The sequence below is a fragment of the Anabrus simplex genome, chromosome 5 (genome assembly GCF_040414725.1).
Source record: "Anabrus simplex isolate iqAnaSimp1 chromosome 5, ASM4041472v1, whole genome shotgun sequence".
Taxonomy (NCBI): Eukaryota; Metazoa; Arthropoda; class Insecta; order Orthoptera; family Tettigoniidae; genus Anabrus; species Anabrus simplex.
Genome location: NC_090269.1, coordinates 335,953,678 through 336,242,035, shown reverse-complemented (window position 1 = coordinate 336,242,035; position 288,358 = coordinate 335,953,678). Strand labels below are relative to the sequence as shown.

General features: G+C 39.6%; 1 protein-coding gene and 1 pseudogene across 2 annotated transcripts; one reads left to right on the top strand and one right to left on the bottom strand.

Moving 5' to 3' along the window:
• Positions 1–52,103: 52,103 nt before the first annotated feature.
• On the bottom strand, positions 52,104–52,861 carry LOC136874522 (rRNA methyltransferase 3, mitochondrial-like; annotated as a pseudogene).
• A 49,372-nt stretch (positions 52,862–102,233) lies between these two features.
• LOC136874884 (uncharacterized) lies at positions 102,234–279,496 on the top strand. Of its 2 annotated transcripts, XM_067148585.2 has the most exons (4): positions 102,234–102,346; positions 247,203–247,410; positions 261,728–261,811; positions 278,621–279,496. In XM_067148585.2, exons 2-4 carry the CDS (start codon positions 247,208–247,210, stop codon positions 278,778–278,780), a joined length of 447 nt encoding a protein of 148 aa, XP_067004686.2. In that variant the 5' UTR covers positions 102,234–102,346; positions 247,203–247,207; the 3' UTR covers positions 278,781–279,496. The 2 variants fall into 2 exon arrangements, with proteins under 2 accessions (XP_067004686.2, XP_067004687.2); XM_067148586.2 differs by lacking the exon at positions 261,728–261,811.
• Positions 279,497–288,358: the final 8,862 nt, after the last annotated feature.

Here is a 288,358-nt window from a genome sequence, read left to right as displayed (position 1 = left end):
GAACCGCGAATTTCTTTCGATTTAAAGCCATCATCTCACTGCAACGTTTGGGAGCTGTTTCTGAGCAGATATGTAATTGCACACAATCAAATCATAGGCACCATTTATAACTTACTAATGAATAGAAGTCGAGGTGTAGAGTTATGTACAAAAATAAAAATAGGCAAGTATTAATGTAGCACTTCCAAGCACGCTAGAAACTTACAATCTGGTAGCAAAGAACCTGATATCCCTAAAATCCTTGGAATACTGAAAACACCCCAGGGGGACCGAGTTCAGAGAGTTCGAAATTCGGACTCCGAAGCAAAGCAACATGAGTACATAAGCGAATTTTCGCTCTGACGGAAGCTTTTTTTTCCTGAAAGATGTAGGGTACATGCGATTAGGAACAAATCACGTGCATTAGTACCACATCTATTTGTTGTCCATCCACTTCTTCCCGAAAGTATGAGAGGATTCAGCGCTATTCGCACTTTCAAAAAAGAACTTTCGATAATTTAAAGACCAATAAGGATCATATGTAAACTTGATGCTACTACTCACAACCATTCTATTGTCATTGATGCCCTGGTAGAATATAAGTTAAAAATGTTTAATAGTTTTTTCAAAACATTATTAAATGTTATGCACTACCTCTTTCTTTACATGTAGAAGATTATTTTTAAGGTTTTTCCTTTTATTTCAACTTAAATTACTTTCATCACTCATAATTTTTGTTTGTTTTTAATTTAATTTTGCTTTTAATCTAATTATTGAAAATTATAACAATGTAATATATGTATATTTCAGTGCCTGGTTAGATGGAAGAGAAGACCTGAAGGCCTTAATCTTCCCAGGTAAAATAAAACAACACTAAACTAAACTACGAGGATAATTCAATCGGGTTTACTGCCCAGTTTTGAAGGGTGAAGATAGGGAAGCATAATTACCTCAGTTAGAAAGCCAGGTGTTAGAACATTACACAGGGTGGCTATATTGATATTGATAAAGAATGATGTCATCTGATTTGAGGATGAAAATGTATTTTCAGGAAAATACCGAGCAGCGGATTAAAAATTTTCAGGTTTGGACCTACAAACTTATCTAAGAAATTTAGGATGGTGAAGTAGGATGCATTTTTCCTTTTTGCTTCTCAGAGCACATCGTTTTGGGTTCAAACCCGGAAGTTTTCCCAATAGCATTCCCGGAGGATTGGGATCTGTCGATTATTGTGATCGAGATGAAACCTTATTTTTTTGACATCCACTCATCTTTCGAGTGCTTCAATAACTGAGGATGTACATTTTAGTCTTGTCATTATTTTCCTATAGGAATTTTCCTTGGATAAGCCATTTGAAAAGCAAGCCAGAGACACTTCGTAAAGAACGCACGAACTTCAAGCACTTATAACTCAGGAGCAGCAGTAGGTAGTGACAATCTAAAGGCAAGAATGGAAAACGCTCACTTTTCTTGACCCACACCAATCAGCCTTAACTCCCGTAAGTGACATGTAACAAGCTTTAACAGCTTAATTTTAGACAAAAACCCGCATTGACTATAAAATCAAGTAGCGACTATTTAATAATTTAAATATTTTATTTATGTGGTCCGCCTATTCAATACAGAATTCTAGCTGATGATGTCCCTTAAGGGAAGAAACATGTACTAGATTTAATAAATTATATATGTACTGAAAAGGCGGACCACTTAAATATAATATTTAAGTTATTCTTAAATATTCGCTTCTTGATCCATTAAGTGAGATAATACACAAAAATTAGTGTATTAATAGGCATCTGCAACAAGAGCACGATCGCCCTCCCGGCAGTTTTGGTGAGAGTCAGAAGAAGCGAGATCTTGCTCTTTGACACTCTAAGGGTAAAATAAATCTATAAGCTTGAATTAGTGAGTGGGGATATACGTATTATTGAAAGTATTTTGGTTCTCTAATTTTAAGGACGTTATGGATATGGCTCACATTTTAATTAATTTGGTTCTGATAAGGAAACACTATGACACTAGCTGAGTCCGACTCGCCAGATTGTATAGAACGTGACAGTAAATTTGATTGTCTACTATTCGACAGTTCCATTGATAATATCGTCACCTAATAATAAAAATTATATGTTGCCATTAATGCTTTCACGGGCCGTGCTTATAGACATGATATTGTATAGGCTTTTGGGCTTGTGCTGAGAAAGCCTTTCTCGTGGACAGTCGAGAATTCTTCTGAGCACGCAGAGCACAGTTTTCTGCGAAACGTTATTTCACCTTATTTTCTTGACACGGCACAAGCCCAAAAGCCTATACAATATCATGTCAATAAAAATTAGAGTATCTTTAGTTTTTCTGAAATATTGTTTTCTTTCTTTGTGGCGATACGAAGCCTCCTGATCGTCTTGTGCAAGCCACGTGTCACTCAGATTCTAGTCTTCCAAGTACTGTGAACGAATGTAACTTCGTAGGAAGAAGTGTTCCTGCGACACGTGGCTCGTAAAGCACATCAATAGTGATATCTCCATTTGGGTTGGTCATGCGGGATTGTTTTCTATAATACCCTCCATCATGTTGCCCTGTTTTTCTGGACGTTCTGTATAATTCGCCATTGTGTGCTCAAGCTAAGCCATGCAAAGCCGTGCGAACCTGCCCGCCACCTGCCCGCAAGTCGCGGAACTGCGTATGTCGCTCTGTTATCAGTGTTTACCGATATCGACGTCCGGAAAGCAGAGTGATGAATAAATCACAATCAAACAGAGGTTAATCTCTCAACCATATAGCTCAATCATGAACAGACTAACTGGGATTTTAATAGTCACAGGCTATCTTTAAAATGCATTTTGTGTGCCATACGACACCCTTGATCTCTTGACTCATCCGGCCACACTACTTAAGATCAAACTCATGTTCACAGAGCGCTTTGGAAAGCCCATGGTATTATATTTTACTTCAACTCTTTGCCGCAGGTATTATTCAACACCCACGTGGTAATAACCATCTATAGAGTAAATTATTTTATGTCCAGCTGCTTTTATAATTTATTCCTTTTCATCAATTAAGTCTTTTATTGGTTTTGAGTGTCGTAACCGAATTAAATGTGAAATATTGTTATTCTTTTTCCACTTTTAATTGTTTTCATTATAATTTTTAACCCTTACTCGCACGCGCCGATTTTCAGAACGCAGACACACACGTCATATAACGAGCGAGTTGGCCGTGCGGTTAGGGGCGCGCAGCTGCGAGCTTGCATTTGGGAAATAGTGGGTTCGGACCAAACCGTCGGCAGCTCTGAAGATGGTTTTCCGTAGTTTCTCATTTTTACACCAGCGAATGCTGCGGCTGTACCTTAATGAAGACCACGGTCACTTCCTTCGCACTCCTAACCCTCTCCTATCCTATCGTCGCCATAAGACCTTTCTGTGTCAGTGCGACGTAAAGCAACTTGTAAAACAAAACGAAAACAGAGCAAATCACGCCATATTTTATGTTTCTATAAAATAGAAGAATTTATATTAACTGGATGTTTTAGAGTATAATTAATGTAAAATTAACTCTTCTTGTTGCCTATAATCAAGTCGTATGCTCTGAATTATTTCTACGACCATACTTATGAACTACTTGAAATGTGCACAACTTGTGGCCTTGTTAAATAGGCCTATTGCGCATGTTAGTGCAAAATGACTTGGATGTCTTAAAATTATTATCATAAATGGTTTTTAAAAGTTTGTTTAAGGACGTGAATGAATAAAGCAAATGAAGTCATTTAGGGTAAAGGTTAGTTCTGGAAAATTCTATGATTAAAGTGCATTAGAATATTGTCCTACGTTAAAACATAATTGTTAGTCACCAAATTAAGATTTAAATATTCCATACCATTTTCGCTATAAATGACTAATAAGAGGAATGTGGCTTTATTATAGTACATTCGTTTACAGATATGGCTGAGGAAGGGAATCTATATATTCCCGTAGATGTAAGGAACAATTCAGTTCCACTTCCGCCGTTCTTCTATCTGCTCTTATGTACAATTATCCATATCTTACAAGTTTTAGTTTCAAGTACACCAGTAGTTAATTAGTAAGTAAAACGATACAGTTAACAGTCAAGATTTTCTTCTGAAGATGTTGAGCAAAGTTCTCTTTCTTTCTTTCTTAATTTGTTTACCCTCTCGGGTTGGTTATTCCACCAGAATCAGCGAGGAATCCTACCTCTACCGCCTCAAGGGCAGTGTCCTGGAGCATGAGACATTGGGTCGCGGGATACAACTGGGGAGGATGACCACTACCTTGCCCAGGTGGCCTCACCTGCTATGCTGAACAGGGCCCTTGAGGTGATGGAAAGATTGGAAGGGGTAGACAAGGAAGAGGGAAGGAAGCGGCCATGTCCTTAAGTTAGGTATCATCCCGGCATTTGCCTGGAGGAGAAGTGGGAAACCACGGAAAACCACTTCCAGGATGGTTGAGGTGGGAATTGAACCCACCTCTACTCAGTTGACCTCCCGAGGCTGAGTGTACCTCGTTCTAGTCCTCGTACCACTTTTCCAATTTTGTGGCAGAGCCGGGAATCGAACCTGGGCCTCCGGGGGTAGCAGGTAATCACACTAACACTACACCACAGAGGCGGACATGACTGAAAATAATTTTGAATATAAGACAGTACTGAGTAATTGATACCTAACAAGAAAACTAGTCGCAAAAATCAACTGACGAGATTTTGATACGCAAACACTCGATCGGGGTGCAATCCACCCCAGTCAAACTTCTATGACATGCACTCTATAACAGCTACGTGCGTAATGGATGAATTTGTGAAGACATGTGACGGGATTGCAGATGGGAAGGTAGAGAGAAGCTGGGATTATCAAATATATATTTGCGTCCTTGTGAACAGAAATTTAATTGTGCGTGTGTTCGATGGTTAAGAGAGTGTTAATAAGAAAATCCTCCAGATCTTCGGGGACATCATTTTGGATGTTCTTCAGTTCTTAAAGTCTGCTGAAGTGATAAGTCAGTGCAATTCTTAACTTAGCCTTCCCCATGTCTTGTACTTTCAATATTCCCTTGCATGATCGATTATTCAAGATTTCCTTCCTTTTTTCTCGTGTTATGTCGAGTGCACAGAAGGATTTTCTAACTCACGCTGTCTTCAATTCTGGAAAACATGACAAAAATTATTAAAAAAGAAATTAAGAAAAACGTCCATTTATTTTGCAGTCTACTGTATGTTATACAGTAACAGAAGTACATGTAGCATGACATACACATTAACAACAGAGATAATATACCATGAAAATAAATAAATAAATAAATAAATAAATAAATAAATAAATAAATAAATAAATAAATAAATAAATAAATAAATAAAGTACATGTGTACTGTACAGAGAGACAGACAAACATTGAGTTTTATATGCGTTGGGATAACTGCGTAAGTGCCATATTTGATAAATAGAAACTTAACACTTCCATTCATGTTCATAGAGACTATTCTATGTCACGGTAGGATTCGTCTCAGTGTTCCACAGTTGGGGAAAACTTAAGGCATCGCAACCTTGCCTGCGAATGAAGGACAAATGAACAGAAACAGTGGCAGGAAAGAAGAAATTGAGACGGATGTGTGGAGTAATCAGATTAGATCGTGTCCGAAACGAACGAATACATCTTAAAGATATAAACAGTTGCAGAAATAGCGGCAAAAATTTAAGATTCACGATTGCGATGGTTTGGCCAATTTACGACAAGAGAGGAGAATTACATGGGGATGAATATGGAGATTGAGGAAGACCCAGAAGAAGGTGGAAGGAACTGAAGTAGAAGAACTACGTGATCAGTGGGCACTGGACATAGAGAAATGGAGAAATCAAATCGAAAACAGCGACCCAGTATAAATGCAAGGAGAAGAACAAGTATAAGTGACAGCTTTAATATATTTAATGTATTTTAAAAACAAAATTTCCTCTATGTGTTCGTGAGAATCAATTTGTATCAAGGGAACTCCTGAAATAATCTTATGATGGAGATGGACACTTCATAAGCCATTACCGACCGATGTTCAGTACTTGACACTCTGCTTGATGAAGAGCCCTTGAGGCATGTTTGAAGGAATATGGACTCATCTCATAACATACATAGCCAAGTTTGGTGTACACACACATTAGGGAGCAAACATCTGAAGTATATGTCAGTTGTCCTTCTAAAAATATGAGAAGTCGGCTTGAATGAGGGATAGTGTGCATCTTAAATATTCATGCACTGTGCGGGGACTGTGAACTTCTTCTGGTGCTGTCTCCTCAGAAAATTCATGACCATCCTTGAGTCAATTTTCCTACTTTTTGTTTCCCATATAAGAACTATCTTATCGTGGATGTTGAACGAATGTCCGAGTTTCCACACTTCCAAGTTTCCCTTCAATATTTCCGTCTATGATTGGTTTATTCGGCTACTTTTTTCATGTAAATACTGTAAATACCGTGCTGAGTAGCTCAGACGGTAGAGCACTGGCCTTGTAAGCCCAACTAGTGAGGTTCGATCCGGGGTCAGTCCGATGGTATTTGAAGGTACCCCAATATATCAACCACGTGTCGGTAGATTTACAGCCACAGAACTACTGTGGGACAAAATTCTGGCACATCGGCATCTTCGAAAACCGAAAATTAGTTAGTGCGATGTAAAACTAATACTCTTATTATTATATTGTAAATAATGTACTATGGTTTGAAAAATTCTACAGAAGATGCGTGTTATTAAAGACTATTAACTTGTTCAGGCGACACAAATGTACGAAATGTTCCAAGGGTAATGCAGGATATCGTAGTTTTATTGTGAAGAGACGAAGTTCTCTTTCCTAGAAAAGTAGGAGAAAAAATTATTATCATTGTACTGATTATACGTCCGCCACTGTGGTGTAGTGATTACTGTGATTAGCTGCCTCCCTCTGAGGCCCGGGTTCGATTCCCGGCTCTGCCACGAAATTTGAAAATTGGTACGAGGGCTGGAACCGGGTCCACTCAGCCTCGGGAGGTCAACTGAGTAGAGGTGGGTTCGATTTCCACCTCTGCTATTCTGGAAGTGGTTTTCCGTGGTTTCCAACTTCTCCTCCAGGAAAATGCCGGGATGGTACTTCACTTAAGGCCATGGCCGCTTCCTTCCCTCTTCCTTGTCTATCACTTCCAATCTTCCCATCCCCCAGCAAGGCCCCTGTTCAGCATAGCAGGTGAGACCGCCTGGGCGAGGTGCTGGTCATCCTCCTCAGTTGTATCCCTCGACCCAGAGTCAAAAGCTCTATGACACTACCCTTGAGGCGGTAGAGGTGGGATCCCTCGCTGAGTCCGAGGGAAAAACCGACCCTGGAGGATAAACAGATAAAGGATTATAGGTGTGATCCAGCAGCCCCTTCCAACATCGTTTGCTGCAACCGAAATAACGTGCACGTGATTATAGTGGCGCTATTCTCCTGCAGGCGTACTGTATGGTACTAATATTCAGTGACCATATTTTGCACAAGATTCTGAACCCTAGCAAAATGTTATATCACTCGTTCACAAAAGATAACGCCTTGAAATCATGTAGCAACGTCCTTTTACCATGTAACCATGTTAATGTGTCGTGCCTCGTGACTGGGTGTAACGAAGAGGGGAATCAATGTGTAAAACTAGGTAACACTGGAGTAACTATTAATGTCTTTAAATACCGAACTGGATGACGTATATACTCTGCTCTCGTCGTACTATCAGCGTGTTTCCGACAGTGCAGTGTAGCGGAGTGGGTTAGGCAGTCGCGTAGCAATCGACGAAATGTGTCTGCGGCGGTTCGAAACCTGCACCGTTAAAATATTTTTGCACCGGTGTGATGTTTGAATACGTAAACACACGCCCACGTTTGCCACATTCAAAGAGTAGAATGACACTGTAATTCATCTTGTGCCCTGCGAATACTCCTCTGGTTAGGGCCTGAATGTACTGTAATCTCTGCTGTCATTCGGCATGTTTTCCACAGAGGAATACGTTAATATGCTCCTCATTTATGGGGAACCAAGGAAAAAACGCGTGCGAGGCACTACGTCTGTACGAGGAACGGTATCCTGACAGGCGACACCCGGCTGCTACGACATTCCGCCGGGTTGAACGACTCCTAAGGACAACAGGCGTGATTTCCAACCAGTCACTAGACCGCGATAGGCCCGTTACATCGGGTGAAACAGAAGAGGCTATTCTGGAGGCAACTAGTAATAATTCAGACATCAGTACAAGGGCGACTGCACGACAGGTGAACTCCAGCCAGCCGTCCTTCTGGCGAATACTGCATGAACATAAATTTCACCCATGCCATCTTGAGCTACACCTAGAGCTGTATGGGCGGGATTTCGAAGCTCGAATAGAGTTCTAACGGCGGCTGTTAGGCAGGCTGGACAGTGAAGAAGCATTCGAATCGCATATCTTGTTCTCGGACGAATCACGCTTCTACAATAATGGGAACGTCAATCGCCACAACATGCACTATTGGAGCCCAGACAATCCTCACTGGTTGTGATAGGCGGGCCATCAAGTACGATGGGGAGTGAATATTTGGTGTGGAATATTGGGGGATCGCCTGATTGGACCTTATTTCTTGGAGAGCCATTGGACGGGCCCACGCTACCTGCACTTTCTGCGTCAGGAACTCCCACAGCTGCTCGAGGATGTGCCCTTACACGATCCTTTGACGATGTGGTTGCAACAGGATGGAGCTCCACCACATTCGACTTTGCCCTTTCGTAACCATCTGAACGAGGAACTGCCAGGGAAATGGAGAGGAAGAGGAAGCTCTGTTTCTTGGCCCACCAGATCACAGGATGTAACTTATGAAGAAAAAATTAGTTAAATTATCATCTGGTTGTCAAATAATATGCTTCTTCTCCGGGTTCAGACAGTTATGTTTCTATAATTTCACCACTTGTGAGGGACATTCTAAGTCTCAAGAAAGTCATGAATAAGTAACGGCTTATACATGGACAGAAAATCAACGACACAAGGATTCAAACGAAATTTCATCGTTACATGATAAACTAATTTCATTAAATCAAGGGGCAGCTGAAGTTTTGAAACTGTATGCTGATGGATGGACCGCACAAAACAAAAATATAACCATGATTGGAATGCTTATATCGATGGCCTAGAATGAAAACCTCGTATCTCACAAAGTTCTTCATATCCAATATTTCCCTCAAGACTGGTTACGCCTCCCAGCCACACATGAATATGCAGTCCATTAGAACAATGTTCGTTGAGTTCTTTATTCCTATGCTGACGTGTGAAGGAAAATGAACCTTACCGTACCGTGCTATAGGAAAGTATGTCTGCGTGACATATTTACTAGCTCCTAGAGTATAATTTTCATAAGGTTCATTTTCCTTTACTCATCTGCATAGGAAAATAAACCCAAATCTTAAGAATTTGTAATGAATAATTAAATGAACGTAAAATTTCGCTGATAACATTGTGGAGAAACGACAAAAGTGTTGAAATTAATTGCCTGGCACTTGCAGACGATTTTACTGTACTTTTAGAAAGTCTCGTAGATGCAACAATACAAATCATTCTCTTGGGAAGATATAACAAAAGAAAATAAGTATGAGACTCCCTATAGAAAAAAACCGAATGTATTACAAACATAAAAAACGCTCCAAAATGTTGACGACTGATTTTAGTTGAATAGAGAAAGTAAAAATTCTAATTCAAGATTTTTTTAGATAAATCTGTTGGTGAAGAATGTTTACATAAGATGGAATTTTTACAACAAGGCATGCTTATCTAAACATCTTAAAATGAGGCACTACAATAGAGTGGGGAAAACAGAATGTCTTTGCAGAAGTAAATGTCTAGTTTCGAATTATAGTTTAAATAAACAGGAAGTATTAGGAAGAAGAATCATGAGAAAAAATATTAGGTCCAATGAAAACAACGGAACATTGGAAATGAAGAAGTATTAAGGAAACATACCGGAACATAGAAAATATAACAGATACAATAAGAAAAATTTGATGGCTGTTTTCTGGATATATATATATATATATATATATATAGAGAGAGAGGGCCTATATTGAATGGATATTAAGAGACTGACAAAACAGATATTCAAGTGCCTTTGGAAGAAAACGTCAACAACGAGCTACATACAAGAGGTCAAGAACGATTTAGAAATAAATAAAATAAGGGTAATCTATTGGAATATATATTTAAAAAAGGAGTTCTATGAATGGAAGGATTCCAAAGAAGAATGAAAAGGAAAGCCGGTCCCAAACTGAGAAAATAATAAAGCATCGTGAAATGATTAAGGAATGCTGGAAATAACGGAGGAGGAAGCAAGGAAGGGTGAAATGAAGTTGATATATGATCCCTATTAGGCGTCATCGTAAAGAAGAACGGTACGGTAGAGGTCGATCCTGAAGGAAGTATATTCCATGTTGCCTGGTGTGAGCGGAAACATGAAAGAACTGTAATCTGTAGCGTTACAGGTGTTGATACGTGATCGATCAGTTGCCCTAATTCTTTTATTACCCTGGATCAACATCTGCATTAGTGCCGTTAATCCATCGCGCAATATGTCGATAACACCACCCGATTTCACTATTTTCCTTTCTTAATGCTATGTTAAAGGGGAACAAGTATTTGTTGACTCAGGTATATTGTTCTATTGTCACTTTAGTGGTACATTTGCCTCATCCATTTTCTATATTTGTACAGAGATTATACCAGAGTGGCAGAGGTCAGGGGCTGATAACTCCGTGGTTTTGTCCTCTTAAAAGAACAATGACTTCCACCAACATCTGTACCACAGGTCTTTAAGTACTCACGGGTTCCCAGTTTTTCTATTAATTAAAGAAACTTATCTGGAAGGAAGATATTACGTGGCAGAGAACATGATGATAAAAACGTGTAGCTACCGAGGAGGCCGGGTGCAGCTTTCGAGTTGACACTTGTAGGCGACCTGCGCGTCTATGAGGATGGGGCCCTACCTGTGATGAATTCTAATAATGAAAACAGCACACACACACACACACACACACACACACACACACACACACACACACACACACACACACAGCCAGACCCAAGCCATTGGAATTAACCAATGAAGGTTAAAATCCACGACCCGGTCGAGAATCGAACCCGGGACCCTCTGGACCAAAGGTCAGCACGCTAACCATTTAGCCATGGAGCTGAACAGAAAACATGATGCATCAGTATAAATCGTATATGAGACTGGCGTTTTATGGTATTAAAAAAATCAGCTTATCATCCAGCTATAAATCACCAAGGCCAAAAGCGTAGAAATATTGAAATACTAAAACCTGGGAGATCTATGAAATCAACATTGGGCGTGATCACCGCTTGGATAGGTACCTCGTGTGCTATTGACTACAGGACGAAGAAAAGGAACTGGCCACTCTACCTCAAGTAATCTCCGGCTCTGGATGCCTCTGGCTCGTCAGAGGTCAATGACTAGATCTCCAGCGTCCAGGCTTGGATACGGCACTAGATAATAATAATAATAATAATAATAATAATAATAATAATAATAATAATAATAATAATAATAATAATAATAATAATAATGATGTGAGAACTGCAGATAGCTTGAGGGGAAGGTTTCAACCTCTTTCATTTTATGTAAGTTTCTAAATCTGGTGGTTTAAATGTATATATTTCGGCCAGTCTGAGGACTCTGTTCTATTCCCTACTGGGAAGTATGTAATGTAAGGGAACAAAGAGTGATTACCCTCTGTTGATTCCCATTCAACTTGGTATGGGTTGATTAAAGTTTGTAAACCTCTAAAATTCTTAACACTCTTTTGGTATTTAATGTTTCTCATTTAGTCATCCCGGTATAGAATAGGCTTAGCCTCTATATCTTCGGGCCAGTAGCCGACTTAGGGTTTTAGATATTTCTGGAAGGAGTGCAAGTGTTGCGCCTCCTTTGCATTTAGTTTATGGCCGATTGCAGACAATATTTTCTTTTTATATTAAGGCCATTTAGTATGGGCAAAAATGCCCCTGTAAATCTAGTGTGAACTGTAGAATTAAGTATGTTGTGAAGTCCCTTGAGGGGCAGAAAATTATAAACTGTTGAGCAATAGACAAGCCCACCTTGGAACTACCCTGTGTAATTTTAATTAAGAGCAACCGATAGGTTGGAAGTGCGTATTAGAAAGTGACTCCTCTGAGAGGCTGGACGATGATATAGTTGGAGCGCAGACTCCCCTGTTGTGTGAAGGATAGGAGCAAATAGTGCTCTTGTAACTTTGGTACCTGCCAAGAGCAATTCAGGTCTTTTCTTTATAAATTAGTATTTGTAATTCTCTCAAGTTTTGTATCTGATCTTTGGATCATTGTTGTTGGAGCTGACGAGCTCATTATACGATTGTTATTGTTTATTCTGATCTTCTATATATCAAATTTGAATTAACAATTGGAAATAAATAAAATTTCAAAATTTAGTGTGTTAACTTTTGCTGTAGTTAATCCCTTGTCCTCCCATTCACCCCATCACCTTGTTACACCCCCGTAAACCACGGAATCCCCGGAACAATTATTATTATTATTATTATTATTATTATTATTATTATTATTATTATTATTATTATTATTATTATTATTATAATATACTATTGCCAGCGTTCGTAGTTCCAGAGAAAAACATTTTAAATCTCTCTGTGGATCAGTGGATCCCAATATCGCGGGTTCAAGGTCGGCAGAAATAGTAGGATGTTTGAAGGACTGAAAGTTGTCTGTTCGACCCTCCATGTCGTAAGATGTCGGCATGTAAAAGATCTCTGGCGACACATTTGGTATTCACCCGGCCAAATTAATTAAAACTCCGCCATGATCGCCCAGGAGAGATGTAACATCTGTTATAGTCAAGCGGAACGTCGAAATTGAAGAGCATGCAGCCTTGATGGACTCAAATAAAAAGCCTGCAGACAGTATCTGAGGTTATATTATTATTATTATTATTATTATTATTATTATTATTATTATTATTATTATTATTGAGCGAGTTAGTCGTGATGGTAGGAGCGCGCAGCTGTGAGCTTGTATTTGGGAGATAGTGGTTCGAACCCCACTGTCACTAGCCCTGAGGATGCTTTTCTGTGGTTCCCCATTTTCACGCCAGGCAAATGCTGGAGCTGTACCTTAATTAAGGCCACGGCCGCTTCCTTTCCACCCCTAGGCCTTTCCTATTCCATCGTCGCCGTAAGACCTATCTGTGTTGCTGCGACGTAAAGTCACTAGTAAGAAAATTAATATATTTTATTATCATGGCCCAGATTTTTATGAGCCAATATATGCCAAAAATGACCTAAAATCCTCAAAAAATGACTTAAATTGAGCGAGAAAATATCCCAAAAATTTGAAAAATTCATATTTTCCCAAAATAATAAACTTGCTCATTGTCTACATTTACTCGTAATAGAGTGAATACGAGCCATCAAATAATAATAATAATAATAATAATAATAATAATAATAATAATAATAATAATAATAATAATAATAATAATAATGTACCATTTCATTGCCCTAAATAGAAAATTTTTATAAAAAAATAACAGGAAATTGAAATCGTCATTTGCCGAGAATAGCGGTAAAGTTCCGTAAATCGTGCGGCAGAAAGTTCGAAGTAATGAAATACAGACTAATGGAATCCATGTGGCCGCTAACATAAGGGAAAATATACAGGCAAACGGAATCCAGGTAACCGTGATATAAGAAAAGTTCACTATAAACCAACAGTAGGAACACTCGAAGATCGTAAAAAGGAAGAATATACACAGAAGATTTTAAGAAGCTACTATATAAAGGAATAGCAGATTTTAGAGAGAAGATACTAAAATTATCGGAAGAATTAACAAAAATACGAAGTCCAAATGCTATATTTCTCGTAAAGATATAGGGTCATAGGCAAATTACACTGCATGAAATGAAGAAGACGACTGAACGGAAAGCAGGGTTGAACTGAGGATCGATGAAAGTTTATTGAAGTAGATTTCTATGAAAATGATATCTTGAAGCATTTTAACATTAACCTGACAGTATTTAAGCCACCATTCGTGTCGTTAAAACTGCAATAGTTGAATTTACGTCATCATATTCTCCTCATAAGAACCTAAAGAATATAAGAAGACTTTATAACTATGGAGACCGTGGAATTAATGTTATATTTGTCTATGTTTTTCATGCATGTACGTGAAAACGCTGTGATGGCCTACTAGATGGAGATGGGATTGGCGACAGACGGGAACCGAACCGGCCTTGCCCGACAACACAATTCCAGCGATCAAGACTCGGAGATGCCGCAGATATAAACCAGAGATGATCGCCACATAAGAGGACGAAATTACAGCAGTCCCAGCCCAAAACACAGGCAGAATAAGATAAGTTTAAAAGCTGTATTTTTCAAAAGTAGATATTTGTGTACTATCATGTAATAATTTGTTGGTTGTGTTGATGTAAGGAATGGATCGATGTATCTTCGAGAGATGACTTATAAAGATAGTTTCATCGCGAACGTATTGATAGTGCTGTTCAGATGAAGGTGTTTGGTAATCTTCAAAAGCAGATAAGAACTTCCATATGTAGGAAATGTCGCATTCGCCAATGAAGCACAATAATAACGTCTTGCCAGTCGATTTTCAAAGAGTTATGCCATAATCAAGCCGTTCAAATGTACTTGGAGTAAGTAAATACCGGTAATGCATATCGAATCGTAGGTTACCAAGATCATCATTAATATCAACTTATTGCCAAACGTGAGTAAATATGGGTTATATTTATATATATACATATTTTGACAAATCAAGTGCATATTGTCAGAAATAGATGTTGTCGATCCATAATATTGTAAATTTCATTGGGATATGGAATTATTCAAATCGAGCGTTACATTGAATAGATCAAATGATGTTTATGTATGCGGTGATGTAAGGATATGATGGAAATATGAGATAGGGAGTGCGAATAATAAATAATAGATATCCTTGAATATTTGTTTGGGGAATGATAATAAATGGAAGGTCATTTGAGGAAAGAATCTCACGTATAAGTAATTAATGAGAGTGTACGTAACGTAGTGTAGAATTAAGGTTTTATTTAATGCTTAAAGCGACGTAACCTCGAATAATCTATATGTGACGTATTGGCAAATTGAAGATGGGTTTACAGGATGTTAATGAAGTATGGTCATCGGAAATTAATCTCAATTAACCTGCAACTCAGGATATTATGGCAACCTCAAAGAAAATTTCCACATCCTATTTGATATTTAAGTTGATTTAAGCTGAAACACTAGATTAGTGTCGGCAGGTATGAAATTAGTGTCATCGTAATGTTAGCTAATCACTATTAATGGCTTAGGAACTGTCATCTAAGGTATTCCTTGACTTATTGCAAACATATAATTGAATTTATTAAGCGGTGCGACATATTATAACCTGAATGCAAAGGTGTTGAGTCTATCTTGAAGATTTTACAGGTTTCATAGGAATATTCTGATCACATCTAGTCATGAATAATGATATCGTCCCTGTTCTGCCAAAAGGGCGAATGTTACAATGCTCTTCCTATCCATTATTTCCCTTAAGACTGGTCACGCCTTCCAGCCACATATTGATATTCGGTCCATCAGAACAATTTCCGTTGAGTTCATTTTCCTATGTGCGTATGTAAAGGAAAATAAACCTTACTGTACCATACTGAAGGAATGTATGTTTGCATGACATTTACCGACTCCTAGAGTGTGATGTGTTTAAGGTTCATTTCCCTTTACACACGCGCATAGGAAAATGAACTCAACGAAAACTGATATGATGGACCGCATATCAGTATATAGCTGGAAGGCGTGACCAGTCTTAAGGGAAATAATGGATAGGAAGAGCATTGTTACATTCGCCGTTTTGGCAGAACAGGGACGATATATATGTGTGTGTGTTTATATATATATTAACGTAGGTAGCTATTACGAGCTACAGTCATGAAACATTTCTTATTCTGCGTGTGTTTTCTGAAAGATAAAGTTAGTTGAAGAGCCCAGACAGATAATTAAGTTTACTTACCAAAAGTTAAAAAAAACAGAAAAAAATATTCTCGGATTCTTAAGTTTGAAACTTTGTAAAATATCAATAACCGAAACTGGATGTATGTCAGAACTCGACATTCTGCTGGAGCTTAACAGTAGAATCTTATATTTCACGAGAATTTGACTTTATTCATAAAAGAGTTTCACTTTTATTTTACTCTTGTTGTGTCATTTACACAATTTCAAGCTAATTCATTAATCTAATTGATTTCTAAATGTCAATATAAAGAACTATACAATTATAATTTTTTTAATAAGAGGATGAGAATATGAAGATAGATTGTAATTCATAATAAGTCAGGATGAATTCATCGAACAATCTTAATCCATGAAAAATTTTAGGAGAAGATTTATTTGGTCGGATGAGACCATAGGCAATAACGAGGTAGTTTTTGATTAATGATCATGGACTTCAAGGACGATTTCAAGATTTTTTTGTTTGGATGAAATACCAATGTACATACAAAATATTTAGAAAACATTTAGCTCATCTGAAAATATGATATAATTTTGAATAAATATTAATAATTTAGAATTTAAGTGATTGTATATTATTTATAGGTTATAAGATTAATTTAAGGTAATATCTTACCTGATGATGGTAATTAATTGAGTTTGAAACCGAGTCTTCATGACCAAATATTCCAATCGATGTTCGTATATAATGAAAGGTAGAGAGGGTAATCCCAGTCGGATTCACGGTAAAAAAAATGCTGATGTAACTTATTCCCTGAGATATTGTTCGAACATTGAATTTTCTTGATTGCTGTGGAGGACCGAAAGGTGAGATAGGCACTATAGCATGGCTCTAGATAAATAGTCACCCATAAGAACGGTGCAAGAAAAAAATTGTTACCCACTCGTAGAGCTCGAAAGGAGAAAGACGCCGCGGGACTAAGCGTTCGATTCAGGAAAAAGGTAGTCGCCCACTCATGGCAAGAAAATTTTTCCCTAGTTCGGCTCAATAATAATAATAATAATAATAATAATAATAATAATAATAATAATAATAATAATAATAATAATAATAATAATAATTGTTAGGTATACCTAGTGGAGCGCAGAGGTGTAAGAAGGTGCCGGTGTGAATAGGCGGACAAGGAAACGACCAGAGCATAAGTTAAAGTACTGAATTTTGAAATTTTCTTTCTTTCCTTCCTGTTTTTGATTTTAAGATTTGATAGCTAGAAGATATGGAACAAATAACAGTAAAATAGAATAACAATGAGCTCGTCATCTCCGATAATAACAGCGGACTATAAGTCCAAAATTCAGGTACAAGAACTAGAGAGAATTATCAACACGATAATGTACAAGGGATGAGCATTATAGCTCTGAACAGGTACACTATTTTATAAGAGCATATTTGCTGCACTAACATACATAGCCTAGGAGTCTGAGCTCCAAAAGTTAATATGGTGCAGCCTCTCAGAGGCTTACGTTTCTTACAAGGTAATGCCTGACAAATTTCAAATAATGTATTTACAGTCACTTCTGCTCAACAGTTCGTTACACACTGGTCTATACACAATTACAATTTAAACAGGGGGAATGAGTGCCCATTTTAAATTCCTTAATGTAAAAAGAAAGGGTTTAACATGATCGACCATGAACAAAATGCTAGGAGGCGAAATAAATTGCACTCGTTTTAGAAAAAACTCTCAAAACCTAAGTGGGCTTATGGCCCGATGTTACATAAGCTAAACCTATTCTACAGAGGGGTGACTAAACGAGAAATATTAAATGCCAAAAAGATGTTAAGAATGTTGAGGTTAAAAAAATTTTAATCACCCCATACCAAGCTGAATGGAAATCAGCAAAGGGTAATCACACTCTGTTCCCTTAGTTTACATGTTTCCCAGCGGGATTTGAACAGAGTCCTCAGACTTGCCGAAAATCCACATTTAAACTATGAAATGAACAATTTACATGAATAAAAGAAGTTCGAAACCTTCCCCTCAATATATCTGCCTGGAGTTGCCTCATATTATGAATTTCTGCCATTACCTTGTTTTGCTGGGCCTTCCAAACGCCGCCCTGCTGGCCGTGCCTCCTTAATACACGCCGCACACGATCAACTGGAGCGATGAAGATGACAATATGGCCTTAAAGGGCAGCGTTTATAGCACTTCGTGGGGAAGTTTCCAGAACTGTTTACAGATAGGCTGGATGCCTGAACACACCCCCAATTTTAACTGGCTAGGGAAAATATTCAAAAATATCCTGATTGGTTGGTAACTAAGGAGGAAGGAAGCGGTAGGAGTGTTGACAACTTTGATACGTGAACAAAACAATCTTAAAAATCTAAGGTTATCCAACTTTTAAAATTTGACTTTCCCTTAAGAATTAATTTTCTTAATCCTGCAAGAGGGGGCACTTAGGCCGATGGTAGAGATATCTAACAGTTGTAAACCCAAGTACCTTGCATTACAATAGTTGAAGTTCAAAGACATATATGGTCTTATAGAAGGCGTGGAGTTTAACTGGGCGGAGACGGTGTACCCCGGTAAAATAATAATAATAATAATAATAATAATAATAATAATAATAATAATAATAATAATAATAATGTCCAGCTCCACGGCTAAATGGCTAGCGTGCTGGGCTTTGGTCACAGGGGTCCCGGGTTCGATTCCCGACAGGGTCAGGAATTTAACCATAATTGATTAATTTCGCTGACACGGGGGCTGGGTGTATGTGTCTTCATCATTATTATTATTATTATTATTATTATTATTATTATTATTATTATTATTATTATTATTATTATTATTATTATTATTATTATTATTATTACCACCACGACGCGCAGGTCGCCTACGGCAGTCAAATAAAAAAGACCTGTATCTGGTGAGCCAAACTTGTCCTCGGACACTCCCGGCACTAAAAGCCATACTCCATTTAATAATAATAATAATAATAATAATAATAATAATAATAATAATAATAATAATAGGTAAAGAAACACCTGAGAGAATAATAATTAAATTTATTCTAAATTGCTTTTTTTACAAGCAACATGTCTGAGCAGCTATATATCGTCTATTACGGTATTATGCAGTCCACTCATATTCTGGATGCCACTCTTTTGTCGCCATCTACAGTTTGCTAATTGGTAAATCTTTTATCTGCTACATCCTACACTTCGTATATTTCTTATTAAGGTATTTGATCATCTGCGGAAAAATATCCTCGCCGAACTTAGAAATAATTTTTCTTCAATGGAGGATTTTAGAACGATAAAAACGCATGAAACATGAAATATATGAGATTATATTTTGCACATCCGTTGTTATGCAAAGCTCTCCGGTACGGCTAATATTATCGGAGAAATTTGGCATTTCCTGTCTTGGTCCGTAATATGTCTGTGTAGTATGGATGTAAAGGAGAGGGCATATAAGTATCTGGTAAGACCTCAACTAGAATACGGTTCCAGCGTATGGGACCCTCACCAGGATTACTTGATTCGAGCACTGGAAAAAAATCCAAAGAAAACAGCTCGATTTGTTCTGGGTGATTTCCGACAAAATAGCAGCGTTACGAAATGTTGCAAAGTTTGGGCTGGGAAGTCTTGGGAGAAAGGAGACGAGCTGCTCGACTAAGTGGTATGTTCCGAGCTGTCAGTGGAAAGATGGCGTGGAATGACATTAGTAGACGTATAAGTGTTTTCAAAAGTAGGAAATATCAAAATATGAAGATAAAGTTGGAATTCAAGAGGACAAATTGGGGCAAATATTCGTTTATAGGAAGGAGAGTTTGGGATTGGAATAACTTACCAAGGGATATGTTCAATACTTTTTCAAATTCTTTGCAATTATTTGTGAAAAGGCTAGGAAACAACAGGTAGGAACCTGTCACCTGGGCGACTGCCCTAAATGCAGATCAGTGGTGATTGATTGATTGGTCACTGTATACTAATAAAATCATAGTCTAGTGCACAACTCGGCTATCCCTAAATTTATATACCGTGTTTTGGGGAATTCAGGTAAGCTGTTTTCCCGCCATGTCGTAACAAGCAAAGAAGCAAATAGACGGACCCAGACTAAAATTTAAAATCTGTTTTCGACTCTTGTATACCTAATCCGACATGAGGATCAATTGTGAGGCAAATATTTTGAGTGTAAGCACAGAATTATAATTTTATTAAGTAGATTGATTGTGTGGATCCTTGTGGCAGTTATATTACATAAAGTGTATCTCCGCGACTGCTGCTTGATTGAGAGTCCAGAATACCTCGCAACTTGTTGACACAGGCACGCTCTCATCTGTTATGCCACAAGTGGTCCCTGTAGAGCTGTAAGGAAGGCGACGTAAGTGGTGCTCTGAACGGAGTGAGCTGTCTTTTCTTGCTCGTATAGAACATTTTTTTTAACTCAGCGTTTATTTTCTCACAAGTAGCTCTACCACAGTCCAGGAAAAAGCGAAGCAAAACTATCTCCATACAGGACATGAAGACACTTAGAGTAGGGGAGGGTCTGGACGCAAAGTAGTATAAAGTGTTTAGCTCTATGCCCGACCATATTTGCTCTAAGGAACTATCATGGTACTCACTTTTAGCCATATGCCACTCCAGAAGTTGAAATCTCGCTTGTAAATGTTTCCACTTATCATCAGGGAATTGAATGAAATGTCGTATGGCTTTTAGTGCCGGGATATCCCAGGACGGGTTCAGCTCGCCAGGTGCAGGTCTTTCTATTTGACGCCAGTAGGCGACCTACACGTCGTGATGAGGATGAAATGATGATGAAGACAACACACACACCCAGACCCCGTGCCATTGGAATTAACCAATTAAGGTTAAAATCCCCGACCCGGCCGGGAATCGAACCCGGGCTCTCTGAACCGTAGGCCAGTACGCTGACCGTTCAGCCATCCCCTTGTCAATCAATCAATCAATCAATCAATCAATCAATCAATCAATCAATCAATCAATCAATCAATCAATCAATCAATCAATCAATCAATCAATCAATCAATCAATCAATCAATCAATCAATCAATCAATCAATCAATCAATCAATCAATCAATCAATCAATCAATCAATCAATCAATCAATCAATCAATCAATCAATCAATCAATCAATCAATCCTGATCTGCATTTAGGGCAGTCGCTCAGGTGGCAGACTGCCTCTCTGTTGCTTTCCTAGGCTTTTCTTAAATGATTGAAAAGAAATTGGAAATTTATTGAACATCTCCCTTGGTAAGTTATTCCAATCACTAACTCCCCTTCGTATAAATGAATATTTTCCCACATTTATCCTCTTGAATTCCATCTTTATCTTCATATTGTGATCTTTACTACTTTTAAAGACGCCACTCAAACTTATTCATCTACTGATGTCATTCCACGCCATCTCTCCGCTGACAGCTCGAAACATTCCACTTAGTCGAGCAGCTCGTATTTTTTTTGTGCTAGTTGCCTTACGTCGCACCGACACAGATAGGTCTTACGGCGACGATGGGACAGGTAAAGGCTAGGAGTGGGAAGGAAGCGGCCGTGGCCTTAATTAAGGTACAGCCCCAGCATTTGCCTGGTGTGAAAATGGGAAACCACGGAAAACCATTTTCAGGGCTGCCGACAGTGGGGTTCGAACCTACTATCTCCCGAGTACTGGATACTGGCCGTACTTAAGCGACTGCAGCTATCGAGCTCGGTTGCAACATCTTTGTAACGCTACTCTTTTGTCGGAAATCACCCAGCAAAAATCGAGTTGCTTTCTTTGGATTTTGTCCAGTTCTTGAATATAGTAATCCTTGGGACGATCCCATACACAGAGACCATACTCTAGTTGGGGTCTTACCAGAGACTTACATGCCTTCTCCTTTACATCCTTACTACAACCCCTAAACACCCTCATAACCATGTGCAGAGATCTGTAACCTTTATTTACAATCCCATTTATATGTTTTCCCCAATGAAGATCTTTCCTTATATTAACACGTAGGTACTTACAATAATCCCCAAAAGGAACTTTCATCCCATCAACGCAATAAAACTGAGAGGACTTTTCCTATTTGTGAAACTCACAACCTGACTTTTAACCCCATTTATCATCATACCATTGCCTGCTGTCCATCTCACAATATTATCGACGTCATGTTGCAGTTGCTCACAATCTTGTAACTTATTTATTACATCTGCAAAAAGCCTTACCTCTGATTCCACTTCTTTACTCATATCATTTTTATATATAAGAAAGCATAAATGTCCAATAATACTACCTTGAGGAATTCCCCTCTTAATTATTACAGGGTCAGATAAAGCTTCACCTACTCTAATTCTCTGAGATCTATTTTCTAGAAATATAGCAACCCATTCAGTTACTCTTTTGTCTAGTCCAATTGCACTCATTTTTGCCAGTAGTCTCCCATGATCCACCCTATCAAATGCTTTAAACAGGTCAATCGCGATACAGTCCATTTGACCTCCAGAATCCAAGATATCTGCTATATCTTGCTGGAATCCTACAAGTTGAGCTTCAGTGGAAATACAAACTGCCTTCTATCGAACCAGTTATTAATTTCGCAAACATGTCTAATATAATCAGAAAGAATGCCTTCCCAAAGCTTACATGCAACGCATGTCAAACTTACTGGCCTGTAATTTTCAGCTTTTATACACAGAGGCTACTCTAGCAACTCTCCATTCATTTGGTATAGCTCCTTCATGCAAACAATAATCAAATACGTACTTCAGATAAGGTACTATATCCCAACCCATTGTCTTTTTTATATCCCCACAAATCCTTTCAAATGAACTGAGAACGTCTTTACCACCTTGGTTAGGTAGATTCTGATTTGGAATACAATGGTAGAATAAAGGAACAAAGGAGGAACTTCCCATGAATTTCAAAATTTTCAACTGAAGCTAATGATACATGAATGAATTCGTAAGTTACTGAAGGCTTGATCACATACAACTTTGAGGTATTGTTGAGTTGAAAACTACTGAGAAATTTACAGTAAATTTAAAATAAGTAATTGCAGCAGTAACTGGATCATTTAACTGAAGTGGCCACTTACTCCTACAGCACTGGAATTTATCACTTTATATTCTGAAGTTCAATCTACTGTAGTGCCTGTAACATCCCTACAGTTGAGAATGGCCTCAAAGAGAGGCAGGACTACTGTCGTATGTTACCTATTAATTATGTGATCAAGAGATGCCCCTGAAAATTCTAATACATTCATGTTAACGGCTTTCTCGAACATAACGATTCTTAGAAGTTGACCGACTGTACGTAGACATTATCTTACACGCAGAAAATCTCAATGTATCATAACTATGGTCAATATTAATCGATTCGCAGGGTATAACGATCATTCACGCTTGAAATGGCTGATCTATGCCTCCATTTCAACTTTAGTGAATTGTTTCTGTGATCAGGCCGGTTCGTGTTTCATGGTCTAGAATTCTATGCGTCATATTATTTTGCCAACAACCTGCTTCGGTGGTAATTATTGTTGACTTACGAAAGTATAAAGAGAGGTAAGCACCGTCTGGTAACTCTATTTATAGGAGAAAGAGGAGGATGGAAGCCTCTTTACAGATAATGGAAAAGGATGGATCGTGGGAGACTCCCTACCTAATATTGTTGAGGTCGGAAGTAAACACGTAGACTAACGGAGATGACCAATAGGAAGGAGCTTGAAGCAAGTGAGTGGAAGCACTGACAAATTCTGCTAGGGGTCCTGTCTTCACCAATCATAATACAAAGTTGAGATGCCCTGAGGGAATCAAGGTCATGCCAGTGGACACTCCTGCTGCGGCCGAAGTTGCTTACTGGATCAATAGTACGAAAGGGATGATTCCTTACGTAGTCGAAGGTAAATCAGAAGTTGAAGAAGATAAAAAGAAGAAGCAGTAAACATAATTTAAGAATGCAATTATTGATTAAAAAAATTACTTCGATGTTCTACTTTACAACGGATCGCTGAAAATATCATCATAGGCATTCACTCGCTGACGAGTATAACGATGTCTTCCGAATGCATCCAGTTAACCGATTGTGGCATCTTAGATGGCTCAGGGGACCAATTCTGGAAGCCAAACTCTGCAGCAATGCTGGCACATCAAAACTGCCGAAGTGTGTTTTTGTTGTAGAACTTGGGTGGTCATTTCTTCTGCGATTTTGCTGTTATACTCTGTAATCTGTTTTACCGGACTCGTGCCTTTGTCGTTGTTGTTCAAATTGTTGTGGGCCCACATGACTTCGCCATCGGCCAATCAGGAGCTCCATCCTACCAGTTGCCCCTGTCAGTTTGGTGCTTCATGTTCGACCTTAAGGCGTCCTTCTCTCGCTTTTGCTGCCGAAGATCAAGGCAGTTGAGAAAGCGACAGTTTTGGTAGCTTCGAATCCAACCAGCCACGTTTCGAATTTTGGGCTACACGGGCGTAACTGTTAAAAAGTAACATGACATCCTTGCAGTTTGGTTTCCATGATTTATGATGGAAACGCTGCAAACTTATTCACGTCTTAAATATTGTACTTTAGTGCTCTTCTATCTTACTTCAACCCACTGCAGCATGTAGACTTACCAACTTTAAAATACGTATTCCTGGTGACATAATCACAGACCAGTCAACAGAATTGCATGTCTACCCATGAACTCATTTGTGATTTAATTGCAATTCTACCAAGAATGAATGACCCATTGCATATGTACTTGCTCACTGACAATCTAGTTCGTTATTCCCGTCGTTCTCTGCTGGGGAATAATTGGTGAGTCTAGGAATACATGCACACCTCAGTACGCTTGATACATTCATGCTGCAATATGTTGCATTCGAAATCTCTTTGAAATGCAACCATTTATTACTTGATGTTAATTGAGGGGTGTCTGTTCAAAAGGTGTTATTTCCACTTCCACAAATTTAATCAGTATTTCGTCAACATGCATTACAGTAGTTGAACATTATTGATTGTCATGTACAATGCAGAGCAGAAAGATGTAATTCCTTTAAAGTTGTACCAAACCCGATCATGGGTACGTTCCATGTGGCCTTTATTATACGTTTCTTGCGCTTTTCGTACAACTTTCTTAAGGTGGAAATATCACCTTTTGAATAGACACTCCTCAATTGCAAGTAGGACTAAATAATAGCCTTTAGATGTACCTAGCCAACGGCCGTAGCCGTGTTGAAACACGGGATCCCGTGAGATCTCCGAAGTTAAGCAACATTGGGCGTGGTCAATATTTGGATGGATTACCACGCGCTGTTGGTGGGGGGTAAGGGAATGGAGGAAGGGAAAGGAACTGGCCACCCTACCGTACGTAAACTCCGGCTCAGGCACACCTCTTCGGAGGGTTGGACCTGCCTTCGGGCAGAAAACACCCTTACCTTAGATGTATCTAAGTGACACTGGTTCTTAAATGAATATATATGAGATGAATAGGCACTTACGTTTATGTTCCATAGATTTAGAGAAGACCGCCTCGGTGTAGTGGTTACTGTGATTAGCTGCCACTCCCGGAGGCCCGGGTTTGATTCCCGGCTCTGCCACGAAATTTGAAAAAAGAAGTGGTACGAGGGCTGGAACGGGGTCCACTCAGCCTTCGGAGGTCAACTGAGTAGAGATGGGTTCGATTCCCACCTCAGCCATCCTGGAAGTGGTTTTCCGTGGTTTCCCACTTCTCCTCCAGGCAAATGCCGGGATGGTACCTAACCTAAGGCCACGGTCGCTTCCTTCCCTCTTCCTTGTATATCCCTTCCAATCTTCCCATCCCTCGCAAGGCCCCTGTTCAGCATAGCAGGTGAGGCCGCCTGGGCGAGGTACTGGTCATCCTCCCCAGTTGTATCCCCGACCCAGAGTCTGAAGTTGCGGGACACTGCCCTTGAGGCGGTAGAGGTGGGATCCCTCGCTGAGTCCGAGGGAAAAGCCAACCCTGGAGGGTAAGCAGTTTAAGAAAGAAAGAAAAGATTTAGAGAAGTCATATGACAGAGTATCGAGAGAAAAGATGTTAGCCGTACTGAGGGATTTTGGGGTTAAGAGTAGATTACTAAAAGCAATCAAAGACATTTGACAATTGGGCTGCAGTGAGGGAAAAAATGGAAATCCACAGCCTGTTTCCAGTCATTCGACAGGGTCAGGAATGGATGAATGAAGCCCCATCTAGCAGCGAGGATAGGAGTTGTGCCGGCTGCCGAAGCCTGTCGCACTCCTCTGGTGCAATTATTAATGAATGAAGGATGAAATGAAATGATATTGGAGAGTGTTGCTGGAATGAAATATGGCAGGGAAAACCGGAGTACCCGGAGAACAGCATGTCCCGCCTCCGCTTTGTCCAGGATTTGACCGGGATTTGAACCACGGAACCCAGCGGTGAGAGGCCGGCGCGCTGCCGCCTGAGCCACGGAGGCTTCGTTGCAGGAGAATTGGTGGTAAAATGAGTTCCTGGTTCGAGGTCGTTACAGGCGTTGGGCAAGGCTGTATTTTTGTACCTTTTTTGTTCATAGTTTACACGGGTCGATCACCTACTGAAAGGTAGAAAGTGGCAGGGAGAGAATGAGTTAGGTGGAAATGTGGTAAACAGTTTGGCCTATGTGCTCAAAACCTGCAATCTAATATCTTGGAACTTGAAAATACAAGCTGTGAGTTTGATATGAAAATTAGCATTTCCAAGGACAAGGTGATGCCAGTAGGGAAGAAACCTAAGAAGACTGAATGTGAGGTTGGGGTACAAAACTGGAACATGTAGATCATTGCAAGTATTTAAGACGCGTGTTCTCCCAGGATGGTAGGAAAATAAATGCGATTGAATCAAGCTGCAGGAAAGCTAATGCATTAAGCTCGCTCAACAGTATTCTGTAAGAAAGAAGTCAGCTTCCGGTTGAAACTATTTGTTTTCAGACCAACTTTGCTGTACGGAAGTGACAGTTGAGTGGACTCAGGATATCTTATTCATAAGTTAGAGATAACAGATATTAAAGTAGTGGGAAAGATCACTGGTATAAACAGGTGGAAAAAGTGGCAGGAGATAAAAGGTTATTTTAAAAATTAACTGGATTGATGAAGCTGTAGGAGAACATATCGTAAGCACCAACATCATCATTTCACCTTCTTCCTCTACTGCTGCTTTTTTTCCACATCTTGGTGAGGTAACACACATAAGGATATTGGCCAATTTTACAGACGGATGCCCTTCGCTACGCCTACTTTATATGGATGGATGAAGGGGTGTGTATAATAGAAAGCACTAACACCCAATTCCTGGGCTAGAGGAATTAATTAGATGCTGAGAAAATGATCGACGTGGTCGGAAATCGAATCTGGGACCATTTGAACGGTCAGCCACCAATCATCTCCATTATCATAATCAAGAACAAGATACTGATAATACGTATACATTTGCTTATTGACTATTTTATGTGAAACATTCATCACGACGCGTAGTGATCATCACATTGAATGAGGGTATTTGAGAGATAAGACATGTAATATCTTTCAAAGGATTCGGTTCGTAGATCCTCTTTGGAAAAAAGTACATAGTTCGTTTATATACAAAACTAGCAAATGTACCCGTGCTTCGCTACGGTATTCAATATTGTATTCGAATATCGAAGTAAATAGTGTACATGCAGTAAATAAGATTGTTTTAAAATTGCATGTCCCTTAGCGTTATCCGAGAAAGAGCATGGGGAGGTCCCCGTACGTTGTTTCCAATGTAAAGTGTTTGTTACGGATTTGTGATAGAACGGCAGGCTCACTTGCCTACTGCCATTCACAATCGAGTTGGGAAGTTTACATTATAATTGCAGGCTCCATTGCCTACTACGCGGACAGAATCGATTTGGGGAGTTTTCGTTAAAATGGCAGCCCCCCTTTCCTACTTCCAGACAGATTACAGTTGAGGAGTTTCTATTATAATGGTAGGCAATTACCCTACTATCACTCCAAATTGAGTTGTGCAGTTATCATTATAATGCCAGGCCCATTTTCCTACTGCCAGCCAGCTTACTGCCAGTCACACCAAGTTGGTGAGTTTCCATCAAAATAGCAGGCCACTATGCCTAATGCCAGTCACATTTTAGATGAGGACATTTCTTTATAATGGCGGGCACCCTTGCCTACTGCCAAACACAATCGGGTAGGGGAGTTTTAAAGAAAACTGCATGCTCACTTGCCTTCTGCAAGTCAAATCGAGAAGGGAACTATCCATTATAATTGTAGGCCTTCCTTACTAATGACAGTTACACAGGAGTTGGGGAAGGAACCCTTTCCTACTGCCAGTCAAAGTCGGTGTTGGGAATACTGATTACAATAGCAGACCCACCCTCTCTCGATCGCTAAAAATCGACATCAGTGAATATATATAGATCGACGCACGAAAGTATATGCGTGTCTACAATATTGAAGACCTTCATTTACAGATTAACTGCTACTAAACGTACGACATATCGACAAAGGATTATACCATAAGACGCCGGATTTAGTGGCCTAAGTGGCTGGTCCTATGATATATAATCTATTCTTGCGTCAGATTGAGATAGAAACGTGGAACAGGGTAAAGGTTTTGCAATATTATCTCACATTGCATTACTTTTCGGATAATTATGTGACAGCTACATACATAGCATTTGGCTCACATATGGCTACTGGGTGGGCCAATTTTCGTGAAGAGTTTGATGATTCTGTATTTCATGTAAGTAATTGAAAGTATGAATTATGCATGTGAAAATTCCAAATTGACTTAACATCGATTAATAGAGAAAAATCAAACGTAAAAGCGATACAGATACGGCAAAAGTCATAAGCCCAAGGTTGTAGATCATTCCAGATTGAACGGAGATTGTGCAATCCGTTATGTGATAGAAATTTCCGAAGGTCTGCACCATCATTAAAATTGCCTGCATATTTCGATATTCTTCGGGGATAAAAAGTGAAAAATTTAATGATCTAGGATGTTTTCCGTTCGTTACAGGCTAAAACGTATAATTTTGTCAAATTTCAATTATCTTCTTTTTTTCTTCTGGCAGATTATGCCAAAATCTGGATTTTGGGCGAGGCGGGTAAAAATTAGGACTTTCAGGAAACTAAACCAAAAATTATGGAGATGGTCATTATTACCCCTTAAACGGAAAGCTGTACGAAAATTTCGCCAAAATAGTCAGTGTAGAGGCACACAGTCGTTACGATTTGATTTATATAGATAAGGAATCTGCTCCATGTAAAATACCTTTTGGGCTATGTCCGCTGGACTTAACCTGCAAAAGTGACCATTTATGATATCTCCCTAATTAATCCTCCTGACGAAAAATTGCACATGAAAAAAAAAGGTTTAGAGGTGTAATTCCATCACGTTTGGTCGATTTCCAGTCAGGTTGGTCTTGTTCTGTATATATTGTGGAAGAGTAAAATCACCATTTGTTTTCCCTATAAACCACCAGTCCATTTCGGAACATGAAATATAATTTACGTTTAAAACCTACCTTTGGACAGGTGGATGCTAAATATAAATTTTGGTTCGAATGTCTTCAGTAGTTTTCAAGTTGTAAGGAATACGCTTTACACGCACCCGCTCGTTAGTTAAGTCTCCCTTATTAATCCTCGTATCGAAATGATGCACATGAGAAAAAAAGTCCAGAAATTAATTTCTACCAAGGTAGGTAGATTTCCATTAAGTTTGGTTGTGTATATTTTGTGGAAGTGCAAAATCACTGTTTCGGTTTCGTATAAACGACCAGTCAGTTCAGGGATTTAGAAACAATATTTGCCCTAAAACCTATCAAGGACAGGTGTATTCTAATTATGAATCTTGGTGGTAATACATCCAGTAGTTTCTAGCACTCGCGTACATACGGCGTAATTAAGGAAGAAAATAATACAGTTAAGAAAGTCGTAAGTAATAGAAAATGGATTATAACTGAGGACAGCAGGATAACGACAAATATATAATGCCAAGTGAATGTATTGGAAAATCAAATGCCCCTCAATAAATTTGTGAGTTATGAATATAATATAGCGGTAACATAGGAGAAATTTAAGTCCAGTGATTCTTAGGTAAACAAATAATAAGATGACTAATGGTGTTATTACTTAATCTATTCGAGGGCGGTTATAACATCCAACGATATTCCGCCAATATCCCGCAGATAGGCCTATTGACGCCTCTCTTGCCTTCTACCCAAGGAACAACCACGAATTTAAAAGCATAATATGGAAAATGGCAATACGTTACTTCCCTGCTGGCATGCAGTCAGAGACGTTGCCATGATAACCTGTAGGTTCGTCGTCGGTCAGTAGGTCACTCAATGCAGAGCATGATACCAGCGGAAAATTGTAAATTTCTCCGTCATGTGAAGAGTAAGGTAAATTATGAACATAACGAACGTTGTTTATAATGAAGAGACGTTTCACGTACGGTAAACGAAGTTTACAGAAAATCAATAGTATAAGAGAAAATGGAGGAAAACCATTCTGGTTTTCCTACAAACCCCCCGTCTATTCAAAGATTTTAAAATGATATGTATATCGAAACCTTCCATGGGATGAGTATACTCTAAATATGAAGTTTAGTTGAGATCTATCCAGCCGTTTCGAAGTGATGGTGGAAAAACCATTCTGGTTTTCGTATAAACCCCCCGTCTATTCAAAGATTTTAAAATGATATGCATATCGAAACCTTCCCCGGGATGAGTATACTCTAAATATGAAGTTTGGTTGAGATCTATCTAGCCGTTTCGTCGTGATGGTGGAAAAACCATTCTGGTTTTCCTATAAACCCCCCGAGTATTCAAAGATTTTAAAATGATATGCATATCGGAACCTTCCCCGGGATGAGTATACTCTAAATATGAAGTTTGGTTGAGATCTATCCAGCCGTTTCGACGTGATGGTGGAAAAACCATTCTGGTTTTCCTATAAACCCCCCGTGTATTCAAAGATTTTAAAATGATATGCATATCGGAACCTTCCCCGGGATGAGTATACTCTAAATATGAAGTTTGGTTGAGATCTATCCAGCCGTTTCGACGTGATGGTGGAACAGACAAACAGACGAACAGACAAACCGACAGACAAACAGACAAACAGACAAACAGACACGAAACGTAAAAACCACCGATTCCGTCTTGAGTTGACCTAAAACGGATAAATATCTGAAAAATTGGCAAAACAAAAGAAATTACAGACAGCGGAACCCCTACAATTTTATTTATATAGATTGCAGGCCCCATTGCCTACTATGCGGACAGAATCGATTTGGGGAGTTTTCGTTAAAATGGCAGCCCCCCTTTCCTACTTCCAGACAGATTACAGTTTTTATTATAATGGCAGGCAATTACCCTACTATCACTCGAAATTGAGTCGTGCAGTTATCATTATAATGCCAGGCCCATTTTCCTACTGCCAGCCAGCTTACTGCCAGTCACACCAAGTTGGTGAGTTTCCATCAAAATAGCAGGCCACTATGCCTAATGCCGGTCACATTTTAGATGAGGACATTTCTTTATAATGGCGGGCACCCTTGCCTACTGCCAAACACAATCGGGTAGGGGAGTTTTAAAGAAAACTGCATGCTCACTTGCCTTGTGCAAGTCAAATCGAGAAGTGAACTATTCATTACAATTGTAGGCCTTCCTTACTAATGACAGTTACACAGGAGTGGGAGAAGGAACCCTTTCCAACTGCCAGTCAAAGTAGGTGTTGGGAGTACTGATTACAATAGCAGACCCACCCTTTCTCGATCGCTACAAATCGACATCAGTGAATATATATAGATCGACATACGAAAGTATATGCGTGTTAAAAATATTGAAGACCTTCATTTACAGATTAACCGCTACTAAACGTACGTCATATCGACAAAGGATTATACCATAAGACACGCCGGATTTAGTGGCCTAAATGCCTGGTCCTATGATATGTGATCTATTCTTGGGTAAGATTGAGTTAGAAACGTGGAACAGGGTAAAGTTTTTGTAAGATTATCTCACATTACATTACTTTTCGGATAATTATGTGACAGCTACATACATAGCATTTGGCTCACATATGGCTACTGGGTGGGCCAATTTTCGTAAAGAGTTTGATGATTCTGTATTTCATATAAGTAACTGAAAGTATGAATTATGCATGTGAAAATTCCAAATTGACTTAACATCGATTAATAGAGAAAACTCAAACGTAAAAGGGTAACAGATACGGCAAAAAGTCATAAGACCAAGGTTGTAGATCATTCCAACTTGAACGAACATTGTGCAATCCGTTATGTGATAGGAATTTCCGAAGGTCTGCACCATCATTAATATTGCCTGCATATTTCGATATTCTTGGCGGAAAAAAAGTGAAAAATTTAATGATCTAGGATGTTTTCCGTTCGTTACAGGCTAAAACGTATAATTTTGTCAAATTTCAATTATCTTCTTTTTATTCTGGCAGATTATGCCGCTATCTGGATTTTGGGCGAGGCGGGTAAAAATTAGGACTTTCAGGAAACTAAACCAAAACTTATGGAGATGGTCATTATTACCCCTTAAACGGAAAGCTGTACGAAAATTTCGCCAAAATAGTCAGTGTAGAGGCACACAGACGTTACGATTTGATTTATATAGATAAGGAATCTGCTCCATGTAAAACACCTTTTGTGCTATGTCCTCTGGACTTAACCTGCAAAACTGACCATTCATTATATCTCCCTTATTAATCCTCCTTACGAAAAAATGCACATGAAGAAAAAGTTTTAGAGGTGGAATTCCATCACGTTTGGTCGATTTCCAGTCAGGTTGGTCTTGTTCTGTATACATTGTGGAAGAGTAAAATCACCATTTCGGTTCCCTATAAACCGCCAGTCCATTCCGGAACATGAAATATTATTTACGTTTAAAACCTACCTTTGGACAGGTGGATGCTAAATATAAATTTTGGTTCGAATGTCTTCAGTAGTTTTCAAGTTGTAAGGAATACGCTTTACACGCACCCGCTCGTGAGTTAAGTCCGATGGGACTTGTACAGAAAAACGGTCCGTTAATGATATCTCCCTTATTAGTCCTCGTATCGAAATGATGCACATGAGAAAAAAGGTTTAGAAATTAATTTCTACCAAGGCAGGTAGATTTAAATTAACGTTGGTTGTGTATATTTTGTGGAAGTGCAAAATCACTGTTTCGGTTTCGTATAAACCCCCACTCAGTTCAGGGATTTAGAAACAATATTTGCCCTAAAACCTATCAAGGACAGGTGTATTCTAAATATGAGTCTTGGTGGAAATACATCCAGTAGTTTGTAGCACTCGCGTACATACGGCGTAATTAAGGAAGAAAATAATACAGTTAAGAAAGTTGAAACTAATAGAAAATGGATTATAACTGAGGACAGTCGGATAACGACAAATATGTAAATGCCAAGTGAATGTATTGGAAAATCAAATGCCCCTCAATAAATTATGCTAGTGTGAGTTATGGATATAATAAAGCGGTAACAGAGGAGAAATTTAGGTCCAGTGATTCCTAGGTAAACAAATAATAAGAAGATGACTAATGGTGTTATTACTTAATCTATTCGAGGGCGGTTATAATATGCAACGATATTCCGCCAATATCCCGCAGATAGGCCGATTGACGCCTCTCTTGCCTTCTACCCAAGGAACAACCACGAATTTAAAAGCATAATATGGAAAATGGCAATACGTTACTTCCCTGCTGGCATGCAGTCAGAGACGTTGCCATGATAACCTGTAGGTTCGTCGTCGGTCAGTAGGTCACTCAATGCAGAGCATGATACCAGCGGAAAATTGTAAATTTCTCCGTCATGTGAAGAGTAAGGTAAATTATGAACATAACGAACGTTGTTTATAATGAAGAGACGTTTCACGTACGGTAAACGAAGTTTACAGAAAATCAATAGTATAAGAGAAAATGGAGGAAAACCATTCTGGTTTTCCTACAAACCCCCCGTCTATTCAAAGATTTTAAAATGATATGCATATCGAAACCTTCCATGGGATGAGTATACTCTAAATATGAAGTTTGGTTGAGATCTATTCAGCCGTTTCGACGTGATTGTGGAAAAACCATTCTGGTTTTCCCATAAACCCCCCGTGTATTCAAAGATTTTAAAATGATATGCATATCGAAACCTTCCCCGGGATGAGTATACTCTAAATATGAAGTTTGGTTGAGATCTATCCAGCCGTTTCGACGTGATGGTGGAACAGACCAACAGACAAACAGACAGACAAACAGACAAACCGACAAACAGACACGAAACGTAAAAACCACCGATTCGGTCTTGAGTTGACCTAAAACGGATAAATATCTGAAAAATTGGCAAAACAAAAGAAATTACAGACAGCGGACCCCCTACAATTTTATTTATATAGACTAGCAAATGTACCAGTGCTTCGCTACGGTGTTCAACATTGTATTCGAATATCGAAGTAAACAGTGTACATGCAGTAAATAAGATTGTTTTAAAATTGCATGTCTCTTAGCGTTATCCGAGAAAGAGCATGGGGATGTCCCCATACGTTGTTTCCAATGTAAAGTGTTTGTTACGGTTTTGTGATATAACGGCAGGCTCACTTGCCTACTGCCATTCACAATCGAGTTGGGAAGTTTACATTATAATTGGAGGCCCCATTGCCTACTGCGCGGTCACAATCAAGTTGGGAGTGTTCGTTACAATGGCAGGCCCCATTTCCTACTCCCAAACAGATTACAGTCGAGGAGATTTTATTATAATGGCAGGCAAATTCCCTACCACCATTCAAAATTGAGTTGTGCCGTTATCATTATAATGTCAGGCCGATTTTCCTACTTCCAGCCAGCTTACTGCCAGTCACACCAAGTTGGTGAGTTTCCATCAAAATAGCAGGCCACTATGCCTAATGCCAGTCACATTTTGGATGAGGATATTTGTTTATAATGGCGGGCACCCTTGCCTTCTGCCAAACACAATCGGGTAGGGAAGTTTTACACAAAACTGCATGCTCACTTGCCTTCTGCAAGTCAAATCGAGAAGCGAACTATTCATTACAATTGTAGACCTTCCTTACTAATGACAGTTACACAGGAGTTGGAGAAGGGCCCTTTCATACAGCCAGTCAAAGTCGGTGTCTGGAGTACTGATTACATTAGCAGACCCACCCTTTCTCGATCGCTACAAATCGACATCAGTGAATATATATAGATCGACATACGAAAGTATATGCGTGTTTACAATATTGAAGACCTTCATTTACAGATTAACTGCTACTAAACGTACGTCATATCGACAAAGAATTATACTATAAGACACGCCGGATTTAGTGCTCTAAATGGCTGGTCCTATGATATGTCATCTATTCTAGGGTCAGATTGAGTTAGAAACGTGGAACAGGGTAACGTTTTTGTAAGATTATCTCACATTACATTACTTTTCGGATAATTATGTGACAGCTACATACATAGCATTTGGCTCACATATGGCTACTGGGTGGGCCAATTTTCGTGAAGAGTTTGATGATTCTGTATTTCATACAAGTTATCGAAAGTATAAATTATGCTTGTGAAAATTCCAAACTGACTTAACATCGATTAATAGAGAAAAATCAAACGTAAAAGCGATACAGATACGGCAAAAAGTCATAAGACCAAGGTTGTAGATCATTCCAAATTGAACGGAGATTGTGCAATCTGTTATGTGATAGGAATTTCCGAAGGTCTGCACCATCATTAAAATTGCCTGCATATTTCGATATTCTTCGGGGATAAAAAGTGAAAAATGTAATAATCTAGGATGTTTTCCGTTCGTTACAGGCTAAAACGTATAATTTTGTCAAATTTCAACTTTCTTCTTTTTTTCTTCTGGCAGATTATGCCGCTATCTGGATTTTGGGCTAGACGGTTAAAAATTAGGACTTTCAGGAAACTAAACCAGAAATTGTGCAGATGGTCATTATTACCCCTTAAACGGAAAGCTGTACGAAAATTTCGCCAAAATAGTCAGTGTAGTGGCACACAGTCGTTACGATTTGATTTATATAAATAAGGAATCTGCTCCATGTAAAACACCTTTTTGGCTATGTCCGCTGGACTTAACCTGCAAAACTGACCATTCATTATATCTCCCTTATTAATCCTCCTGACGAAAAAATGCACATGAAAAAAAAGGTTTAGAGGTGGAATTCCATCACGTTTGGTCGATTTCCAGTCAGGTTGGTCTTGTTCTGTATATATTGTGGAAGAGTAAAATCACCATTTCGGTTCCCTATAAACCGCCAGTCCATTCCGGAACATGAAATATAATTTACGTTTAAAACCTACCTTTGGACAGGTGGATGCTAAATATAAATTTTGGTTCGAATGTCTTCAGTAGTTTTCAAGTTGTAAGGAATACGCTTTACACGCAACCGCTCGTGAGTTAAGTCCGATGGGACTTGTACAGGAAAACGGTCCGTTAATGATATCTCCCTTATTAATCCTCGTATCGAAATGATGCACATGAGAAAAAAGGTTTAGAAATTAATTTCTACCAAGGCAGGTAGATTCAAATTAACGCTGGTTGTGTATATTTTGTGGAAGTGCAAAATCCTGTTGCTGTTTCGTATAAACCCCCAGTCAGTTCAGGGATTTAGAAACAATATTTACCCTAAAACCTGTCAAGGACAGGCGTATTCTAAATATGAGTCTTGGTGGAAATACATCCAGTAGTTTGTAGCACTCGCGTACATACGGCGTAATTAAGGAAGAAAATAATACAGTTAAGAAAGTTGAAACTAATAGAAAATGGATTATAACTGAGGACAGCCGGATAACGACAAATACGTAAATGCCAAGTGAATGTATTGGAAAATCAAATGCCCCTCAATAAATTATGCTAGTGTGAGTTATGGATATAATAAAGCGGTAACAGATGAGAAATTTAGGTCCAGTGATTCCTAGGTAAACAAATAAGAAGAAGATGACTAATGGTGTTATTACTTAATCTATTCGAGGGCGGTTATAACAACCAACGATATTCCGCCAATATCCCGCAGGTAGGCCGATTGACGCCTCTCTTGTCTTCTACCCAAGGAACAACCACGAATTTAAAAGCATGATGAGAAAAATGGCAATACGTTACTTCCCTGCTGGCATGCAGTCAGAAACTTTGCCATGGTAACCAGTAGGTTCGTTGTCGGTCTGTCTGTCACTCAATGCAGAACATGATACCAGGGGACAATTGTAAATTTCTCCGTTATGTGAAGAGTAAGGTAAATTATGAACATAACGAAAGTTGTTTATAATGAAGAGACGTTTCACGTACGGTAAACGAAGTTTACAGAAAATCAATAGTATAAGAGAAAATGGTATAAACCCCCGTCTTTTTAAAGATTTTAAAATGGTATGCATATGGAAACCTTCCCCGGGATGAGTATACTCTAAATATGAAGTTTGGTTGAGATCTATCTAGCCGTTTCGACGTGATGGTGGAAAAACTATTCTGGTTTTCCTATAAACCCCCCGTATATTCAACGATTTTAAAATGATATGCATATTGAAACCTTCCCCGGGATGAGTATACTCTAAATATGAAGTTTGGTTGAGATCTATCCAGCCGTTTCGACGTGATGGTGGAAAAGCCATTCTGATTTTCCTATAAACCGCCCGTCTATTCAAAGATTTTATAATGATATGCATGTCGAACCTTCCCCGTGATGAGTATACTCTAAATATGAAGTTTGGTTGAGATCTATCTAGCCGTTTCGACGTGATGGTGGAAAAACCATTCTGGTTTTCCTATAAACCCCCCGTATATTCAAAGATTTTAAAATGATATGCATATCGAAACCTTCCCCGGGATGAGTATACTCTAAATATGAAGTTTGGTCGGGATCTATCCAGCCGTTTCGACGTGATGGTGGAAAAACCATTCTGGTTTTCCTATAAACCCCCCGTCTATTCAACGATTTTAAAATGATCTGCATATCGAAACCTTCCCCGGGATGAGTATACTCTAAATATGAAGTTTGGTTGAAATCTATCCAGCCGTTTCGACGTGATGTTGGAACAGACAAACAGACAAACAGACAGACAAACAGACAAACAGACAAACAGACAAACAAACAGACACGAAACGTAAAAACCACCGATTCGGTCTTGAGTTGACCTAAAACGGATAAATATCTGAAAAATTGGCAAAACAAAAGAAATTACAGACAGCGGACCCCCTACAATTTTATTTATATAGATAAAAGGAATCGTTTCAGGCGTACCCCCAGTAGAGGTGAGCTGCATGTCCCTTTTTAACCACATACCAGGCTTCTTGACAATCGACATTTTTTGGTTTTACGTCACGGCGACTCAGATAGGTCTTACGGTGACGATGGAATAGGAAAGGCCTAGGAGTTGGAAGGAAGCGGCTATGGCGTTAATTTAGGTACAGACCCAGCATTTGCCCGGTGTGAGAATGGAGTGTAAGGTCACAACTGCGCGCCCCTAACAGCACAGCCAACTCGCTCGGCGATCTCACATTTCTAGCAGTATCGGGAATCGTAACCGGACCTCTGAGGATGTTAGCTAGTAGCACTAACCGTTGCTTTAGGAAGGTGGCATATCTGTTAATTTTGACCAATTTTATACATTAACATATCTGGTCTCTCTTCCCCATGTGGGTGGGGTGGTAGAATAACATCCACGGCATCCTTTGCCTGTCGTAAGAGGCGACTAAAAGGGGGCCCAGGAGCTCTGAACATAGGAGTGTGGGTTGGTGACCACGGGGCCCTTAGCTGAGTCCTGACATTGCTTCCACTTACTTGTGCCGGGCTCCTAACCTTCATCTATCTTATCTGACCTCCCTTGGTCGACTCTTGTTCTTTTCAGACCCCGATGGAATTAGAGCACTCGAGGCCTAGGGAGTCTTTCATTTTCACGCCCTTCGTGGCCTTTGTCTTTCTTTGGCTGATACCTTCATTTTTCGAAGTATCGGATCCCTTCAAATTTTCTCTCTGATTAATGTTAGAGGATGGTTGCCTAGTTGTACTTCATCTTACAACAATAATCACCACCACCACCACCCTGGACCCTCTTAATGCCAGTAACTCATAAATGAACCACCAGTAGTCGATGACCTAACAAGATGCAATATCATGTCCTTTAAAATTAAACATTCATTCACTCCACATAACTAGAAACAATCAGGTAGATATAGCCTATGTCAAACTTTCCATGCCACTGTTCCTGAAACTCTTGAAGACGAGCACTTTCCATTGTTTGAATTCATTATAGCTTAAATGGGAACGTCGTGGTAACCATTATTACCCAGGATTAAACAATTATTGTAATCTGACATAATACCCTTACACGCACAGTTTCTTCGCCTCTGAATTACATCTTAAAATTTTGCCTTTTGCTGTTGTTTTGGTTAAGAAGCTTGCGGTAATTATCTTCGCTTTTGTTTTTAAACGAGTGCAATGTGGTGCGCGCAGGATTACTTACAAATATTAATTATACCTTTCATCACGTGTAGTGCAGGAATAAAGGCACTTCAATGTCCACATTAATCTCCTAACCGAGTAAAGTAACATATTGTTACAAAGCTACTTATGGAAACTTGCAAACAAGAGGTGGAATCTGGATGAAGGTAGCAAATAAGAGAGTTTTTGATTTGAGTTCTTGCAAGATATCCTTACATTTATTTCCCGACAGCTTCAAGTTATAGAATGCCAGGGTGAGTGGCTGGTTTTCTGAGCCCAAGTTGGCAGGTCCATTACCGGCTCAGTCTGGTGGCATCTGAAGGTGCTCAAATACGCCACATCCATGTCTGTGCACTAATCGGCACGCAAAAGAAATATCACTTGATATAATTCTGGCACCTCGGAGTCTCCAGACGTCGTAAAGTAATGCGAAGGACTGTTCTTTTTGCCCATATTCCTTTCACTCATTTTCTATGGAGTTATCTCCCTTCTTTGGTCCAAACTGTCCCGGTTTGCCTTAAGGGCCAACTTGCCATTTCTTTCCTTCTTAATCCATTTACCGCCCAGGGTTAGTTTTCCCCTCGTACTCAGCGAGATATCCCCCCCTGCCTGAAGGGCAGTGTCCTGGAGCGTAGACTTTGGGTCGTTGATACGACTAAGAAGTAGGACCAGTTCCTCGACTAGGCGGCTTAATCTGCTATGGTGAACAGGTTTTCTGGGGGAAGGTAGGAAGATTGGAAGGGATAGACAAGGAAGAGGGAAGGAAGCGGCCTTGGCCTTAAGTTAGGTACCATGTCGGCATTTGCCTGGAGGAGAAGTGGGAAATCACGGAAAACCACTTCGGGGATGGCTGAGGTGGGAATCGAATCCCCTCTACTCACTTGATTTCCTTAGACTGAGCAGAACCCGTTCCACTCTTCGTACCACGTTTTAAATTTCGTGGCAGATCCGGGAATCGAACCCGGACCTCCGGGAGTGGCAGCTAATAACAGTAACCACTACACAACCGGGAACTTGCCATTGGTGAATTTGAAATGATTTTTATTTTGAATGATCTCTCTGATTAGGATTTCTTCTTGTTTGATTCCTGTCAAAGTTTTAAATTTTAATATCTTGGATAAATAAATTTAATTTCGTATTGCTATTTCTAGCCGAGTGCAGCCCTTGTAGGGCAGACTCTCCGATGAGGGTGGGCGGCATCTGCCATGTGTAGGTAACTGCGTGTTATTGTGGTGGAGGATAGTATTATGTGTGGTGTGTGAGTTGCAGGGATGTTGGGGACAGCACAAACACCCAGCCCCCGGGCCATTGGAACTAACCAATGAAGGTTAAAATCCCCGACCCGGCCGGGAATCGAACCCGGGACCCCTCTGTACCGAAGGCCAGTACGCTGACCATTCAGCCAACGAGTCGGACATCTTGGATAAATTTCATAGTGTCCACTTTGGCTTTACTCCGAATTTTATAATATTCAACTATCGTATTTGTATTGTAAATTTGACATGGTTCGTACTTTTAATATTTCTGTGAAATATTAATCTGCGATTCAAGCATAAATGTGAATGTCTGAGCATTAAATTCCTCCTGTTTCTTTCTGAGTGTACAGTTTTTGCTCGTGAGTTCTGTGCCAAGGAATTTCGTTAAGGTTTTGGGTTCCCTTTTCTGTATTTTTTCGATATATGCATTACTATTCGAAAAGCATTTCCGATTCGTAGACTCCTTCAGGTAAAATGACAGTATTATTAAATTATAGTAATTTAATTGTACCGAAAAACAGGAAGATTTCGAACTTAATTATGACTAAATCTATGTAGTGGAGAGGAAATGGTTAGATATCTGGAAGCTACACGCTTCATAAAACAAATTTCTTTCTTATTTCTCAATAATTCACTTCCACTCAATCTTGAATCGATATATTTCACATAAGGATTTTTGCTGTGAGGGAGTGGAAATCACAAGAAAGTGAGAAACACACTGAGTGGCCAAAAGTCACGGGAAGGGGTGTCGCATTCGAAAATGTGCTGTGTATGACTCCTGAGCGTTGCGGCTAGCTGCCGCGTACCTGAGCAGTCTGCCACAGGCGCCAGTGTCGTAAAGATGGCAACACGTCTTGGGTTAACCGTCTTTGAACGTGGGATGATCATCGGCGCACGAGTCATAGCATTGAGGAGATTACACTCGAATTCGGGTTTTCGAAGTCAACAATGTCGAGGGTGGATTTTCAATATCGCAGGGAGAATGTTACCACTCGCGTAAACCGCCGCACGGGAAGACCACAGGTGTTTAACGAACGGACATCACGTCACCATACTGGGCGCTGGACGGGCTATTGTGAGTCAGTTCACCGCTCAGTTGAATGTGGAGAGTCAGGAACCCATTTCTACCAGGACTGTAAGGAGACAGCTGCACCGCATAGGCTTCACCAGCCGACGACCGACTCGTGTTATTTTACTGACACCTCGACACAGAGATCAACGACGTGGATGGGCCCGCGAACATCGGGAATGGACCACGGAACAGAGGCGGCGGGTGGTATGGTCCCGTGAATCCCAGTTTCAGTTGTATCGAGCTGATGGGCGTGTGAGAGTGTGGCGTATGCCCCATGAAGCTATGGATCCTACATGTCAACAAGGTTGTGTCCAGGCGGGACGTGGCTCCTGACAGGTGCACGTTATGTGGACATTCCTTCAGACAATCTGAATCCCTTTCTGGCCCTACGGTACCCTGTTAGAGATGCCATGTATCAACACCCCGATGCGCTATGTCACTGCTCTATGGTGGCACACAGGTGGTTGGAGGAGCAATCCAGTGAAGTTACGACCAGGGATTGGCCCTCCAGATCCCCCGATCTTAATATATTTGAGCATTTCTGGGATGCTGATTATTCTGGTGTACGCTCTATGAACCCCGCACCAACTACACAAGAACAATTGTGGGTTGCAATGCAAGATGCGTGGGTCTAGATCCCTTTAGAACGATTCCAACACCTTGTAGAGTCGATGCATACACTGGTTGTAGGTATACCCATCACAGAGAATGGTTACAATGTATACTAGCAACGTACCCGTGCTTTAAAACGGTTTTAAACTGTAAGTTACCTTTCAAAATTTTAAATTTTGGTTAGTCCACTGTCGGCTGAGCCTGGAGAATACACCCGCAGTTCGCATGTATAACTGTTTCCGCAGAATGGTCCGCGCTGACCACTCGTTACGTCGTAATTTCCACGACTTCAGGCAGAGCAGTAGTCGTTTGGCAGCCAAAGGTCACTGATGCTGTAGCGTTATGATTTCTTTTCTCTCTTGACTTTTCCTCCAGTTTCGGAATTATTCACTCTTTGAGGGTAGGGGATCTTTCTTTCTAATTTATTTTAGCACTTATAATAATTTCCATCAATAGGTGTCCGCAGCTTCCCAGAAATAATAATAATAATAATAATAATAATAATAATAATAATAATAATAATAATAATAATAATAATAATAATAATAATAATAATAATAATAACCATCTTTCCATTTTAATGTCTAATCACTCTGTTTTCGTCGTATTACCGTATTATTCACTGCAATAACTTACCTTACGCGTTCATTATACTCACCTCCCTTACTTTGTATTGAAAACTGGCGGTTCCCAAGCACTTCACTATATGCGCAAATCGCAATCCCTTTTTCCTCGCCTTTTTCTCAGTTCTTTTGGAGACTGCATTTCATGTGGATCTGGCCTAGATTAACGGCAGAGTGCTCTCCTTGAAACCAATCCTATCGGGAGGGATGTATTCACTACTGCGTGTTTCTGAGGTGGTTGTTAGTGGGGTGTATACACATGAAGTGTATTAAGACGAAAACAAATACCCAATCTTAATCCTCGACCCAGCTGGGAATCGAACCCGAAGTCCTCTTAACCGAAGACCAGTACGCTGACCATTCAGGCAAAGAGCCAGTCCTACGTAAAAGTCTTAATGAGTTACAAAACCGTTCAGTGATAAATGGATTTTATCAGTGTAATGGAACGTGTTCTTCAAAATGTAGTGTTCATCCAACTTTTGTCCCCTTCGGATATGAAGTGAGAAAACTCTTCGTAGCGAGACTTTATAACAGGCTGCCCTTCCTGACGTCAACCTCATCAGAGCAGTTGATGAGATGAAATGCATGACGTGATATATGAAAGTAGAAAGGAGAATGTGAATCCCGGTGACGGCACATAGCCTACTCCTGTCGAAAAGCACCAAAGGGTACGCTAAAGGCTTAACGTCCCCATCCGGTGGACCAATCCCCATTAATACTCTCACTCCATATAAACACTGCGGGGGGACTTGGAATTAAATCCAGGCTTTTGGCACGCAATCTGCTGATTAGAAATTTCTTTAAACGACAGTAGAGGGCCTAAATGCGGCTGTGCGTGGTCCCGTGCTTCTTTTAAGGAACCATTTATGCTCCAGGACATACAATGTTTACAGTACTGTGTCTTATGAAAAACCCATTGAGGGCCAGTTTCCTAAATAAAGGATTTATATATATATAACATTTGTAGGAGCCTCCGTGGCTCAGGCGGCAGCGCGCCGGCCTCTCACCGCTGGATACCGTGGTTCTAATCCCGGTTACTCCATGCGAGATTTCTGCTGGACAAAGAGGAGGCGGGGCAGGTTTTTCTCCGGGTACTCCCTGTCATATTTCATTCCAGCAACACTCTCCACTATCATTTCATTTCATCTGTCAGTCATTAATCATTGCCCCAGAGGAGTGCGACAGGCCTCGGTAGCCGGCACAATTCATATAATCGCCGCAAGTTGGGGGCTTCATTCATCGCATCCCTGACCCGACCATTAACTGGAAAAGAGGTTGTAGGTTTTCATTTTCATATATTTAATATTTTTATTACTTTCAGTGTCAATAAAGGTGTTCTGTTTCGAAGCACATGTTCCTTGTAGTCTGAGGGAAATTGAAATTTCCTTTTCTTTAGGCCACCAGGCACCAAATTGTTTTTCAGGGTTCCTCATTAACTCACGTTTATTTATGACTACCTTTATAGATATCTATAGTTACTTATTACCTTCATGAAGAATCAATCATCAGTCATCAATGATCTGCATTTAGGGCTGCTACCAAGGTGGCAGGTTCCCCATCAGTTGCTTACCTAGCCTTTTCTTGAATGTTTTCAAAGAGCTTGAAAAAATTGTCGAATATTTCCCTTGATAAATTATTCCAACCCCTTATTCCTCTTCTATATGTGAATGAAAATGAAAACCTACAACCTGTTTTCCAGTCATTAACCGGGTCAGGAATGAAATGAATGAATCATATATAGGCTATTAGTACGATGGGGTCGCCACTCCCAAAGTGATTTTATTAATGAGTGATAGATGCTATGAAATGAGAATGGAGAGTGTTGCTGGAATGAAAGATGACAGGGAAAACCGGAGTACCCGGAGAAAAACCTGTCCCGCCTCCGCTTTGTCCAGCACAAATCTCACATGGAGTGACCGGGATTTGAACCACGGCATCCAGCGGTGAGAGGCCGACGCGCTGCCGTCTGAGCCACGGAGGCTCTCTATATGTGAATATTGGCCTCAATTCAGTCTCTTGAATTCCAAATTTATCTTCATATTAGGATCTTTCCTATTTTTAAAAGCTCCGCTCAAGCTTATTCGTCTACTAATGCCATTCCACGCTAACTCTTCACTGACAGCTCGGAACATATCACTTAGTCGAGCATTTCATTTTCTTACTTCTAAGTCTTGCCAGCCCAAAGTTTGCGATATTGACGAAACACTACTCTTTTGTCTGAAATCACCCAGAACAAGTCGTGCTGCTTTCCTTAGGTTCTCGTATGAAGTAGTCCTGGTGAGGGTCCCATACACTGGAACCATACTCTAATTGGGGTGCGCCCTCTCCTTTACACCCTTACTATAACCTCTAAATACCCACATAACATCTGTAACATTTCTTTAAAACCTCGTTGATATGATTACCTCAATGAAGTCCACTCCATAGATAAATGGTTAGCGTGCTGACCTTTCGTCACACGGGTCCCGGGTTAGATTCCCAGCAGGGTCGGGAATTTTAACCATAATTGGTTTATTTCGCTGGCACGGGGGATGGGTGTATGTGTCATCTTAATCATAATTTCATTCTCATCACGACGCGCAGGTCACCTACGGGAGTCAAAATGACCTGTATCTGGTGAGCCGAACTTGTCCTCAAACACTCTCGGTACTGAAAGCCATACGCTATTTCATTCCATACCCCAATGAAGATCATTCCTTATATTGCCACCTAGTGATGCGCACGGCGTACTTTCACCCCATCAATACAGTAATCAAGGCCAAGAGGACTTTTCTTCTTGGTAAAACTTACAACCTGACTTGTCATCCCGTTTACCATCGTACCATTTTCCACTGTCCATCTCACAGTATTATCTAGGTTTTTATAGTCTCTCACAATCCTGTAACTCATTTACTACTCTATACAGTATAACATCATACGAACATAGCCTTATCTGTAATTCTAGTTCTGCCATAATACTGCCCTCTTGGACACCCCTCTTAATAATTACAGGTTCAGATAACATTGCACCTACTCTAATTCTCTGAGTTAGAATCTTCATTTACTCACGTTGAACTCTGGAACGTTTAGCCGATCATTTCCTAAAGGGAACGATACGCCTTTGTTCATCAGTTCCCATTATTTAATTAAAAAGGAACACGTACTCTGTGATAAGATTCTGGGATGCTACAAGACGACACGGAATTGGAAATGGGACTACTCTTTTACATTTCAGAACAGAAGTAAATTTCAAATGGTTTTCTAGTATTCATTACAGCCACCTGCTTAATTTTCGCTGTAGGTTAGGTAACGGATTAAATATTTTCTGTAAATCAATTTTATCAATAATGAAATCCGAGAAAAGGGTGAAATAAAGGCAAAGATATTTAAAATTAATAGAGAATGACGAAAAACGAACCAGAAACTCTGTGTTATAGGTATAGATAGGGTGTCGTAGTCCACAAGACTGGTGACTGATATTTTAGTATTCGCCATTCCTCTGAAGTAGGGTAGGAGGAAGATGAGATCTGACTCCTTGAAGAACGAGAATATTACGCATAAAGTGTGGCAGTAAAAACAACTAGTTGTGGATAAGGAATAGCAGGTGGATGTATGGAATAACTCTAACACAAAGGTTGTGGATAAGGAATAGCAGGTGGATGTATGGAATAACTCTAACACAGATCTTTTTTTTTTCAATTCACTTTACGACATACCGATACAGATAGGTCTTACGATGATGATGGGATAGGAAAGGGCTAGGAGTTGGAATGAAGCAGCCGTGGACTTAATAAAGGTACAGCTTCAGAATTTGTCTGGTGTGAAAATGGGGTACCACGGAATACCGTATTCAGGGGTGCCGACAGCGGGGTTCGAACCCACTATCTCCAGAATGCAAGCTCATAGTTGCGGGCCCCTAACCGCACGGCCATCTGTAATTGTCCAGAATATGGTGATACTGAAGAGGAGCTGGTTGGTATAGAGATTCTCAAGGATGAGCTGGAGAAAGCCTTAGGTGTAGCCGTTGAACCAGATCACACAAATGAAGAACTCTTATGCTGAGTGATATTAATATTAATGACTCCCCTTTGAATATCCGAACCACATCTGCAGCACCGGAGACATCCCCATGGCTTGGCGGAAATACATCTTCGTCGGTCTGTCAAGAAAAAAGACGAACTGGGGAAATATTCGTTTATATGAAGACGAATTCCCGGTCTCGAAAGCCAAGAAGAACGGCCGAGAGGGTTCGTCGTGCTGACCACACGACACCTCGTAATCTGCAGGCCCTCGGGCTGAGCAGCGGTCGCTTGGTAGGCCAAGGCCCTTCAAGGGCTGTAGTGCCATGGGGTTTGGGTTTTATGAAGACGAATTAAGGATTCGAATACTTTATCAAGGGAGGTTTGATAAATTTCCAGCTTCTTTAAAATTATTTAATAACCTACTAGAAAAAAACAGATAGGTAATCTGTTACCGATACCTTGGCGACAGACCTAAATCCAGATAAATGATAATTGCTTGCTTGCTCGGTTAATTGATTGATATAGAATTTTAAATGATGTGTTGATTACAAACTGGTAAGTATAATGAGTCTTGATCTGAAAATATTTTAAAGAAATTATATGCTCGGAATTATTGAGGAAAATTGATGAATACGTCTGTGAAACTCAGTTTAGAATTAGAAACTCTCTTGGTAATAGGGACGCTCTGGAATATGTGCACGTTTTAGTTCAAAAATGTTTTGACCCACAGCTGATTCTCTGTGCTTGCATCATTGATAATGAAAATGTTTTTGGCAACGTTAGAGATTATATTCTTATACACCAGCTAAAGCACACTGGGGTTGGCGGTAGAGAGAGATGAACGTCATCAAGCAACAGCTCGGACAGGAGCTGGAGACAACGTTGATGAAGGCATGTTGTTTGAGACATCAGTCCATAGACTGATTTGATGCAGCTCTCCATGCCACCCTATCATGAGCTCACCTTTTCATTTCTACGTAATTTCTACATCCTACTTCCCTCAAAAACCAACTGAACAAGTCCTGGGTGTCTTGATGTGTCCTATCATTCTATCGCCTCTTCTCGTCAAAATTCGCCAAATCGTGCTCCTCTCATCAATTCAATTCAATTCAGGATCTCTTCGTTCCTGATTTGATCTACCCATCTCACCTTCAGCATTCTTCTATAACATCACATTTCGAAAGCTTCTATTCTCTTTCTTTCTGAGCTGACTATCGTCCATATTTCACTTCCATACAATACCACGCTCCACACGAAAGTCTTCAAAACATAATTCTAATTCCTATATCAATGTTCGAAGTGACCAAATTTCTTTCCTTTAAGAACGGTCTTCCTTGCTTGCATTAGTCTGCATTTTATGTCCTCCTTATTTCTGCCACGGTTAGTTATTTTACTTTTCAAGTAATAATATTCATCAACTTCCTTTAACACTTCCTAATCTAATATTTCCTCCATCACCTGACTTCGACTGCACTCCATTACTTTTTGTTTTGCACTTATTTATTTTCATCTTCACTTACGCGCAGTGTTAGAGAAGACTTTATTTGTAAAATTTACAGCATTTCCTTTATTCCTGATTTCTCTGAATCAAGAACCTGAACACCTTCTCAGATTAACTTGCCTGAATGTCTTTAGCATAATGATAATATATGAACACCAACACAAAAATTTACCGAGCTCGATAGCTGCAGTCGCTTATGTGCGGCCAGTATCCAGTATTCGGGAGACAGTAGGTTCGAACTCCACTGTCGGCAGCACTGAAAATGGTTTTCAGTGGTTTCCCATTTTCACACCAGGCAAATGCTGTACCTTAATTAAGGTCACGGCCGCTTCCTTCGCACTCCTAGCCCTTTCCTGTCCCATCGTCGCCATAAGACTTATCTGTGTCGGTGCGAAGTAAAGCAACTAGCAAAAACAGCAAAAAAACAAGAGTATAATCATTATACAAGAAGAGAATTTCTTAAAAGGAGCACAAACAAAATTTTATATACAGAATTATTTTTTCTGTACTTTACATTGGAGTCCCACTCCCATTTGACAGGCGAGGGACTCCTTGGAAACAACTTGGCGAACGAAATGGAATTCGATGGGGAGCTATCAATATTAATGGGGCTTATGGAAGAAAGAAGGTAGAACTGGCTGAGTCAGCAAAGAGGATGCATCTGGATGTGCTAGGAGTAAGTGATATTCGGGTAAGGGGAGATAAGGAGGAAGAGATAGGAGATTATAAAGTGTACTTGACGGCTGTTAGAAAGGGAAGGGCAGAGTCTGGGGTAGGGCTCTTTATCAGGAATACCATTGCACGCAACATAGTTTCTGTTAGGCACGTAAATGAGCGAATGATGTGCGTAGATTTGTCAGTGGGAGGAATTAGGACTAGAATTGTGTCCGTGTATTCACCGTGTGAGGGTGCAGATGAGGATGAAGTTGACAAGTTTTATGAAGCATTGAGTGACATCGTGGTCAGGGTCAACAGCAAGGATAGAATAGTGTTAATGGGCGATTTCATTGCGAGAGTTGGGAATAGAACTGAAGGATACGAAAGGGTGATTGGTAAATGTGGGGAAGATATGGAAGTTAATGGGAATGGAAAGCGTTTGCTGGACTTCTGTGCTAGTATGGGTTTAGCTGTTACGAATACGTTCTTCAAGCACAAGGATATTCACCGCTACACATGGGAGGCTAGGGGTACCAGATCCATAATAGACTATATCTTAACAGACTTTGAATTCAGGAAATCTGTTAGGAATGTACGAGTTTTTCGCGGATTTTTCGATGATACAGACCACTATCTGATCTGTAGTGAACTTTCTCTAGGCTTAGGGTAGAGAAAGTGAAATCTGTTTGCAAACGAATAAGGGTAGAAAGTCTCCAGGACGAGGAAATTAGACAGAAGTACATGGATATGATTAGTGAGAAGTTTCGAACAGTAGACAGTAATCAGGTTCAGGATATAGAAAGTGAATAGGTGGCATACAGGGATGCTGTAATAGAAACAGCAAGGGAATGCCTAGGAACGTAGGAACAACTGTGTGTAAAGATGGGAAAAGGCGAACATCTTGGTGGAATGATGAAGTGAGAGCAGCGTGTAAACGTAAAAAGAAGGCTTATCAGAAATGGCTCCAAACAAGGGCCAAGGCTGACAGGGATTGGTACGTAGATGAAAGGAACAGAGAGAAACAAATAGTTGTTGAATCCAAAAAGAAGTCATGGGAAGATTTTGGTAATAACCTGGAAAGGCTAGGTCAAGCAGCAGGGAAAACTTTCTGGACAGTAATAAAGAATCTTAGGAAGGGAGGGAAAAAGGAAATGAACAGTGTTTTGAGTAATTCAGGTGAACTCATAATAGATTCCAGGGAATCACTGGAGAGGTGGAGGGAATATTTTGAACATCTTCTCAATGTAAAAGGAAATAACATGGTGGTGTTGCAAACAGCCAAGCTCATGGGGAGGAGAAAAAGGATGTTGGTGAAATTATGCTTGAGGAAGTGGAAAGGATAGTAAATAAACTCCATTTTCATAAGGCAGCAGGAATAGATGAAATTAGACCTGAAATGGTGAAGTACAGTGGGAAATTATATGAAATTATGAATTATGAAATGGCTTCATAGAGTAGTAAGATTAGCGTGGAGTGTTGGTAAGGTACCTTCAGATTGGACAAAAGCAGTAATTGCACCTATCTATAAGCAAGGGAACAGGAAGGATTGCAACAACTATCGAGGTATCTCATTGATTAGTATACCAGGCAAAGTATTCACTGGCATCCTGGAAGGGAGGGTGCGGTCAGTCGTTGAGAGGAAGTTGGATGAAAACCAGTGTGGTTTCAGACCACAGAAAGGCTGTCAGGATCAGATTTTCGGTATGCGCCAGGTAATTGAAAAATGCTACGAGAGGAATAGGCAGTTGTGTTTATGTTTCGTAGATCTAGAGAAAGCATATGACAGGGTATCGAGGGAAGAGATGTTCGCCATACTGGGGGACTATGGAATTAAAGGTTGATTATTAAAATCAATCAAAGGCATTTATGTTGACAATTGGGCTTCAGTGAGAATTCATGGTAGAATGAGTTCTTGGTTCAGGATACTTACAGGAGTTAGACAAGGCTGTAATCTTTCACCTTTGTTGTTCGTAGTTTACATGGATCATCTGCTGAAAGGTATTAAATGGCGGGGAGGGATTCAGTTAGGTGGAAATGTAGTAAGCAGTTTGGCCTATGCTGACGACTTGGTCTTAATGGCAGACTGTGCCGAAAGCCTGCAGTCTAATATCTTGGAACTTGAAAATAGGTGCAATGAGTATGGTATGAAAATTAGCCTCTCGAAGACTAAATTGATATCAGTAGGTAAGAAATTCAACAGAATCGAATGTCAGATTGGTGATACAAAGCTAGAACAGGTCGACAATTTCAAGTATTTAGGTTGTGTGTTCTCCCAGGATGGTAATATAGTAAGTGAGATTGAATCAAGGTGTAGTAAAGCTAATGCAGTGAGCTCGCAGTTGCGATCAGCAGTATTCTGTAAGAAGGAAGTCAGCTCCCGGACGAAACTATCTTTACATCGGTCTGTTTTCAGACCAACTTTGCTTTTCGGGAGCGAAAGCTGGGTGGACTCAGGATATCTTATTCATAAGTTAGAAGTAACAGACATGAAAGTAGCGAGAATGGTTGCAAGTACAAACAGGTGGGAACAATGGCAGAAGGGTACTCGGAATGAGGAGATAAAGGCTAAGTTAGGAATGAACTCGATGGATGAAGCTGTACGCATAAACCGGCTTCGGTGGTGGGGTCATGTGAGGCGAATGGAGGAGGATAGGTTACCCAGGAGAATAATGGACTCTGTTATGGAGGGTAAGAGAAGTAGAGGGAGACCAAGACGACGATGGTTAGACTCGGTTTCTAACGATTTAAAGATAAGTGGTATGGAACTAAATGAGGCCACAACACTAGTTGCAAATCGAGGATTGTGGCGACGTTTAGTAAATTCTCAGAGGCTTGCAGACTGAACGCTGAAAGGCATAACAGTCTATAATGATAATGTATGTATGTATGTACTTTACATTGGCCATTCTGACTCATTTATATCTTCGTTTCAAATGAAATGGCTTCTAGGGCAGTGCTGGTATTTAGACTTTTAAAGTCATCAACTGCGAGTCCTTCTGGTTTTCCACCTAACACCAACACTACAGAAGACTTATTGGTAAAATTCACATCATGGTATGGCCAAATTGGTATTTCACACAGAGCAGGCATTTTCTTAATTACAGATTTATCTGAATCAGGAACCTGAACACTTTCTCTCTTTAAACCATCTCCGCAACTCTTGTGCTGATTTTCAACTTGTGTGCTCATGTTATTGTGATTTGACTGAAAGGACTTTTTCGCTAATGTTGTTATCGGCCTATCCAAGTAGATCATCCAAACTGTCCCAGGTTGCATCGTCATGAATAGGAATACGGAACTGGGCTCCAGTGGCACCGCTCAACACTTTGGTGTCCCAGACGTCTACACAGCCTTTTGTAAGAATCATCTTCTGACAACCAACACCAGTTGATGTTCTCAAAAAGAATCCTAGATTGCAAGGGTCACGGATGTTATAAAAAATGAGGGTAAAAGGAAGAGATTCACGTGATGTCTTCACTTCAGTATTCCCAGTATCCCAGGAATTGTAGACTAATCTGACCATAATGAAAGTTATATGGAACTTTGTAAAGTTCCACTCCGCCAGGAGGAAGGTGCAGCAGCCTGATATCATCCACCCTGATGAAAAATATCGATGAAACAATTCCTGCATCAATACCGTCTTGAATTAGCCGTCTTCCTCCCAAAATAACCATTTGTCTGGACTTCACCTTTTTGGTTGATTTAATTATGTGCATAAAATTGCTGAGTTTACTGTAGGGTCACCATCTTTCAGTTTAACAAAAATAGGAAATCCAAGTTTAGCTGCAGATTAGATCATTTTTCACTGACAATGGAGCTTTCTGACGAAGCTCCCATCTTGGCTGAATTATTCTTAAGTGAACAATTAAACTGGTTGGATAATGCATTTTTCCCATAACTTAATTTTGATAGACTGGATATATTTTCACAAAATTTCGGCGAAACCTGATTCACAATGCTATCAGCAAATGAAATGAAATGCCCGTGCCAGGGGAATTAACCAATTATGGTTAAAATTCCCGACCCTGCCGGATATCGAACCAGGGACCTCTGTGACCAGAAGCCAGCACGCTAACCATTTAGCCATTGAGACGGACATTAGTATCAGTGATGGGTTTAGATTTCAGTCCTTTTAAAGATGAAACCAGTGGAGATTCTGTACGGCATTCAAGTTCAATTATTCTCCTAACCATATCGCTGGAAATGTTGTCTTCGTATTCCGAAGATATCACACGACTCCGTTTCATATGAGCCCATCTGCAATAAGATCTTGAATTAGTCACTAAGACAGATCCTTTACGACCACCGTTAACTAAATTAAGACCATGTATTGTTTTTAAAATCTTCAAGTGATTCACCATTTATTTCTTAAAAATACACACTACATGTACAGTACCAAGTTCACCAGATTCTACTACACGTGTAGAAGGTGCTCTACAAAGCTTGATAAAAATCACGGAAGTAGGAGGATGTCCGCCTCTGAGATGCAGTGCTTAGTGTGGTTAGCTGCCACCCTCGGAGGCGCGGGTTCGATTCCCAGCTCTGCCACGAAATTTGAAAAGTGGTACGAAGGGTGGAACGGGGTCCACTCAGCCTCGGGAGGTCAAACGAGTAGAGGTGGGTTCGATTCCCATCTCAGCCATCCTGGAAGTGGTTTTCCGTGGTTTCCCACTTATTCTCCAGGCAAATGCCAGAATTGTACCTAACTTAAGGCCACGGCCGCTTCCTTCCCTCTTCCTTGTCTATCCCTTCCAATCTTCCCATCACCCCCACAAGGCCCCTGCTCAGCATAGCAGGTAAGGCAGCCTGGGCGAGTTATTGGTCATCCTCCCCAGTTGTATCCCCGACCCACTGTCTCACGCTCCAGGGCACTGCCCTTGAGGCTGTAGATGTGGAATCCCTCGCTGAGTCTGAGGGAAAAACCAACCCTGGAGAGTAAACAGATTAAGAAGAAGAAGAAGAAGGAGAAGAAGAAGAAGAAGAAGAAGAAGAAGGATACTTGGAAAAAGGAAGTGAAAGAAGATGTTCTAAATGCGGGGAGTGTTCTGAAAAACTCTTTTACTGCATTAAAAACGATCTACACGCACAGAATGAGGGAAAATCAATACACCAAAAAGAGGTTAGAGGAAGTCAAAGAGATATCATAACAGAAGGAGAAGACAGCTACCATGTGAAACAACTGGTGCCATCTAACGACATTGTGCAGAAAACAACAAACAGTAATTGGCATATACAGACACCTACTGCGGAAACGTCTATTGATTACAGAGCAGAGACATGCATAGTGCTAGACAAAATCAGAGAAAAAAGTACGGTACCCAACAAATGAATTCGGTGATGGAAAATATCACATGCAATATTAAATTACAAAGCAACAGAAGCCGAATACTCAACAAATAAATACAAACACAAAACCTGAAATAACCCAACACTTTGAAATGAACGTAGCGAAACTCAGCACGTGGAAAGGAACCTATTCCACCATACGGGAAGGAGTTGAGGGCTTCAGCGTAATGGAAGATGACTTTTCACTCCTAACAAACTGCCCGACTCAGCTCCGAAGCAGGAAAGCCCCGTGGATACAACAGATGAAAAGAAATGGACAATGGTAGCCAACAAAAGGCAAAGGAAACCAATACGACCACAAGCTTTTATGACAGGCACTGGCTCAGAAGACGAAGACCTACAAACAGCCGAAAATATGGCTTGGTTCTTCGTGGGAAGATTAAGGCAGAAATCCACGTCGGAGTCGATAAAGAAATTCGTTAGCAAGAAGTTATTTATGGGAAAGGTGGTCCGAGAAGAATTGTTAAAGAAACATAACGCACAATGTTTTAAAGTAGGAATTATTTTTAATCATCTAGAAATAAATAAATCAAATTTTTAGTCAATAGGAATAATCGTTAGACGTTTTCAGTTCCTTCGGAGATAAACCTGGATTTAGTTCGAATAAAACACCAATAAGCCTTCCGAAAATAGGAAAGCACACAGAAAACGAGATGATGCTATGGAACATTGAAGGTTTAAAAAATGTACTACACATGACACCAACAGACCGTATAAAAGGATATGACATAACAATATTAACAAAATTCTCACAGATCAATGGCAACATGCAGAATATTACTGCCTCCATTTGCAAGCAGATCAGGGAGAAAGAGTACGACCTATAGGAAGAATAACTGTTCTGCTGAAAACATGGCTGACGCCAATAATCTCGACGACTAAACAGGAACACACCCTACTAATAGAGACTAAATACATCTCAATTATATGCAGCAGTCTTGGATATAATAGATGAAAGGCCAACTAATCACACTGAGTAAACAAGACAGCTCACTAATCATTTGAGGAGACTTAAACTGTAGGCTGGACGTACAAAATTACCAAACTAAATTAGTAATGGACAAACTGCAAGAACGAAGCTTCTTCCTATTAAAGAACAGAAAAGTACCAATACATATACGTCATAATGGCAAAAGCACAATAGATGCCGCACTTATAAGAGGTTCAATGAACGGAGAAAGAGTTCTCCCCACTGGACATCAAATCACAGGCCAATACGCAACATACTGCAATGGAAATTAAAATTCAAAGAAAATGGTGTGCATCAAAAAGCTAAACACAAGAAAAGGAAACATTTATTCTGAAGAAAAATAGACGTCGGTAGAGTAGAAGAACGATCAGAACAGAAAAGCAAATAGAAACAATAATAGAAGAATCAAGATTGGAAGAAGCAATGCAATGCAATGCAATGCAATCAATCAATCAATCAATCAATCAATCAATCAATCAATCAATCAATCAATCAATCAATCAATCAATCAATCAATCAATCAATCAATCAATCAATCAATCAATCAATCAATCAATCAATCAATCAATCAATCAATCAATCAATCAATCAATCAATCAATCAATCAATCAATCAATCAATCAATCAATCAATCAATCAATCAATCAATCAATCAATCAATCAATCAATCAATCAATCAATCAATCAATCAATCAATCAATCAATCAATCAATCAAGCAATCAATCAATCAATCAATCAATCAATCAATCAATCAATCAATCAATCAATCAATCAATCAATCAATCAATCAATCAATCAATCAATCAATCAATCAATCAATCAATCAATCAATCAATCAATCAATCAATCCTGATCTACATTTAGGGCAGTCGCCCAGGTGGCAGATTCCCTATCTGTTGTTTTCCTAGCCTTTTCTTAAATTATTGCAAATAAATTGGAAATTTATAGTACATCTCCCTTGGTAAGTTATTCCTGTCCCTAACTCCCCTTCCTATAAACGAATATTTGCCCCAATTTGTCCTCTTGAATTCCAACTTTATCTTCATAATTATTGTGATCTTTCCTACTTTTAAAGACACCACTCAAACTTATTCGTCCACTAATGTCATTCCACGCCATCTCTCCACTGACAGCTCGGAACCTACCGCCACTTAGTCGACCAGCTGGTCTCCTTTCTCCCAAGTCTTCCCAGCCCAAACTTTGCAACATTTTTGTATCGCTACTCTTTTGTCGAAAATCGCCCAGAACAAATCGAGCAGCTTTCCTTTGGATTTTTTCCAGTTCCTGAATCGAGTAATCCTGGTGAGGGTCCCATACACTGGAATCATACTCTAGTTGGGGTCTCACCAGCGACAAATATGCTCTCTCCTTTACATCCTTACTACAACCCCTAAATACCCTCATAACCATGTGCAGAGAACTGTACCCTTTATTTACAATCATATTTATGTGATTACCGCAATGAAGATCTTTCTTTATATTAATATCTAGGTATTTACAATGATCCCCAATGGGAACTTTCACCCCATCAACGCAGTAATTAAAACTGAGAGGACTTTTCCTATTTGTGAAACTCAAAACCTTACTTTTATCACCGTTTATCGCCATACCATTGCCTACTGTCCATCTCACAACATTATCGAGGTCATTTTGCTGTTGCTCACAATCTTGTAACTTATTTATTACTCTGTACAACATAACATCATCTGCAAAAAGCCTTATCTCTGATTCCACTTCTTTCCACATATCATTGATATATATAGGAAAACGTAAAGGTCCAATAATACTGCCTTGAGGAATTCCCCAGGGACAGATAAAGCTTCACCTACTCTAATTCTCTGAGTTCTATTTTGTAGAAACAGAGCCACCTTTCAGTCACTATTTTGTCAAGTCCAGTTGCACTCATTTTTGCCAGTAGTCTCCCATGATCTACCCTATCAAATGCCTTAGACAGGTCAATTGCGATAGAGTCCAACTGACCTCCTGAATCCAGGATATCTGCTATATCTTGCTTCAGTAGAATAAGTACAATAACCTTTCCTAAACACAAACTGCCTTCTATCAAACCAGTTAAACATGTCTTATATAATCAGAAAGAATGCTTTCCCAAAGCTTACATGCAATGCATGTCAAACTGACTGGCCTGTTTTCAGTTTTATGTCTATCACCCTTTCCTTTATATACAGGGGCTACTATATCAACTCTCCATTCATTTGGTAAGTTCCTTCATGCAAACAATAATCAAACAAGTTCTTTGGATATGGTACTATATCCCAACCCATTGTCTTTAGTATATCCCCCGAAACCTTATCAATTTCAGTTGCTATTCTAGTTTTCAACTTTTGTATCTTACTGTAAATGTCATCGCTGTCATAGGTAAATTTTAATGCTTCTTTAGTATTAGTCACCTCCTCTATCTGGACATTATCCTTGTAACCAACAATCTTTACATACTGCTGACTGAATACTTCTGCCTTTTGAAGATCCTCACATACACACTGCCCTTGTTCATTAATGATTCCTGGAATGTCCTTCTTGGAACCTGTTTCTGCCTTAAGGTACCTATACATACACTTCCATTTTTCACTAAAATGTGTATGGCCGACAATTATGCTTGCCACCATGTTATCTTTAGCTGACGTCTTTGCTAGATTCAATTTTCTAGTAAGTTCCTTCAATTTCTCCTTACTTCCACAGCCATTTCTAACTCTATTTCTTTCCAACCTGCGCGTCATTCTTGGTTTATTTACTTCTCTGTTATAATATAGTGGATCTTTACCATTCTTTACCACCTTTAAAGGTACAAGCCTATTTTCACATTCCTCAAGAATTGCTTTGAACCCATCCCATAGTCTGTTTACATTTTCATTTACCGTTTTCCACCGATCATAGTTACTTCTTAAAAACTCCCTCATGCCTGTTTTATCAGCCATATTGTACTGCCTAATTGTCCTAATTTTAAAATCTTCCTTTCTTTCAAATCACTAATACCATCTATTAGTTCGATTTCTCTATAGAGCTCAACTGGTTTTACCAGCACCACATCCAGAATATTCTTCCCTCTAGTTGGTTCCATCACTTTCTGAATCAGGTGCCCTTCCCATATTAACTTATTTGCCATTTGTCGGTCATGATTCCTGGCGTTCGCATTACCTTCCTAATTGACATTTGGTAAATTGAGATCGCCCACTACAATCACGTTACTTTCCTTATTGTTTCCTACATAGATGATTACTTATCAAATAATTCTGAATCAGCATCTGCGCTACCCTTTCCTGGTTTGTACACTCCAAAGGCATCAAGTTGCCTATTGTCTTTAGAGATGGGCCTTACCCCTAGAATTTCGTGTTTGTCATCTTTAACTTTTCCGTAGCTTACAAATTCTTCTTTCATTAGAATGAATACTCCCACTCCTACCATTTCTATCCTATCTCTACGATACACCCTCCAGTTCCGTGAGAAAATTTCTGCATCCATTATATCATTTCTCAGCTATGATTCAACTCCTATTACAATATCTGGTAAGTATATATCTATTAAATTACTTAATTCCATTCCTTTCTTTACAATACTTCTACAGTTGAGCACTAACCTTTTTATGTCATCCCTACTTGATTTCCAGTTCCCTTTTCCCTTAACACCGCTCCCTAGGCCACCCTGTTTCCTTGAATGTATCTCCCTATAACCCTTCTAAACTAATTTCCTAACTTATATGTACCACTGCGGTTTAAGTGAAGGCCATCTGAGCGCAGATCCCTTTCTTCTACCCACCCATTAGGATCTAGAAATCTCACTCCCAGTTTCCCACATACCCACTCCATAGTCTCATTTAAATCCCCAATCACCTTCCAGTCAGTATTCCTCCTACACAGTATTCCACTGATAACAATCTCCGCTTCCTTAAACTTCGCCCGTGCTGCATTTACCAGGTTCCACACTTCGAACACAAGCCATAAATCCTAGAAAGGAAAGAAAGGCATAATAATTATTTGATGCTTACTTGATTGATGCTTGTTGTTTAAAGGGGCCTAATATCTAGGTCATCGGCCCCAATAATTATTTGGCCAAGAATGCTGTCTGATAAGGAAATGTGTAATGGAAACTCTACATCAACTAAAATCTAACGCTGAAAGCCATATGCTTCTTCTGATGTACAACGAGAACAGGAGGCACTACAAAAGTTTCTAAGGGAGACGAAGAGGACATACGGGGAAGATGAAGGCAAAAATAGTAGAAAAAGCTAAGAAAAATCCCTATATCGCTCTACGTCCCAGGAAGCAAGCGCAGACACACTATTTGTACATGAAAAAATGGACGGCACACTTTAGTAGCATACTGAAAAAGGAAGGAATAAAGGTTATGCCAAAAAACGCTCGAGAAATCGGCCTCCAATCACCAATAGAATGGATTCCAGTGAATACAAATGAGGTTCAAGAAGTCATCGAGTGCATAAACAATAGAAGATCCACGGGACCAGACAACATATATAGTGAATATATAAAGGACACTGCTCACCATCTAATACCCATATGGATAAATCTTCATAATAAATGCACTGAGACAGCTGTAATACCAGAGAGATGGAGAAAGTCCACAGTGAAAGTGCTCTATAAATGTAAAGGAGTTACAAAGGACACCAATAAATATCGAGTCATCACTTTGTAGAATATCATTTTCAAAATATTCACAAAAAATAGTTATAGAGAGAGAATAAAAAAAGAAATAGACGAATACCTTCCAGATAGTCAATTTGGTCCAGGAAAGGAAGATCAACTGTAAACACAATATAACATATGGCAAGGCCTTGAAAGAAATGAAAAGTTCTACGTGGTATGTATAGACTTCACCAAGGTGTTTGATTTATAAATCGGGGACTTGTGATAAAGAAACTAGAAGAAACCCTACACAGAAATAATATATGGACGGAAATTATAAAATAAATAATCAAATGGAATGAAATAAGAATTTCAGACAAAGAACCGATACTTCACACAAACGGAGTACTACAGGTTGATCAATCAGCCCTTCACTTTTCATCCTGGCGGCGGAGGAGATGATGTGAAAAGTCCAAAAGAGGGCATAGTATCGTACATGTACGCTGAGGATATAGTGATCTGATCAAAAGGCATAATACAACTCCAAAACACAATAAACGACATGGAAAAATGGTGCTCCAAGCAAAAGTTCGAAATTAACATCCCAAAGATGGAAATAATGGTGTATAGACAAGAAGGGAAGGCTCCAGTTTCGACAGAAATCTTCACCAAGAGGACGAAGATGAACATCGTAATAGATTTTAAATGCCTAGGCATCATGCTGCAAACAAGCGCTAAATGCTTCACAAAGCACGTGACAGAGAAAAAATAGCAAGCGGTACGAGCGATACATGAAATACTCTACATCAGAACCCTCAGCGATGGCGCTATTCAGAACTAAAGTCATGCGTCTACTAACGTACGGGATAGAAATCATATGGCCATATCTTACAGAAAAGAACCTATGGGCATTAGAAAGCGTAAAAGCGCTATACAACAAAAGAGTGATCGGAGATTCAAAGAGTACAAGAACACGACTCGTCTACCTCCTCGCATTGTGATAAGGTTATATCCTTTTTCCAATTTCTACACTGAAGCCATTTTTCGAACTGACCTCGATAAAGTCGATAAAGCCATCAACGGGAAGCCGAAAAACACCGACCGATTTCGAGAAGACATTGTGATACTTGTTGGTGGCGGAGATTATCGTTTGAGAAGAAATACAAGACCTCACCATGATCTCTTTATTTATTGCACCCTCATTCTTGAGGATCGTGATCTTTGAGGATATTCATTTATGTCCACCGCCACCCTTCGCGGTCTTCTGTCAGGCCAATAGTGAGTGAGTGAGTGAGTGAGTGAGTGAGTGAGTGAGTGAGTGAGTGAGTGAGTGAGTGAGTGAGTGAGTGAGTGAGTGAGTGAGTGAGTGAGTGAGTGAGTGAGTGAGTGAGTGAGTGAGTGAGTGAGTGAGTGAGTGAGTGAGTGAGTGAGTGAGTGAGTGAGTAAGTAAGTAAGTAAGTAAGTAAGTAAGTAAGTAAGTAAGTAAGTAAGTAAGTAAGTAAGTAAGTAAGTAAGTAAGTAAGTAAGTAAGTAAGTAAGTAAGTAAGTAAGTAAGTAAGTAAGTAAGTAAGTAAGTAAGTAAGTAAGTAAGTAAGTAAGTAAGTAAGTAAGTAAGTAAGTAAGTAAGTAAGTAAGTAAGTAAGTAAGTAAGTAAGTAAGTAAGTAAGTAAGTAAGTAAGTAAGTAAGTAAGTAAGTAAGTAAGTAAGTAAGTAAGTAAGTAAGTAAGTAAGTAAGTAAGTAAGTAAGTAAGTAAGTAAGTAAGTAAGTAAGTAAGTAAGTAAGTAAGTAAGTAAGTAAGTAAGTAAGTAAGTAAGTAAGTAAGTAAGTAAGTAAGTAAGTAAGTAAGTAAGTAAGTAAGTAAGTAAGTAAGTAAGTAAGTAAGTAAGTAAGTAAGTAAGTAAGTAAGTAAGTAAGTAAGTAAGTAAGTAAGTAAGTAAGTAAGTAAGTAAGTAAGTAAGTAAGTAAGTAAGTAAGTAAGTAAGTAAGTAAGTAAGTAAGTAAGTAAGTAAGTAAGTAAGTAAGTAAGTAAGTAAGTAAGTAAGTAAGTAAGTAAGTAAGTAAGTAAGTAAGTAAGTAAGTAAGTAAGTAAGTAAGTAAGTAAGTAAGTAAGTAAGTAAGTAAGTAAGTAAGTAAGTAAGTAAGTAAGTAAGTAAGTAAGTAAGTAAGTAAGTAAGTAAGTAAGTAAGTAAGTAAGTAAGTAAGTAAGTAAGTAAGTAAGTAAGTAAGTAAGTAAGTAAGTAAGTAAGTAAGTAAGTAAGTAAGTAAGTAAGTAAGTAAGTAAGTAAGTAAGTAAGTAAGTAAGTAAGTAAGTAAGTAAGTAAGTAAGTAAGTAAGTAAGTAAGTAAGTAAGTAAGTAAGTAAGTAAGTAAGTAAGTAAGTAAGTAAGTAAGTAAGTAAGTAAGTAAGTAAGTAAGTAAGTAAGTAAGTAAGTAAGTAAGTAAGTAAGTAAGTAAGTAAGTAAGTAAGTAAGTAAGTAAGTAAGTAAGTAAGTAAGTAAGTAAGTAAGTAAGTAAGTAAGTAAGTAAGTAAGTAAGTAAGTAAGTAAGTAAGTAAGTAAGTAAGTAAGTAAGTAAGTAAGTAAGTAAGTAAGTAAGTAAGTAAGTAAGTAAGTAAGTAAGTAAGTAAGTAAGTAAGTAAGTAAGTAAGTAAGTAAGTAAGTAAGTAAGTAAGTAAGTAAGTAAGTAAGTAAGTAAGTAAGTAAGTAAGTAAGTAAGTAAGTAAGTAAGTAAGTAAGTAAGTAAGTAAGTAAGTAAGTAAGTAAGTAAGTAAGTAAGTAAGTAAGTAAGTAAGTAAGTAAGTAAGTAAGTAAGTAAGTAAGTAAGTAAGTAAGTAAGTAAGTAAGTAAGTAAGTAAGTAAGTAAGTAAGTAAGTAAGTAAGTAAGTAAGTAAGTAAGTAAGTAAGTAAGTAAGTAAGTAAGTAAGTAAGTAAGTAAGTAAGTAAGTAAGTAAGTAAGTAAGTAAGTAAGTAAGTAAGTAAGTAAGTAAGTAAGTAAGTAAGTAAGTAAGTAAGTAAGTAAGTAAGTAAGTAAGTAAGTAAGTAAGTAAGTAAGTAAGTAAGTAAGTAAGTAAGTAAGTAAGTAAGTAAGTAAGTAAGTAAGTAAGTAAGTAAGTAAGTAAGTAAGTAAGTAAGTAAGTAAGTAAGTAAGTAAGTAAGTAAGTAAGTAAGTAAGTAAGTAAGTAAGTAAGTAAGTAAGTAAGTAAGTAAGTAAGTAAGTAAGTAAGTAAGTAAGTAAGTAAGTAAGTAAGTAAGTAAGTAAGTAAGTAAGTAAGTAAGTAAGTAAGTAAGTAAGTAAGTAAGTAAGTAAGTAAGTAAGTAAGTAAGTAAGTAAGTAAGTAAGTAAGTAAGTAAGTAAGTAAGTAAGTAAGTAAGTAAGTAAGTAAGTAAGTAAGTAAGTAAGTAAGTAAGTAAGTAAGTAAGTAAGTAAGTAAGTAAGTAAGTAAGTAAGTAAGTAAGTAAGTAAGTAAGTAAGTAAGTAAGTAAGTAAGTAAGTAAGTAAGTAAGTAAGTAAGTAAGTAAGTAAGTAAGTAAGTAAGTAAGTAAGTAAGTAAGTAAGTAAGTAAGTAAGTAAGTAAGTAAGTAAGTAAGTAAGTAAGTAAGTAAGTAAGTAAGTAAGTAAGTAAGTAAGTAAGTAAGTAAGTAAGTAAGTAAGTAAGTAAGTAAGTAAGTAAGTAAGTAAGTAAGTAAGTAAGTAAGTAAGTAAGTAAGTAAGTAAGTAAGTAAGTAAGTAAGTAAGTAAGTAAGTAAGTAAGTAAGTAAGTAAGTAAGTAAGTAAGTAAGTAAGTAAGTAAGTAAGTAAGTAAGTAAGTAAGTAAGTAAGTAAGTAAGTAAGTAAGTAAGTAAGTAAGTAAGTAAGTAAGTAAGTAAGTAAGTAAGTAAGTAAGTAAGTAAGTAAGTAAGTAAGTAAGTAAGCTACAAGTGACAACCGGTTGCAGCATAAGATGCACAATACAAAACATTACACAATAAAAATGACATGAATAAACTACACTATACTGATTCTGGATGTCGAGCGAAGATAAAAGTAATAATGGCGATGGCCCCTTGTAAAAATATTTCCGTTAATACTTCTGCCAACGATAAATATGTTAAAAATCTATTAACTTACGGCGGATCAAATATAAACGGGAATTTGAATGTGCCGCTGCTGTTAGTAATAATTCAGAGGCGGGACTTTGCCAGGATGTTGGTGGGGTTGTCTGGAGAAGGGATTTGCGCGCGCGAACGACGCTAGAGAGCTGGGCTGCTTCACTGCGCCATGAGTGAGCAAGAGGTGCACACGTCTGTTGTGCAACGCATCATTATCTAATTTCTCGCAAAGGGTGCACCAAGCCTTCCGAAATTCTGAGATGGCTCCGCTCACAGTTTGGGGAAGAAACACTTTGGCAGACTCGAGTGTATGAGTGGGCTAAAAATTTTTGGCAGTTAGAGAAGCTGTGGAAAATGAACCTAATGAAAGGAGACCGCGGGCAAGCATCACAGCAGACAACATTGTTGCCATTCGTGACATTATTGTTGAAGATCGGTGAATAAAAATTTCGCAAATTATTTTAGCCGTAGGAATAATTTCCGGAAGTGTTCAAACCATCATCCGAGATGAACTCCATTTCAGAAAATTGTCTGCCAGGTGGGTATCTTCGTCTCTTCAACCAGGAAAAAAATCTTTATATCACTCAAACACTGACCTACTGACTACTACTGACCTCCATTAAGGGCAGTCGCCCAGGTGGCAGATTCCCTATCTGTTGTTTTCCTAGCCTTTTCTGAATTGCTTGAAAAGAAATTCGAAATTTATTGAACATCTCCCTTCGTAAGTTATTCCAAATCCTAACTCCCCTTCCTACAAATGAATATTTGCCCCAATTTGTCGTCTCCTCTCAGAATCAAAGACTTCTGCTTCGCTACGAGGAGGAAGGAGGGGTTCTATTTCGTCGTATTGTGACGTGTGATGAAACTTAGGTGCATCATTACACCTCAGAGTCAAAGATAGCAAGCATAGAATGGCGGCGAAGAGACGTAGCAGGTTCGGTCAAGGCCAAAACATGCCCATCTGCTGGAAGGGAGCTTGCAACCGTTTTCTGGGACTCGGCGGGCGTTTTGCTGACGAATTTTCTTCACGAACAAAGGACAATTAATGCAGGCTATTATGTAGCCTTTTGGATGAAGCAAAAGCTGCTTACGTAAGGCCATGGCCACTTCCTTCCCACTCCTATCCCTTTCCCGTCCCATTGTCGCCATAAGACCTATCTGTGCTGATGCGATGAATTTTTTTTTGTAAAAATGAAAACAACATACATACATACATACATACATACATACATACATACATACATACATACATACATACATACATACATACATACATACATACATACATACATACATACATACATACATACATACATACATACATACATACACACATACATACATACATACATACATACGATTGTTATTAAAATCCTAGTTTTGTTTTCAGCGATAAATTGCAGTTTCTTCAGTTGCTTCGTTGGCTTTTCGTATTCTATTCTTGCAACTAATGAATGTAGCGTCGCATAAATGAATCATTTGAACATTAAGGTGCCGGAGATACTTTGACATCTGGAGACGCCCTCACGGCCTACGCAAGGCCATTAACGGTGCAGGGACGGAGATTCATGTGGGAGTTTCATTCAATCTCCCTCTGAAAGAATATTTCAATAGAATGTTTTGATCACTTCGTAGGTGTTCGAATTCAACCAGTTCATATGTCAGATAACATTATATGTGAAGATTTAGCAGTGATTTATCAAGTTAGTGTTAGTTTACATTCGTATTGTCATCTTCGTTCCACGTCTTGGGTCTGTTTACTGTCATTTACACTCAGAGGGGGAGACAGAATAAAAAGAACCTAAGCACTTGCATGGCAGGATGTGTGTTGAATAAAAAAAAACTGAGTTGATGCGACATTTCCCTTCCACAATCGCGAAATCTCGATCACTTTATTTAGCCGTAACAATGATTCATTATACGTTCGTTGAAAGTGAGAAATTTATCGTTATTAGGAGTGAATTATATTTTGTTACTACAAAGCGGCACGTGATTAACGTAGTGGTTTCATAACTGGCTTTTCGCCAGGTTCGAATCCCGGTCTATCCTGTTAAAAACCAGTCCAAATACAAAATTGTCTTGGGTGGCTCTAGCAACCCTAGAAATACCTGAGGCAAGCTGAATAAGCTGTCAGGATCAGATTTTCAGTATGCGCCACGTAACTGAAAAATGCTACGGAAGGAATAGACAGTTGTGTTTACGTTTCGTAAATCTAGAGAAAGCATATGACAGGGTACCGAGGGAAAAGATGTTCGCCATACTGGGGGACTATGGGATTAAGGGTAGAATATTAAAATCAATCAAAGGCATTTATGTTGACAATTGGGCTTCAGTGGGAATTGATGAATGAATTCCTGGTTCAGGGTACTTACGGGGTTAGACAAAGGTGTAATCTTTGTTGTTCGCAGTTTACATGGACCTTCTGCTGAAAAGTATAAAGTGGCAGGGAGGGATTCAGTTAGGTGGCAATGTAGTATGCATTCTGGCCTATGCTGACGTCTTGGTCATAACGGCAGATTGTACCGAAAGCCTGCAGTCTAATATCTTGGAACTTGAAAATAGGTTCAATGGGTATGGTATGTAAATTAGCCTTTCGAAGACTAAATTGGTGTCAGTAGGTAAGAAATTCAACAGAATTGAATGTCAGATTGGTGATACAAAGCTGGAACAGGTAGATAATTTCAAGTATTTAGGATGTGTGTTCTCCCAGGATGGCAATATAGTAAGTGAGATTGAGTAAAGGTAATGCATTGAGCTCGCAGTTGTGATCGACAGTATTCTGTAAGAAGGAAGTCAGCTCCCGGACGAAACTATCTTTACATCGGTCTGTTTTCAGACCAACTTTGCTTTATGGGAGCGAAAGCTGGGTGGACTCAGAATATCTTATTCATAAGTTAGAAGTAACAGACATGAAAGTAGAGAGAATGATTGCAAGTACAAACAGGTGGGAACAATGACAGGATGGTACTCGGAATGAGGGGATAAAGGCTAAGTTACGAATGAACTCTATGGATGAAGCTGTACGCAAAAACCGGCTTCGGTGGTGGGGTCATGTGAGACAAATGGAGGGAGATAGGTTACCTAGGAGAATAATGGACTCTGTTATGGAGGGTAAGAGAAGTAGAGGGAGACCAAGACGACGATGGTTAGACTCAGTTTAGTATAGAACTAAAAGAGGCCACAGCACTCGTTGCAAATGAAGGACTTTGGCGACGTTCAATAAATTCACAAAGGCTTGCAGACTAAACGCTGAAAGGCATAACGTTCTATAATGTTTATGTATGTATGTACCGTATATATTTTGTTACAAAAACATGATGGATTGTCTTTTATCAATATATTTTTTCTACTGGTCCAACGGTGTGTTATTCGTTGCGATTGGTTCATTAATTTGATAATGGGTGAGCTTAATTCTACTTTATTTCGTTCTTTAAATTATGATAGGTGGGTTATGTTGAAAAGTATGCTAGCCTTGGTGATGATGGAAACTGTCCTGTTGTGTTTTCGTGACAATGTCGTGTGAGACAAGTCCGACTTGATGAAGTGAAAGGCTCGTTAGACGCAAACAAGAATCTCGAGTGAAAGTGCGGACGTCTCATGCCATCAGAATTGGATACAAACTTATATAACAAGGAACGACCAACCGAAATTATGTCACCGTAGTGGTTCGTGTTAACTTTCGAGACCAGTTCACCCAGGTCCATCGTTTCTCAGACATTCTGTCATAATTAATACAACATCCCGCCGACACAGCGGATGCGATGATGAGAAAAAAGCAGTTTTGACGGGAGCTGAAATAACGTATCTCAGCGTGTTCTCAAGAAGACAGCGATCTGAATGGGGATGTAGGCTGCGATGAAGGTGCTTACAGCTCTCATGGAGGCAATACAGTAGATACTGAGCTCAAAATAATGACAGATGTCATATCCTGGTCTTCGCCAAGGCAACTAACCTAGTCATAACAGCGCTTTCTTCAAGAAATGCATCAGTCCCTTGATCACTACTTCGCCCTAGTATGGCTCTCAGCATAAATTGCTCATCGCGGAACTACGAATCTTCAAGTGCTGAAAAGCACGCTCCACTAGGGTCTTGGTGAAGATTCAGGTGTAATCTACTTGACCGGAAGGCACCTTGTTTAGCAACATTACATTGTCCCCTGTCTTTGATGCCCGCGGATCACTGTGCACAGTCACAGCCGTCGCTAAAACTAGCATAGGCACCACAAAAGCGGGCCAATTCCGTAGTGATAAGCAAGTATGCTTATGGACGGCTCAAATGCAACAAAAGTTCTTCGAAAGAAAAAGGGCATTCAAAGATGGCTTCGCAAAACAGAGGACAGGGAAAGCTCATCACTACAACTACTTCTACACGCACTAGACAGCAAGAAAGGCGAGGAAAAATCTATCGACCGTCCACACTCAAACTAGATCAGCGCAGGATATCGAGCACTAAGATTGCATAAAGAATTAGGACGGTCAAAGTCTACTGGAAAAGCATGGTACTCTCAAGGACCAGCAACAACAATCTGATGAGATCCCTAGCAATAAGTACCCGCATGCACTGATTCCTGAAAATATTCCAGACGTAGGCTCCGTCCTAAAAATCACATCCGAGGAAGTCACCATTGCTGTCAATTGATGTCGAGGTTTGGGCCGCAGTTTCTGCGTTAAATACCTACCGCATGACTGGCATTGTTGAAATAAAGTACTTAGTATGGGTTTGAAATTTTATTGTTGATATATCTTATTAATTCTAAGCACATTTAAGTATGTTCAAGACCATGAGTTCCAAATTATTTTTCATTGGGTTTGTAGATGTGCTCAGCTGGGACCCCAGCAGCGCGGAAGTCGCTCCACGACCCTCGGCCACCTTAAGTTTCAGACGCACCGGATAGGCCTTTTGACCCTCGACATTGGTGACAGTGGAATTGTTGGAATTATGATAGGCTTCTCTATTCTCTTGAATACGTTTTCCATAATTTTACATTTATATCACGGGATTTTACGAAAGGAACTTTTCACACTTCTTCGCACCACAATTTTGTCAAACGTTCACAATCTGATTTACTTTCTTGTCGCATATGCGATGAACCCATTGGCATAAATCAAATTAAACCTCACACGACGTCTACCACACTGGAGGCAGAGCTATATTAATTAATAGCTGCGGGGCAGGGTGATTTCACTATCTCAAGATGGTAGCTCTGTTGCATTACCCAATGGCGTCATACCGATGTCGGACACTCGTTGCTGAATATATTTATCCTTTCCCTTTAAAATAATATATTGATTACTGTCGTGGCACGAGTTGTGTACAAATTACTTAAAATTTCCATGTTCTTATAATGCTCATCCCTCCAAGTAAGGCTCCAAAACTGTAGATATATATTCTATGTCAAAAGCGCTAGGATTGAACAACCACTTCGCTGACTCCTGAAATTTGAGAGAAATACACGACACTCAATTGATTGGCTGACCAATGTTTTCAAAGTGATAAATAATCCCCAGGCTCTGCACTCGTCGATTAAGCCTCGAGGATCACGGTGCCAACCTTAAAAACAAAAATGACCCGGAAGACTGCTCTAACCACCATCCAGTCCGCTCTTTCCGTTCTTAGTAGCACACCATGAAGATCTTGGAGAGAATCCTGAACCGGCGGTTATACGAAATTACCAAATCTATTACCAATCAATGCTCCTTCGTTTTGGATGCTATGACAACTGATGCTATCTTTACAACTCGAAAGCACGTGGAGAGACATCGAATGAAACGAATGCCACTTCATATTGTACTCCTAGATGCCGAGAATTAATTCTACCGTGTTCCAAATCAGTTGATCTGGTATGCACTTCAGTAACATGGCGTGTTGGAGCAGTTTAGCAGCTGGGTCAGACTGTTATATTCGAACACAAGGAGTCGAGTACACTGTGCTGTTGACACCTCAGGCAGCTTGCTTGTGAAAGTTAGTGCCCACCAGGTCTCAGCACTGTCACCATTGCTCTTCATTATCGCCATGGATTCCATCACTCGAATACACTTGCAATGGAATGATCCTTAAAGGCCCTTGTACGTCGAAGATGCTGCATTCGCAGACACCACCCAAGCTCAATTGTAATCCCATTTTGTTGAATAGAACAACAGCCACTCCCCATACAGTCCCCGCTCTAACATCAGGAGGACAGAATACCTGGGAACTAATCCAAGTGACGGTATCATTAATGTTAAGGGAGATAACGTAGCAAAGACGGTTAGTTTCAGGTGCCTTGTGTCTTGCCTGCAGGGTGACTCCGGGGTTAGCAACGAAATGTGAGCTAGGGTAAATGTCGTGGTTTACCATTTTCACACCAGGCAGGTGCGTGAGCTGTACCTCAATTAAGTCCATTGCCACTTCCTTCCTACCTCTAGGCCTTTCCTGTCCCATCGTCACCATAAGACCTATTTGTGCGACGTAAAGCAACATGTAAAAGATAGGAACTATAAATGTGACTGGGCTGCAATGAGGGGCAAGTCACTGGCGTACTTTATGACAAAAGAATGTCTTTTCACCCAAAGCCGAAGGCATAACAAACAAAAATATGTCCAGTTGCGCTGTATGGAAAGGATTGCCGGCCGACCAACAAAAGCACTGAACGCCAATTTAACATTATGGTAGTGCGAATGTTCCCCTGGTTGATGGACATCTCCTTCATCCAACACATCAGGAATGACATTTTCTGCATATACATAACTGAATTCGCGCGATTTGCGGAGAGTATGCGGAAAATACGCCTCCGATGGTATGGCCATATTCTACGTGGTGCATCTGGGGCAGTCGCCAACCCCACCTCTCACAGTGATGTACATGGCGACCGCCCACCTGTACGTCCAAAAAGTGGTAGCGACACATGGAAAAGCGGACATGAAAGACACCGCCTTGAGGTCAAACTACACCCATGAATTTACGAAAACCTGAAGGGAGCTGACATGCTGTGTTCTCCAAAGACTCCTACCGCTCTTCTCCGCTGGAGACAGCCGTTATTCTCTTCAAAATGAAGGAATTAAGAAACACCCTCATCATCATAAAAACAGGAAAGAAGTGAAAGATGGCAATCGAAAAATTGGAGTTAAAGGAATTTCAAATGCAGTGGAGAAAATATGAGTAAATTATAAGAAATTTATTCGGGAAATGCAAATTACTGCAGGTTAATCTACGCGCGAGAAAAGCCATCGCAAATGTGCGATGCTGGTCCATTAATAACCGGTGTAATCGCCTGACTTTTGAATGCAGGCATGCAAACGTGCATGCATTGTGTCGTAGAGGTGCCGGATGTCAGTTTGTGGGATGGAGTTCCATGCCTGTTGCACTTGGACGATCAATACTGAGACGGTTAATGCCGGTTGTGGATGACGCTGGAATTGTCGTCCAATGATGTTCCATACGTGCTCGATTGGGGACAGATTGGCGGATCGAGCAGGACAAGGAAACATGTCGAACTCTGTAGAGCACGTTGGGTTACAGCAGCGACATGGGGGCGTGCATTATCCTACTGGAAAACACCCCCGGGAATGTTGTTCATGAATGGCAACACGACAGGTCGAATCACCAGACGGGCGTACACATCTGCAGTTAGGGTGCGTGGGATAACCACGAGAGTGCTCCTGCTGTCATAGGAAATTGCTCCCCAGACCAGAACTCCAGGTGTAGGTCCAGTGTGTCGACGCCGCGGACAGGTGGAATGCAGGCGCTCACCTGGCCTCCTTCTAACCAACACACGGCCATCGCTGGCACCAAGGTAGAGTCGGCTTTCATCGGAAAACACAACGGACCACCACTCCATCCTCCAATGAGCTCTCGCTTGACACCACTGAAGTCGCAGACGGCGGTGGTTTGCGGTAAGTGGAATGCACGCCGCAGGGCGTCTGGCTCGGAGCTGTCCTTCAAGTAACCGATTTCGAACAGTTCGTTCCGTCACTGTTGTGCCAACTGCCGCTCGAATTGCTGCTGTAGACGCAGTCCGGAGCCCGGTCTTCTTGCGAGCATACCTTTTCGTGACCACTGCTGCCAGCACGCATGCACAGTGGAGACATTCCTGCCAAGTCGTTCTGCAATAGGGCGGAAGGAAAATCCACCCTCACGTAGCCCTATTATACGACCTCGTTCAACCGCAGTGAGCTGTTGATACTGGCCTGCTCGTCATCGTAAAGGCATTCTTGACCCACTCACAGCCACTGTCCAGTCTCACTAACGCTCTTGCACAGAACAGCCCGTATTTAAAGTGCAAAGTCATGGGGCCGCTACTAGCGCCACGCTAATGCGATATGCGGGAAATTCGAATCAACGTAATTTTTCAGATGTATAAACACGATTATTAACGTTCGTTAACCTAGCACAACCGCTTTTTGATGTTTGGATATCTTTTTCCTCCAGTGTTAGTTGTTCTTGAAGTCTAAATTGAATCCTAGCCTCGAAGGACAAGATTAGTCCTCCTGAGATTGAATTTCGCAGGAGGTTCCTCACTTCATACGAGTACCATAATAATAACTTGATCAAAATTGGTGAGATATTTGATATGATTTCTGGTCCAACTGGCCACCTACGATTAGAAACAAAAATGGACAAAGTCAAAAATATCAACGAACTATTGACGAAAATCAGTCTGAAATAAGTCCTTTAAATTGCTGGCTAATGCAGAAATGATTATCCCTTTATATGACTTAAAACATTAGGATTTTTAGACCACTGGGCCAACGTTGTACGAAAACTCTGGAAAACAGGACATTCATTTTAATATGCCATATTCATCCACTTCGAACCGCGGGCTCCTTCATTGGAAGCCACAGACAAAGTCAGATAAGAAAGAAGGAAAACACAAATCCATCTTCAAACAGATCGTTAAATAGAAGCAAATCTGTGTTCTCACCCCAAGTGGTGTAGCTCTTTTGAGTCACACCTCCACAGCGGACGTGAGCTGCATGTTCTTAATCATATACCAGCCCTCCTGCCATTTTTAAATCTCTGACAGCGCCGGGAATCGATCCAGTTCCTTCGAGGATGGCAGCTAATGGTACTGACCAAGTCGTTGAAATCCATGGAATTGTGGAAAGTAAAGGCATTCCATGGCATTTACTGTGGTGTAGGTGGGTAGTGGTTTGGCAGCACCATGTCGGTTCTATCGCTATTGCTCCCAGGACCATATCTCGAGCTGCTAGTACCGGACGAGTTGGCCGTGCGGTTAGGGGCACGAAGCTGTGAGCATTCATAAGGGTGATAGTGGGTTCGAACTCCACTGTCGGCAGGTCTGAAGATGGTTTTCCGTGGTTTCCCATTTTCACATCAGCCTGGGGCTGTAATGTCACAGCCGATTCCTTCCTACTTCTAGCCCTTTCCTATCCTATCGTCGCCATAAGACCTATCTGTGTCGGTGCGGTGTAATGCAAATTAACAAAATGGGAGCTGCTAGTATTACATGACAAGGAAGTGAACCTATTTCTTTTACCAGAAAAACCACGTTCTTATCGAGATGTCACTTCACATCACTTCACTTGACTTTTTGTTTCAAGGAAAGATGAAGTTGTGACAGGTGTTATCTTGGTAGTCTGCAGTTCATTGCATATAAGGGTCAATTAATATAATTTCTAATTGGGAAAGTGGAGATTGTAACATGTTTTTGTAAAGTTTGATAGAAACAATACGATTAGTCCCCTCTCACCGCTTATTTGTAACACAGTTAAGTCGTGTTTCCCCACAATTCTTCAACGAGCTACGGCAGGGACACACGCCCAGAACTTAATAACTCTGATTTCTGTGCAAATAGGGTACCTTGTCGACAGTAGTGGAGAATTCCCCGGTGTAGCGCTGTACACAATCACTTTATTTTTATAACTGTTAGGTTCTTCAATCTGTTGAAACTAATTTTTGACAAATTATTTATAAAATTCATGAAAAACATATGGTAACATGATCATCCCTGAAAACGAAACAACTTAATTCTATTTTCATTAATTTTAATTATTTCATGTTGACGTCCATTACATAGCGATAACAAGAATTAACAAGGATCATCTTTGCTCGTTCCGAACGAGGTCATTTATCCTAAAAACAAAAGAAAGGATGTTATCAATTACGACACAAGTTCCATGAACATCCAGAGCCTGTTTCCATTCATTGACCAATGACGGATGAAATGACATGATTTTGGAGAGTGTTGCTGGAATGAAATATGACAGGGAAATCCGGAGTACCCGGAGAAAGACCTGTCCCATCTCCGCTTTGTCCAGCACAAATCTCACTTGGAGTGACCGGGATTTGAACCACGGAACCCAGCGGTGAGAGGCCGGCGCGCTGCCGGCTGAGCCACGGAGGCTCTACAAGTTCCGTATGTTCATCTAATTAACTAGGCCTCCACACTTATACGTATCAATGAGGAACATTACGGGGTAAATTAACTGAATCGAAACGGAAATTACCGAGCAAGTGGCCGTGTGGTTAATGTCGCGCAACTGTGAGCTTGCATTCGGGATATAGTGGGTTCGAACCCCACTATCAGCAGCCCTGAATATGGTTTTACGTGGTTCCCATTTTCACACCAAGCAAATGCCGGAGCTGCACCTTAATTAAGACCATGGTCACTTCCTTTCCTTTTCTATCCCATCGTCGCTGTAAGACCTATATGTGTCGGTGCGACGAAAAGCAAATCGTAAAAAGAAAACAACCTGAAAATAAATGTCTTCAAAAATCAAGAAAAAGAACTCAATTATGTCGTCAGAATTTATGTCGGAATAAGAAAGAAATATTCTCGCTTTCCTTAACACTGAGCCTCAAGGCTCAGGAATGAATTTTCATTTCTATTTGTACTACTTTTTTTTACAATTTGCTTTACGTCGCACCGACACAGATAGGTCTTATGGCGACGATGGGATAGGAAGGGGCTAGGAGTGGGAAGGAAGCAATCGTGGCCTTAATTAAGGTACAGCCCAGCATTTGCATGATGTCAAAATGGGAAACCACAGAAAACCATCGTTAGGGCTGCCGACCGTGGGGTTCGAACCCAGTATCTCCAGGATGCAAGCTCACAGCTGCACGCCCCTAACCGCACGCCAACTTACCTGGTCACTTAGTACTACTAATGTTGTCAAATTATTGTTTATCAATAAACCCATTTCAGCCTTGATTAGCTCGCGAATGTATTTTCTACGTCAGGTTCATTATGATATTAGCATTTTTCTAGAATTGACTATCACAAATTCACAATTATGGTTTGTGAGGGATCGAAAGCAACGGAATAAAAATTATTTAATTCTGACGTCAATTTTATAGTGATAACGAAAATTAACAGCGATCATATTTGCTCGTTCCAACGAGGTAATTTATCTTCAAAAACCGAAGGGAAGACATTATCATTCAAGAGAAACCCAAGGGGAATTTCATCCTGAGCAGTACTGCCACATCGATTGAATTTACTTTTACCCACGGAAGCTCGGAAGTATTACTTCACGTAAAAATAGTAAACTGAGACTGTGAGATTACAGAGAAAGGAATTCATCGTGTGGAGTGTGGGGCGAAACTTATTTCCGTTCCATCACATGATTAGTGAGAGGCGTAGAATGGCTTTCGAGGAGAAGGGAGTTATATTTTTGATCAGTATATTAATGACAGTCGGCCTCTGTGGTGTAGTGGTTAGTGTGATTAGCTACCACCCACCTCTACTAAATCAATGTAGTGTTCTGTAGTGCGAGACATTGGGTCGGGGATACAACTGGGGAGGATGACCAGTACCTCGCCCAGGCGGCCTCACCTGCTATGCCGAACAGGGGCCTTGCGGGAGTGTGGAAAGTTTGGAAGGAATAGACAAGGAAGAGGGAAGGAAGCGGCCGTGGCCTGAAGTTAGGTACCATCCAGGCATTTGCCTGGAGGAGAAGTGGGAAACCACGGAAAACCACTTACAGGGTGGCTGAGGTGGGAATCGAACCCACCTCCACTCAGTTGACATCTCTAGGCTGAGTGGACCCCGTTCCAGCCCTCGTACCACTTTACAAATTTCGTTGCAGAGCCGGGAATCGAACCCGGGCCTCCGACGGTGCCAACTAATCACACTAACCACTACACCACTGAGGCGGTATTTGTATTCCACTACTCGAAATTTTTGAAAAATGAATCAAAATTGGTAACGAGACAAAGAAAGATCAATGTGAAAATTTGTTAAATTTGAAATTATTAACATAAATTTCTGTCCAATATCAGGTTCACATTGCTCGTAACTGGCTGAGTGGTGACTTGATTTGATGTTAGCTGCCTGTAGTCGAGATTACAGGATGAAGTGGTGGTGCTTATTGTTCAAAGAGGAAATAAAACTGAACAATCATCCTCTACTAACACTATTCAGAAGGAAACTGGAAGAGGTCCGACACTTTTAAGAATGAAGGTATCGGTAAAAGAAAGGGAAACAGCACGAAGGTTGTAAGAATGAAAGATTTCCCCTTTGCCACAGCGCAGTTGCAGGGCAAAATTAAGTAGATTCAGTGCTACGCCTAAAACCACATTTAATGGAAAAACTCAGAGTACATTAAAGCACAAAGGTACGATACTACTGTTCAGAATATTACATGCAGAAACCACACTTGTACGTCTTCTTAGAACAGAATTAGAGACAATATATTAAGTTACGTTTGTTCACTTAGATATACCAATGCCAAGGACTTCTTGATTAACATATTCATACGGCAACATTTTAAAAATTAATATCATATGTTCTTTGTATTTCCTGAAAGAATCTCTTGAAGGTCTGTTCCACGAACACCTTGTGATATGAGCGTAATGAAAAAAAGGAAGAAACAACAACATGAAGCAACGGACCCGAAGGGCCATGGCCTACTAAGCGACCGCTGCTCAGCCCGAAGGCCTGCAGATTATGAGGTGTCGTGTGGTCAGTACGATGAATCCTCTGGGCCGTTATCTTGGCTTCCTAGACGGGGGCCGCAATCTGACCGTCAGATAGCTACTCAATTGTAATCATGGAGGCTGAGTGGACCTCGAACCAGCCCTCAGATCAAGGTAACAATCTCTGACTTGGTCGGGAATCAACTCGCAGCCTCCAGGTAAGAGGCAGGCGTGATACCCCTACACTCGGTGCCGGAAAATGAACCTAATAAACAGTGATCTAAATATAAACCTACTAATAAAATAATTGAGAAATTAATAAAGTATTGCATTTGATGATCGGTAAGATCACCATCACCTATGATATTTTTACAAGTTGCTTTACGTAGCTCCGACACAGACAGGTCTTATGGTGACTATGGGACAGGAAAGCTCTAGGAGTGCGAAGGAATCGGCCGTGGCCTTAATTAAGGTACAGCCCTAGCATTCGCCCGGTGTGAAAATGGGAAACCACGGAAAACCATCTTCAGGGCTGCCGACAGTGGGATTCGAACCCACTATCTCCCGAATACAGGATACTGGCCGCACTTAAGCGACTGCAGCTATCGAGCTCGGTCACGTATGATTAGGAGGATGTTGAATTTTATGGACAACTAAAGTGCACAAGAATCTACGTGGAAGTGGAATAAAACCAGAAGAAATACAAGAAAGAATTTATTTTCTAAAGAAAGGTTTCAATATGAATCGTAATCCTGAGGAAACACCTGCCGAACCATATAACTTCTCGGAGGAAGAACGATAGGACCGCCTCTGTGGTGTAGTGGTTAGTGTGATTAGCTGCCACCCCCGGAGGCCCGGGTTCAATTGCATGCTCTGCCACGAAATTTGAAAAGTGGTATGAGGGTTGGAACGGGGTCCACTCAGCCTCGGGAGGTCAACTGAGTAGAGGTGGGTTCGATTCCCACTTCAGCCATCCTGGAAGTGGTTTTCCGTGGTTTCCTACTTTTCCTCCAGGCAAATTCCGGGATGGTACCTAACTTAAGGCCACGGCCGCTTCCTTCCCTCCTCCTCGTCTATCCCTTCCAATCTTCCCATCCCCCACCGAGGCCCTTGTTCAGCATAGCAGGTGAGGCCGCCTGGGCGAGGTACTGGTCATCCTCTCCAGTTGTACCCCCGACCCGATTTCTAAAGCTCCAGGACACTGCCCTTGAGGCGGTAGAGGTGGATCCCTCGCTGAGTCCGGGGAAAAACAGACCCTGGAGGGTAAGCAGATTAAGAAGAAGAAGAAGAAGAAGAAGAAGAAGAGGAGGAATGATAGACGGGAAGCCTAGAGTTAAAAATACCTTTTATTTTATTTTCATTTTCTAAAAGATGCTATTTTTTTCGGGCTTCGACCCATGTAAATTTTTTGATCCTACTGGCACCATATTGTGTGAACCTGCGTGTAATTGGAATGGTGGTAGTGTGGAACGTTGTGTGTGGGAAAGAAAGATTAAGGACGTCACAAAAACTCAGTCCCCAGGCCAGGGATATTAATCATTACAATTAAAAGCCCCTGACCGGTCGGGAATCAAACCTGGGGCCGCCGGGCCGGGTGACAGGCGGACGCGTCGCGCCCTACACCGCGGGGCCGGACTAACAAAGCCTTAAGTGAGCATGTAAAGGAAGAGGTGTAAACTTGAGTAAAAATGTCATGTAGCTTGTGTTTCGTAGCCCACAGTTCGCTATCATTGTAAACAGATATAATCATAACCGCATGATTGAAATGGTGAAATTGAATTTAATACTTTTTTTAGCCAGTTGTAAAACTGTTGGTTGTTTGGGCGTTCTATTAATTATTAAAGATTATAGTATTGGATAATTGATAATGGTGCACGTGGGATGCAACAGGGGCAAAGTGACGTCACATAGACACGGCGTGAACAACACTAGGTTGACAGAGACGAGAATATTTAGAGTACGATTTCTATGTTTTTGGTAGAGAGGTAAGGCCACATGAAATTTCTTAACAATATCTGAGTATCAATGACACCGTATAACCATCAGTTGGTGAAAATTTCCTTAGAATAGCTGTAATACCAAGACCTTTGATTGGTGTCTCAAATATATTGGAGTGAGTGTGCACAATGATTGTCCGATCTACGTATTCCATGCCAATACCAGCACAGAACTTGAAGAAAGGCTGCTACGTTGGGTTGTGTGGTTGTAGTTGCATGTTTCGCATAGTGGTATCATGGCAGGTAGTGACCAAACTTTACCAGTGTGGTTCAGTGGTCATGAAATCACAAGTAAGAGTTAATATCTATTTTACAGAGCCACCGTGGATCAGGTAGCAGCGCGCGGGCCTCTCACCACTGGATCCCGTGGTTCAAATCAGGTCACTCACTCCATGTGAGATTTTTTCTCCGTGTATTCTGGTTTTCCCTGTAATCTTTCATTCCAGCGATATTCTCCAATAGCAATTCATTTCATGTGTCAGTTATTAATCATTGCCCCAGTCCGACTCCTTGGCTGAATTGTCAGCGTACTGGTCTTCTGTTCAGAGGGTCCCGGGTTCGATTTCCGGCCGGATCGAGGATTTTAACCTCCATTGGTTAATTCCAGTGGCCCGGAGGCTGAGTGTTTGTGCTGTCCCCAATATCCCTGCAACCCATACACCACACATAACACTATCCTCCAACACGCAGTTACCTACACATGGCAGATGCCACCCACTGCCATCGGAGGGTCTGCCTTAATAGAGCTGCACTCGACCAGAAATAGCCGCACGAAATTATAATCATTGCGCCAGAGGAGTGCGACAGTCTTCGTCAGCTGGCATAGTTCCTATATTTTCCGCTAGATGGGGCTTCATTCCATTCCTGACTCGATAGAATGACTGGAAACAGGCTAAGGATTTTCATTTCATCTATACTGTAAGACCTACCACATCATTATAGCAATTTTTAAATGTAGAATGAAATGTAGTAACGTTTTATCGCTCACGTGGCAGATTATGGATAAGCTAATGAATTATTAATTTAGTTTTTCTTAAATTTTAAAGGAGTCTCAGCATACAGATGGACAGTTTAGATCACGTTAAAATTAATTGATTTCCAAATGCCTGAAATCTAATTTACTAATTTTATCTCTATGTAAGAGCGTTCACTTTATGCATGACATTTAATTAAATGTATGGTACATGGTTAATATGAATCATACCTTGACTGAATGGTAAGCGTTGAGAACTTAGGTTCAGAGTGTCGAGGATTCGATACCCGGTTGAGTCAGGGATTTTAATCGCTTCTGATTAATTCTTCCGACTCCGGGACTGGATGTTTATGTTTGTCCCAACACTCACCTTATCATATTCAGACAACACACCATACTACCAACCACAATAGAAACACGCAATAGCGATTACGTATCTCCATATAGGGTTGGGGTCAGGAAAGGAATCCGGCCGTAAAACAGGGCAAATACACTTGTGCGACACCGTTCGTACCCGCGACCCGCGAGGAAAAAGCGATAGAAGAAGAAGTCAATACGAGTCATACATCTGATAGACATGGTTTCTCATTTTCACACCCTGCAAGTGCTGGGGCTGTACCTTAATTAAACCCACGGTCGCTACCTTCCCGATCCTAGCGTTGTCCCTCTTTGAGTCCCGAAAGCGACGTTAAGCAACTAGGAAGGAAAACACTGGTACACCACCTCAGATGTTTAAAGAAGGCTATTAACTTATTTCAAGAAAATGATTTTGTAGAAGCAAACTGGACTATTTCTAAAATAATATAGACTTTATACATTGGAGATATGTTCTTCGGATAATAATTAAGTCCATAAATCACTAGCGTCACGCACGAGCATAAAATTTATTTACACAATTTACAAAATCGCAAAAGTATTATATAAAAAGTTACGGTGCTCCATTTCCTTTTCAAATACGTGATAACGATTATACGCATAATGTAAAAGTATTCGTTATTAGTAACTATGTTTTAAGTTGTGACTGGTTAGGTGTAAGAAATTGAGCTCATCCCTAATACTGCCAGGATAAATGAAACATCTTTATCTTATCCTATCTTATCTTATCTTATCTTATCTTATCTTATCTTATCTTATCTTATCTTATCTTATCTTATCTTATCTTATCTTATCTTATCTTATTGTAGCCAATATTGTAATAAAATTACAGGAAAATAATTAAAAATATATTAGAAAATATAAATAATGGAATAAGAACGAAATAATTAAAAAACATAACGTAGTAAGATGTGTCAAATTTGAATCTGTATATTATGTGAATTCAGTATGAGTCAGTGAGTAATACTGTAGCGTTCATAAATTATACGGGGTGTCCCAAAAATACAAAAAATGCCTACGAACATATGCCCTGTCCGCCTCTGTGGTGTAATGGTTAGTGTGATTAGCTACGTCCGTTGGAGGCCCGAGGTCGATTCCCGGTTCTGTCATGAAGTTTGAAAAGTGTCATGAGGGCTGGAACGAGGTCTACTCAGCCTCGGGAAATCAACTGAGTAGAGGGGTGTTCGATTCCCACTTCAGCCATCCTCGACGTGGTTTTCGGTGGTTTCCCACTTCTCCTCCAGGACAAGTCCCCTGTTCAGCATAGCAAGTGAGGCCGCCTGGGCGAGGTACTGGTCCCAACCCAAAATCTCATGCTATAGACACTGCCCGTGACGTGGTAGAGGGTGGGATCCCTCGCTGAGTACGAGAAGAAGAAGAAAAAGAAGAGTAAGAATAAGAATAAGAGGAACACATATACCCTACGGTCGATCGTTCACGAGTTACAGACTTTCAAACTTTGTATGGGAAGCATTGGTAATAGTCTTAAACGACACATTCCACGTCGAGTAGCTATCGAATGCACCAGCAGGGTACTGCATTCTAATACAGGAAGTCCTCAAAATGTCCACCATGTGTCTGAATGTCTGAATGCACTCCTGAGTACGCCACCTCATTGTTAGTTGGATAGGTCCAAACACTCCAGGCGTTGAACGTATTCGATGGCAACCATATTCCATACTCTGGCGAAGTATTGTAATGTCGTAAAGGCATACCTGACTCCAAAGAATGAGGTGCAGGTTGGAAAGAAATACGGTTAGAAATGGCTGTGGAAGTAAGGAGAAATTGAAGGAACTTACCAGGAAATTGAATCTAGCAAAGAAGTCAGCTAAGGATAACATGATAGCAAGCATAATTGGCGGTCATACGAATTTTAGTGAAAAATGGAAATTATGTATAGGTACTTTAAGGCAGAAACAGGTTCCAAGAAGTATATTCCAGTAATCATTAATGAAAAAGGGGAGTGCGTATGCGAGGATCTTCATAAGGCAGAAGTATTCAGTCAGCAGTATGTAAAGATTGTTGGTTACAAGGATAATGTCTAGATAGAGGAGGTGACTAATACTAAAGAAGTATTAAAATTGACTTATGACAACAATGACATTTACAGTAAGAGACAAAAGTTGAAAACTAGAAGAGCAGCTGGAATTGATAAGGTTTCGGGGGATATACTAATGACAACGCGTTGGGATATAGTACCATGATTATTGCTTCCATGAAAGAGCTATGCCATTTGAAGGGAGAGTTGTTATAGGAGCCTCTGTGTATAAAGGAAAGGGTGATAGTCATAAAGTTGAAAATTACAGGCCAGTCAGTTTGACATGCATTGCATGTAAGCTTTGGGAAAGTATTATTTCTGATTATATAAGCCATGTTTGCAAAATTAATAAATGGTTTGACAGAAGGCAGTTTGGGTTTAGGAAAGGTTATTCCACTGAAGCCCAACTTGTAGGATTCCAGCAAGATATAGCAGATATCCTGGATTCAGGATGTCAATTGGGTTGTGTCGCGATTGACCTATCTAAGGAATTTGATAGGGTAGATCATGGGAGACTACTGGCAAAAAAGAGTGCAATTGGACCTGACAAAAGAGTGACTGAAATGATGGCTCTGTTTCTAGAAAGTAGAACTCAGAGAATTAGAGTAGGCGAAGCTTTACTGTCCCTGTAATAATTAAGAGGGGAATTCCTCAAGGCAGTATTATTGGACCTCTATGTTTTCTATATATATCATGATATTTGTAAGGAAGTGGAATCAGAGATAAGTCTTTTTGCAGATGATGCTATTCTGCACAGAGTAATAAATAAGTTATAAGATCGTGAACATCAAAAACCTGACCTCGATAATGTTGTGAGATGGACAGTAGGCAATGGTATGATGATAAACGAGGTTAAAAGTCAGAATGTGAGTTTCACAAATAGGAAAAGTCATCTCAGTTTTAATTAATGCGTTGATGGGGTGAAAGTTCCCTTCGGGGATCATTGTAAAGTACCTAGGTGTTACTATAAGGAAAGATCTTCATTGGGGTAATCACATAAACACGATTGTAAATAAAGGGTACATATCTCTGCACATGGTTATGAAGGTTTTATGGATTGTAGTAAGGACGTAAAGAAAGGGCACAAAAGTCTCTGGTAAGACTCCAACGGTAATAATTTTTTTTCACTTCGTACCTCAAAAACACTGTCAGTGTGTCACAGTAAATAATAACAAGTCTGAGTGGCTTAACAAACCCCCTCAGTGTCCCCAAAGGGTCTGTAATTGGACTATTGCTGTTTGCAATTTACATACACGATGTTACCATATCTATTATACCCTGCAAGTATAATCTTTATGATGATGATCTGCAGATCTACTGCCACTCAAGAAGTGTTAAAATTCAAAGTGATGTATACGTTAACGCAGATTTAAGTCTCATAAGTAATTTTGCATTGAGTAACAATCTCAAAATTAATCCTCTTAAAACACAGGCAATAATCATTGGCCCTTCGAAAAACTTACAGGTCTTGAAAAAATATGAAATTCCTCCTGTAGCACTAAACAATACTATTATTCCATATTGTGAAACAGTTATGAATCTTGGTGTGGCTATGAGTGAAACACTGAACTAGTCGCACCGTGTAAAAAAGGTTTTCCGAAAGATATATAAAATCCTGCATACCCTGAAGCGGGTTAAAATATATTTTCTTGGTCCCTGAAAATAAAGCTCATTCGTCATTTTTGTTTCCAATTTTCGAATACTGTGATGCAGTTTTCATTGATATCAATAATGAACAAGGAATGAGACTTAAACGTGCCCAAAATGCACGCATCAAGTATGGATTCGACATACGACCATAGGCCCAAGCATCCCAATTCTATAGACAGTTATCTTGGTTACGACAGAATGACAGACGTAGAATCCATGCAACTACTTTGGCGTATTAGTTGCTTTATGAAAACACTTCTCCTTACCTATCCACCACATTTTGCTACCTTAGTTCACTACACCTGTTCAATACCCGGTCAGGCTGTAAGCTAGAAATTCCTGTACATCGAACCGCAACCTGCAACAGATCGTTCACGATCACCGCCACAACCTGGTGGAATGAACTCTCCAATGATATCAGGGATGCTAAATCTAAGACAAAGTTTAAAATCCTTTGCCAGCGTCATCTTGTAAGCACTTCCATTCTTTGTTGAGTGTGAATGGGATGCATGAATGAGAGTGAATATGGTTGTTTATTGTAATGTGTTCCAGTTTATACTTCGGATATACTTTACTTACTTTAGTTAGTGATATTTTAGTTTAGTTTGTAATTTAGGTTGTAAGGATTTATATATATGTATAAAATTATATTGTAAATTTGTACTCATTCATATACATGGAAGTGATTAAGTGTAAGAAAGGGCCGGGAGCCCTAACCTTGCCACAATTGAGTCAATTTAATAATAATAACTACAGACACAATAACTGATACACAATTATCTATATTGTGGGAGTGTCCACCTTTTTGTTTGTAAGAACTTGGGGGAAACAAGATGGGTCGGATCGCCTTTCAAACGTTACTACTCAGATATTAATTGGCGCTCGACGAACCAATCAGCAACGAGCCAGGCGCGCAAGGTCAACTCTCTCTGCCGCCACTCATTTATCTCACTGAGGTTTCTCAACTCTGGGAACATGAACTAGATGATGAACCCACATCATCCCTCCCTATTTAAGGCGGGCTGGATGAGTTTAAGTGATTCAGCTTGAGTTAAGAGACAGTCTATGAGTCTCAGTTTTTGCTGTGAGGTTCAGTGCTGGATGCGAGTGCATTGCTTTGAATTCACACATCATTGCTTCAATGCTGCTGAGCAATGCAGGTAGTGTTCTGTTCATGGAAGTGAGGCTATCATTCTGTCTGTCTGCCTGTCTGTCTTCAAGGACTGTAGTATCTCGTGTCCAGCATCTGTGGAGTGAACGTGTGTGTCTCTGTTCAGCGTGAAGGAGATCGGCAAGGGCAGCGAATGAAATCTGTTGTGAGTGTACGGACGGTGTACGACATGCAGGGTTGTGAGAATGTGTTGTGTGCGAGCTGTGAACAAGTGGCCGTGATTGCGTACAGCAAGAATACCTGTGGAACTGTCTTAGACTATAAGTGACAGTCGTGGGAGAGTATGTAATGTGATTGTTTTAGTTTATATGCGGCAGAGTGAACAACCAGTGTGACTGAGTAGTGAGAACAAAGAGAGCGCAGACTCGTGTAATTGTGTGTAGTGTAAGTTGTGGTCCTCGCTTGTCTGTTTAGTGTGAAAGCAATTAGAAGTAAATAATAAATCTTAGAATGTTAAAGCTATCAGTCTTGTCTGTTTGTTTACCTACCTGCCTTCACGTTACAATATAAATACAATTGCTATTTTTGTCTGTAACTTCATTTTCTTGCCTATTATTTTCGACCTTTTATATTTATTGCGCTCTTATCATACAATGAATAATAACGGAGATATTCGTGATTTCACAAAACTTCCAAATATCTCTATGAATATTTGTTTCATCTCGGAGGTGAAAATAACGAACATAATAGAAAGTCTAAGTTCCAATTTCTATAACCGACAAATTATGCCTACGAGCTATAATAATGGAGATAATCTCGAATTTAAAATTTTATTACTAAGTTCATCAGCGGCGACCATCACAGGCTTGAAAATTTTGTTCAATCTTCATGGTAGTGAACCAACTGCTTATAGTGGTGGTTGCTGAGGTGAATGCTGTTATAAGCTTCAAATCCACGTGGTCATTATCCTCTATTCAACAGAAAGAAGGTACGAAAATGACAGTCATTGTCGTTTGTCGGCAGAATAATAAAATATTTTAAGGTTTGCTACTTGACATTAAATATGTATCAGCTTTTCTTATACAACCACAATAAATTCCTACTTGTCGTAAACGATGCCTAAGGGATATTTTTGGTAGAATTTTTAAAACGATGACCACTATATCTAATTTTTCGTCGGCGAGAGCTCGCAGGTTTCATAGGCTGAACACTCCCCATTACGTAGGAAGTGTACCGGTGGGGATTGTTGAAGTATATGAAACTTTTATCAGCGGAAATCGTTCCTGAAATCGTATTTGGACTCGACCGGCTGAGTTAACGCATATGAATAGTAGTTCTAAAACAATGTGTTTGAGTTAGCATTTTCCCACGAGGTCATTAACACCTAGTAGTAGGAAGTACGTTTCCAGCCGAGGACATTGACCCCTAGTTGAGAATTAGGAGGAATGTACGTTCGCGGATTTTGAAAATGAGAGCAAGCCCAACCTCACAGTCGCCATATTGGAGTGACCTAACCTCACAGGGCGTAGTTTTACGGTCAGATGCCCTTCACTCCTCACATACGCCATTTTGGAGGGGTCCTCACTACACAGTCGCCATATTGAGCCCATTTTTACGGTCAGATGTCCTTCCCTCCACACAGCCCCCATTTTCAAGGTGCCTAACTACACAGTCGCCACCTTGGGCCCAGTTTTACTGTCAGATGCACTTCCCTTCTCACATACGCCATTTTGGAGGGGCCTGTCCCCACCGTCACCATCTTGGACCCAGTTTTACGGGCAGATACCCTTCCCTCTTCACAGCCGTCATTTTGGATTGGCCTATCCTCATAGTCACCATCTTGTCCTCCTCATCTAGTTTAGTTTTACGGCTAGATGCCCTTCTACCTCACAGACGCCATTTTGGAAGGGCACATCACACTGGCTTTTTTTCATCTCCCCCTTTGGAGCAGTGACAGAGCTGTGACGTAATATGAGCAGGCGCTTTAAAATTCCGTTTTAACATGCAAGGATTACGTGGACATGGTTATGCATGTTTAGACTTGTTTGTTATCAAGGTTACTCTCTAGTAAGCTGATGGTATAAGCGTGAATTTTTCTTTAGTGTCTGAGATACTATGATAGAAAGAAGAGCGCTTTATTCAATCATGACAAGAACATTAATAATTGATGTACAAGGCTTCAAAATGAACGACAAACTAATTTGTGTTCAAAGAGGCGGCTGTGTTGGATTGCAATGTGTTGTGTTCGCCAAAAGTCGTCAGTTTAGTATTCAGCCAATCATTCCCCTAGTGTTTCCAAACAGATGAAGACAAAAAGCAGACACAATGGATAGAAACAAATTTAGGTCTGCAGTGGGAAGAATAAGGAATACTTATTGCCTTCTAGCTATGATCATGAACGCACATTTATCAAGAGCAGATCTTGTTTTTTAAAGGGATGTGAAAAGAAAGAATGGTTGCGTGAGTATCTACCATCAACATGTGAATTATCGATATGAATGAATTAGGATGTCCATCATTTAAAATTCTTCTCAAGGAGCATAGTAGGAAAACAATTAAACAGCATTTACGCCATGTGTGCATGCTCTTTGATTGGTTGTGTAGCAGTGCATGCCGGGAGGTGAACAACATATGTAAATTGCAGTGTCGAAATGACGTCAGTGTAAAAGAAACTTTTTTAGAGTAAAGACATCGTGTCATTTCTACCTGATACTAAGTGTAACTCAGTTGAAAAGATAATCGTAACGTTTTATGACTGCAAAAAGAAACTAAACACTTTTACCGAAGAAGAGTTAAATGTATTACCAAAGGCAGTTTTGGTAATGTAGCTGCGAATGCTGTAAAGAAGATCTGGGATAAGGTGCCTCGTGAGTGGATTCAAGATCTTGTTTTGTCAGAGATTCAAACGTGTAGTTTACGTCATGAACACGTAAGTTTGGCTAGGAGACCTTCAGTGAGACAGTGCTGTACATGCCAACTAATTAAACTGTATTACGGACCTAAAACTAACGAGTTGTCTTCGCTTATAAACACATCATGGCTGCGAAAGAGTAAGCAAGCTGTCACAGAAAAAGGTGAAGAAACGTGCTGGGAGAAAGGTGAGGAAGCATTCTGAGCATGGACTCATCAATAACATGCTTGATCTTCTTCCTTTTGAGGGCTTCATTTTCCTTGTTACCAGTACTGTGTCCCTGGAACTCGACTTCACGACCGCTTGGCACGTGGTGATCATTATATTAATATGTTAGATGCTCCCTGCAAAGAGCATGACATTCCTTATCCTCAAAACAATCCTGAACTAAGACGTGTAGCTGATGAAAATCTGTATCGTAAAGCTATGCAGCGTGTGTCGCCACTTAATGCTACAGTTGCTGAGAAGACAGCAGCACTTGTCGTTGCCGGAGCAATGAAAGGAAAACTGTTACTGGGTGGTGGCATTAAACAGCGAAGACAGTAAAAATAATCTATGTAAAATAGGACAGGACAGATTATTTGAAGAAAGAAAAATGTGTTTAATTTTCTAAAATAAATATGAATTGTGAAGCATATTGCAGGGTTGTTAAATTTTTTCATATTAATCCCACCCTACAGCATGCCATAAATTAACTAGTAATAATAATGTTGACTTGCGATTCTTATCTTGTCTTATTGCGTATAAGAAAGGAGAGGTAGAGGTTCGAGAATAAAAAACTCAAGTTATAAAGTACATCCTCTTTATTAATCCATGAATTGAAGTTGTTATTAAAACCAAGCCATTTGACATACAGTTTATTTCCACAACGCCAAATAACACGTTCGATTAAATAGTGATCAGGATATTTTGTTTTTGCAGTTCTTCGATACAGAATCCTCCTTCAATAGGCTGCCCTGTAAGATTGTGTAGTAAATACGTAACTGGATTAGTAAGCTTAACACTCCTGATTTGAAACATTTCTGTGCTCCAGTTAAGGGTGTATTCTTTTGCAAGCATAGGCTTGTGTTTACTGATGTGAACGAATTCACCTTTGTAAAGCGATGGCGGCGCGCATCAGCCGTTTTGATAACAAAATGAATAGAATCTAAGCGTGATGTATTCTTAGTAACAAGATGCGGTTTTGTGCCGATAGTGCGAGGAGGTGTATCGTTGCAGGTAGACACGAGTTTAGGTAGCAGTCCAATCCAACGACATGAACCTTGACTGTAAATTCTCACCAAATCATTGTTTTGAGCGTACGATTAAAGCGTTCTACAACACTTGTCTTGAGATTGCTGTACGCAGAGTAGTTATGAATGCCAAGTAACTTGAGGCATGACGAAAATTCCTTGTTGTAAAACTCTTTACCTTGATCGGTTTGAAGAAGCCTTGGGTAGCGTTTTGCTTGTTCAACAATATGTTTAAATGCGTCTTTGACTTGAGCTGGTGTCTTAGAAAGCACAGGTTGTGCAAAAGCAAATTTAGAGTACACATCGATGACAGTAAGTAGATACTTATATTCCTCATTGCTAGAGGCATATGGAATGATTTCTACTAAGTCTGTTTGCCAGAGATAATCTTTTCTGCGTGTAATAACGAGTCTGTGACAGTAGGTGCGACGTGCTGGTTTATGTAACTCGTGCCCGATGCTTATCTTTACAGTTAAGGTCTTATCTTGACGAGCCATTGGTGAATAATACCCGCATGACGTAGATCTCTCTCTATTTTTAGAATTTCTGATTCGTGACCTGTGTGATCAGCATCTTGCAAACTCTTAGAAGTTGTAATCAGTGGCATGTAAATCATGATCAGTAAATTCAATTCAATTCAATAATTGTTAATCTGTCTTCCTCGATACATAGGTCTCCTTCTATAACTGTCTCTATCTCTACTTTTCCTGTATTGGTTATATGGTCGATGATATGGCACAAATCTCCCGTTTCCATCTTGCATTCCGACCTCGTGACAATCCTGCCTGCAATTGCATCGGCTCTCTTCTCTCATCCTTTCCTCATCTTCTTTCCATTCTCTTCTTCTAGGATCCCTATCATTTTCTCTCCTTTCGGTAAACGATTTCCTATTGTCGTTTTCCAGAGTCCATACATTTATTACTTCCTCATTGTTCGCGTTTCTATTTATCCTATTCGTTGTATGACTAGATGTCATGTCGAGTTGTCTGAGTATACTCTCCATCTCTATTGCCGACTCTACATTCGCAGCCGCAAGTAGCCTTTGTATCTCTGGAGGGAATTGTTTTTGTATAGTTTTTATCGCCTCCAGTTCACTAGGCGCTAAATCCAGATCTTGAAATCTATGGGACTGGTATGAAAAGTAATAGCTGTATCGAGTTTGTGCCGTTGATGTGTATTTTTTTGAATACAACTCTAATCTGAGATTCTGTTGAATCTCCGGATTCCAGAATCGTTTTAGAAAGGCTAATTTGAACTCTTCATAATCGTGAAAAGTATATTTGAAAGCCTGATACCAAAGGTTTGGGTTGGCGTCTAGGTGTTTCTCGACTACCCTAAGCTTTTTCTCGTCTGGGATCCTGTTTTCTCGGAAATACTCCTCCGTTTCACGTAGAAATCTTTTCGGTGACATGGCTGCGGTATTAAAATGTTTACGTTGGTCATCGTAAGTTTTGATGATATTTATGATAGCTAGATGTCCATTGCCGTTAGTTCCTATTGCCATATCCTTATTGCTCTGGTCTGTTTCTCCAGATATAGTTGGTGTTCCCTCTCTCTCATTAATCTGTACTTCTACCATCCTCTGTTCATTCGGTTGCTTCGATATTACCGATTTTGTTATCTGGATTTCATTTTTAATATTTTGAATCTCCTTCCTCATCTGATCCAATCCTTGCTCTGTCCTAATCATTCTTTCTTCGGTTTTATTCTTATTCTTTTCTATTTCTTCTTTTATGATCCCCATTGTATCTCCAATCTGGTCACGCGCTCTAATAAAGTTCGCTTCCATTGTTTTGTTCGTCGTTTGTGCAATTTCGTTTATTCTTTCTATCTTTCCTTCGTACTGTTTCAATTTTTCTTGTGAATCGATTCTTATTGACTCCATATTGTCCGTTAGTCTCTTGATCTCATCCTCTTTCAAGTTTTGTATATACTTCTTACTTTCTGTTAATTCCCCTCTGATTCTATTTACTTCTTCGTAGATCACTTTATTTTTAATTTCCATTATCTCAATCATTTCGGTTCGAAGATTAGTTAATCCAGTTTTTATTTTGAAAACTTCTCTTCTGATTTTACCAATTTCTGTTTTCATCATCTCTTCCTGCCTCTCTTTCATTTTTCTTATCTCTTCCATCTGGTTTCGCTGGAGTTCTTCTTGTTTCTGTTGGTATTCCTCCTGTTTCTGATTATATTCATCTTGTTTCTGTTGGTACTCTTCTCGACATTTTTCAAATAATTCTTCTAGTTGCCTCTTTTGTATCTCTTCTTGTTTTCTCATCTTCTCTTGTTGATTTTCTTCTTGTTTTCTGCTCATCTCTTCCAATATTTCTACTATTCCTTTCTGCTCCCTTTCGTCTTCTCTAACTCCTCGGTTATCTTCTCTTTCTCCTCATCCTTTTCCTGTAATCTCTCTTTCTGCTCCTTCTGATACTCCTCGAATTGCGAGCGCAATTGACTTATATTAGACATTTTAATATTTGTATTAATAAGTTTCGCTAAAGTTTCTATTTCTCTATATATGTATAGATTACAATCACAATAATTATATCAATACTTCAATCCAATTGGGATTGTCAATCTGACTTCCCCCATAAATCAACCATCCTACTATCCCAGTCACTCATGACACTCAAAAAGAAGCATTCTTGGTATTTCTTAAATTATTATCCTATTAACTACCTCTATCTTAATATAAAATCCTATCATAATCTGAATTAATATTATCAATCAACTTAACCTATCAATTATTCAAATTATTATTGCAATTTATTATTATTATCATCTATCTCTTCTTCCGCTCCCATATGCATCCGCATATCTTCTCACTTGATTCTTGATTTTCCCTTTTCTCTCTTTCTTCTATGTAGTAGCGTGAAATAATTTCTGTTCTACTGTGCTATTCTTCTCTTGATCTCAATCATAAGTGCCCAATTCTAATCATTTTCTTCTTCCTCTCAGCCTTACATCACAATTGTACATCAAGTTCTCTTAATTATTCCTTCCGTTGGTCATGCTACCCTCTTTCTCAGTCTTGCCTCATTGGTGGGCATTGATTCTTCTTGATGCGCCCTATATTCATTTTATAACTGTGCTCGGCGTTCTCAGTCTTGCCCCAGGTTGGGCGCCAATTTTTCTTGAACCGCCTAGCTCTTGACTGGGGTGTCAATTTCCTTTTCAAGCCCCACTGTTGACGACAATTTTTCTTGAACCAAGTTGGGCCGACAATTTTTCTTGAACCCAACACTTATTTTTGCAACCACGGTGGGCGGCAAATTTTTCTTGCGCCGCGTCGTGAGTCCCGCGGCGTCTTTCTTGTTTTCTTGTCCCACGTATGGGAGTCATTCTTTCTTCCACTTAACTACACGCCAGCGTTCAAGAAAATCTCCAGCTAGCTATGCTGTACAACTCAGGGATTATACGATATCAAACTAAAACATTGTATTTTTTACGTGAATCCGACTGAGACACGCGCCTCTAATATATTCATCATATCTGCATGACTAACAGGTCAATAAATCAAAATGCGACCGATCTTAAATTCAATTATTTCCATTATGAAATTACCTTAAATTAATCTTATAACCCATAAATAATAATATTAATAAGTTAAATTCCTAAATACTAATTTGATTCAAAATTATTTTTGTACGATGGATAAGTTGACATGCAAATAATTCTTATGAACATGTAGGTATCTCATCAAAAATAAAAAATGTGATTGCCTTGAAGTTATCATGTTAATTATTAGTTTCCGTTTCACATTATCAATAATTTTTCTCAACATCCACGGTCTCATCTACTCCCATAAACAATTACCTTCCTCAATTTCTGCGGAATTGTATTATTTCAGGAAGATTTCCTGACCTGACGTGGATTACCTTCTACACCTCCTCAGTCTCATATAAAAGAAAATTAAAATGTTCAGTCCACTAAACTAACATAAATAATTCCATCATTCTTACTGGCTAACTCAAAATTAACGAACTGTTATATTAAGAATAAACTAAAATGAAATTATCTGGGAATGGAACTCTCAAATTCTCCTTAAATATCAAATCCTAACTTGTTGTTAAGTTCTATCAGGATATTAAATGATTACATAATATCATATTTTACATATGTACATAATTATTGAAAGGTTTGTTCAATCATGCATTTAAAGAATGCTTCTTTTTGTTGTCTCATCCTAATATTATTTCATGTTTATGACTCTATCATTAATAACGTAGACGGAGTAAGCAATGTTTCACATGAGTAGCTTTCAATTGCTACCTAAGCTGATATACCAATGAACATTAATATATATATAGGTCTATATATGATCATACTTGGTCATATTCAAAATATTCCTAAAGAAATATGTAATAATTCTTCAATAAAATCTCAACAGGTTTATGTCTAGGTTAAATTAAGGTCGTAATGCTTTATAAATCCAATCAACTGAATGCGAACGGTCAAGGACTACCGTAGATGAAACTTCCACACTCGCAAATAGCAATAACATAACAGTATGAAGACACTACCGTCAATGATTTGCTGTTCCCACTTAAGTCGTTTTAAATATTGAGTAACAGGTAAAATTTTCTCAAGAAATGCCGTCATTATACTCTACTATAGGTTATCTAGGGTTATTTTTGAAGATCGTACTTTATTATTAATCTGCAAGTTCACTAACCAACTGTCAATAACTTATATAATAAGACAAGCCATATTACATGTCGCTATAAGCGTCAAATATATATTCTGATCCATAACTGCTTGAAATAAACTGACATCAATTAGCCTTACTCTGAATTCCTTCGTAATTCGTTGTCGTATTATTCATAATTACACGCCTGATATCTCAATGCATATATCATTCATAACATTCACAAGTCTTACCTCAATATTTCCGACGTATATGACCTCACTGCAAATATAAACATCATTAACTCTGTTCAAAGTACTGCTCAATTCAATAGATTCAATATCTCACCACAATTTATATTATATGGATCAACAACTATCATTTATATCGACGCACACTTCTCTTATCAAAGTACGAACATATTAAGCCTGTATCTATTTACATTTGGCAAAAGTTGACGTCGTATCCGCTCGATAACCTACAATTCAATATGCTACATATTCTCATTTCAAATATCTAAGATCACATTATGTACGGCAATATTCTTTGAAAGAAACCTGAATATTGCTAGCAAAGCACATCATTTGCGAGTGTTACCTTTCCTACACATGGGAGTGTTTATTAGTTTTGGAAGATTACCTAAATACATCAGTTAAACGTCACTATTGGTTCATTCGCGCTGAAACTCGATATTGAGATCACCTCTCGAAGACATATCGACCTACCTGTTGTACAAACACCATTGGCAACTTGATATCAAATAAAATACATATAACTAAAATTTAAGAGAAGAACTTTGTGAAACTTAATCCGTCCGCGTTTCTGGACTGGGATGGCTGCTTCCTGGTTCTCCTAGGACGATCATCTCCGGATTATCGCTGCATCACGACCGGGCTGGGGTCTCGATCCTCGGGTCCGTAGGAATGGTTGGTGGGTTACCGCCAGACGTCAATCCCATCTTCAGTTTAGTCGGTCATCGTGTAGCTCTCGAAGACATGCATAAAACACATATTTGAAAACGTCATTAGTGTGACCATCATGCTACTTGTAGATCTTCCTTGAACTATACTTATGTTGAGCAAAGTAGGTTATGACGTGACAAACGTCAATATTTTAATTTGAATGATCTAAGAGGTATCTTAAATGTTGCCCTGTTTTGATTAGATACATTAACTGATAACGTATCCAGTGATAAATCTTTGATAGTCTCTAGTTTACTCCGGATCTGCGCTCCACTATTCACTTCGTTTTTTTGATACTTCGCTTGGGATTTCTGTTACGACTGCGAAAGATGTATCGTTATAACTTTATAACGCAATCTGGTTTCGCAATAATTTAGGAAGTATCCCTTTTAAATCTTCTGTTCTCGTTGCATATCAATCCACTCGTAAATCTTTTTCTGGTAACTTCATGCGATGTTTTCCTGTTCCTATTGTTGGTTCTTCCAATTAAAAGTCACTGCATTCACCTAAATCACGGCCATTTGGATTCAGTTGGTCTGTACTTTCTTATTTCACGTTTACGGTCAGTTTGATTCTATATGTCTTTATATTATAATTCGTATTTTCTGCCGCATGATTTCCGACACTTTATCGCTATTCACGGCAAAACGACGATTTTAACACCACGATTCGAAATTATCAGGGTAATAAAATGGTACAAATTGGGTCCGTGGCCTTTCCGATTCGGTTCCTCCAGGGGGACCCGCCCGATTCGTCTCCTTTAAAGTGGCCCGTGATGTTAGCATTGCCCTCGTACGTAAGGGTAAGACGTCATAACCTCACCTAGCGGCCAAAAGCACTGCAGGTGGACCAGTGGGGTTAGCATTGCCCTCGTACGTATGCGTATGACGTCATAACCTCACCTAAGGTTCAAAAGCACACTAGATCATTCCCTGATCAATCAGGTCCCTTCAATAAAGTTTGTGAGGTTGGGCTTTCTCTCGTACGCAACGTTATGACGCTATTCCGCGTTCAATGGTCTGAAACCTACATAGCCTTACTCCTCAAGTAGGGGTCAATGACCTCGTGGGAAAATAATGATTCAGCTCCCATTGTTTTAGAACGTATATTGCTCATACTGCTATCTTGATTTATATCTGAAAATGTAGTCAAAGCAGTAACTGTCATGATAATATGATCCTCCTGGAGTAAACATGTCAAAATATACACTCCTCATTTCATTTCGAAAGCTGATCTGTTATGGTTTCCAGGGATCACGTGCTGTGACTGTGAGATATAAACATCAGGACCGTTCACTCACTCCATTAAATTATGGCATGAATGTGTGTGAGTTTCTGGCCGTATCTAACCACAGCGGCTAGTGCATAATAAAATTTCCATTTTTCTCTTGAGCTCGGACACGAATGCAGAAGCAAGTTTTTGCGTTCATGTGTCTGTGAGAGGTGATGCACTGAAGCAGGTGGTGGTGGTGATTATTGTTTTAAGAGGAAGTACAACTAGACAAACATCCTCTATTAACACTAATCAGAGGGAAAATTTGGAAGTTGTCCGACCCTTTGAAAAGTGAAGGTATCGGCTAATGAAAGGCAAGGGTGGCGAAGGGTATGAAAACCAAAGACACCCTGTAAGTCTTTCCATGTTAGTAAAACGGTACTGCTCTTATGGACCAACAAGGAACGAACACACACCCTCTTAGATACCCGAAATTCCTCGTGATTAAGGAATATTATAATGTAAGTTGTATTGTATTACGGTGTCTAGTCAAGAGGGGCATGAAGGTCTTTGACATTGTTAATACTGCTTATTTTATTTCAACTTTATTATGTCTTTTAATTATATTTTATTTAAACTCTACATTCTGGAAAGACAATAAAAATATTCAGGAGAGACTTGGACGTGGCATGAAAGGGCCGAGGATGACTGCCGTGGTGACCCTCACTTTGGGGGTTACGTTTCCGGAGTATCCGAGGAATTTCATGGCATGTCCATGGAGTACGTTTGATTCTTCTTCTTCTTCTTCTTATTTTGTTTGTTCATTTCTGTTTATTGCGTGTATTATTTTTCTTTTCTTTTTCTGTACAGTATGTGGAGTTTGAAAGAGTGAACTTTGGCATAGGCTGGACATTGTTATTTTTCTCATTTAACGGATCAAGTGGGTATTGTTACTGTAGATCTAGAGAAAAATAATAAAGTATCATATCATTGTATTAGGGAAGATAGAAACAGAGGATGAGGCATTTTTTACCCATGCGTTACTAAAATAACTAGTGAAGCTTTTATATTTCATAACTACATTCGCAGGGAATAGCCATCGCTAGTTGTCTTCATTTTCCTTCCGGTACTGCAACGCGCAACCCGTTACTCTGTGAATCCTGGCAGCTTATTACTATGAGAAGTTCCACCGTTCAGCCACTTTAAAATCTTACGATATTTCTTAGATTAAAATAATATTAATTTATTTGAAAAGTAATTTAATTTATTTACTTAATTTATTGAAAAAATGAAATGGCGTATGGCTTTTAGTGCCGGGATTTTTCGAGGACATGTTCGGCTCGCCAGGTGCAGGTCTCTCGATTTGACGCCCGTATTCGACCTGCGGTTCGTGATGAGGATGAAATGATGCTGAAGACGACACATACATCCAGCCCCAGTGTCAGCCAAATTAACCAATGTTGGTTAAAATTTCCGACCCTGCCGGGAATCGAATCCTGGACTCCTGTGACCAAAGGCCAGCACACTAATCACTTACCTATGGAGCCGGACACTTAATTTATTAATTAATTTATATTTATTAATTTATTGCAAAATGTTATTTTAATCTAAGGAAATTCCACCACGGACCAAGATGAAATTTATTACTTGTAATAGCTTAATACAATTATAGAGAAGTCGTCTATATATGTGTTGCTTATCTTTTTCTCTCTTTATATCAGTGCGTACTTAGCCTACGTGTGCTATTTATTTCTTTAACATTAATACAGTGATTTATTTACTTTATTGATTATTACCCCTGTGGGTCGCGGCGGTAGAATTACACTCCCGGTATCCCCTGCCTGCCGTAAGAGGCGACTAAAACGGGACCCAGGGGCTCTCAGCTTGAGAAAGTGGGTTAGCGACAACGGGGTTCTTAGTTGAGCCTCGGCATTGCTTCCAATTACTTGTGGCAGGCTCCTAACTTTCTTTTTTACAATTTGCTTTACGTCGCACCGACTCAGATAGGTCTTACGGCGACGATGGAATAGGAAAGGCCTATGAATGGGAAGAAAACGGCAGTGGCCTTAATTAAGGTACAGCCCCGGCATTTGCCTGGTGTGAAAATGGGAAACCACTGAAAACCATCTTGAGGGCTGCCGACAGTGGGGTACGAACCCACTATCTCCCGATTACTGGATACTGGCCGCACTTAAACGACTGCAGCTATCGAGCTCGGTTCCTAACTTTCATCTATCCTATCCGACCTCCCTTGGTCAACTGTTGTTCTTTTCTGACCCCAACGGTTTTAGATTTGTGGGGCCTAGGGATTGTTTCATTTTCACGCCCTTAGTGGCCCTTGTCTTTCTTTGGCCAGTACCTTAATTTTCCTAGTGTCGGATATCCCTTCCATTTTATCTCTCTGTTTTGTGTTATATACAGGGTAGTTGCCTAGGTGTGCTTCCTCTTAAAACACTAATCACCACCACCACCTTTATGGATTATTCTTTTTGCTTCGTTGAGCTCATTCATAGAGTGCGTTGGAACTTGTTTATTGGCTTGATGACTTTCACTTTCTTATTCTTCCAAAATCTCTTCTTGGATTCATTGTATTGCCTCTTCCGTTCTTCTGACCACTTTGTGCCAGTCCAGCTGCTAGTTTTCACCACAAAGTGTGTTTATTTACTGAGGTCCTGAAGACTTCGCGATTTCTCATTATGTCCTCCCCGATGTTTAGTTCATTCGGGCCCACTTTTGGTTCTTCCAGCCAATTTATTCTACTATCTAGGGAATTTTTTACATTCCATAATCTTCTTGTGTGTCTATTGTTATCCATCCTAAGAATATATCCAAAAATTTCAAATGTCTCCTCCGTACAGTATTGATGAAATTATCTGTGTGACCATAGAGGTCTGCAGTTCGCCTTTTGAGTCAAATTCCATTAATGTGGGGCCGAATATTTTCCTAAGAATTTTCCGTTCCTTTTTTCAGTATCTGCAATGTAACATACTACTACTACTACTACTACTACTACTACTAATGACATTGTGATTCTGTTAGAGTCAAGAGAGGAGGCACGTAACCAGATTGCCCAACTCCAGGAACAAGCAAGGCAGGCTTACGTATCTCCTTCGAGAAGACACAGTACATGACCAATATCGAAGTAGCACCCAGTTGGATGACAGTGGAGGGAGGGAGGATTCGAAAAGTAGAGAAATTTAAATATCTGGGAGAGTGAAAGATAACAACCTGTTGGAGAAAGAGACACTGACATCGAGAATCAACAAAATGAACTTGGCATACAAGCTAAGTATGAACACCTATAACAAGAAGAAGATTTCAATCAATGCAAAACTCAGACATTACCAGACAGTGATCCGTCGAGAAGCCTTATATGCAGCTGAATGTTTGAACCTGATGAAGGTAGGATTGGTCAAGAAGTTAGAAATGGTGGAGCGAAAACTTCTAAGGAAGATAATGGGAGCCCAAAGAACAGAGGATGGATCATACAGAAAGAAAGCAAACCAAGAACTGTACCGCAAGATAGAAAAGATCTCAGACACCATCCGGAAGAGGAGAGCCATCTTCTTTGGACACATCTACAGAATGGACCCGGGAAGACTGACCAACCAGATAGTAAGGTTTTTGAGACGAAGAAAACTGTGGTACGCTGGCATCTGGAAGTGAAGAAGGACCTGAGAGAAATGGGAACACAAGGATGGGAAATAAGCAATAGGGAAACTTACAAGTCGAAAATAAAGAACACAAGGAGTTTCCAAGAAAATGTTAGTCTGCGGACCCAAACACCATGGACGGGAGAGGGAAGAAGGTTGCAGAGTGAAAGAATAAAGGATTACTGGGCGCAGGGATCGAAGCCCAGAAGCAGCTGAAATCGAATTAATGTGGTCCACAGTTGGCCAATACTAAAGAAATAATAATAATAATAATAATAATAATAATAATAATAATAATAATAATAATAATAATAATAATAATAATAATAATGACAATCATAATAATTTCTATGTGCAACGACGATAACTACAGTTTGATTTATGACGCCCCTACACACATAAGTCTTATGGCTACGATGGGATAGAAAGGGGCTAGGAGCGGGCAGAAAGCGACCGTGTCCTTAGTTATGGTACAGCCCCAGCATTTACTTGCTGTGAGAATGTTACACAACGGAAAACCATTCAGGGCTGCCGTCCATGAGGTTCGAACTCACTTGACCCAAACCATGCAGCCATTCGCTCGGTAATCTAAATCTGGAACCCGGAGCTTTAAAAGAGGTGTAGCGACTATTTCCGGGACTAAAGTGATGCCAGTTGCACAGAAACCTAAGATGATTGAATGACAGGTTGGGAATACACTTCTGGAACAGATAGGCCATTTCATTTATTTAGGATGTGTATTCTCCCACAATGGTAGTATACCAGCGAGGGGGCCTTGCTAGCGTGCCCGCCACTGATTTTTATCAATTTTTAATATACAGTACCTGGAAAGCCAGGCATGAATTCCTTCTTTCTTAACCTGTTTACCGCCGAGGGTTGGATTTTTCCTCTGACTCAACGAGGAGTCCCACCTCTACTACCTGAAGGGCAGTGTCCTGGAGTGTGAGAATTTGGGTCGAGAATACAACTGGGAAGGAAGACCAGTACTTCGCCCAGGCGGCCTCATCTGCTATGCTGAACAGGGGGGATTGTGGGGGCGATTAATCGGAAAAATAGACAAGGAAGAGGGAAAGAAGTTGCTGTGGCCTTAATTTAGGTACAATCCTGGCATTTGCCTGGAGGAGAAGTGGGAAACCACGGAAAACCACTTCGAAGATGGCAGAGGTGGGAATCAAACCCCCTCTACTCAATTAACTTCCCGAGGGGCTGAGTGGACCCCATTCCAGTCCTCGTACCACGTTTCAAATTTCGTGGGAGAGCCGGGAATCGAACCCGGGCCTCTTGGGGTGGCAGCTAATCTTACTAACCACTATAACACAGAGGCAGCTTATTATTATTATTATTATTATTATTATTATTATTATTATTATTATTTACAATTTGCTTTACGTCGCACCGACACAGGTAGGTCTTACGGTGACGATTGGATAGCAAAAGGGCTAGGACCGTTGCGTTAATTAAGGTACAGCTCCGTCATTTGCCTGGTGTGTAAATGAGAAACCATGGAAATACATCTTTAGGGCTTCCGACAGTGGGGTTCGAATCCACTATCTCTCGAATACAAGTTCGCAGCTACGTGACCTAAACCGCGTGGCAACTTGATTATTATTATTTTTATGATTATTATTATTTAAATATTTACTCAAGAATGAAAAATGCACCATAGACTTATCTAGTTTTAATGATAATTTGAGGGATTGAGAAAAACCCACACCACAGAACAAAATGACCATGCTAATTATGCCAATGTAAATGTACAATGTTGTAAACAGTAAGGATTGCAACAATGTAAAACAATATGAAACAACCCGGCAAATAAGCACATTAAGTATTTTGCAGGTGTAAATAATTGCAAAGATAATGTATAATATCCTACTACACATTTGCTTATGTATTTTAGGTAAGTTAATAAATAAATAACATGATTGTTAATATTATTATTATTGGTACCGTTTGAAGGGCTCATGTATTGGGCTAACAAGACGTATTCAGAAGTCACAAGTTCCGCTTAATTAATTCCTGTGCTCGAGGAAAATGCCTCATTTTCATGTTGCACATTGTGTACCATAGATAATGAACTTTAACGAGGGCACACTTATATCTACCTAATGAACCTATTCACAATTAAATAGGATTGAAAATTATACTTCTTAGGAGTGCAAAGATTTTAAAATGTTGATGATATCAGGTGCTTGTGAGTAAGGCCTTATTTGACAGAATATGCTGGTATTTAAAAATAGAAGTCCAATGAGAGAAGGTTTCGGAAGTAGAATAACCAATAGAATTCAGTTTAAATTCACATATAGTGCACCTCTACATACCTTTCTCCCCCACCATGCGGCATTCTCCTCCCCCTACACCCACAATCTTCCCCCACTCTCCGTCCCCTCTCTCGCTCTGCCATGGACCACGCTTTGCGCCCCTTCCTGTGTTTTCTATAAAACGAGACGCGCTGTTCTTCTGCTCCCGTAAAGCTGCCCGCATCATCGGTCCTAGCGCACACCTCTCTGAGTCGCCGTCGACGACGTCCTCTTGAACATCACGCGTTTCCGCTTCCCTACAGGTAAGAGATTATTCTCATCGCTTACGTCGTAGAGGAACAATATTCTAAAAGCATTCTATATAATGGAAGGCATATTTTACAAAGTTAATGTTTCCCCAAGTTTTTTAACGCAGTTATATTATCTTCCTACGTAAAACCTGTAGCCACTGTTGCAACAGGTAACATTTTTTGTGATAGATTTTTTCTGAGAGTAGATGCAGGTATTATTATTATTATTATTATTATTATTATTATTATTATTATTATTATTATCCGCCTCTGTAGCGTAACGGTTAACTTTATTAGCTTTCGTCCCCGGGGACCCGGGTTTGATTCCCGGTACTTCCAGAAATGTAAAAATGGCAAGGCGGCTGGTATATGGTTAAAACTGTACTTGCAGCTCATCTCCATTGGGAAGAACTACACCACCTCAGGACGAGGACGCGGGTTTAATTTATTATTATTATTATTATTATTATTATTATTATTATTATTATTATTATTAAATTGAAATGGCGTATGGGTTTTAGTGCCGGGAGTGTCCGAGGACAAGTTCGGCTTGACAGGCGAAGGTCGTATGAATTGACTCCCTAGGCGACCTGCGCGTCGTGATGAGGATGAAATGACGCAGCCCCCGTACCAGCAGAATTAACCAATTGTGGTTAAAATTCCGACCTTGCCGGGAATCGAACTCGGGAACCCTGTGATCAAAGGCCAGCACGCTAACCATTTAGCTATGGATCCGGAAATTATTATTATTATTAAGAAGTACTTAACCAAGGGGTAAATGTGTGCTCTATTCACAGTAAGGACGTAGGTTCAATCCTCGTTAGGAAGTCGAAAAATTCGGAAATGAGATTTCCATTTCTGAAGAGACATAAGCCCCTGCGTTTTACTCAGTCTAAACCCAAGGTTAATTCCTGGAAAAAAAAAGAGCGGATGGGCATTGAGTTAATAATTCTGTCCCACTTAGTTCTGAGTCTGTGGATAGAAGAAGCCTTAATTTACACTCGGCTAAAGGCATTCTTGGTCTACACGGAGATGCCATTGTTATTATTATTACTCATGATGTGGGGTGCGTAATTAGTGTGGTGGATTAACCGCTGGTTTTCTACTCAGACGACTTGGATTTGATAAAGATCGATCCCGGATCGGCATTCTTAAATTAAAATCACGTTATGTTAGGAAAGTCAGCCGCCCTTAAACTTCTATTTTCTATTTCTTAATTTTTCTTCTACTACCAATTTTCCCACGCCTATGGATTGGAGGGTGTGACTGTGTCCAATATGTTGATTTGGCCGTGTTTTAAGGCCGGATGCCCTTTCTGACGCCAACTCTATGTGGAGTAATGTAATCATAATTCCATGTTCCTTGGTGCTTTGGTGAATTATCTGAATGTGATGGGGAGAGTGTTGGAACAAACACAAAAGCCCAGTCTCCGAACAAGGACGACGAATCAGGCGCTATTAAAATCCCCGACTCAACCGGAAATCGAACCCGGGACTCTCTGAAGTGAAGAACATAACGCTGACACCAATGATTCTGACACCGTTAAACTTCTATCTAAATCTCAACGGCCCCAGAAAATCCTGAAGAAGGATTATTATTATTATTATTATTATTATTATTATTATTATTATTATTATTATTATTATTATTATTATTATTATTATTATTATTATTATTATATACGGCTCCACGGCTAAATAGTCTGACCTTTAGCCTTTGTTACAAGGGGTCCTGGGTTTTATTCCCGGCTGGATCGGGGATTTAAAACTTTATTGATTAATTCCAATGACTCAGGCTCTGAGTGTGTGTGTGTGCCATCTTAATCATTGGAATTCATCGTAAATAGGGCCACAACTCACGGACGTACAGTTCACTTATATGGCGTCAACTCGAAAGATCGGAACCAGGTCTCTTCGGTTGCCACAATCAATTATTTATTATTATTATTATTATTATTATTATTATTATTATTATTATTATTATTATTATTATTATTATTATTATTATTATTATTATTATTATTTCCGGCTCCATGGATAAATGGTTAGCGTGTTGACCTTCGGCCCAGGCGGCCCGGGTTCGATTCTCGGCCCGGTCGGGATTTTAACTTTCGTTGGTTAATTACTCTAGCTCGGGGGCTGAGTGTGTGTGTAGTCTTCATCATTAGAATTCCTTGTAGGTAGGGCCCGATCCTCATCGGCGCGCAGGTCGCCTGTATGGCGTCAACGCGAAAGATCTGCACTCAGCGTCTTCGGAGGCCACATGCCATAATAATAATAATAATAATAATAATAATAATAATAATAATAATAATAATAATAATAATAATAATAATATTGTAGGGAAGTTTTCACCTATTTACTGAATTTATAAACCATTCACCATCACTCATTTCATCTTCATAGTTCAACTGAGTTTTGCGTCAAGAAGGGCATCCGGAAATTTCTTGCCAACATCCTCGGGACATTCAAATAATGCTTGTTCATTATTTAAAACGCTCATTATGTTGTTAATTTTCTATGCTAAATGTACGAATTTGACCCAACTGGTGCAGACGGCAACAATCATCAGGTGGCACCTGTTGTCTGGGTAGCGTGCAGCTATTGGAATCCCCTGAAATTCCTGTTGCCCGCGTAACAGAATTCTCGACTTCTCGAAGCATGCGCCATCATTTCGTCCACACATTACAGGACGTTGTGGGTGAGGAATAATTCACCCTTAAAATAATATACTTTTCCCTCGTTTCACAGCCATTTATAAATTTACTGGCACCGAGAATTACACATTTTATCCTAAGTTGGAGGAATTTCAAGTGCTATTCATTTAGATACTTACTTCAAATTGATAGAGACTCTACATTTCTGTACACGTATATTATGGGTTCGGAAGTTGAGCATGAACTTCAAATGATGCAGACAAGTACTGTAGTTACAGAATTTATCAAAGTATAATGATCAAAAATACAAGGAATTGTTTTTTTCAACAGCATATGCCATTCATTTTTCAAAGATTGAGGTCGACCAGCCGACAAATAATTCCGAATATGTCTTAAAATCCGATGGTAAGTTAGAAGTCATAACAGTTATACGAATGATTACTCAAAATAATAACTGGAACCTTAACAGCCCACCTGTTTGTACACTGATTGTCTAGTATGAACAGCAAAGCAAAGCAAAGCAAAGTCATCTCCGTACAGGCCATGAAGGCCCTTGGAGCGGTGGAAGGTAAAGGCTTCCACTATCCGTAACCTCGGCACTTGATGGGGTAGAGTGGTTAGCTTTACGCCCGGCCGCCTTTGCCCCCAGGAATTAACCTGGTACTCATTTTGGTGTAGGCTGAGTGAACCTCAGGGCCATATGCACCTCCGGAAGTGGAAATCTCGTTTCTTAAATTTTACGACTTCCTGACGGGGATTCGAACCCACGTCCTTCCAGGCGAACCGAGTACGCCTTTACCGCCTCGGCCAGGCAGCCCCTTAGTATGAACAACCTGGCTCTTATTGGGCCTCCAGCTCCAGACCCACTACCTCTATAGATTTTATATTTGATTTATAGGATGGAATTACGGTTTCTTAGACTTCGCACTTTTCCTTATATACATACACTGGTTGGTCTGCAGAGACCTCAGTTCTAACCATATAGTCAATTATACAACTATGGGTCGAGCCGTTTGGAATGGCTATCATATCTATCCGCTTACAGGACCCAGAGTAAAACGCTTCGAATAAATAGCTGAGTTTCGTATTTTATTGATGAATGGTACTGGCATATTGTATTCCGGTACTATTTTAGGTCACAGTATTTATTTTCCTTAAGGTTTTAAGGGAATAACGGAAAAATTAAGTAATACGAAAGAATACAAGAAATTGTGGTCATAAATTATAAAATGTAGTAACAGATTTTATAGAAAGTCACTTCATCTCGGATATGAAGTATAAATGTTCTATTACTTTATGATTATTTCAGTATTAATTTTTCGCACACTTTAAATAATCATTTTGTTTCTATAGCAGGCAGAGAGAAATTCTCTTTCCAGGTAAAAGTAATAATAATAATACATTTTTGAAGCAATTCATATTTTTGAGTATTCAGCACTTGAGTTGAAAACAGATTTTCTGGCTAGTTGTTCAACTTCATACTAAAACATACAGATGTTCAACAACAAGTATATTTAATTTAATATTAAAGCACTGACTGGTAATATTACTGAGAACAAATACAGAGAAACCTTCCATGAAGAAAGGTAAAATTTATCTATGTTCTCAGTTGCCACTGAGAGTAATTCTTAAGTTGTGAACGCAGGAATCTTTAACTTATTTTTTAGCGTGGACAACGCTTGGTTCTATCTCATATCAAAGATGAAACCAACTCGGAATCAGCATTCTTGACAACATGAGCCTGTTATGGTTAAATTAATCGATGACAATCTATCATCTTTATTTGTGACAATTTTATTTTTAGTGTTATATACATTTCTTATGCGAGGAAAGCAATGGCAAAGCACCTCACTTCCCATTTCGTCTAGTACGCCTTACTAAGGTGCCGCAATCGATACAGTCGCATCCCTGAGAGTAATGCTAAAATTGAGGATCCAACTTTGACGGACTGAGTGGCTCAGACGGTAGAGCGCTGGCATTTTGCGCATAAGTTGGCGAGTTCGATCTTTGCTCAGTCCGGTGATATTTGAAGGTGTTTAAGTACGCCAGCCTTATGTCGGTAGATTTACTAGTACGTAGAAGAATGTTTCGGTAGGAATTTCCGGAAACTCGGTCCCTTCGGAAACCATGAGTAGTTTGACAAAATCAGTAACATTGTTATTAGGCCTATTATTATTATTATTATTATTATTATTTTATTATTCAGGAGAATCTAGCCAATCTCATGACTGGTGACGTAATAGGCAGGCATTTATTATGCAACTAATAATAATAATAATAATAATAATGATAATAATAATAATAATAATAATAATAATAATAATAATAATAATAATAATAATAATAATAATAATACACCTTAGTAAGTGATGTTGGTAATGATTTACGGTATCAAGGATAGACTCGTAAGGCTTCGTCATTGAACCATCAATTGCAGGCATTTGAAATGTTGATGCATCGCAGAGTGTTCAAGATCTCATAGATAGTTCACAGTATCAATGACGAGGTACTCCGTCGTTCCGGAAAATCATGTGAACATCCTTGAAAAACGCAGAATAGCAGCCAAATACGAGTGATCATAGACGGGATGCGAAACTGTGTGTGGTGTACGAAGAGTGTTATCCTAGGTACAGAACCTCCGACAGTGTTCGACATCCGCGATACAACTATGGAAAAAAGGAAAAGAAAAATAGTATGATAATCGCCAGCCTTCTGTGAGAGAACATCACTAGAAGAAGACGCCACCCTTTTATCTCCTACGCGTCTTACGTGGGCTCTAATGTGTTAGTTTCATATGATCCTACAACTAAAGCCAATTTATACGTACAGCTTCATCTCTCAAGTTAATTCCTAAATCAATCTTTGTCTTCTCATTACGTAGTTACCTAGGAGAATAATGAACACTAACACGGAGGGTGACTAAAACGACGGTGGTTAGACTCGGTAGAACTAAATGTGGTATCAGTGTTAGTTGCAAGTAGTGGGTAGCAGCGGCGCATTATAAATTCTCAGAGGCTTCCAGTCTGAACGCAGAAGAGCTATAACATATCTACGGATTATTGATTACATGAGGATTACTATCAAATATATCCTCAGATGACATAAGAGTAATAATATTACATGCCCTCGAAGGTACAGTAAGACTTAAATGATGCTCCTGAGGGTGAACGCATGCAACCTGTTGATGGTTAGGGCGAGACAATGTCAAACGAGAAACTGATCACGTTGCTATAATTAATGGGGAAGGCGGGAATTCAAGAAATGGAAACGATATCATTTTATGTCTTTCAACATATATTTTGTACCAGTCAGAATGGGATGTGTGTAAATGTTTTGTAGAGGGTTCATTTGTAAACTAATGCTATCACACAACTTAAAGAAATTGAATGTTTTTTGTTAAAATACTGTATTTGGGCATCCTATTTTGAAACTGAGAGTTAGTTAATTTGTAGATCCTCTGCACATATATGTTTGTGATTTGAAATTCTGAAAATCAGTGACATTTGGTGGGCTTTAAGATAAAGTGTAAACATAAATAATTTTTAGACACAATTGGTTGATGTGTCTCAAGAATTTAATTCGTACTGCGGGATTGCATCCTACTGTTTTAAACACAGGGGACAAACTTTGTGTTCGGTCATATTTAGCTGATAACTGAACTACAACAAACCATTAGAGCGGTAATAATAATAATGGCGTATGGCCTCCGGAGAGGCCTGGTGCGGGTCTTTTTCTCGTAGACGGCCTATTAGGCGACCTGCATGTCTGTGAAGATGAGGGCCCTACATAGGATGGTCTCTAATGCTGAATACGCCACACACATCCAGTCCCCGAGCCAGTGGAATTAACCAATGAAGGTTAAAATCCCCGACCCGGCCGGGAATCGAACCCGGGACCCTCTGAACCGAAGGCCAGTACGCTGACCATTCAACCAACGAGTCGGACATTAGCGCGGTAATTCAGCTGGTGCCTTTGGGCACGGAGTTCGTGGTTCGAATCTCCGTAGATTTGGGGTTGGAAATTTCTCTCAAACATCCCATGGCGTCACGAACAATATCCGGCCCTGAATGCCCGACCTGAGCTCAAATTGAGCGAGTTGTTCACGTGGTTAGGGTCCGCAGCTGTGAGTTTGCATTTGGGAAATAGTGAGTTCGAGCCGCACTGTAGGCAGCCCTGAAGATGGTTTTCTGTGGTTTACCGTTTTCACACCAGGAAAATGTTTGGACTGTACCTTAATTAAGGCCACGGTCCCTTTCATACCACTCCTAGATCATCACCATGTTGATGTGACGTAAAGCAATTTCAAGAAAATAAAATAAAAAAATACAAACTGTATGACGGTGGCTCCATTGTTTCAGGAATATCTGGGATCTAAAGAAAGTGTTTTTACTTGGCATCATTTGTATCGATTCTAGGTACATTTCACCATGATTCTCTGACGGAAGGATGGTTGAATCGTGTTCGTAATTTTTCTTCCTTATATGAAAAATAAAGATAAAAAATTAAAACAAAAATTTCACCATGACCTACATAAGCCATTTAAGGCCGTTGGTCTGCCAAGATGACTGTTGTCAGCCAGATCACTTGCAGACATTGGAGTGTCACGTGGCCGCGTCATGGCACTGCTTGCTTTTCGCGATAGTATTCGCTATCTCTCGTATCAGACAGCTCCTCAGCTGGTTTCACGGGGATAAGTGAATCTAATTCTTAGTTTGGCTGGAAATCAAACACAGGGTCTCCGGTTAAGACAGGCACGCTACCCCTACGCCACGGTGCTGGCTTTCCCGAATGGCATTTAAGGCAATTTAATACGTAACAACCGAAAGATGTTGTGAATAATTTTGATTTCCAGTTTTGTGAGATGAATAGCGATTGAGCAGTCAAAATAAATAAATAAATAAATAAAAAGGAAGAAAGAAAGTTTGCATTGGGAGGTATGAAAGGTAAACAGTAGCCTAATACTGTGAGCCACTATATTCATATATCGCTGAATTACCTGAACAGAATGAGGAGAACATTGCCAATTGTATTTTAAAGGTCAATATAAGGGAAATAAGCGCAGTTGATATTTTTGTTGAAATAATAATAATAATAATAATAATAATAATAATAATAATAATAATAATAATAATAATAATAATAATAATAATAATAATAATAATAATAGGTCCTAGGTGAAATCGACTTTACTGTTAAAGGAGGTTATTTAACGTATCATTAAATTTAATTTCAAGGATACCTCCTATTTTCGCAACCAACCGACTGTATTGGAATTCGATCTCGTAACGTTGAGCACAATAGGTAAGTACCAGTGCCAATGCGTTACATAACCCGATGTTTAAAATCTATTAGCCATCGGGCTGGAGGTTTGTTGGATCTTGAGATAGCACCACCGAAGATCATTTAATTATAATGAGGCGTACATTGCCTTCTCACTGTCCAGGAGTGATTATGACTGCATGGCTGACCGAATCACAACATACTGATGCACTTGTCTTGCCTCAAATGGCATGAGTCCATTACTCAGCACCACGCATAGATCAGCAGCTTCCATACTGTCGTGCCTAGAAATGAGACAAAGACTTGTGTGGAAGGTACATTTTGCTCTGAGCCTGTGCCAAAAAACAGATACGAAATTACTGCATCTATCGAGAAATAGTCTCATGCAGAATGTATGAGAAAACATATAAATTTCTTAATTAAATTTAAAGGAAGTTCTTTTCGATGTGCCTAGGAACAGACGCGATTTGAGGCTATTGGTATCAAAAGGAGCAATCTCCAATTTTCGTCAAAATTTAATTACTGACACCATTGTATCGTACTACTAGCCCTCTACTAAACCATGTTGTAGTTTTTTTACAAAAAGGTACAAAATCCTGTCGTTTCAGGGCATGAAAGTACAAGGCTTCTATCAAACAGAACAATCTCCGCCATCTTTTGGAATCAAGTGGGACAATCTCCAAAACTACCAAACAGCTCTTTCCGTTCCTGTCATGTGAATGCTGCCATGTTGTTTCAGTGCAGTTATAAAGTGAGACTGCCGTGCTAATTTGTCGGGATTGTAGTTATTATGGAGGTATATTCGGTGTTTTGAAACTATGTGAAGGAGCACGAACATATTATCATAACCAGCTGTAACTTTCTTGGTAGTGTTCTGTGTTGGAAACGATGCCATAAAACTTGACGCCCGTGTGAACCACAAAAGACCTGGGATCAAACTAAATAGAAATCAGTTTGTTGCTAAAATGTTGAGGTAATAATAACCTGTACAGAGGAGGAGGAGGAGGAGGAGGAAGAAGAGGAGGCCAAAAGATGGAAAACGTATTGGAAAGCGATTTCAAACTGAATTTTATGTTCAGAACAGTGAAAGTACAAAGGTTTCTGTATGTCAGCAAGCTTTTCTGAACATCCTTCATGTCTCTAGAAAGCGTGTTGATACTATAGCTAAAACATATGCACGAGCAGGTAACCCCACTGTTGAAAATAGTGGAGGTGATAAGACACAAATATTCTGTCCAGAAAAGGAAAGCCTTATAAAATTTATATCTTCCTATCACAATATTGCCGTAATAAGTCAAGGCTGAGATTGTACTGGCCGTGTAGATAATATTATCCGTCACTTTTGTAACAATATTAAATAAAGGTGCCTTATAGTGCCATTCATCACCTTGAAGTTTAGTGTAAAGAATATAAATAATATTTTAATGTTATTTATACTCCAATAAAGAGTGTAGGTATCACAATTCTCTATGTTATTAACAGAAAGATCAACCTACATGCTTGTTGATATAAGAAAGAACAATTTACACGAAAATCGTTCAGTTTGTATCAAAAGTTACAATATCCAAGGTGTCCGACTCGTTGGCTGAACGGTTAGCGTACTGGCCTTCAGTTCAGAAGATCCCGGGTTCGATTCCCGGCCGGGTCGGGGATTTTAACCATAATTGGTTAATTCCAATGGCACGGGGGGCTTTGTGTATGTGTTATCTTCATCATCATTTCATCCTCATCACGACGCGCAGGTCGCCTACGGGTGTCAAATAGAAAGACCTGCAACTGGCGAGCCGAACCCGTCCTGCGATAACCCGGCACTGAAAGCCATACAACATTTCATTTCATCTCCAAGATACAACTTAAATATATAATTAACTATTAATAATATGTTTGGTTTTCTTTGATTATTCGCACATATCCCGTTTTATGTATATATAAGGCAAAAACCATTCAGGTAGATTGGGCAGAAATGCGTTAGATAAAAATTGACTCCTACTGTAAAATGCAGAAAAATAGAGATTGCTCCTTTTGTTACTTATAGCCTTATTTGTTTGGAAACGATAGCATCTCTAATATAAACCGGTGCACCTGAGCAAATGTGTAGTTTGACGGTAAATGTCTTCCCTTGTATTATTCGTTGAAAACGTTCTGCTTTGCATTTTAGAGCACAGTATTATTCTGTAGTCAAACTAGAGCTGTACTGAAGGCCTTCTGTTTTCCAGGCTACTGAATGGACCGGATATCGCCTCTATACTTCCCATTAACTCTCTTATCCTCTTGATATTCTCCTCCTTGCTTTTATTTGTTTCATGGTTCTGTTTGTTTCCACATAAATTTAACAATAAAAGCTTCTTCAAGTTCCTAATATTTATCTTCTTCCTACCCTTTCCTTAATATCCGTTTCGTATAAATTGATACTGCCAGAATATTGTATAGGTTCTGTATATTGGATGTAAAGTCCTGCTCCATGGCTAAATAGTTAGCGTGCTGGCCTTTGGTGACAGGGGTCCCGGGTTCGATTCCCGGCAGGGTCGGGAATTTTAACCATAATTGGTTAATTTCAGCGGCACGGGGGCTGGGTGTATGTGTCGTCTTCATCATCATTTCATCCTCATCACGACGCGCAGGTCGCCTACGGATGTCAAATCAAAAGACCTGCACCTGGCGAGCCGAACCCGTCCTCGGATCTCCCGGCACTAAAAGCCATAAGCCATTTCATTTTTTCATTGGATGTAAAACAGTTTTTCATTAGACAAGTCTCTGCCAAGAATATTTTAAAATCGGTATGTTTATATACATGGCGTAGACATATGGGCATATTCGGATTTTAAGGTAAGACACTGGTAGTATTTAAATCTATATTGACTATAGGAATTTCTTCCATACCTTGCTACTTCAATATCTGTCAAATGAAGTACGACCAATCAAAATGATGTTAAAAGTAATGATTTACTTAACTCTCAGTGCGTCTACGCAGTTAATACATTTTCATGTAACTAATGGCTGCTCTTCAATTCAGACTTTTTTTGCAAGTTGCTTTACATTGCACCGGCAGAGATAGGTCTTATGGCGATATGAAAGGGTTGGGAATGGGAACGAAGCGGCCATGGCCTTAATTAAGGTACAGTGGTGGCATTTGCTTTGCGTGAAAGTGGAAATCAGCGGAAAACCATCTTCATGGCTGCCGACAGTGGGGCTGGAACTTATTATCTCCCGAATGCAAGCTCACAGCTGAGTGACCGAAACCGCACGACGAACTCGCTCGGTAAATTCTGTATTTAATTCTGGATTAACCGGGTTGTGCTCTAGGCTACATATTCCTTGAGGTTTTATGAATTTTGTCTGTGTGATCGGAGGTATTTTACAATCCGATGTTGTACATGGACTGACGAATGAAGTTCAAGAAAATCCGACTGCCGCAATCTTGTGATGAGGAGACCGACACATTACTACTAACTGACAAAGAGAGCTACGATGATGACCAATATTGCATTTTTGAGAACTCTCTTTATAAAGCATTGGAACTCCTTTTCAGTGAAAGCCCATTCAGTAACATTATTTGTAGCACTACCTGCTTGTGATAAAAGGGGGTTGCTGTTTATACGTTTTCCCTTTATAACATATCAATACTGGACGTAACTGTCTTATGAGCAAAATTACAATTACGTGCAAATGACACTGATTGATACAAAATATTGGTTAATAACAAAAGGAATATTATGGCATTTCACCACATCAATCGATAATAGTAACAATGGAATACTTTATACGTGTCAAATTCATTGTTTGGAGAGAGATCACCAGTTTGTTAATTATAATAAAAATATTCATTATATCTATTTGGACAGGCAAGGCAAAGTGGAATGTTTGGGCTCATACACTAGCATGAATATAAATACTTTAGGAAGTGTAACGTCTAGTTTGACGAAAATGACTCTCAGCTTAATTAGAAGTTAAGCCCTTAGTTGTATGGACTCTCCTTTATCATAAATACCACAAGCATTATGTGTTGCATCATACTTTGTATAACAAAATGCTAGGAATGCATAAATCTTACCGCACACGTTATTTTTCTTGCCATACATCAAAACTACCTAAAACGGACTGATTATTTATTCAAAGCAACAGGATTATTATACAGGCTGAGACCAGGTAATTTACAGTAGTTAGAAATTTTTAAATCACGAATTGTACACAACTGAAATTATTCATAGGATGTCATTCACCTTCAGAAAACAAAGTAAGCCAGGGGTTAGTGTAATAAAAAAAATTATAATGTTTGTTTAGAAATATTTCCTCATAATTAAAGGGAGTTGGAATGCCCTTACTTAAAATGGACTTACAGTAGTTCCTTCAATGCTATGCGGCATATTGAGTGACAAGTTTCCATCAGCGGCCGCGAGATTTTCGGCTTTACGTCAGTACGTTAAGGATCCTTTGCAAACGTTCGTTTCCAGGTATTATGAGGCCTTCCTTTACTCTTGTGTCCATCCGGCAAAACTCATGCGTAGAACATGCCTCACAAATTTCAATCTTCATTCGGCTGGCTATGCAGAATTTTCGGTACTTCATTCGTGATGTGGTCACGGTAACTCATGCCTTTCTACTTATTTTACTGATATTTTTCAGACTTCACATGCATTTATAGGGTGTATCAACATTTAGTACTCCAACGTCTAAGGATGTTAGATGAGACCAAAGCAAAAATAATATGTTCTTTTGGTAAATAACCACGGGTATGAAACAAATTATTGACTGAAAAAAATCATATCCCGAGCTCGATAGCTGCAGTCACTTAAGTGCGGCCAGTATCCAGTATTCGGGAGATAGTGGGTTCGAATCCCACTGTCGGCAGCCCTGAAAATGGTTTTCCCTGGTTTCCCATTTTCACACCAGGCAAATACCGGGGCTGTACTTTAATTAAAGCCAGGGCCGCTTCCTTTCCACTCCTAGTCCTTTCCTGTCCCATCGTCGCCATAAGACCTGTCTGAGTCGGAGTGACGTAAGGCAACTTGTAAAAAAAAAAAAAAAAAAAAAAAAAAAAAGAAAATCATAAACTGTACTGTATGGGTATACATTAATTTTGAATATCATTCTTCAAAACCATCAATGCTGTGCGAAAACCGCGAATGTGACAATGCTCTTCCTATCCATTGCTGCCCATAAGACTGGTCACACCTCTCAGCCACGTACAGTATTGATATGCAGTCCATCAGAACAATTTTCGTTGAGTTCACTTTCCTATGATCCTGCGTAAAGGAAAATGAACCTAAAACACATCATACTCTAAGAGTTGGTAAATATGTCATGCCAACATACATTCGTACATTACGGTACAGTAAGGTTAATTTTCCTTTACATACGCGCATAGGAAAATAAATTCAACTAAAATCGTTCTGATGGTCTGTATATCAATATGTGGCTGGGAGGCGGGACCAGTTTTAAGGGAAATAATAGATAGGAAAAGCTTTGTCACATTCGCGGTTTTGGCACAGCAGGGACGATATTCTGTTAAACATGCCATGACGTCAGAAAGTAATGTCCGTGCTGCGACAACACACAGTACAGAAGAACCTCGTTTATCCGGATTAAGTGGAACCGGAACGGATCCGGATTATTGAAAATACGGATAATCCGGAGAAAACTAAAAAACAAATACAGTATGTGTTATACAATCTATTAACATAAGTTGTTGTCCGACTCGTTGGATGAACGGTCAGCGTACTGGCCTTCGGTTCAGAGGGTCCCGGGTTCGATTCCCGGCCGGGTCGGGGATTTTAACCTTAATTGGTTAATTCGAATGTGTTGTCTACAACATCATTTCATCCTCATCACGACGCGCAGGTCACCTACGGGTGTCAAATAGAAAGACCTGCACCTGGCGAGCCGAACCCGTCCTGGGATATCCCGGCACTAAAAGGCCATGCATTTCATTTCAACATAAGTTGTACAGTAATACCCTCTTTCCAACTGTACAAAAAATATAAGAACACTTTTCTTACATTTACGACTCTGTTTTATTCACTAAAATCATCATCATCATCGTCATCATCTGTTTACCCTCCAGGTTCGGTTTTCCCTCGGACGTAGCGAGGGATCCCACCTCTACCGCCTCAAGGGCAGTGTCCTGGAGCTTCAGACTCTTGGTCGGGGGATACAACTGGGGAGTATGACCAGTACCTCGCCCAGGCGGCCTCACCTGCTATGCTGAACAGGGGCCTTGTGGAGGGATGGGAAGATTGGAAAGGATAGGCAAGGGAGAGGGAAGGAAGCGGCCGTGGCCTTAAGTTAGGTACCATCCCGGCATTCGCCTGGAGGTGAAGTGGGAAACCACGGAAAACTACTTCCAGGATGGCTGAGGTGGGAATCGAACCCACCTCTACTCAGTTGACCTCCCGAGGCTGAGTGGACCCCGTTCCAGCCCTCGTACCACTTTTCAAATTTCGTGGCAGAGCTGGGAATCGAACCCGGGCCTCCGGGGGTGGCATCTAATCACTGTAACCACTACACCATCGAGGCGGCTTTCACTAAAATAATGTGCGATTTTTTTCTGTTTCACATTTGTATGGCGTTTGAACGCAGCACGACCACGAAGACGTTTTACTAACAACAGTTCTGCCGGTGTGGTTTCAGTCTAGGATGCTAAATAGGCCATCAGTTTGTCCAACTGCATTGTTGCCTCTCCACGAGTCATTGTTTATTCTGATGGAGCGCTCGTTTCATTTTCGAATTCACCATCAGTGAATTAGTAGTGCGTTGCATTCAGAAGAGCGTGGGTTCGAATCCCACCTCGGCCCTCTTGGGATTGGTTTAATACGGTTTCCCATGCTCAATTCCAGGCGAATGCTGGGACGGTACCTTTGATAGACCGTGGCCGAATTACTTCCAATTCCTGCCCTTAACTATTCTTGCCGCAAAAAACATTCAATAAGAGTCGACTCCGTAAAAGAAATACTGTGCAAGTAAAAATACATTTTTGCCGGGCTGAGTGGCTCAGACGGTTGAGGCGCTGGCCTTCAAACCACAACTTGGCACGTTCGATCCTAGCTCAATCCGGTGGTATTTGAAGGTGCTCAAATACGTCAGCCTCGTGTCTGTAGATTTACCGGCACGTAAAAAAGAACTCCTGAGGGACAAAATTCCGGACCTCGGCGTCTCCGAAAACCGTAAAAGTAGTTTTTTTTTGCTATGGGCTTTACGTCGCACCGACACAGATAGGTCTTATGGCGACGATGGGATATGAAAGGCCTAGGAGTTGGAAGGAAGCGGCCGTGGCCTTAATTAAGGTACAGCCCCAGCATTTGCCTGGTGTGGAAATGGGAAACCACGGAAAACCATTTTCAGGGCTGCCGATAGTGGGATTCGAACCTACTATCTCCCGGATGCAAGCTCACAGCCGCGCGCCTCTACGCGCACGGCCAACTCGCCCGGTCGTAAAAGTAGTTAGTGGGACGTAAAGCAAATAACATTATTATTATTAAAAACAAATTTTTATTATTTTCGATTCAGGTAAACCGGAGATCCGGATTAATGAGGACCGGATAAACAAGGTTCTTGTGTGCGTTTTTAGCTCGTTTATATAAGAACGAGAGGTTGTACGAGTCTCCAAGAAAATACGAGGAGGAGCTTGTCGCTTTGCAACTGTGTAACTTACTCTCTATAGCACACGTCGGGGGTCTTTGATAGTGTACTGCAGGCAACGGCACGTCATTGCAGAGCGTGTATTGAAGGAGGAGGACGCACTTCCTAATAATTTTGGTAAAATATTACAGTTAAATTGACAACTAATAGTGTTATTCTGAATCTCCTCAAAATATATTTTAACTATTGATTTTACCGAGCTCGATAGCTGCAGTCGCTTAAGTACGGTCAGTATCCAGTATTCGGGAGATAGTAGGTTCGAACCGCACTGTCGGCAGCCCTGAAAATGGTTTTCCGTGGTTTCCCATTTTCACACCAGGCAAATGCTGGGGCTGTACCTTAATTAAGGCCACGGCCGATTCCTTTCTACTCCTAGCCCTTTCCTGTCCCATCGTCGCCGTAAGACCTATCTGTGTCGGTAAAAAAAAAACTATTGATTTCTGAACAATAGTTATTTAGTAAAAAAGTAAAAAATATCTATGTAAATTTCTTCCCTACACGGAAATGCATAGAATCATGGATATGTTTTGGAGATTCAGGTCGGTAGATGCAGAGTGGGTCTCGGCCCATAAGTGGCCACGGTTGGTCTGTGGGCCAACAGCTCTGCACTCTGATCGGCCAACCGACCAGAGGAGGGGTGGCCATGGCTCTTCCTCTGCATTCGGGAGACGGGACAGGGCTGGACCTTACGGCTGGCCCCAACCGTCGGCTGTCCTGAGAATGGTTTTCCGTGGTTTTCCATTCTCCTGCACTAAGGCGAATGCCGGGGAAGTTACTAGTATAGGCCACGGCCGCCAACCCCCTCACCTTCTCCGAGCATCTCCTTCACCGAAACAAATCTCCCGGCCTGAGAGACGGCGTTACCGTCTAAGTGGCCCGCCTCCCCCTTCAGGGGAGGAATGAAAACATTTTAGTAGTAGTAGTGGAGTTTAGGAGACTGGAGGGCGAGTATAGATTGTTTTTGTTGTTTCCTCTTAGTAGCGGTGTAATGGGTACACTCCATCCACATGAGAGATAAGGACTTCCAAAACATCGAAAGAAATATGTAGCATCATGATCTACGTGCAACAATCAGGTCGCTGATTTAGCGCACAGTTTTATGACCATGAATATTCGCAAGATTCTGCTGCCTTCGGTGACGTTACAGTGTGTAGGGGCTTTGCTGTGACCTGGGGAAAAGCAAGTCAAACACAGTGAAAACTTATTTTAAAACACGACGCTATTTGTACCTAGCGTATATAGAAGGCAGAGTTTTGGCACACGGTGACAACGTGAGGAATTAATAAAGGCAACTCTTCTTCTTCTTCTCTTCTTCTTCTTCTTCATCTGTTTATACTCCAGGATCGGTTTTTCCCTCGGACTCAGCGAGGGATCCCACTTCTACCGCCTCAAGGGCAGTGTCCTGGAGCTTCAGACTCTGGGTCGGGGGATACAACTCGGGAGGATGACCAGTACCTCGCCCAGGCGACCTCACCTGCTATGCTGAACAGGGGCCATGGTAGGGGATGGGAAGATTGGAAGAGATAGACAAGGACGAGGGAAGGGAGCGGCCGTGTCCTTAAGTTAGGCACTATCCCGGCATTTGCCTGGAGGAGAAATGGGAAACCAAGGAAAACCACTTCCAGGATGGCTGAGGAGGGAATCAAACCCCCCTCTACTCAGCTGACCTCCCGAGGCTGAGTGGACAACGTTCCAACCCTCGTATAACTTTACAAATTTCGTGGCAGAGCCGGGAATCGAACCCGGGCCTCCGGGGGTGGCAGCTAATCACAATAACCACTACACCACATAGGCGGTCAAAGGCAACTTTGGTTGCCTGGTTATCACGGTGTCGGTTTTCTGTCCAAGACGCTAATTTCAGATACACCCCCAGCCCCCAAAACATAACCCAGTTAAAATATAGCTTTTGTCTACTGAGCAAGTGGTCGTGCGGTTAGCGCTGCGCAGCTGTCAGCGGGCTTTCGGGAAATAGTGGGTTCAAGCTGTACTGTCGGCAGGCCTGAAGGTGGTTTTTCGTTGTTTCCCATTTTCACACCAGGGCTGTACCTTCATTAAGGCCACGATCGCTTCTTTCCCATCCCAGCCCCCTCCTATCCCATAAGACCTATGTGTGTCGGTGCGTCGTAAAGCAAATTGTAAAAAAAAATAAAAAAAAATAAATAAAAAAAAACTTAACTTTTGTCTCTTGTATAATCCATAGAATGTTGAGTATTTAATTTTCACTCTGTATACCTATCGTAGATTTCTTTAAGAGTAGAAAATCCAAAGATGGCAAAATTTCATGTTTTATGGTTCTAACTTACCTTCATAGATCAGTAAGATGCTATTTTTGTACTAAGATAACATTCATAAGAACTCTTCACTAAACGTATGGGCTCGAATCATTCATCATATGATTAATATTTATAAGTGACCGAAAGGATCAGATGTTCTACATCTGATGACGAAAATTTTATCGTATTTATCATGTGAAGTTATTGTAAGTAATGAGGTGGACAGATGTGAGAATAAGAATAAATACTGTATTTTTAAATGAAAAATTACCAGGGAATAAATTAATGTTATTGCAGCAAGGTCTTTTGTATTGACGTGTGTCGGGGAACGGCGATGCTCACGGCTCGAATACTGAAAAAAAGGTTGTAGTTTTAGTGAAGTCATACAGTAATTTTTAAAGTTGCCCATCGTCATTAAGGTATTTTAAACCTCATACAACGTATAAGTAGGTCACACTGCCTATTTCGAAAATGTGCTTGGTGATTAGTGCCAGAACCAGTTCTGAAAAAAAGATACCTTAACTTAAGTGAACCTGATTATTGGTCTTAACTTACAAGCAAGCGAGTACCAGTTTAATTTCTGAAGATAATTGCGGTCGAGCATAAGCAATCTATCCCACTCAGTAGCAAGGTTATGAGTTGCCTATAACCTAAACCCCTCCAGGGATCTCATCCCAATTGTTTGTACGAAGGATTTGCAAGTCTTCCTTTCTGATTGTTAACATTGCCAGGAAATAATAGTAGGCCTGCATATAATTGCTGTGATGTTTATACGTGTAATGAAAACTTTATTGATCGTGTAATTGGAGTACATTTATTCTAACTCCATTTTACAATGCTGCACAATATGTCACGTCAGTAAAGTGTTATTTTAAATCTAAATAGTTGACATAAAATTTTGACGAAAGGTACAATGTAGGAAATTTAAAATGTCAAACACCATTGACGTTTCAATAAGCAACAGCTGTTAAGGGCACGATAATTCTCGTTTTCAAGCTCCCCAGATCTAACAACGGATAAAGAATTCTCATTTCTCTTCAGGAATCCATTAGCATACGGAGAAAAGGAGTTATCGTAACTTAACACCTGCAAGAGATGTTCCAATTATAATCCTCAAAGTTTCTTATGAGGTGAAAATACAATGATATTTTGAGATGAATTATTGAACGACAGAGGCAACAAAGAAATATGAAAAATCCATCAAGACCTACTGATAGGTAAAGTGAGTTACAATAACGAGAAATCAATTTAGATCCCGAAATTTTAATCACAAATAGATTAGAATAGGGGCTGCCTACCCGAGGCGTGGGAAGAAGGTGGGTTCAATTCCCCGTTAGGAAGCCGAAAATTTAAGAAAAATATTTCCACTTTCGGAGGTGCACATGGCCCTAAGGTTCACTCAGCCTAAACCAGAAATGAGTACCAGATTAATTCTTGAGGGCAAAGGTGGCCGGGCGGAGAGCTAACCACTCTACCCCACCAAGTGCCGAGGTTACGGATAGCGGACGCCTTTACCTTCCACCCCTCCAAGGACCTTCAGGAGTAAGTTTCTTCTAACTCACTCAAAGGTTTTGCAGTGAGATTTTACATAAATACTAGGGATACGACCTATTAGAAACCACAACACATGCAGCCTACACACATAACTGTAGAGATGGCTACAAACTACTACTACTATTATTAAACAATACATAGAAATTTGGAAATATCCCGGTGGCAGTGGTCAGTTACAGTAGTGTGACAAATGAAATGGCGTATGGCTTTTAGTGCCGGGAGTGTCCGAGGACATGTTCGGCTCGTCAGGTGCAGGTCTTTCGATTTGACGCCCTTAGGTGACCTACGTGTCGTGATGAGGATGAAATGATGATGAAGACGACACATACACCCAGGCCCGGTGCCAGCTAAATTAACCAATGATGGTTAAAATTCCCGACCCTGCCGGGAATCGAACCCGGGACTCCTGTGACCAAAGGCCAGGACGCTAATCATTTAGCCATGGAGCCGGAGTAGTGTGATAACAAAGTAAAGTTAAAACATAATTACACAATAACATCAACAATATCATCATCATTAACAACAAAAGTACAACACGCAATTCCATGGGAAGAAAATATTACAAGAGATACTATTAGTTTAACATTCTAAATCCTGCATCATCATATACAAATTCACACACAACTTAAGTATTTCCAGTGTTTAACACTACGGTTTACGATACTATAGGTTGAGCTTACCACTAGCTTCTTTAGGGTCCTGAACATCACACTCTATGCAGGTCCTAGGTTCATCTCAACGGAGACTCATTTATAACGGACCGTATTTTACAATATTGTGGTATCATAGATGCTGGGCTGATTGGGATTACGATATTCGAAGACTGAAAGGGGCCTAAGAGGTGGATTTAAATGTTTCTTGCATATATTTTGAAATAAGTAAGCTATATTTAGAAGGGTTTCAAACACAGTTTACCTTGATTTTCTATATTTTATTTACTGGCCGATTTTAAATTGATTTTCTATCACTTCAAATATATCAACTTCTTTCCGATATTAATTTAAGCTTATTGGGACCAGCATTTGATATGGATTAGGTCCGATTTTATGGCCAGACGCCCTTCCTGACACCAAAACTATGTGGAAGTATATATTCGCTGTTGCGTGTTTTTGTGGTGGTTGAGAGTGTGGTGTATTTTGCGTATTTTAAGAGAAGTGTATTGATACATCACAAACACCCGGTCCTTTAATCAGAAAATTTAATTATACGCAGTTCAATTCGTCCGGGAATCGAACTCGGGGTCCTCTGAACCGAAGACAGTTCAGTCATGAAGCTGGAATGCCAATTCTACGAACGGTGGGATTCAATGAGGTGGACATATTCTTAAGTTGCCATGGGATATTGGTGGTTTTGGTCGTAATTATCTTTATGAAGTGCATAACGACGTGATATTCTGTCCCTTATCAGTAATGTAATGAAAATGACTATCGAAATTGCCAGAAACATGTGAAGGAAAGAGTACCCGGAGAAAACGGTAAGAGAAAAATGAATCATTAAGAAGGGGGAGGAGGTTCGTAGTGTTGGGGATTTAAGGCGGGGGCGGGCCCCATAAGGCTCAGATGCTCTGAAACAAAAAGTGACGGTATAAACTGCCCAAAGTTTCTAATGCCAATTAACAATACATTACACTGATTGTTCTGTTCTGCTGTCACTCTTGTCCTCTAGATGGCAATACGGCTGCATTTTTGCTTGCCAACAATGGGTCAACAGCTATGTTGGAGAATAGCTCATCGGAGGTGCAAACAGGGACAAAGGTGGATGTAAAAATATACTGAGTGAAGTTTGGTTGCTCTAAATTATTTGAATTAACCTTTTTGATCGTTAGGCTTTTGCTGAATTTTTAATGTTATGAACGGTTGAAAATATAAACAAAGCTTACAAATATAGACGGCCCAGTGGTGTAGGGGTAGCGTGCATGCCTCTCGCCCGGAGGCTCTGGGTTAGATTCCCGGCTAGGCCAGGGATTTTTCTCTCGACCTGAGGGCTGGTTCGAGGTCCACTCAGCCTACGTGATTAGAAATGAGGAGCTATCTGACGGTGAGATGGTGGCCCCCGTCTCGAAAGCCCAGAATAACAGCCGAGAGGATGCATCGTGCTGACCACACGGCACCTCGTAATCTGCAGGCCTTCGGGCTGAGCAGTGGTTACTGGGGAGATCAAGACCCTTTCAAGGGCGTTAAGTGCCGTGGGGGATTTTACAAATATAAAAAAAATTCTAATTCATTGGCCATCCACTGAATGTTAGTAGCCTATATTTGTTCGAGGATAGACTAAGGAGGCAAGGCATAGTTGCTGAATATAACTAGTATACCACCCAAAATTTCTCAGGAATGTGAGTGAAATTGTATTCTATTTTTGCTCGTGGTTTTACGTCGCACCGACACAGACAGGTCTCATGGTGACGATGGGAAAGGAAAGGCCTTGGAGTGGGAAGGAAGCGGTCATGGCCTTAATTAAGGTACAGCCCCAGCATTTGCCTGGTGTGAAAATTGGAAACCACGGAAAACCATATTAACCCTTTACTGCATACTGTCGCCCTCAGGCAACATATAACTTTTCACCTATATAATTGGATACAGATTGTGGACAGAGGTAGTTTTACGGCACACCTTCAACTGTACAGTCAATTAAACACATATGCCAGTGATGCCTTGTTTTCTTACATAACATATGACAAAACAGCCCTACAGCCAAAGGTACTCCTTCCACCCCGTCAACATCCACGCGTACCAACCACCGTTTATTTTACGTGGGCCCTCCCCATCACGTTACCACAGGCTTCAAGAGTACCTCTGGCTCAACCTCAAAGACATTACCGGCCTACCGTCGTGCAAGTATACTTGCGCCTTGCGATACGTACCCATGGCCAGTAGGCAGTAATGTTCGGTCTTTGAATGTTAAAAGCTTAACGTGAAATCGTGAAAAATCGTATATATACCCCGTTATGGCAATCCACATCACATACGAGTGTTAAGCTATTAGCCCCAGTAAGTTGAACATTGAAGCTTGACATTTTCTTCACCAAACGAAAACGAAAAATAATTCATGCAGTAAAGGGTTAAGGGCTGTCAACAGTGGGATTCGAAGCCACTATCTCCCGGATGCAAGCACACAGCCGCGCGCTCCTAACCGCACGGCCAACTCGCCCGGTATGAAATTGTTTAGAAAAGGGAAATGACTGTCGATATTTAGGATTTAGATATCTCAAATTTGGATTCCAAAACCTATTATTATTATTATTTAGATTATATTATGCTTATTTATTCAAAGATGAACTGAATTACTGGAAAGATAATGTTTCAGATATTTATCAGCAAACTTGTGACATCGTAAATCTCTGAAAGAAAAATTATTACCGAAGTTTGACGTTGTGATATTGATCCATTAATATTACATTTGGCTATGTTAACTTCTGTTTCTAACCCTTGTGCTTCTTAACATTCATTCCGCGTGAGATATTGTATTTCATCGTCACAAGGTTATGATTACTTCGTATATTTATGATTTCTATGCAAATAAAATCACCAGGTGTCTGACTCCATCCACAGCTCGCATGTCGACAGGTCCTCTAATAAGACTCCGTATTTTGCATAATTGTATTGATGTCAAAGAAATTTTCAGACTCTTCAAGTTCGCAGAAGAATGTAATGTGCTTATTCTTTCCTCCTCACTTTCCATAAGGAATACCGTACTGAAGAACATATTATATGTTTCTACCAGTTTAGGTATACACGTCATGGCATTCTTAATAAATGTGATGGAATGGAGTGTGGCCTACGACACTGTTCTATGGAGCTTGGTAGTTGAGAGTAATTTATTCTAGATTCTCACCAAGTCGACCGCAGTTCGAATTCCGGACAGTGCATATGGGATTTATGAAATTAGACTTCACGTCACTGTGGGTTGAATATTATGCAAACGGGAAGTTCTGTAACTATGCAGGTCACGTTAACAATAACGCACAATTATTTGCTTGCCTTTCTTTCCTATTCAGCGAATATTTCTACTTTAGGAGAATTCTCTCTGCTATATCTAGTACGTCTTAGGGGCTGCCTGGGCGAGGGAGTAAAGGCGTTCTCGGTTCATCCGGAAGGACGTCGAAAAATTAAGATTTTCACTTTAGGAGGTGCATATAGTCCTGAGGTTCACTCAGCCTACAATAAAAATGAGTACCAGGTTAATTCCTTGAGGGTAAAGATGGCCGGGCGTAGAGCTAACCGCTGTACCCCATTAGGTGCCGGGGTTACGGATAGCAGAGGCCTTTACCTTCCACCCCTCCAAGGGCCTTCATGGCCTATACGGAGATGACTTTGCTTTGTTTTACATAACTAGTACGTCAAATATTCCTCACAGGTAGAAGAAGGAAAGTATGTCGTATGGCCAGGGCTCCAGAAGCGCTTTATTTTCATTTTAGAACTCTGTCACCGAGCTCGATAGCTGCAGTCGCTTAAGTGCGGCCAGTATCCAGTATTTGGGAGATAGTAGGTTCGAATCCCACTGTCGGCAGCCCTTAAGATGGTTTTACGTGCTTTCCCATTTTCACACCAGGCAAATGCTGGGGCTGTACCTTAATTAAGGCCACGGCCGCTTCCTTCCCACTCCTAGCCCTTCCCTGTCCCATCGTCGCAATAAGACCTATCTGCGTCGGTGCGACGTAAACCAACTAGCAAAAAAACAAAAAAAAATAGAAATCTGTCAGGCTCCATGGCGCTGGCCTTTGATCACAGGGGTCCCGGGTTCGGGAATTTTAACCAACATTGGTTAATTTCACTGGCACGGGGGCTGGATGTATGTGTAGTCTTTATCATCATTTCATCCTCATCTTGACGCGCAGGTCGCCTACGGGAGTCACATAAAAAGACCTGCTCCTGGCGAGCCGAACATGTCCTCGGACACTCCCGGTGCTAAAAGCCATACGCCATCTCATTTCCACAACTCTACATAGTACATTAAAAATGAGAAACACACAGGAACAGAATATACTAGCAAACCACATGAAACTCTTTCGACATGAAATGTTCATAAATCCCTCCGTAAACATTGATACATGCACCAATCGTCCGTCGCAGGGATACACTAAGGCATCCAGATTCATGCGAACCCGAACTTGTCCAGATTGAAACTCATGTGTTGGATTTGTCCGGTTTTGAAATAGAAGCACATTTTCAACTGTCTTCGTGATTTTTGTGTCAGTGTGTTGAATCCAGCCAATTTCCTCGACAGGAGGTGGTGCGGGATAGGAGCGTGGGGTGGATATCAAGCTGAACGTGGTAGGAGAGAAGGAAGGAGAGGGGAAGAATGTAAATGTCATAGGTACAAGTTGTAATAGTAATAAAAATGCTTTAAAAATATAAATGCCCCCTCTGTCTTGGTGGTCACTAAGTTCTCCCGCACTACTCGGCTAAAAATATAATTTTTTTCCATTCACCACTGACTTGCATTTAAAAGAATTTCCCTTACCACAGATATATATTAATAAAAGTTGCCACACAGACCATTTTCTAACCGAATATTGCGGAGGACAATTTAACAATCGAGTTGTATTAGAGACATTAATGGATTTTGACAGATCAAAAGAAATACTAGATATACAGCTGGTAGAGACAGCCCTAAATGCAGATAAGTGGTGAATAAAAAAATTGAGCCGGGTAGTGGGCGGACTTAGTGACCACTGTGAAGTGCGCGGGGGAAGCTCCTTTGGACTCAACCCTGCTTCGTACACTGACAAAGGTTGCAGTCGACAATTTTTGACACTCGCTGCTCTTCATGTGTTTCTTATGAATACCTAAAAAAATCATGATTAGATTTATAGAAAACTGTGTCCTACAAGGAGGTAATGTTTATACATTAGTACCTTCATTAATCTGGTAGCGAGTGTTTTGATAGGTTAAGTTGACACTTCCTTGTACTTGATCTCCAGTAGAGGAATTATAAAAATCATCACCACTCTTAACCTCGTGGAGTTGTCTAGCCGTTCGGGTGCCAACTGCAGTGTCCAAAGTTTGAGCCCCGGTTACTTCGCGTGAGAGCTTAAGAGGAGGGTCACTTCGAGAGAGGAAGAACTTTCAGCATTAAATTGAGCCCTATATTGCTGTGGAATAGTTTTTTTTTGCTAGTTGCTTTACGTCGCACCGACACAGATAGGTCTTATGGCGACGATGGGACAAGGAAGGGCTAGGAGTGGGAAGGAAGCGGCCGGGCCTTAATTAAGGTACAGCCCCAGCATTTGCCTGGTGTGAAAATGGGATACCACGGAAAATCATTTTCAGGGCTGCCGATAGTGGGGTTCGAACCTACTATCTCCCGAATACTGGATACTGGCCGCACTTAAGCGACTGCAGCTATCGAGTTCGGTCAGTGGAATAGTAGCAGTGCCTTTGATGGGTAGAATTTCAGCATATCTTAGGACCTTCATCAGTTGAAACAGAGAGCTAGAGAAATATAGATATTCATTTTTCTCTCTTCTGTTCGCTTCGTTTGCTGTCTCACATTTATATCACCACGACTTAACTAGGACAGCGTGAAGATAAACGACTGCATGCTATATGTATATATTTAATCAAAAATCGAACTTGACATTGTCTAGAGGTAGCAAGTACTGCTGCAATTCCAAACCAGGCATTTGCGTTTTTCTTTTTTGCATTTCCGTGAATAGCAGATTATATTCTAACTAATTTAGCTGAGCTAACTGTGGAGTTCTGCAATAGGGGGCGAGTGGGTTCAAATATTATTTTCCACCAATGTAGAGACGGATGATACCTTTCCAATATTTCAAGGCCGTTTCATTCTGAACTCCTTGTTCTTGTCTTTGTACAGATGCTATCAGTGGCTGCATGGAGGATGGAATAATTTAGCCAGTTTTACATATCCTCCGAAGTATCGGAAGATATTCTGATTTTTAAAAATATTCCAGGAAACACGAAACAAGGTGGATATATTCCGATTTTTTTTTCATTCTCATTTCATGTATACAAGCAAATGGACAGAAACATCCACCACGTTTGCATATAAATGCCATTTCTTTTCAACTGCTGTCGTGTTGGAAGGTGGGTGCAGGTGTTTTGCCTTAAAAACCAGTTCTTTACCACCTCTACGCCACGAGTCTTTCGAGTCAGTTGACTAACCACCAATGACAATACGTGGCACATTCATCCCATTAGGGAACTTGGATTCCAAGACAATTGGAGTGTCAGTAATCAGCGTAACGATATGGTTAACCTTAACGCCTCGGTTTTGTGACCGAGTACATAGCCTCTCGTATCAGATAGTTTCTCATTCGGTCTGACGGGGCTGAGTAAACTCCCTTTCAGTCCTCAGTCTCCAAAGTCCCTGGACAGTTTAAGAATCGAACCCACAGTTTCCGGTTAAGTGACAGACACAAAGTTTGATACCAGAGCAAGCTGACTGCGCTGGGATGTGAGGCCTACCTCGTCATTCCTAGAGGCAGTAAAAAATCTACACACTGCTAGAGTTTCTACATAACTATGATGAAAGGTACGGGTACGGGGTGAGAGTATGGAACGAGGGGGAGGATAAGGAAGTAGTAGAAGCGTAGAATACTCAGTGTTGGGCGCCATGGCTGAGTGACCAGCGTTTTAGTCTTCGGTGCTGGGAGACTCGAGATCGATTCCTGGCTGGGTCGAGGGATTTTAATCGTAAACGGTTAATTCATTTGGTTCAGAGACTGAGAGTTTTTACTGCATCCAACACTCCGGCAGCTCATATGTCACATAAAACACTAACTTCTCTCACACCAACACACAATTACGTGCCGGGCTGAGTAGCTAAGACAGTTGTGGCACTGGGCTTCTGATCCCAACTTGACATGTTCAATCCTGGCTCAGTCCGGTGGTATTTGAAAGTGCTCAAATACGTCAGCCTCGTGTCGGTAGATTCACTAATACGTAAAAGAACACCTGCGGAACAAAATTCCGACACCTCGGTGTCTCCAAAAATCATACGATATTATCACAGATTAGTATGTGAATTTTATAGCTCGCAACGTTAATTTTTACGAGTTTTTCGCGGATTTTTCGATGATACAGACGACTATCTGATCTGTAGTGAACTAAGTATCTCTAGGCCTAGGGTAGAGAAAGTGAAATCTGTCTGCAAACGAATAAGAGTAGAAAATCTCCAGGACGAGGGAATTAGACAGAAGTACATGGATATGATTAGTGAGAAGTTTCGAACAGTTGACAGTAAGCAGGTTCAGGATATAGAAAGTGAATGGGTGGCATACAGGGATGCTGTAGTAGAAACAGCAAGGGAATGCCTAGGAACAACTGTGTGTAAAGATGGGAAAAGGCGAACATCTTGGTGGAATGATGAAGTGAGAGCAGCCTGTAAACGTAAAAAGAAGGCTTATCAGAAATGGCTCCAAACAAGGGCCGAGGCAGACAGGGATTTGTACGTAGATGAAAGAAACAGAGCGAAACAAATAGTTGTTGAATCCAAAAAGAAGTCATGGGAAGATTTTGATAATAACCTGGAAAGGCTAGGTCAAGCAGCAGGGAAACCTTTCTGGACAGTAATCAAGAATCTTAGGAAGGGAGGGAAAAAGGAAATGAACAGTGTTTTGAGTAATTCAGGTGAACTCATAATAGATCCCAGGGAATCACTGGAGAGGTGGAGGGAATATTTTGAACATCTTCTCAATGTAAAAGGAAATCATCCTGGTGGTGTTGCAAACAGCCAAGCTCATGGGGAGGAGGGAAATGATGATGGTGAAATTATGCTTGAGGAAGTGGAAAGGATAGTAAATAAACTCCATTGTCATAAGGCAGCAGGAATAGATGAAATTAGACCTGAAATGGTGAAGTATAGTGGGAAGGCAGGGATGAAATGGCTTCATAGAGTAGTAATATTAGCGTGGAGTGTTGGTAAGGTACCTTCAGATTGGACAAAAGCAGTTATTGCACCTATCTATAAGCAAGGGAACAGGAAGGATTGCAACAACTATCGGGGTATCTCATTGATAAGTATACCAGGCAAAGTATTCACTGGCATCTTGGAAGGGAGGGTGCGATCAGTCGTTGAGAGGAAGTTGGATGAAAACCAGTGTGGTTTCAGACCACAGAGAGGCTGTCAGGATCAGATTTTCAGTATGCGCCAGGTAATTGAAAAATGCTACGAAAGGAATAGGAAGTTGTGTTTATGTTTCGTAGATCTAGAGAAAGCATACGACAGGGTACCGAGGGAAGAGATGTTCGCCATACTGGGGGACTATGGAATTAAAGGTAGATTATTAAAATCAATCAAAGTCATTTATGTTGACAATTGGGCTTCAGTGAGAATTGATGGTAGAATGAGTTCTTGGTTCAGGGTACTTACAGGAGTTAGACAAGGCTGTAATCTTTCACCTTTGCTGTTCGTAGTTTACATGGATCATCTGCTGAAAGGTATAAAATGGCAGGGAGGGATTCAGTTAGGTGGAAATGTAGTAAGCAGTTTGGCCTATGCTGACGACTTGGTCTTAATGGCAGACTGTGCCGAAAGCCTGCAATCTAATATCTTGGAACTTGAAAATAGGTGCAATGAGTATGGTATGAAAATTAGCCTCTCAAACACTAAATTGATGTCGGTAGGTAAGAAATTCAACAGAATTGAATGTCAGATTGGTGTTACAAAGCTAGAACAGGTCGATAATTTCAAGTATTTAGGTTGTGTGTTCTCCCATGATGGTAATATAGTAAGCGAGATTGAATCAAGGTGTAGTAAAGCTAATGCAGTGAGCTCGCAGTTGCGATCAGCAGTATTCTGTAAGAAGGAAGTCAGCTCCCAGACGAAACTATCTTTACATCGGTCTGTTTTCAGACCAACTTTGCTTTACGGGAGCGAAAGCTGGGTGGACTCAGGATATCTTATTCATAAGTTAGAAGTAACAGATATGAAAGTAGCGAGAATGATTGCTGGTACAAACAGGTGGGAACAATGGCAGGAGAGTACTCGGAACGAGGAGATAAAGGCTAATTTAGGAATGAACTCGATGGATGAAGCTGTACGCATAAACCGGCTTCGGTGGTGGGGTCATGTGAGGCGAATGGAGGAGGATAGGTTACCTAGGAGAATAATGGACTCTGTTATGGAGGGTATGAGAAGTAGAGGGAGACCAAGACGACGATGGTTAGACTCGGTTTCTAACGATTTAAAGATAAGAGGTATAGAACTAAATGAGGCCACAACACTAGTTGCAAATCGAGGATTGTGGCGACGTTTAGTAAATTCTCAGAGGCTTGCAGACTGAACGCTGAAAGGCATAACAGTCTATAATGATAATGTATGTATGTATGTATGTATGTATGTTAATTATTGGACTTCAATTTCCTGTAAAATGATATGAATTTTATTACACTTCTGAACATCTACCGAAATTTTAACTAAATCTTTCGAAAATTTCAACACCTTCTTTTCCAAATTTAGCATCAGTGGATTCAGCAAGCATTGCTGGTCACAGAGGTAAGAGGATATATCCCTAGTCTAGTCCGGGGGTGAACGGAAAGGTGATGTGGAAACATACTTCAAGTTCAGGGTAATTATAATTAGTTAGTTTGTTTGTTTATTGCCTTTTGTATATGTCGGAACTCAGCCTATGAAGCCTGATATTATTCCAAACCATATTATACAACACCTTTCTACAATTTATAGAATAATGCACATAAAATCATTGTTACACATATTTCTAAAACTCACTAAAATTAATTTACTTAACCTCTATAATTTTGTATCCTTATTGATAACTAAGAACTAAATATTACTTTTTTACGGTAGTGAGATCTATTTTTTACAGATTTGAGTATCATATTAAACATTTCCTTTTATATAGCCTCGGATTGTGTGTGCCTATAATTTCAGCTGGGAGTGAGTTCCAGGAACGTATGGTAGCAGGTATGAATGAGTCGTTGTACGAGTTGCTGTGATGAATGGGAATGGACAAGAGGGAACGTGTGGATGACCTTGAGGGAGCTCTATTGGAAGGGGAGAGGTATTTAAAGTCTGTTCTAAGCTAGTCCGGTTTGCTTGTTTGGAGAATACTGTGGAGAAGAGAAACAGCGTGGTATTTACGTCGTTCAGTCAATCTTAGCCATGACAGCTGAGGGAGGAAAGGGCTAATATGAGTTTGGATTGGGATATTTAATACGAATCGAGCACAAGCACTGTAGGCTCGCTGTAGTCGACATGGAAGTGTTTTGCTCATACTATTATAAGCTACATCTCCGTAGTCAAATATTGGAAATATTAGACTCTGAACTAATAATTTTCTTGTGCTTCCTGGAAGGAAGTCCATCATCCTCTTTGCAGAATATAATGAATAGAATACTCTTTGATAAATTTTTGTGACATGTTCTGACCAACTTAAATATTTATCGAATACTATTCCAAGGTTCTTTACATGATCGCTAAATGTTACTGGTATTCCATTGAGCGTAACACTGGTATAGACTTGATTTGTATTTTAGCTTGAGATTTATAATTAGTGTCCATAAACAGCAGTTGCGTGTTGAGAATTCCCTCGAGAGTTAGTTATTACAGAACCACGCTTTCTCAACCACATAATGTAGCTTATATAATGCATAATTAACGCTTCAAGATCACTAATACGTCACTCCAAATCACTGGTGTCATTATGACGGTAACTGAAGTTATATACTGTGCATGCGTCGGTTTGTGAAAAACTCCTCTTCAGTCTGTCCCTAATCAAACTGGTTTCCTTTAGTTCCAAAGTGACTGCTATTTTCTTCTACCGTACTGTTTTTGAGGATAGTATTCTAAGATAATGGCTGTTTCACAGTTATATTACTGAGATTTCTATCATAAAATATTCTAGTACAAGGTACAACTTTTGTTTGAAGTTCAAGGTTATTGAAGGCATTACCTTCAGTATACTCTACTCAGGGATGTGCCCCTCCCCATATTCACTCGTGGTAAATATGTAGGATAACATGAATGAACATCCACAGCCTGTTTCCAGCTTCAACCCCGTAAGGAGTGGAGTGAATGAAGCCCCAATCTAGCGGCGAGGATAGGAAGTGTACCGGCTGCCGAATCTTGTCGCACTCCTCTAGAGCAATGATTAATGACTGACAGATGAAATGAAATGATATTGGAGAGTGTTGCTGGAATAAAACATGACAGGGAAAACTGGAGTAACTGCCGCCTGAACCACGGAGTTTTTTTGATAACATCTTATATATTATAAATTTGAGGTACCTAGACCTGGAACCAGTCTTTATTTTGGATCGGAGCCAGAAATCAAACCAGGGTCAACAGAGCCTGAAAATACTAAGCTAATCTGAGAATAATAGGAGAAGAGATAAATATGTGTTCGCCTCTGTGGTTTAGTGCTTAGCGTGATTGGCTGCCATCATCGGAGGACCGAAAAAGTGGTAAGAGGGCTGGAACGGGGTCCACTCAGTCCCTGGAGGTCAACTGAGTAGAAAATGGGTTCGATTTCCACCTCAGCCATCCTTGTTGTTTCTCACTTCTCAGCTGACTTAAGGCCACAGCCGCTTCCTTCCTTCTTCCTTGCTGTCCCTTCCAATCTTCCCATCTCCGCACAAGGCCCCTTTTCAGCATAGCAGGCGAGGCCGCCTGGGCGAGGTACTGGTCTCCTCCCCAGTTTCATTCTCCGACCCGAATTCTCACGCCCCAGGACACTGGCCTTGAGGGGATTGAGGTGGGATCCCTCGCTGAGTCCGAGGGAAAAACCAACCCTAGAGGGTAACAGATTAAGAAAGAAAGAAAGAAAGAAAGAAAGAAAAATATGTGCGGAAAATTCGTTTTTGCTAGTGGTTTTAACGTAATACTAACTCAGATATTCGGCTAGGATGGGATACGGAACGGCAAGTGATAGGAAGAAAGCAGTCAAGCCCTTATTAAGGTGTGAAGACAAGAAACCAAGGAAAACTATGTTCAGGGCTGCTTATGGTGAGTATTCGAACTCTGTATCCTCCGACCCGAAGTCTCACGCTCCAGGCGGTAGAGATGGGATCCCTCGCTGAGTCCGAGGGAAAACCCGACCCTGGAGGGTAAACAGATTGGCTGAATGGTCATCGTACTGGCCTTTGGTTCAGAGGGTCCGGGGTTCGATTCCCGGCCAGTTCGGGGATTTTAATCTCTTCTGATTAATTCTTCTGACTCGGGGACTGGGTGTTTGTGTCTGTCCCAACACTCTCTTGTTCATATTCACACAACACATCACACTACCATCCACCACAGAAACACGCTATAGGAATTATATCCCTCTATATAGTGTTGACGTCAGGAAGGGCATCCGGCGGTAAAACATGGCAAAATACACATGTGAGACTCACCCGCGATCCCACGTATGTGGGAAAAGCGGTAGAATAATAATAACAATAATAAGAAGAAGGAGTAGTACAGGAAAGATACAATAAAATAACGATATCTTACAGAGCAAAGATCAGACACTATACCACGGTTATAAAGCCAGCGGGACTTTACGGTTCAGAATGTCTGATACTGAATAAGAAACAGGAAATGGATGAGATAGAGGAGAAAGAAAGCAAAATCTTCAGAAAGATCTTAGGAGCAGAAATAATAAAGCGTGGTAGATGGAGAAAGAGGAGAATTGAAGATCTATACAGACAGACAGAGATCACAGACACTATACTCAAGAGGAGACAGAAGTTTTATGGACACTTCACAAGAATGAATGAAAGTCGACCAACAAAGAACTTCAACATCATCAAATTAAGAGCAACTACTGAATGGGTAGAAACAGGAAAAGACATGGAGGATGTTGACATCAATCCAAAATAATTCTTTGATAGAGATATGTCTCGGGCCAAAACTGATAAATTCAAGGGATTCCAAGAAAAGCAAAATCAAAAGTCCAAGAACATGCGGTCATAGGAGAGGATGAGGAACCACAACGAAGTGATGGAGAAGTTCTGGGAGAAGAATAAATGGACTAACCAGCAAGTTAATTGTTTACCGTGGTCCAATAATAATAATAATAATAATAATAATAATAATAATAATAATAATAATAATAATAATAATCAGGCCGTAAAGAGATTAATGTTCCACCTTTGGGTCGACTTCATCTCATTTTATATTTTTGCTAGTGTTAATGATTGGAGTGTACGTGCAGATAGTATTAAAAACCCACGGAATGTCGATCTCTCGACATCATAGTTTGTGTCCGGGTATCCAAGACAGTATGGCTCAAGTTGTATCCTTGCTAAAGTTAAATATGTTGTGAAATATAAAATGCTGTTGTTCTCAGTAATGGAAGAATTCTACAGTGGCATAAATATGAATAATTAATAACATCAGAAAGTTATTGTCTCTCTTACCTCAGTATGTTTCATAATTCGTTGATATTTCGACTTGAGCTTATGCTGATTGTTTCTATGTCTTGAAAACTAATAAAAAGTAGCTTTATGTGGAATCCTAGATAAGAATTAATATTTCCAAAATTTCACTTGCATTGACAGGAACTCAAACATCTCGGCGAGAAGTTGACTACGAAGGTGGTCATGGCTCAAATTCTGGTCAATATAAGTAAGACTCTGGAATTGAAAAGTACATGAGTATAACAGTTCCAGTAGTGCAATATCAATAAGCTACTTCAGCTGGAAAAAGCTATGTGCTATGGTGAATGAGTGACAGGCTCTCAATACAAAGACTAGACAAAGCCTCGAATTACGACTCACTGGTTTCAATTACAGTTTATATAATGAACCTCCGCGTTATGAACAATAATATAGGATTTTTAAAATTGGATATTAAAAAAGTTTTAAAGTGAATATCTCCACCCGTCAATTAATGAGGGAAATAATCTACTCTTATCTCTGGAATTTTAATGATCTGATGTGTATAAGATTCTACTGCGCTTTTGTCTTCAGTTCAGTGCATTCTATATTCAACTTTTATATGGGAGTGATTAAACCTGTTGTGGTCGCTATTAAGTCACAAGACGGAATCGTAGAGTTTGAGTTGGGTGAATTAATGCTGAACTGCTGTATGTTCATTTTCCAAGAGTGATTTTGCTAAGCTTTTGTTCATGTTGACTTGAGGATATGCCATTGTTATTTTAAGACGTATACTTTCACGACCAAATAACATAAGTTGGTGGATTGGCCGTCTAATGTCACTATGTTGCACTGTGGCACTATAGGTTGCTGCCGTGACAGTTCTTCGTTAGTCCCAGCAAGATGCATTTTCTTGCATACAGTATAGACAGAACTGAACTTGAGAATGTTGTAGTTCCAACAACAGGGAAATTTCAAGTTCTGACAAAAAATAGGCAAATTCGCTAGCGAAATGTCTGGAATGATCAAGTCGAAATTGCTCGGATCAACACGACAGGAAAAAGACGGGAAAATACTATGTGATCCTTGAACTACTGTATTAGCGCCAGTCCACAAACATATTGACTGTAGAACGTACACAGGTGCACACTGCGTTGCCTGCACTGTAAGCGGCAGTCCAAGCAGTTATTGACTGTGGTACAAAAGTGTACGCCGTATTGCCTATACAGTAGGCGTCAGTTCACGAACTTATTGACTATTATAATTCTGTATAGTATTGTGTACGCCGTATTGCCTGTACTGCAGGCGTCAGTCCACGAACTTACTGTAGTATTGTTTTGGGGACATTTGATCGTGTTGTAATTACTAAATGCTGATGCGTTTCAATCTTGCAAACAAGACATTGTTCAGAGCAATGACAATGTCAAATGAAAACCGTTAATGGTAACTGTTACTCCGTAGCAAGTGGATTCAAGATAGAAAGACCGTGTTCGAAATGTGGTTCATTCGAGAGCCACCAGAGTCAAGGGGAAAGATGTTAAGACGACTATGGAGGGTAGCCATGTTCTACTTAGTCTATAGCCGTCCACTTTATATTAAATTTATTATCTTCATTTCTTCAAGTTAAACAGCCGTTGAGTAAATTCATTGATTGAACTTGATATACGCTTTCAACTTATTAGATCGTCATGAGTGCATACAGTACATGTCCAAGAGAAAAAAATGGCCGGCGGGCTGAGTGGCTCAGACGTTGAGGCGCTGGCCTTCTGACCCCAGGTTCGATTCTGACTCAGTTCGGTGGTATTTGAATGTGCTCATATACGTCAGCCTCGTGTCGGTAGATTTACTGGAACGTAAAATAACTCCTGCGGGACTAAATTCTGGTACCTCGGCTTCTCAGAAAACGGTAAAATTGGTTAGTGGGACGTAAAGCCAAGAACATTAATTATTACAAAAATGGCCTACCGGACATCTATGGGATCGAACTCACCACATTCTAATTTTGCGTTGGATGCTCTAACATTCGAGGTATAGTAGCCTAGTTCATATTGGCTTTACTCTGTTGGTAAGGATCTGAGGTAGAGGTCTGGAACCATTGCCAAAACAACTGTAGAGTGTCCGCTTGTCCATCCCCATCACTCTTGGGCTAATTCAAGGGACTATTTAATTTTCACGACAGCATTTTACTTGATATTCAATTTATTAGGTCGTGTTCTGTACTTAACACACTTCGGGATGTTATGTACAGTACGTACTCAGAAAGACCTAATAATTTGAAACTCTATCTCAAGGACAATGCATCCGTGAATATGTATTCGCTATAATTGGTTAAGATGTCTCCTCTGCTCAAGGTTATAACATCAAATCGTGGCGAAATCATATGGGTTTATGAAAATTTAATTGAAATAGGAAGCATGTGAGGAGATTTATATTACTTTATTCTTCTTCTTCGTTGTTTTGTGCCTCATCGACGCAAGGATATGTTACGGTGACGATAGCACAGTAAAGGGCTAGGACTGGGATGGATGCGTCCGTGGCGTTAATTAAGGTACAACCCCACCATTTCCTGGCCGAAAGATGGGATACGAGCAGAGGGAGGGGTTCGAATGCACTTCTCACTCGCTCATCAATACTGCATATTTACCGACATGCATATAAAAATATTTAACGGCAAATTTCCTGCATCCTGCGGTTTCCTAAAAACGTTAGTGAATGAAACGACGCTATATACATAATTTTATCTACACAAATAACACTGTCATTGTGACCATGCACGTCAGAATGTTTTCTCCTTTTTTCGTCTAGAATGAAGCATAGAAGTGTCAAAAACAGATTCAGATTATTTTTGATCTGTTTATTTGTTTGTCACTTGTTTGGGTGGTTACTGAGACATAATGGGAAATGGACTAGAGAGGATTTCTTGAATCGATTTGTTGCAGGATAACTGGGGTGTGCACGAGGACATTCGGTAAGTATAAGGTGATGTAGAAATAATGGGGAGAGGGTTCCAAACCACAACTAAAATAATTCAGTAAATATTAGCCTATTTAAAATTATTACATAATAAAAATTGATGAAAAATTTAATATACAATCTCTTATATTATCTAAAATATTTGTACCTTACGACGAATTTTAACGGGGATATTCGCAATTATTACGTTTATCACAAGCTTCTTTTTACGTTTATTTAGTTAGAATCAGAAACAGCATAGCCCCTAATTACAAAAATTCGTAATCAATCTCTTATTTACAATAGTTATAACACTTAGTATAAAATGGAACAAATACAAATATTTACAAATAAAACAATGTAACAAATTCCTAATCCAACTATTTTTTTATATTTACTTAGGAAACGACATTAAAAAAGAAAAATTGAAGTACCTTAAATACTCCACAAGGTACAGAGAGTGGATGATCTGGGAAGAACTGAAGGGAAAGAACTCGAAGCTATGATAAGAAGATATTCAGGTTCCTGTTGAATGAAAAGGTGTTATGCAGGGCTGGAATTTGTGTAGAGGTGACTTGGTGGTAAGAGAAATGGGAGAATAGGGGATATGGAAGAGGGTATTCATTCTTGTACTACGGGAAGGGACGTAGGAGTGTTGGGGAGAAGGGGACTAATTCAGGTGATCGAAATGAACCAGAATGTGGGAAAATATTTTTATTTAATACAGACCAGAGAAAAAGTGTAGAAAATACGAATTATAATCTCATAATTGTATTAACCTACGGAGATATGACTAGTTTGGATTTTTCTTGATAAATCCATCAACGATGAACACCACTGACATGGAAATGTCGTTCAATCGTTATGCTAATATGACCATGATGGTGGCCGTTGTCGAGATCGAATTTATAAGGGGCAAAGCTTCGTGATTATTAGCCCCACCTGAACAGTAAAATAACGAAGATCAATGTCGAAATTGGTAATGAGAAGTAAAACATGATGGGGAGATAGGAACTACGAAAGGGAAGTGAATGAAGGATTTCATAGCCCTGAGAATCCCTAAAATCACCGAGTTGGAATAAAGCAAATTATATTCTCCGGGTGAGCCCGGTAATAAATGACAGAAGAAAGCAAAAGGAAAGGCGAACCTTTCTGAGGCTCCCTGGCCAACGATAATATTACACTGGCTGACTATTGAGGTGTCCTCTATCCCTTATACTGTCACTCATCTCCGCTGAATGGCATTATTATTGAAGGTGTACAAAATCCCACCCGTAAACGACGGGTACAACAGGTTGTTTATCACAAGCTTCTTTTACTTATTTTTTCTTTTGTTAGCGTTTTAACTTCGCATTAACCCTGAAATGTTTTCGGCGGCGGTGGAATAAGGAGAGGCTAAGATTAGTTAAGAAGTGGTGGTGGTATTAATTAAGGTACAATTTCCTTGTGTGAAAATTGGAAACCACTGAAAAATTTCTTTGAGTAATATGATATAAAATTAACGAAATATTCGATTGCATATATCGTCAACTTTTTTGTCAGTTAGCTTTGTTAAGGAAATCCACTCTTAATATTTATTCAAATTTCTCTCAGCTATTTTCTGCCCTATTCAGGTATTACATTTCTCAACCGAAAAATAACTTGATGCTGTTTTCTACATTCTCAATGTTCTATTTGGGTGTTGCTGCCTATTTATTATCAGGTTTCACATTAAACTGTAGTTCTATAACACTATGCATGTTCACGTATGGACTGGTTGACACTTACGTAACACAGATTATCCAACCTTTGAATGCAATCTCTACTGTTCCCAAGATTGTCACTCATCCTCAATGGATCCTACTAGAATTCTATTAAATGCTGGAGATCCAATTATAAGTTTTAATTAAAAACCTATGTTCGGCAATTTAGATTAGAATATGAAACTTGATGTATTGTTAAGGTTTGAATGATGTATAAGAAGCGTTCAGTTTAATTTATGAATGAAATAATAATATGAGTTTGCATGAAGATCAATTAATAGTCCCACATACGATGGTGCGCCTGTCATGTCTAAGCTCTTGATATGAATAGGAAATTCTCTTGGTAAATGGAAACATAGAACAGAGGAATGTCAACGGTAGGGGTCAGGAGAGTAAAGCATTATTGAGAAAGAGGTTTACATAGGGATGGAAGGAGGTTGCAGTAGGTGGTGGCCCTAAGAGTAATGGCCGTAGAAAGACATACAATTAGATCGGAGTTTGATAGTAAGCGAAGATTAACAGAACTGTGAAGAAATGATGATAATGATTGTTGAGTAAAGGAGTCTAAAATCTAACGTAACTTAAAGTATGATTATGCGAGTCGATTCACCCCTGAAGGAACACGGAAATGAGTTGGAATGGTTTGGCCGTAAACAAGATATGCAAAAATAAAGGTTTTATAAATAGAACTGGGCTCTGTTGGATACGAAATTTGACTTAGAATACGTATCGCATACCTAGTTCTATGGATTTGAATTTTTTCTACCATTGGGGCAATAGATACGCTCATCTAGGGCTTCAGTTGCGTGGAACTCGTCTCAAGTAGTTCCCCCACCTTAACATTGAGACGCTACCTCGCCATTCGTGATTTTGGACTTGGTGGAAATTTAACAAGCTGTTCTATTCGCTCGAATACTTTTCGATCATTTTGAAGCCATTTATTCTCCATATGTCGTAAGATTTTTTAATGAAAGAAGTTTTTCCCATTACTTCACTAAATCATTTCCTTAAATGTCCACTAATTTGATTTTTTGCAATATACTTGTAGAACTCACAACGGCGAATCAGAGGGCACATCACACGATTGATATCGTGCCGGATTCCAGAACTACACTAAATGTTAATCATGGTTCAGGAAAATTTTATTACCTCAAGTTGATGGAGCTGTTGCATCACCCAATGACTTAAAGGCATTTAATTCGTGGCAGGTTGCATTGCACATGCCCAAGAAAAAAATGGCGCAAGTAATTCATCCTGTGCAATGCATGGGAAAGAGAAGAAAATAGAGTTTTCTCTCAAGTTCAGGCTCTTTCCCCAAATAAGACGCTATAATATGCGATGCTAGTGTGAGAAGTGTGTTATTGCTTTCTACTCGTTAGATGCATGATGTAACTTATTTGTGACTGAAATAATGTAAAATTGTGTGCAGAGTTCTGTAAGGCATTTCACGAGATAATTAATGTCTGAAATGTGTTGAAATTTGATTATTTATATATCTACATTTTTATTTTATATATTTTTATGTGGCGAAGTTCGGGATCACGGCCGTCTCTTACACTCTTCTACTTTGATGAAATACCATTGAGGTTGCCCACCCAGCGATTGACTGAGAGGGAAGAGCAATTATTCTTTTTTGTACAGAGTTGACGGTTGAAATTCTTCAGCCTCTCAGTTAGAGTAATTTTTGAAGAGGATAACAGTTACATCCACCACGAAAGGTATTTAGAGAGGTGGGGATTTTACTGAAAACGATACGTTCAGTTTTGGTGTAATTTATATGCTTATATTTATTTTTGTCATTATTATTTTTCCTCTTGGTTCGGTCATTTTTCTCGGATTCAGCGAGGTTCTCACTTCTCAGTCAGAGAATTGAGGAGGTTAAAGGCCACGAGCCCTGGTGTTTAAACGCAATAGATCAAGCAAAAGAAGCAAACATCTAGGTTTATGTAAGTGTTTATATCTTAATCACAGTCGACGGACCTCCAATTTTAAGTGGAAAACGAACCATCGAAACGTGACATTTAATCTCAAAAACCGAAGATGAATTGGCCGATATTCCTACCAAAGCCACCTTGATGAACAATTAGTGACTATGCTACTTTTATATCACGTCCTCCCACGCCCCACTGTTTTTTAAATTAAATAGGGTACTCTTTTGAGGATGAAGGTAAGAAATGATAGACTGAGATATTGAAGGATGAGGTTAAGGCTCAATGTTAGCTGCAATCTTGATATTTATCAGGAAAACACAGAAATTCCGATTGGCCGAGATTGCGATTTCAACCCACGACTACTCGTTTCCTTTTTTGAGGCAGAATGCATACCATTCTGTCTCTCACACCAGATTTGAAATTTCTTGTAAGTAAGTACGTTATCTTTAATCACCGACTTAGACATTTCATTATTTTTTTCTGTTTGCTTATATTTCTTAACGCCAAACAATAACAATGTATTCAGGTAAGAGTTCTACGTGTACCGCGTCAGGTCCCCCAAATGTTGGTGATCTCTCTGGAATATATTTCTCTTTCGAGTCATAATGTCCTCCCCGTCGTTCCAACCAACCCCATCGTTATCTCACTATATTATCCTCTAATATGTTTTTTTTTGCTAGTTGCTTTACGTCGCACCGACACAGACAAGGCTTACGGCGACGATGGGACAGGGAAGGGCTAGGAGTGGGAAGGAAGCGGTCGTGGCCTTAATTAAGCTACAGCCCCAACATTTGCCTGGTGTGAAAATGGGAAACCACGGAAAATCATTTTCATGGCTGCCGAAAGTGGGGTTCGAACCTACTATCTCCCGAATACTGGATACTGGTGACACTTAAGCGACTGCAGCTATCGAGCTCGGTCCTCTAATATGAGCTTCAGAGTGTGGTATTTGCTTCCTCGTATGACGTGGCCGATGTATTAACATTTTGGAGTTTAATTATAACTAACAATTCACGATTTACTGTATTTTTTGGCAGGAAATAATTACAATTCGCCGGCCCCGTGTTCGATTCCCGGCCAGGTCAGGGACTTTTCTCTCGATCTGAGGGCTGTTTCGAGGTCCACTCGGCCTGCATGATTAGAATTGAGGAGCTATCTGACGGTGAGATGGCGGCCCCGGTCTTGAAAGCCCAGAATAACGGCTGAGAGGAGGCGTCGTGCTGACCACATGCCTCCTCCGGTAATCTGCAGGCCTTCGGGCTGATCAGCGGTCGCTGTGCAGGCCAGAGCCCTTTCAAGGGCGTTAAGTGCCGTGGGGTTTGTTTTTTGGTTTGGTAATTAATTAAATTTCAACTTGAGAGCCCTTGAAATCTGGAGCATTCTTCTCTGAACCTACATCTCGAAAACTTCAAGATGATTTACGGTGATAGTCTTCAAAGTCGATGTCCTTACACTGTAAAATAAAACTAACCTGAGAGTACATAACTTCTAATCTTTCCCTCTCTTAAACTCGAGGTTCATATTGTGGTTGCTAAACAATGATTTCCTTCTGTTGAACACTCTACTAGAGGTTTCAATGGGACAGTGGATTTCTTTCTCTGTGTCTAAATTTGCAACTATCGCAATCGACTTACAGCATTACCGACATGTAGTTCTTTCAGTGAGATTTGCAGTGAAAACTCAAAATATAGCTGATGGCTAAGTGCTGTGAACTTTGTTTTACTTTTAAAGTTAGCAAAGTCTTCAAAAAATTATTGTATTTCTAAATCACTGACTTCGTTTGTAAAAATACTGGTATGATGAGCAATTATTACTTTTTATGAATCGATCATGATTATTGCCTGTGCTTATAGCACTCTAATTTTGTCTGATCTGACTGACTGAGATGTATAACAATGTTTCTAGAGTTTCTGATAAAAATGTGATAGTCCTCAAAACTTGAATTCGAATTATGAACTTTCAAATGGTTACGGAGAGGAGTCCACAAATAAAGATGGTTCGGTGGGCAGGTCTCCTGAACAAAGTGTTATTCCTCTTGACAATGTCAACTCACCCATTCAAATGGAAAATTAAAACTTTTAGGAGTAGCTTTAAGCATATCTATGAGACATATATCCGAGGCTGTAACAGCATGTTCCGTTCGCCTGGAGCCTTTATGTATTTAGAAACGAGGTTTCCACTTGGAGCTGGGGGTCAGTCGGAAATTTGTGTAACGAAATAATGTCATGAAACAAAATGTGTGACGGAAGTGTAACCTAGCATCCGTGCAGGATGTGATGTAAAGTATGGCTGGATGGCCAAAATGTGGGATATGTACGGCATATTTATGATCATATGAATTTTTCCACAAGCAAATTTGATACAATTTCTTGAGAAGCGCACAGCCTCGAGGTTCACTCATCCTACACCAAAAATGAGTACCAAGTTAATTTCTGGAAGAAAGGCGGCCGGGAGTAAAGCTAACCACGCTATCCCATTTATTGTCTAAGTTACGAATTGTGTTAACCTTTACCTTCCATTCCTGGATTTGCTTTTAACATATCTGCTCTAAAAGCATTCGACTTATAGCACGAGGCAGGGCGCTAAAAGTGAAAACTGATTTTCATTATATTTTACGGCTTAAAAAGTTACGTGATTAACTGAGAAGTTGATTAACACTGTATATACACATAGTATGCTACTTCTAAGTTTACAGGCTAACGATAAAGTCCTTCTGACTATGATGTTTGTTATTCTGTCGTCTGCAACTTTACTGGTGTCAGAGTTGTGCTACTTTACTACCAAACGTTTTTAATTGATGTAAATCATGCAGTCATGTGCAGCCAATAAAGTGTATTTTCGTGTTACCGCGCGCAAAAATATTTGGAGTATAGCAATAACAATGTTTTATTATGTCGCTGTTAATGTTATTCAAATGGAAATAAAAGCCATTCTAAACTGTGGCGAGTACCAAGAACACCTGACTGATGACGAGCAACACTTGACGTTTATTTAAACATCAAGTTTATAACTGTGTTTGAAAACTGAAATGATTTTAATTTACTTCCCAATGATCAGAAGTTCATTTCTCGACTCATCTAAACGAGTTTGCTTTTTTTAGACGCAGAAGTGCCGGAATTTAGTGCCGCAGGAGTTCTTTAACGTACCAGTAAATCTACCGACACGAGGCTGACGTTCTTGAGCATCTCCAAATACCAGTGGACTGAGCCAGGATCGAACCTGCCAAGTCGGGGTCAGAAGGCCAACGCCTTAGCCTGTCTGAGCCACTCAGCCCAGCCGATAAGTTCAGATTTTATTTGTCTGAAAATGTCCAGCAAGACCGGATGCTGTATCCAGACAACAGATACAGTAGTTGACGCCCAGTTGTATCGACAAGCCACCAAACGTTTATGTGTAGCGCTACTGTATACTACAACCGATTATGGACGATCCGACTGAGTCTGCTTATGTTCGGTCCTTGTTGTCTGTGTCAAGGGTGTCCCTTCGTGTAATTACCTTGTTCGCCATCACCACCAACATCATAGTCATACGGTATGGTGCTTTGTTTGAATGGCTATTATGCGTTAGAAAGTAATTTTATTTCAATTGTTGTGCAGTAGTCATTAATTAACATAATTATTTTTGTTACCAAAATTAGAAGACAGTGAAAGTTCAAAAAGTGCATTATTTAAATCATTTAGCAAAAAAGTAGACCCCCTTCGTTATAACATTAATTTTACAGATACGAGATACAAATCGTCCGTTCCTGTGATTAGTTCTATATCTTAATATATCTTTAGGACACTATGATAATGGTTCAAACGTCGTTCCCATGTCAGTAGATTTTCTGGGGTGTAAAAGAACTCCTATGGGACTGAATTTCGGCACCTTGGCGTCTCCATAAACCTTGAAAGAAGTCAGTGGGACGTAATTCCATTCAAATATTTATCGCCTCAAATGACACAGAATGTCGATAATAGATACAACAAAGCTGTGAAACCTTCAAAAATATCTTATTAGAGCATTAGAGCAGGATTCAAACCGTGGATTCATTGTCATATCTCAGAGACCGGAAAGATTCATTCACAATAAAGATGCAGGTAAATTTTACACTTGAAGGAAAAAAGTATAAAACTGAAAAAATGATCCAGAAATCTTAGGGACTGGTCTTTTATATATGAAATAACTAAACTAGTTCATTTGTAAGAGGAAAAGAACATAATTTCTGAACATATTTGGCCTTGTTAGTTATGCGAAAATAATAATGTTGTCGAGCCTTCAACGACTTTTGTGTTCAACTAGGACACTCCTAATAAAGATACTCCTACAACGTCAGGATGAATCACAATTTCATAAAAATCACAGTAATTACCATCCAATTCCAAAGGATGTTTTCGTGGCCAAATAAAAAATCCATTCATTTTTTAAATGACAGCTGCGTGCCCAAAAATTGTCCACAGTAATAGATCCATAAAACTGAGAATTGAACTAGCCTCTACAGGGCTTGATTTCTTAACTACAGAGGGGAGTACTTTTACCTACATATCTAGGACAAGGCTCGACAGTCAGTTGGAAGTCCGCAGTCTATATGAAAACCGTTAATATGCTTAATGCACGCTTCCTATTCTAACGAAAATGTTATTCACAGCCGTTTGAATAAATTATTATCGGTGTTAATGATTCATCTGTATTGTCCAGGTTAAACACAAATATTTAGATATTTTCAGGTTGTCCATAAAATGCGGATCCCGGTCTAGATATGCGAGAATAACAGCCGAGGGGATTCATCATGTCGAAAATACGACACTTCATAATTTTGAGGTCTTCGGGCTAAGCAGCGGTCGCTTGGTAGGCACTGGACCTTCAGGGCTGTTGCGCCGTGGGGTTTGTTTTGGTATCAAATTAGGGTGCATAAATATAAATTATAAAGGGCTGGTGGACCACTCATTGTATTCATTCAAGTATTCCGACGCTAGTAATCAAGCGGTTTGCATACGACTTCTTGTACTAATGGCCACGGATTTGATCTCGACCGAGGTCGTTGGATAAGTGAGCACGAGGAGATACTTGGCATACCTTGTTATTAACGCCAGCAAGTAAAGGAGCTCTGGTGAACACATAATGTGCTATTTCTGCGGGAATCTCGAGATTAATAGAGGGGAGAGTTTGGTTTCAAATTTCTTTTCGTGTAGTAGTTTCTCCTCTATATTCTTCATAGACAGTAATCACTTCTGCGGAATATGCGATGTGCTCATCAACCCACATTTTACCATAAACACGAGTGAGCTGGTTGCATGTTTCAGGTTAAGTAGCTGTAAGCTTGCACTCGGGGGATAGTGAGTTCTTACCAGGCAGTCGATAGCCCTGGAAACGTTTTCCCGTGGTTTTCCATTTCCATACCAGACAAAATCGGGTGATGTACCTTAACTAAAACCGAGGTCACTGGCTTCGCAATCCTAGCCCTGTGCAATCCCATCGTCGCCGTAAGACTGTTTGTGTTGTTGCGACGTGACATAAAACTAATCGCAAATTACTCTAAATATACATATCAGAATATTACGACTTCAGCTCCATGGCTGAATGGTTAGCGTGCTGGCCTTTGGTCACAGGGGTCCCGGGTTCGATTCCCGGTGTGGTCGGGAATTTTAATCACCATTGGTTAATTTTTCTGGCACGGGGACTGGGTGTATGTGTCGTCTTCATCATCACTTCATTCTCATCATGACCCGCAGGTCGCCTAAAGGAGTCAAATCGAAAGACCTGCACCTGGCGAGCCGAACTTGTCCTCGGACACTCCCGGCACTAAAAGCCATACGCCATTTCATTGAAGATTTAAACAAAGATTTGTACTCAAACGTTCCTGTAAATCACAAAGCAGATTACCTTCTTGGTGGTGTACATTTGCAGTATCATATTTGATTTCAGTCACTGTGATTCATTTTCAAATCTTGTGGGGACTTGGTCAAATCATTTACACACGACCACCCAGGCAACCGCATTCTACATGTAACGGTGAAATTGGGGTGATATCATCAGTTACGAAGCAGATGATCGCAATTTTTCAAGATTTCATTGAAACAGCAAGAAATTAAAGTAAAGATCGCACTCAAGAACCAATTTTTAGCGACTACAAATATTCATCACCCTCTTGCATCTGAGTGAAGATCTTCACTCCTTTCTAATCTCTCCGCGAACTCTTATTCCTCACTCCGTTTGAAGCACGTTCTCAAAGGACTGTGCTCCTGGCGTACTTCTGTTTTGCTTGATGATGTTCACCATCAGCATGCGGCTACACCTTTAATAATGTGAGATAAGGGAGTGTATTCAACCTCCAGACAGCAGAGCTATAAAAGCGTTTTATTAGTGAAGAATACGGAGGACAGCCATGAAGATGGAAGGTGGATGGGCTAAGTAGAAGTTTGCAGGATAAATAAAGGAACGGATAATCGAGTTCAGACTGGCGGAAGCGAGACAAGGAAACATTAAGTAGTAAACAACTTTTGTTGGATAAATATTGTTCTTAAATTTGTAAACTGCTTTCTGAGTATTCCATGACCCAGATTCTCTGTAGGGTATGTGGGGAATGGGAAGGATGTTTGCACCTTACACTCCTATGGGTTAGTCTACTTCCGTTTTTAATCTGATGAACATTTTAAAAATTCTCTCTACTGCCTGAAAATATATGTTTGTAAATGTCCGTATAAGTCACTTGCTACGTCCTACTCCATCATATGCTTGCAGCCGGGCTGAATGGCTCAGACTGTTGAGGCGCTGGCCTTCTGACCCCAACTTGGCAGGTTCGATCACGGCTCAGTCCGGTGGTATTTGAAGGTGCTCAAATACGTCAGGCTTGTGTTCATAGATTTACTGTCACGTAAAAGACCTCTTGCGGGACTAAATTCCGGCACCTTGGCGTGTCCGAAACCGGAAAAGTAGTTACTGGGACGTGAAGCAAGTAGCATTATTATTAGCATATGCTTGTCATTCATTTTCCATACATTTCATTCTTACCCATGGATTTCATTATAATTAAAAATATGTTGAAGTTTTGCTGTTACTGATAACTTATGTTTGAGGAGTGTCTGTTAATGAAGTTGTAGAGACAGAGCAATGAACATAAAGCACAAAGCACATGAAACGTACCCTTGATCAAATTTGGTGCAACTTTTAAAGAATTACATCTTCCTGGTCTGCGTTGATTATGGATCTCGATAATATTCAACTACTGTAATGCATGTGGACGAAATACTGTTTTATATTTTCGAAGTGGAAACACCTCTTTGTAGCAGACACTCTTCATTTAGCACAGATACAAAGATACCTTTATGAAACGTCTAGAGTCTCTCAGTGTAGTCCCCGGTATTGCGTAGAACCCGTTGCCAGTAATGTGGAAGGAGTAATATTCCTGTAGCCGAACTAGTTCTCTAGCTGGTGTGAATACAGTAATCTAGCGCCTGCAGAACTTCAGGCATGCAAGAAGAGGTTATCAAGAGGGCACACGAGAAGGGACATGTCTCTGTTAAAGGAACTGAAGATGCCGTTGTACATTCCAGATCTCAAGAGAAAGGTTGAACGCGTCTTAGCCAATTGTGCAAGCTGCATTTTGATAAATCGAAAAGTCTGCAAACAAGAAGGATTACTACATTCGCTTCTCAAGGGCAGTATACCTTTACATGCCTACAATATAGATTATCTTGGACCACTGGAGTCAACACACAGGTGTTACAAATACACATTGACAGTGATATATGGATTTACAAAGTTTGTATGTCCTTATCAAACGAAGTCCACAACTGCTGGAGAAGTGGTCGCCAAGTTGGAGTTGCAGAAGGCAGTGTTCGGGAATCTAGCGCAGATAGTCTCTGATAGAGGATTCACATAAGCTGATAACTAGCGGATTAACCCGTGCCAACATACAAGTAGAAATGATTAATTCAATAGTAACACGAATCTCATCCAAGAAGTCAGATGAGAAACCAACAAAGTGGTATAAGTATGTTGAGGCTGCACAAAAAGCCATCAATAGGACTCCCTTTGAACGAGAGTGAGAATGTACAAAAAAACTGACATACGAAGAAAAGAACTCTTCAGCAAAGAACCGGTAGAGAACTTCGAGGAGCAGAGCGAGAAGAAACAGAGTAAAGTCCAGAAAATCCAAAGAGAGAATCAAGAAACCTTCAGCTAACCTTGGAGACCTGCACATCAGTATCAGCAAGATGATTTGGCGGCTGTAAAGCGAACTCAAGTTCGTCCAGGCATAAAAATGAAAAGCAGTACCTAGGCCCACACAGAGTAGTTAAAAAGTAACCCAACAACACCAACGATGTCCTACGTGAGGGTGGTTATGAGCGTCCAAAGAAGACATACACGTGTGCCGAATTCATGAAACCTTGGTCGGAAGTGTATCAGTCATCACGTAGAATGGCCGAGTGTGGGAGTTTTATATCCAGTAGGCACTGGAGGTTCAAACTCACTGACACTGATAGGTCTGATGGTAACGATAGGAAAGGGATAGGAGTGGGAAGGAAGTGGCCGTGGCCATTTATTAAGGTACAGCCCCAGCATTTGCCTGGTGTGAAAATGGGAAACCACGGAAAACCATCTTCAGGGCTGCCGATAGTGGGATTCGAACCTACTATCTCCTGGATGCAAGCTCACAGCCGCGCGCCTCTACGCGCACGGCCAACTCGCCCGGTCAGAATTATAAAATAGACTAGGAAAATAAATTCAAATTCAATATGATCATTGCTCTAGTTTAAGAGAGTAAAACCTGGGTTGTTAAGAATGAAGACAGCAACTCATTAGCTCCTGAATATCACGTATAATAACTCTCCTAAGGTCGGAAATCGTTGCATAAATCTTGCTTGTTTCTGTAATCAAGAATTACTTAAAGAAGCTTCTTTAACCATATTATAAATCGTTTTTAAACTTAAATCATGGGATGAAGTGAAAAATTTTAAGAATTGAATTCACCATTAACTATCCTGACACAAACAAAGGTGTTTTGTACTTCTGAGATGTAATAGAATGATACAGAGTAGAGCTATGCGATGACGAAAACCTTGTAGTTCGTTGATGATGGTGACGGGAGTGAACCAACACCAACAGTTGTGCTACTTCGAAAGGCAAGGGGGAAGAAGAACCCTTGTAATCGTTGTATTAGAGTGACATGCGGTGAATGTTGGAGGAAAGGTTCAATGGAGGTAGATGCTAAGAGGGAGTGAGAATAAGCATTATTGTAAGAAATATTTCGCGATAGTTGCTCATTTCTGGCTGAATCTGCTAATTTAGTTCCAAATTATTTGTATGACAAATTACGACCCTTCAAATCGAGTAATGAGACAATTTTCTGGTGTTTAATATTGTAAATTACTTGAGTATCACACAGTTGTTCTCTTAAAAGCAAATTCACATCACGGAAGCTGTTTGTTACGGGTGTTAAACTTAACAAGCGGGCGTATTAGGTGAGAGGTGGAAGGTGCAGCGTTTGACTATACCTGATCTCTCTTCTGCTTCCCTGCTGAGCGAAATATTCCAGAATATTTGTAGAACACTATCATTTGACGGTAGAATTAGGTTCATAAAGACTAAATAAATATTACTTATATTTTAAAGAGATTTTATTTGGAGTTTACTACTCCAGATGAAAATCTAAAATTTAACCTCTAGGGACACCATGTATCATATATTATATGTATGATATGTCATATGTTTTATGTTTCCCTGATATCTTTTGTATCATACATGATACATTCTGCGTTTTATGTTCATAACTGTTGAGTCTTCTTCTATTGCAAGATATAAGTGGCTACACGGTTTTAATGTCAAGACTTGGTATAGTCCCAGAAGTATCATATAATATGATACAACTAAAAATAACCCTAGAACTCCTCTCCAAAAATTCCAAAAATATTGCCTTTACAGGTATGTCGTATTTTGCCCCTTAAGATCAAACAGACAGAAAGCAAGCGATGTTAGTATCAAAATATCCCCCCTACAGAACCTTCAAATGCCCCCATGGAGAAAACTTGGCCCTCCAGAAACATTATTGTAGATTTGTAATATTTTGTTATCTAAAAATCCATTAAACACGAAATTCCTTGGGTTTTTAGAGGTTATATAAGACAGTTATGACAGTTGCGATTGACTGTCTCATAAGGTAGAGCTGGCTTTCTGAGCCCTAGTTAGTGGGTTCGATTCCTGCTCAATCCGATGAGATTTCAAGAACTTAAATACTCAAATCCCATATCGATAGATTTAGTGATTAGTAAAAGAAATCCTGCGGGACAAAATCTCGTCAACTCAGCATCTATAAGAACTTTAAAAGTAGTCAGTGGGATGAAAAACCATGATCATTAATGTTATTTCATAACAGTTTAATTAAGTGCTTTGTACCATGGCCGGATATGGCTGCTAGCTCTGTACTCGGGCACAGATGGGTCTGCCATACAAGGGTTTTTATGTATGTATGTTCAGTCCGTCAGCGATGCCGCTGGTGGGATCCTCAACAGCTCTGCAATCAGCTGTCATAGATGGCCTAGGCATCACTGAAGAGGCGTACTAGGGAAATGAGGAGTGAGGTAGTTTCCCGTTACTTTCCTCACCGAGCCAGAGTTGCTATTACATATCAGACTGCCAAGCCCACTGAAATTCATGCACCACCCGACACTATGAGCAACATTTTCACACCATTCATAGCAGGGACTGGCTGCATAAGGATTGGCATTACTAGCATCGCTCATACCTCAGTCACTTTCATATTGTCAAAGCCAAGGATAAGACAGAGACAGATCTATGAGAGTAACAAAATTGTTCTAGCCTATACCCGAAGACGTAGTGCACTGTAAACACTAGGTCCTGCCAGCAAAGGCATACACGGGTTACATACGGCTATTATAGCCAAACAAAATTATTACCAACTAGCGAATGTACCCGTGCTTCGCTACGGTATTCTACATTCTATTCGAATATCGAAGTAAATAGTGTGCATGCAGTCAATAAGATTGTTTTAAAATTGCATGTCTCTTAGCGTTATCCGAGGAAGAGCATGGGGAGGTCCCCGTACGTTGTTTCCAATGTAAAGTGTTTGTTATGGATTTGTGATATAACGGCAGGCTCACTTGCCTACTGCCATTCACAATCGAGTTGGGAAGTTTACATTATAATTGCAGGCCCCATTGCCTACTATGCGGACAGCATCGATTTGGGGAGTTTTCGTTAAAATGGCAGCCCCCCTTTCCTACTTCCAGACAGATTACAGTTTTTATTATAATGGCAGGCAATTATCCTACTATCACTCGAAATTGAGTTGTGCAGTTATCATTATAATGCCAGGCCCATTTTCCTACTTCCAGCCAGCTTACTGCCAGTCACACCAAGTTGGTGAGTTTCCATCAAAATAGCAGGCCACTATGCCTAATGCCAGTCACATTTTAGATGAGGACATTTCTTTATAATGGCGGGCACCCTTGCCTACTGCCAAACACAGTCGGGTAGGGGAGTTTTAAACAAAACTGCATGCTCACTTGCCTTCTGCAAGTCAAATCGAGAAGTGAACTATTCATTACAATTGTAGACCTTCCTTACTAATGACAGTTACACAGGAGTTGGAGAAGGAACCCTTTCATACTGCCAGTCAAAGTCGGTGTGGGGAGTACTGATTACAATAGCAGACCCACCCTTTCTCGATCGCTAAAAATCGACATCAGTGAATATATATAGATCGACATACGAAAGTATATGCGTGTTTACAATATTGAAGACCTTCATTTACAGATTAACTGCTACTAAACGTACGTCATATCGACAAAGGATTATACCACAAGACACGCCGGATTTAGTGGCCTAAATAGCTGGTCCTATGATATGTCATCTATTCTTGGGTCAGATTGAGTTAGAAACGTGGAACAGGGTAACGTTCTTGTAAGATTATCTCACATTACATTAATTTTCGGATAATTATGTGACAGCTACATACATAGCATTTGGCTCATATATGGCTACTGGGTGGGCCAATTTTCGTGAAGAGTTTGATGATTCTGTATTTCATATAAGTAATCGAAGGTATGAATTATGCATGTGAAAATTCCAAATTGACTTAACATCCATTAATAAAGAAAAATCAAACTTAAAAAGGGATACAGATACGGCAAAAAGTCATAAGACCAAGGTTGTAGATCATTCCAAATTGAACGGAGATTGTCCATTCTGTTATGTGATAGGAATTTCCGAAGGTCTGCACCATCATTAAAATTGCCTGCATATTTCGATATTCTTCGGGGATAAAAAGTGAAAAATTTAATGATCTTGGATGTTTTCCGTTCGTTACAGGCTAAAACGTATAATTTTGTCAAATTTCAATTATCTTCTTTTTCTTCTGGCAGATTATGGCGCAATCTGGGTTTTGGGCGAGGCGGGTAAAAATTAGTACTTTCAGGAAACTAAACCAAAAATTATGCAGATGGTCATTATTACCCCTTAAACGGAAAGCTGTACGAAAATTTCGCCAAAATAGTCAGTGTAGAGGCACACAGTCGTTACGATTTGATTTATGTAGATAAGGAATCTGCTCCATGTAAAACACCTTTTTGGCTATGTCCGCTGGACTTAACCTGCAAAACTGACCATTCATGATATCTCCCTTATTAATCCTCCTGACGAAAAAATGCACATGAAAAAAAGGTTTAGAGGTGGAATTCCATCACGTTTGGTCGATTTCCAGTCAGGTTGGTCTTGTTCTGTATATATTGTGGAAGAGTAAAATCACCATTTCGGTTCCCTATAAACCGCCAGTCCATTCCGGAACATGAAATGTTATTTACCTTTAAAACCTACCTTTGGACAGGTGGATGCTAAATATGAATTTTGGTTCGAATGTCTTCAGTAGTTTTCAAGTTGTAAGGAATACGCTTTACACGCACCCACTCGTGAGTTAAGTCCGATGGGACTTGTACAGAAAAACGGTCCGTTAATGATATCTCCCATATTAATCCTCGTATCGAAATGATGCACATGAGAAAAAAGGTTTAGAAATTAATTTCTACCAAGGCAGGTAGATTTAAATTAACGTTGGTTGTGTATATTTTGTGGAAGTGCAAAATCACTGTTTCGGTTTCGTATAAACGCCCAGTCAGTTCAGGGATTTAGAAACAATATTTGCCCTAAAACCTATCAAGGACAGGTGTATTCTAAATATGAGTATTGGTGGAAATACATCCAGTAGTTTGTAGCACTCGCGTACATACGGCGTAATTAAGGAAGAAAATAATACAGTTAAGAAAGTTGAAAGTAATAGAAAATGGATTCTAATTGAGGACAGCCGGCTGACGACAAATATGTAAATGCCAAGTTAATGTATTGGAAAATCAAATGCCCCTCAATAAATTATGCTAGTGTGAGTTATGGATATAATAAAGCGGTAACAGAGGAGAAATTTAGGTCCATTGATTCGTAGGTAAACAAATAATAAGAAGATGACTAATGGTGTTATTATTTAATCTATTCGAAGGCGGTTATAACATCCAACGATATTCCGCCAATATCCCGCAGATAGGCCGATTGACGCCTCTCTTGCCTTCTACCTAAGGAACAACCACGAATTTAAAAGCATGATGAGGAAAATGGCAATACGTTACTTCCCTGCTGACATGCAGTCAGAGACGTTGCCATGGTAACCTGTAGGTTCGTTGTCGGTCTGTCGGTCACTCAATGCAGAGCATGGTACCAGCAGAAAATTGTAAATTTCTCCGTCATGTAAAGAGTAAGGTAAATTATGAACATAACGAAAGTTGTTTATAATGAAGAGACGTTTCACGTACGGTAAACGAAGTTTACAGAAAATTAATAGTATAAGAGAGAATGGAGGAAAACCATTCTGGTTTTCCTATAAACCCCCGTCTATTCAAAGATTTTAAAATGATATGCGTATCGAAACCTTCCCCGGGGTGAGTATACTCTAAATATGAAATTTGGTTGAGATCTATCGAGCCGTTTCGACGTGATGGTGGAAAAACCATTCTGGTTTTCCTATAAAACCCCCGTGTATTCAATGATTTTAAAATGATATGCATATCGAAACCTTCCCCGGGAGGAGTATACTCTAAATATGAAGTTTGGTTGAGATCTATCCAGCCGTTTCGACGTGATGGTGGAAAAACCATTCTGGTTTTCCTGTAAAGCCCCCCGTGTATTCAAAGATTTTAAAATGATATGCATATCGAAACCTTCCCCGGGAGGAGTATACTCTAAATATGAAGTTTGGTTGAGATCTATCCAGCCGTTTCGACGTGATGGTGGAAAAACCATTATGGTTTTCCTATAAACTCCCCGTGTATTCAAAGATTTTAAAATGATATGCATATCGAAACCTTCCCCGGGATGAGTATACTCTAAATAGTAAATTTGGTTGAGATCTATCCAGCCGTTTCGACGTGATGGTGGAAAAACCATTCTGGTTTTCCTATAAACCCCCCGTGTATTCAAAGATTTTAAAATGATATGCATACCGAAACCTTCCCCGGGATGAGTATACTCTAAATATGAAGTTTGACTGAGATCTATCTAGCCGTTTCGACGTGATGGTGGAACAAACAGACAGACAAACAAACAGACACGAACAATTTTATTTATATAGATATACGTACATTGGAATGTGGAAAAAGTCAATGAACACTTACTGTATGCAAGAAATCACGGCTTCAGTATTTCTATTCAAATTTAAATTTTTAAAGAATGTAATATTAATACAAGATCTAGGGATCAGATACGTGCTCATTGTACTTTATCCTTGTAGCAGCTCCCTTATGGATGAAGTTGTAATAAAAACTGAACATCAGTAGATACACTACAATATCTGAGGACATGTTCAGGTCGCCAGTTCTGTAGCTACTACACACGTCAGTAGTGAGCTACATAAACCGTTGTGTGAGGGTGCTGTTTGTTGGTGTAGGTGTAATTGTACGAGCTAAGAATGGGATGGAAGGTGCCATCCCTGGAGATGAAATGAGAAACCATGGAATACCATTGCGAGGCTGGCTGACGGGGGATTCATAACCTCTTCTTTCGAGTACGGTGCTATCAGCCCTAATTGTCCGTACTACTGTGCTCTGAGCGAACATTTTCAGTAGCAAATAAAATAGATAACAAATAACAATCTCAGTCTTTGCCCTACAGAAGTTATACAGAGTGGCATTCAAATCCAGAGGATCAGTACGAAGCTTAAACGGATTGAAGGTGGATGTATATTTATTGAACTACTAGCTGACCCGACAGACGTCGTTCTGTCAAAAATAAATGACAATGGATCGAACTCAAATTCAGTTTGTACCGGGTGAGTTGGCCGTGCGGTTAAGGGTGCGCGGCTGTGAGCTTGCATCCGGGAGATAGTGGTTCGAACCCCACTGTCGGAAGCCCTGAAGATGGTTTTCCGTGGTTTCCCATTTTCACTCCAGGCAAATGCTGGGGCTGTACAATAATTAACGCCACGGCCGCTTCCTTCCTAATCCAAGGACTTTCCTATCCCATCGTCGCCATAAGACCTATCTGTGTCGGTGTGACGTAAAGCAAAGAAGAAAAAGCAATAATTCAGTCTGTACTGCACGCAAAAATTAGAATAATGCAAATGACTACATCATCAACATCAAATGAGTTAATTTTCTACTGCTACCAAAAGTTAGTAACAAACTACTGGAAAAACGTGTTTTCATTACCTGCAATATTAATATCTTGATTGTGAATAAGGAAATGCTCAAATAGGTCACAGCATATCACTACCCAGGAATAACCCTGATGGACTGTAACGTAGATGTGAACTGTTCAGCAGGTCTTCAAATCCCTCACAGAGCCATAATTATCCCCCGTTGCAAATCAAGTAATTTGATAAGTTGATGGCGTGAAGATAAATTCAAATGGTATGTCAATCGGAATCATACGGATGCGTGGTATCAAAACGTCTTCTCCTTTATGCTTCCCCGTTAGAATAGTTGAAAAGAAAGCAATATGGGGGATAGGTCTGTTTGTTATATGGTACCTTGAAAGTTGGCATGAAATTGCCCCGAAGTACTATTCTTGCCCCATTGAAGTCATTTGAAAGCAGTTGTTATATTTTTGGATATTTGTAAGGAAATGTATGGAATTTGTTCCTGTTCCTGAAACCAATGAGTACAATAGATCTGGTGGTGGAATCAATGGCACTAATTTCACTTTGCCATTTGAGCAACACAATCCAGCAGCTTCATTTTTGTATTTCAGTGCCTTACAGTTTTGACAAACTGAGTTCATAGAACCAATAGCAACGCATTGGTAGGCACTGTAGTCAATTAAAACATGGTAACTAAAATCAGCTCGATTCAAACTTGGAAGATTATTAGCTGAACGACGCGCTGCACGGATTTGCAAATATCCGGATCCTTTCTGTTTCATTTCGCTCTTCACGTTGTTGTGCAGTCCGATTAGACTGAAAATTAGCTTGGCTTGTAGCATTTCGAGTTCTTCGACCTAAGTTGCTCCGCCCGCGTCTTATAGACGGCATGAGTCTTGAAATGAGCATACTGTATATCGATGGCCTAGAATGAAAACATCGTATCTCACAAAGTTCTTCCTATCCATTACTTCCCTTAAGACTGGTTACGCCTCCCAGCCACACATGAATACGCAGTCCATCAGAACAATGTTCGTTGTGTTCTTTATTCCTATACCGACGTGTGAAGGAAAATGAACCTTATCGTACCGTACTATAGGAAAGTATGTCTGCGTGACGTGTCTACTGACTCCTACAGTATAACTTTATAAAGTTCATTTTCCTTTACGCAGCAGCATAGGAAAATAAACCCAATGAACATTGTTCTGATGGACTGCATATTCATGTGTGGCTGGGAGGCGTGACCAGTCTTAAGGGAAATAATGGATAGGAAGAACTTTTGAGATACGAGGTATTCACTCTAGGCCATCGATATGGAAGCACACACACACAAATAAACCAATCAACCAAAGAAATCGATGAACTTGTTTGTTGAGAAGCGAAGATTTAAAAACAATCAGGGTAGACAAAGGTCTCCAACTTTATAACAAAACACGACACTCTGGAGTGCAAACGCGCGAAACCAAAACCCAAGGAGGCATTCTTCCTGTCACAAACTGATAACTAAGCAAGGTAAGAACTTGGGGTTTGTTTTAAAGATAACTTCCATATCTGTAGACCATTTGCTTCGCTTTGACCTCCCATGCAAATTGAATAGCAAAGAAGTTGGCCAGCGACTGACTTTTTCGTGCCTGCACATAAAAATCTCTGAACATGACTGAAAAGAAACGCAAATAGTGCATGGTCTTATAATTTAAATTTAGAAACAAACTTATCTACGTCGAGATGAAATGTTCCTTTACCAGTCTTGAAAAAATTACGAATATAGTGAATATAAAATGGGAGTTATGACATGATACGTTCTAAGCAATGAAGATTTTGCATTTGAGCTAACATTCCATTATATTAACATTTTCACACTCAATTATTTTGTAAACCTTTCTTTTGTTAATGGCATCAAATGCGGCTTTAAATTTTGTACATAATCCGATATTCACCCATTTTAACCGTTAACATTGAGATTTACGGACATTTGGCAAACGCGCTGGATTAGAGGACAGCGCTAAGCGCAAACGTGGGAGAAGGAAAGAGAGACGAACAGTTTGAATGGAAAAAGAGAAATGGGGTTTTTACGTTTTTCCTGGCATTTTTTCCAATTTTTCTCTTCGTAAAAACCTTACTCAGACTTCAACGAATATTTGAAAAAAAAATCAGCCGAATTGGACCAGCCGTTCCCGAGTTTTGCGCTTACCAACACATTTAGCGATTCATTTTTATTTACGAGTATATATATTTTGCCTAGGTTCTGTAACAAGGGCATGCATGATGTGTTTGTTTCAATAACATGCTTAATGCTGCAGTATTCAGGTGACTTGATTGCGTTATTAAGAACTGATTTGCATGAGAACTACTTCCTACAAACTGCCTTAAGTCCAGTTTATATTCTGCCAATTTTTAAAACTTTTCATTGTTACATGCAATATGACGAGGAATAATAATAAATTAGATGATTCAGGATACCCAAATAATGACTTTATCCTTTACTGTCCGCTGAGATAATTGATGCACTGTAGTAAACAACACCTGGAAGGACATTTTTCACTTCGCTGTTAGATATTTCCCACCAAATTATTTATGTCACTGGCCGTTACTATGAAATATTTGAAGTACTTCCGTGTTAGGTTTAAAACTGAAAGCATTTCACAATTAGTGTATGTTCAAAGATAACTGATAAGGTTTAACATAGACAACTGAATTACTGTTTGTTGGTGTAGAGTAATTGTACGGGCTAGGAATGGGATGGAAGCGGCCGTGGCATTGAAAAAGGCACCACAGTGCCATTCCTGGAGATAAAATGAGAAACCATGGAATACCATTATGAGGTAGATAGTACAGAGCATCGTTTTCAATATTTAACCACATAATTTGTAATTTTTATTGAAGTTTTTCTTGTATGAACTCACTCATTCAAGTGAATGTGGTAATACACAGTACATCGAAGGCTTACTTCTAAAACCTCGTATCTCCCAATGCACTTCCTATCCATTTTCTTCCTTAAGACTGGTCACACCTCCCAGCCACATATGGATGTACTGTTCATCAGAACAATTTCCGTTGTGTTCATTTTCCCATGGATATGTGTAAAGGAAAATGAGCCTTATGTACGTTAACTGTAGGAGTGTTTCATTTCGCCATGAAAACAACATCCCTACAGTACGGTTTGGTAAGGTCCATTTTCCTTTACACGTCTGCACAGGAAAATGAACACTACGAGAAAAGTTCTGATGGATTGCATATAAATACGTGGCTGGGAGGCGTGACCAGTGTTAAGGAATATAATGGGTAGGAAGAACATTGTAACATACGAGGTTTTAGAAGTAAGCCGACGACATACTCATGATTGGAAAACCGTGACAAATATGAAACGAAAGGCCTTAGGGGGTTAAATACAGAGTAGAACAGACGTTTAAGCAGCCGAGGGAAGGTGAACATTCAAGAGTATTATAGTTTAAAGTAGAGTACGAGAATAAGGGAAGTAATTATCAAATGTCTTTGCTGTCAAAAGCATTCTCCGAGAAGGAATATTATTAAAGGGAGGCGCTTTCTTTTGTTTTAATTACTATTAAATTTGTTAAGTGTCGTTAAAGGTCACTGGAGGGAGTTAAATCTGAACTGTCGATGACCAATTCCATTCTTCTTACACCTTTCCCGCACTCTTGACGGGTATGGTTGATTGTGTTACATATGTGGACTTGGCCGGATGTTCCTCCTTACGGTAACCCTGTGCCAAGGGATGTGTCTCCTATCGCGTGTATCTCTGCTGGATGGTAGCATGAATGAAGAGTTCTGTACTAAGAGAAACCAGTCGCCCTCTCTCCAGCTAGAAGAATAAAATGATGACGTACGGCTAAAAACCACGACCTGGGTTGGGCACTCTGAACTGAAGGCTGCTATGCTGACAATTCGGCTGAGGAGCGGGATTTTACGAACCAATCATAATTTTATGTTAAGGTGCTTAAACTTCAGTTTTCAATCTTGACATATAATTATGATGATAATATTTTTATATAATATGATGTATTATACGTAAATAACCAAGCGGAGTCACTGCGCGTTTTAACATGCTGCGGCAATGGAGTCAAACTATGCGTTCGGAAGAAGAGTGGGTTCGAATCCCACTTCGGCAATCCTAAAAATTGTTTTCTGTTGTTTCTTATTTTCACTTCCAGGTAAATCCCGAGACAGTTCCTACTTGTACACTACAAATGAATGCTCCCACCTCCTTACACTGCCAAGATCTGCGTCGGGAGAAGATTGGGTTTGGGTCCCAACATCGGCTGTCCTGAAAAATGTAAATGGCGGGACAGTTACTATCCATATGCCGTTGCCGATTTCCTCCACCTCCTTAAGGTATGCTTCGTCGACGTCATAGATCGTGTTTCGAGCCGTGTAACTGTCAACATGCATCCGAGTGTTCTCAGCAACCGGTATATGAGGGAAGATTTAGAGACCGAGGTGTTCAACCTTCTTCAGCCAACTACACATGTCACATTTTAGCAGGACAATTCCCGGCGATATGTGGGGAGGAATGTGCAAGCTTTCTTCGAAGAACGACGGGTACCATTGCTCCCCTGGCCTGCTAGTTCACCTGATATGTCGCCAATCGAACAGGTCTAGCATATGGTTGGTCGGTAACTTTTCGTCTTGGTCCTCCAGTAATCAGTAATCAGTAACTAATGGACTCGCTTACAAACTGCATGGAGGGAGAATCCCCTGGAACATATCCAGAACCTCTTTGATTCCGTGCCGTGACGTTTAGAGGTTCTGATTACAGCGCGTGGAGTCTACACAAAATTATGATTACTCATCCTCGAAGGTTATGTACAGATCTGTAAATTTAATCATTTGCGTTATGTCATGTACATAATATGTGTTTTTTTCGTGTGGCTATTTCTAGCCAAGTGCAGCCCTTGTAAGGCAGACCCTCCGATGAGCGTGGGCGGCATCTGCCATGCGTAGGTAACTGCGTGTTATTGTGTTGGAGGATAGTGTTATGTGTGGTGTGTGAGTTGCAGGGATGTTGGGGATGGCACAAACACCCAGCCCCCGGGCCACTGGAATTAACCATTGAAGGTTAAAATCCCCGACCAGGCCGGGAATCGAACCCGGGACCCTATGACCATTCAGCCAACGAGTCGGACATAATCTGTGGTGTAAAGTTAATTTCAAACACGTGTTTCCGTCATGGCGTTGCAGTTTTCATATATTGAAATATAGTTGGGAAGTGGTAACGTCTGTCTGAAAAAAAGAAATTTGAAAAATAGTTCCGGTGGATTCTGCCTCAGTATATAATTTATTTATTTAAATACCTCTAACTTAGTTTTTGTACTACTAATTATGTGCATTTTCCGCTAACTTCGTAGTATTGTCAGTTCTATGAGAATAGAATTTAATGCGTATTGATTATGGGCTTCATTTTCATTTTTAACAATAATAATAATTATATTGTTTTTACTTTCAACTAACTACTCTTGGCGGTTTTTGGAGATTCGGAAGTGCTGGATATTCGTCCTGCATGAGTTTTTACGTGCCGGTAAATATGCCGACACACGTGTTTGAGCACCTTCAAATACCACCGGACTGAGCCAGAATCGAGCCTGCCAAGTTGCGGTCAGAATGCCAGCACCTCATGCGTCTGAACCACTCATCCCGCCATTATTTTCAGTTTTACTCTACAGGTTGCATGCACAGACACTTTCTAATCGTACAACAATTGCAATTGCATTCAATACATTTCAAGATTACATGGAGAAAATACAGTTAATATTTGTACATTTTGAGCAATATATTATGAAAATGTGTCCACCTACTCGGTCAAATTACCGGAATCGCGGCTTTCAGTTTAAAAAGTCACGGGTTTGATTTCGGACTAGGCCATGGATTTTAACTGCATCTGGTTAATTACTCCGACTTGGGAACTAAGGCTTTGTGTTTGCCTAATTATACACCTCTTCATATACTTCAACACAACACACTACCAACTACTACCGAAACAGAACATTTGTAACTATATCCCTCTACATAAAGAAGCGCAAGTGCGGGGAAAAGAGGATGAAGATTAAAAATAAATCTCACGTTAATTTCTTTTATAGGGTAAGCCAAAGGACTGTTTTCGTATCAGTTCTGAGTGCTATTGCATGCGGAAACAAATGTGCAAAATTCACTTTGGTGCAGATCAGATTTATCATTATTTTATAATACAGTATCTCGTAATTTTTCATGCGATATAGGTAACACGCACAACAGTCAAGTGTGGAGAGAAGCAGCGTACTAGACACATGGCACAGCGAAGTTTCACGATCGCTTTAACAATGTGCATTCAAGCTAAACCCGATCAGGGCCTCTGCAGAAAGTAAACGATGTCGCTAACCGCAAAGAGACGGGGATATCAAATGGGCTAACTAAATCAATTGCCATTCGATACTACTGAAGCTTTTGTTTTAAGGTTTTAAGGTTGTGTAGTAGGTTTCCCGTAAGACGATTTTAAGGAACATTTGCATCTATAGTTGGTTATTAAAATGTATGTTTTTCAGATTTTTAATATTTTTCCCTTGCCTTATGAGTCAGTATACTATGTTTTTCTTTTGTGCAATTATCTTATCTTTTCTTTTTTTTAAAAGTATTTCCTTGTCATCACTTGTCCTGAATTGAAGGGGCGTTTAACAATTGTTCTTCTTCTTCTTCTTCTTCTTATTATTATTATTATTATTTACTGTAACGTCCTTTTTTCAGGGTAGCTGGGAATTTTATGCTTTCCAGGTTTGTAACCAATAGTAATACTTAAGGTGTTTTCTGTTCTATAATCTGTATCATTTGGCTCCTTAAACAAGTGGTTAGCTTCGAGGTGTTCGGCTCAGAGGGTCTCGGGTTCAGTTCTCAGCCATATTGGGGATTTTAACCACGTATGGTCTCCGACACTGGATGTTTGTGTTTGTCCCAACGTGAACATCTCGATACATACACAACACACTACAATAAAAATCACTACAGAGACAAGCAGAAGTGCATACAAAAGGTTTGGCACCAGGAAGGGTACCCAACTGTAAAACTGTCACAAATACACATGTACGTCACATTTCGCACTAGCGATAGTGTATGGGAAAAGCGATTACGAAGAAGTAGTAGCAGTGAAATAAGAAGATTCTCTTATTTGTTATTTTCACTACATAGGGAGGTTGTGTTTGCTTCGGAGTCTACTTAACAAATCCTAAACGAAGTGCCATGGATTGGAATCCTGGAGAATACTGGAGAGGTAATCGCGTAATGTGTCCGGTATTAATACACGTACTAGTGCGAATAGGGTCTGGAGGTATCACCGAGTCCAGCGAAGTGGTGGCGTTACAGAAAATCCTAATCCTAATATGCAGATGTGGCTATTTTATTAACCACTTGCACAATGCACTACAGGTCCGGAACATTGACTTATGCAATGATGGATGAAGTTCAATAAACTTGTCGAAGCTGTCTATCAGCTGTTCACTGATAGGAGGATTATCATGTGTATATACACATGCACTGAACGCAACACTCAGCTTCTAACTATGTATCCGTGCTATGGTCTTCAGTGATAAAATATTCCTTACATTACTCAACTACCATGATCACCTATTGTTCTTTCCTACCCCTGGTGGTACTTTATGAGACTTAGGAAGCATGCCATATTCACGAAATTCGTGAGCCTTTCCAATTGCCGATTATTTCATTTGGACCTCTTCCACTTTTACTCTGATTAGTATTAAGAGAAGTTAATTATCCAGTTGTACTTCCTCTACAGAAAAGTAAGTCTTCACTCCCACCGTCACCGAAAATCCATCTGCGTTTGAACCGCTAGAAATAACAAATGAAGAGAGAAGGTATCAAGGTATAAGTGGTTTAGTAATATAACCAGGCGGACTGAGTGGCCCAGACTGTTAATTCGCTGGCCTTCTGACCCCAGCTTGGAAGGTTCATTCCTGACTCAGTCCGGTGGTATTTGAAGGTGTACAAATACGTCAACCCCGTGTTGGTAAATTTACTGCCATGTAAAAGAACGCCTTCGAGACGCAATTTTGGCATCTCGGCATCCCCGAAAATCGTCAAAAAATTTGTTAGAGGGACGTGAAAACCAAACATTAATTAATAATATAACGTAATTTTTTTACTCTGTCGAAAACGAGTATAACATTTATAAAACAATAAATTAGCTGTAAAATGAACAATAATTATAAGTGGAACCTCAGTTATAACTAATCATATTTACAGGAGTTTTATAGTTATTCTATAGTGCTCTAAGTGTTACATTAGTGTTGTATTCGGCAGACTGGAAAGCTTATAAGTAAGCACCGGAATTCTAGGCAGCAATTGGTTAGAATGGAAACTAATTTGGTCATTAGGAAGTGTAGCGTCGTGTAGCTCACTTTCCAGTAGTTTATCGAGAGAATTCTAGGGGTGCTAATGGGCAGTTTATGCAAAGCTCATAGCATAAACATTGTACTGATTAAAGTATATTTGTTGAACGCTTCTGTTTGCATTCTAACGTATTATAGCACAAAAATCTGGGCTCTAAGTCGGCACTGAAAAAGAATATCTTCATTATTAACCAGAAATAACTTTTTAAAAATCGTCTAATAATAGAAAAGTTCAGATTCTTCCAATTCTATGTAGTGTATTCAGATATACAGTACAATGAATGACTCAAAATCTGAACTAATTTGTGCTTCTTAGGATATCAATGAAGAAATAAAACTTACATAAATTATCATCAAATTATGGAAATTATCAGTCAATTTAAAATTTTCTCTTTTGGTATATTTAATAATAGAAAATTACAGTAAAATAGTATCGATATTTATATCGAAATACAACTTTATGATTTTACTGAATATGCAAAGAAAAATGATCTTGTTTAGAAAAATACAGAAGTACATTTGTTTCGTTTAGTTAAATCTTCGCATGTTACAGTTCAGGATTTAATTTCGTAGCGAAAGGTTATAATTTCTTCTTTATGGACTGATACTTACTCCCTACACAGTGAACAAGAGTTCCTGACGTAGATTTTTTCCTTGAAGTTTCTACACATTTCACTTATTATAGCATCTGTAATATCACATCCATCACTGTTCTGTCACTGCTAGACACACGGATACACAAGTATTAGACATATCTCTGAAGTTCTTCCATTATGTTATATTACATACTTATTACTTGAAAGCTTTTTCAGTTCTTAATTTCTCTTTTTACTGCCGACCAACTTCGATGTTTTTTTGAAAACACAGTTGTACTGCAATGGATTCCTGTCGATTATACATATACTAATTTCCTCATAAATTTCAGCTGAGATGTTCAATTTAATAATTTCAGCTTTGTCCGGCTCCATGGATAATGGTTAGCGTGCTGGACTTTGGTCACAGCGGTCCCGGGTTCGATTCCCGGCAGGAATTTAAACAATAATTGGTTAATTTCGCTGGCTCGCGGGCTGGGTGTATGTGTCGTCTTCGTCATCATTTCATCCTCATCACGACGCGCAGGTCACCTACGGGAGTCAAATCAAATGACCTGGATCTGGCGAGCCGAACTTGCCCTCGGACGCTCCCGGCACTAAAAGCCATACGCCATTTTCATTTTTATTTCAGTAATATAGGGGTTTCGAGTGTCTTGTGTCGAGCACGGCTTGCTGTACGCAAGCATAGGCTATGTTTTGCGATAGTTTACCATCCAGTTGAAGGTAACTAATATACATGAACATACGTTTTTTCACAAATACCGTAGCGGGTAATCAGAGGAGGAGACAAAACTGCTGAAGATACCTGGTAACGGAGAGATAAAATCTATAGCAGGAATGAAGGCACGTGAAGGAACAATACGCGTATGTCATTGTAAATGCAAGGTAATTCTGTTCCAGTTATTGCCAAGGAGACTAACGAATTTATCCTGTAGCAGAAATAGACCCAAATAAATGTATATTTATAAACTCACGTGGTAACAAGAGAATTCCGAGCTGAGAAATTTATACTTAAACATTCTATGTATCATATTTCCAGCAGAATATCTGTCAGATAATAATTCTTGTTCAGTCCGTCAGCGATTCCGCTGGTGGGATCCTCAACAGCTCTGCCATCTGCTGTCATAGATGGCCTAGGCATCACTGAAGGGGGCCTACTAGGAAAAATTAGGTGTGAGGTAGTTCCCCGTTGCTTTCCTCACCGAGCCAGAAGTTGCTATTACATATCAGTCTGCCAAGCCCACTGAAATTCATGCACCAACCGACCCTATGAGCAATATTTTCACACCATTCATAGCAGGGACTGGATGCATAAGGAATGGCATTTCTAGTATCACTCATACCTCAGTCACTTTCATTTTGTCAAAGCCAAGGATAAAGCTGAGACAGATCAATGTAAGTAACAAAATTGCTCTAGCCTATACCAGAAGACATAGTGCACTGTGAACACTAGGTCCCGCCAGCAAAGGCACTCAGATAATAATAATAATAATAATAATAATAATAATAATAATAATAATAATAATAATAATAATAATACCGAACACAAAAGAAAAGTTAGCTATAGACATATGAGTAAACAAAATGGAAAGGATGTTTCATATGACAAAAATGTCTACAATAAGAAATCTCTATCCTGGAACTTGAAATGAAGACATTATCAAACAGTGGCCCGGCCAGAAATTTTATATGCAGCAGCAACTCTTGAATTTACAAGAATTTGGGATCTTGAAAAATGAGAAAAAGTTGAAAGAAGAATTTTGAAGAAAATACTGAGATATATAAGGAACAAGCATGCCGAATTTAGACTACGATCAAACAGAGAGCAATATTTAAATGTTGAAAAACTGAAAATTGTATTGAGGAAAGGAAGACTCCAGTTTCTTGGACACATTTATAGAATTAATAACAATAGACTAACTAATCTTAAACTTATTGAACAGTTACAAATCCAAGCCTACGTGGTTCATTGAAATTGAAAAGGATATGAAAAACGCTGGAATTAAATTAAATACGACAGAAAACAAAGCACGTTTCAGAGAAGTAACACGAAAGGCAGGATTTAACGACTGAAAGAAATTGCCAACTGGAAGAAAATGGACTCAAGAGGAAAAGGAACAACAATCTCAGAAAATGAATGAAGTTTGGAAACGAAGAAAGTTAAATGCAAAGCAAAGTAACCAGAGTTGATTGATCGTACCTTCAAAAGGGTTATTCGAAGAAGAATTCCATTTACAGCACTTAAACAGATCATTTAGGTCCACAGCAGAAGACAAAGCGTACAATAGCTAGTAAAATTCAGGTTAAATCATGGCAAAATATCTACGGTAGTTCCCATTACAAGTATTTGTCACATAATAACTTCTTAGTGGAGAACGAGAAAAAATAGTGTGAAATTGGTAAATACAAATTTAGGAACAAATTTCCAAATACTTCTTTGCCACAGCGAGATACAGTGCACGATTTCGAGAAATGGAGCTGTACGTGAGCGCCACGATCTGGGAGACAGAAGATCAAATCTGAGAAATTTTCTGGCAAATTGTTGCAAAGTCCTTCTAAATTAATTAAAAAAATGTCTCAATAGTCAAATACAGGGTGTTTCAAAAAGAATATAGTATATTAATAATAATAATAATAATAATGTTACTTGATTTACGTCCCACTATCTACTCTTTTACGGTTTTCGGAGACGCCGAGGTGCCGGAATTTAGTCCCGCAGGAGTTCTTTTACGTGCCAGTAAATCTACCGACACGAGGCTGACGTATTTGAGCATCTTCAAATACCACCGGACTGAGCCAGGATCGAACCTGCCAAGTTGGGGTCAGAAGGCCAGCGCCTCAACCGTCTGAGCCACTCAGCCCGGCAATGCATATATTCATTAAACTGTAAGACATACGAATATGAAACTTTACACACATATTTACGATCCTCTCAAGTTCAGATTACAGATGTTCAATATGTCCTCCATCAGCGACACGAACAACATCACATCGATACTCAAACTCCTCCCATATTCGGGCAAGCATGTCCTTCGTCACTGACGTTATGGCAGTACGGATCCGGTTTTTCGACTCTTCCAGGTTCTGTGTGAGTGGTGGTACACAAACGTTGTCTTTAACGAAACCCCACAGGAAGAAATTACAGGGTGTCGAATCCGGTGATCGTGGAGCCCAACTGAGACAAGCTAAGTCGCCAGCTTCTTGACGACCAATCCAATGGTTCGGTAGAGTTTCATTCAGATATTCACGCACTTGGCGACTCCAGTGTGGGGGTGTTGAAAAATGAAGTTGTCTTCGTGCAGCCTCGGAAACAACCAGTTTTTTAACATAGCTAGATAATGCTGACAGTTAACCGTGTTTCCATCAAAGAAGAATGGGCCGTAAACGGATGATCGGGATATCGTACAAAACACATTGACTTTGGGTGAATCTCGTACATCGACGGCTTACTTGTAAAACCTCGTATCTCGCAATGCTCTTTCTACCCATTATTTCCCTTAAGACTGGTCACGCCTCCCAGTCACATATTGATATGCAGCCCATGAGAACAATTTTCATTGTGTTCATTTTCCTATGCCAATGTGTAAAGGAAATTGAACCTTAAATGCATTATACTGTAGGAGTGCGTAAATACATGATGCAAACAACATCTCTACTATATGGTACGGTAAGGTCCATTTTCCTTTACACAACAGCATAGAAAATTGAACACAATGAAAATTGTTCTGATGGACTGCATATCCATATGTGTCCGGGAGACGTGGCCAGCCTTAAGGAAAGTAATGCGTAGGAAGAGCATCGGGACATACGAGGTTTTAGAAGTAAGCCGTCGATATTGTTTATATGAACAGAAAAAAAATCCGTGCAAAATTTCCTTTTGAACGGAGCCCGCGCTATCAAGGTTGCTTTCAGGCAATCCACTTTCTACTGTGCATACACTTACCAAACTGTGCTGAAGTGTTTGAATCATCATGAGTATTATATTTGTTTGTCATTGTTATATAATTTTTAACTATATTAGAATTAGAAAATTAAGTCCCTGATTCCATGTGAATTTCAACAGTTTGTGGTATTCTTGTCTGCAATGCGACATTTGTTGTAATTAAATAGAATGCTCTGTGAAGTACATTTATCACCACTGCCTTTGTTGATGGCGACCCACGGATAGATTCTTTTGTTACCAAGGAAGCTGTGGAGGAGGCGGACATCATCTTTGAAGTCCGAAGAAAGTTTATCAGGAGATCATAGTTCTTCTGACATCCTCTCCTCAGCCCAACACCCACAACTAAAAGTGACGTCACACACAATCTCACTAAGTACCAAGAGTGACAACGAGGTCACAACCACTCGCGCCCATTTGTTTCTTCTCTCAAACAAATGACACAAGAAATAGGAATGCCACGAGATTGGTTTCCCAAACAATAGATGCTCGCAGCTTACTCTTCTTTTGATCAGCACAGTGTGAAATAAGGTGGGCGTTCACAACAACGGTTAAGTGCATTCGCCGCGAGAGTGATGCTCGGGGATCTTTGTGGTTACTGTAATGCAAATTTCCAAATGAATCATGTGATGGTGAGTTAGGGTTTCTAACTGTCAAATATACCTGATGCTATGATTTAGGGTGTGCAGAATCTCTGACACAAGCCAGAGTGAAATACAGCTTCCACGGACGTTACAGATTCACTTACGGCTATGTCAGGATGCAAAGTACTGAGGTATGGGAAGTGTGGAGTAATCATCACATTCAGAGCACAAGTGCTTCTGAATGACATGAGAGGTATTTCTTGTAGAGGCAGTCGTGCTGTAACAGCACTATTTGGCCTATTGAGGAAAGTAACCAAATTGTTCCACCCCCTCACCATGGTGCTTAGTTTACCTAATTATGACTCCACCATCGATTTTTCGATTTGGGTATGGCCGCATAACCTTCGGTGAAGGTATTTGAGGATCACATTGCCCTTTGGGCTGATTGCTTATCATATAGAACTCTCAAATGCCGCCTGGTTATCTCGGGTTATTGGAACTTTGTACTGAATATATATGAAACGTATTCTGAGGTTTTTGTCCGTTTAAACGACTTTAAAGTTTAGGATATTTTCTGTCGAAGAAAGACGTGAGACCATATAGAGGTTGTAATTGTCTGTATTATTATTATTATTATTATTATTATTATTATTATTATTATTATTATTATTATTATAAAAATAATAATAATTAAGTAGCTGTCCGCCTCTGTGGTGTAGTGGTTAGCGTAATTATCTGCCACTCACAGTTGTCCGGGTTCGATTCCCGGCTCTGCTACGAAATTTGAAAAGTGGTACGAGGGCTGGAACGGAGTCCACTCAGCCTTGGGATGTCAACCGAGTACAGAAGCGTTCGACTCCCTCCTCAGCCATACTCGAAATTGTTTTCCGTGGTTTGCCGGGATCGGACGTAACTTAAGGCCACGGTCGCTTCCTTCGCTCTTCCTTGTATATCCCTTCCAATTTTATTTTCCCATACCCGACAAGGCTGCTGTTCAGCATAGCAGGTGAGGCAGCCTGGGCGAGGTACTGGTCCTCCACCCAGTTGTATTCTCCGACCGAAAATCTCCCGCTACAGGATACTGCCATTGAGGTGGTAGAGGTGGGATCCCTCGCTGAATCCGAGGGAGAAAACAACCCTGGAGGGTAAACGGATTAAGAAAGAAGGAAAGGAAGAAAGAAAGAGTGATTATTAAATTGCTTCCAAACGAAGGTTGACCCGCATGAATTATTTGATTGTCCTGTTTTATGTTTTCCCTTCATGTCAGTATAGGTTGCTCATCGAGGATCTTGAACTAGACGGCCGATGAAAGGCTCACGTGGTCTGCTTCTAGAGTTTCGCTTATCACCTTATCCTCAGATTATTGCTTTTAGAAGGCTTAAAACGCAATATTGCCCAATACTGCATTCAATATTTTTAATCGAATCTCTCCTCCTTACATATTCTCAGGACTTCCTCGTTCGTTAGAATATCGACTAAGCTCTCTCGAAAATCCTCAGCTCCAAGACCTAAGATCGCCTTACAGCGTTACGCCTCTGTGAATAAAGCATATATATTAAGTCTTACACCATCTCCTTAGTACTACGTGTAGCCACCATCTACACGGGTTCGATTCCTAGTTATGTAGACGATTTCTTGTTGTTCGAACGTTGGGTGTTTTTGACTTTAACTCACAATCAATTATGATACTCAGCAGCCCCTGGGAAAGAGTGCTGAGTTCGATTCCCCATCATGTGTAGCGCGACCATTTTTGATTCTGAACACAATGTTTTAATCTCTAAGTGATGTAAACATTACAGCAGGCAATTGAAAATCTCTAGCGTTCAAGTCTATAAGCTTGAAGTATTACAATCACAAATTCAGTGTTACAAACAGTCAAAACCACCAGCGCGTTACGCATCGGATGCTAACGTATTTTGACTCATGGGTCGCTTAGCTTCGATCTATAAATAAAGTATATCACCATCTCCCTAGTCCCATGTGTAGCCGCCTTCTTGTTCCAAGTTCAGCTCCAATTGCTTGGTAACGAATGAATATTATAGAAGTAATGTATGCGTGTGTGCGTGTAGGTGTATAATCCACGCTGATTTAAATATTCCAGATTTTTTCAATTCTCGGCTGGGTCGGGGATTTTATTGTGTCATTCTGATAATACGCGGACACCTGTGGGACTTAATTCCAGCACCAGATTATTTTTTCTTACTAGTTACGCATGTTGAGAATTCAGTACGAAGGCGGGTTGGATCCTCTAGGGTGCGTTGTAGGTGTATAATCCACGTTGATTTAAATATTGCAGATTTTGTAATTCCCAGCTGGATCGGGGATTTTATTGAGTGATTCTGATAATACGCAAACTCCTGCGGGACTTAATTTCTGCCTCTGTGGTAGCTCTCTAGTTAGGTCTGTACTGGTTGAGTATAGCAGCTACCTTGCATAGCAGTTCTTACCTCGGTTCTCGAAAGTTAGGCTGATAAAACTAATAGGTCGTACGTTACAAGTTGCGAGCCCCTGTGTTAGCTCTCTAGTCAGGAGTGAACGAATAGAGTATAGCAGCTACCTTGCATAGCAGTTCTTACCTCGGTTCTCGAAAGTTAGGCTGATAAAACTAATAGGTCGTACGTTACAAGTTGCGAGCCCCTGTGTTAGCTCTCTAGTCAGGGCTGTACGAATAGAGTATAGCAGCTGCCTTGCATAGCAGTTCTTACCTCCGTTCTCGACAGTTAGGCTGATAAAACTAATAGGTCATAGGTTACAAGTTGCGAGCCCCTGTGTTAGCTCTATAGTCAGGGATGTACGAATAGAGTATAGCAGCTACCTTGCATAACAGTTCTTACTTCCGTTCTCGACAGTTAGGCTCATAAAACTAATAGGTCATACGTTACAAGTTGCGAGATCCTGTGTTAGCTCTCTAGTCAGGGCTGTATGAATAGAGTATGGCAGCTATCTTGCCTAGCAGTCCTTGCCTTGGTTCTCGAAGGTTAGGCTGATAAAACTAATAGGTCATAAGTTATAAGTTGTGAGCCCCTGTGGGAGCTCTTTAGAGTTAGGCTTATGCCAGACTCAGCTATAGACCTCTTTGTGCCAACAGATGTTGTAGTATTAAAAAGCAGAAGTTGTTTTCCAAGTCGGAGAGTCGAAGCCTGCTCGGATCGGATATTTAATTTATGCAATTCCCCTCTTTGGACTGTAAAACTGGCAGCTATGTTCAAGGATGTTGTTTACATAGCATAACCAGGTACACCATCAGCATATTCCTGAAGTCTCGTGGCTGTCAGTATCACGTATAATAACGTTCTTAGAAAGCATGCGGATATCTTCTTCACATAATCTCATCTCCTAATTACATCCCAATACAATTCAGGCGGGCTAGCACCGTCATCACTAGAGATGGGAATTATAGGCACGAATAGGTTAGAATGCAAACGTATTTGAACAAGGCGCAAGTGAAATCTAGCCGCTCTACAGATATGTCGGGGGGTTGCATAAATTTTAGGGGTTCTGATAATTCAGATCGATAATACTTATGCAAATCTCACCGCAGAACCGTCATGCGGGTAACATACACTTGCGCCTTGTTCAAATATATTTGCATTCTAACCTATTCGTGCCTATAATTCCCCATCTCTACTCATCACCATACCACACTATACTGGAGTGAAAAACTCCAAGTCCTCGAGTGTACTTTCTCTACGAGGTTAGACAGTATCAGCAGTGTATAGGAAACAGCTTGTTATTGTAGTAGAAGATTGTTCTCGACAGAAGAGTTAAAATCTGCCACCCAGCTAAACCATCGTTTCCCTATTCAGAGAGAGAGTTAAGCAATAATTAATGCCGGACTCAGCTGGAGTTCCTCTAGCAGCTAACCCAAGCTCGGAAGTTAAGAGACCCTGGTACCCCTTTTAGCCGTTTCTTACAGCAGTATTCCATAGGGTGCGGATTGTGCATTAGTCGTGAACTTGTGAAAGCAATGGACTTTGTATTCCCTGTCTCAGCAAATGAGGCTGCCTTCCAAAGATACGCCCCTATGAATAAAGCATACGCATTAGGTCTTACATCATCTCCCTAGTCCTATTAGTACAACGTGTAGACACTAAGCTCGTATAGGGATGGGCAACGGTCAGGTTAACGCATGGTCAGCGTGTGGTTAAGCCTAGGGTATAAAGTTATGTCCGAGCTGGTGTAGGGAAGGACAATCAGCCAAAGTTCAACTACATTCGCAAGTGCCAGAATTTAGTCCCACAGTCGTTCTTCTCTTGTTCAAGGGAGTTCCAGACTCGGTGTCTCTTCGGGTAAGCTTTTAATAATGATATTGGCTTAACGTCCTAGTAAATACGTTTTAAAGTCGCTGAAGTGCTGGAATTTAGTCCCACAGTAGTTCTTTTTTAGTTCAAGGGAGTCCCAAACTCGATATTCGTTTTTGGTCGAAGTCTAAGTTCCAGACATTAAAAATATGAATAAAGTGCATGTATTAAGCCTTACGCCATCCCTCTAGTCCCATATACAGCCGCCGTCTTGTTCCTAGTTCAGCTCTGAGCCCCGAAGTCACTTTCCGACAATACAACCCTATGAATGGAGCATACGTATTAAGCCTTATAGCCGCCATTTTGTTCCAAGTTCAGTTCCAAGTCCTGGGAGGTTAAATTAGGTTAACGCGTGATCAGCGAAACGTTAGGCCTGCAGTTATCCCGGGTATCGAACTTGAAGTCTAAAAGCATACGTAATGAGCCTTATGGCCGCCATCTTGTTCCAAGTTCAGCTCCAAGTCCTGGGAGGTTAAGTTAGGTTAACGCGTGGTCAGTGTAACGTTAGGCCTGCAGTTAGCCAGGGGTATTAAACTTGAAGTCTGTTAGGTTAATTTTCCACAATTATGCGCTTAGCCCGTGTATTGAACTTTGAGTCTCTTAGGTTAATGCTTGTAGTCTTAGGCTTCGAACTAGGGTCTGTACGGTTAACGCCATTAGGCCTGGAGTCGAACCCGAGATCTGCGAGGTTAAGTTTAGACACGTCTTGCCTAGCCACACTCATCTTCAATTACAGTGGTGATAGACTGCTAAGTTAGACCTACATAAGGTCATGTTAAGAGCACGCTGTTAGCTAGCAGCCCGTACCGGATCAGGCCTCGTCCAGGGGCCACCGGATACCGGATGCGGCAGAACCACTGGAAAACCACCACTCTTGTAGGGTGTTGTTTCTATGATATTTGAATCAAAGAAGATTAGGAAGAAATTGAAGCATAACTAATTTTATTTTTAATTTAAATAACAAGCATTTCGATGGCCTAGAATGAATACCTCGTATCTCACAAAGTTCTTCCTATCTGTTATTTCACTTAAGACTGGTCACGCCTTCCAGCCACATCTGGGTATGCAATCCATCAGAACAGTGTTCGTTGGGTTTATTTTCCTATGCTTACTGGTAAAGGAAAATGAACCTTATAGAACTTATACTCTAGGAGTTAGTAAATATGTCACACAAACATGCTTTCCTATAGTACGGTAAGGTAAGGTTCATTTTCCTTCACACACCGGCATAGGAAAAAAGAACACAACGTACATTGTTCTGATGGACTGCATATCCATGTTTGGCTGGGAGGCGTGGCGAGTCTTAAGGGAAAAATTGGATAGGAAGAACTTTGTGAGATACGAGGTATTCATTCTAGGCCGTCGATTTCTAGTTTATGAAAAGAAGCTGTCATTGCTTTATGCGACTGTTAGTTTGGTGATAATGCGTAATGGAACCTAAACTGTACGTAGTATCTCAATAATAGGTACCTAACTTTAAATTTCAGGAATTCCACATGTTTTAGCAGTAATCGAGCCGCGGTCACCTTTGTAAGGAACGAGTGGCGAGGTCATTGCTCTATCATGACTCCTTTTCTGAGCTATATCACCCATAATGTCCTTTTAATCGCTTTGCTATCTTAAATAGGGAAATCTATTAAGAAATAGCCTTTCATGAAAGTGAGTGGAATTATTTTGCTGACTAGCAAATGTACCTGCGCTTCGCTACGGTATTCTAAATTGTATGTGGATTTCGAAGTAAATTACTGTACATGCAGTGAATAAGATTTGTTTTATAATTGCATGTCTCTTAGCCTTCTCCGAGAAATAACATTATTTTTATTTTTTATAATTATGTGACAGCTACAGGCATAGCATTTGACTCATATATGGCTGCTGTGTGGGCCAATGATCGTGCAGAATTTGATGATTCTATCTTTCCTATAATTGATTCAAAGTATGAATTATGCGTGTAACAAGTGCAAAATTTACTTATAATTAAGGAATAGAGACAAATCTAACATACTGTATAAGGGATAGAGATACGACAAAATGTCATAGGACCAAACTTTTAGATCCCTCCAATTTGAACTGAGGTTGTGCCCTCCGTTTTGTGATAGGACTTACCGTTTAGCCACGAAGTACCTCGGAGCGAAAGTCTGCACCGTTATCAGAATTGCCTCGATATTTCGATATTCTTCGAGGATAAAAAGTGAAACATTTTAGGATCTTGGAAATTTTCCGTCGGTTACAGGCTAAAACGTATAATTTTGCCTAATTTCAATTTTTTTACTCGTCTGGCAGATTTTGGGCGAGGAGGGTAAAATTTAGGACTTTCAAGAAACTATAGCCAAAAATATGCAGATGGTCATTATTACCCCTTAAACGGATAGCTGTACGAAAATTTCGCCAATATAGTCAATGCACAGACATACGATCGTTACGCTTTTATTTATATAGATAAATAAGGAATCTGCTCCATGTACAACACCTTTTGGGCTATGTCCTCTGGACTTAGCTGCAAAAACGACCGTTCATGGTATATTCCTTATCAATCCTCCTGTCGAAAAATTCGCAAGAGAGAAAAGAGTTTTAGAAATGGATTTCCATCATGTTTGGTCGATTTCCAGCCTGTTTGGTCTTGTATATATTGTGGGTTTCCTATAAACCCCCAGCCCATTCCGGAAATTTGAAATGGTATGAACCTTTAAACTTACCATTGGACAGGTGGATGCTAATTATAAAGTTTGGTTGAAATATCTTAAGTAGTTTCTAAGTTATAAGTAATAAGATTTACACGCACCCACTCTTGATTTGAGTCTGGTGGGACTTTTACCGAATAGCGGTCCGTGAATGATATCTCCCTTATTAATCCTCGTAAGGAAAAAGGTTTAGAAGTTGATTTGCTTTAAGGCAGTTAAATTTCCATTAAGTTTGGTTGTGTATATTTTGTGGGAATGCAAAATCACGTTTTCGGTTTCGTATAAACTCTCACTCAGTTCGAGAATTTAGAACAATATTGGCCCTAGACCTACCCAAGGACAGGTGGATTCTAAATATGAAGTTTGATGGAAATACATCCAGTAGTTTTCAAGTTATAGACAAACAGACAAAAACAGAAAAACAAACAGACAAACAGACACCAAAGCTAAAAAAATCTGCACGTGAAACGGATAACTGTACGGAAATTTCTCCAAAATAGTCAATGTACAGACACACTGTCGTTACGATTATATTTATATAGATTGCGGTTTAATGGGTGGAAGAACATTGTTTTCATGCTTTGTTCCACATACGCTAGGATTTTTTCTTAGCTACCATTATCTGAGCATCTTCAAGGAAATACTTTGTTTCGAATGCAAGAGCAGGGGATTTTTGAACGCAGCCGAAGAATGCCATTAATAAAGACAAGCTCTGGAGTTTGTACATCTGTGCACAAGCAATTAACGTGGATATTGCCATGGAGCAGTGATGTATGGAGCGGTGAAACAAAGAAATACGCGATTCATTAAACTTGTTGCTCCTAATATGCAGGTACTTTATGTGCTTGGCAGTATCGAGCAGAAGGCTGCAATGAGAATTTTTTGGGGGAAACATGGGCGAACAGATTTCATTTCATCCTGGGCAAGAAACTATAACATTATGAAGAGCTGATACAACTCTCTCACTCGCTAAATATAAGTGTAATATTATGGGATGAAATTGAGGAAACCTGGAAGAAAGTTGACATAAACATGGCAACATAGCTACAAATTGTAAAGTTAGGACTTCCCCGTGAGGACATATGAGGAATCTATATCTGAAATTTTGCCCACTACTTTCGTTACTCCCTGTATATTCGATGCAAGATTAATGTTGTATTTTACCTTAAGTAATATGTAAGGAGGAAAAGATTATGTGTGTGTATGTATAGAAGAAGTAATTCATTGTACTCCTCGACTTTGGCTCTTAATTGTTTTATAACTTCTCTAATCATTTGAATATTATCTCCTTAGTACTTTAAGGTACAAGGAAATTGAAGATTGAGGATGCCAATTGCTAGAAATTGAAATCAAAGTAATCTTAGGTGGATATTCATACAGCAAAACCCTGTATTATAAACCAAATCCTCAACTCCAGATAGAAATATTTCTTATGGTAACGGTGCCAACGTAAAGAGAGGGAAGTTAACTGCACAAATCAATGTCAACCGTAGGGTTATATGCACGATGGATTTGGAAATACGGAAGTTTCATTAGAAGTATGTGAAAAATTAAGTAATTGTGACATTAAAATTTAAAAAGGAATATTGAGATTTTTGAAGGAGTTTCACAAAAATAATGTACAAATTTAATCAAAAAAGTCTTTAATTGATTGTGGGATAAATATAAATATTCGTCAATGTTTTGATTTTGTGTGTGTTTGAACTTCACTTTGATCACCTTATAAACAAAGTGAAACAAATATGTAGTCCTAGGGAGGCCTGTAACGATCTTCTTATTAATAGCACTTTACTTGCTCATTGTGCTTCTAACATATGATTTATTTACATTAAACATTTGTGTAATCCTTATACGGCTTTGATTTGGCAAATTATTTTGACATGCTCATTCCCCTCCAACCTATTAAATGACTTCGTCGTTGTCATGTACTGTTGAAAACCGACTAATCTGGAGGTTAAGTCTAATTCTATAGAAAGGAGTACTTTCATGCTATTTCAAATGTCAAATTAGAACTATCCATGGGGAAGAAACTCACTCTGGTAGCTCACTTGGTAGTCTGATGGTTATGTGAGAAAGACCGTAGAATCTAGTCCATTTCAGCTAAGATTTAAAATATGTAATTATACGAAGAAAACTGGTACATATTTTTATCATTTTTTATATTTCAGAGAGAGAATGATCTAATTTCACATCTGCCGAAGTATTCTGGCGGCAATAATTGGAACAATTTACAGCACAGACTATATCGTCCCTGTTCTGCCAAAACGGCGAATGTAACAATGCTCTTCCTATCCATTATTTCCCTTAAGACTGGTCACGCCTTCCAGCTATATACTGATATGCGGTCCATCAGATCAGTTTTCGTTGAGTTCATTTTCCTATGCGCGTGTGTAAAGGGAAATGAACCTTAAACACATCACACTCTAGGAGTCGGTAAATGTCATGGAAACATACATTCCTTCAGTATGGTACAGTAAGGTTTATTTTCCTTTACATACGCACATAGGAAAATGAACTCAACGGAAATTGTTCTGATGGACCGAATATCAATATGTGGCTGGAAGGCGTGACCAGTCTTAAGGGAAATAATGGATAGGAAGAGCATTGTAACATTCGCCCTTTTGGCAGAACAGGGACGATATTATATCTCTATAAGTTGTGACAAATTGAAGTTGTTCGCAATGAAACAAACATGTCATAATGAAAGACGAACTTGTGGATGCGATGCTTATGTTTGGACATAACAATGAATGACAAATCGGAGCTTGTTATGCACAGTAATATCGAGATTGAAAAATTCCAAATCACAATATATTCCAGAATATTGTGAAGAGACTACGGACAACTCATACAGTGTCGAAACGCCGAACAGATCCTGAGGAAGTGAATAAGGTAAAAGAAGCTACTAAAACAGTGTTGGACACTTTGATAATTTATAAAGTAAAGATGCAAGCAGTTATATTATAGATAATCTAACAGCACATTGGCGCCTGTTGAAATGGCACATAATTTTCGCCTATGTCTGTCACGAGGTGAGTAGAGCACACCTGAGCGTGAATTATATTGTTGCGATATTTAAATGTCTTAAATTTACGTATGTAGTGTATCGCTTTGTTTATCCTTAGCAGATTACATCAACTTGATTGTCCGATTTAACCTCCATTTACTTACATTTTCGCGTTAAAATTTATGCATTATTTCTGCAAACAGGGCTGACCTTGTGTGTAAACTTCGTACACCAACAGCAGCTATCCCACCCTCAATGTTACCAAGAATGTGAGAGTCTGAAACTGGGAGGGGGCTAGTTGTTGTGACATATGACCTTCTAGTCTGTTAAATTAAAGATTCAGAAATAGAAGAAAATTCCGGGAAAAGAAAATATTCAATTAACGACAGAATAGTTTATTAAGATGTTATTCATCCTCCTTGAAAACTGAATAATGTGTTCAACTGCCATGAAGTTTTCGGGTCTCTTCAACGTTCAATTTATTGACATGGTTATGTACCTGGTGCTTCAGAGAGTACTCTGCAGTAGGAACGGGTGATCTGTCTGGTCCGCTATAGGAGCTTTAATTGTTATGCATGAAATGGCTACTTGCGGCAACGTACAGTCAGAGCAGCTGTCGAATGTTGCAGAGGCTGCAGACTTACCGGGAGCTCTAATTGTGAATTGAATTGAATTGAATTTATTGATCATGATTTACACGCCACTGAGGCTGAAAATCCCCTTTATGTAGCGTGTTCTTATAATACAATACTGATTTATGATCACAGTAACTACATTTTTATAATATTAAAGTATTAAACTAAACATGAAACATAAAAAAATACAGATACCAAATCCAGTAAGGTTAAGACATACATTGTATAATAAGTAAGAAAGTAAATCATTAAGCCCTTCTGTTATTTTGGACTACATGGATTTAAAGAATATAAAGCTAAGGCAGATAAACAATTTTCTTCGAAATATACATATTTCTGATTGTTCGACACAAGAATGCCTGTTCTCAGCCTCTTGCGTACTCCTCCAGAAAGATAGATGTTAAGGACTGCTTTAGTTTGGTACAGTTAGTGTTATTTTCGAAACGGTGAAGATGAAAGACATTGAAGATACGTGATGCAGGGCAAACAAAGGATTTTTTAAATCTAGTGGTACGATGAAGGGGAATTTGAAGGGTGGTTTTTGTAAACCTATTATCTCTGTTATGTACCGACTCCATAGGTTTAAATGCATTATAAATTGTGCAAACACTGCGTAAGGGCTCTCTTTAGGTATACTTTTAAAAGTAATGGGAGTCAACTAGAAGTCATAAATAAACGTATAAGATATACAAGTAATGATAATTCTATGGATGGAAGAAGACTTAATTCTAGAATATTTAAAGAGAAAATAATTAATCAATATTTCATAATTTAAAAAGTAGCTTAAAGTAAAACATTAGAGACACAAATATGAAGCGGTTGTTTCTGCCTGTTCCACCCATGCTCCATATTAAATGTTTATTGTGATGAAACGTACGCAAAGATTTATACACATTATAATTTTTACTTCACATTCCTCTCCAAACGAATATGCCTGCGTGGTTTGGCAACCCAACATATTGTGGCATATGCGCCTGCAAAATGCTGCAACCAAAGATACTACTAGGTATACAACTGTAGCACCCGTTATGTAGTCCTGTATGCCTGCATAATTTGATATAACAGAAGGCATTTTCCTTTCTTTGCTTCTCACTTCATATTTTGGTAGAATTTTATTTTTCGGGCCACATAATAGTATTTATTTATTTATTTATTTATTTATTTATTTATTTATTACTTTATTCGTAAACTAACGAAGTTAAGACTCTTGGTCCTCTATTACACTTGACCTCGAACAATTTTGTGAAATTTGATTAGGTACAAATTAAAGAGTAAAGAATAAATGTATAAGACATAAAAAAGTAACAGTAACTGTGTAGAGGGTAGAATATTTAAATCCCAGAATATTTTAAGAACAAGTAATTCATTAATATTACACAAGCGACTTACATTAAAAAATATGGGACAAAAATAAAGTGGAGTTTTCTCTCTATTCCCCCTATTCTACTAAAATTGTGATTAAATATTACATAGCAATGACTAACAGAAACTACTTTTTAGTAGTATCGGACCTCTTATTTTGCTTGTATTATGATTAGCGGTAAGGGTGGATGATCGAGATATAATTCCTCTTAAAACAATAATTGTCACCTCAACCACAAGCACCACTACCATACGCTACTGCCATATAACTACATTTTCACACACTAACATAGGTCAAAGTCAATGTAGTGAAATGTAGGAGTTAGTCTTTCATTCTTTGGTAATACAGATGGTTCTCTTATTTTTCTTCAGTCATTCATCACGGCGACAATTCATGGTGTTTTATTCGGCTGGCGCTAAATTCTAGCTTTTCTTCCCGTCTCTGTGTGGAAATATTTGATTACAGAGCAAATGCAATCTCAGAGAATTCGTAATGAAAGTAAAAGTTCTGACGCAATCATCCTTCGCTGGTGACAGTTGTGTTTAAAAATATATCGACGGCTTACTTCTAAAACCTCGTGTCTCGCAATGCTCTTTCTACCCATTATTTCCCTTAAGACTGGTCACGCCTCCCAGCCACATATTGATATGCAGCCCATGAGAACAATTTTCGTTGTGTTCATTTTCCTATGCTAATGTGTAAAGGAAATTGAACCTTAAATGCATTATACTGTAGGAGTGCGTAAATTACATGATGCAAACAAGATCTCTACTATATGGTATGGTAAGGTCCATTTTCCTTTACACAACAGCATAGGAAATTAAACACAATGAAAATTGTTCTGATGGACTGCATAACCATATGTGTCCGGGAGGCGTGGCCAGCCTTAAGGAAAGTAATGCGTAGGAAGAGCATCGGGACATACGAGGTTTTAGAAGTAAGCCGTCGATATGTTGATAATGTCCTTTGATATAGATAATATTTTATTCTAGATTTAAGGATGGCACCCTTCGAAGTAAAGAAAGGTGTTCAATAGGGTGATCCATTATCGCTTTTGATCTTTAACATCGCCATTGACTTAATATTTCAGGAAATGTATTACCCAAATTTCAGCAACATTTTTGGGTCGTGGCCATAAGACCTATCTGAGTCGGTGCGCCGTAAAGAAAATGGTAAAACAAAGAACGGTTTTATATATTAGAAGATGATATGAACGCAGCATGTTTAACTGGATTTCCTGATGACTAAGTAATTCCAAGTCCTGATCTACTCTCTGCTGTTTGACTTCTTCATGATTGGTACACAGTGCTGATCCTTAAAAGTTTACAGTGCCTTATAAACTGCAGCTGATAAATACGTATTTGGTTTTAGACATTTTTCATAACATTATTATAGTGCGTCATAAAGTGCATCTGACAGTATCATCTAAACTTCATATTTTTACCTGGACATTTTATTTGTGATTGACTATATTTCAACGCACAGTACTTCCTAAATATTTTAATGCTTCACTACCGGCAACCTACAGAATTCTCTATACATCGCAATTTATTTATCTGTGCATTGTCTTACACTTATTTGTGATCGGCTGATGATGACCAAAAATACTGGTCGAAACCGGTACCAATTTTAATTAAGGAGGAATGTAAACTTACATTTCTTATTTTAATAGTATTGAAAGGTTGAACCATTTTATACTTTCTTTAACTTATTAGTGAGCTCACTTCAATAAAGAACAATATGGAATTCTTATCTCCTAACAATTGAACTGTGTCAAAAAATGTTTCATACGATTAGTCTTAATGCTAGCACAAATAAATCCAGTGTTATCAGAATTTCAAAGGGAGCGCTTCGTTAAGAGGATGTTTATATTAGTGGAAGCATGATTAGGGATTCTACCAAGAGAGAAAATCAGATATTTAGTATGTAGTGTATCTGAAGATATAACAGCCAAGAAAGACATACTGACTCTTTTTAAATTCCAAATTAGAGAAAAATTAACAGTTACACCTTTACTTAAATCGAAACAGAAGTAGTTCATTATCAGTAAGTATATATCCTCCATGATTATACAGTATTTCTACAACAAATGACACCCATTTCGAAAATTCCTTTTTCGGTAATTAATAGCGTAGACCTTCTGACCTGGAGTAGAGTAGAGAGGAAACATAAATGGACTTCTGCTTTATATATCTACACCAGTATTTAACTCACCACGTCGGCTGAAAGGTCTAGCTATTTCGAACTGTTCTTGGGAATAATATCTTAACGTTTCTCTATCACGCTGAGATTAAAAGCTTTAGCATACTCATTGGTAGAAAAAGTCGTGGATTTCGATGATGAAATGCGGTTTTGCCAACAGGTGCTCGGAACCGCTTTCAGTATATTCGAAAAGATGTGCCGAGAACTGTAAGAAAAATCCTTTTAAGATTAGAGTTGTCAGAAGTGCAGGGAATGTGTTTTACAGGTATTCCCAAAGGTCAACAGAATTGTTTTGCTGGAACAAGGCCTCTCTTCTTCAGAGTGGACTGCAGTAAGGAAGCTAAATACTAATTATGCCTACTCGGTTTTAGTAACGAGTCGACGACACTCTGTCGCAGATGTCTCGTGTAATCGGCAGCTGCCCATATAACGGATTACTGATAAATTCACGACGCATTAACGTTTAACATAGGCTAAAATAGCGGCTAACCGAGAAAGGTTTTGACTGCTACAAAGTGGTGTTCACTGTTGGTATTGATGGCTCCCTCAGGTTCAGTGACATCGTGACATTCAACACGAATAATTCCCCAGCCATTATTTTTGACACGACCATTCGGTTTGATGACATTGATCCAGCCCAGTCTATCTCGGTTCAATAGGAAAAGCAAGCCATTCATGGAGAGTATGAAGATTGTTATAACATCGAATTCTGCGAACTGTATGGATCCCGGAGGTTATAGGTATACGGCCTTCTTGTTTTTCTTTCTAGATCGAGAGGACCAGGTTCAGATATTGTCCTTAAGATTTTCAAGACATTTCGTCTGAAGTGAGAAAATTGCTAACAGAGACATACTGGTGGATTCAGTAAAGATTATCAGTTGCCGAATTTATGGGAATTAAATCATTCTTCTAAATTTAACGTAAAACGATGGTATTGTTATTTGTTATAGCTGCTTAGTACGTTGTGTATTATTGTATCTCACGTGGAGCAGCTTCACATTGTTTGTCTATACAATGTTGTTTATCTCTCCCTTGTAAATAACCGTGGAATAGTTTCTACGTAGTGGTAGATACTGAAGTGTTAGTTTGAAATTTTATAATTAAATTACCCGATCCACTAACCAGTATCGTGCTGCAGCCGCAGCAACCTGTTAACTGCAGGGTGATTAGGTAGGAATGTATTCCTGTTACGTTCGTGACAGTCGTCGAGCGCCACGATTTAGTCCAAGTGTTGATATTTGTTGCTTTCGTTGTATTGCGTACACTTGAAACTGATTTATATTTTCAGTTGAAACCGAAGCTTTAAGCAATTATCAGGATTTGTGGAACGATTTAAAGTACATTATTTCTTCTTATATAACCGGACTAGTTCGTATGAGTTTTCAAAAGTTACAGTAATTCATGAGCAGACACTTACTGTAAACATTCGATGATAACATTTTAATTTCCATGTTATTGGATTTTTGTTCTTCTTTCTTTCTTTCTTTCTTTCTTTCTTTCTTTCTTTCTTTCTTTCTTTCTTTTTCTCCAACATTTTTCCTACATGGTTGGGTCACGATAGCAGTATGTGTTCCTCAGTTGGAATTGGCCCTGTTTTACGACCGGACGCCCTTCTTGACCCTATGTGGAAGGATGTATTCAACTACAGAATTATGTGTTTCTGATTACGTTGGTGTAGTGTGCCGTGTGCAAGTGAATACATGTATATCAAGACAAACACCTACTTCCCGAGCCAAAGAAGTTTCAATCCGGTATCCTCTAAACAGGGCACTTGAACGGGCAGAAAGTTCTCGTGTGCTATTCCAAGGAGTAACATCACTATGAGTTTCTTCGGCACTAACACTTAATTTTCTGTAATCTGAGCACGCTTTAAAAATAGGAAATGCATTTTACTCAACAAGAATATATAGAGGTTCAAAGAAAGAATGAACGCACAGTTTTGTATTTTCCTCGCATTGAATATTGCATCAGACTTTATTTTATTTACCTACTGTATAAAATATAATTCACTTCCCTTGTAGACATGAGTACAGTTGATACTCATAAGAAAATTCAAAGGTTCAATTGTTTTTGAGAAAAGTGTACCTACAAAGTAAAATACCATGCTCTCATTCTTTGCTTGAGTGGCTGTACATTTAAAAACTGCCACGAATGGAATTTGAGTTTACATGCGAAGACAAACAATATACAGTTTCGGAAAACGAATTAATAGGTCCATAAATAATTTTACAAACAACATTATCAAGATCATTTTCCCTATTAGAATATGGGTAGACCGAGCTCGATAGCTGCAGTCGTTAAAGTGTGGCCAGTAGCCAGTATTCGGGAGATAGTGGGTTCGAACCCCACTGTCGCCAGCCCTGAAGATGGTTTCTCGCGGTTTCACATTTTTACACCACCCAAGTGCTGGGCTGGGGTTGTACCTTAATTAAGGTCACGACCGCTTCCTTCCCCCTCCTAGCCCTTTCCTGTCCCATCGTTGCCATAAGACCTAACTGTGTTGGTGTAAAGTAAAACAACTTGTTAAAAAAAGAGTATGGGTATTAAAGTTGGTTAAGCACTTGCCTAGTGTCCTCAATGTTACAGGGACAAATTTGGAATTAATGAATGCTAAATTTGAGGCTTTCATGTCGAGACTTACAGCATCGTTAAAGATTCTCTTTACAGATAAGGACTTCTGTTCCTCTATGTTTCTTGAGGCTTGTAATTTTGAGAGACCTTTTTCTTTCTTTACATTTTTTTACAGTTTGCTTTACGTCGCACCGACGCACACAGGTCTTATGGTGACGATCGGATAGGAAAGGCCTAGGAATGGGAAGGAATCGGCCTCGGCCTTAATTGGGGTGCAGCCGCAGATTTGCCTGTTGTGAAAATGGGAAACCACGGAAAACCAACTTCAGGGCTGCCGACTGTGGGATTCGAACCCATTATCTCCCGGATGCAAGCTCACATCCGCGCGCCTCTAACCGTACGGCCAACTCGCCCGGTACGTTGGAAGCTAGAAGAAAATAAAGCACTATTATATTTCACGTAAAATGCCTAAGCCAGCTTGACAGTCGACCAGTAAAGCCTTGCTTCATAAACATGACTGATCATTCACGTGAGGTAAAGGGAAGACCCCTGAAAAGAAACTGTCGTACTGCCAATTGGAATGCATTGCTGTTAGATGGTTCAAGAGAGAAGACTCCAATATGCGAATTATTTTGTATAAATATCTATGAGATGCTATTGTATTTACAACGTAAAGCAATATTGTGTGGTAAAACTGTCTCAAGGGTGAACTCAAAGGAGCGGTGGGTGCGCTTAAGTTGGTAACAACGCGGCAACGGGGCAATGAACTTGTTCCCCGAGCGCTGAATTGAATATCATTCCAGCTTAGTGTGAAAATTTTGCTTTTGACAGTTAGTCGAACTTTGGTAAATTGAAATGAGAGTGTTTCTAGTGGAGTAAGTTTGCATGAAGGTGCTAATTTTTCAGAAAATATAAACAAATTCGCGAACCATTTCAAAATTCGACATGTACTAATTATGATACGGTGAGAGATTTAATTAATAAATTCCTTAACACCGCATCTGAACACGACGCACCGAGAAGCGAGAGGTGTAATAGCTTGAGCGAGACAAAACTAGACGAAGTTTCTGATGTAATGTTGAGGAGCCTCACTGAATCTGCGAAATTAGCATAGCTTTTAACCCTGAATCTTAAGGATGGTAAAAGTAAAATGTCAACTAGGGGAGAAGCAATATTGTGATACTGTCACTGATTTCTGTCAAGGGTTTGAATCCCGGCCGATGTAGGCGCGATTCTTCAAAATGAAGTTCAGATCCGTGTGATAACGATTTCACGTAAAGCCAAAGTTAGATCCATCCAGTAAAACAGCGTATTTTCTTGCTGAAGTTAGTTATTTTTTACTATTATTTTATTTTGAAATACGTGAACTTCTTTCATGAAAATTAAGCTGTTAGATAGCTATTAATTTCAAGAAAACAATAGAACAAATGCGTGTCACATACACTCCATTAAGGGCCTTGGCTTTCAAAGCCGACTGCAGCCGGCTAGATGTTTTGCAGTGTTACGTGGACAGCGTGTCAACATTCGCAGTATATTGCTTGAATTTTATTACAGATTCCAACGCTTCTCAGTTGGGTTTATGAGGGTGATTGGTCTCCTACCTCAGACCTCGTTCCAGGATTAACATCCTTGGACGAGTCGAGAATCGAGTCTGGGAAAGGCAGACTTGCTACCCCAACCCCGAGAGGTTGAAAATTTTTAATTCAACCTGGATAGAACTGCAGCGAAAGATGTGTTACATTTCATGCACAATATTATATTTCTTGTCTTATGGGGCGATTAGAAATGTCTGTGCTTTTCTTTGCTGTTTATTGATAGGTACAGACCAATGTACGTGTTAGTACTTGTTTTATTACTTGTCTTTTGTCAGAATACTGGTTCATGTCTGGATTATTTTCCTTTTTATCATTATGTTTATCTGTAAACTTAACATCTTTGAACGTACCTAATGACACGGGCAAATCTCTCTTCGCAAGACCCAGTATTGGTGAGCCTGAGATAATATACGTAGTTTTGAGACAATATGAAAGAATTTTGTGCCGGACATAGTGAATTTGGAAGTCATTACCTGGAGATACGTGATTTATTCAGCAGGGTATCTGTAACTACTGCAGCTTAGCAGAAGTTATTCGTTTCATTTTTTTTTTCAAAATTATGCAAATTGTTAAAAATTCCAGTTTCTTCTATTTAATATTACGAATGATGCGTACGAGCATAGATTAGGGACAATGTAATGAACGCTTTCTCGGGTACGAAATCGAATCCAGTTTTGTGCATGGTTTCAGGTACTGAAGGATCGTATCGTTCATTTTTGTATATCAAATGCAAATAATACGTTGTTAATATATGAGCGGTATGTTCTGAATAGGGTAGGGATTTATACGAAGCCAATCCGACAAAAAAAGCGTATTAGGCTTGATCAAAAGTTTTACTAGAGTGAAAATGATTAAGGAAGGACTAAGGTGTATGGTCTGTTGCAGAAATCTTTGACCCAAACTGTACATCATGTAGAATTAAAAGACGTTTATAGCTGTTACGCACAAGTTACAACCAGTGATAGAATTGCAAATGCGGGATCAAGGAGGACTGGCTCCTTTTCTTCCAAGAAACTGTACGTAGCAGCTACACACAACGTAGTCAAGTTAATAATAATAATAATAATAATAATAATAATAATAATAATAATAATAATAATAATAATATTTGTGGCTTGTCTTCAACGGAGCGAGTTGGTAGTACGATTAAAGGCGCTCAGCTGTAACCTTGCATTCGGGAGATAATGGGTTCGAACCCCATTGTCGGTTGCTCTGAAGATGGTTTTCCGTGGTTTCCCATTTTTACGCCAGGAAAATGCTGGGGCTGTACCTTAATTAAGGTCATGGCCGCGTCTTTCCCAATACTAGCCCTTTCCTCTCCCATCGTCGCCATAAGACCCAGCTCTGTCGATGCAATGTAAGAGCAGATTGTTATTTGATCTTTTCTTCAAAGATCCCGGAGTGCCTTAATTTTACCGTGCTGAGGAGATTTTAATTTGGTAATAAGTTTTTTGACGACTGTTCCTCACAATTATTATTATTATTATTATTATTATTATTATTATTATTATTATTATTATTATTATTATTATTATTATTACTGCTAGTGGTTTACCGTCGCACTAAGACATTGAAGGTTTTCGGCGACGCAAAGGTGAGAAAGGGCCAGGATTGGAAAAGAAGCCTACGTGGCTTTAATTAAGGTACAGTCCCAGTATTTGCCTTGTGTCAAAGTGGGAAACCACGGAAAACCCTCTTTGGGGCTGACGGTAGGATTCTAACCCACCATTTCCTGAATACAAGATCGCAGTTAAGCGACCCTGACTGCAAGGCTAAACTGGTCGGTTCACACACAATAACAGCTGATGGAACGGTTATTGGATTATTGTACATATTTACTTATTTCCAGTACGTGAAGGATAAAAGCCAGACAAGCCCGGATGCAAATGAAGAAAAATTGCATTAAATGCCATGAGCCCATTACGCTGAATGTGCCTCTAATAATGCACTGAGGAAGGAAGCATATTTCTTTCACGACCTACATTCATAGATGACTATATTTACCAAGAGTGTTAAGCGTGTTTTTATTGTAGACTTTAAAGTGACACTGAGTTAAGTATGTCTTTAATTTACACTAAAGCTGATTTTGATTTTTTAATAATTAAATTTCCTGGAAATCCAGTTTAATTAATTTAATTAATTTCGTGTGGCTATTTCTAGCCGGGTGCAGCCCTTGTAAGGCAGACCCTCCGATGAGGGTGGGCGGCATCTGCCATGTGTAGGTAACTGCGTATTATTGTGGTGGAGGAGAGTGTTATGTGTGGTGTGTGAGTTGCAGGGATGTTGGGGACAGTACAAGCACCCAGCCCCCGGGCCGTTGGAATTAACCAATGAAGGTTAAAATCCCCGACCCGGCCGGAAATCGAACCCGGGACCCTCTGGACCGAAGGCCAGTACGCTGACCGTTCAGCCAGCGAGTCGGACTGGAAATCCAGTAAATATATCATAATTGTTGTTAAAATTGTCCTTTCCTTCTCGATGGCCATTTTCCATGATTTTCAGTTTTATATAGATGAGGTAGATTACCTCAAAAATTATTATTTGGATTTATTAAGTTATGTTTCTAGGTTGTTGTCCATTAACCTGATGAACAATAATACTTAAATTGTTCATCAAACAATTAACAAGTAGAATTGTTTCTTGATAATTATATTTTTAGAAAATGTAATTAAATGGAACCTTGAGACAGCAAGCCTAGACCGAGCAAGTGGCCGCGAAGATTGGGTCATGTAGCTATCAGCTTGCATTCGGGAGATAGTGGGTTAGAATTCAACTGTCTGCAGCCCCTGAAGAGCGTTTTCCATGGTTTCCCATTTTCATATCAGGCAAATGCTGGGGCAGTACCTTAATTAAGGACACGGTCTGTTCTGCCCCACGGTATAAGAGGCAACGCGTCCACCTGTCACCCGGCGGCCCCGGGTTCGATTCCCGGCCGGGTCAGCGGTTTTTAATTGTAAATGATTAACATCCCTGGCTTGGGGACTGGGGATTTGTGTCATTCTTAATGTTCCTTTCCTCACATTCAACACTTTACACTTCCGCAATTTTCAGATACACGCAGGTTCATAACATACGGTGAAGTAGGGGCAAAAGATATTTCTAGGTCGATGCCCCGAACAAATAGCATTAAAAAAGGGACACGGTCATTTCCCCCTCCTAGGCCTTTCCTATCCCATCGTCGGTGCGACGTAAAGCAAATTGTAAAAAAGAAAAATAATCTTGTTGGGTTGGTACTTCTTTACGTGGTCCTACTTTAACAGTTAGTTTAAAAATATACTTTTAGCTGAATGTTTAAGGTTTAGGAATTCATTAACGTATACTTTTTGTAATGGTAGGAGATGCTTTCAGGATTTTAACCACTGTATTGTGTAGAATGAGCTTAAATATCTCGTATAATAATTTTTATTACACTTAAATCTGTGATTCTGCTGGTTGGAGTATGATATTGCAAAATGAGTCATGAGATAATATGTAGTTCAGTTAGTGCCATCTTTATGATATGCAGATTTTATTGGAAAGTGACCTCGTATAATTTATCCTGTAAACGAGAATCAACATTATTTTACTACATTATATAATAATACTACGTGGACGAATGGCCAAATTGCCTTTACACTGAATTTCTTCGCGACTATAAATTGTACTAACCAGCAATTTTCAGACGCCTTTTTGTGTGAAGAGTCCCTCGATACTCATGTAATTGCTCTAGGAAAGATATTGTATTTAAACCTGTTACATCTCGGTAGTTCACTTTCAGTGAAGAGGCAGCTGGTGATTCAAGGAAACAGCAGATGGGACACCATTTTGTTTTCCAATTACATTAGGGCCACCAGCTGTCCAACCTGACTTCGTTCTTGCTTTTAATTCTATTGCTATCGAAACTTCATGACCTGCCCTCGTACCGTAAGGGAATCAGGGATCCAGAAATGAGTGGTTCAATACTGCGCTTCGCCCACTATGAGAGAAGAGTTGGAGTATATTCGTTCGTTAAACTTGAATATAGTTCCCTTACTGGCGAGAAGCACTTCTTTCATTGAAACTCCGAGATGAGGATACACTCTGAGAACATGAGGGGGACTGGGACTGAGGTCCATCGACAGCAGTTCTTAAAAACATTCTTTGTCGTAGTATAACTAAATTCCTGCGTGGATCTTAAACTAAGTCGGGTTCTTCACTCATTACGTAGGACAAATATAGTGTTTAGAGATCATGTGCGGTCTGCAGGTCCAAGTCAATGGAGTTTTACCGAAGATAGAAATGTAACTGTAATGAAGAGTATATAGGAAATCGTGTGCCTATGACCTCTTTACCCATACTCGTGTTCTGAACAGGACTTGATGAATTGATGCTAGAATAAGAACGTCCTAAAAGTGGCTCACTCTTGGACAAATAACATGTGGTTATCTGTTAGGTCCAATGAGCATGTTATCTCTACTTTTGGGTGTATATTTATTTAAATAATTATGTCACATGTATTTTTTGTTATTGTAATAGTAGTAGACTCCTGATACGAGTAAATAAATCAAATAAATTCACATGATCCGAGAGATAGAAAAAAAAAGGTACAATAAAACTTTCCATTTTTGTTATCATAGACAACATTATGCTCAAGACGGATTAAAACATTGTTTCAATAATCCGACTCAAACACGAGGATACTGAAATCAATTCGAGAAAACAAACAATTGTAGTGAGAACTGATAAATGTCAGGAGCGCCGACACCGACTAGTCTGAGCACAACCACGTTGAATGATGCATTGTGAAGACATGTTACGTTTATGAGATACTGAATTCACAGGACTAACATTTAAGTTACATCCTAGTCGTATTGGTAGCACTGGTGAGATTATGACATATCATCGGTGAGAAGCCAAAACCGCGAATGTGACAATGCTATTCCTATTCATTATTTTCCTAAAGCCTCCAAGCCAAATATTGATATACAATGCATTAGAACAATTCTCGTTGGGTTAATTTCCCCTATGCGCTTGAGCAAAGGAGAATGGACCTTACCAAGCCTTGCTGTATGTGTGTTTGCATGATATATTTACGCACTCCTAGAATATGATGTATTTAAGGATAATTTATTTCAAGATCATTATCTTTACCACACTGCTTCTGTGCCAGTTCTGTGCAGGGAATTCTGCCAGACAATAGAGTATGTCTAAACAATTATTTCTATTAAAAATGAATGATCGTAAGAAAGGTCTGTTGATCAGCCACTGAAAGTGACTGATAATTGAAACTGTCTAAGCTCTAGAGTATTCTACTGATGCGAGCATATTCGTGATAAGTTTCGGGGTTGATGACCAGCATGATGTCCCTCGGAGATCAAAGGCTATTTTTGCTGGAGGGTGAGATATAAAGATAGAAACTTCAGTCCATTAGCTTCACAGTTGTTGACAGTTGGGAGCAGCCGGCAGATGTCAAGGTAATGCTCCTGTCACTCAATGGGACGAAGTGTTCAAGCGCTATCTTACTGGCAGGGAAGCGGTTAATGTACTCCCGAAGAGATCTGTAACTCTACAACGTACTACTAACACTAGTGCTATCGGGTTTCCGTCTCACTAACTACTTTTACGGTTTTTGAGGACGCCGAGGTGACGGATTATTGCCCCCGCAAGAGTCTACTTCCATGGTGATGAAACTACTGACAGAAGGCTGGGCCAGAATATAACCTACCAAATTATATCGATAGGGATGTGTACAACTGCCTAAGCCACGGAGCCTAGCATTTATGCAGTAATATTCTGCACTTCGTTCCATATATCGACGGCTTACTTCTAAAACCTCGTATCTCGCAATGCTCTTTCTACCCATTATTTCCCTTAAGACTGGTCACGCCTCCCAGCCACATATTGATATGCAGCCCATGAGAACAATTTTCGCTGTGTTCATTTTCCTATGCTAACGTGTAAAGGAAATTGAACCTTAAATGCATTATACTGTAGGAGTGCGTAAATACATGATGCAAACAACATCTTTACTGTATGGTAAGGTCCATTTTCCTTTACACAACCGCATAGGAAATTGAACACAATGCAAATTGTTCTGATGGACTGCATATCCATATGTGTCCGGGAGGCGTGGCCAGCCTTAAGGAAAGTAATGTGTAGGAAGAGCATCGGAACATACGAGGATTTAGAAGTAAGCCGTCGATATGGTCATAGATGTGTTGTTGTCTGTTTATGTAAGGGGCTTGGGACATACTGATCACCAGCCCCGTGTACCTTTCACTAACATTTGTATATTTACCTCAGACAGGTTTCCTAAGGAAGCAGTCGAGTGTTACATACTGACTGAAACTTGAGGATGTGTGCAGCCTGTTCCAGAACATCATGCCACGATATTGAAGCAAAACTGAAACTATTGAGAGAGAGATTTGAATGCGCAGGGAAATATTATTTTAACGTACGCCAACAGAATTTCATTTACATGATTTATATTTGGATATAACTCTATGTGTACCCCTCTAAAGGACTCAATACTTGGGAGCCGTATGACGCGATCCTGTCACTCCTGCTCATCTGACTCCACCTTTTTATTTGCCACGCCATATCTGACACGTTCTTTAGCCAATTCTTAATTTCTTCCGATCGTATGATGTGAGACCCAGGGAGTCGTAATTCGCCAACAATATTAATATTAATATTAATTACACAAATACTGTACGTGGGAATGATGGCAAGAGGGCACTTGACACGATATGGGAATAAACACCGAGTGAGTTGGTCGCGCGGGATGATAACTAAGGGCCTCGGCCGTTTCTTTCCCTCTTCTTTGCATATCCCTTCAAATCTTCCCATCCCTCGAAAAACCGCTGTTCAGCATAGCAGGTCAGGACGCCTGGGCGAGGTACTGGTCCACCTCCCCAGTTTTATCCCCCGACCCAGAGTCTCACGCTCCAGTACACTGCCCTTGAGGCAGTAGAGGTGGGATCAATCGGTGAGTCCGAGGGAAAAACCAACCCTGGAGGGTAAACGGATTAAAAAAGAAAGAAAGAAAGAAAGAAAGAAAGAAAGAAAGAAAGAAAGAAAGAAAGAAAGAAAAAAGAAAAAATTATTAATAACATTTGTATTTTAAATCTCCACTAGACATTACATAAAAACATATGAACAAGTGAATACGCAAAAATTAAATATATACTCGTACAAAAATCAATACAAGTACAAACTGAAAATAAGACAGCAATACCAAAATCTGCTTTTTAAAGAGAGACTTGGTTATTAAACTTGTATCATTACCACACAAAACAAAAGTGCGACTTTTTAAAACAACGTAAAAAAAGTTTAAAATTATTCCGCTATGTAAACGTTTACAAGTTTGCATTTAAAATAAAAAATAAAAAATTATTCCACGGGACGAGTTGGCCGTGTGGTTAGGGGCGCGCAGCTGTGATTTTACATCCGGGAGATAGTGGGTTCGAGCCCCACTATCAGCAGCCCCGAAGTTGGTTTTTCGTGGTTTCCCATTTTCATACCGGGCAAATGCTGTAGCTATGGCTAAATTAAGGCCATGTCCACTCCCTTCGCATTTCTAAGCCTTTCCTATCCTATCGTCACCATAAGACATATCTGTGTCGGTATGGCGTAAAGAAAGTTGTAAAAAAAGAATAAAATACAGGAGAACATCAAGTTGTTCACATAACATCTGAACCGAAAACATTCCCTTTTTCCTTTTCCACTCTATCAGTAGCGAAATTACATCTTTTATCTTCGTGATCATCATGTTTTACAGTATATTCACAGTTATACTGAACACTAAAAGCACTTCAAATTAACACAGAATTAGATAGATGTTACACACACAGATAATGAGAAGGCCCTTCACAAAATTTGAAGAGATGTTTTCCCAAAGCTTCTTGGAGACACTTCTGTCTGACCATATTCTAACGTTCTTTCCTGAGGTGATCCAGAAATCCAGTTAATGTCACATTTGTAGGCTGACTGTATGCTTTGATTTTGAAGTAAATGGCTCTAGCTAATATCCGCAGTCAAGCTTTTGTGATCCCGTTCTGTCCGTGATTTAGTTTCAGATTCAGTATCTCCCCCACTGCTTGTTGTTGTCCCTGATATCCAGTAGATAGCGTTTAGTGACCATCTCCAAACTAATGCCGCATTTCCATATGTCGTATCTCGATGCAAGAGATTGTCCGTCATCAGGTACTTTTCCGTGCCCGTGCCTTTTCATTTTTCTCACCAGTCAGGATAATTCCCTTCGTATCTGCCCATTCCGACGGTAGCAGTTTGGGAGAGCTGCACTTACGATATAGGAAAGGTAGGTGGTTTAACGCCATCACCTTGGTTCCAGTTTGCCGCTCTCACCTCCATAACTGAGTCCATTTTCCTTCTAAGCTATCAACCCTCCTATATTTGTCTTTCATCGAAGCCTGTTCATAAGAAGAACTTAAGGCAACTTTCTTCGCGGTAAACCTTGTATGTGATGGTGCCACGTTAAAACACAAGAAAAGAGAAAAAAAAGAAACAAGATGGTTAGTTTATTTTAACGATTCGGAGATAAACAGGTGTTGAACTAAACGCGTTAACTAGACGGTTGGGGAATGGCATGCAGACGGAACGCTGAAAAGCCCAACACTCTGTAATGATCTTCTTCTTCTTCTTCTTCTTCTTCTTCTGCTTCTTCTTCTCCTTCCCGGCGGACTCCCAAGAAAAGTACTCATGGGGTTTCCCGTTCAGTCGCTCATACGACATTCAAAGAAAACCACCGTGTATTTCAGCGTCCACACACACAGTGGTAGATTATTTGAGCATTTTAATGTGATATTTGATAGAATTTGGCGTAATATTAGGATAATAATAAATGCCTAGATTTAATGATGATTTTAAAACTTCTAAGTAAGATAGCATATCGCCTAAATTCTTGGTGAATGTGGCTTCATCATCTGAGACACGTAGGGATTCCAAAAGAATGACAGAGTTACTTTTTCTTACGGACTGATTTGGCTAACCGGTTCGGATCACGTAGATGTGAGATTGCACTCAGAAGATGTTAGCTACGAATCCCAACGTCGACAGACCTGTAGATTGTGTTCCGTGGTTTTCATTTCTTACACCAGGCAAATACTGGGGATGTGCCTCTATTAAGGCCATGGTCATTTCCTTCCAAGCCGTAGTTCTGTCCTGTCCTATTGTTGCCATAAGAAATGTCTGTGTCGCTGAGACGTAAAACGAATACCAAAAAAAAAATTATTTTACATAATGAATTTATCAAAGTCAAGAATGCGAGTGGATTTAGAATTATTAAGAGATCAAACTTTGCAGAGGTTTAAAGTGTTGCAGAGATATATGGTTATAGAGCATGCTGACTATGGCCGTAAACCACTGAATAATTCAATGAGTCTGATTTTTTTCACATTACCCATAACTTAATAATTTTGCTATAGATGGAACATTCCCTCAGACACTATGGGAGACAATGAAGTGAAAGTTGATAAGAATGCTATTGATATTAAAGTGAACAATAATGTCGAAACAGTTTCTTTTAAGATGAATAAAATTAATTTTATGAGATGTATTGTGAGGAAAGTGTTAATGATATTTTGAGTGGAAAACATGTACGATTCTTCCCAATTTAAGAAAAATCTGTTCCAGAGGATTATTTGCTATATATATAGCTGTCTTTGTGCAAAGTGTAAACTTTTTCACTGAATAGCTTTTAGGAAAACGTTTCTTTAACCTCGTATGGGTTATGTTATTTAAAAATGTTACTGTTACAGGCTGTAAACACTATTGATGAATGTATTTTCTAAATTTATATCTTACTGTATACATAATGTTCTGTTTGACTACAAATTGTATATGCAGCCGGAATTCATGTAATTGTAGTTTTTTCATACATCCTCTTGAGGATACCCACAAAATTTGTTGTGTCCGTAATCGACCATTGATAATTTGCCTGCCAGTTCTACGATGAAGCGATCGAATATAAATGCTGAGGAGTAGGAAAAGGTACAGTTCCTTTATGTCGTGTATTTGCTTTAGGGTATGATACACCATTTAATAATACACTGCTGCTACGCCTCAATCCCCTGTTGACAGTGTCTGGCTCGTTTCAACCTGTCCAGCGAACGAGGTAAATATCCTGCGCCTTGACACACTGCATCCCGTCCAGCTCCCTAATACATTTCGCTCGTCAACTGGCCCCTGCCACGCTCAAGTCACGTGTTGGAGGGGGATACAATAGCAGTTGAACCTGGAAACGGGAGTAAGCAGCGTAGGACAGCAACACCTATGCGTTACGGAACCCGCATTGCAGGGTTTAATGAACTGTTTAATAGAAAACAATATTTATACAAAGTTCCTTTTGTGACGTGTTTCTCGAATAAATGCGCGAACTGAAATAACTCTTCAACGGAAGGTTTGCACCATGAATCTCTCCAGTGAACTTGGACAGAGTCCGGGAGACAAACAAACTGTGGAGGGCAAACGGTTTAAATAAATAAATAAATAAATAAATAAATAAATAAATAAATAAATAAATAAATAAATAAATAAATAAATAAATAAATAAATAAATAAATGGTAGTTCGCCTCATTAACTGAACGGTCATTGTTTTGGTTTTGGTTTCGAGTGACGTGGGTTCGATTCCCAGACCAGCTGGGAATGTTAGACGCATTTGGCTTCTCTGACTCAGGAGCGTAGTGTGTGTGTCTGCCATAGATCTTCATCTACGTACAACACATTACCAACCAACCCCCACAGAAACACGCAATAATGAATGCATTCTTCCATATACGGTTGAAGTCAGAAGTGGATCAGGTCATAATACTGGGCCAATTCAAGTGCGACTCAAGTATTCTTTTTCACAAGTTGCTTTACATCGCACCGGCACAGATAGCTCTTACGGCGGCGATAGGGCCGTAACGGGATAGGAATGGGAAGGAAGCGGCCGTGGCCTTAATTAAGGTACAAAGGTACAGCCCCAGCATTTGCCTGGTATGAAAATGGGAAACCAACGAAAAACTATCTTCAGAGCTGCCGACAGTGGGATTCGAACCCACTATCTCCCGAATACTGGATACTGGGCGCACTTAGGCGAGTGCAGCTATAGAGCTCGGTTGGTAAAGGGCCATGGAGCAGAAATAAATGAATATGTATATACATAAACACACACGAACAAACACTTGGATATTTATATGAAGCTCTCGTAGCCATGATCTTTAAGAGATGGAGTCTACTGTATTTGGTTTGACATCGTTGTTAGCCAGTTCGAGTCCCGCTGGTCAAATATTTTTCCACCTCATAATGTTGGCCAAGTGCTCGGATTAAATTCCAAACCTCTCCGCAGTGTTGAGATGGAATGAGGACGAATGCCCGTCGGATGGAGACGTAAAGGCTTGAGCGGACCCCTTGGTAATATTTGACAGGAGTAGGCTGTGTGCTCTCACCGGGCTTCACCCTCTCACTTCCTATCATCACATATCGTGTCATACATTTCATACGTGTCATACATGAGGATGTCGTTAGGAAGGGCACCCGGTCGTAAAATCTCGCTACGAAGTTTCATCTCACTTCATATCCGAGGTCGTAGAGAAACAGGAAAATGGCTGGACATGGTAATATTTTTTTTTGCTATTGGCTTTAAGTCGCACCGACACAGATATGTCTTATGGCGACGATGGGACAGGAAAGGGCTAGGACTGGGAAAGAAGTGGCTGTGGCCTTAATTAAGATACAGCCTCAGAATTTGCCTGGTGAGAAAATGGGAAACCATGGAAAACCATCTTCAGGGCTGCCGACAGTGGAGTTCGAATCCACTATCTCCCGAATACCGGATACTGGCCGCACTTAAGCGACTGCAGCTATCGAGCTCGGTGATATTTATTTATTGGATATTTATATGAAGTATGAATATTACGCATTTCACCGGAAAAAATACATTTAAGTTCATTCGTATTCTTTCATTATATGGTACAACTGAAAGTTTTCTCCAGGGTGAAGTCTTGAGCTGTGAGAACTTGTTTTATTGAATCGTGAGTTATATATGAAGTTATACGAGGCTTTTCGCATTTGTGAGCGTGGTAATTGTATGATTATTCGGAAAACAGCTCCAGGCCCTATATCGGGGAGTCTGAAAAGGAGCCAGTCCAATTCCATTCCAGAGATACGTAAATACTAACGCAGACAATGCTCTAATTGCGAGAGGAGCAGGTAAAATCTGTTGTAAATCTAATGGAAAGGGTTAATTTGGACGAGTACATGTCGAGTGCACGTTTCTCTCAATTATTTGAATAGCGTTTTAAGAGACAGTCTAGTCACCGAAGTTGGAATTCAAGAGGACAAATTGGGAAAAAATATTCGTTTATAGGAAGAGGTGTTATGGTTTGGAATAATTTACCAAGGGAGATGTTTAATACATTTTCAAATTATTTGCAATTATTTAAGAAAAGACTCGATAAACAACAAACAGGGTATCTGCCATCTGGGCGACTGACCTAAATGCAGATCAGTGGTGAGTGATGATGATTAAAAGATGAAATGAAATGTCGTATGAGGATGAAATGAGGATGAAGACAACACATACACCCAGCCCACGTGCCAGGGAAATTAACCAATGGTGGTTACAATTCCCGACCCTGCAGGGAATCGATCCTGGGACCTCTGTGACCAAAGGCCAGCACGCTAACCATTTAGCCACGGAGCAGGACATTAAAACATAATGTATCATTATGAGCATTTGATATTGAAACACTCTAAAATTCAGTGTCGAATTTCGATCCCACAACCTTGAACACGAAGGGTGCGTGCTTGTTAAATGGTCTACGAATCCGGAAACACAGGAAGAAATTGTGTAACTGTGTGGCTGTATTAAAATAACATTCAACAGGTGCCAGACCCATTCATTTATTCCCAGCGACGGGCGACAGACGGTTGAATTAATGAGCTCCTAACATTCAGCACAGTGGAGCACCGAGGAGAAAAAAATAGCAGTTCTTTCGATTGTAGGCAGAATTGTAAATCATGCATTGTTTGTTATGTCACCGATATGGGTTCGCGGCAAAACGGAAAAGAGAACAAAAGATTATTACATTACCAGAGAGGAAGGGTTCTTTGATTTGAATCAGGGAATATTTGAATGTTCATACATATATAGAATGCTTAATTCTGTCTGTCATTGACAGCGATATTGAGAAAACGAGAAAGTTTAAAAAGCTGAATTTGGTATCAGTTATAGAATTCTGTATCTTCTTTACGAGAAAAATACAGAAAAACTCTCACGACCACGACCTTTGTACTTTTTTTATAGCAAAATTGTTTTTTTCAGCGAAGTTATTGTGTCATCGTCATGTTGACGTAAGTACAAAGATACAGTATATCGTCGCTGCCGGGAAAAAAACTCCTATGTGAAATAGTTTAGCTTAGAACTTTGGCCAGTAAGGTTTTGTCATCTAAGGTGCAATATTGTGTGAATAATGTCAAGGCACTCTCGCCCTTCATAATGTATGTGCTGCGGGTCAGTATATCTCCAAAAATATTATCACATAGGAGGTTTTGTCCCGGCAACGACGATATGTATCGGCATGAGTTGGAACTACGTATATCGCGATTTCTGTTGCCTTCCAACTGGTACCAGATATGTGTTATAAGAATAATGTAATGTTGACCATCGTACTCTTTAGTGAGAAATGCTATCTGTCAGTAAATTAAATAACGTACATTTTCATTGACTTAATATTGGCAATGAAGTTAATAAAGCTGGTTTGTGCTATGGAACGAGATTGAATTTACTGAAACTAGACAAAAATATCGTTCATGCAGAACTTCGGACGGATTCAGCTTCAGGAAGTAACAATTTTAATCCAAATATAGATTTAGCACCTGTTAATACCATTTGTTATAAAAGCACTCAATTTCCTATTAATTAAGCCATCTCTGTCACAATGAATAAGTCACCAGCATAAACATTAACGTTTGGTTAAATCTCCCCACTCCAGGGTTTTGGACTGTTGTATGTACGCAGATCCAAGGATGTCAAAGTACAACTCCGAGCTACTACTGCTCTGAGTATTGTTTCTAAGGAAATTCTATAATACCTAATTTGATTCCATTCGAAAGCGCCATGAAACCTAGAATGTGTAACTTTTATTCATAAGATACATCAATAGTCCATTTAGAATTTCCAGTTCCTTTATAGATAATAATTTCGACTGTCGAAGACAGGCTTATATAATAGTTACAAATGTCCGACTCGCTGGCTGAACGGTCAGCGTACTGGCCTTCGGTTCAGAGGGTCCCGTGTTCGATTCCCGGCCGGGTCGGGGATTTTAACCTTAATTGGTTAATTCCATTGGCACGGGGGCTGAGTGTATGTGTTGTCTTCATCATCATTTCATCCTCATCACGACGCGCAGGTCGCCTACGGGAGTCAAATAGAAAGACCTGCACCTGGCGAGCCGAACCCATCCTGGGATATCCCGGCACTAAAAAAAGCCATACGACATTTCATTTTTATAGTTACAAATAAAATGAAAATACTCACCACTTCGTGACCTGCATTCTACACCTCAAGAATTCATTCTTGTAAAGCAGAGGCCAGCGTAGGGAGAGAGTAGTAACTAATTCTAGGTCAGCCTCGCGTGGGTAGATTTTCTGGCACGTAAAAGAACTCCTGCGGGATTAAATTCCGTCACCTCGGGGTCTCCAAAAACCGTAAATGTAGTTAGTGGGACGTAGAAAGAATAACATTGTTAGTAACTAATTCGCGACTATGTGGTAGTGTTTCGTTACTATTGACATCGTCATCATAATCATGTTTCCTCCGGTTTTATATGGAGTCTGAATCGTCTTTTAATTTCATAAAATTAGCATGTAATGATCGTGATTTGAGTCGTGGTCACCATGCTGACAATCAGATTACAACGTCATTCGGCTATCACGTACCCAGTTGTGTTTGAATCCTATGACCAACTATCCTTGACTTGTCATGACGAAAGCAAAGAGTTTCCAGATTTACCCTAATGTCTTCAGCGAAATGTTAGTAGTTTTCTCATGTACTTTGGTGAACTGGGTCTTCTTTAGCAAGAAGTAATTTTTTGTTTTAATCATTATCATGGAAATCGACGAGGTTCAGTGGTGTTACCTTTAGTTTTATTGTTAATTCCGAGAATTTACTTGGAGAAAATATAAATCTCTCTCAGACTTCAGACCGTAAATGTTTCGGGTGAGTTTCAGTGCATGACATTTATTCCAAAGGTTATGCCATTTCAGGCAGCTGGGAATAATCAATGCGAACTTTTCTTTATTACGTTTTGACCTCCACTCACTAGGATTACATCATCATCGAATGGTTCAGCATATTTCGTTAGATCATTGAGAAGCCCTTCTACTGCTAACGATGGATGCATATGCGTCATCGAAACTTAATACCACACTATTCATTTTGTGAAAAAAATAGGGATTTTTCTTCAAGTGTGTTTAGCGTCACGTTGCAGGTAGAATTATCATTCAAAATAAGTGCTATTTGAAGATAGAATGAGTAGGTGCAATGTAAAATAAAACTGAATACTTAGCCAAATCATTGAAAGAGATTTATTTGTTGTTATTGCACTTCAGGAAACCCATGTAATATAGGTTAGTTACTTATGTAAGGAATAGCATCTGCAATTCTCAAGTGACCGGGCGAGATGGCCGTGCGGTTAGGGGCGCGCAGCTGTGAGCTTGCATCCAGGAGAGAGTGGGTTCGCACCCTATTGTCGACAACCCTGAATATGGTTTTCAGTGGTTTCCCATTTTCACAACAGGCAAGTGCTGGGGCTGTACCTTAATTAAGGCCACGGCTGCTTCCTTCCCACTCCCAGGCCTTTCCTATGCCATCGTCGCTATAAGATATATCTGTGTCAGTGCGACGTAAAACAAATATCAATATTAATTATCAAGTGATATCATGAACTCATCGTTATAATTCATAAAAGTGATCACAGGAGTCTTTTACATGGCATCATGAGCAGCAAATGAAGGATGAATCACTGCACTGATTACAAAATTTCACTTCCTTCTGTGTGATAAACTATTCGGTATGGAGTGGCAATTCAATATTTGTTACGCATCCGAAATCTGTTATTAAAGTTTACGTTCTATAAAATTCATAGCAGGTGACGCACTTAACCAACAATGTCACACTGATGGTCACGAAAGCATGAATGACGGTGTATTATTTTATGAAACGATAAGTTCATTCTAATTGCTTATGACATATAATTTATCATACCCAGAAGGCTAATAACTCATGATCACTAATGAGATAGACAGTTTAATCGGTAAGGTACTCACAATTAAGTGTTCAGCTCACCTCTTCCTTTTTTTTAAAGAAGAGGATCTGCTGAAGGAGTTTTATACATTTGTAGATTTTTAATAATTTGCTTTACTTCGTAGCAACACAAATAGTATTATGGTGACTATTGGACAGGAGAAGGCTAGTAGTGGATAAGAAGTGATCAAGGCCTTCATGAAGGTACAGACCCAGAATTTTCCTGGTACAAACATCCAAAATCACGGAAAACCATCTTCAGGGTTGCAGACAATGCGGTTCGAACCTCCTATCTTCCAAATCCAAGTTGGCAGCTATGTGACCCAAACCGCACTGCAACTTGCTCGGTTATTTATTTAATTTAGGTTGTGGCTAGTACATAACTCTACATAGAAACATTAAAAAAATATAACAAACAATATAACACTTCAAAAATCAACCAATCAACCAATCTCAAAAACAGATCACAAACTCAAATCAAAACTGTCCAACCATGTACAACCCCGTCAGAAGCACACACAAACTCCTTCAGCTGAATATGTCTTGCTCGGTAATTTGTTTTATACTACAACACATGTAGATTAAGTGAAGGAAATATTAACTAAAGTTTAATAAATATTTTGGATTAAAGAAGGAAGCAAATCCCAATTTAAATATCAACAAGGAATTCTGCTGAAGAGTTCTGTTATTTTCTATACCTTCGATGAGGCTTGTCGGAAAGGAATTCCAGTTCCATTATGTTGCTCTCTTAGTAAGCACGTCCCGCGGTAACTGGAGGTGTGTATTGGAAGTCCAGTGCTGTGAACATTAAAGACACCTTCTTCAGAATAGTTGGAATTAAGTACACTACTTTGTATGCAATTCCTGTACAGGGGATCCATTACCTCTAGCTGAGAGAGCTGCAAGAGGATATAATTAAGAAAACATGAAGTTAATTAAGTTTTTAATTTTCTGATGACAGGGTTGATTAATTTTGATCGTTAAGAATTCGGCATTCTCTGCGAAAAGAAGTTGGTCTTGATATAAATATCTGGTATGTGTCGCTTGTTTGAACGTGTACTTCAGTCAATCAGTAGAAATACTGCAGTATGTTGTTTGACGTTAAGCTATAATATTCCAGTACTGGAGAAGTGCAAGCTTCACATGAAATAGTTTACTTACAAGTTTAAGTAATATCGGCCTACCGAAAGGCGTTGGACAACTTCAAGAAAACAGTAAAATAAGCTTGTTGTTTTATACAACTGTTAATATTGTAATCATAGCTGCGGGACCTCCATTTCAACGTGGGAAACGAGCCTTAAAGAAATGACCTTAATTTTTAAAATCCCACGAGTATTGATTGGGATTCGTTGATTGTAATGATGTTATTTTGAAAACTGTATAAGGTACGGGGCCCTATATCCGGACGATTGAGATGTTTTTGGATACAGCACACAGTAGTGAATACTTCAACCACTGAAAAATATTCAATTTCATATTATTTCCTCAATGATAATAGTGGGTTTAATAATATTTATATAATATTACATATTTACATAAACAATATTTTAAGAAGTGATTGAAAACGTCCGATAACAGGAACAGATGCTCTTAAATCCGGACATTACTGAAAAATAGTGCGCCATTTTACGGACATCATATTTTTGCCAGTTACGACGGTTTCGTTCTCCACTATTCAACTTAACACATGCACGGTACATTACTGTTTATATTTCATATTGTTTTACAACAAATTTGCCACACAGAAAATCACGCTTTCGTGCTGTTACTACACATACTTCGCGAAACCATATCTGGTACAGACTGCACTGAATCCATCATCCCATTCACGCAGAAACGTCACTGAAATAGTCAATACCACAAAAGCACATGAACATGTATTGTCCTCATCATTTTTTAATTTTTCAGGATGGGTTTGAAGTAGAGCATCATTTCCCCTCTATCTTGGACACCTTTCTATAACCGAGGGTAGTCATCCCTGAAGGTCATATAAAGTTTGTCCTGTTAAAAGTGCTGAAGTGCTTGATGAGGGTACCTGATGAGGTTTCACAATTGGCTTAGAGATATACCTTTGAGGGTGCGTTTTCCCTGTAACTCTATCTTCTTCATTCCACGTGGCATTCGTATAAGAAACAAGTGAGAGAAGTCGTATGGTTGCGGGCAAGGGGTGCGAGAGGTAAGCATTGCTGCCACGCATGTGTCTATCTCAAGTCTCAAGGTCTGACAATAAACACCTGTTCCGTCTGTGCTGACTCTTACGAATTGAGGCGCTGTTGTGAAGTTTCGAAGGGGTAGTGAATTGTGCTATAGTTACAAATTTACCATAATTATAAGTGCTGCATAATGGATAGCATGTCCGGCTCCATGGCTAAATGGTTAGCGTGCTGGCCTTTGGTCAAAGGGGTCCCGAGTTGGATTCCAGACAAGGTCGGGAATTTTAACCATCATTGGTTAATTCGCTGGCACGGAGGCTGGGTGTATGTGTCGCCTTCATCATCATTTCATCCTCATCATGACGCGCAGGTCGTCTACGGGAGTCAAATAAAAATACCTGCGAACATATCCTCGGACACTCCTGGCACTAAAAGCCATACGCCATTTCATTTCATGAACAGCATAATAATGAACATGGATATGATTTTTCTGTCACGACTAATGTTTGTAATTAGTACAAAATCTGTTACTCCTGCCGTACGTACAAGCTGCTGCGATTTCCCGTCAGACGCAGGTAGTTTCTTGCGTTTACTGTGTAATTTCATCATCTCATAATGTATCTACAGCACTATTGTGCTGATATGTGGTGAAGAAAAGTCAGACCCCTTTAACTTGGGCACCTCTCTAAGTTGAACTGATACGTTGAGAACCGAAGTTATCAAACGTAAACGAGTAATTATATTTCATAATTATGCCTTTTTTGTCGGTGGTCTCTTTAACCTGTAAAATTAACCAGCTTTGAATACATCGTTGGTATGCATTGGTGTCTGGAATTAGGAACAATTGAGCGTTCGGAAATACGAACAAGTCTGTCTGTCATTGAAATTTCGCGCCATGATCAGACGTGCCGTGACCTACATATTAAAGCCCACACATTGCCTGGTTAAACCTTTCATATTCAATACTACATGTTCTCTTACTCTAATTTTGTACATATTCTCACTTTAAGTCAAACGAAAGGTCAGAATAAATATACAGTCATGGAAAAGTATAGGAGGTGCGTCTTACCTGTTTCTTTTGATACTGTCTGGAGCAAGAACCGCGCGACTCCTGCCATTCACTACTGTTTCTCTCTACTGCAAGAGAATGCTGCCATCTAGTTATATGTTTCGAAAACACATCTGTCATCTGACGTTTATTACAAATGTACGAGTAAACGACGTACAGTAGAAGTTACGAGTGTCCGGAAATAGGAGCCGTCCGGGTATTGAACCCCTACCCTATTATACTAATCCAGCTCTTCCAGGAATGATCAGCGTAGTGGCCATCGGTTCATAGGACCCCGGGTTTGATTCCGGGGAAGGAGAGAGGGGAAATTTTAACTCCGTATATAAGTGATTCCTCTCGTTCAGAGATCGGGCGTTTGTCCTCATTCTAATAAATACACTTCTCTTCGTTTCCATACACTGCTCCACACAACATCAACGCTCACTGGTACGGCTCTCCACATAGAGTGTGCGTCTGACGTTGGCAAAATGAACATGCGAAATATATAGTACATCCATGTGGCGAAGTTAGCCGACATGATGCGGAAAAGAAGGTTCACCATAAACTGGACCAAATACACACCAGGTGACAACGTTTATAAATTGGAGAAACAGCCAATAATAAAAACTGCAACTAAAGGTTAACATCCTTCATTGCGAAGCTGAGGCATAATTGGAGTGTCATCCGACCAGATGTCTTATCTTTCTACATTTCACCTGGTGTGCTGAACAGGTGCCTTGTGGGGGATGGGACGATCAGAAGAGATAAACAAGGAAGAGAGAAGGAATCGGTCGTAGCCTTAAGTTAGGTACATCCCAGCTTTCGCCAGGAGGAGACGTGGGAAACCACGGAAAACCACTTCGAGGATGGATGAGGTGGGGTTGAACCCCCACCCCCTTTACTCCGTTGACCTCCTGAGGATGAGTGAAGCCCGTTCCAGCCTTCGTAGCACGTTTCAAATTTCATGGCAGAGCCGGGAAACGAATCCGAGCCTCCGAGGGAGGGAGGTAATCACACTATCACACTAACCACTACACCATAGAGACGGACCCAGGCTTCTTATACGTTGCGAAATGTCTGACAATGAATAAGAGAGGCCTGATTGAATAACTATAGGTCAAAAGCAGAAAGATTTTGAGGAAACTCTTGGGCCCTGTCAAAGGAAATAATGAATACAGAAGACGGCACAACCACGAACTATACAGTACATCCATGAGGCGAAGTTAACCAACATGATGAGGAAAATAAGGTTCACCTTTTATGGACACGCAAATAAAATCATCCCACCAAGTATGGGCAGTCTGATCATTAGCTACTTTCAGGACAAGAAAATCAAAGGGGCCTGATTCGCTAGGGTAAAAAGAGATCTCGACAAACTGGAGATTGTTTATGTAATGGCATCCTAGAGCGTGTGCCACTCAACAAAACGACTTCAAGCATGCAGTTAAATTTTAATGGCATGTGGCCTCCGAAGAGGCCTGGCCTTTTGAGTTGACGCCGTATAGACGACCTGCGCGTCTATCAGGTTGGGGTCTTACGTATGATGATGAAGACGGCACACAGTCCCAGCTCTAGAGCCAGCGGAATTAACCAATTAAGGTTAAAATCCCCCGACCCAGTCGGGAATCGAATTCGGGAGCCCCTGGACCAAGCGCCAGCACGCTAACCATTTAGCCATGGAGCCGGACATAGATGCAGTGGTTTTAAGGAAAATCTGAAGCTATAAACAAGAAAAACAAGGACACAGGAGAGAAACAACTCCGAAAACGATTGCGGAAGTACTGACAGAATGTCGAATCCCAACGAAGGAGACAGCTGAAGAGACGCAGTCCATAGTTCCCGGAATCGAGACGAAGGAATGAATGAATAAATTAATGAAATTATAATGTATGTTACTAATTAAATCATGTTTTCTTTTACATCCATCTAAAGTGACTAGCTGATTCACATAAAATGCGTGGTGTAATAATGATGTCCGCCTGTGTGGTGTAATGGTTAGTGTGATTAGCTGACACCCCTGGAGACCTGGATTCGATTTTCGGCTCTTATACAAAATTTTAAACGTGGCACGAGGACTGGAACGGAGTTCACTCAGCCTCGGGAGTTCAACTGAGTAGAGGGTGTGCGTGTGTGTGTTCAATTCCCATCCCAGTCATCCTAGAAGTAGTTTTCCGTGGTTTCTCACTTCTCCTCCAGGCACATGCCAGAATGATACCCAACTTAACGCCACGGCCGCTTCCTTCCTTCGTCCTTGTCTATCCCTTCCAATATTCCCATCCCCACAAAAGGCCACTGTTCAGCATAATAGGTGAGGCCGCCTGGGAGAGGTACCGGCCCTCCTTCCTAGTTTTATCCCAGACCAAATGTCTCACGCTCCAGAACACTGCCCCTGAGGCTGTAAGGGTGGAACCCTCGCTGAGAGTCCGAGGGAAAAACCAACCCTGTACGGTAAGCGGATTAAGAAACGAAGGTAATAATGATTCGATTATTTATGTTTATTTTCTGTTTTACTTTTAGGTGGTGTGTTCATTATGAAACATTAATTAAAACGATACTGAACATAACCATTTTAAAATATCGCTTCATTTAGTAGAAGGAGCACAATGTTAATGCCTTGTCATTTATATTCTTTAATGATTTGCGAATATTTCAGTTCATAGCATTATCTTAATATATATGAATGAATGAATATATATACACACACACTTCAAGGCCTGTCTGTGTCGATGCGACGCAAAACAAATAATAAGTATAAGAACAGCCTAAAACTGCAAAATATGGGGAATGAGACAATAGATATTGTCATCAATTTTGATTTTTTTAATGTTTCTTAAAAGTTCGTGTAGTTAATTCCTTGTTTTTGTTAAGTTTGCTCATTTCGATAATATGAATGTTCCTGGGTATCTGTGGAACGCAGAGGTGATGAAAGAAGGTGCGGACTTGAATGGGTCTAACTACAATATCGAAATTAATTTAAAACTTAAACTGAAGGTTATATTTTCACAACTTCAAACTTAACAATTTTTTATAACAAAGGAACATCAGGTAGAGTGATCATCAAAAAACAAGTCAAGGAAAAATACAAGATTAGTGAACGTGACAGATTTTGGGCTTCAAGCCCCTCGTTTTTCAATTCTTGAGCTCCCATCTCAAATTAAAAAAGAACAACTTTAGTAAAGGGCAGAAATCCCTTAATTCACGCAGCACTTGCTCCCTAAATACAGTATTTGGCCTTCCAGAGGCACTCTTTACAGTTACAAATGTTGAAAAAGAGCTAACAGTCTCTCCGTTTTCTTTGAGCCTCCTCAAGGCAACATCAAAAATCTTACACTCTCTGGCCTTCCATGGCCCAACTTACAATTTGAAGCAGGGGTATCTTGTACCCAACCTATAGGGCCTTTGCGGAAAAGAACAGGTTAAGTAATGAATGGAGGCGTATACTTGCACTCCTAGATATGAACACTAAAACAACCTAAGGGGCTCTAGGCCGATGACACAAGGGCTATTCCCAAACTACCGAGGTAACTCGTACAAAAATTACTTTAACACATTACAGTAGGAAAAACAGTTAGAGAAAAACGTAGTCACCCCAAACCAAGATGAACGGGAGCTCGAGAGGGTAATTCACTCTCTATCCCCGATTTAAAGTCAAAGATTTATGCAATTTTTACATTAGCCGAAGAAGATTTACATTTTAGAAAAGTTTGTTACACGACAAAAGAGTCGGACCTTTTCCTCGGGTTAAACCGCGGAGGTAGCAAGAAAGAATAAAGTTGTGTGGCCATTACCTTGTAGATGTTCTAGCTGCCAACGAAGGAGGCCGCCTGCCTCCTGCTTAACACACACACTCAGTAAAATGACGATCAATTGGCCAAGAAACGTGAAAATCCGCAGTTTATAAACCCTCAGTGAAGGTTAGAGATCATTCAAGACTAAACCAGCCACACCCTCTCAATTGTATTGGTTAAATTCAAAAGTAACACTCAAAATCGAATAAGAAGCCTGTGATATGTGGAAAATTAATTACAGAAATTATTGATTGGTTAGATTCAAAACTGGCGGAAAGAAAACGGAAATATTGCCAAACCAAAAATAAATGAACATCAATGTTACAAAAACCTAGAAATACAAAACTTCTTTAAACTAATACTTCTTACATTTTGCACCAGGGTGCGTGATCATAGTTTTTGGATAGTGTCATCTGTGGATAAATATCCAAACTTCTTGATGTATAGCAAACAAATCTAGGAGAAATTCATTCAGTTTAGGAAACTTTACGATGACAAAATTACATCATATTTCTATGGCGACATCTTCTGAGTAAAGGTCTAAGTTGGTGTAGTTTCAGTTTCACTGTTCTACCAATAGAGGAGTTCATTTAGACCCTGAATTTGAATGCGCGGCGTTGGGGTGTACCTCCCGGTACAATGAATATAAGCAGAATATGTGGGAATATAGGAATTATATGATCTATGACCATCATTACCATCGAACAAGCATGAAAAACTGACTATTGGAACAATAGTTCAAATTTATATGTGGTAAATGTTCAGTAACTTCATTGTGAAAGAAAGAAGAATTTAGAAATTGGCTATGCTATTTCTTTTCATTACTTTAAATGCGGTACATGTTGAGAGTAATGGCACTGAAAAATTCTCTAAAAGGACTTATACCGGGCGAGTTGCCCGTGCGGTTAGGGGCGCGCAGCTGTGAACTTGCATCGCGGAGATAGTGGGTTCGAACCCCACTGTCGGCAGCCCTGAAGTTAGTTTTCCATTTTCATTTTTAAGTCCATGGCCGCTTCCTCCCCACTCCTAGCACTTTCCTATCCCATCGTCGCCGTAAGAACTATCTGTGTCGGTGCGACGTAAAACAACTTTCAAGGGAAAATTTGTGAGGTAATGAATCACAAATGAAATGCAGGTATCTCCTTACGGACAGTCGTGAGATTTCTTGACCTGTCTTGGTCTTTAGAGACGAAGGTAGTTAATTTATTCAATATGAGAGGAAGTTTGTGCAGATACCATTCAGACGGAGTGTTAAGAGAGATGAAGTGTTCTGTTGCGTCGCTAATCAACGTCTTAGTCGTCTTTGTTCTTTATTAGTAAAGAGAACAATGAGGAACATGCATGCTGGCATCTCGCGGGAAATATGCCACAGTGAATAATGGATGCCGCCATAGCCTTCCATCTGGGGTCAATACATTTTCCTTAGCTCAGGGAGAGATTAAGGCGAGAGACAAGGGGCTTGCTGCTGTGATTCACAAAGATTGTACGCTATGGTGCTGCAGTTCTGGCATCTCATCCATGTTTTTACATCAAGTTATTGTAATTAATAATCGCAGGAGAGAGCAATTCGATGTTGTTTGGAAACTATATTTTTATTGTAATTCAATTACCTTCAAATATGAAGACCTTGTCACACGAGATGAAAACTTTATTCACAGACAAACTCTCTCTCTCTCTTAATGGACAGTATAACATAAACAATTTTACAGCCAGAGCGATACTACTGTTGGGAGAGTTCGCTGGACATTGATAAAGGCATTCAATATATTCCCGACTCTAGCATCAAAGCAGGCTGTAGCACTCGCATGCTAGCATTCGTAGCAGTTAATATGGATCATAGAATGGAATTCAACTCACATGACGTCTTTTGACATAGCTTCTTCTTCTTCTTTCCTGGCCGTATGTGTGCCCACAATGGATACTCCCAAGTATCATTCAGGCTTGCTTCTTCTGATCCTTAGAGAGCTGGATGTCTCCGCCACTGGAATGCCGTTTCTATTCAAGGCCTTTTCGGCTGTACGCCACCATGTTGCTCTAGGACGCCAGTGTCCTCTCCTTGGTTCCTCGATTGCAAGAACTCTCTAAAGGGATGATCTTCATCTCGACATTGTACGTGTCTGTACCAGCGCAACTGCCGCACTTCCAATTTCTCACTGATAGGAGCCGTACTAAACGATCCTCGTATATGCTCATTGCGCACTTGGACCAAGAGGGCGACACCCAATGACCATCACAGCTTCCGCATTTTCGTTACATGCATTTGCTGCTCATGCTTCTTTTACCTTGTCCAACAATCGGAACCGTAAGTGACGGCAGGTCTGACGACAGCCTTGTATATCTTACCTTTGAACTTTACAGACGTTCGTCTGTCACATAAGACACCTGTCAGCAAATGCCACTTGGTCCATCCAGCGTTGATGAGATGCTTCACGTCGTCATCAATGGTCGTATCGGTAGTAATAATTGAGCCCAAGTACTTCAATGTATTCACCATTGCTAGTGGTTAACCCGCTAAGAAAATTTTATTAAGAGGACCTTGAACTTTCGGCTTGGTGAAATTACAGAACATATACTCCGCCTTCTTACGGCTATCCTGAGTCCATTTGTCTCCAAAGCTTTTCTCCAAAGTTCTAAGGTTGCCTCGACCTCTTCACGTGTTTAACCAAGTAGGACGATGTCGTCTGCGTATAGAAGGATCCATGGTAGTTGTGTCATCAATTGTGAAAATATCTCACACATGCCTTGAGTGAGACATTAAAAATATATTACATCATAAAGATAATTTCAATAACGTGTGGCTATAAAGTGATTTAATGGGAAGTAATATAATTACAACCGTACAGTCTTGAGTTATTTACCTATTTTTTCTTCACCATTCGAATATTGGTTAGAAGAAATAATCATAATATTTTATAAATATATAAATTTTACTTAATTATGAAATATTGAAGAATGAAACAACATAAATATATACAGCAAATGTATACACATTTCCAATATTCTTCCTTTATTTATAGTCCAACATTTATAAATTAAAATATCATAACAAGAGAGGTAATACTTATACTTTACTCAGCATGGCCTAGGTAGTAAACATATACAGTGTTAATTATTGATTGCATGAACCATATCAAAGAATGTTCGTTCTGTGATACAAGTGCTGCGGGTCAGTATTCCTCCCTTCAACATTGTTACATATTGGTATTTGGAGGCGCAACGAAGATAATATGGTAGCGTCACACTCTAGCGATGACAAGAAGTCACAATACGCTAGCTTGGCTCTCAGCAATTAAGCTTGAGGAGCTACTCCCTTCATTAGGCTACCATTTTCAGTGTCCCGATCCCTAAATGATTTCACTACATGAAATGAGTGTCTCATATTCGGACGCTCTGTGTTCGATTTCCCGCCAGGTCAGGGATTTATACATAGATCTCTGAGGGCTGTTTCGAGGACCACTCAGCATAAGTGATTACAACTGAGGAGTAACCACATGTTACGTATTTCCCTATATCGTATACACTTTCCTTCGACTGATCTTGCGAAAGAATGCTAGGCTGCATCCTAATTTATTCCATTCTCCTTTACTAGGCTTATGTTAATCTTTCATAGGTGAAGAGAACTGGAAAAATAAACCAAATATCAGATCCAAAACCTGATCAAAAATAAACAGGGAAGTGAATAAAGGACGCTCTATTTGCACGTGGCACTACTGTTTTACAAGGTAAGAAATGAGACGATCAAGAGCGCGCCTTGTGGAAAAAATTGGAATCGAACGTCTCATATCCGGAAGCCCTGAGTTCGATTTCTCGCCAGGTCAGGGATTTATACCTAGATCTGAGGGTTGGTTTGAGGTCCATTCAGCATAAGTGATTACAATTGAGGAATTATCTGATGTTAAGATAGCGGCCCCGGTCTAGAGAACCTAGAACGACGGTCGAGAGGATTCGTCGAAATGACGACGCCGCACTTTGTAATATGCAAGCCTTTGATCTAAACAGCGATCGCTTGGTAGTCTTACGCCTATCACGACTCTTGTGCAGTGGAGTTATTTTTTTGTTCTTTTGATATTGTTGTTGTTGTGGTGGTGGTGTTGGTGGTTTTTCTTGGAGAGGTAGCGATATCTTCCGCAATGTATACGACAGTAACACTTCGTGCCGGGATCTAGAATCGTGCTAAGTTTAACAATATTCTACAACTTCTTCTTCTTCTTCTTCTTATTATTTCCCTACCGCTTTCCCACACTTGTGGGGTCGCGGGTGTGAACTGCATTGCACATGTGGATGTGTTCCTGTTTTACGACCGGATGCCCTTCCTGATGCCAACCCTATATGGAGAGATGTAATGACTGTTGCGTGTTTCTCTGATGGTTGGTAGGTTGTGTGAATATGAAGAGGAGAGTGTTGGGTCGGACACAAACACCCAGTCTCCGAGACAGAAGAATTAATCAGAAGCTATTAAAATCCCCGCTAGAACTAACTGGCTGTCGACTGGGAAACCGATAGACGTGGCGTGTATAAAAATGAGACAATCTCTCTTTCAGATCTGATGGAATATGGATTGTATTATAATTTAGAGTGCTAAAATGGTTCAACCATGACCTCAAATCATAATATAATATATTGTTTGCACTAATCAGTTATGCAACGATCTTATCTTTGTTAGCAACATGGGAATGATTAAACATAAGGGCCAATACAATATGAGAAGAATGAAAATGGATACGTACGTATAGTGTAGGCAGCAACTGTCTGGCTGCTGTGTTTTGAAGATAAGGAAATGGACAATGAGTTCAGTTTCCGTGCCGTGTTCAAAGAAAGCACACAGTTTAGTCGGTTCGTAGCCATGGTGACCAAGGGGCGTATGTCGGTGTGCTGTCTCGTTGGTGACAGGTTAAGCGGGATTAGTGACCTCGCCAACAATAACATGCTTCCAGAGTTAAACGCAATAAGGATTTATGGGACTGACAGCGTATATATTTCTTAGAAAAGTGACGAAAAATATTTCGCTGCTATGCGGATAATGATGGAGAGTATCACAATAGTTTTGGAAGTCGTTATATCGACCACGTTACATTTAGATAGCAACAGATCACCTACCAGGGCAGTAGTTGTCATGGTATATCCTAATGAGCAGTAGAGACCAGGGATTTAGTTACAATTTAATTCCGTATTTATTTGTAGTATTTTCTCTATCACAATTCTGAGAGCCATAACAGAAATATCTGAAGATTTAGAATAAATTGATATAATATAGCCTAGAGTGGTATGTGGGGAGGGCGTTATTAAGTCAGTCGCTTAGCTGCTGACTTCCCATTCATAGGGCTGAGGTTCGAATCACGGCCAAGCCTGCGATGAGATTTTCATCTCAAAAATCATGTGAAATCAGGAAGGGCATCCAACCAAAACAAAAAATGAGCCTGAATGGCTTTAGGGACCTCATGAATAGCTGGGATATGCTGAAGAATGTTTAAATATAGTCCAGTATATAACACTTGTATTACTCAAACAATTTACCTTTTACAGGACTGTACAGGTAACACACTGAACCCACAAACTATTATTGAAAAGCGCCTTGGCCGGGCTGAGGGGTTCAGAGTGTTATAAAGCCCTGGATATCAGAGCCCAAGTCGGCAGGAGGTGGTGGTGATTATTGTTTTAAGAGGAAATACAACTAGGCAACCACTTGTCCGATGGTATTTGAAGGTGCTCAAATACGCCAGCCTCTTCTCGGTAGATTTACTGAAACGTTAAAGAACTCCTGTGGACCAACATTCTGACAACTCAGCGTTTCCGAAAACCAAAAAGGCACTTAGTAGTACGTAAAACCAATAACATTAGTATTATTATTAATAATATTATCATTATTAATATTATTATTGTTAAAGTATCTTACAGGCCCTGATTAGAACGCACCTCATAAATATGATGCTGATGATGAATGTAGGAATGGGAGAGCATATTTTACTCCTTTGCTTGAAAGTTGAGCGAAGTTCCTTCAATCGCATTCAGAGATTAAGATATGTTTAAGGTGTATGTAAAATGGACTCGCCATAACATAAAGATGTGAGAGTATGTAGCGATCGCTTTCTGTGAGCAATGTGTGTCTGATGACAGAAGGGATGAGCAGTGGACAAAGAACTGCAGGGTCCGGCGCTAAGTAGATTTTAATGACTTGAGGAGCACAGAAAGTGAAGTGGCGTCGCTTAAAGAAGCACCAGTGTCAGGCCGTGCTACACAAATATTAATGTGGAAAACACTGGACTCACAGATAGGCAAGGCAGGGTTTCGCTGTATCTGTTACACAATTACTACTTCAAGGTTAGGCTAGAGCTATAGTTGGACAGTTTTGATGAGATGTATTGAGGCACATATCCCTCGAAAACCAAAAGTATTACAGAAACATTTGTAATTTACATTCAGTTTTGAATTCACTATATCCTACATAACCGGTTGGCTCAAAGGGCAGAACGCTCGATTTCCGACTCTATGTGCACTGGTTAGATCTTGGCTCAGTCCGGTGGTATTTGAGGACTCAAATACGCCAACTTCGTGTCGCAATATTTATTGGCACGTAAATTAACTCATGAGGAAGAAAATAATAGCATTCTTGTACGAAACGTAACACCACTGATATTTTTATCACTAGGTCTTGTTGATGACTAGAGAATCAATGAATGGAGGAATGGAAGAAGGCAGGGATGTAGGAGGAGAAAAGAGTTTGGGAGTGGACGGGAGAAAGCCAAGAATATAACCTATAAAATAATGTATTTTGATCTAACTAGAAATAATTATCTGTATCATAGATTCTGTAGTGAATTAGTTTTATATGAAGAGTGTGTTAGAACTGAGTAAGCCGGGCTGAGTGGCTCAGACGGTTAAGGCGCTGGCCTTCTGACCCCAACTTGGCAGGTTCGATCCTGGCTCAGTCCGGTGGTATTTGAAGGTGCTCAAATACGTCAGCCTCGTGTCGGTAGATTTACTGGCACATAAAAGAACTCCTGCGGGACTAAACTCCGGCACCTCGGTGTCTCAGAAAACCGTAAAAGAGTAGTGAGTGGGACGTAAAGCAAATATTATTATTATTATTATTATTATTATTATTATTATTATTATTATTATTATTATTATTATTATTATTATTATTAGAACTGAGTATTCGTTTTCGTAATTTCCAGCTTAAAGGTCATGTGAATTATCGACGGTGCAGCCAACATTTATTCCACTTGTAAATGATATGTGTAAACATATTAAGATGGCAATGCGGAGCACGAAGTCGTTACTCCTACTTTTTAATAGATTTTAGGAACAACGAGTCCGGACTCGAAAGCCGAGAATAACGGCCGAGAGCATTCGTCGTGCTGATCACACGGCACCTTGTAATCTGCAGGCCTTCTTGCTGAACAGCGTTCGCGTGTTAGGCCTAGGCCTTTCGCGGCTCTTCTGCCATGGGGTTTGTTTGGCTTAGAGACAATGCGATGCTGGATATTATGCCTCGGAATTATTTTACGTACCAGTAAGTCTATAGATACGATTCAGAAGTTATTGAGCAATTTGAAATACCATTGGACTGAGCAGGGATCGAAGCCACTAACACTGGCTCAGAAGGCCAGATCTCTACCGTCTGAAACACTCAGCCCTGTAACCTATAAAGAAAAAAACTAAATTCCTGTAAACTGCGGTCATTTAATAGAGGATGGTTACGTTATAACTCGACAAACTTAGAGATTCAGGGTTTCTGCAAGGGAATCTAAAAATCCTTATTTACCGACAGACCAATATTGATATCTAGCGACTGCGGTGTATGTTGAGAAGATTGAAAAAACTACAGTTCTTGTACAGAAAACAAGTTTTATCTTAAAATATTTATCTTCAATAATACATAGCGTGGAAACCAACCTCCGTGGGTCTGGCGGCAGCGCGCCGACCTCTCACCGCTGGATTCCTTGGTTCAAATCCGTCACACCTTTTTGTGAGATTTGTGCTGGACAAAGAGGAATCGGGACAGAGTTTTCTCTGGGTACTCCGGTTTGCCCTGTCATCTTTCATTCCAGCAACTCTTCCCAGTATCATTTCATCTGTAAGTCATTAATAATTGCCCTAGAGGAGTGAGACAGGTTTCGGCAGCCGGCACAATTCCTATGCTCGGCGCTAGATGGAGCTTCATTAATTCCATCTCTGACCTAGTCGAATGACTGGAAACAGTTTGACGATTTTCACCATAATTACGTAGCATACTATATATAGAACAGATTTTATTTTTCTGCCGTTCATGTTGTTGCCGATACTTTTTGCTCGCCTCTTTCACATGCTGAAAGTCCATGGGCCAGTCGAAGTACGAAATTATTTGGAAGTTTTACGCCATGAACATGTATAATTGGCAGACAACATCAACTGCTTTTCTTTTTTTTTGCTAGGGGCTTTACGTCGCACCGACACAGATAGGTCTTATGGCGACGATGGGATAGGAAAGGCCTAGGAGTTGGAAGGAATCGGCCGTGGCCTTAATTAAGGTACAGCCCCAGCATTTGCCTGGTGTGAAAATGGGAAACCACGGAAAACCATTTTCAGGGCTGCCGATAGCGGGATTCGAACCTACTATCTCCCGGATGCAAGCTCACAGCCGCGCGCCTCTACGCGCACGGCCAACTCGCCCGGTAAACTGCTTTTCTATCGTTTTCCTTTTCGAGTTGGTGTTCAAATAGCAGTCGTGGTCTGTCATGGTCCAGTCCTCTCAGGCAAAGTCTGCTGAGAATACTACTAATATATAGGTAGAGATTGGCGAGCTTTCGCCCGTGTTTTGTAGAGTTATTTCAGAATTGAGAAATTGAAGTGTTGAAGGACGTTTTTCCATCTTCATATATCCGACTATCTCTGTCGGGTTTGAATCCACGATCTTGGGAAGTACTAAAAAGTTCTTAGGTTATTTTCTTCTCAAAATCCAATGATAATTGATTATTTTACTCGCATGGTTTAACTGAAAAAACTAAATAGTACGTGTTTTGTAGTCACATTCTGTTTTATTTTGCGGTTTTCCTATAACCACATAACATTTAGTGTTGCTATTTGAGTATCCAGTCAACTACTTGGCTGATGACTTAACAGACAGCCAAGTGTTATGCATGTGTAAATATTATTAATTTAGTAACATAGTAAAATGTTTCTTAACTTCTTCCACATTTTCAGTATTGTCATCAGGCATTTCTTGGTCCCTTGTGAACACTAAAATCCATACGATAAATAACAATGAATCGATTAAAAGACTATTTTAATTAAGTATCTACGTTCATTTGCTTTTGATAACTTGAAGCGGTCTTCGTTTGGCAACAGACTATATATTTCCTATTTGTAAATATACAGTTTGAACACTAATTTAGATAATACGTTACAGGAAAGACTGAAAAATTCGAAGGGAGATGTTACTTGTGGAGGGTAAGAATTTTATCACTATTATTGCCAAATCCGGTTGGAAGTCAATCATGCCCCGAAAAATTCCTGGACGAAACTCGACCTAAAATCTGACCCCGGGAGAGAACTCGAATATCTCCGACGAGGCAAATAGATCAGCTTTGTAGTCAATTTTATCAGTCTAGGGAGATGATCACTTCAGATTTTGTAGAGTCACAGAAGTGCCCTTCATGAAGAATACCGCAATATACTTAAAACGTCCTTAACCTGAACATAATGTATATAAAACAGTAGCATGTCCGACCCAGATAAAGAACATAATTATGGAAGCTTCAACTATAAGAGAAATTTATTTTGTTAGAGAAGAGTGTTATGATACAGGCAGAGACCACACACATACAAGCACAAAACAACTTCTAAAAAATAACTCTTTTAACCCTGTCTGGTGTTCGACTCCATGGACAAATGGTTAGCATGCTGGCCTTTGGTCTAAGGTGTTCCGGGTTCGATTCCCAGCCATTCGGCGATTTTTAAATGTTATTAGTTAAATTTGGGGTGTGTGTGCCTTCTTCAGCATAATACATCGTAGGTAGGCCCCATTCTGATAGACGCGCAGGTCGCCTATATTTCGTCAACGCGGAAGATCTGCACCGGCCCCTCGGGAGGCTATACGGCATTGTTATTTTTATTTTATTACTATTGTTATTATTACCACCACTGTTTGGTAAATTAATCATATTAAGTTATGATAATTTATTATAAATAGCATCGCAGATCTTCAGCGGCGGGTTTTCACAGAGCTCTGATGCCAGACAAGTGAGGTGAGGTATTTCAGAGGAAGCAAGGAATTCATGGCAGTTATTGAGGAAAAATGAATCTAACACATTCATATAATCTTCATTGGTTATTAGAAGCTTAATTGTCAATTTATTTACACATTTTTATCTTTCCTTTGATGTTTATTGGTATTTTGTGAGTACTGTCTTTTAACCAATACACAATTATCTCCGGCGTTTGAATTATTCCCATGAACAAAACTAACGCAATAAGCTTCCGAATTTCACAAGAGTTGGTTTCTTTCCAAATTCGTGGCCTTAGGCGCGGAGTTTTATTTAAAAGTTTTTGAACGCACATAATCGTCCGTTAGAAATAATTCTAAACAGTCAATCACAATGACCTCCGGTAATACTGTAATTCAACCCTTACGCTAGGATTTCCAGTATATGGAAATACATCAGAATGCGCCGTATTTCCAGGCAAACATTTTTCCACACGACGTTATGTTTTATATCTCCTACCATCATCATTGCTTCCAACGTAATATTTTCTTCAACTTCCCCTGAAATACCAACAAGTTCATACCAACAATTATTCGAATCATTATCGCTACTAGTAGAAATATTAATATCACTTGGAGGTTCATCTTCGATGTAGTTCCTTGTTTTACTTTCAAACAATCATCCATTTCTTGGCGATCGCCATTTCTGTTTACTTTGTCAGCTGGTGAGAGAGTGCATGTAAAGGAGAGGAGATATTTTACGCCAAAGATTTCAATAACGCAGTTGGAAACCGTCCAGCCATCTATTGAGAATGCTTGATAACATTTTCCACAGAGATTACAATACCCGACAAATTATTGGACGATCGCGAAATAAATACTGCAGTTAAACGAGAATTTCTAGGGCGGTCACGTTGTGGGCAAGCAAACGGCGCCCGGCGTAGAGCTACCACTGGATCCCTTTACCTTCCACCCCTCCAGGGGCCTTTATGGCCTGTACGGAGATGACTTGACAAACGCCGTCCGCGCGTGCGCCACTATTATTATTACTACTACCACTGTTTGGTAAATTAATCATATTAAATTATGAGAATTATAAACAGACAACATTAAGTACATCTCGGCAAAAATCATATATTATGTGGCATGCTCCTAATGATAACGCACGTTTGAAACTAATTTTCTTAATATTTGAGGTTTCTGGTACCGGGCATCGTGAGCATGTGTTACGACCCTCAGCACATTTACTGTGAAATTGTTTTCACTTGCAATCTGCATAATTTGGAATGGTTCATCGTTTCTTGCTCACTGTAACATCCCTCAGTGAGCATATATTAACATTCATTTGGCGTTAGGAAAGGGCACATGTTACATTTACGCAGGTGGTAAGACTATCGAGAAGCATTTAGAACGTAGAATTCCGCTAAAGGCACGTGAACAGCAGACTAACACATACCGTTATTTTAGAAATTATGCAAGGAATTTAATTTTTTAGATTATTTTAATTGAAACCTGACTTTTGAATCATGATTATTTCCTTAAGAGGGGTGGTACACTTTTTGTGATGCTTAACTGCTATATGCGAGCCTCTTTGGAGTTGGTCTGAAAATTCATGACCACCAGCAACAGTACACAGTCTCTATTGTTAGATTAAAATGTTTTGACGAAAAGGCGTTGATCTTTAATGTTGGAAACTATAAATAAAAATTGGTTGTATTGTTATATCAATGTGATTGTGTCTGCTAATGTACTTATTCTCGACTTGCAGTAAAGTTGGTGACCGACAAGGACATTTGGCGTCGTAACGCGAGGGTAGTTTGTTTATGTTTTCTTACCTCTAATACTTCAGTTTACCAAAGTTATGGAGAAGTTAAAGAAGTCATGAACAGTAATTAGACGTGTGTTTACAACACACTACAATGCATTAGTGAAACTTCAGGTTAATAATGTGGACAAGCAGGAAGTTCGCGGTCAACGCAATGTATTGCAAGGATGAAGAAATAATTAATCGTCTACTGGAAAGTAATGCTCTGGAAGATGAATTGGGGGCCGAAATGATCGAAGTGGGCAATTACAAGTGTAAGTTACAAATTATGAATATCAGAGTCCAAGATCCAGCTTATCAGCTATTCAAAGTTTAAGAAGGGGACACCAGCAGCGTGAAAGTGAAAACTCTCTAGATATTAGAAAATTCAAGCTTCCTGTATTATAATTTCGCAAATTTGATGGAGATGCACGGGAGTGGATTCATTTCAAGAAGATGCACTAGGACGACAATATCCTTCAGGAGGACAAGTTCGTGTACCTCATGCAAGCCACAGTTCCAGGTTCCCCAGCTAGTGATGTCATAGATAGTTATATACCTTCTGATGAAAATCATAGACATGTTATTGGGGTTCTTACGACTAGATTTGGTCAAGATGACATCCTGTTAGAAGTTTATATCAGGAAGTTAGTTTGATTTAAAAAATAATAGCAAATTATATGACGAAATTGAAGAGCCGTATCGGATCCTAAGAAACATTAGGAGTGACTAGTGGAAATACACTCACCAGTTTTGTGTTCTTTGACAGAACCTTCTATGCGCGAGGACTTTTTAAGAGCATGGCAGAGGAGTCAGCACTCTGGTGAGGTAACTCAGATTGAACATAGACTATCCAAATTGATGGAGTTCATGAAACTCGAAGTACATAATAATGAACTTATTTCGCTCGCTTTGACAAGATTTGAAGTTAAGTATACAGAGCATGTCATGTCAAGTCGCATGATGAGAAAGAGTCAGGATATTATGTAGAAAGAAACCTTCATACACAGCCTTAGGACTCGTCACGAAGCCAGAGAGTAAACATTTCCCTCGCATTTCATGTGATACTGATAATCATAATAGTGTGAATTGTTTACAAAGCTAAGGATATGTCAATAAATTAAAAAATGAACATCCTATAGGTTAAGAAGCGTTGTTTTGTACCCCTAAAACCGAATAATATTTCGAAAATCTATAAATCCAAACCGAAATGTGCCATATGTGCCCTGATTTGCCTTGGAATGTAAATAAAAAGTCTGTTTCAGGATTTAACAAGTCAGAAGCTGTCCACACTGACAACGCTCTTGGCAACTTGTCATAAGGCACCAATATTGTTCTACCTACACCTAATTTAATTCTATGAGGATAAGGATGCTAACGGTACTTGAGAAAAGTTGTGGACACATGGTCACATTAATCCTATATTTTGAGATACACTGCTCAGGAGATGAATGCCTTGAGAAGGGGCCAAATTTAGTTCAGAAAATTCCCTCGCTGTTAATCAAGTATGATTCCAGACATTAAATAAAAGGGCAATTTTGCAATAATTGTAAACACTGATGATCAGGATTTATTATGTTTTTATGGCGAGATAAAGATGGTAATCTCGTAATTTTTCACACAAAATGGTGCTTGGGGTTACGCCAAGCCCATTTTTACTTGGAGCTGTAATAAGTCACCATTGGTTGACAGCTCTTGTAAATTGTAAACAGAGAAAATCGCAATATTCACAGAATACAGTTCAGATCTTGATTGAAAATTTATATGCGGACAATATTGATTGCTCAGTGGGTTATGAGATTCAACGAGGTAAAATTGATGAGGCTAGATACCTCATGAGTGAATACAAGTTTGATATAAGAGGCTGGGAACTTTCTGATTCCTCCTGTGCTCCAGGAAAAGGGGGAATCCTTGTGCATTAACCCTGAAGGTATATATTTTCGTACTGAAAAGGTGGCTATAAGAATTATTCTGTCTCATGCTCACACATTTTGTATCCAATTAGATGTACCTGTCTAACAACACTAATTCTAATGATTTTGCTAAATACAGTTTGGGAATTGAAACTAGGCTGGGATGAGGAGATGGAAAACAGGATAAGAATCAAATTCTTGCAATGGTTGTCAAAATTATCTGGTATCTTACAAATTATAATTCCCAGAATGTTATTAGGATGTAGTAACCCTCAGAAATGGTCTTTGTATACATTCTGTGATGCAAGTGAATTAGCATATGCTGCTGTGATGTTCCTCCGTGTGAAAACAGATTCTGATGTGAATGTTCAGTTAATTCAGGCAAAAAATTGCCTAGCACCTACTATACAAAGACTCTTGGTGTTAGACTCCATAATTTGGCAAGAAAAAGCTTTCCGGTGGAATGTCAATCTACGTTTTGGAGCGACATGTCCACCATGTTAGCCCGGATAAGGATATTAGGAAACGGACCAACGTTGAAGGGTGGCGTTTCGTACTCGTGGCACGTTTAACCTTCAAAGGAATGTTTGAGGAACAATCTCCTACAGTCTTCGTGGTGGGAAAGACCACAGTGGCTTCGAGAGTCACCTTATACGTGGTCATTGCCACTGGATATAAACTATAATGAAGATATCATTTGGAAAAGAAAAGTCTCGTTGTTGTTTCAATGTTGAATGAAAACTGTGGGAGTCAGAATTTAGACTGGTATTATAGGTACTTCTCACAATTTCAGAAGTTAATCAGAATGAATGCATGGATGTATAGATTTATTCGCAACTATAGTGCTTATCAGTCAGAATATTTTATCAAGAAACGAGTGTTTCTCAGGTGTTAAGGGTGAGTGTATCTCTCCTTTGCAACGTTTTGAGGACATTAATGGCATTTCACTCTTAGATAATAAAATACCGGTATCATTAAAATATCATATCGTCTTGATTAAATTGACTTTTGTTTCCCAAACAACATCCTGTTGTGAAACGCTGAATCAACACATTCATGACAATGAATATCACATTGGAGTTCGAGGCCTTCTCGCAATTTTCAGAGAGAAATATTGGGTAATGAGTGGCTCTGTTGTATCCAAGTGCATCATTTGTAAGAGCCAAATGCTAAAAGTTCGGATACACCAGAGCCTCCTTTACGTATTGGAATGCTGAGGGAAGCAGCAGCGTTTGAAATTACTGGTGTCAATTTGGCAGGACCAGTTTACCTCAAGAACAATCTTAAAACTTGAGTATGCATGTATAATTGTGGTGTGGAGAGAGCAATCCATTGGAAATTACTTTTTCCCCTATAAACTTTGAGTTTTCTGAATGCTCTACGAAGAGTTTTCGCTGGGAGCGGTCGACCTGTTAGGAATTTTAGTGACAATGGGACTAATTTTTCGAGTGCCAACAATGCGTTCACTAATATTAATTAGGACAAAGTGTAAGTTAAAAAGTAATTATATGTCTACGGCGTAGGAAGCCATTTTCGATCCCCGACATGAGGAACCATATTCACTCCGTGATGTTCGGAAGATGTTTTCTGTGTGTATGTGTGCGATGCCCAGCCAAATCCACCCCTCAGAGATCTGAAATTTTTAACTGCATTTCACCGATCTCGCATGGCTGTGTCAAAGAGCAATTGTTGCTCCAAGAAATGATGTTGTGAACGTGATCAACAAGGAACGTTAACAAGAACTATAGTACCCGGTGTTTTACAAATTTACAAGCCTATAAATACGACACGTAATACGGATGAGGCTGTCAACTAAACGATAGAGATTTTGAATACCTTGGAGTCACCTGGAGTACCGTCGAACATCTTGGAGCCGAAGATTGTGGAACCGATTATAATTCTCAGGAATATGAATTATTTTTCCCTTTGCAATGGAACACGACTCTTAGTCTAGAAACTGATACCGAGTACTATTGAAGCCACTGTCATGACTGGGCATGCCGCGGGCGAAGTAGTATTCATTCCTCGAATTCAGTTAATCCCTTCCGATATACCGTTTCAGTTTAGACGTCTGCAGTTCCCCATTCGTTTCAGTTCTGCTACGTGCATCAACAAAGCACAAGGACAATCCCTTACAGTTTTAGGACTCGATATTCGGGAAACGTGATTCTCACATAATCAACTCTAGGTGCATGGGTTGTTCAAGAGTTGGAAAGGCAAAACCTTCCACATCCTCGCTCCAAATGGAAGGAAACTTAACATAACTCCGGAAGCTCTGTAAGGAAAAAATTAACTTGTTTTTACGTAATATAGTCTTCTATGTTGTTTTGTAATATCCACCAAGCACGTATCCTAATCATTGAAAGTAACAGTATATTTAAAAGTAAAATAACGTAATTCATGCAATTAATGTAAAAACAATGTGTGTTAGTAAATATGTTTTTATTTTGCTTTCAAATAAATCATTTAAAACAACTATGTTGTTATTGATGAATGTATCTTAATCAGCAGCTTTGTGTACTTAATTCATGCGTAAATCCCCTTTAATAACGCGTGTTACGTTGATTTCCCTGTGAAAATATTTCCATTTAAGCTACTGAGACGAATCCCATGGTTTTTAAAGTGTATAGAAAAGTAAAACAAAGCCAGATGCATGAAGGCCATTGGAGGAGTGGACTATTCGCTACCTTGGCACTAGTGGGATAGAGTGATTAGCTCTACGTTCGACCGCCTTTGCCCCTAGACATTAACCTGGTACACTTTCATGGTGCAGGCTGAATGAACCACGGGGCTATGTGCTTTTGAGCTATACCCTTCTTTATTACAAACAGGTAAGGAAGGAAACATAACACGTTTCGAACATATCAAGATGAATGGAATGAACTTAACTGAAACAATATGTATTTCAGATTTGTTGTGTTGAGCGATTTGTTTGAATCCATTTGGGATATATAATAGGTACAGGTTGCTACCACAATGTTTACTGTGACGCATGAACTAGTGCCATCGTGATGATCTTCGTGCCAAATGAGTTCATTTCCGAATTCATTATTATTTAATTTAAAATTTTGTTTGGTTTTGAGCGATGTTATTTTTGTTAATCATTCCACAAGTATAATAAATCGATAACTGTGGCGCAGCGCTGGATTTACACGAGACAGTCACGCGGAAAAACTTTTGCACAGGGGATGAGATGATAAAGGTCATCAATTATAGTAATGAAGGCAAAGTGACCTTACGAATTCTTAATAATAATAATAATAATAATAATAATAATAATAATAATAATAATAATAATAATAATAATAATAATAATAATAATAATATTGGTTTTACGTCCCATTGTCTGTATTTTTTATGGTTTTTGAAGGCGTCTTGGGGCAGGAATTTTGTTCAACAGGAGTTCATTTACATGTTAGTAAATCTATGGATACGTACTTGAATACCTTCAAATACCGCCGGATTGAGCTAGGTCTGAACCTGCCAAGTTGGGCTCAGAAGGCCAGCGCTCTACCGTCTAAGCTGCTCAGTCCGGCCTTACAAATTCTATAAGAGCACTAATGCTGTCCTATAGTCATCAAAAGACCTAAGTGAGTCAGTCGGACGTTCAAACACTAGCAAGGTGGAACTGTTGAAAGGAATGAAATTTATCAGAGTAAGTGAAAAGCTCTTCCCGGTAACCAAAATTATAACAGTAAATAAATCAGAGTTTTCGATCGCAACTGGGAATAGTGGACCGGGTTGAGTGGCTCAAGCGGTTCAGGAGCTGGCCTTCTGGCCCTAACTTGTCAGGTTCAATCCTGGCTCAGTCCGGTGCTCAAATACGACAGCCTCGTGTCGGTAGATTTACTGGCACGCAAAAGGAACTCCTGCGGGACTAAATTCCGAAAACCTTAAAAGTAGTTAGTGTGACGTAAAGCAAATAATGTTATTAGGAATAGTGGTGCAGGATATTAACCGTAATGAATCTGAAACTCTACAACGTTAAATTGTACGAGTAGATAGGAGCAAGTAACAGTAGTGACCGCTGGTTAAGTTAAATGAGTAGTATTTCTTGTAATATTTTCTTTCCATGGAACTGATTGTTGTACTTTTGTTGCTGAAGTTATTGTTGTTATTGTTGGGTAATTATGTTTTAACCTTATGTTATTATAACTTGTATATTAATATAGTAGTAAGTTCAACCTATAGTTTTGTAAGCCATACTGTTAAGTACTGGGAATAATTAAGTTATGTACGAAACTGTATATCGTCGCTGCCGGGACGAAACCTCCCATGTGAAATATTTTAGCTTAGAACTTTGGCCAGTAAGGTTCTGTCATCTAAGGTGCAATATTGTGTGAACCTCGTCAAGGCATTCTCGCCCTTCATAATGTATGTGCTGCGGGTCAGTATATCTCCAAAAATATTTTCACATAGGAGGTTTCGTCCCGGCAACGACGATATGATGATGCTAGATTTAGAATGTTAAACTAGTAGTATCTCTTGTAATATTCTATTTCCGTGGAATTGCCTGTTGTACTCGGTTTGTTTGTTTGTCTGTTCTTTGTTGTTGGGTAATTATGTTAGCCTTACTTTATTATTACACTACTGTAAGTGACCATTGCCACCGGGATATTTCCCCTTTGCAATGTATTTGTTAATAATAATTATAGTCTTGAGTTTAAAGCTTTGTTCCCGTTCATCGTGTCCTTTCTTCTACAATTCATCTTGGTAGAAGCAAGCGTGAGATCGTTTGCTATTGATTTCTCACCGACTCATGTCTTCTGGTGACGATGGGATAGGAAAGGGATTGTACTGGGAAGGAAGTGACCGTGGCCTTAATTAAGATATACAGAGCTTAAGAATTCTTCGGAAAAACCACCTTTGTCTTTGTGTTTATCCTATTACGTTCTCCTGTTCCTGTTCCTATATTTTCTATACCTTTCTAATTTGTCACTTCCTTGTTATTTTCCGTTACTTATAGTGATCAGTTGTGTTTATCTCCTCCTCTCCTGCACTCCTGTTCTTTTTCACCTGTGTTGATCTTTATTTTCATCTGTTTACTTTTCTGCCTTTATTGGCACTTACTCCACACTTCCCAAATCATGACTGAGATGGACGTTCACTAACTGATGAACTCCGCCCTCCAGGGGGCGTGATATAAAAGAAGTAAAAACATGAAAATCGCGATTTTTTGAGGGTTGGTTAGTCGTTGCATGACACTGTCCAGTCGGGTTTGACGAGGAGTGAGCCAGATGGGTGATACCAAATTAACGTCTTCGATGGGCCAAACAACATCAACAGGCTTTTGGGATTATGCCGTGTCAAGAAACAAGGTGAACCTCTTTATGTTTCGCAGAGAAACAGGGCGACAGGGACGCTGGCTATCAGTTAATACCTTAATGTTGTCAGCTCCCGCTTGCGGCACTGTGCCAGCATACAGCGAGCCACCTAGCGTACCACTACAACTCCAATGATAGTAACGCATTCTTAAATTCAAACCCTCATTATTGTAGAAGACTTCCTCGTGAACACTCGAGATTTTCTTCTGAAGACGTGGAGTCATGTTCTCTGCGAAACGTAGAGTTTCATGTTGTTTCTTGATACGGCTTAAGCCCGAAGGCCCATATCCTGTCTACAAGCACGGGCCATGAAAGCATCAGTGTTAACATCAACAGTAGCTGATTCCAGGCTTGTAGTGTTGTTTCTCGAGTCGTGGTTTTGTCTGTTTAAATGATACAAGGCGTCGAGTGCGCAATGAGGCACTTAACTCGCAGTGTGTGAAGAATTTAGTCCAGGCCAACGTTGTTCTGTGGTGTTTTATGGATGTTTTTTGTACCATGACACACTGAAATCACCGTGAACGTGGACAAAGGTGTTTATTTCAACATTCTCGGTGACCAAGTATTGTCCTTCATTCAGCATCTTCATGGTGAGTATGCTGTGGACACTCGCATTTTTCAAGATGACAACAGCCATGGTCACAGGACTGCACGCATACGTGACTGGCTTGATGAACACGCTGAAACCCTGTCGTATCTCGAATGGCCCACTAAATACCCCGATCTTAAATCCAGAGGAAATGCATGGGACTATTTGGAACATCGGGTGAAACGCAGATAGACATCAGCACCCCCACAATTGGGTGGCTCTACGAGATCTCTTGATCAGCGAGTGGTTACAACTGGATGTGGCATACCTCCTGAAGCTTGTGGACTATAAGATTTTGTATGGTGAGCTCATTTATCTAGTTTAGTTAATATTTCTACACGGAATGCACAGATTCCTACAGAAGCATTTCGTGAGTTTGGTAACATATATGATAAATATTTCTACATTAGAATAAATTAATCTTATTAAGATATTTTAAAATGGAAACCGAACAAATTGCTACGAAATGATTAAATAGAGCGAGCCGTATACACACAGTTCTTTCTACCACTTGAAATCTAATCAATTGTTCAATTACATTTACAATAATGTGGAGCCTTCCCCTTTTATTGAAGAAAGTTCCAACGAGACGATTTGAGTCCATGTGAAAACATGGATTTCCCGTTGAAAAGAGACTCCAACATTGGTGGGGACTCCGTTGTCAAGGAGATAGATCACATGACAGAGAAACAAGTGAATCGCGGCTACAAATTACTTGTGTCAATACTCTCCAGCGCCCCCCGTTAACAGCTTAATTCCCATCAACTATTCATGGCCCCATGCAATGGGAGACTGAAACTGATGAAGTATATTTCGTAACGCGTAGAAGAGGTACGAGATATCCTTAAGCGAATGGGAATGTATTGGAAATGTGAGTCGAGATATGAGCTCAACATACTGTAGTACTACGAGGCCGGAATAGTCAATCTCTATTGACGCTCAGAAACTGTTTGGGAGTGACATACTATGGGATCTATTAAATACGACATTAGTAGATGTATTTCGACAAGATATTAATCTAATGTCGCGTACATAGTGGTGTATGTTAGGGGTTTCAATTATTACCGTTCAATGAAAGTCAGTTCAAATGCAAAAAAATCCAAAAGAGAACTTTTAAAGTCTTAACATCATGCTTAATAAGAACATCATTAAATTGACTTAATGTCCAAACACTAACACTACAATATGTAAAATTTATTGGTATTTATCTACAAATACAATATATCGAAACATTTCTGCAAGTTTCTAGAACAATCCAGAAACATACATTATTATTGCGGAACTCTATTTAGTAGAGGCTTTTAAATCGGTTCATGGTTGAGGTTGGGCTGAATCAGGTCTTCTAGATGTATTATCCTATTACATTGGTATAGAAATTGAAAAAAAATTAAATCCGCTGCACCGCAGTGAAATACACACGGTTCCCCAGGGCGACACGGGGCACACTTTAAAGGAGCGATTGCTGTAGACTATTGACAATTTGTCATTGAGACACAAAATTGAAAGAGTAGTGCGCGGTCTGCGAGAAAAGCAGGCCATAAAGGCCCTGGGAGTTGTGGAAGGTAAGGCTTCCACTATCCATAACCTCGGTACTTGGTAAGGTAGAGTGGTTAGCTCTATGCCCGGTCGCCTTTGCCCCCAGAAATTAACCTGATACTCATTTATGGTGTAGGCTGAGTGAACCTCAGGGCCATGTGCATCTCCGGAAGTGGATATCTATTTCTTAAATGTTTCGATTTCCTGACTGGGAATCGAACCCACGTTCTTCCGAGTGAACCGAGCAGGCCTTTACCGCCTCGGCCAGGCATGCCGTCTACTTAAAAGGTTACTGATACTTAAATACAATCTTTCTCCTGGAAATGGCAATTTTGTTGCTTGGCACTATAAATTTGAGACAATGAGATGTAGTTTACCATGGTGCCCGAGTTCAGTATGTCATTGCATGAACTCACTAGTTTATGCCATCTCTCCATCCGACCGCACTTGGTCATTCCTTCTTCGAAATAACAAACTAACTAACTAAATAACTAACAAAAAACGATCTAACACACAATCTGTTTATTGTTAAAAACTAAATTATACACATTTCTGTGTACGCACCATGTTTATAATTTTTGTAATTTCTAAATTGCAATATTTCTGTTTTGGTGTCCGGCTCCATGGCTAAGTGGTTAGCGTGTTGGCCTTTGGTCACAGCGGCCCCGGGTTCGATTCCCGGCAGGGTCGGGAATTTTAACCTTAATTGATTAATTTCGCTGGCACGGGGGTTGGGTGTATGTGTCGTCTTCATCACCATTTCATCCTCATCACGACGCGCAGGTCGCCTACGGGAGTCAAATCAAAAGACCTGCATCTGGAGAGCCGAACTTGTCCTCGGACACTCCCGGCACTAAAAGCCATACGCCATTTAATTTTCTGTTTTGGTTTTGGAATCTCGGTTTTCCTTAGGAACAAAATGTGGGAAGATCTGTAGGTTGTAATTGTTTTGACATCATGTAGTACATAAAGAGATATGATGTGTAAAGAAAAAGGCTTTTCCTATAAAGATAATCTCACTCCAAACTTCCGAAGATGAACATTCATGTTAACTTTCTAGAACGTAGATAGAGGCACTGGTTGGATGGCGAAATAAAAGACGTATAAAATTTTAAAAATCACCAGTAAGGAAAATCAAACAATCATAAATGATAAAATAGTGGCACAAAAAGTGAAAAGATGACCTAGAAATAAAATACTTAGAAAATCGACGAAACTATTACTTATAAATATGTATATCTCTAAACTGAGGAGCATAAACAAGATTTATATATAAGCTATAAATACCTATGATGCACGAATTAAAATGACACGTCATCAGAATCCGGGTCCTCATGATAATAATAACAATAATAATCATGACAATAATAATAATACTAGACAAGACAGAGCTGTGGGACGTGTGTGAATGGAAGCTCTGGTACTGAACAAACATGTTTCATTAATAATAGCCTCTATCCGCTATCCGGGAGATTGTTATGGTGACGTATTTCGAAGCCAATTATCTTTCTCTCCTTCAACGAATATTCCACAATCTCTTCAATATATCGAGGAAATTCTTTCCCATTCAAATAACCCAAATCACAGCAGTTCATGGAGAGAACGTAATTGAATGAGCTGCACTATAATAATGTACCTGCAGATTAATTTCTCTCATGAACCACCCTGTATCGTAGTATAAGGGGCGATCAAAAAGTTTCCGTTCGACGGACGTACAATCCTGAATCGGGATGCCAATCAGGCGAATTCGCCGTGATCATGGGGCACTCATCCCACCGACGCACCAGGTGGCAGATCCCCGTATGGTAAAACACCGCGTCCTGCTGCGTGAAGAAGTCCGTAACCGCTCGCTACACATCCTCGTACGACAGGAAGTGTCGACACTTCAAGGCCTTTTTGAGGGGACCGAAGGCGTAATAATCACACGGGGTGAAATCAGGACTCTAGGGCGGTTGTTGTTGACCGTAAAGGATGTGGCTGGCCTTCCGGATTGACCGGCGTCTTGTGTCGAAGCGCGGAACTTTGATCACAATTCCACAACGGTGAGTTTCGACAGACATTCTGTCCCATTCTCCAATGGATGTCCACCGGTGTTTTAGATGTTATTATTTTAGGAGATAGGCTAATATCATTATGATATAAATAATTTTGAATTAATTCATTTTAAAAATATTTTATTTATTTTCTTTTCTTTTCTTTGAATGATTTGGACTTGAAAACTTGATATTGATTCTGGACGATGAATGGTATCGATGGTAATTTATTAAAAAAGAAATGTGGTGTCTCAGTTGATCTCATGTAAAAATAGTATGGTTCGCATAAGCAATTCAATTATCCCTGAGAGGTGTCACGTGGCAATTTAAGGATTATCATATCAATAAATGTGATAGGAAAAAAAATGAAGATTACGACATCGCTTACATTATTGATGCGGTAACTGATTATACAATAAATATTAGAAGCGAGCATAGCTACCGACACTTAGCATTATTTTTATTATATGCAGTCATCCATTTGGTGATCCGTAGAAATGATGGATGGTTGAGGGGAAAAGAACAGAATAGCAGCACGTTGGTCCTGTTTGGACGCATTTGGTAATACCGTCGCCAGAGTTCACGTGGTCACATTTAACGCATGCAACTCGGCTCGACGCGACTGCCACACTAATCCCTTTGCCACTGGGTGAGTTTGCCGTGCAGTTAGGACCGCACAGCTGTGAGCTTGCATCTGGGAGATAGTGGGATCGAACCCCAGTGTCGGCAGCCCTGAAGATGGTTTTCCGTTGTTTCCCAGCCAATTCTAAATAAAAGTCCCTTTGCCTACATGTAAATGCATCCGAGTCGCGGTACGTTGCATATCCGCTGCAGCAACGCCATCAAACGGAAACTTTCTGTTGTTGCATTTAAGCGACTTGAAATATAATGATCATCAGCTCTGTGTACTCAATGCATACTCAAAATCTTCCCGATAACCACTATTGATATGATATTCGCCCTGATGCGTGTTACATTAAAAAAGTTAACAAAAGGGCTGAGTAGCTCACACGGTTAAGGTGCTTGCCTTCTGAGCCCAACGTGTAAGGTTCGATCCTGGCACAGTCCGGTGGTATTTGAATTTGCTAAAATACTCATCCTCGTGTCGGTAGATTAATTGGCACGGTACAGAACTCCTGGAAACCTGTCATGTTAGGAAGAAAAGAGAATGATATCAACGTTGCTTGCTTACCCTTTGCTGATGATTTGGAAATCCTCTCCGGAGATGAGCAGACGGCAGTGCACCAGACTGAAGTCCTCACGGAATGTGGTGGGAGAGTTGGTTTATAAATCTCCTTCACAAAAACTGCATTTATGGCTACAATACACTTCGATTCACAAACGCTGGGAACAAAACATGGTGCAATAAACAAGGTTAATCATTTCAAATATTTAGGTGAAATCATTGAAGCTACAGGTACAGAAAGGATAGCACAAAAATAAGCGTGAACTCAACATGTGGAAAGCATATGGGAAACGGCGAAATCTACAACAAAAAAAAGCAAGAGTATTATCACAAAAATTCGACATTACATGATGGTCGTCAAGACTGAAACACTCTATGGCAGTGAGACCTTAAACCTCAATTAGGCCTATAAAGGAGAAAGCTGAAAGGAAAATCATCCGAGAAATCCTTGGACCAAAACTTACAGATGAAGGATATCGTCTGCAATCGCACGAGATCACAGAAAAATACTCAATCATTGAAGCAATTTCCGTAAACGACGATTGAAATTTTATAGAAATATTGATGTACACACAAACATTAAAGACGACAACGGTTTGGATCAAACAAGTCCAAACTGATCTCAATAACGCAAACATCACACCTACAGATGTTGTTGTTTGAGTCATCAGTCCATAGACTGGTTTGATGCAGCCCTCTATGCCACCCTATCCTGTGCTAACCTTTTCATTTCTACGTAACTATTGAATCTTACATCTGCTCTAATCTGCTTGGCATATTCATACCTTGGTCTACCCCTACCGTTCTTATCACCTACACTTCCTTCAAAAACCAACTGAACAAGTCCTGGGTGTCTAAGATGTGTCCTATCATTCTATCCCTTCTTCTCGTCAAATTTAGCCAAATCGATCTCTTCTCACGAATTCGATTCAGATATCGAATCCGAAAACTTGCGGACATAAGATCCACACATGGGAAGTTGTTTCAGAAGATAATCCCAGCACTCCAAGAGAAAATGGGCTGACGGACGTCGAGTTAAATATAGCGACATGATGAAAGAATTCTGGAAGAACAAGTAAAATCTTAACAACAAATCATAATTTGCTTCATGTGATACTTTGTGGGTCGAATCAAAATAAATAAATAAATAAATAAATAAATAAATAAATAAATAAATAAATAAATAAATAAATAAATAAATAAATAAATAAATAAATAATGATACCTGTATGCCAACGAATGCCTCTCGATGAATTACAAATTGGAGAAGCTGGAGATCCTAGAAAGAAGACAACTATGGAAAATCTTGGAACAATCCAGACTGGAACAAGCTGGAAACTTCGGAACAACAATGAAGTCTACTAACACGTGGAGAAAATTTCACAGACGATGAAAAAGAGGAGGTTATCATTTCTGCACTCTTGAATATGCCGGAGGCACGAGAGGCGAGTGCCTAACCAATCCAGCTGCTCTGCACAGATAAGTTTCGTGACAGTACGCTATAAGGCTAAGAAAAGGAGGAAGTTATGAAACGTACAATAATGACACGTTTCCGTTTCTTTATGTTATTTATATCCACGAATGAGCGACGTTTTTTCCGTCATGGCTTGTATATATGATTAAACATCAGTTGAGGATTCTGGCTGCAAGCAGAGTTGAATATAAATTCGATTTCACAATCTTCTTATCTGATTACACTCGCGTTACGATTGTCATTTCTTTTTGGTGTGGAGGCGTGGGTAGTGATGAAATGGAAATTGAAATATTTACTTAATCTCATGTGAAGGGGGTTTCTAGTATCCGAGTAAGTTTAAAAGTGAACTAAAATGTGTTTTCGATCACAACCCCACAGCTATAATAATAATAATAATAATAATAATAATAATAATAATAATAATAATAATAATAATAATAATAATAATAATAATAATAATAATAATAATAATAATAAATTTCATCATCTGAAACGTAACAAATTTTTCTCAGTTTTTCTCTAAAACATGTTAATACCAGTTGGTTCCTTTTAGTGTAAGAACATCCAGTTGAATTATTTCTAGAAATATCATTGGTTATCCAAGAAACACAACTCAGAGACACCTGTATCAGACACTGTAAATGTAAGCGTTTCTATTGAGTTGGATTTATTTAATGCCTAATGTCCTCTACCAGACACTGAGCCACCTGTTGCAGAGGAGTGTCCCCAGACCCATCGGCTATGCATAACAATGTGGAGTAGCGGTCAACCACTGCCTCGCTCTTCAAATCCCCAATATATTGAAAGACGGGTTTGGTCTATAGCTTTACATAAAGTAAGTAATACGGTATAAAATGGACTACAGGAAGGAAATATATACGGATATTGTGGCTTTTACTCTTGTTGTGTCCAGTTTCGCGTAAGTGTGTGCTATGCCATGTCATGTCAACCAATCTTCACTGATCTGCATTTAGGGCAGTCACCCAGGTGGCAGATTTCCTATCTGTTTTTAACTAGTCTTTTCTTAAATAATTGCAAAGTATTTGGAATTTATTGAATATCTCCTTTGGTAAATTATTCCAATCCCTAACTCCTCTTCCTATAAACGAACATTTGCCCCAATTTGTCCTCTTGAATTTCAACTTTATCTTCATACTGTGATCTTCTCTATTTTTAAAACAACACTCAAACGTATTCGTCTACTAATGTCATTCAATGCCATCTCTCCATTGATAGATCGGAACACACCACTCAGTCGAGCAGCTCGTCTCCTTTCTCTCAAGTCTTCCCAGCCCAAACTTTGCAACATTTTTCGTAACGCTACTCTTTTGCCAGAAATCACCCAGAACAAACCGATCTGCTTTTGTTTGGATTTTTTCCATTTCTCGAATCAAGTTATCCTGATGAGGGTCCCATACACTGGAACCATGCTGTAGTTGGGGGTCTTACCTAAAACTTATTAACCCTCTCCTTTACATCCTTTCTACAACCCCTGAATACCCTGACAACAATGTGCAGAGATATGTACCTTTTATTTACAATACTTTTTATATCATATGTAGAACGGTGTTCCTTTTAGTTTAGTTTAGAATGAAGTACATTGAAAATAAGCCTGTGACTTGATCTAGTACTTTTTTGGATGGATAATGGAGAAATATGAAGTCGCACTAGGATGGCAAAAAGCCATTACAATGACGGCGCTGATCATTTAGCCATGAGCATTGGTACTCAGAGGGTAATTAAAAGGTACTGACATAGGCCATCTAACAATTAGGTTATCAGAATGGACACAATGAAGGCCCCTCAAAGCCAATTATGACCACAAAGCTTAGGATGATGCCCTATATTGTACTTCTTCTACTGTCTTTTGTCGGTCTGATTCGGACTCTGCTATTAATTTTAGGACTAAGACGGAAGCCCAAGTAATCCGGGTTCTATTTTTTATTCTGTTGTGAATTTCGGTCTAGGCGAGAGGAATGATGTGATCCTCGACTTCATATTTCATTTTGTTCTAAGTGAAAAATTCGATTTTCAACTCTTTTATGAGTTTCACTGCAAGCGAAATCTTGGTTGATCCGCGTTTAATTGTCGATTCTCCTATGAATTTCAATATAGGCTAAAATTCTGGCAGGCCCGCATTCTATTAGTAACTCTGTTATGAATTTCACTCCGGATAGAATTCTCGGAATTCACAGTTTCTCTTCCTGACTCTGCTACGTGTTTTGGCCTGGGTGGGAATACTGGTAGTAACGGTTTCTATTCCCGACTCAAATAAGGAATGATGGAAAGGGAGAATCGTACGTAGTAGAAAGAACCAGATAGAAACAAATAATTGTTGAATCCAAGAAGTCTTGGGATGAATTCGGTAACAACCTGGAAAGTCTAGGCCAAGCAGAAGAGGAAACTTCCCTGGACAGTAATAAAGAATCTTAGAAAGGGAGAGAAAAAGAAATGAACTGTGTTTTGGGAAATAGGGTGAACTCATAGTAGATTGCAGGTGGAAATGCTGTAAGCACATTAGCCTATGTTGACAATTTGATCTTAATGGCAGACTGCGCTGAAATCCTGCAATCTAATATCTTGGAACCTAAAAGTAGGTGCAATGAGTATGAAGATCAGCCATTTTAAGACTAAAGTGATGTCATCAGGGAAGAAACCCAAGAGATTTGAAAGAAGAATTGGGAATAACAGTTTAGTTCCCAGTTGTCCTATGAATTCCAGAGCGAGAAAGAAGTCCTGATGGGTTAGGATTCATGCTCGACTTGCTAGTAATTTCTATTTCACACTGGGAGTCTCCGGTTTTGGCCATATTTGGAACGACCAACACAGGAGAATGTTTGGCATTGCCCCTATCTACGAGGAAATACGAGGACGGTTACGATAGTTTGGTTTGGATATTTCTTGAGAGCAGCACCTAGTAAACATATACTACCATGATAAGATGGAAAGCCAGCCTCCTGTTTGCAGACCTAAACACAGATTGGAGAACTCCGCCAATGCAGACCTAAAAGTCTGCCCAGAAGAGAGTGATGTGGCGATCGAAGTTCCAACGAGTGGACCCTGTACTCGCAGGACAGCGCGTTGTTGTCGTTGTTGTTGATGACGATGATAATGATGTTGATTATTGTTAATTATTATTCTCGAGTGAGTGTCTACGCGGTTTTAGTCGCATAGTCATCAGCTTGAATTCGGAAGATAGTTGGTTCTAAACTTCACTGTCGGCAGCCCTGAATATGGTTTTTCGTGGTTTCCCGTTTCCACACCAGGCAAATGCTGAGGCTGTACCGTAGTTAAGGCCAGCGTCGATTCCTTTCCACTCCTAGCCATGTCTTATACCATCGTGCCCATAAGAATCTGTGTCGGTGCCACGCAAAGCAAATTATAAAAGGAATATATTATTATTTACCCAACTGTAACACGCGTATAAGTGCCACAGTATTACCCTGTGAAATGGTTGTTCTTTATGTCAGTAAATCTATTGACCGAGGTTTCATGTACATAAATACTCATGAATGTTAATGTGAGTTGGAATTTGTCTCGTCACCGTTAGCATAGAAGGCGAATGCCTAATCAAGTAAGCTGCCCAGTCGGCGTGAATTTCAAGTTGTACAGGAAGCAATTCTGTTTAGTTATAGAATGCGCTGTCATAAAATATTACAGGTATTGTACCAGGAAGGCAGAAGGCCCTGGCACATATGAGTTATAAAATCTTTATTCATGAGCGAACAGCTAAGTTACGACGTACGAACAGCTCTGCGAGAGAATGTTCTCGTCCCTACTGCACTGCGTGAGGAAGACAGCATGAGAGGGGCAAGGTCGAGTGACGTTAGCAATGCTTGTAGCTCACCTCCCCGAAGAAACGTCTCGAAACTATTTTTAAGCTTCTCAACGACTGGACCAATAAATATGACACTAACACCAAATTGTAGCTCACATTTTAAAAGTACAACCTTGCAAATTTTAGACTAATCCGCCCAGTGGTTTCAAAGATATGACGAGTTGAATTAGGGAAATATCACCCCTCTGTCACCTGTCTCAGAGTGCGGATCCCAGCTGGATATAAATAGGTCGATGAACCGAGGGTATAGTCAGTGTATCTTAAACTCTACGATCATGACAAGACGTCAGTATGCTCCGTCGCGCTTCGCGAGAGACATGAAAGTTACGCTCTAAAACTTGCAGTAGAAATTGTGCGAGGACGTCGCAGGTGAAGTTTCAGCCGCGTCGAGGCGTGTGAAATGTTATAAAATTTTTCTCCGACTAAATCGTCATTGTATACGATTTGCGAGTGTTTTAACCAAATGAATTTTCGATAGAGACTGTGCATTGAAGTATAATTGGGAATTCAAGTGTTTAGTTTACCAGTTGACGGTATTACGGACTTTGTCAGTCTCTCGTAATTTTGAACTTTGTCATTGACAGTAACAGCATACTAGGACACTGAGTGTGATAAACTGAACTTCCAATTTATGACAATTTAATTAATTCTGAGACGCATTTCTCGTATACTAGTACGATTATGAACTGTATGAGATACTATTCCACTAAATATTCAACAAATAACAGAACTAAATGTGACTACTTTTTCACGTATTTTCTCGAACTTTCGATTATGACCATGAGAAACAAACTGAATGTTAAGGACCTTTTATGGCAATATTATGTCATACGAACTAGTGTCATGCAAATTCAGTAATAAACACTTCTTAATCTATGAACATTAGTATTCCAGAGACTGTTATAGGAGTGATATTAATGGCATTTTTTCGAGTGTTGCATGGACTGTGACGATTATTCTAGGATTGAACCTAAGACACAATAAGTGACTATTATGAACTGTGACAGTGTTCAGTTCTTGTTCTATAAACTGTGAGTGAAAGACTGTGTTTTCCATTTTTGAAAACGACTGTAGGTCATTACTGTATTAACTTGACTTATAGATCATACTATAGCATAGACTGTGATATTCTGAGTCACGTATTTAACACCGTAAAACAAAAAGTGAGAATACGAACTATGGATTAAGACTTGTGTCAGTGTAAAATACCAATCTTAATAATAATTAAAAATTCTACAACCCATTGTATTGTGCCAATTGAACTTTCCGTGTTTCAACATTCCTCTTTAAAAAGAACATCGGAAATCTTGGCAAAGTGTCGTGATATTACACTGCGTAGAACGTCATTTTCAGCGTGGGATTATACGTGGTTTCTTCACTTGTGGTATCCAGCGAGGGAATGATCGTGATTTCAACGAGGGATAATAAGTGGTGTCTTCATTGAACGGACGTGTCACGCTGCTGGTGATGAGTTCGAGTCTTGGCTGCACGCTGCAGAAAGGTCCAGTCACCAAGCCGCAAGACAGTACTTCATCAATCCTTATAAGCAGATTACAGGTGATATAAGTGTTTTCATATATTTTTTTGCGTGAGTAATTCCACAAACTGACACTAACTGACTTTTAACAAAGCACTCAATCATTATAGTCCTCCATTCGTCAACAGAAAAGTTCTTCGTGTGAATTTTACTGTTCCTAATAATTCAAGAATACTTCATGTCTAGTTTTGAACTGTAGATTTCTCTTTAAAATCTTTCATAAATTGAAGTAATTTCATCTAGACGAACTATAGGGTTTACCATAAAGCAAGTGCACTATTTTCTTTTCTTATAAAATCGATTTAGACGAACTGTACGAGTATACAGCAAGTGATTGAAAACTTTAACATGAACTATCAGATTAATAATGGAAGTGTGTGTTAATATTTTGTTTAAAATCTTAGAAAAACTGTAAGTTTGCATCACAAGTGATGGACTTGATTTTTATGCAATTTCGTTAAATGAAGTTCTATGTGCTAAGTGTTATTTTGGAATTTAAAGTTATATAAGAGATCCTATATGAACTGTATGGTGTTTATGATCTCAGAAAATTGGTATTCCTTTTGGACATTTTTAACATCAAGTAGATGTCTCAGAATATAAGAGCGCCGATATTCCATTTTTGCATTTTGAAAAGATTGACTGAAAATTTAATTTTTACAATTCAACTGCAGGGTGATTTACATGAAAATTTCAATAAATATTGTCAAAAAGATTTTACCATCTATTATTCGCCCTGCGAAAATATCCTTCTCTGTACGTGCTCCAATAAGTGACAGCACACTACCTGAGATCCTTTCCATGCTCTGGCCTCATAATCATTTCCAGGTACAGTATCTCAAATACAAACAAATTCAGCTGCGTGGTCATTTACCATCAGAAATTCAGAAGAGTCTCTTCTGTATGCCCCATTTTTGTATTGTGGATGGTTTGCCTATCAGAGACGCATGATAGGATGTTAGTGAATTGCCTTACAAAAGTTCATATTCAACAAATTAAAGTAAGAATATTTTGGAGTTCGTTGATGCTGAAGGTGTTTGTTGTTGAGATACTACGTCCATGTAGACTAAGGAAAGGGTTATACAATATTTGGATTTCAGTAATTGTATCTTATTTGGCGTAATCTATGGACATTGCCAATATTTCATGGTTAATATCTGTTGTAAATTCTGTGATCTGTGATTTTCTTTCAATACATTTCATTGTGAAAAAATATGTTTCATATACTTTTATGCAAGTGTACCACTTTAGCCTTCCAATATTTATGAATTATCCTATAGATAATTACACAAGAAGGTAATTTTAAAGTGCAACATCAATTATTAAAGTTTCTCTTAACAGGCATTAAGATACTTATTTAATTTTATTAAGTCATGCAGGGATCAACGCAATGAATAGAGCATATGAGATGTGAAATTGAGAGAAAAGTAATAATTATTGTAACTTAAAACCACAAAAGTAAAGTCAGAGTCTTGTTTAAAAAAAACTGATATTAAGAAATTGTAAGGCTGGTTTGGAGTAGTTGACTTGATGGAAAATCTTTGCAAATTTTTAGATATAATTTAATCCATTCTTAGCTTAACTGTACTCTCCTACAATTTGATAATTTTATGGGTTTGAACGATTTAGGACTTTGCTTTTCATTCCACTTAGATACAGAGTATAGATTCACATAAATATATATAGGTAAAGGGAAGACATTCCGTCGAAGCATGTTCCGGAGCTGCCAATATTCACTGTTACGTTTTTGCCAAACTTTAGACACGTCCTTCAGACCTCCATTCTATATCGTGTGAGGTGGCATTAGTTTGTTTGCATTTCGAACATAGAGGGTTCGAGCCTCACTGTCAGCAGCGCTGAAGCTGGTTTTCTATGGTTTACCATTTTAACACAGGGAATACGCCGGGGCTGTATCGTAATTAAAGCTACGGTCACTTTCTCCCTAATTCTTGTCCTGTCCTATGCCATTGTCTTTTGTCCTCTCTTTATTTCTTATTTTTCTATTTTTCTGTATTACACATATCTCTCTCAATTTCTACTTTGCGCTTTATCTTGAATTTTATATTTATTATATTTTGTAAATTATTCGTTCTTTTCATAACGTTATTTGGCGTGATTTAACTTGTACCATAAGCTGAATAAACCTCGCTGTCACCACAAAACCTGTCTGTATCAGTGTGACATAAGACAAATATAAAAATCATACATTCTACAAGTCTCTGAACACTGTGTCGCTAATGTGATATTAGTAACAATATCATAGAGATAAAAAAAAAAAAATTATCCCTCTTCAGTCCTCCCCCAGGGGCAAGCGTTTTATCGCTTGAGAACCCTAACGTAGAACACAATTTCCTTGCTCCCTAACTGTTTAATACAGGTGAAGGAAATGTAATGTTCATGTATTCGTTTATTCACAGCCAAAATGCAGACCTCTGTGAACGTGCTCCTGGCGATAGCATTCTGCCTACTCTTGACCATTGTGATGCCATGCTACAGCGATCCTCTGCCTAGAGAACAAAATAACGGTAGCCGGCCCGTCAGACCTAAAGTGTTCTCATCACCAGAGGAACTGCGCAAGTACCTGGACGACCTCAGTGATTACTACGCTTACGCAGGAAGACCAAGGTAACTCCTTTGTTCAATAACAGTTCGATTAAGGTTACCTTTCTGTAATGGATACAAAAACCAGCACATTCTTTGTACCTTTAATAATAATAATAATAATAATAATAATAATAATAATAATAATAATAATAATAATTGTTTCGGGGTATCCGTGAAACGCAGATATTAAAGAAGGTGCCGGAGTGAATGGGTCTAACTACAATGTCAAGAATTAAATTTAAAACTTAAACTGAAGGTTTTTCATGAATTCAAACTTAACAATATTTTATGACAATAATGCAGGTACAAGTAGCAATCATTAAACAAGATTGGGAAAAATACAAGATTCAGAACCTTAACTCTTTGGGCTTTAAGCCCCTAATTTTACAATTTTATGAAAGGAAGAGGTATTATTTAATGAGGGGCAGAAATCCCCTAATTCAAGAGCACTTGCTCCCTAAATCAGAATATCTAGCCTCCCAGAGGCACACTTCACAGTCACAAAACTTGGAAAAGAGCTAACAAGCTCTTTCTTACTGCCTTCTCAGGGCAACTAAACTTACAAACACTGGCCTCTCAAGGCACAACTTGCTATATAAAAACTGATTTAACAGGTGCATTTAATATCCAACCTACGGGGGCCTTCATAGAAAAGGAACAGGTTAAATAACTGGTCCAAACACAAAATGAATGGAGGCGTACCCTGCACTCCAAGATAATAAACACTAATAACCTAAAGGGCTCTAGGCCGATGAAAGAGGGGTTATTCCCAAACTACTGAGATGACTCGTATAGAAATTACAACTACCACATTTCAGAATGAAAAACATTTATGAAACATAGTCACCTCAAACCAAGATAAAGGGGAACTCGAGAGGGTACATCCTCTCTATCCCCGATTTACATTTAAAGATTTATGAAATTTTCACATCAGCCGGAAGAAAGTTACATTTTAGAAAAGAAGGTTACATAGTTAACGATTCGGACCTTTCCCCTCGGATTAAACTGCGGAAGTAGCAAGAAAGAATAAAGTTATGTGGCCATTACCTTGTAGATATTCTGTTGACCTATGAAAGAGGCCGCCCGCCTTCTGCTTTGACACGCACACTCAGTAAGACGATGATCAATTGGCCAAGAAACGTGAAAAGCCGCAGTTTATAAACCCTCAGGGAAGGTTCGAGATCATTCAGGAATAAACCAGCCACACGCTCTCAATTTAATTGGTCAAATTCAAAGTTACACTTCAGGATCGAACAAGAAAACTGTGATAGGTAGAAAATTATTTATAGAAATTAGTAATTGGCTAGATTCAAAACTGGAGGAAAGAAAAGGAAATATTGCCAACCCAAAATAAATGAACATCATTCTGTAAAAACGTAGAAATACAAAACTTCTTTAAATTATAAGTTCTTACACCTCGCACCAGGGTGCATGATCATAGTCTTTTAGTAGTGTCATCTGTGGAAGATAGTCCAAACTTCTTGATGAATGTCAACAAACTAGTAGAAATTCAGTCAGTTTAGGCAACTGCACAACAACAAAATTACATCCTATTTCTGTGGTGACATCTTCTGAAAAAAAGTTCTAAGTTGGTGTAGTTCCAGTTTCACTGTTTTACCAACAGAGGAGTTCATTTAGGCGCTGAATTTGAATGCGGTGTACCTCCCGGTGCAATAATAATAATAATAATAATAATAATAATAATAATAATAATAATAATAATAATAATAATAATAATAATAATAATAATAATAATAATAATATATTAAAAGTATGTACTAAATCAGCTTTGGCAAATCTTCCGTTCTATTGGACCGATATGCTTCATTTTGGTTTCGTTCTCTCCGCAATTACCCGCCGGTGAATCATGAGACATTGCTAAGTCTCTAAGTTCAGCCAACTTTCAGTAATAGTAAAATAAAATCATTAATTGATCACTCCAATAATTGCAGGCGAAGGCTTGCACTAACCCGCAATACATTCTGTACTTAGCACGTTGCTAAATGTAACACTTTCATTAATACTCTGATATATGTGATTTTTATCCTTAGTAATATCATTGTCATGCAGTCGTATTTGATTACTACCCGTTAGGCCAGAGAGTAAACACTTCCTCTGATCATGGAAGAATAATATTTTCTGCTATATACTCTTTGATTCTCTGACCTTCCCCAGCTTCTAAATATACTCAACAGATGGTAGAACATTCCTAAAAACTCACATGCTGCTAAGAGAAAACACTTGACGTACATACAGACGGGAAGGCATCAAGTCGACTAGCTTTCTGTATGACCATTAATAAAGCGCAGGGAAAAACTCTTCAAAAAGTTGGTAGTCCACTTACCCGAACCATTATTCAGTCACGGCCAATTGTATGCTGTACTATCTCTTGCCGGATCTTTTGAAAATGTTAAGATCCATATACGGCCTAATGGTCGAAGCACAGAGAATATTGTATAGAAAAAAGTGTTATGAACTTTGTTGCCAATACTAAATGTTCATAAAACGATTGAAAAGGGCAGGCAAAACAATATGACTGCGACAAGCATATCAAGACGAATTATCTGACCTAAGGAACGCTGTAGAGCACTATGTGTCCCCAAAAATATATATTAACTATGTTTACTAAAACAGCTTTTTCCCGTCCATCCGTCAGTTCTATTGGACCGATTTGCTTCATTTTTATGTTATTATCTCCGGAATTAACTGCCAGAGAATCACGAGGCACTGATAGGTGCCAAAGATCAGTCAACTTTTAAAAGTATAAGATCAAATCTTTAAATGATCACTCCAATAATCGCACGCGAAAGCTCACCCTAGCGCGCGCAATACATTTGTTCTGTGGGCTGCATAGAGGTAAGGAGCCATATCTTCACGTAAAGATATCGGTGAAGTTGAGCGATTAAAAATGACGGTGACTATGAGGAAACTTGCAATTTCAACCAAACTTGGTACACATATGACTTAATACTATCTAGAGAGAAATACAGTGGGAATATCAAGACACGTTATCTCACCTATTTATAACGTATGCTGCGGAGCAGTACGGATTCCCTAATAATAATAATAATAATAATAATAATAATAATAATAATAATAATAATAATAATAATAATAATAATAATATTAATAATAATCTTAAAATAAATCACTATAACACAGAATGTTTATATGCCAGTGAATGCTTAGTACTCAATTACAAACTTAAAAGATTGAAAGTACTAGAAAGAAGGATTATAAGAAACATGTTAGGCCCTCTAAAAACTACAGAATTTTGGAAATTAAGAAGTAATAAGGAAATGTATGAGAACATAGAGAACATATTTATAACAGTACGGAAGATGAGACTGCTATTTTTTGGACATATGTACAGAATGGACGACAATAGACTAACCAAAATGATCTTCCCGTATGTTTGGAAGAAAAAGTCAACAACCACATGGATTCAAGAGACCAAAAAAGACTTGGAAAGTAAAAAACATAAGAGAAGAATAAGTAATGGAAAGATAAATTTTCAGGAAGGATTCCCAGGGAGGGAGGCAAAGAAAACCGGCACAAAGTGGTCTGAAGAAAGAAAAGAGAAACATAGTGAAACAATGAAGGGTTACTGGAAGAAAAGGAATGAACAACAACAAAGGATGAAGAATTGAAATTTTAACGTGGTACCTAGTAGGCCCTAACGCAATAATAATAAAAATGATAATAATAATAATAATAATAATAATAATAATAATAATAATAATAATAATAATAATAATATTAATAATAATAATAATAATAATAATAATAATAATAATAATAATAATATTAATAATAATAATAATAATAATAATAATAATAATAATAATAATAATAATAATAATATTGATGTTTTGTCTCACTAACTAATAATTTCATGGTTCTTTGAATATTTCCGTATAGGTGCTCTCCAACGTTACCGTTCTTCTACTGACACGAGGCTGACATATAAATAGACTCCTTCAAATCCTCCGGACTGAAAGAGGCTACATCCTGCAAAATTCAGCTTAGAAAAATGGTAGAACTCTCTCAGTCTTGCACTGAATAATGGGGGATAGGGGAGAAGATGGTGGGGAGTAGAGCTGATCACACTAAATCCCTTATTGAAAGCTTTAGCCTTCTTCTATTCCACGATATTTTATGGCTTATGTGGATATGGATTTTTCAACTTTCTAGAATACCAGTGCAATTTTCGGTTTTCCAATGACATTTAGCAACAAACACATCACTAACGCACGAATGCTTTTCCCACAGAAGTTGATCATTGTTGATCTGAGTATATAACTTACAATTTTAATCTCAGAGTAATAACTTCCTAAGAAATTTCAGACTTGGAAGTTAACTCTGGTGTCGCGAGTGTTAGTAGGTTAAACATCGATATAGTTTATTTTAGAGCTATGTCACTGTTATGCTCCCACATTATATGCATATTCAAAAAATGCTTTTTAGTACAGCATTCTAATGTTACTCAGGATTTTGCTAATTGACAACACTATCAAATATTCGAAGCTTATTAATGATATTTATAAAATACCGAGCTCGATAGCTGCAGTCGCTTAAGTACGGCCAGTATCCAGTATTCGGGAGATAGTAGGTTCGAACCCCACTGTCGGCAGCCCTGAAAATGGTTTTCCGTGGTTTCCCATTTCCACACCAGGCAAATGCTGGGGCTCTACCTTAATTAAGGACACGGCCGCTTCCTTCCCACTCCCAGCCCTGCCCTGTCCCATTGTCGCCATAAGACCTATCTGTGCCGGTGCGACGTAAAGCAACTAGCAATATATATAATAAATGTTTGGCATATTTTCGTTTGATGTTCAAAATTAATACACAAATTAAGGGTATCGCGGTAATTTAACTGACATACATTTGTATGGAAATCTATATATGAATGGCTCATTATTCATTTTGATTCCATTGATTAGAATATTATATAAAATTAACTTATCAGTAAGTGGCAATACCATTTTTCCCACGGCTTGTTATTAAAACCAAACACACGGGTGTTATCAAATAACTTACTGGTCCCTCCCCACATAAATATTGTGACCATACACAAACCAAAATCAATGTTGGGTTCCAGGAAGATAACATTCTTGATAAATATACATTCAGGAATTAATAAAATATAATTGAAATTAATAGAACACACCAACACCCGGAAATGTTCTTTTGAAAGTACTATAAATGAACTGCTAACTGAGTAAATAAAGGCAATGGAAATATCCATTCTATAGTTTATATAACATGACATTAAATAGAATTAACTAATTAAATTAACTGGTACGCTACTAAGATAACTTAATATTTGTTAATAAGATCAACAAAAACACGACAATGAACAAATGAACGGATGAATGAACAAATGAACGAATGAATGAATGGATGTAAATCGCCCTGATTGTGTATCACTATAAAGTGAGCTCTTTTACAACTCTTAAAGATGATTTTAATAGTTCCGTTAGTATTAACTTCATTTACGGATTGGATATTGTTCCTTTATTTGACAATTTCGTTGTCTTCAGGAAGATAAATGTTGCCTTAAACACAATTATTGTAAAAATTTATTAATTACTGATCTAGTGTCCATTAATACAGTGCAAGAGGAGTTTAAATAAACAAACACTTGAGTAGAAATACTTCTACGTACTTGAAATAATTACAGAACTGATCGTTCTCGGTATGGAACATTGGGTTTAAATATATATTTAGGCCTTCGGGATGAGCAGCGTTCAGAGATGTAGTGCCAAGGAGGGAAGGGGATATGTAACTTTATGGATTTTAAGAGACTCTAGGGATTCATATATTTGTTCCAAGTGCTCTAATGTACTGTAATGGCAGCCTACAACACAAAGTTGTTGTACGTTCCTTTAATGGTGTGTAGTCTTCGGAAGGGCCTGGTGCAGAACTTTCGATTTCACGCCTGATAAGTGAACTGCATGTTTATGAGAAGCTATGATGAATTGCTGAAGACGGCATGCACATCCAGTGATCCAACCATCGGAATTAACCAATGAAGGTTAAAATCTCCGAGCCGGTCTGAATCGAACCCGGATCCCTTGGACCGAAGGCCAGCACGCTAACCGTTCAGCTATGGAGTCTGAATTGTTGCATTTAACACCCTAAAATTCCACCGACTTCAGCTGGGATCACACCCTTCACGTTGGAAACAGAACGATGGGTGACTGAGATCTACCTCTGTTATATAGATTTTATCATCTAGCTTCTTCGTTGAGTTGTTAGCGTAGTCGCATTGGGTTCAGAGGTTCCCAGGTTCTATTCCCGGCCGGGACTGGGAATTTTAACCTTAAATGGTTAATTTCCCTGGCTTGGAGATTGAGTGTTTTACTATCCCCAACATCCCTGCAACTCACAAACCCCTTTTAACAATATCCTCCAATACAATAACACACATTTTCCCATACATGGCAGATGCTATTCACCCTGGTCGTAGGGTCTGAATTACAATGTGTGCACCAAGCTTGCAAGAGGCACACGAAATTGTTATTATTATTATTGATTTTATTTGAAAAATATCTACAAGGGAATACATTTACTATATATTTCTACCTTCACTGGCGTCTGATAAATCGTGAGTTTTATTACAATACCATCACAAATTTCCTGCCTTCTTTGTGGAAGGCAGAAACTGGCAGCTAAAGCTTCAGCCTATCGCCGACTTTCTGTTCCAGTGAGCAGCATTCACTTCTCGCCGTGTGGGTTCCGCTAAGTCGGAAGATATGTGAATGCTATTTGCTTGTAACTTCCTGCATACACAGAACATTTATCATTACGTGTTGCACCTATATTGAAAATTTGAATTATATAACACAGAAGTAAATATTACAGTTACATAATGTTTTAACTTTTTAGTAAACTGAAGTGTAACAATTATTGCATTCTTTGGAAAGACAGACAGTCTTTTATCAGAAATTTTTCCTTTTAGATGCCTTTGCCGGTGAATTTTGCACGCCATTATCACCTCGGATAGGTATTTTATGAATCTTTTTTTTTTGCTATTTGCTTTACGTCGCACCGACACTGATAGGTTTTATGGTGACGATGGGACAGGAAAGGCCTAGGAATGGGAAGGAAGTGGCCGTAGCCTTAATTAAGGTACAGCCCCAGCATTTGCCTGGTGTGAAAATGGGAAACCATGGAAAACCATCTTCAGGGCTGCCGACAGTGGGGTTCGAACCCACTATCTCACGGATGCGAGCTCACAGCTGTGCGCTCCTAACCGCACGGCCAACTCGCCCGTCATCCTCTGAATCATTAATGGCTACTACTACTACTACTACTACTACTACTAATAATAATAATAGCCTAATAGAATAATAATAATAATAATAATAATAATAATAATAATAATAATAATAATAATAATAATAATAATAATAATAATAATAATAATAATAATAATTCTTTCTTTCTTAATTCATTTATCCTCCGGGATTGGTTATTCCCTCGAACTGAGCGAGGGATCCCACCTCCGCCACCTCAAGGGCAGTATTCTGGAGAGTGAGACTTTGAGTCGGGGATGTGGAACTGTGGAGGAGGACCAGTACCTCGCCCAGCCGTCTTCATCTGCCTGCTGAGCAGCGCCTTGTGTGGGGATGGGAAGATCGGATAGACAAGGAAGAGGGAAGGAAACGGCTGTGGCCTTCAGTTGGATATCATCCCGGAATTTGCCTGGAGGAGAAATGGGAAACCACGGAAAACCACTTCGAGGATGGCTGAGTTTGGAATCAAACACCTCCTCTACTCATTCGACCTCCAAAGGCTGAGCGGACACCGTTCCAGCCCTCGTACCACTTTTCGAATTTCGTGGCAGAGCCGGGGGTGGCAGCTAAACTCACTAACCACTACACCACCGGGGCTGATGATGATAATAATAATAATAATAATAATAATAATAATAATAATAATAATAATAATAATAATAATAATAATAATAATAATACCGGGGAGTTGGCCGTGCGCGTAGAGGCGCACGGCTGTGAGCTTGCATCCGGGAGATAGTAGGTTCGAATCCCACTATCGGCAGCCCTGAAGATGGTTTTCCGTGGTTTCCCATTTTCACACCAGGCAAATGCTGGGGCTGTACCTTAATTAAGGCCACGGCCGCTTCCTTCCAACTCCTAGGCCTTTCCCATCCCATCGTCGCCATAAGACCTATCTGTGTCGGTGCGACGTAAAGCCCCTAGCAAAAAAATAAAATAATAATAATAATAATAATAATAATAATAATAATAATAATAATAATAATAATAATAATAATAATAATAATAATAATAATGTTAACCATAGAATTAATAACGAAAGGCTCTTGAACTTTAGTTGAATTTCCATTGTATGCAAAATAACATGAACCTCTACGAAGTAATGTAACTTCAAGGCTTTCAGATCCGTCGAAGACACTAATTATAACACATATAACATTAATGTAAGAAGAACACACAATATTTGACAGAGAATGAGATGCTTCGCTCTCAAATTCTATCACATTACCATAATCATGCGCAATCCGGCGAGTTTTCCATGCGGTTAGAGGCGCGCAGGTGTGAGCTTGCCTCCGGGAAATAGTGCGTTCGAACACCACTGTCGGCAGATCTGAAGATGGTTTACGGTGGTATCCCATTTTCACACCAGGAAAAATCTGGGGCTGTACGTTAATTAAGGCGACGGCCGGTTCATCCCCATTCTTTGCCCTTTCCTATCCCATTGTTGCCATAAAATCTATTAGTGTCGGCGCGACGTAAAGTAAATTGTAAAAAAAAAAAAAAAATTCCCATATATGTAAAATATTGGTTACATCGCGTAAACGTCGACCGGAGCAAGTCTCGACGCAGTCACTACAGATAACGGACGATTACCAGCTTAGATAAGTACAGAAACCATTTTTCAAGTTACTTAGGTGACATTGGAGGATTACTACGTTCATAATTTATTTCATTTGTTCATAACATCACCAATTCAAAATAGAGGATTGGTTCAATTTATACATCTGTAATTTAAAGGGATTTGACAGATTCTGAATATGTTCTTGTAGATCGAAACATGCCATTCTTTGTTTAATAGTGTGTGATTTTACACGTATGTTATAGTGTTACAATTAGTGTTTTCGACAGACTGAAAATATATATTGAGTTACGTTAACTAAGTCGACACTGAACATTTAGCTTCTTTTTACGAAAAATTAACCGAAAATCAAACGTTCTGTGAGCCTCCTATCGGTATATAAGAATGGGCAGCCGGAGACAACTATCAATCGCTGATCTGATGCAGTAAAAGTACGCTCATGGAGCTCATCATCCGTATCGATTTCAGTTGCATACATCAGACACCTGATGTGGTCTCATAGGTGAAGATCCAGGGTATTTAAATCACAAGTCCGAACTACCTACCTAATTGGTCTATTGCACCGTATCCAACGCCATCGAAGTGTATGGTCGAATTGCTCATGCACACTGCGGCTCATGTCAGGCGGTGCATTATTGTACATGTTCATCCGCACTGACAAGATACCTCGGTAGTCCCTCTCCGAGAAGTTAGGCAATTTTCACCTCTGAAACTTTGGACACTGTTAGGCAATGCCAATGATATCGTCCCACATTCATTAACAGTAAATTGCCACTGAAAATGGCTCTGGAGAATCGTATCTAGGTTATGGAAAGCCCATGTATGAGTATTATGTAAATGTAGGAAATAATTTCTCGAGAAACAGGCTTCGTCTATGGCAAGCACTTGGAAGGTGAACAGAGGCTGTTATACCGTTTCATTTATAAACCACGTACAGAATTCCCACCTTTGTGAAAAATCTTCGTCTGGGAGACACTTTAGACGTTGCACAACCGAGCAAGTGGCTGCATGGTTTCGGTCACGTACCTGTGAGCTTGCATTCGTGAGATAGTGGGTTCTCTCTTTGTTCAGGAGTACGTAGTTCTAGACTGCAGGGAACATGACAGCAAAAATCGAGAACGGCATATATTTATGGCAACGAAATAGCTGCCGGACCGCAGTAGACCACTACAGCCGTTCCTCTTACATCGCCTGTAGAGTCAGAGTTCTCATGACTAAAGTCTGAGGCAAGTTTCTGGAGTTCTATAAGTTTCTCAGTTTACCAAATTAAAGAACATGATGTCCTCGGTTCTGTTCAGGGCTCACTGCACCTAAGAAACCAATTATGACTGTCATATGGAACCACTGACTTTATCATTTTGCTATCTTAATTATAGTCATCCGTGTATGGAATGCTTCGTCCACAGAGGAGCCTCAAGTTGAAGGAAGCAGAAGTATTTGATGATGAAAATTAAGAGTGTGTTCCGGTAATGGAACGAGTCCTGCAACTGGAGTTCCCATATCACATAGATGAAGCTAAATGCAATGTGTTAAACAATAAATAATTACAATTTCAACCTTTTATAAGAACATATATATAGGAATAAACTTTTCGTTTTAGTATTTTGAGACTCCTTCGAGGAAAGAAGACGAGAGAGAGAATTGAATTGAATTGAATTGAATTGAATTTATTGATAATGATGATATACATGCCACTGAGGCTGAAAAGCCCCTTTATGTAGCGTCTACTTATAACACAATACAAGTTTATGAATATACTAACTACATTTTAGAATATTAAAATATCAAATTAAACATTAAACTTAAAATTAAACTTAAAATTAAAATACAGATACCAATTCCAATAAAGTTAAAACATAAATCATATAAGAAGTAGAAAAGCATATCATTCGATTTTTTAATATTTTAGGCTACAAGAATCTCAGGAATATAAAAAACAGAAACAATTTTCTTAGAAATATACATATTTCTTATTATTGGACACAAGAATACCTGATCTCAGCCCCTTGCGTACTCCTCCAGGAAGATAGATGTTAAGGACTGCTTTAGTTGGGTGCAGTTCCTGTCATTTGCGAAACGGTGAAGGTTAAAGACATTGAAGATACGGGATGCAGTGCAAACAAAAGATTTGTTAAATTTAGTGGTACGATGAAGGGGAATTTGAAGGGTAGTTTTTGTAAACCTATTATCTCTGTTATGTACTGACTCCATAGATTTAAATGCATTATATAGGTAGGGTGGGGTCTTCAGTTTGAGAATTTTGTGCGTAGCAACGGCTACTGAGATTTCCCGTCGTTCATGGAGTTTCAACCATTGCAGCTGAATGTAATAGGGTGTTATGTGTTCATCACGCCTGGCATTTGTCACGTAACGAACACATGCGTTTTGCACCCTCTGTAGTTGTATGTTCAAAGTGAGAGAGAGAGAGAGAGAGAGAAGTATGATTTGTTTTTCTATTCTGAGTTTTGAAGAGAATTTGTGTAGTAAATATTAAATTATTTCTTATTTTTTAAAGCGCCCTTTAGATTTGATCATGGTATAATTAATAAATATATTTGAAATATGTAAGCGAGTAACAGAGGAGAAAATGAAGCAATATGCAACTATATACCACGGTATAATAACTCAAAAGTTATAAACAGAAATGTACCTAAATGGCGATATTTGAATTCTCTTGTACTGATAACTTCTGTAGTATATATGTATTTAGAATTTTAGATAGATTCATTAGTTTTAATTTATAACTTTGATTTATTAAATTATAAAATTAGCTGGCACTGTAACTAAACTGACATAAAACAATTAGACTTCCACTACATAAAAATTATCTGTAATTTTCAAATATCTCTTTTAGGAATGTGCTTGAAATTACAGGTGACTAACAGGATCCAGAATACTACATTAAATTTATATATTAAATAACCTGCAGTCGTTATGAATAAAGCAAGTGAAAAATAAATATCACGAACAACCATTTTTGATTTATGACGCACCTGTAATTGCTTCACTTGTTGATTCACTTAAGCATAATAGGTGTTTGTATTTGTTCATATACCGACTTGTTCGTGCTTGGTCCACCTTGTCAATACACATTTATAACTGAAAATTATTTATTCATACATGCTCCAAGAACATAGTACATTCCCTTCATCAGTGAAGGCCAATCAAAGAATATAACACTTTATTTTGTTTAGCTCACGATTCATCATACCAATGAATAAAAACATTAGTGAAACATTATGAAAATTATCATTACATACAATTTTAATATTTTGATGATTTTGGATGAGAATACCTAAATAAATTTAAGATCTCCAAGTTTTGTCTTTTATATTTTTACTTTTCTTCCTTAAATGATGAAATGCTAATTCATACAACAGGTTATCATCTGTACATATTTCATTCAAACTTGATTCAGGGTGATTTTTAGCAAGATAATTTCTAAACTTTCTAAAACTTTAATGAATTTTCCATTTTTGGCCGAATGTATTAATTCCATGTCATTAGAAATGTATGTAAATTTATGATTATCTTTAACTATATGCTCAATTATAAATCTGTATTGACAAGTTGGACCAAGCAAAAACTATTTTAAATAGTTCTATAATAGCTTTGGTTCACTTGTTTCAAACGACGCGGCCAGTTATACTTATCTTAAATTATACTATTCACATTTCGCCAAAGAGTGAGATAGCACAAGTATACTGTTTCTGATCTTAGTAAGCTGTTTATAATCTTCACCCCGTAACACTAGTGGAGTTCTGGGACATTCGTGAAGACCAACTTAACAGTACCGCTAGTATGAAATACAGCAGTAGAGGTGTTTGTCCAGTTCATGCGCGTTGTTCTCGTAATTCAAAAATAGATAATGACATTCGTACTCAACGTTGTACATAATTTACTTCATGGCAAGCCATTTGAATACAGGGTTGTGTAAATTTATGATTTACAGGCAGATCTGAATCAACCTGAACAGCTGTTAACATTTACTGGAAACTTTCTGAAGAAGTCGTTATAACGTTTTCTGGTGAGATAAACGATGTAGCAATGACCTCGGTGAAGGGGCATACGGCAACTCATACAGAGTTCACGTTGTTTTGAAGGCTGCATATATTCACAATCACTACTCACACTTTCATCAGAAGAGCTTTCAATATCGAATTCACGTTCTTCAACGTTACTTGGGCATCCGAATAATTATCCACATACAGTTCGTTAAATATTTCATCGTGATCTGAACATGCTGTCAGTCTGGGAAGTGCCATCTTAACCATCACATGGCTCTTTGAACGATGTAAACATTAGTCGGAAAACTAAGGAATTGAAACATAAAACATAAGAATAACGAAAAGTAAAGGTAGCATGGAATAAACAAAACCTTCAACAACGAGATTCTATAAACCAAGACCGTTAGTTAGTTTCAGAAATTCCAACAGACACGAGTTAACTCCGGACCCGTCAGCAACGTTCGGCCGGCCAAACACAAGTAGAGCCGGGTCCCGTCCTCAATCTGTTAGGCAAAAACTGATAGTAGAAATTGCACACTGGTTAGAAAGGGATATCACAAGAGAAGAAACAAGTTACTATTATCCATCAATGATACAAAGTGTAACAAATTACCAGGGTTTGACGGCATGTCTATTGAATTTTATTAACTCTACTGGCATTTCATTAAAGATAAAGTAAATGCTATGATTCGTGATAATTATCACTTGGAGAACGTGATTGATTAAAGTTAATTAATTGTGAAATTAATGCATACTGTACATAATAGTTGTCTGTACCAATATGTTTGTACCTGAATCAGGAGTAATGCCATGTATTTACTACTGTAGAATTTCTGAGTTTCAGGTATTCAACAATATATTCTTATATCCATTCCTCTTTATTGCTGTGTGTGAGAATCACGAGAATATTCATCCCAAGTACCTTGCACCGCTTATGGACTATTACTCCTTTGCTTTTGTTATGTCTGTGTGTTGTCTCAACTATTTAGGTTTGCTTACATTGTAAAGGGATTTATTCATACACATAGGGCAGCGTATAATTATAAACAGTTATTTACCTACCAGAAGTACTTTGGTGATTTCTTCATGTAGTCAGGAACACATTTTATTTTTCTGTGACTTTGTCACAGTGAACTTCCCTTGCAATTAATATTTTCCGGTTTTGACGGACTTCAGTGATGTTAGCCGTGGAATAGCAGTTCCCATTTTTTGAACAAAATTAACAATGTGTCGAATTAGACGTTGCATTAAATTTGTTATCCATACCGTCACACAACTCAAGTCTCTGCTTCGTAGTGTTTTCTCTTAAAGTTAATGTTGGTCATCGGTGTTTCACTTTTCCACCCTGGCACGCTACGCTCTAGCAGTCAATCGTGACGTCTCTTCTTCCCCATCCTTTTCCCCTTGCCCTCTGACTGCCGATGACTGAAAGCTGCTCTCCTGTGTGGCAGGGGCAAGCGGTGGATTGGTGGCGTAGGGGCTAGCGCAATCACTCGTCGGTCTGCACCATTGGCGTTGCTCGTCGTTCCATCCAGGTAAATTGATCAGAATTTTCGTGGAAAGTAGAGGATGATGGCGCATGGTAGAGTAGTCGCGTAGTGCTCGGCGCCTTGCCTATAGACAGCATGGCATACAGCGTTGACACGTTTTCAGAATATCTGTACAGCCAGACTGAAATTTTCCTTTGTCTTAGAATTACAATAAGCGAAGGAGTTATTCCCCTTCACTGGAAAGAGAACGTACATTCATTTTGGAAACAAGATTGGGAATATTATATGGTAATACCAGTTTCCAATATTAACATGTAACAGAAACATAGCTATTGCTGTGGTCATTGTCTTAATATAGTTGCTATAAGCTTTGTTTATTTCCTGTTTCGGCTATGGAAGATTTAATTCTTGGTATGATGTTTGAAACTGGGTATACTTATTTCCTTCAAGATAACCAAGTAGATGAATGGCTGAAAATCTACTATTTTCCATACGAAGAGAGAATTTTTGTGGTTTCTCACTAAAATAATTGCGTTGTCTGAAACTAAAAATTTGGGAAAGCCAGTAATTGGAAAAATGTGATTTGTTAACAAATTAACACTAATTTGGGAGGAAATCTTAACGCAATGGGAGAACAAAAAGAAATTTGGAAAATCCATCCAATAAGCTAAAAATGTAAGAATTGGACTTAGCCATGCCGAAATGTGTCCCCGCAGGGGAGCCATGGAAATATTGGAAACCCATAGGTCGCGAAGCAGAAGGGAGAACAAGTCGAGGGGTGGATTTCGAAGTGGGTTTAAAGGCAATAAATGGTTAAGAAGACGGAAAGGGCCTGAGTAAGTGGGAGAAGCTATATCAGTTTTGAGTTGTACACAGTACGGATAATGACTTTGATGATGATAAAAAATTGAAAAGATAAGGGAAAACAGTGAGAGGGGAAAATGTATTGACCATATCAAAAGGGAGCTGATCTTATTCAGAATGATTCTCGTGGTGATCATCAAACATGCGAGACAAAGCATCGGCAACAGAATTTTGAAAACAAGATACAAATTTAAACGAAACTTTAAAACGAGATAATTTAAGTAGCTAGCAATCAGTTCTACCGATTTTAGGAGCATGATTTAACATCCAAGAAAGAGCTTGATTGTCGATCTTTACAAAAAATTCCTAAGGTCAAAGTAATCATCAAAATGTCCAATAGTTAATAGCAGGGCAAGATCTTCACGCTCATACATAGAATAATTGTACTCTATTGGAGACAATATAAAGTAAGCTATCGAAAGTGTTTGGCCAATCTTAGTTTGCTGTAAGAGGCCACCAATAGCCACGTCAGAGGTATCAGTGGAAAGCTCGAAGGTGGCATCAAAGTCAGGAAGCTGCAAGAGGGGTTCTTGAGCTAATTTGGCGTCAAAGTGCGAAAGGCGGCACTTTGAGGTTCATCCGAATGAAATTTAATGCCTTTATGCTTAAGAAAATTGAGGGGTTTTGAAAGTTGAGAAAAGTGTGGAATATATATCCCATAGAATCCAACCATACCAATAACTAATCTTCATTGCTTTAAATTTCTGAGAGGAGGAACACGATGGATAGCTGAAACCCTATCTGGATTAACAGCAACTCCTTGAGAAGGAAGAATATGACCCGTAAATTTGATAAAAGTTTGAGCAATCGAAACCTTAGTGGGGTTGACGGTAAGGCCTACGGAAAGCAAACGAACAAAAACCTCACGAATATTTTGGAGATGACACTCATAGTCTGGTGAATAAATGAAAGTCATCAGTTAAAGGAAACAATTATTTATATATAAGATCCGAAAAAAGCGATTTGACAAAGTGCTGCATTATTTGGGAACCAAGATTCAACCCAAAGGGCACTTTTCGAAATTGGTGTAAACCATTCGGGAGTTAGCGGGAGCTAACTTCGTCAAAGGGAATTTGATCGTAGGCGGAATTAAAATAAATAATATTTGGAATTTGAAAAAATGCTGAAAAGCGAATTGTACTTTAGGCATAGGGTACGCATGATAAAGTTTGCGGGAGTTGAGTTTTCGATAATCTACAATAAATCAGGAGGATCCATCAGGCTTGTCAACAATAAAGGCCGGCGAAGCACAATTTGAAGACGGAACAATAGTTTGTTCTTCCAGCATTTTATTCAGCAGATTAAGGCATAAACAGGTCCCAAGAAGGACATTCCAGGAATAATGAATGAACAAGGGGAGTGTGTATGCGAGGATCTTCAAAAGCCAGAAGTATTCAGTCAGCAGTATGTAAAGATTGTTGGTTACAAGGATAATGTCCAGATAGAGGAGGTGACTAATACTAAAGAAGTATTAAAATTTACCTATGACAGCAATGACATTTACAGTAAGATACAAAAGTTGAAAACTAGAAAAGCAGCTGGAATTGATAAGGTTTCGGGGGATACACTAAAGACAGTGGGTTGGGATATAGTACCATATCTGAAGTACTTGTTTGATTTTTGTTTGCGTGAAGGAACTTTACCAAATGAATGGAGAGTTGAAATAGTAGCCCCTAGATATAAAGGAAAGTGTGATAGACATAAAGCTGAATATTACAGGCCAGTCAGTCTGACATGTGTTGTATGTAAGCACTGGGAAAACATTCTTTCTTATTATATGTTATGTTTGCAAAAGTAATAAATGGTTTGATAGAAGGCAGCTTGGGTTTAGGAAATGTTATTCCACTGAAGCCCAACTTGTAGGATTCCAGAAAGATATAGCATATCTGCTATATAATGGATTCAGGAGGTCAATTGGACTGTATTGCGATTGAATTATCTAAAGCATTTGATAGAGTAGATCATGGGATACTACTGGCAAAAATTAGTGCAATTGGACTTGACAAAAGAGTGACTGAATGGGTGGCTCTGTTTCTAGAAAATAGTACTCAGAGAATTAGAGTAGGTGAGGCTTTATCTGTCCCTGTAAAAATTAAGAGGGGGAATACCTCAAGGCAGTATTATTGGACCTTTATGTTTTCATATATTTGTCAATGATATGTGTAAAGAAGTGGAATCAGAGATAAGGCTTTTCGCAGATAATGTTATTCTGTACAGAGTAATAAATAAGTTACAAGATTGTGAGCAACTGCAAAATGACCTCGATAATGTTGTGAGATGGACCGTAGGCAATGGTATGATGATAAACGGGGATGAAAGTCAGGTTGTGAGTTTCACAAATAGGAAAAGTCCTCTCAGTTTTAATTACTGCGTTGATGGGGTGAAAGTTCCCTTTGGGGATCATTGTAAATACCTAGGTATTAATATAAGGAAAGATCTTCATTGGGGTAATCACATAAATGGTATTGTAAATAAGGGGTACAGATCTCTGCACATGGTTATGAGAGTACTTAGGGGTTGTAGTAAGGATGTAAAGGAGAGAGCATATTTGTCTCTGGTGAGACCCCAACTAGAGTTTGGTTCCAGTGTATGGGATCCTTACCAGGATTACTTGATTCAGGAACTGGAAAAAATCCAAAGAAAAGCAGCTCGATTTGTTCTGGGCGATTTCCGACAAAAGAGTAGCGTTACAAAAATGTTGTAAAGTTTGGGCCGGGAAGACTTTGGAGAAAGGAGACGAACTGCTCGACTAAGTGGTATGTTCCGAGCTGACAGTGGAGAGATGGCGTGGGAGGACATCAGTAGACGAATAAGTTTGGATGGTGTCTTTAAAAGTATGTAAGATGATAATATGAAGATAAAGTTGGAATTCAAGAGGACAAATTGTGGCAAATATTCGTTTATAGGAAGGGGAGTTAGGGATTGGAATAACTTACCAAGCGAGATGTTCAATGAATTTCCAATTTCTTTGCAATCATTTAAGAAAAGGCTAGGAAAACAACAGATAGGGAATCTGCCACCTGGGCGACTGCCCTAAATGCAGATCAGTAGTGATTGATTGATTGATTGATTGATTGATTGATTGATTGATTTAGTTGATTCAAGATCTTCATGCAAGGAGAGCTGAAGTAATAAGGAGAAGAACAAACAGGTGTAGAATCAGTTAAATTAATATGAGCTTGAACATTTTTACGGTGCAAAGAAGAGGAGTAATAACGTCAGAAAATTCAGTTAATAAGTGTTCAATTTTATCTGACTGAGTAGAATTACAGTAGACAGAGTTAGTAAAAATGTTGGGAAGGATAGTCAGCATATTTAATTAAAGGAACTGATATTTGAGAAAAAGAAAATGGACCAGCTAGTTAAGGGAGTCAATAATGAGGCTACTGTGAGAGAAAAAGTCATAACTCAAAATAAGTGGGGGAGACAAGTCTTGTACTACGAGAAACGTAAATGGCCAAGAAAAGTATTGGATCTTAACAGTGAGAGAGATTTGGCCAATAATATTAATGGAATGAATACATGCCGAAACACCATTGACATTCGAAAGAGAATGTTGAAGGTGAGGAAAATGTGTTGAGGTGATTAGAAAAAGAGGGGATAATTTATGTAACAGTAGCTGTAGAATCCGAAAGAACAATAGATGGAACATTATTAATAGTCACTATAAGATGTGAAGTTCGGGGTAAGAGTGAAGAAAAAGATAAAGAAGAAGGAGAGTCAAGAATTGAGCCTTGGGATGGCAATCTAGAAGATGGTTGTTGCACAGAATCATTACGGGAAATGCATAAAATTTGTGACTAGTTGTGGCATGAGCAGTGGAGGGGAGATTCACCCGAAAATGCGCCTACTGCGTATCGACAAGGGTGAAGTGCCTTTCCCTGGTCCGGAGTGGCACAATTCTTAGAGATATGTCCCATACCTTTGCATTGAAAGCAAACAGTTGATGATCTAGAAGTAGGTTGGGCCAGAGTTCTACACAGTTCAAAAACTAGGGGAACATGATTTGTAACGTCTGGTATGTGATACTTAATTTTGTAGATGGGGTTCCAATGGTCGTACAGCATACGTTGAGATCTTAGATACTCAGGGTATGTCAAATCGAAGTTATACTCCATGTCTAGGCGTAGCCATACATTAAATTGTCAGGTGACCCCTCAAAACAAAGTGAATAGTGGTGCGTCCGTATGTCATTGTGAGGTTCACAGACTACTGCGGTCATTTAAGCATATTGTACGTAAACCAGCACATCCCATGAGACATCTTAACGAGGTTCAAGTCGCAAGTGCCGTCACTTTGATCCAGGAAGGAGGACGTTTCGCCGTGTTGTTGTGGATTTCAATGTCTCTCCGACAGTTATCCAACGCTTGTGGAATCGTTACAGTGAGACAGGCCAGTTCACAGGTAGGGTTAGAGGAGGTCGTGGATGCATTACAACCGCACGGGATGACCGATATCTGTCCATCTGTGCGTTGCGGCGTCGTGCAGCAACTGCCAGAGAACAGAAAGAAGACGTCAGGGGGTTCATTGGAGTCACGGTGTCTGACCAGACAGTAAGGAACAGGTTAAGAGAAGTGTTCTTACGACCCATACGGCCTGTTCGAGTGCCCCGTTCTCGCCTTCTGTTTTCCCGTACCTACGTCAACTGGCAACTTCGGCAATGGAAACCTGTGTTGTTCAAAGACGTGTCCAGATTTCCCCTGACACAGCGCGATGGACGTCAACGTGTATGGACACGCCGTGGTGAGCAGTACATGCCAAATGTTGTCCAGGAAGGCGACCGGTTCGGAGAAGATTCTGTGGTAGAGTGGAGTGGCATCGGTATTGATGGCCGTACGGATCTTGTCGTCGTCCATGGTAATCATACCGCTGCGGGGTACATCGAGCAGATACTGCTACAGCATGTGTTGGTTGCTGCATACGGTGTTGGCCCTGAATTCGTACTCAAGCACGACAATGCTAGGCCTCATGTAGCGCGCATCACCAGAGCAGTCTTGCGAGAACTGGACATTCAAGAGATGGAATGGCCAGCAGTGAGTGCCGAAGTTAATCCCATCGAGCATGTATGGGATAGGCTTGAGAGAAGTGTTCGTGATCGTCCTGTTACACCACAGACTCTCCAAGACCTCGAACGGGCTCTCATTGCAGAATGGGACCTCATACAGCAACGTGACCTCCGTCGACTTATACGGAGCTTACCACGTAGGTGCCAAGCTGTGATAAATGCTCGTGGAGGACATGCACCATACTGCAGCTCTCCAACTGTGATAAAAATCCACCCTGGAGGAGTGTTATCACTTTATTTTCGCCCCTATTTGTACATTTCCGTGTGTGTTCTGTAAATGAACGCGTATCTATTGATGTGCTTTAGTATACTTCAACGGTAAAGAATAAAGGTTTAGTTGGTAATATACGTAGGTGTGAGGTATTGTTTTGTGGAGCATGGCATACGTTTAAAAACATGTTCCCCTAATTTTTTGAACTGTGTAATTGGTGAGGGTAGAAGGAATAGAAAGACGAATCGGATTTTGAACCGGTGGAGGAACTGAAGCGTCACCAGGAGAATAAGCATCATGAGTCTGAGCTAAGTTATACAGCATTGTAAAGAAGTAGGTGGATTTAGTCCGTTAAATAATTGACGAAACGAGGGGCTGGTACAAAACTGAACAATAGAAATCTGTTCATGAGTGGTGTGGGCAATATTCAGAACATCACTATATGTAGTGATCGCGTCTAAATAATCATGAGCATGTTCGTTAGGAAGTTGATGACGACGGCTACATTCTAGGCTGAATTTATGACGAACCTCATATAATAAGAAATAGTTATGTATGGCCGTGCGAAGTTGGAACCAATATGAATAATGTAACATATTTTCTAGCCAAAAATTGGTTAAGTAGCCCGTAGTCTTCGATGAAAGTAAACCAATCAGCTGAGGGAAAGAGGCCAACTTGACATTTAACAATTTTCGGACTGAAAGCAACCATATTTTCAAACTACGGGGATCAGTATTTTGCAACTGAGGAACTTGTAATGAAGGTTGTTTGATGATATGACTATTCAGTGAGGTGTCCACAGCATTAATTTGTTGTAATGGAAAAGAAGTAAACCGATGTGGGTGGGGAGGCATATGGCATTTTATGGGAGACAAATGGGGTTCTCTATCGGAGTCGGTCGATAAAGGAGGAAATGGGTCCGGGGGTGTTATGGAACTGGGGGATGAGATGATGAAGTAGGAACATCTGAAAATGAGATTAAGACGGCACATGGTGGATTTTGCATAGAAATATTTCGATACGGAGTAACAAAAGATTGATCAATGGTGTAAAATATTTGAAAGTTGTCAGAGAAACAAGTCATGGTACAAACAAGAAAATGGGCAGCGAAAGGTAAACAATGCGTAGGACCGAAATCAAGACAGTCTACGAAAGTTAGAAGTTGATAGAGAAGGTTACCATTAGAGAAAGAATTAGATGAAGAAAAAGTCTGCTACCATTTGTTACGATAATTTAATAATTGTGATTATACAGGAACGTAGTCTTACTAAATAATGCGAGGAAAGCGTGTGAAAGAAATCAGAGGATCGTGATAGGTACAAAACAAACAAAAACTGTCAAGTTTTAATAAATGAATATATTGTAGTATTGAAAAAAATATTTACAAAGTAGTAAGACCAAAAAAAGGAAAGATTGAAAAGAGGAAAGTCAGTACAAAACTAGTTATGTTTTTTCTTTTGCTTTGAACCACCAAATTTTTGTTTTGAACATGGATATCAGATGATAAATGCAAAATCGAATAAAAATTACACCAAAGTAGAGATTAATACCCAAAAAAAGAGAAAAGGACGAACCCGAATGGAAAAAGGATAGGGATGAGGAAGACGAAAAAGGGACCCGCAGCTCAACCAGCAGGAGGAAACGGAAGAGAATTGAACGGGAATAAGCACAATGAAACTAAGGGGGAAACACTAATGATGGATAGAACGTTCCACTGAGTCAGTCACTGCGTTTTCAGCCACTCAGAATCTTCGTAATAAAACACTGTTGTCATGGCACAGGGGAGAATTCAAAGTTTTTAAATGGCCAGGCAAAAGTACCGAAAGGGCCTGAAGGGCCACCGAAAGGATATTAACATTTGTGTAACATTCTTAGCTCACCATCTGCCTTATTGAAAGAGTTCCATTTAAAACCAGCGTGAACAACACGCTGCGAAGAAAGCGATTAAGTGCCTCCACACACCAGCACAGTCGAATCCCGGACTGATTTGTCGGGGGAAAATGCGAGTTTACATAGAAGAGAAAGTTGGCGTGCGGAACATACTGGAAATATCACGAGGTGTAGATTGGCAGGCGTGACGTGGCTATGTGACGTAACAGGCGGCTCGGAGGAAGTTGATGCTCGCCAGTACAGCAGCTGACGCCGAGAAGAGGTGGCCGGGAGAAACATGGCCGGGAGAAACAGTGAACAATTATGTCCATATATGAGCGTGTCGTAGACAGTAGTGGCACGGGAGGGGACATTACAAACTTAGCCAAACAAATCGCTTTGCGGGCGATTTCACATGTCCTTTGTGAGGCGATGTTGCTAAATCTGCACATCATCAATGTCAAAAATTTAAATTTACTCAGCAATGGTGTCCGTTCTGATAGAATTCTACTTTCATTGATAGATAGCAGCACGATCGGAAAGTCGAAATGTGTAGGCAGACCGACTACTTGGCACTACTTCAGAAGGTGCGTACCATGGTAGCTGAGGCAATAGTCCAGCATTGTAGAGTAATATGAATGTTGGGTATTCAGCCCGAAGGCTGGTTTGATCCTCTGCAGCTCCGCCAACAGCTGTCATAAATAGCCTAGGCGTCACTGAAGAGGCATACTAGGGAAATGAGGAGTGAAGTAGTTTCCCGTTGCTTTCCTCACTGAGCCAGCCATTGCTATTACATACCAGTCTGCCAAGCCCACTGAAATGCATGCACGAACCGACCCTATGAGCGATATTTTCACACCATTCATAACAGGGACTGGCTGCATAAGGAATGACATTACTAGCATCACTCGTACCTCAGTCACTTTCATATTGTCAAAGCCAAGGATGAGACTGAGACAGTTCAATGAAAGTAACAAATTTGATATAGCCCATACCAGAAGACATACTGCACTGTAAACACTATATCTCGCCAGCAAAGGCATATTGTAGAGTAACGGTTAGTACTATTAGCTGCCATCTTTGGTGGCCCGGGTTCAATTCCCAGAACTCCCAGAGATTTAAGAATAGCAGGAGTGCTGTTATGTTAAATGGTACATGCAGTTCACCTCCATTGGAGGTGTGCCTGAAAAGGGCTGCACCACTTCAGGACGAGGACACGAGTTTACTTTACTATTATTATTATTATTATTATTATTATTATTATTATTATTATTATTATTATTATTATTAATATTATTATTATTATTATTATTATTATTATTATTATTATTATTATCATTATTATTATTATTATTATCGTTAAAAACTGACTGGACATTACATTGATGTGTTCTGAGTGAATTAGTGTGTCCGATTATGGGCCCTTAGATTTCCAACAATACTTACTTTAGGAACTGGAGTAGTGAAACTGTCTTTCACTAAATTCAGATACAATACTAACAAGAGTATCCCATTACAGTGTAAGGAGACGAGTTAAACACACTAGTGTTACCACGGGGAGGACACAGCTGAATTAACAGCAAAAACATGTTAGTCTCAAGTAAACACGCTCAACATTTGTTGCTTCTTCCAATACAGAACGAATCCCAGAGCCAGGATTTTATCAGTGCTGCACACTTCTAGAAGGGAAGGTACAGATTTCAAGTAATAAGGTTATGGGGTCAGCTTCAGTACACACCAATATTTCAAGTACATAAGGAACTCAAAGTAGAGCATTGCGTTTATTAATTAATTTACTAACGAATTTATCATCATCATCATCATTAACCACTGATCTCAGTTTAGGGTTGTCGCTTACGTGGCAGATTACCTATCAATTGTTTATATAGTACTCATCATCATCATTAACCACTGATGTCAGTTTAGGGTTGTCGCTTACGTGGCAGATTACCTATCAATTGTTTATATAGTACTTTCTTAGGAAATGAGAAAATCGAACTACTACCACAGTAATTGTAATTCTTTCCTAAGAGTTATGTGATCCAATTCTATATTCATTTCTTCACTTTCAAACCAAGAATATCAGTTTGATGACGATATAATCACCTTCTTTTAGGACATTTAAACCGGATTCAGACGGCCACTGCGGTGTAGCGGCTAGTGTGATTAGCTGCCACACTCGGAGGCCGGGTTCGATTTCTGGCTCTGCCAGGAAATTTGACGAGGACTGGAAAGGATTCCACTCAACCTAGGGAGGTCAACTTAGTAGAGTGGGTTCGACTCCCACTCCAGCTATCCTCGAAGTGATTTTCTGTGGTTTCCCACTTTTTCTTCAGGCAAATGTCGGGATGCTACCTTACTGGCCGCGGCCCCTTCCTTCCCACTCCCTTGCCTATTATTTCCAATATTCCCATCAGCATAGCAGGTGAAGCCGCCTGGTCCTCCTTCCCAGTTGTAGCCCAGACCAAATGTCTCATGCAACAGGACACTGTCCGTGAAGCGGTAAATGTGTGATACTTCGCTGAGTCCGATTGAAGAACTAACCTTGGATGGTAAACTAATTAAATAATAAAAATAATAGTAATAATAATTACTTACATAGCAAAGATCGGACACTATACTACGGTTATTAAGCCAGTTCAGAATGGCTGATACTGAATAAGAAACGGAAAATGGATGAGCCAGAGAAGAAGAAAGAAAAATCTTGAATAAGATCTTAGGATCCAAAAAGGAAAGGATGGTACATGGAGGAATAGGAGAAACGAAGATCTATACAGACATAAAAGATCACAGACACCAGGCGCAAAAGGAGACAAGTTTTGTGGGCACTTCACAAAAATGAACGAGAGTCTACTAACAAAGGAAATCTTCAACAACATTACCAAATTAAAAGCAAGTACTAAATGGGTAGAAGAAACAAGAAAAGACATGGAGGAAGTTAGCATCAGTACACAAGAAATCTTTAATAGAGATATGTTTCGGGAAAAAATGATGAATTCAAGGGGTTCAAGGAAAACAAAATGAAAAGTCCAAGAACATGCGGTCCGAGGGGAGGATGATGGAAAAAATCTGGGAGAATAATAAAAGACTAACCAGCAAGTCAATTATTTACCATGGACCAAATTAGGCCAAAATCGAAGAAATAATTTAATGATAATAATAAATTGGTCTTGGTAACTTTTGACAGATAACTAGGTTTTGGGACCTAATATCATACATTTTGTTATTACCAACATTAGCATTGCGAGTTAACAGTCATTGTAAATGAACTGCAGAATGATTTTCTTCATGCCTAACAGAGTACACTAGCAGCACAAAGTGTATGAACACTGACTGGAAACTAAATCGAAGCCGCCATGAGAGATTTCAGAAGCTCACGTGACGAATATAGCTCACTACATTGGTTGAATGAATGTTTTGGAAGCGAAATCAACAGGGATGCGGGATTTATTGTAAAAATGGGAACTTTGAGGACCTCTATGAATGAGATTCGGTACTTTTTGCTTCATATGCTTATTCAAAGAGAGTATATACCTGACAAGATAGAGCTGCTACCTGTAACTCTTTTTTAAATTTTTGGATTTGGTACCTTTTGAAATCAAGCTCCAAAAATCACTTCAAACAAATTGGAAATTTATTCATAAAGCACAGGATTCAACTAAATTGAGCTCTTCTCACTTGTGAATCTACATACGAATTAACGAACGTGGACTTGGATAACTTCAGTGGGCGTTGCACAGACTGATTATGAAATAGCATCGTCTGGCTCAGTGAAGGAAACAACGGAAAACTACCTTATTTCACTTTTATAAAGCACATCTCTTTAGCAAATATTATTTTTCAGGCACAAATCGTCGACATGATCACTGAACGATACAACATAGATGCTGGAGTTTTGGTGGGCTCAACTTGTATGTGTTGGTAGGTTAATGTAAGACGAACAAACTGACGTATGTGTCAAATTCATACGCTGCAGACTGTTCGCTGGCGCCATCTCTTAGTGAAACCGGAAAGGAATTATGCATACACCTGGTATGCGCACATTAAAGCTGCTTTTCACCAGTGCTGTATGTGTAGGCATGTTGAGTCCTCAGCCTGAAGGCTGGCTGGGTCCTCAACAGATATAGCATCAGCTGTCATAGATGGCCTGAGCGACACTTAAGAGGTGTATTAGGGAAATGAGGGGTGAGGTGGTTTCCCGTTGCTTTCATCACCGAGTCAGAAAGCGTTGTTACATATCATTCAACCTAACCTTCTGAATGCATACACTATGAAGTGACCCTGGACTGGCTGCTAGCATTGCTCATTCTTCATACCCGAGTCACTTCCATATCGCCGAAGTCAAAGATGACCGGCTATTTGTCTGAATGGTCAGAGTAGTTGCCCCGGGTTAGATTCCCGGCCGAGTCGGGTATTATCTTAAATTATTGATTCCCTTGGCTTGGAGGCTAGATGTTTGTAATGTCACCAACATCCCGGCAACGCACACAATAACAATCACATGCACTTTCCCAAACACGAGAAGTGCCATCCACCATTGTCGGATATGTATCTGGGCAGTGCTGTCTGTCTCACAGTGGAAACAATTGTATCGCTACACCCAACTCCTTATAAGACCGAAATGGGTGTAGTTTTATGATAAAATCAAACTTGATATTTTTGTCTCATTGTTTATTAAAGCACGGGACACACATTTAACTTTCCTTTATGTGCTCCTTATTGCTGTTTATGTTGGTGAAAACTACTTGTAAATATCTTCACATAGTCTGAAGAATTTGAGGTGAAAACTTAGGCGAACCAATTTGTATAATTGTTACACAGGCAAGACAATGAAATTAGTTTCATTGTGAAGGCATGTAGTTTGAATTCTGTCTTTCCTGAGATTATTTTGTGGGCTTACAAGTCGGTTAATATTCAATTGCCAGTGCCTTCAACACTCTACATATTACCATCTTCTGCTCTTGGGTTTACTTTTTCTGCTGCGGAATGATGCTCACCGGTATGGTTAACCAATAATCATCCCAAACTTTCTGACACATTGCTGAATCACATAATTCTTATCGTATCAGGTACAATTAGATTCATCCCCACTTTCAGCATACCTGTTCTTATCCTCATCTCACCACCACATCCTTGTCTAGAAAGTGCTCTCGTACGAGAATAAAATTATTGGGTAGTATTAAAATAGAAATCAATGATGATGTTAACCGTATTCTACACGCTAAACAGCCGCCTCTTAGAACAGAACAGGTAGGAATCTAGTAGACAATAATTTCAGTTTGAATGAGATCGGGAAGCAAATATGTGTCACTGGAATCCCACCAGAATGCCACAAACTACCATGGCTCACGAGTTAATATAGAGGGTATTGTTCTGCCTCGAAAGACTTGGGTAACGATCAACAGGATTCGAAATCGGTAAGGCAGATGTACCGATCTATTACATAAGTGGGGAACGTTGTTGTGGAGCTCCATGGCAAACGATTCAGCACATTATGCAACAGTGTCCTCTCACAACATGTCAGATAAGCCCCAGTGACCTTTTGCAGCAAACAGCGTTAAGTGTGGACTATATGTTTTATATAACTTTGTAAGTAGCTATTTAATGGTATAATTCTGATAGGTTTATTCTTTTTGTCACAAGCTCAATAATTATACCATTCGAGCCCATAAAATCATATGCCATGATGTAAAAACAGTAGATTTGTATGCTTGTGCATAAAAATCAGATTCCGATCGCTGTAATAAAGGTTCAGGACGTTGCAAAATGTATAACTTTGCACCTGTTGCTTTGAATTCATTATCGCCCTACGTTGAATATTCCACTAGACTTCTCGCTGCACTTCCCCTGTAAGTCATCACCCATTTACGTCCTTCTCACGCGTTATTTTGCGATCTGAGAGATATATACGTTAAGATGGAAAATAAACTTGCAACAAAATTTAATCCTGGAAGAATACGTTAAGGGGGACTCTACTGGAGATATTTATTTTCAGTAATTTACATGAAATATTTGGAGTTAAATAATAAGACTTTAACTTTTAAAATATTTCAATTTTCCTAAATGAACAACTTTTTGTATTTAGTCAGTTTACCGGCGAGGTTTATTTTCTACTCCGGACGCAGCGAGGGATCCCACCTCTGCAGCAGTGTCCTGGAGCATTAGACATTTGGTCAGGGATACAACTCGGAAGAAGGACCTTCACCTCTCCTAGGCGACCTCGCCTGCTATGCTCAACAGGGGCTTTGTGGGGGATGGGAAGTTTGGAAGGGCCAGGCAAGGATGAGGGAAGGAAGCGGCCATGGTCTTAAGTTAGGTACCATCCCGGAAAAGAGGGAGAAGAAGTGAGAAACCACGGTAAACCACTTCGAGGATGGCTGAGGTGGGAATCGAACCCCTTTGTTCAGTTGACCTCCCGAGGCTGAGTGGACCCTATTCCAGTCCTCGTACCACTTTTCAAATTTCGTGGCAGAGCCAGGAATCGTTCTCCTGGCCTCTAAAGTTGGCAGCTAATTACACTGAGCACTATACCACAGAGGCGGAATAAATGAAAATAAAATCTAGAAATATGTCATTTGTTTAAAAAATTGCTTTATTTTCGAAATATCTCAGTTGCATCAGTTTTGGTTTATTATACTGTAACATATTTATTATACTTTATTATCCACAGTGGGTAGGGGAAGTAAAGGGAGACCATGATGATTATGGTCAGACTCAATTTTGAATGGTTTAATGATGAGAAGTGTAGGAATAAACGAGACCATAGAGATTGACCATCGGGGAGACACATGGTTAATTCACAGGGACTTGAAATTTGAGCGTCGAAACGCATGACAGGCTTTACTGAAGATATAGGTAAGCCTTCGCTATTTGTATTAGTAAGAGAAGTTAAGGAAATAAAACTTTGGTGTTATTTCTGGCTTCAGTGCAAACATTATTCGTTTATAGTACTGCATATGTTGTATTTGAACACAGCGTATATCTAATAGTTGTTGAACGAAATGAAAACCAGATCAAAAATTGGATGTATGGCTTTTCAGGCGTTTGCTCTATTACCAGCATTTCGTCTTAGGTCTGACACTAGACTCGTCAGAGTGGGATGTGTCAGACCCTACCCACTGATGCTGGGGTGTATGCAGGTGAACTTATCAGAAGCCTCTTATGTGGCACAGTCTGATAACTGCATACGGGAGATAAAACTCCACAATGGAATTAATGCCCGCCTAGCAATTCCAAATGGTAATACTAAATTCCCATGAAGGGAATTAGATATTTTTCCACCAATAGAGCATATCAAAAATCAGATCAAAAATTGGATGTATGGCTTTTCAGGCGTTTGCTCTAACGAAATGCTGGTAATAGAGCAAACGCCTGAAAAGCCATACATCCAATTTTTGATCTGATTTTGATATGCTCTATTGGTGGAAAAATATCTAATTCCCTTCATGGGAATTTAGTATTACCATTCGAAATGAAAACGACAAATTATAAATATTTTAAGAGCGAACACATATAAAAATTCGAGGGCAATTATTTACAACTGTTCACTTATAGAAAAAGGTTAATTTCGATTCATTAAGAGAACAGTCCCGAAATATCAACAACGTCTAATTTTAACATAATATTTAAAGAAATTTTGGGATGAAAAGTGTAAAACTAAATGAGGTAACAGAATATCATCCGACAGGAATATGTTAAGGGAGACTACTGGTGCCTATAGTTTTTAATTTACATGAAATATTATAGGTCAATTAATATGACTTTAATTTTAAAATATTTCATACAAATAGTAGTGTTATTCTTCTTTGTAATGGGCGCACCGCGTTAAAGGAATACGTAAGTGATATTTAACCATCTCCATGGGACTTTTAAAAATAGGAACACATAAAAGGAAGTGTACAGCCATTTAAATTAAGGTTCGGGGTATATACTAGCACCATAACATCATTTTCGATTTTGGGACATTTCTAGGCCAATATTTAAGTAACATATCCCCGTGAATAGAGCCTCCGTGGCTCAGGCGGCAGAGCGTCGGCCTCTCACCGCTCGATACCGTGGTTAAAATCTTGGTAACTCCATGTGAGATTTGTGCTGGACAAAGCGGAGGCGGGACAGGTTTTTCTCCGGGTATTCCGGTTTTCCCTGTCCTCTCCACTATGAAATGTCGTATGGCTTTTAGTGCCGGGATATTCCATAACGGGTTCGGCTCGCCAGGTGCAGGTCTTTCTATTTGACACCTGTAGGCGACCTGCGCGTCATGATGAGGATGAAATGATGTTGAAGACAACATATACACCCAGCCCCCATGCCAGTGGAATTAAACCATTAAGTTTAAAATCCCCGACCCGGCCGGGAATCGAACCGCGGACCCTCTGCACCGAAGGCCAATACGCTGACCGTTCAGCCAACGGGTCGGACCTCTCTACTATAATTTCATTCCATCTGTCAGTCAATAATCATTGCCCCAGAGGAGTGCTGCACGCCTCGGTAGCCGGCACATATCCCATCGTCGCCGCAAGATGGGGCTTCATTCATTCCATCCGTGACTCGCTCACTGACTGGAGGTTTTCATTTTCATCCCCGTAAATGAATGAGCAGAACTCACACATGACATAGGTAGATCTAGTGGTGGAGGGAAACAGGGCGTGGAAATATTTAAAAGAAAGAACTTAAAGTAGAGTATGCTAAGTTTTGTAAATCGGAAGTCCCAGTACACGCTTCAATAAGAAATATCTGCTCATAACGAAGAAAATTATATCAATATCAAACTGTTTCTAGAGATAAATCTCATATCCTGTGTATTTCCTTGAAAGTTCAAACATCCGCCTCTACTTTTTTTTTTCAGATTCGGCAAGCGTCTGGCACCTCCTGCGGGCTTCCGACCCAGCAATAGCTACAGCGGCGCCTCAAATGTCCCGGCGCTGGAAGCAGTGAACAGCGGCCGATACCAGCCCACAGGCAATGCCAACGATCTCTATGAGCTTCTCTTCCAGTACGACGAGTAGGAGGTCCTGCACTAAACGACAGAGACGATTCTCCTCTAAGTTATTTGAGCGCCCTCATGCATGGATCCCTCTCAAGACAAACAAATAAGCCTCTTTCTGTATTGATGTGTTTCTTTCGAAAAATAATGTAATAAGTAGAACCTGAGCAAAAATTATTTAGCGTGAAATTATGTTAAAGAAGATTGATGAGAACTGACTTTGATCAGTGAAATTGTTTGTGAAGGAACAAGAAAACTGGACTCTAAAAACCTTTCGAATAATATTCCAAATTATATGATCTTCTAGACAGGGATTTCATGTGGTATTACAATTTTAATTTCATTATGTAATTTATTATTTTACCTAAAAATTGCATTACATAAATAATTATCCTAAGCTATACTCTAGACACCGGGGTTGAAAATGTACTCTGAGTTTTGAAACTGTAAAAATATTTAGTAGAGTCTCTTCCATCTATCTATCCATTTCAGTTCCTTCCCAATAACCCAGTTTTTAGAATAACATTATTTCCATCAACTAGGGAAACATAATGTTTAAAAGTTCCTTTTTTTACAGTTACATATCGTCAATAAACCCTAATGTCAGTAAATACTTTTTGTATTCTGCTCAGTCATAGGAGATATATTTCATGCAGATTTCAGGACAAAATCTGTAAACCTGTTCTATTTCCTTTGTGAATAACTGAAGTGATGAAAAATAAATACATTTTAAGGTAATAAACTCGTATTTATTTATATTTCAGTAATTAATAATTAATTGTTTTATCCAACACCTGAGGACTATCTGTTTAAAACGTGCTACTTCCACATAAAAAATGTGTTTAGTATTTCGTCAACATGCATTAAAGTGTCCGCCTCCGTAGCGTAACGGTTAGTGTTATTAGCTGCCGTGCTCGGGGGCCTGGGTTCGATTCCCGGTACTGCCAGAAATTTAAGAATGGCAGGAGGGCTGGTATGTGGTTGAAATGGTACATGCAGCTCACCTGAAAAGAGCTGCACCACCTCGGGATGAGGACACGAGTTTTGTCCGACTCGTTGGCTGAATGGTCAGCGTACTGGCCTTCGGTTCAGAGGGTCCTGGGTTCGATTCCCGGCCGGGTCGGGGATTTTAACCTTAATTGGTTAATTCCAATGGCCCGGGGGCTGGGTGTTTGTGCTGTCCCCAACATCCCTGCAACTCACACACCACACATAATACTATCCTCCACACAATAACACGCAGTTACCTACACATGGCAGATGCCGCCCGCCCTCATCGGAGGGTCTGCCTTACAAGGGCTGCACTCAGCTAGAAATAGCCACACGAAATTATTATTATTATCCATTAAAGTAGTTGAAAACTATCAAATGCAGTGAGCAATCCACACCAGGAAGATGTAATTCCTTAAACGATCATGGGCACGTTCCATGTGCCTTTTACTATACGTTTCCTTGCGTTTATCCACAACTTTCTTGAGAATGAAACAGCGCCTTATGAACAGACATTCCTCATATACTCTTATAAAGTGTCTGGCTTCATGTATAAATGGTTATCGTGCTGGCCTTTTGTCATATGTGTCCCAGGTTCGATTCCCGGTGGGGTCGGCAATTTTAACCATAATTGGTTAATTTTGTTGACACGGGAGCTGGGTGTGTGTGTCGTCTTCATCATTTTATCCTCATCACGACACGCAGGTCGTCTACGGGAGTCAAACCAGAAGACCTGCATCTGGCGAGCCGAACTTGTCCTCGGACACTCTCGGCACTAAAATCCATACACCATTTCATTTTCATTTCTCATAAAGTGTCCCATAAAGAGCCCGACGTGCCTAAAACGTAAAATGCAATTCATATTCCTAGAGATAAGCTTGACATATATCAATCTACCTAACAAAGGTTAGTCAAATCTCAGTAAAATCAAATAGATTCATTTCACTAGAAGTAAAAAGTTTATTTTGTAACAATTGTGCAACATTACATAGTCATCATTGAGGTCAGAGTGGTGTGGATTCAGGAAGATACTTCATTTTATTTTACAACTTCCTTAATTTTAGAGTTACCACAAGGATAAAGTACACTTCATTTTGCAAAGGTTAAAGAATTTACTGCCTAATAAAATAAGACATAATAACATCCGAATGGAAATATAAAAAGTGTTAGGTATAAAGCAGAAAAAGGGAACCAAGAAGCAAGTTAGCAAGCAGTACGCAACACACGATATTATTGACCATACAAAAGTCTTCTCAAAATTAATATTGAACGTTGGATGGCATATACCGCTATGCTTTTCAACAGTTGTTCTTCTATGCCTAATGAAGACCAAAACTATACCATCGTCACCATAAGACATGTATATGCCGGTACGACGTATAAAAAGCTACCGAAATTCATGGCTTGGAATATATTTATTTTCCGCTTCTATTAAGAAAGATATTTTGAAAGACCACATTTTACTTAAATAAAGATCTTCGTTTAGTAGATACCATTACAACCCCTAATAATAATAATAATAATAATAATAATAATAATAATAATAATAATAATAATAATAATAATAATTTCGTGTGGCAATTTCTAGCCGAGTGCATCCCTTGTACGCAGACCCTCCGATGAGGGTGGGCGGCATCTGCCATGTGAAGTTAACTGCGTGTTATTGTTGTGGAGGATAGTGTTATGTGTGGTGTGTGAGTTGCAGGGATGTTGGGGACAGCACAAACACCCAGCCCCCGGGCCATTGGAATTAACCAAGGAAGGTTAAAATCCCCGACCCGCCCGGGAATCGAACGCGGGGCCCTCTGAACCGAAGGCCAGTACGCTGACCATTCAGCCAACGAGTCGGACATTACAACCCCTAGTGGCTGGATATTAGTTACTTAAGAAATACATGTATACGCCTTGTATATTGAGTAAGACTCAATACAAGGTACCGCAGAACCGAAGTAATTGAACGGGTATTGGGAAATAAATGTCTTTGATTTCAGCTGGCATACATAGTAATACGGCAATGATGGTTAAACGGACTCATCTCCTGATTAACAACAACCTATTCTTTTAGGTAAGTATTTACGTGAGTACATATTTAAGTATGTAAATAAGGATAAGGTGTTTTCCAACTCTAAACTTAATAATATCATAATAATTTTCCTTTATAAATAACTCCCCCCATGGCACTACAGTCCTGAAGGGCCTTGGCCTATCAAGCGACTGATGCTCAGTCCGAAAGCCTGCAGATTAGGAGGTGTCGTGTGGTCACCACGACGAATCCTCTCGGCCGTTATTCTTGGCTTTCTAGACTATCTCACCGTCAGATAGGTCCTAAAGTATAATCACGTAGGCTTAGTGGACCTCGAACCAGCCCTCAGATCCATGTAAAAATCACTGACCTGGCCGGGAATCGAAAATGGGGCCTCCGGGTAAGAGGCAGGCACGCTACTCCTGCAATAAGGGTCCGACCCTTTATACATAAATATAGGAAAATGAGCGGAATGAAAATTGCTCTGATGGACTGCATATCCATGTGTGGCTGGGAGGCGTGACCAGACTTAAGGAAAATAATGGATAACAGGTGTAATGTTAGATATGCGGTATTGTTTCTTAAGAGACAATATGCTCGCAGGTATAAAGGAATAATTGCTATTATGCATATCAGTAGAATTTGTGATATTTGGATTTCTTTTGTTTCAACTCAGGTGAATTATAATTGTTCGGTTCTTCAGTCTACTGAAACTAACTTTGAGAAGATAAATGTATAAACTACCTGAACTACAAAACAATTTAAAAGTAGAATGACGTGTAGAATGAAGGACATAATCATATTCTATCAAAAATATCTAGACATAAATAAACACTTATGTTTAGATTCTGTTCAAATTCTTAAAGACTTGAAATTTGAAAGTCATCTTAATGAAGTCCTCACTTTCCTCCACTCCAACACAGAATGCAATGTAGTGTAATACTTTGCCGTAGGAGTGAGCGAACGTTTCAATTAAGTCTTTTTCTTAATCACGTAGTTTATAAGTTACGGAGCGACTTGGGCGTGTGGTTAGGGTCATGCAGTTGTGAGCTTGCATTTGAGAGATAGCGGTTTCGAACCCCACTCTCAGTAGCTCTGAAGATTACTTTCCATGGTTTCCCAATTTCACACCAGGCAAATACGTTAATTAAGGCCACGACCGCCTCCTTTTCACTCACTTATATCCCATCGTCGCCACAAGTCATATCTGTGTCGGTGCGACGTAAAGCAAATCGTAAAAAAAAAAGTTTCTAAATGTTATTTATTCATAAATTATTTTCACCGGACCGAAGAAACAAACAGTAGTAAATTATCAGTAGAATGCACGATAAAGAAAGCAAATTAAATATTACGAGAATGTACTGAACACTGTCATTTAAATAATAAAAATCTCATGGAACTACAGGCCTGGCGATGCTTTGCCTATCAATCGAGCGCTGCTTAGCCCGAAGTCCTGCAGAATATAAGGTGATGCATAGTCTGAGTAACAAATCCACTTCGTTGTTATTCTTGGTTTTTAAGACCGGGGTCACCATCTCACAGTCAGAGAACTCCACAACTGAGGAGTAACAGTAGTATAAGTGGGGGGTTCGGCCGCCTCCACCTCCAAAACCTCCGCAGAGGCCTCCTCCACACTGAGTGCGCTTCGGCCGCCTCCGCCTCCACACGCTTTCGGAAGAGGTCTCCACCGCATTGACTGCACTGGCTAGGACAGCATGCTAAACCTCACATCCGCCATCTTGGAGGGGCTTAACCTTACTTTTTACGCGTAAGAGAGCAGGCCTAACCTCACGGAGGGGCCTAACCTGAGTTTTACAGCCAGATGCCCTTCCTCACGCCTAAGAGAGCGAGCTTAACCTCAAAGACGCTACCTTGGAGGGGCATAAAAGTAATTTTTACGCGCAAGACAGCAAGCCTAACCTCAGAGCCGCTATCTTGGAGGGACCTAACCTCAGTTTTACGGCCGGAAGCTCTTTCCGACGCCATCTTGAGTAGTAGTTAGTTTGAGTAGTAGGGTAATGGAGATTAGCGTAAGACAGCACACCTAACCAGATGGAGGAGCCTAACTTCAGTTTTAAGACCGGATGCCCTTTCCGGCGCCAATTGCATAAGATGGCGGCTATACACAGCTCCTTATGAGACGACTTAAGGGCGCTTGCGCAAGATGGCGGCTATCTATTGTACAAGATGGCTGCTATACATAGGCTCTTATGTGACACCCTAGGGACGCTTGCGCGAGATGGCGACTATCTAATTCTACAAGATGGGAGCTATACAGAGCTCCTTATGAGACAGCTTAAGGGCGCTTACGTAAGATGGCTGCTATACATAGGCTCTTATGAGACACCCTAGGGACGCTTACGCAAGATGCTGGCTATACACGGCTTCTTATGGGGAATGATAATGGCTATGGGCTCTTGTACAAGACAGCTGTTAGTGACCATCTTTAAACAACAAAACTTCAGTGCTGGCAGCTGTCAGAAAAGCACGTGGAATTTTTCAAATTGTTCGCCACCACATGCCTAAGGTAGTAGCCGTGAGGTTTAGTGCCGTCAAGATGCGAGTACGGTGCTCTGTTGATTAAATATGGCTGTGTCAGCTTGTCAAATGTCAAAATGCACGTGGCTTTCAAGATCACGTGGAATTTCGAATTGCCCGCCACCACGTGCCTAAGGTAGTAGCTAAAGATAGCAGCACGATGCTCTGTTGATTAAAGATGGCTGGTGTCAGCTTGTCAGCTCTCAAAAAGCATGTGGCTTTGTTTACAAACAAGAGCACGTGGAATTTGAAATTGCCCGCCACCACGTGTCAAAGGTAGTAGCCGTGAGGTTTAGTGTTGTAAAGATGGCAGCATGGCGCTCTGTTGATTAAAGATGGCTGCTTTCCGCTTGTCAGCTGTCAAAAAGCATGTGGCTTTGTTTACAAACAAGAGCACGTGGAATTTCAAATTGCCCGCTTCCGCGTGCCAAAGGTAGTAGCCGTGAGGTTTAGTGTTGTAAAGATGGCAGCACGATGGTCTGAGCCTATGTATAGCAGCCATCTTGTGCAATTAGATAGCCCCATCTTGCGCAAGCGACCTTAAGCCGTCTCATAAGGAGCTGTGTATATGCGCCATCTTATGCAATTTGCGTCAGGGTGGCCATCTGGCCGTAAAACTGAGATAGGATCCTTCATATGGTTAGGTGTGCTGTCTTATGCTAATCTCCGTTACCCCACTACTCAAAATAACGTCTCGAGAATACCCATTGCCCTACTACTCAATATGGCGTCGGGAAGGGCATCCGGACGTAAAACTGAGGTTAGGCACCTCCGAGATAGCGGCTCTGAGGTCAGGCTTGCTGTCTTAGGCGTGAGGAAGGGCATCTGGCTGTAAAACTCAGGTTAGGCCCCTGCATGAGGTTAGGCTTGGTCTCTTATGCGTAAAAAGCAAGGTTAAGCCCCTCCAAGATGGCGGATGTGACGTTAAATATGCAGTCTTAGCCAGCGCACTCAAAACGTTGGAGGCCTCTCCCGAGAGCGTGTGGAGGCGGAGGCGGCCGAAGCACAGTCAGTGTGGAATAGGCCTCTGCGAAGGGTGTGGAGGTGGAGGCGGCCGAACCCCTCACTTATACTACTAGTAACTGATCAAAAATTCTTACTTTCGCCATGAGAAAATTGTGGGAAAACGTAAGAAACGTATCATAAAAGGCACATGGGACGTATGCATGATCGGGTACGTTGTTGTTGCTATTTTGCTTTACGTCGCACAGTGTGCCGAATCCCCGTTCTAGGTGGAAAAAATTAATAACGACGTTAATAGTGCCGGGATCCTATTAAAAGTTGGCACTATACCGTTTTCGAGGTCGCTGAATTCATGTCTGGCATCGTCTAAAGTGCACGATGTTCGGGGGTAAATATATAGGGGTGAGGGGCAAGGGGAGGTTTGAAAAATGACCGAAAGCAACAAAAGAATCGTCCATTTACGGGAGTAAAAACACGATTTGGATGTGTATATTATAGTTTATAACAGTGGTAAACATACTATTTAAAACTGGATAACATATGAATAACAATGAGAATTTCAGTCCAGTATTCTTGTTATACCTTATTTGAGGGAATAGACGAAGGCACTGTATGTAAGTTCTTCCAGATTGAAAACGTATTTTAAATTGGTATTAAACATAGAACAAGGAAATATGAACAAAAAATAACATTCATTTTTTAAATAAAAATATATTCGTCAAAACCATAAGAATATTTCTTTATAGCAAAATTTCATTTTCGAGTCCTGTTAATGACGTAGTTCTAGTAAAACACACCTTACACACGAAAACAATTATATATATTATTTCCATATAAAAAGTCAAGATTACACTCAGAAACATTTCATAAAAGACGTGAAAGGATCATATTACAGTATTTATAACTGTCTCATCAATCTCATCCCGTTCACAATAACAACATGTCCAATGTTCATTCGTCCCCTGATTCGTCTGTAGAGTCCAGAGAATCGTAGTCGTTGCTATACTGGTCTTCTTCATTTGATGTGAAAGGATCTTCGGAGTCAGCAAGTAACTCAATAGCTTCCATAGGTAGATTACCAGGAGTTTTACGTGGCATTGTTCGGTACTTGTTTATTAAGGGATTTGATGTAATCAACATCATCTTAAGCAAGTCTCTATTCGTTGAATTCCTGCTACATTTTCGAGTATGAAGTTCACGCAACCTCCAACAATCTTTATTTCTAGCTTCTTGAGCTTCTTCTTCATATAAAGTTCCCATTGGCACAAGAAAATGTTTAATTATTTGAGTAATGTGTACTAAAATGTTATGCACAGTTACGGGCATATAATGCCATGGATATACTGTAGTTTAACATACAAAGCCGCAGTTTGCGCACCAAATTCCTTGAATTTATTCACATTTATTTCAGAGCCAGAAGAAAGAGCTGCTAGTAATACATGATATCTTTTTATTAAGCCTTCATCTTTTCCCGCTTGATCGAAAAGAACCTTCAGCAGCAAACGCGACTTCCTCCAAACTACGCGATTCGGTAATATCACAAACATTTTGCTTCTTAGTCTTTACGGACGAGTCCTTAAATTCCTTAGGGTGACGGCCGGCTTTGTCAGGGACACAACTTGTTTTCAGATCATACGCTGGATCAATGTCGTCTTGTTCACTTAACACGATCAAATCCGTCACATTTAATCTATCACATAATTTTTCTCGGAATCGTTGTTCTCTTCTTCCTGCACTCTCCCATTTTTTGTTAATATTACGGGATATCAATTTAATTTTGTTTCTTAGCTCCTGAAATTGAGTGTCAGTAAGAGCTGTAGGCTCTAATTTATCCATAACATATTGAAATATGACTTCTAAACGCCCCTCTTTACGACATGACCGCCACGCGTTGAAATATTCTTCTCGCGGTAACGCCCACATAGGCACTGAAAATAAGAAAATAAACCATTATGCACATTCGTGCGCAACCAAACCACTACAGATCCTGAATCTACATTAAATTTCTCATCGAATGACGTTTAAAGTAAAGTGGCACTATGAGGCACTCATAAAGTTTTTTTCGAGCAAATCCTAAAAACAATCTAATTTTCTACAACTGCTTCCTTTTACAACGCACTGTAAATAGTTTATTCAGTGCAGAACGCTTGTATTATGCTTAAAAGTGAGAACATATACCTCTTTTCACTATTCCATGAGCCACAGAATACAAAACCTCGTTGAAATCACTAGAAACACAACGTTCGGTTCACTCTGACACCTCCTATCAACTGAGCTGATAACTGCCAGGAAGACGTTTCAGCACCTGTCCCCACCCTCGTACGCACCAGAAAGCGGAAAGAAAGACTGAAGGTCACCATCTGGTTTGTTCACTATCGAATGAGCCTGGTTTCGCTTTGATTTGCGACAGTGAATTTTTTCCACCTAGATATGGGATTCGACACACTGTGCGTCGCACCGACACAGATATGTCTTACGGCGACGATGGGAGAGGAAAGGCCTAGGAATTGGAAGGAAGCGGCCGTAGCCTTAATTAAGGTATAGCCCCGGCATTTGCCTGGTGTGAAAATGGGAAACAGCGGAAAACCATCTTCAGGGCCGCTGACAGTGGGGCTCGAACCCACTATCTCCAGATTAGTGGGATCGGGTACGGTACGACTCTTTAGAACTATGCTGTGATTCCAAATGTACATGATGGTTGTTGGAGCGTTCATATTAACGTAAATATAAACAAAATGGAAATCGCTCCTTTTGATTTGGTGCCACACAAATAGCCCATTTTTGTTTAGACACTTCGGAAATAACCCCTTTTGAATGAGGAAATAGCACACAACTAAACAACTACGAATACGTCATAGATTTACCTACTTTTACAATAATTAACACACACATCATGTCAATATAATCACAAACCGTTCCCTACAATGTCACCAACAGTTTATTGTAATCAATCACAATCAGTAGCTCCACAATGACTGCGTATGATCATTGCATAATCTTTGTTACATGCTGTCGACTACTGCCTTAAATTAGCCTACCGCAAAATATCAGCCGAGACATCTACCTCACCATTAGAACACAATGGT

What these genes read in the sequence shown, in the direction of transcription:
- LOC136874884 (XM_067148585.2), top strand. Translation starts at nt 247,208, where the DNA reads ATGCAGACCTCTGTGAACGTGCTCCTGGCGATAGCATTCTGCCTACTC. An exon ending in GCTTACGCAGGAAGACCAAG is followed by an intron (nt 247,411 to 261,727) that starts GTAACTCCTTTG and finishes CCTGTGTGGCAG; the next exon opens with GGGCAAGCGGTGGATTGGTG. An exon ending in TTGCTCGTCGTTCCATCCAG is followed by an intron (nt 261,812 to 278,620) that starts GTAAATTGATCA and finishes TTTTTTTTTCAG; the next exon opens with ATTCGGCAAGCGTCTGGCAC.